The 254,843-nt window shown below is 45.2% G+C and overlaps 14 protein-coding genes across 31 annotated transcripts in view; 8 read left to right on the top strand and 6 right to left on the bottom strand.

Annotated features, from left to right (window-relative positions):
* abcc9 (ATP-binding cassette, sub-family C (CFTR/MRP), member 9) overlaps positions 1 to 23,207 on the bottom strand; it is a 29,609-nt gene extending 6,402 nt beyond the window's left edge. For 2 of the 4 annotated variants that reach the window (XR_009920099.1, XM_062382884.1), the window contains exons 1-35: positions 20,995 to 21,148; positions 19,926 to 20,094; positions 19,066 to 19,207; positions 18,775 to 18,896; positions 18,528 to 18,694; positions 18,319 to 18,420; positions 17,987 to 18,127; positions 17,730 to 17,912; positions 16,299 to 16,463; positions 16,030 to 16,185; positions 15,816 to 15,950; positions 15,399 to 15,561; positions 15,266 to 15,306; positions 15,019 to 15,161; positions 14,508 to 14,616; positions 13,327 to 13,434; positions 10,455 to 10,527; positions 9,590 to 9,695; positions 7,478 to 7,579; positions 7,307 to 7,391; positions 7,076 to 7,156; positions 5,790 to 5,927; positions 5,576 to 5,701; positions 5,404 to 5,497; positions 5,211 to 5,284; positions 4,841 to 5,032; positions 4,565 to 4,716; positions 4,042 to 4,111; positions 3,771 to 3,928; positions 3,586 to 3,678; positions 2,328 to 2,430; positions 2,114 to 2,215; positions 1,611 to 1,731; positions 588 to 718; positions 1 to 57 (exon numbers count right to left, since the gene is read on the bottom strand). The exon at positions 1 to 57 is cut by the window's left edge and continues 22 nt beyond it. Coding sequence is in view for 3 of the 4 variants with exons in the window: in XM_062382884.1 (XP_062238868.1) it covers positions 1 to 57; positions 588 to 718; positions 1,611 to 1,731; positions 2,114 to 2,215; positions 2,328 to 2,430; positions 3,586 to 3,678; positions 3,771 to 3,928; positions 4,042 to 4,111; positions 4,565 to 4,716; positions 4,841 to 5,032; positions 5,211 to 5,284; positions 5,404 to 5,497; positions 5,576 to 5,701; positions 5,790 to 5,927; positions 7,076 to 7,156; positions 7,307 to 7,391; positions 7,478 to 7,579; positions 9,590 to 9,695; positions 10,455 to 10,527; positions 13,327 to 13,434; positions 14,508 to 14,616; positions 15,019 to 15,161; positions 15,266 to 15,306; positions 15,399 to 15,561; positions 15,816 to 15,950; positions 16,030 to 16,185; positions 16,299 to 16,463; positions 17,730 to 17,912; positions 17,987 to 18,127; positions 18,319 to 18,420; positions 18,528 to 18,694; positions 18,775 to 18,896; positions 19,066 to 19,207; positions 19,926 to 20,091 (4,101 nt within the window). In the remaining variant the exon portion in view is untranslated. Of the gene's footprint in view, positions 58 to 587; positions 719 to 1,610; positions 1,732 to 2,113; positions 2,216 to 2,327; positions 2,431 to 3,585; positions 3,679 to 3,770; positions 3,929 to 4,041; positions 4,112 to 4,564; positions 4,717 to 4,840; positions 5,033 to 5,210; positions 5,285 to 5,403; positions 5,498 to 5,575; positions 5,702 to 5,789; positions 5,928 to 7,075; positions 7,157 to 7,306; positions 7,392 to 7,477; positions 7,580 to 8,524; positions 8,564 to 9,159; positions 9,199 to 9,589; positions 9,696 to 10,454; positions 10,528 to 13,326; positions 13,435 to 14,507; positions 14,617 to 15,018; positions 15,162 to 15,265; positions 15,307 to 15,398; positions 15,562 to 15,815; positions 15,951 to 16,029; positions 16,186 to 16,298; positions 16,464 to 17,729; positions 17,913 to 17,986; positions 18,128 to 18,318; positions 18,421 to 18,527; positions 18,695 to 18,774; positions 18,897 to 19,065; positions 19,208 to 19,925; positions 20,095 to 20,994; positions 21,149 to 22,914 lie in introns of those variants that run through there. The other 2 variants (XM_062382886.1, XM_062382885.1) reach the window with 2 other exon arrangements.
* An 11,470-nt stretch (positions 23,208 to 34,677) lies between these two features.
* On the top strand, positions 34,678 to 126,740 carry LOC133948636 (plexin-B2-like). Of its 5 annotated transcripts, none has more exons than XM_062382521.1 (43): positions 34,679 to 34,825; positions 69,220 to 69,260; positions 76,844 to 76,896; positions 105,347 to 105,867; positions 105,969 to 106,295; positions 106,585 to 106,717; positions 108,155 to 108,297; positions 108,373 to 108,552; positions 108,954 to 109,088; positions 109,933 to 110,033; positions 110,264 to 110,390; positions 111,922 to 112,084; positions 112,788 to 112,899; positions 112,992 to 113,103; positions 113,366 to 113,467; positions 113,567 to 113,659; positions 114,225 to 114,312; positions 114,458 to 114,621; positions 115,303 to 115,451; positions 115,647 to 115,782; positions 118,180 to 118,316; positions 118,401 to 118,583; positions 118,733 to 118,841; positions 119,116 to 119,325; positions 119,408 to 119,491; positions 119,586 to 119,681; positions 119,930 to 120,066; positions 120,201 to 120,301; positions 120,409 to 120,638; positions 120,726 to 120,907; positions 121,057 to 121,123; positions 121,739 to 121,885; positions 121,994 to 122,071; positions 122,218 to 122,296; positions 122,430 to 122,530; positions 123,064 to 123,145; positions 123,296 to 123,447; positions 123,535 to 123,695; positions 124,400 to 124,547; positions 124,625 to 124,689; positions 125,050 to 125,125; positions 125,205 to 125,279; positions 125,403 to 126,740. In XM_062382521.1, the coding sequence occupies exons 4-43, from the start codon at positions 105,349 to 105,351 to the stop codon at positions 125,505 to 125,507; spliced, it is 5,589 nt and encodes a 1,862-aa protein (XP_062238505.1). In that variant the 5' UTR covers positions 34,679 to 34,825; positions 69,220 to 69,260; positions 76,844 to 76,896; positions 105,347 to 105,348; the 3' UTR covers positions 125,508 to 126,740. The 5 variants fall into 5 exon arrangements, with proteins under 5 accessions (XP_062238510.1, XP_062238505.1, XP_062238506.1 ...); XM_062382522.1 differs by lacking the exon at positions 34,679 to 34,825 and adding an exon at positions 42,277 to 42,569; XM_062382523.1 differs by lacking the exon at positions 34,679 to 34,825 and adding an exon at positions 61,669 to 61,696.
* A 2,400-nt stretch (positions 126,741 to 129,140) lies between these two features.
* mdm2 (MDM2 proto-oncogene) lies at positions 129,141 to 137,466 on the bottom strand. The gene is made up of 13 exons (XM_062382527.1): positions 137,326 to 137,466; positions 135,121 to 135,167; positions 134,335 to 134,402; positions 134,157 to 134,231; positions 133,840 to 133,973; positions 133,679 to 133,728; positions 133,486 to 133,544; positions 133,141 to 133,237; positions 132,862 to 133,055; positions 132,643 to 132,774; positions 132,453 to 132,524; positions 132,181 to 132,367; positions 129,141 to 131,974 (listed from the first exon to the last, which is right to left on the bottom strand). The coding sequence occupies exons 3-13, from the start codon at positions 134,383 to 134,385 to the stop codon at positions 131,523 to 131,525; spliced, it is 1,503 nt and encodes a 500-aa protein (XP_062238511.1). The 5' UTR covers positions 134,386 to 134,402; positions 135,121 to 135,167; positions 137,326 to 137,466; the 3' UTR covers positions 129,141 to 131,522.
* Positions 137,467 to 138,193: 727 nt separating this feature from the next.
* Positions 138,194 to 144,584, top strand: nup107 (nucleoporin 107). The gene is made up of 27 exons (XM_062383151.1): positions 138,194 to 138,316; positions 138,916 to 138,998; positions 139,149 to 139,241; positions 139,337 to 139,431; positions 139,536 to 139,671; positions 139,760 to 139,863; positions 140,019 to 140,134; positions 140,207 to 140,255; positions 140,416 to 140,487; positions 140,564 to 140,652; positions 140,751 to 140,826; positions 140,910 to 141,023; positions 141,121 to 141,211; positions 141,322 to 141,401; positions 141,498 to 141,557; positions 141,671 to 141,816; positions 141,966 to 142,014; positions 142,111 to 142,180; positions 142,334 to 142,449; positions 142,579 to 142,768; positions 142,854 to 142,960; positions 143,066 to 143,168; positions 143,323 to 143,480; positions 143,611 to 143,736; positions 143,860 to 143,973; positions 144,096 to 144,263; positions 144,386 to 144,584. Exons 1-27 carry the CDS (start codon positions 138,309 to 138,311, stop codon positions 144,497 to 144,499), a joined length of 2,727 nt encoding a protein of 908 aa, XP_062239135.1. The 5' UTR covers positions 138,194 to 138,308; the 3' UTR covers positions 144,500 to 144,584.
* A 432-nt stretch (positions 144,585 to 145,016) lies between these two features.
* On the top strand, positions 145,017 to 148,664 carry slc35e3 (solute carrier family 35 member E3). Its single transcript, XM_062383070.1, has 8 exons — positions 145,017 to 145,217; positions 145,866 to 146,325; positions 146,441 to 146,551; positions 146,634 to 146,693; positions 146,885 to 146,983; positions 147,066 to 147,148; positions 147,396 to 147,480; positions 147,553 to 148,664. Exons 2-8 carry the CDS (start codon positions 145,933 to 145,935, stop codon positions 147,652 to 147,654), a joined length of 933 nt encoding a protein of 310 aa, XP_062239054.1. The 5' UTR covers positions 145,017 to 145,217; positions 145,866 to 145,932; the 3' UTR covers positions 147,655 to 148,664.
* Positions 148,665 to 150,037: 1,373 nt separating this feature from the next.
* On the top strand, positions 150,038 to 162,884 carry upf2 (UPF2 regulator of nonsense mediated mRNA decay). 5 transcript variants are annotated; one of them, XM_062382504.1, is made up of 21 exons: positions 150,038 to 150,105; positions 151,702 to 152,070; positions 152,381 to 153,160; positions 153,238 to 153,398; positions 153,496 to 153,687; positions 153,775 to 153,927; positions 154,023 to 154,126; positions 154,242 to 154,327; positions 154,687 to 154,795; positions 155,003 to 155,116; positions 155,214 to 155,330; positions 155,589 to 155,978; positions 156,542 to 156,817; positions 157,503 to 157,686; positions 159,027 to 159,181; positions 159,479 to 159,583; positions 159,724 to 159,822; positions 160,006 to 160,179; positions 161,431 to 161,572; positions 161,656 to 161,776; positions 161,920 to 162,181. In XM_062382504.1, exons 2-21 carry the CDS (start codon positions 151,703 to 151,705, stop codon positions 162,098 to 162,100), a joined length of 4,011 nt encoding a protein of 1,336 aa, XP_062238488.1. In that variant the 5' UTR covers positions 150,038 to 150,105; position 151,702; the 3' UTR covers positions 162,101 to 162,181. The 5 variants fall into 5 exon arrangements, with proteins under 5 accessions (XP_062238488.1, XP_062238489.1, XP_062238490.1 ...); XM_062382505.1 differs by lacking the exons at positions 150,038 to 150,105; positions 161,920 to 162,181 and adding exons at positions 150,437 to 150,502; positions 162,319 to 162,884; XM_062382506.1 differs by lacking the exons at positions 150,038 to 150,105; positions 161,920 to 162,181 and adding exons at positions 150,437 to 150,502; positions 162,322 to 162,884.
* A 2,097-nt stretch (positions 162,885 to 164,981) lies between these two features.
* On the bottom strand, positions 164,982 to 170,817 carry LOC133948632 (proline and serine-rich protein 2). The gene is made up of 4 exons (XM_062382509.1): positions 170,680 to 170,817; positions 169,639 to 169,813; positions 167,878 to 168,157; positions 164,982 to 167,712 (listed from the first exon to the last, which is right to left on the bottom strand). The coding sequence occupies exons 2-4, from the start codon at positions 169,702 to 169,704 to the stop codon at positions 166,319 to 166,321; spliced, it is 1,740 nt and encodes a 579-aa protein (XP_062238493.1). The 5' UTR covers positions 169,705 to 169,813; positions 170,680 to 170,817; the 3' UTR covers positions 164,982 to 166,318.
* An 877-nt stretch (positions 170,818 to 171,694) lies between these two features.
* On the top strand, positions 171,695 to 180,882 carry rab3ip (RAB3A interacting protein (rabin3)). 4 transcript variants are annotated; one of them, XM_062382719.1, is made up of 14 exons: positions 171,695 to 171,831; positions 175,594 to 175,708; positions 175,860 to 175,967; positions 176,175 to 176,344; positions 176,481 to 176,652; positions 177,045 to 177,140; positions 177,776 to 177,853; positions 178,037 to 178,237; positions 178,323 to 178,451; positions 178,570 to 178,682; positions 178,815 to 178,838; positions 179,170 to 179,269; positions 179,376 to 179,445; positions 179,550 to 180,882. In XM_062382719.1, exons 3-14 carry the CDS (start codon positions 175,887 to 175,889, stop codon positions 179,630 to 179,632), a joined length of 1,317 nt encoding a protein of 438 aa, XP_062238703.1. In that variant the 5' UTR covers positions 171,695 to 171,831; positions 175,594 to 175,708; positions 175,860 to 175,886; the 3' UTR covers positions 179,633 to 180,882. The 4 variants fall into 4 exon arrangements, with proteins under 4 accessions (XP_062238703.1, XP_062238705.1, XP_062238706.1 ...); XM_062382720.1 differs by lacking the exon at positions 171,695 to 171,831 and adding an exon at positions 171,951 to 172,037; XM_062382721.1 differs by lacking the exon at positions 178,815 to 178,838.
* Positions 180,482 to 185,545, bottom strand: tmem19 (transmembrane protein 19). The gene is made up of 8 exons (XM_062382723.1): positions 185,337 to 185,545; positions 184,437 to 184,587; positions 183,929 to 184,042; positions 182,658 to 182,795; positions 182,510 to 182,586; positions 182,224 to 182,401; positions 181,504 to 181,713; positions 180,482 to 181,326 (listed from the first exon to the last, which is right to left on the bottom strand). Exons 2-8 carry the CDS (start codon positions 184,564 to 184,566, stop codon positions 181,166 to 181,168), a joined length of 1,008 nt encoding a protein of 335 aa, XP_062238707.1. The 5' UTR covers positions 184,567 to 184,587; positions 185,337 to 185,545; the 3' UTR covers positions 180,482 to 181,165.
* A 4,215-nt stretch (positions 185,546 to 189,760) lies between these two features.
* Positions 189,761 to 192,413, top strand: kics2 (KICSTOR subunit 2). The gene is made up of 3 exons (XM_062383235.1): positions 189,761 to 190,279; positions 190,892 to 191,183; positions 191,316 to 192,413. The coding sequence occupies exons 1-3, from the start codon at positions 190,048 to 190,050 to the stop codon at positions 192,133 to 192,135; spliced, it is 1,344 nt and encodes a 447-aa protein (XP_062239219.1). The 5' UTR covers positions 189,761 to 190,047; the 3' UTR covers positions 192,136 to 192,413.
* Positions 192,414 to 194,298: 1,885 nt separating this feature from the next.
* Positions 194,299 to 211,354, bottom strand: LOC133949153 (SLIT-ROBO Rho GTPase-activating protein 1-like). Of its 3 annotated transcripts, none has more exons than XM_062383353.1 (23): positions 211,021 to 211,354; positions 203,941 to 204,136; positions 203,791 to 203,845; positions 203,607 to 203,714; positions 202,498 to 202,560; positions 201,852 to 202,049; positions 201,637 to 201,765; positions 201,316 to 201,537; positions 201,101 to 201,202; positions 200,168 to 200,365; positions 199,996 to 200,080; positions 199,872 to 199,899; positions 199,731 to 199,764; positions 199,567 to 199,627; positions 199,395 to 199,472; positions 199,179 to 199,313; positions 198,478 to 198,583; positions 197,825 to 198,049; positions 197,511 to 197,590; positions 196,923 to 197,103; positions 196,032 to 196,163; positions 195,225 to 195,549; positions 194,299 to 195,021 (listed from the first exon to the last, which is right to left on the bottom strand). In XM_062383353.1, the coding sequence occupies exons 1-23, from the start codon at positions 211,085 to 211,087 to the stop codon at positions 194,587 to 194,589; spliced, it is 3,243 nt and encodes a 1,080-aa protein (XP_062239337.1). In that variant the 5' UTR covers positions 211,088 to 211,354; the 3' UTR covers positions 194,299 to 194,586. The 3 variants fall into 3 exon arrangements, with proteins under 3 accessions (XP_062239337.1, XP_062239336.1, XP_062239335.1); XM_062383352.1 differs by having other exon boundaries at positions 196,023 to 196,163; XM_062383351.1 differs by having other exon boundaries at positions 195,225 to 195,606; positions 196,023 to 196,163.
* An 18,948-nt stretch (positions 211,355 to 230,302) lies between these two features.
* Positions 230,303 to 235,759, top strand: LOC133948496 (arg8-vasotocin receptor-like). Its single transcript, XM_062382279.1, has 2 exons — positions 230,303 to 231,408; positions 233,547 to 235,759. The coding sequence occupies exons 1-2, from the start codon at positions 230,445 to 230,447 to the stop codon at positions 233,831 to 233,833; spliced, it is 1,251 nt and encodes a 416-aa protein (XP_062238263.1). The 5' UTR covers positions 230,303 to 230,444; the 3' UTR covers positions 233,834 to 235,759.
* A 6,319-nt stretch (positions 235,760 to 242,078) lies between these two features.
* Positions 242,079 to 246,295, top strand: LOC133948627 (acyl-coenzyme A thioesterase 5-like). Of its 2 annotated transcripts, XM_062382494.1 has the most exons (11): positions 242,079 to 242,224; positions 242,822 to 243,027; positions 243,101 to 243,200; positions 243,417 to 243,601; positions 243,688 to 243,851; positions 243,934 to 244,053; positions 244,217 to 244,293; positions 244,384 to 244,477; positions 244,851 to 244,931; positions 245,017 to 245,158; positions 245,481 to 246,295. In XM_062382494.1, exons 2-11 carry the CDS (start codon positions 242,835 to 242,837, stop codon positions 245,603 to 245,605), a joined length of 1,281 nt encoding a protein of 426 aa, XP_062238478.1. In that variant the 5' UTR covers positions 242,079 to 242,224; positions 242,822 to 242,834; the 3' UTR covers positions 245,606 to 246,295. The 2 variants fall into 2 exon arrangements, with proteins under 2 accessions (XP_062238478.1, XP_062238477.1); XM_062382493.1 differs by lacking the exon at positions 242,079 to 242,224 and having other exon boundaries at positions 242,808 to 243,027.
* c23h12orf56 (chromosome 23 C12orf56 homolog) lies at positions 245,700 to 251,940 on the bottom strand (the record flags this gene model as incomplete). The annotated part of the gene is made up of 14 exons (XM_062383381.1): positions 245,700 to 245,835; positions 246,435 to 246,616; positions 246,692 to 246,769; positions 246,919 to 247,029; positions 247,107 to 247,185; positions 247,261 to 247,350; positions 247,458 to 247,552; positions 247,651 to 247,795; positions 247,931 to 248,019; positions 248,162 to 248,317; positions 248,412 to 248,580; positions 250,042 to 250,060; positions 250,239 to 250,434; positions 251,674 to 251,940. Coding segments are annotated over 14 exons (1,782 nt in total), but the record flags the coding sequence as incomplete, so codon positions are not given.
* Positions 251,941 to 254,843: the final 2,903 nt, after the last annotated feature.

Genomic DNA, 254,843 nt, shown 5'->3' on the forward strand with positions numbered 1-254,843 from the left:
GAAAAAGGCGAGCGACAGGGAGGACTTCCCGCTGCCCGTGCGGCCGCAGATTCCCACCTGTCAGGAGGAGGAGGAGGAGCAGAGCCGGTCAATAAGCTGCGGTGCGACACTTCAGTGAGACGTGACACTCGTGTGTGAGGAGCTGCTCAGGTCAAAGGTCAGACGGAGGCTCGTGAAGTCCAAGCTTCAGGTTTAACAACAGTTCTCTCACATGAGATTCAGACGTTTCAGACGGAAGCAGCTTCATTGACAGACTTTGTGTTTTCACATTGACAGACTTTGTGTTTGATGTTTTGATCACTTTGCTTCCGTGTCGTGTGTCTTTCAGACGAGAGGACAGGAAACCTCACGTCCCTCCTGTCTCTACGTTCCTTTGTGCACACGGACGCTCGGCGCTGCTCCGTCACGTCAGTGTGATGTTCGATTCCCGTTTCTTATCGGCAGCGTGTGAACCACCTAAATTACCTGGAGCTGCTCCTGAGAGTTCGACCTCCGACTCTTACACAAGCACTTGAGTAAAACCTTCTAACCCCGGAGTCTTCAAACTAAAACGGGCCCAGCGGCGTCTCCAGAATCCCGTCAGTTACCTTCTGGCCCGGCTCGATGTAGGCGTTGACGTGCTTCAGCACCGGTTTGAGCATGGGGTCGTAGCGCACGCTCAGGTCCTGGATCTTGATCTCCCCGTTGTGGGGCCAGTCCTCGGGCACCTGAGAGGCGTCTGCAGGGAGAGAGAGAGAGAGAGAGAGAGAGAGAGAGGTTTGAACCCCGCAGCGTGAGAGCTCGGCCTCAGAGGACAGTTGTGTATGTTGCGTCCCTCCTGGTGTAAACAGGGACATATAGAAACATGTGGACCAAGTCATAACACTGCAGATATATACGCTGGCAGAGTTTTCCCTCAAACACTGAACCTCATAACCTCAAGTACGGGTCAAGAGCCAAGAACGCAGGGTCCTACACTTCCCATGATGCATTGTGTTTGCTGGAAGCTTCCATGATGTCAGAGAGGAGCAGACTTCTTCTCGGTCACTGAGGTTTCAGTGGAAAACCTTTTTCTGAACTCCAGCGTCTGATATTTAGTAAAATCTCTTTTCTTTCCTCTCCTTCACTTTGTTTTCAGCTCAGGAATTGAATTCATCATGTTTCCTTAAATAGCTTCTGGCTCTTTGCAGAGTCACTCCAGACTTTTCCTTTTTTGTTCAAGGTTCGCTGGGATGTGATTTGGCTTCGGTGGATATTCGTAATCTCGATGACACGAGGCAGATGATATAACGGCTGAAACAGTGAAACGTTATCGGCCCTTTAGGAAAAGATTAGACCAGCGTTTGTATTTCATCATAGCAACAGAGCGCCTCATAAAATGAAATCAAACTTCTGTTCCACTGAGTAAATCAGGAACCATTAACACTTCACCTCTTTGGAATTAAATCAGCTTCACATCCAATATTTGGGTTTTTTGTGAATATGAAAGTTGAAATGTGATTAATTTACTTATTCTATTCTAGTAATGAAGGTTCAACAGATTAGAAAAAATAAATGTGTTAATATGTGAATCTTTTGATTTTCTATCTTCTTGGTTTGTTGCTCTATCCGATGGTTATCGGTTCAGTTACCCATCGTTCCCTCGTAGTTCTCCGACTCGGTGCTGAGGAAGCTGTTGACCTTCTTCACCGCCGACATCTGCACCTCCAGGTCGGCCAGGTTCCTCACGACCCAGTTCAGGTAGTTGGTGACCTGCACAGAAAGAGACGCAAGGGGCCAGTAAGTACTTATAGACAAAAAAAGTCTATAAAATATATATATAATAATCTAACGGGATGAACAACTAGTTTAAATCATGTGCTGTAAACTTCAAGCACAGTGGTCTGGTACTTTAAGAGAGAAAGATAGACTTGAAATATAAAAGTGCAAGACGCCAAAATAAAAGTCACCTTCGATCACCAAATTCTAATCAGTTCATTGTTAAGTCAAACTGAACGTTTGTACCAAGTTTGAAGAAATTCCCTGTCAGCGTTCTTGATAAACAATGTTCACAACAACGGGACGTGAGCACGCACAACATTAAAACACAACGGAGGAATAAAAACGAGACACACTTCCGAGCAGGAGAACTCACCGTGAGGGCGTACGTGAGTCCGAGTCCCAGCATGCCTCCGCAGCTTGAACTCCAGATGGACGCTCCCGCCGCCGTCAGGACGACCACCGCCCCCAGGTAGTCCTGCACGCCGGAGGACACAAGAAGACCACGTGGTCAATACGTCCCCACGGAGAGACAACGTCTGACCACACGTCGGGAAACAAAGATCCTCAATCACAAGGTGGTTCCTCACCGTGCGGACCTCCAGCCAGCGGTTGGCGGCCGACAGGAACAGGTAGGCCGTGTTGTTCGTGTCCGTCAGCTCCAGCATCCGCTGTTTGAAACGAGCCTCGTGTCTGGAGACATTTAAACGTGGATCAGAACAAATCCTACAGATGGACGACTTGACATGAAGCCAGAATTATCTGGATCGCCCCCTGGAGGCTGGCAGCGGTATCAAGAACCCTGCCGCCTCCATGTTAGCAGATGGGACACAGGCCAGTTTACGTTGCTGTGGTTTAAGGTCGTCAGTATCACACAGATGTGGTTCAAGATAGTTTGGCTTCATTTTGGGCAACAGGAGGAAGTGAAGCCCCCGTCGGCCATCTTTGTTTACACTCCGTGTTTAAGCCTCAACGGCAAAATGACACAAACATGAACACAAGTTGAATCCTGGATGAAATGAGAGATCGAAGTTGAGTAAGAACAAGAGTCTGAGTTCTGGTGGTAAATCGCTGTTGTCCAAACCAGACAGGGGGGGGGGGGGTTTGGACAATGATAATGAGAACTGTCCCACGAGCGCCAAGAATCTGTCTCAACAGCAGCTTCACTGTTTCTGTGTGTGTACGTGTGTGTGTGTGTGTGTGTGTCTGTGTGTGTGTCTGTGTGTGTGTCTGTGTGTGTGTCTGTGTGTGTGTGCGGATGTCCTCGGGGAAGAGAGGAGGAAAATAAGCGTGAGAGCTGTTTAATGTTGGATTAGACCGACGATGGGAACGAGGGTGAAGACAGAAATACAAGAGGATACGACAACATGAGTTCAAACTAATACACTTAAACAAGGAAAGACACACAACTGCTCACAATGGTTTAACAGCTACTGGTTCTATACCAGCTGCTGCTGGGAAGACACATTATTAAACTTGAGTACATGTCTGTTGCCATGTTAGTGTGTTCTCATGACCAAGGAGGCTTCAGGAGAGTTTGGGGGCCCCGGGCAAAAGGGAGCAGGGGGCCGGACATCACAGGAAGCACACGATACCACGTCATTGCAAATCATTTTCAAAATGAAATGATGAGCAGTGCAGTGAGTGCATGTGGTTTGGGATGCAACTCTCCGAGTATAAAAATAAAACCAGCTCGGGGCCCCAAGCGATGCCCTGCTTCGTCCACCCTGTTGCTACGCCCCTGGTCATGACACTGGATACCACTGCTGCTAACGTCATTAACCACTGGATAATGTACAGCACCAGTGGACGGCCAATAATAAAAGACATGCTCATCGGGAGTCGTACCTGAATGCTCTTATTGTGGTGAGCCCTTCAGCCGTCTCAGAGAAGTGACAGAGCAGAGGAAGCTGGGTGGAGTCGTCCAGGTCCTGCAGGTCCCTGAGGGGTCACAAGGTCACAGGGTCAAACTCTTTCAACGGGCCTGTACATGAAATCACGTGTTTAAGACATCAACCAGCATGAGGACTCACTTGGACGCCACTCTGAAGTACTTCTGGATGAAGTAGAAGGCGATGCCCAGAGGAACCAGAGCGATCAGAAACACAGGAGTGATGAAGGAGATGACCCCGATGGCCGACAGGCAGAGCAGCGTGGACCTCGTCAGCGACTCCAGTGTCGGGGGAATGTGCTTCAAGACGGAGACGGGGAAGAGAGACAACAGCGTCAAAACACAACTACACAACTACACAGCGTTTACAAATGAGATGTGGTCTGTTCTTATGCTGTCACTCATCCATCCACCTGATCGATGATGTTGGTATCAGCAGAGAATCTGTTGAGGATCTGTCCCAGAGGAGTGATGTCGAAGAACCTGAGGACACACGGAGCACATTGGGGGAGTAAACCCACAACCCTATGAAATCACATTTAAAACCAATGGATTCTGAATTTTGTGTAATCCTGCGGACAGCAGACCCACAAATGGATATGGGTGGAAAACATAACAACACCAACAATGCACATTTTGGATGTTTCGGCGAGTGCTGATATATTTTTTTTCAATTTCAGTTTCTGAGCCGCCGCCCAAGGAGGAGAGACAGTCAGAGGGAGGGGCATCACAATGACATCACTTAACTCGTTCATCAGCAGCTACACAACAACAGAACAAAAGTTCAACTAATATTCAAACTTTTAAAGTCGCTCCGGTTTCCCTCCTTGTCCTCTGTGACTGTTTTAAATCAAAGGGACATAAGACAGATCCACACTGAGCTCGTAGCCTTGTCTGTCTCTGTGTTGCGTGTTGTGTAGTTGTGTAGTTGTGTACCTGATGGGAGCGTGGATGATCTTGTTGAGCAGGTTGTGGTGCAGGTTGGTGGCCGCAGAGACGCCCAGAAACTCCACAGTGAGGGAGGTGATGAGGCACAGCGTGATTCCAGCTGCACACAGGATACTGAACACCAGCAGATAGGAGTCGTCCTGTGGGTTTCACACACAGACACACACAGACAGACACACAATTTTACGAGTTCACAGATCTAGAGCTACTGTTTATATCACTGACGATGTAAAAGCCGGTCTGTTCCACGAGGTCAGTCTGTACCTCCGCCGCCGGAGAACAGGGGAGCGTGATGTTGCTGCTGGTCTCATTGGACGCAGTCAGGTTGGTCTTGGAGGACGTCCACCTGGCCAACCAGTAGTCAACGGCCACGATGACGCAGTGTTTGAGCAGCTTGGAGGACACCATGAGGAAGACCATGAAGAAGCCCCCCGAGGACAAGTAACACCAGCACACCTGAGACGGAGGAGCCGGTGTCATCACGTACAGATGGAGGAAGTTTGGATGATTTTCTTTTTATTAAACTCAAAAGTTTTTTAATTTCAATGTGTGATTGGTGCAAAGAAAACTAAAGCAAATAACTAAATATAAAGACTATTTCCATGTGTGTGTCCAGCAGCTGCAGACAGATTACCTTCCATGGGATCTTTGATCGTCTGTTTGTGGTCATGGACATGTCGTCGTCTTCTTCTTCCTCCACTTCCTCCTCTGATGAGACGAAAAATCAGATGAACAACAAATAATGTGCAATCCCACAGTTTGCATTTGTCTTTGTGTTTTTTTTAAAGGTAATTAGATGAAAACCTTAACGAGAATTACACAATCACCTTCATCCTCGTCGTCCATCTTGGCTTCTCTGGAGTAGAAAGCTCTCCTCAGAACTTTCCTCTCCAGTGTCGTTTGACTGTCCTGCTGAATGTCCTGCACACAGAGACACGAGGGATCAGAACAGAGACAACTGAAGGAAATGTCCTCCTCTGTCTCCTGAAGTCACTTCACCTTCTCCAGCTCCTGGTCCTGTCGGTTCATCAGAGTTTTCCAGTGATCGTAAAGCTCCACGTCGTGAGTCTGAATGTCCTTCAGGGTTCCCTCCCTCAGGATGGAGCCGTCCTTCATCGCTATGATCTTCCAATAGACACAGAAAACAATCAAATCACATGTGATGGAGTCGAACTACCACAGAGTTGTGCTATAAACTGTGGTTGTGAGTTACCCAGTCTGCATGTATGAGATACTGCAGTTTGTGAGTGACCAGGACCACGGTGCGTTTATCGTCCTGCAGGAACTTGAGGATTCCTTCCTGCATCAGGTGATCACTGAGGTGGATGTCCAACGCAGAGAAGGGGTCGTCCTGACGGGAGAGAGGGAGAGAGAGAGAGAGAGGGAGAGAGGGAGAGAGGGACAGAGGGAGAGAGAGAGGGAGAGAGGGAGAGAGGGACAGAGGGAGAGAGGGAGAGAGGGAGAGAGGGAGAGAGAGGATATATAAGAAATCAGAAAGAGGATGAGAGGAGTTTATTTATAGTCGACATTATAAACTGTAAACAAAGATGGATGCCTGATGAAGGTTCAGCTCCACCTCCTCCACGTTACCACACAGGACGGAGTTGACGTCAAACATCCAAGATGATCAACATTTCTGTCGGATCGTTATCAGGTTCAAACTTAAACTGATTATTATCCTTTCATCGCAGGAAATGATCACATTCATCCTGGTGGATAAACAGTTTTAAATCATGGAACATCTAACGTGGACGTTAGCGAGCCGAGCTGCTAAGTTCCCCGTGTACACTACATAAAGAGGTTTAAGTAGAACCTGCTCTACAGCCCTGAGATAAATGTTTATATTCATGTGATTAAATTCTGTTGATTTACTGTCGAACACTCGGCACTAAAGCTCCTCTGCCAAATGTGATGAATCTGCTCTGTTCCATTAACGTGTGTCGAGCTGGGTGGGCCCATCTTCTCCAGCCTGTTAGTGAAGATCACTGTTATCTCATGACGTATATATTCCAGTGCTGAGATCACGTATGGAAACAAGAAGCCGCGGTGAAATAATCGTCTCCTCCTTATCGCATGTTCTGACAAATGAGACTCAAAGTGTGATGAGTGCACAGAAGAATGAACTGACGGCTTTTAAAGTGGAATGTGGCCTTGATAGCCAATTAGACTTTGTGATGGCGACAGGAAATTATGCGGAACGATAAACACATGACAGCAGAGGCGAGCGAGACATGGACGCCTCCTCGTCCCAGCGGCCGGCGACATGTTGTATGACACAGAGACGCCTGATCAGTCCATCGTAAAGAAATGTAGTGAGGACATGGAGATAACCCAGGAAAGAGAGGGTGGTACTTTCTAATGGAGATTCGTCTGATTCCACAACACTGAGGTTTATTAAAAACCCCTCGGCTCGATTCTTACACCTCTTCTTAAAAACACGTAAACACGTTAGAGACATTATATTTAATATTTTGTACATTTGTAAGATATGAAACTCACCAAGAGGACGATGTTGGTGTTCTGGTACAGAGCTCGTCCCACACAGATTCTCTGTCGCTGACCTCCACTCAGGCTGATGCCCTGAACCACAAGAACAACGCAGATAAGAACAAAATCAAAAGCATTTAAATGAAAATGTTTCTTCCTTGTTTAATAACTAGTAACTTTGAGGGGTGGATTTGAAAGATAATCCAATATAAATCAAAAGACAACACTACGGATGTTTCTTACCCTCTCTCCAATCTCAGTTTGGTCTCCGAAAGGCAGCAGGTCGATGTCTGGCTGCAGAGAGCAGGCTTCAATCACAGCTTTGTACCTGAGAATCACAAATAACAACAATTATCACAGAGAGAACTCATTTCACAAAAGATCTCAATGATCAAAAGAATCTTGTTGTTCTACCTCTGTTTACTGAACGGGCTCCCGAAGGTGATGTTCTCCTCCAGTGTCGCGTTGAGCAGCCAGGACTTCTGGGCAGCGTAGGCCACAGAGTATCTGTTCTTGCTGGATGCATCATGGGAAACGGAGGCAGAGAGAACGAGTTAGAACTACGAGTCCTGTTTTCATAAAGCTCAGGAGCAGCAGCACTGATCTTCTGTCCCCGGTCGCCTCCAGGACCTTCACAGCTGATTCCTGTGATGTTTTACTCTGTCTTCGATGTCTCTTGTTTGAGTTAAGATCATGTAATATTCATATTCCACATATTGTACTGTAATATACCTGTAGACCTAAACATTATAATTTTTCAATATCCCCCATACATATACAATTTTAAAGCATTTTCAGCCTTTCACACTTTCCTGAAGATGACTGTTCAGGAGAAAAAATAATTATCAGATCAGTGCTTCTGTTCCATTCAGCTTTATGAGGAGGAGGAGGAGGAGGAGGAGGAGGAGGAGGAGAAGGAGGAGGAGGAGGAGGAGGATTATATGTTTAAAGCTCACAAACTCCAACGCAACATGGAAAATATTTTGGGTTGGATATGGGAGACAAAGATGGTTCATGGGTTAAAGATGAGCTACAAATCACCACAACTGCAGTAACACAACAACAACAACAACAACAACCACAACAGCAGCTACAGAAACACCAACATAAAAATAAACAAGAACGATGACGACTCTGCTGGGAGTCTGATCTGAGAACAACACAAAGAACAACATATTTGAGGCTTCACTCCACAAAAAAACAAACACAAACACACAAGCACACACACTGGAGGATGATGTTTCTGAACACACACATATGAACGTGACGCTGCTTCAGCAGAACAACCGGGCGGCACGGTGGAGCAGTGGAGTGGTGGAGTGGTAAAATATGAGAAATGGAGTTAAAAAAAAAGATGCAGGAGGATTGGATGAGGGGTCAAAGGGTCACTTCAGGTCTGACAGAGGAAGAAGAGCGAGGAAGAAGAGCGAGGAAGAAGAGCGAGGAAGAAGAGCGGTGTACCTCCTGACGTCTTCGTCAGACTCCTCTGTCTCTGACCAACTGTCAAAATCACGTCAGTGTGTTAGAGTGAGTCTCAGCTGCGGGTACGTTTCAATAAACATGTGAGAAAAAGTCAAGAGCTCGAGAAAAGTCAAACGGGACAGAGACACGGAGACAGGGATGGAAGGAGGACGGGGGGGACAGGGGGACACAAGTGTTTTCATTGCAGAATCCAGACGATGAAGACATGAGCGTGGTCTGCCAGCTGTTAATCAGTTCAACCTTCCCACCCACTGAAGAGTGGAGGAGATGGAGTCACCGTCTGTCTGCAGTAATTAGGTTTGATGGCTTCCTCCACGGTGATGACTCGTGTGTTATCAGCATCAGGGCGTGTGTGTGTGTGTCTGTGTGTGTGTGTGTGTGTGTAATGATGATGATGCAGGATTCTGTAAATTCAGTAAGTTCCCAAAGGCTAATACGGGAAAACAAGACTAAGTGGTTTCTCGTCTCTCTCAGGACTTTAATTCTACTTTTCACTAAACGCAGTTCGAGCTCATTAAAACCGATGATACACAACTTTTTCGTCTCAGTTGTTAAAACGTAAAAATCAGTGTAAATGATTCTGTTTCAGAAAGAAGAGACCGGAGACACAGTACCTGACGTTCCCCTCGTGGCCCATCTGACCTTCAGGCAGCCTGATACGGCAAGAAGGCAGGAAGTGAGGAAACACACACAGACACACGCACAGACACACACACAGTAGACCAGTGTACAGGCAGACAGGTGAATAGAGGTGCATACCTGCACACGTAGCAGAGGTTAGTGTGCAGCCCTGATGTTTTATCTTTAAGAATTGAATATCAACTTCCTTTAAAGATGAAAATGCAGCTGCAGCAGGAAACTGACACATTTCTCCTTCCAGCAGTTTCTCATGTGATTTCAATTCAAATTAGAAGCTTTAAAAACGCACATTTCACCCGAACCTTGATCCTTCAGAGGAAAAGACTGAGATAAAAGCTATGAAAGATATTAAAACCTGGTGTAAGACGTGGTACTGCGTGGGAGAAGTGTTACTGGGATTCTTACTTGCTCCAGTAGACTCTTCCCTCGATGGGCTGCATCTCACCCAGCATGGCGAGCACCAGGGAGGATTTCCCACAACCCACCTGGCCCACAATCATCGTCAGCTGACCTGAGGAAAGGGAAAAGGTTCAATAACACTGTCTGGTTTATTTATTTGCAATTGCAATTAAATAGTTGAGTGCCAATATTCAGCTTTTTAAATAGAAATTCACAGTAACGTCATATTGAAATTTGCAATTATCAAATTTAAATAACCCCAAAATCCTAAAACTAAAATAACCTCATGAAGAAATAAGAGCCTGCAAAAACTTCACTCGTACTGAAGGACAACTTGAATCACACACACACACACACACACACACACACACACACACACACACACACACACACACACACACATACACAAGTATCTCCTCCTGGGAAGTGACTTACTAGATATCACAATACGACACAAACAAGATTAGTTGATCTGCCGAGTGTTGGTGTCAAGTTGTATCGAGTAACGGTAGTGTGTGTGTGTCTGTGTGTGTATGTGTGTTACACTAGATGGTCCATCTGTTGGCAGCCTCCTGTAAATAACCTTGTCTCCTGACACTTGGTATTTCAGTGACATGTGACTGTGACTCATTCACTGCAGGTTTGTTTGATTCATTCACACTTTTAAAAACATATGAGCCGATGCTGGATTTGTTCTTAAAATCTCAACTTAAATCTTTAAATTTCACATAATTTTGGTACATTTGAACGTTTTAAACGATGCACAACATAAAACTAACAGATCTCCTCCTTCAGTTTGACTTTGTTCTCATTCTCTTGATCTCTATCTTCCACCCGAGCCCCCTGTTGTGTGTCTGCTGAGGTGTCGTACCTGTCGGGATGCGGATGTTGATGTCGGTCAGCGTGGACAGGTTACTCCCCCAGGTGAAGAATCCATTGCTCACCTGAACAGACAGAGGGCGATAAAGAGACATTTAAAACATCTTAAACCATTATAAAAGCTGAAGGTGCAGATTCATTTATTGTCACAGTAAATTTCCATTTTGCAGCTTGTGAGGTGAGGACCTATCAGAGAGAAGCTCGTGATCCAGTTTGTGTCCTGACCCAGAGTTTAACACCCCCCCCCCCCAGTTCACTCCAGTTAGACACAACGTGACACAAGCAGGGACACACACTGTGCTCCTGGTTCCACTGGAAATCCAGGGTCAGTTCTAGATTCACCACAGAGTCAACAATCATTATATGACATTTTAGAATAATAATTAACCTACTGCAAGTACCTGCAATCCTAATTAACGGCTCTCAGTTCATGAAAATAATTTTCATGTGAAATCTGTCCTGACTTGATTTTCTTAACATTCTTTTTCAACACTGGTGAAATTTAAGACTCTAAAGACTTTTTAATACAATAATGAAAGAAATTTAAAACCTCACGTCCCCATAATTGAAGGTGAAGTGAAATAATAACCCTGAAAACATTATCTCTCGAACTTCAGAGACAAGCTGAGTATATAGAATATAATAATTATTATTAATATTAACCAGCATGTGAGTTATACGCTTCAGTTTGATCTGCACCACTGCCTCTCATCTCCCAGGGAAAATCCTCCCAGTCAGAAAGCAGCATGTGACTGGTTGTAATCCCAGAGCAGCGATCTGTCAGCCGGCTTCCTGCCAGCGCTCCGTTTACATTCCTCCCTTCTGCTGCATTTATTTGTTTGTTTAATGTTTACTCGATGTGAGGATCCTCACATCCTCCACTCGGCTGCTGCTTTGTCCCGTCACACGTCCCAGAAGACGTCCAGAGGACATCTCTGGTCCTTGGTCAAACCTTCACAAGACTTATTAAAGGTTAACAACTGGTCAAGGGTCTAATCTGAGAACAAAACCCCTCAATATGACTATTAGAGTGTATTTGTCTGGTTTTCTTATATTGGTTGATATTTAAAAACCAAATCTACCCGTTGGGAAAACAAAATGGAAAGAGCGATTAGATATGATCAAAAGAAAGAAGAGGGGGGGAGGAGGAAGAGGAGGGAGAACGTAAAAAGACGAATGGGGTCACTGCTCTTAACGCAAAAGCAAATAAGTGAAACAGGAAGTCAGAGGATGTGGTCGTGAACAGTTTATAAATAAGGCTGAAAGATATAGATGAAGATTCAAATGTCAGTAGATGACAATAATTATCAGGAGAAATGTCACATTATTAATTATTTATTTTAGGTTTTAAGATGATTTTGCTCCTGAGTGAAAGTTGTTTTTTAAAATTTTACTAATCTGAGGTCTATAAGTTTTGTGTTAAGCCTCCTCACTGTGTATATAATGTGATGTATATCAGACTTTTGTTATATGGCTATAAATGTCAAATATATTGCGATCATATTGTTTTATTGCTCAACCCGAATTGTTCTACTTTCTATATTTGTACTTTGTACAAACACAGCAGAGCTAATTCCTCGTCTGTGTAAACACACTTAGCCATAAAACTCTTTTCTGATTCTGGCACAGGACAAAATATGAATATAAAAAACGATGGGCTTTCATCCTCGTGATCGCCCCCTGGTGGCTGACTGCAGTACGGGTCATAAACCCTGCATCCTCCATGTTGATGGATGGGACAAAACCAACAAACAACGACTGTTTAACATCCACATCTGGATGTAATATCTGTGTGTTCACATACTTCTGCTGATATGATGTTTAAGAAAAAGTGATTTTCTTTAACATGTGCATATCTTCATGAGTCGGTAAAGTTCATTAACAAACACTGTGTTCTGTTGTCTTCTCTCTCTCTCTCTCTCTCTCTCTCTCTCTCTCTCTCTCTCCCCCCCCCCCCCCTCTCTCTCTCTCATTAACAGAGCAGTGTCTGGTCGGTAGCGGCGCTCCGCAGGGATGAGACCGGAAGAGCGGCTTTGCTGAGGGGCCGAGAGAATGCTGGAGAATTTCACAAGACCTTTGGAGGGGCAACGTGTTCTCGTGTGACTTCTACACTTCCTGCGTCCACGCACACGCACATTGACAGAAACACACGTCACACGTATGATCCCACACACGCAGAGAGTGAGGAAACACTGGAGGATGTGAAGCAGCTGCTGATGGAGTGAAGTGAGTGATAAGAAAAGAGAGGGACGCCCACGTTTGACTGGAGATGAGCACGTGATGCAGAGAAACATCAGATTTCTTCTCTACAGGTGATTGTCAGACTAATGGCGTTGAGATCCTGCTCAGCCAGTCTCAGCTGTCAATCATGATGTCTCTGCCTTTTTTTAATCAGAGTGATAAGGACGAGAACAACCTGGAGCAAGCCACCAGGGGGCGATCAGGATGAAGATCATTCTAACTATGATTCAAACTGATCTTAGAAAATGTCCAATGTTCATATCTTGCTCTTTTTCCATCAATTAACTTTTTCTTCTGTCACTTTCTTCTGCTAAATAACCAGCTCCTGTTGATCTGCCTCTGATCAGGTGACCCATTGCTCCGGTCTGTCAAACCGCCAAGCAGCCGTGAGGGAAGCTGAGTTCATCGCTCCTGAATCTTCTCTTTAACGACCTCAGCACTTCACTTCTTAGTTTACAGAGATGCTTCTGCCTCTCAGGCCCTCGTCTGGAATCTCCTCCCAGGCAACAAACAGCCAGATTAGATTTTAAATCACGTCCAACTCATCATCTCCAGTGTCTTTAAGGTTTCATACTCCCTATCCGCCTCAGGTCATTCCCCTACATGTCAACTTTGACCCTGACCTTCACAGCCACATCCTCCGTCTCCGAGGGCCTCATCTGTCGCCTGCTCGGCTGCTCGTAGTTGTCCATCTGGTAGCACATCGGCTGCTTCCTGTTGATGGCCTTGGTCTTGAGGGGGATGTCAAGAGAACGAGGGGGGAGAGGGGAGTGAGGGGGGGGGAGACAACAGGGGAGATATGAGGTTAGAAATAAGTAATAAAGTTAAGACTTTTACTGCATCCGCTTCGGTTCCTTGGGGAGAGAAACAGTGCGGAGGTTCCATCTGATAAAAGATTCCCCAAAGGATTGAATCCCGCTGCTGCAACATGAATCTGTCACCAGAGGACGTCTTGTTGTTTCTTCTACTTCTGACTTTAAGATCCGTGCACGGCCATCGAGCGAGCAGCCAATCACAGCCCGACCTGAGCCACAGATCATGATCCTTAATGTTCAGAGCTTCAACTTGAGGGCTGTGTAACAAATGTGTGTTTTTCTCCACTTGTGCACAACTTCTGTACATTTTCTTATCCGTGTAAAATAAAAAGAAGAATAAATATTGTTTGAGTCTCATTGAATCACCCGTCTTTTTGTGTTTATGGCTCAAATGAGATAAAAGAGTCTCTTAAAAGCGATTAAACAGTTTTCTTGTTTCAGTCGTCTGCTGCTGTTCACAGTTGTTCTGCCTGAATGTTCCTCTGAGGATCTGCTCGCTGCTTGTTAGGAGTCTGCGTTGACATTATACACAACGTCTGTAAACTCCCTATTGAACCGGCCGAGACGGAAAAACGACACAAGTCACCTGGTGTCACACGGAAGGAATGTGCATGTGTCGTCTGGCACACCTCATCGATCCAGGGAAACTGTAAAGCGTTCTCCTGGCACCCGCAGAGCTCTTTGTTAATGTCGTCTGTTTGAAATTCAGGATAAATGTTTGGATTTCTTTAACACTTTAAAAAGGTCTGAACAAGCCAGATGTGATTTAACGGGACGTCTGTAAACTGCTCGTCACTCACACCTCGAGTGAGGAAAATCAATCCATGATCTCAATCTATGTATCGACTTTAACTTCACTGGTGAGAAGTTGACTTCCTGTCGACGATATTTGCCTCGAGTGAATGTGAAAATCATTTATGTCGAGGATAAGGGTTAAAAAATGATTATTCCTCAGTTTTGTCGACTGATCTGGAATCAGCGAGACTCACCATCCCGAGGTTCTTTTTTCCTGCTTCGAAGGAAACGGACATGTCTCCGTTTCTCCAGCTGTCGTCTCCGATTTCGTCGCTCTGAAGAAACTCACCGAGCTTCTCAACACTGCAACACACACATACATGCACACACACACACACACACACACACACACACACACACACACAGACAGACACACACAGATACGTGTAATTGTGACGATACCAGTAATCTCTGAGGAGTTTAAAGTTTCTCTTCACTGCCGTCAAGTTTGTTCCATGTTCCTTTAATTAGATTTAGACTCTCATCCACTTTCCTTGTTTAGTCAGATCCATATTTTCTCTCTCTCTCTCCCTCTCTCTCTCTCTCTCCCTCTACCCCTCTCTCTCTCTCTCTCTCTCTCTCCCTCTCTCCTTCAAAACAGCTTTACCATTAAGAGTTTTGCAATTTACAGTAAGAATCAATGCAAAAAGACGTAGCAGCTTGTACAGAGGTTATTTTGAGACGTGCTCCTCCACCAGCACTCACCTGACCAGAGCCTTCACCGCGAACCGGACCACGGTGGAGAGCAGGAAGAGCGGAGTCACCAGGATGTGGAACAGCGCCAGGGCGGCGAAGGCCTCAGAAGGACCGGGAACGGTTCCATTCAGGAACCAATGAGTCGCAAACGTCTACAACAGGAGTTAAACGTTACCGTCGCTCTCTTATTAATATTGATAAATTATGTCGTGGTTTTAAAAAAGCAGAAAGTTAGATATGAGTCAAACTGTCCTACCGATAGAACGGCAGCAATGGGGATCGCAGCATTCATGAAAACTGCACACAGGGAAAAACTTCTTTTTATTTTACATTCACATTTTACCAGTGAGATAATAAAGTAATGATGAACGTGACAGTTTCCATCTTACTGGACATGGACGTGTAGAAAGCGAAGGTCCGGAGGCTGGTGAGCTCTTTGCCTCTGGTCTCCTCCACGCTGTCAGAGAAGATGTTCTCCCAGGCGTAGAGCTTCAGCAGCTTGATACCCTTCAGGATCTCCGTGGTCTTCTTCAGACGATCGGTGGAGTGATCCTGAAAGAGATTCACACGAGGTCACTTTCCCCTTTAACCACTGAAATCTAATCCAGTCATCTTTGAGTCTGAGTGACATGTGGTGAAAATCTTGAGACTTGAGATACCGAGACGAGACGAGGCCTTCTTATTGAGGTTCTTAAAACAACATGTTCACGAGGCAGAAGAAGGGTTTCATGAAGTTACATGAGGTCACAGTAACCTTGACCTTTGACCACCAACCAGGAGATATGATGTTTATCAAAACAAGGTACCAGTGTGATCTTCTGCGTGTCGGCCAGCTTGGTGGCGATGAGGTATTGTATGGGAGCCAGCAGAACTATGACGGCCGCGCCCACCAGTGCGCTGCAGCCCAGTAAGTAGTAGAGCAGGATCACTCCCATCACGATCTGCAGCAGAGGGACCAGGAGATGAGTCTTCACACAAACATCCCTACTGTGCATCAGGAGATTTAAAACCAACTCCCACCTGAACGGGCATGGCCCAAAGGTTCGGGCAGAGGAAGAGGAACCACATCAGCTGGTTGGTCTCGATAGCCACCAGGTTGTTGATCTGCCCGAGCGTCAACTCGCCCATGGACAAGTTGGACGTGGACAGACGCAGGATCTTGTTGTAAATCATCGCCTGATCAATCAGAAAACAGGAGAACGTCTTTGATCTGAATCCGTGTGTTAAGAAAGAACACGTACATGTGCCTACAGGGGGCGACACTACCCCCCCGGTGATGCTTCACTCACCAGCAGGGCTCCGCGCAGGTTGATGCCCGTTTCTATGCTGACGTAGTACGAGGCCTGTAAGAAGGTCCTCTGCAGGATCAAAGCCAGGAAGAGAAGGACGGCCAGGACGGACGGGTTCTGCAGCAGCTTGGCGGAGGACAAGAAGGGGACGCCGAAGTAGGTTTCCTACAAAACACACACAGAAGACACGATGAACACATCAATCCAATCAGTTCATCTGTGAGTCCGAGTGAAGATTTCCTCACGTTGTCCCTGAGATGTTGTGTTCACATGGCAAACACCTATTTCTGATGTGTTCCAGTTCCCTATATCCATATATGTGCATAAACATATGTATATGATAAAACACACACACACACACACACACTGTGGCTGTGACGCTCAGCAGGGCTCCCTCTCTACTCATCGCACTCAGAGTGTGAAGCGAGTGGGAAACTTTTCCGTGTCACTCAGAAATGCAGCCGGGCTCTGCTCTGTCTCCCTGCTGCCCATTAAGTCCGCTTGACCAGACGTACGCAGCCGACAACAGCTCGCACTCAACATCATCTGGAGCCGGGCCGGGGGGTGTGGGGGGGGGGGGGGGGGAGAGATCCAGAAGGAGCTGCTCTGCCTCTGGAGGAGAACGGGTCTGAGACCAGTGGAAGTTTGAGATCGGCTCTGCCAGCGTCTGTTCTGCTGCCAAATGGACCTGGTGTGTAAACATGTCTGTTCTCTCTCCCTCTCTCTCTCTCTTCCTCTGTCTCTCTCTCTCTCTTCCTCTGTCTCTCTCTCTCTCCCCCTCTCTCTCTCTCTCTCTCTCTCCCTCTCTCTCCATTAGAGGACAAATGAGTGATAACTGAAACGTCGGTTTTGAACTTTGATGTTGAGCCAAATCAACGCTGATGAATCGAGTCCATTTACTGAACGTGTAGTTATTTATAAAACACATGTTTAATTTGCTGGACTCACACGTGTGTGTTTTAATGCTCGACTGTGGGCGTGTCCGACGCCTGTGTGTGTCCTGTGTGCGTGATGTTAACACCCAGCGCATTACGACATCGCAGGCATATTAACACGTCAGATACAGCTTCTCCTTCACACACACACACACACACACACACACACACACACACACACACACACACACACACACACACACACAGGTGTTGACATGATGATTGTGACCAACGCCTCTGTAACATCACACCGGGAGTGAGTCATTGATTGGCTGGCTCCTGACATCATCACTAACAGGCAGAAAACAAATCTGTGTGTGTCTGTGTGTGTGTGTGTGTGTGTGTGTGTGTGTGTGTGTGTGTGTCAGATGACGTTGTACTAAGTTGCAGTTAAACTATAATAAAATGATTGAATGTAAACCCATCAAGGTGATGATGACAGGATGTTCTTTGGTCTGGTTTATCTGGTTCAGACTTTCAGCTGAGACCCACCCACCGTCATTTGTGCCGTGGTGTTGTCGACCTCCATGTTCTTCACGATGCCGGCGATGCAGAGCGGCCCGGCGAAGCCCAGCAGGTCGGCCAGGTAGCGGAAGGTGCTGCTGAGCAGGATGGGACGTCCGAACGCTCGGTACACGGAGCGCCAGATGGACGGGCATCGACTCGGATCCTCCGCGGTCTGCGTGGAGAGAGAGAGAAGCTGAAAGCCTGAAGCTGGAGCTGGAGATCAGGTGATCGTCTCCATCTGCTCACCTTCTGGTCCTCGTAGGCGTCTTTGAGCCGCAGGTAGTTGGTGAGCGCTCTCATGGCGATGGGCAGCTTGCCGATCTTCCTCAGCTCTATCGGCCTTTTGTGAGCTCCCATGATGAGAGGGTTCATCCACCAGTAGGTCGCCTAGAAATGTGCCAAGAATTCGTATCATTGTTTTGGCTCAGTTACAAGGAATCGCTTTGAAACCAGTAGTCACAGCCAAAGTTCTTTATGAGACATTAACATTCGGTTTGTCTTTTGGAAATAAGTCATTTAAATATTGGAAACTTCTCTGTTGACCCAGGACGTTAAAAATCTCAAACTTTGCAGATTACCTTGGAGAGCAAGTTGACAAACGGCTGCAGGAAGCGAACGCCCAGATCCTGCAGATCTTCTGGTGGCTTCACCTTCTGAGGATTGGCGAAGAACACGTATTTCTACAGCGAGACACGAGGAGACATGAGAATCATCCATCAGATTATAAGCACTGCCGTTATTCCTCCTGCTGCATTCCACACATCTGAGTTGATTCAGGTTCACTCACCCTGATTCTGATGACGTTGACCTCCACGCCCATCAGGAGTCCGTACAGGATCACCAACAGGGCTGTGATGCAGAACCTCAGGTGCCGCGGTCCCACGTTGTACTCTGCATACTTCCACAGCTTGATGGACTTGGTGACGAACGCCAGCACCCAGTAAATGAAAAGAACTGTCCGGGGGAAAACACACGTTTAACAATGTGATGTTGCATGTTACAATACACCTGAGATAAAGTGATTAAACACTCACAAAGCAACAGTTTGGGAAAGTTGGACGTCTCTATGTTGTGGTAATAAACCACTGACGTGGTGGTCGCTACAAAACCCATGAACGCAGGCAGGTACAGATGCAGGTTGTTGGTTTCCATCGTCCTGCAGACAAAACAGAAACCAGAGACCATGTGAACAACTGTTAAAAAAACAACGGAACAAGACAACACATTACAGGAACTCAGGGAATAACAGGTGAAACTACTTCTAATAATAACATTTAATAACATCATACTGTGTAAACACAACATGTATCTTTGGGGGGGCTCACTTGCAGGAGACGATGCCTTCTGCGAACTCGCACACTTGGACGAACAGCAGCGAGAAGGTGAGGATCCATCTCATGTTGTGTCCGGGGAAATGAAGCCACGTGTTGTGATGGATCTGGACCTTCGAGCTTTGACTTCCCCAACCTGACAAACAGACCATAATGTTTCTGGCTATCACCGGCACGGAGAAACACAATCAGTCTCTTCAAAATAAAACAGCGATGACGGATTAAGAAGGAAGTATTTCACTTACAGATCACTGGATAGATCTCTGAACTCACTAATCCAAACTTAACTGCTCCTCAAAGCTGCTTAATGTTCACACTGGAAGTGCGTGTGTGTGTCAGTAACACATCTGCTTCACTCACCATCATGTGACAGGAAGTCACATGATTTCAGCTGCTTTTTGTTGTTTAAATGCATTTTATTGAATCTGAATCCATTTGAATCCCTTATTCATGCACTGGGGCAGCCTCGGCTGAGGTTACTGAGCCAGAACACAAACAAACAGAAAACCAAGTGCACTACTCCAGAAATGTGATAATCACTTGTATTAAAAAATTCATGAGTAAAGATCCTGAACTCTGCATTAGTCCGACGGCTGCGCTCACGTCTGAGACTCTCCAGCTGAGAAGGTGAAGCTCTAAGAGGCTTAAGCAGGAAACACTTAACATCTGTCAGAACAGACGCACAACACAGACTGAATCATGAGAGACACACAAACTTTGTTCTGTTCCATAACACACTGATCCACCTACTGCAGCTGGTCAGAGCAACTATCTGATCAATTATCTTCTGCTCTAAACCTCGAAACCAAGAAGCAAACGGAAAATGTTTGTGCATGTTTTATGCTCTTACTCACCGATGAAGAGGATGGGGAAGGTGATGAAGAGCAGGAACACATGAGGAACCAGGTTGAGAGCGTCCACGAAGCAGCCATTGTTCCACACACCCCCTTTCACGCTGTAGGCATCGACAGTGGCGTTGTTGCCGCAAAACGACAAGCCCTCGTACTCCGGCCGCTCCATGACCTCCAGGGAAAACACAGATTCATTCACGATTATTCTCAGAAGTCAAAAGACCTGGACGTGAATGCAGTTTGTCATTAAACAGCTCGGTCGCTGTCGGGGCTTTGACTCGACCTTTGACTCGACCTTTGACTCGACCTTTGGATCCCGTCACATTCAAGTTCACACACTCACACACACGAGATGAGCTGAACGTCAGAAGTCCTCGTTCAAACTGTTCGAGGGAGAAGCTTCAAACAACATCATCAGGATCTGAAAATATGAATCTTTTTTTGTTTCAATATCTTCAATTTGTTGCCTTGCTCAAAAGTTTTTCCGTCATTGTACGGTTAAGTAGACTATTATCATTTTTTTACGAGTCAACATTGAGGCTTCATAATAAAACCAAAAACAAACATGGCAAATGGAACAGCTACGTGTGTCAGACATCTTTGTTTGGGTCATGAGACGCCTTCGCTAGCTTCATTCCAACACAGTTTATCAGGTTATAGATATTTCTGATGACGTTAAAATTGTTTTACTCCAACATGAAATCTTGGGAACATTGAAATATAAATTCCAGAAATGACGCAGAGGACAAATGTTGTTCTCCTCAACGAGAAAATTACAAAAACAATATAACTTTAACCTCCGGTCAAAGACATTGATTTCTATTAAACGTTATGCTTTAACAAAAAGGTGGATAATTAAATTTGGTTTAAAACTGGTGTAGACATTGATTTGCTTCTAACACTTAAATTTAAATGAAAAAAGATAAATGCTCTTCAAGCTTTTACTGAAAAAACAACTGCCAAAATCTAAACATGTTAAAACCAGTGGCTCACACAGACGTTAATCTCATTCACATACAAGTTAAACTGAGTTGTAAAGTTAAATATAAATTGACAACATGAAGTTTCTCACCTCAGAGAAAAGTAATAATCCTCAGTGACTCATTCCTTGAAAACGTTTTTTCTTCAGAAAACCGAGAGAAGGAGGAAGAGGAGTAAAGAAAGAATTTGACAGTGAGAAGAAGTGAGCAGAGAAAAGGGAATTATTTTTAGCCTCGTAACAGAATCAGCTGCTCTGCATTCTGCTGCCTCCTCAGGTCAAACTGCAGGGAACCAGACAGCAGGCTTCCGCTGAGCTCTTCACAATAAAACAACCGCACAGAGTTTTACTCTGTTCATTGAGCGCACGTCAGAGTAAACTCTCCAAATAAATGGAATGAACGAGCATTAATATCATAACATATCAATTGACGGACATAATGAGGTTGTTAATAAATGTAATGTGAATGTTTACACATCAGAAAATTAAGTAAAAAAATCGGCAGTACTTTAAAAACAAGTCAGTTAATATTTCATCAATCAATCAAAATACCAGTATTCTACCCTGTAACTTTAGCTGCGCTATATTGTTTGTGCACTTACATGTTGTGTTACTTATGTTGCATGTGAATTTATGTGTTGTGAACTTAAATAATACCTTGTTTTATTTGTATTTTATTTTTAACCCAATCCCCCATGGCCTGCTTTCTATAGTTTGTTCACATGATTACGTTTTCTCCCTCGTCGCGAAATAAAAATACTTTATTTTGAAAGTAATACAGTTATTTATTCCGGTAAAAGCTTGTGAAACTTTATTCAACACTCTCTTCTCATATTTCCAAACTTGTACCAGTGTGGAGGAGGAGGAGGAGGTTTATTATGGACTCCTTCACCAACTGACATGTCACTGACACACAAGTCACCTCATCTGGACACAGCTCTGACTTCATGACCCCCCCCCCCCACCCCCTGTGACCAAATCACTTTCAAGATTTCAACTTTTGAAGATTGAATATTTTTTTTAAAGCTAAACACAAGAAAATGTATTTAATAAGTCAGATGATCAATATTTAACAAGACATGACTCAGGATTGAGGCTTTTAAATATTTAAAGAGACTGTTATATTTATAACACTATTTAAATATTAATGCTTATTAAACAATGCTTGTTTTTGAAAATAACAGTTTCACACATGTAATAATATTTAAACAGATTAACAGTCAATCTGGAGCAGATTTCATTCACGAACCTAAAACCATCACAGAGGATGAAGGATTGTCACGTGAACGCGCTTTGTTAAAAACATGGTTATCTGACACGAGCACGAGCCTGCACAGCTGCATGTGTTTTCATTGATATATGATGCAACTCATAAATATTAATAAGGAATCAATGAAGCAATAATAAACCGATCTGGTGCTTTTCACAAATCGAGGAGCTACACTGTGATTGTCACCTTGTCTTATGGTAATCCAAACTCCATTACAAAACACGAATATTAAAGGTTTTTACACGTGTTGACAAATGTAAACACTCGTGTCACGTCTCTTAATGTATTTCATTGCATTAGCGAGACCGCACTCTTGTATTCGGTATAGACAAAAAGAACGTTAAAGGTTATAATCCAGTTTAACTTTCAAATGATTTAACTGTCCCGCCTACATTTCGAGCAGCTTCATTCCACCATAGGCGACCGCATCCTTCGTTAACCGCAATATAGAGCAACGTCAATCAAGCTCGTGTTTTGATCAAAATCTACGTGCACGGTGGGTTTAGTTAGAGCCGAAGTGTGGACTTGTCTTCTGTTGATTCGTATTTAACATTAAGTTGGGTTTTTAATGATGAAAACTTTTACTGAGAGTCAAGAGTCTTTGAATGCTGAGTTTGTTAATAGGAGTCTGGTTCGGGCTCCGAGTCTTTCGCATGGAGGGCACCGAACTGGAAACGTCGCCGAGATGGGGTCGCCTGGTTGAGGAGAGAGAGGGGGGGGGGGGGGAGAAGGAGAAGCCTTACCCGGCCTGTGGTGCACGGTGCTCGGCTCGTCCTCCCGGTCAAACGTCCGCTGATCGACCCTTTTCTCCGGTACAGGTTTCTGCTGAAGGACCGGGGACAGGAGACACCGAGAAGTGTCCTCACGTCAGATGTGGTGGCGCTCCAGCTACACTCACACACCCACACACACACGCACACGCACGGATCTGGAGGCTGTATCCAGACTCATTTCTCTTCATGCATGAAAACATCAAGAGGAGAATGTAGGTCAATGTAAAGCCGAATAAGCAGAACTGAGCTTTTATTTTCTAAATGTGCGGTTCGACTCGTGCAGCTGCAGCAGAAACTGTGGGAGGAACATTTTCAATATAAATCAATGAAATATCATCTGAGGATCTGAACTGGAGAAGAGGCTGAACATCCAAGATCCTGCAAAATGACCTCAAGGCATTTTAATATCAAATGTGACATTTCCAGGTCTCTGTCCAGATCTCTCAAATGATTGAGACGGTTCATTTGAACAGGTGCAGCTTGTAAATATGATATATATGACAAATTGTTTCTATTAAAACCCCTTCGAACCTGAGTTGCATTTTATTGTGAAGCACATTTGATTTGTTTACAGCAGCAAACAGGAAGGGGGCGCTGTTCATTCAAAAACTCTCAAAATGAGCTTCAGCAGCAGGAGATTGAAAATCTACCAAAAAAATCATATTCTGGAGGTTTTAAGAATCTTAATATCAAGAATATTAATAGTAAAAATCTTAATATTAAGATTCTTAATTCTTAGTGTGATTTAATTCTCGTATCTACGTTATATTAACTGTGTAGTGAGTCTGAAATAAAAATATATTATAATATATATATATATTATTATACTATATATAATATATATAGTTACGGTACAATGAGCTTTATATATATGTGTTAATATCTTCACAACCACAACACGTCACCATGTTGCTACAGATGCCTGCAGTGGACAAACCGGTAAGAGGAGGTGTCTTGTGTTTGAGAAGCTGCCTAATGAAGAAGAAGAAGAACCCTGGGAAGAACTTGGCCTTTAACCCTTAACACATACACACACACAAACACACGACCATCATCTGAGGGAATCATGATGGAGATGAATTCATCTTGTGAACTATATTGACCTGGTCACATTAAATAGAACGTTAAACATGACGTAGATGTGAGAGGGTTTGAACTTCTGTGACCATTGATGATTTTTTTGTTTGCGTGTTTGTGTGTTGTCCTGCATCCATGAGATGTGTGTGTGTGTGTTTGTCCTCCACAGCGTGAGAAAGCTCTCTCCTGAGGTTAGTGTTTGACCGACACGCCGTCCCAGAACAGGAAGTGGGAAGCGTTCCCCTCTTTCCAGGACACACACACACACACACACACACACACACACACACACACGCGCGTCCTGCATTCGTCACGGGATGTCGATCTGGGAAGATTTTATGTAAATCGAATGATAGTTGTAAAACAAGCTTACTTTCTGTTGCCACTAGGTGGCGCCATCAATACTATTACGTTCAGGCTAATATATCTATTCAAGTATCTGCTCTGATGTAGTGTGAGCAATTTTGTGTCAATTGGACAATGTTACAACAACTTAATTTTCATTCTGATCAGTAGGTGGCGCTATGACCCTGAACTAATTTTAATATATGGATGTGTTCAGGTCAGGATCGCCAAAGGAGACAATGTTGTAATTGATGTGCAGGGAAGGATCCATCACCGCACATCAATGTTTACACAGTTTGAGAAAATGTCACAATTATGAACAAGATCCAATGAGTTGACTGAGGTATTCTGAGCTGTATATTGTGAAACGGGAAGGAGCAGTGCATTAAAGTATAAAACATGTCACTTCCTGTAGACAGCAGGTGGCGCTGTGATTTGAAGTCATGCTGTCTGTGTAGATTTCTTCAGGCCGGGACTTTTGTCTTACATGTCTAGTTTGGCCCTGATTGGACCATGTATGTTAGAGATATAGAAGCTCGTGTTTTGATCACGTAATCAAACTTTGATGCCACGCCACGGCCACACGGTGTGATGAATTCAAATACACAGAGGTAGTTTATATCTCCATCTTGTTTAGATGACACTCCCAGAAGTTGAAGTTGATCTGGTGAAAGCCGTACGACAAGTTCGTCAAAGTACAAATGTGGAAAATGGCCAAAATAGCCATTAAAGTCAAAATGGCGGGCTCCCTGTTTTTGATAACATATCTATCCAAGAGACTTATTTGTTTATAATGAATGTCAAACAAATACGTTTCAGTCTTTACAATGTGAGAACTAAACACGTGTGATAGAGGAAGGTCAGTGTTTGATTGACAGCTGAACTCTGTGCGGAGCATAAACGTCACAACAATGAACTTTGATCAACAAACATAGAGACAAAAGAAGTTAAAGAATCTAAATCACTGCTTTTAAAGACTTGAGTCTATTTGAGTCTACAGAACTCTATGGATCCAGAACCAAGAACCTTAACTCCAGCATAGAGAGGCTGAGTGAACGTGGTCTGGACTCTGTGGAGGAGAGTCATGGTGTCAGAGACGCTGTAGAAGGACAGAACACCTGCACTGGGATCCAGGTACACTCCTGAGACCCATTTGATACAGTTTGACATGGCTGAGGTCAGTGGATTGGGAGAAATACATAAAAGTGTAAGACATGCAAAAACAGAATAATTACCTTTGGGGTTTTGAATTTCCTGCAAACTTTGGTAAGAATTTGAGCGTCTAGGCCTGAAAAAGCCCAATAGGGCAGCGTCGGTGCTCAGGCCCTAATCATTTTTCCCAAACAGTCTCCACACTCACTCTGTGACTGGTCCTCAAAAAGATAGAAGATCAACGAACACACAGACAGATGAGCCATTAGTCTCTACTGCCCTCCTCTGGACACTGGCTGACACTGACGTCAAACTGTTTCTTCAGCTGCTGATGCCTCACAATAAATCAAACTTTTAAAAATAAACTTTAAGAAACTAAATCTCTCTTCATCGTGTGAAGTCTTCATCATCATCATCCTCAGAGCCTGAGTTTTCTCAGGAGAAGACATTAAATGTGAAGAGACAAAGTTAATTATCTCCACCAATGGGGTCATGTTATAAAATATACTTATTTTAAATGTTCAATTATTTGTTATTATCTTATATTTAAATCTCTTCTTATTCTACATATTTCAATTCATATGTTTAGTAAGTAGTTTGAATTAAATCTTTTGAGGCACATTGAGTCAGTGCGTGTCAGATGAAACATGTTCTGTAAATAAACTGGACTTGTTAAGTTCACATATTTTATAGAACAAATTTCCAGTTATTTTCATGTGCGGCTAGTTTTCACTCTTATGTGGCCTGTTCACCTGATGTGCACTTCAACCACCAGGGGGCGCGACACACCTCCAGTTAGTTGGGTGGAAAAGCAGCAGAACAGACAGAGGACAGACCTCAGGTGAAGTTAGTGACACGATGGAGCTGCAGTGGAAGAGAGCACAGTTATTTTCAGATGTTAAACTCACAGAGAACAGAACCTGACTCCTCCTCCTCCTCCTCCTCCTCCTTCATCTTCATCTTCATCTTCATCTTCATCTTCATCATCTTCTTCTTCTTCTTCTTCTTCTATGTTTCTATGTGGGAAACTGAGCTGATCGAGCCTCTCATTTTTCATCCTCAGGCAAAATATGATCAGACAGGAGGTTCTGCGTTCACACGTCTCGTGGTGTCCAGGGCAGAATCCACCAAGGACGGAGGAGGAGGAGCAACCATTTCCGATTTGTATTCGTATAAAAACTTTATATACAGATGCGTCCTTGCACCGCGAGAAACTAAAGGCTCCAACGGGTGAATCCTTCCCAGGCCCGACACATCCCAGGATTCATTGCTCGTCAGTGACAAACCATTTTTCCAGGAGTTAATGGTCGACGGCAAGCGATTCGACTTCCGATGGTTGAGTATGAAGCTTTTACTCAACCCAACATCTAACGGTACACATGTTGAAATAAAGATCTGGTGCTAGGACACGGAGATTCCGTCCGAGGAACCTTTCACACCTGGCAGATTTACGTTCAGACCAAACTGAAAGGTCTGAAGCTCAGAACCAAACGAGGTCGGTATGAAAACTCCATAAACACAACGTGCTGTACACAAGGAAGGATCGTGTGGTGTTCAGAGATCTGGATGAAAGATATGAGCCGGAACAGCCACAGTCTCTTTTTATAATGAAACTCGCTTTCTTGCATTAAACATGTGCTCGTTTAAAACACACCTCCAGCTCAAAACCGCAGCCGTCAGCAGCTTCACTGCGCTAGCAACACCTCCAGCCTTCACACTCTGATGGACGTCCGACCCGGAGACGGCTCCCCCACTCGGTTCTTAAATAAGTTGCCCATTATTTTAATGCTTCATTCAAGTCTCCGGGTTCAGAAGACGCCACGTGGCCTTTATCAGCATAAATTATTCAGTGCGTCCCGTGACAGGTGGAGCTGAGGGACAACAAATACCAACGGGTCCATCATCCATCTTGTTAAATACAAATAAATCAGCTTTGTTTACGAGTGGCAGAAGGAACCTGGGGCCAGATGTTTCACGTCCTCAGGTTCAGGGCGGGCGGAGCCACAGGTGGAGGACTAACATGAAAACTACACGAGGAGCATCGACTGGAGGCTGCAGAGACAATCACACACACACATACAAGCACTGTACAAGCCCTAACAGAGGCTGTATACAGGCCTTCAGCACACACACACACACACACACACACACACACACACACACACACACACACACACACCAGTCGTCCAGGCAGTAATCAGAGTGCAGTGTGTTTTCCTCAATGGTGTAATTCATCAAAGTGACGGGTGCCAATGAGTCTCAGTGAGCCAGACAGGCTCAGCTAATCAATCCTCAATCTACCTGCTCGCTCTTTGTCTGCAGCCCTCTGCATTTTCAACACACACACACACAAACACACACACACACACACACACACTCTGCTCGCATTGGTCACATTATGTCGTGCCTGTCTAGGTGTGGGTCGGTGCGTGGAGCAAGGCACTAACACGACCTAGGTTAGAGGTTCATCCTCCTGATGAGGGCGTCTTCAGTGAGTAAGTCCTCAAGCAGCAGAGACATGAGTCTGAAGGAGGAATTCAGCAGGTGGAGAAGTGTGTGCGGACTCTCTGAAAAGTTTTTCTTTCTCACGTGCACGACGCAGCAGGAGATTCTCCGATAAGATCACAACAACTCAGAAATCTCCGGAGCAGCGATCACGTGATTTTGTTTACAACTCTTATCACCATGAACAATCTTGACATCTATGTTGGTCTTTACGTTTGCTGCAGATATTTAAATTCCTTATAGAGCAGTTGTTCTTAACCTTATTGGAGGTACTGAACCCTGCAAGCTTCATTAGTGCATTCAGACAGACAGACAGTCTGTCTAGAATGTCCAGACTGACAGTCCAGACAGACAGACAGTCCAGACATTCTAGACAGACAGACAGACAGACAGTCTAGACAGTCCAGATAGACAGTCCAGACAGAAAGTCAGACCGTCTAGACAGACAGTCTGGACATTCTAGACAGACAGTCCAGACAGACAGACCGTCTAGGCAGACAGTCCAGACTGTCTTGACAGACAAACTGTCTAGACAGACAGTCCAGACAGTCTAGACAGACAGACTGTCTAGACAGACAGTCCAGATTGTCTAGACAAACAGACAGTCCAGACAGTCCAGACAGTCCAGACAGACAGTCAGACCGTCTAGACAGACAGACTGTCTAGACAGTCCAGACAGACAGTCCAGACAGTCTCAACAGACAGTCTAGACAGACAGTCCAGACAGAAAGTCAGACCGTCTAGACAGACAGTCTGGACATTCTAGACAGACAGTCCAGACAGACAGACCGTCTAGACAGACAGTCCAGACTGTCTTGACAGACAGACTGTCCAGACTGTCTAGACAAACAGACAGTCTAGACAGACAGTCCAGACAGTCTAGACAGACAGACTGTCTAATCCAGACAGACAGTCCAGACAGACAGACAGTCCAGACAGAAAGTCTATACAGACAATCCAGACTGTCTAGACAGACAGACAGTCCAGACCGTCTAGACAGACACTCCAGACTGTCTAGACAGTCTAGACAGACAGACCGTCTAGACAGAGAGTCCAGACTGTCTAGACAGACAGACATTCCAGACAGACAGTCCAGACAGTCTAGACAGACAGACAGTCAAGACCGTCTAGACAGACCGTCCAGACTGTCTAGACAGACAGACTGTCTAGACAGTTGTCTAGACAGACAGTCCAGACAGTCTAGACAGACAGTCCAGACAGACAGTCCACACAGACAGTCCAGACAGACAGTCCCGACAGTCTAGACAGACAGACAGTCCAGACAAACAGTCCAGACAGACAGACCGTCTAGACAGACAGTCCAGACAGACCGTCTAGACAGAGAGTCCAGACTGTCTAGACAGACAGACATTCCAGACAGACAGTCCAGACAGTCTAGACAGACAGACAGTCAAGACCGTCTAGACAGACCGTCCAGACTGTCTAGACAGACAGTCCCGACAGTCTAGACAGACAGACAGTCCAGACAAACAGTCCAGACAGACAGACCGTCTAGACAGACAGTCCAGACAGACCGTCTAGACAGACAGTCCAGACAGTCTAGACAGACAGACAGTCCAGACAGACAGTCCAGACGGTCTGTCTGTCTGGACTGTCTGACGGTCTGTCTGTCAACTTGGCATTGCAAATCATGCATTGAGGACTCTGACTCCCATCACGGTCCTTTATACACGAGAATCCATATTGAAAAATTTAAAGAAAATCACAAATGACGTACAATCACAACAGTCACTTTGACTGCTGAGCGCAAGCGGAGCGTGACGTCATGAATAATACGAGTGAGCTGAATTTATTTTGTGTAACAAATTTTTACTAAGCAACTAAATATTTGTAATCTAACATGGCGAATAAAAATTGTGTGTCCAAATTGTTGTTTGTGAACCGGGCTATACTGTGTGTGTCTTGACCCCTGCCGAACCCCTGAGAGTGACTCACCTCATCTGTTGTGCTCTGACTACTACATTTACCACATTATGTAAAGAAGGGTCATCAGCAGCAGTTCTCCTTCTCAACAGTTGGCTGCTCTCAAAGAGTAAATTGAGCGTTGGCGGCCATTTAAAGTGCGGAGCGATTAATCTTTCCTGGCCCATGGGTCATGCTGTTAACAAGTCCTGTATTGATGTGAGTGAGGTTTTCTATTTGCTCCTTAATGGACAAGAGGAGCCGCTCAATTTGCTTCGTCCATAATTGCGGAGAAGATGAACCCGGTTGTGTATGAACGGATCAATACTCACTCTTCGATCTGCTGTTATCCAAACAGGAACTGAATGTAAACACGTGCATCAGATTCTGTATTTTAAAAAGAGAAGAAATGAAATGAAACCCTTTAATATCAGTTAAAAAAAGAAGTCTCATTTGTGTATTTAAAGGCGGTTGAAGGTTTTCCTGCTTCATCTTTTTTTATGAAACTCTTCTTCCATCTCTTCATTACAGAGACTATGAGCAGATTTTACACAGAGAGAAATGAAGAGTGAGGCAGTGACACAGCTTCATTACACCAGCAGGGAGTGATGGGAGGATTATGAATAACACCCTGAACGTGTTTCACTTTCACTCGACTGAAACTGGGTGTTTTCATCCTGTCTCTGTGTGACACTCGGCTGGCTCAGATCGATGGACTGTATATTGGTGGGATGATTTATGGGGCCAATATCTAACCTTAAATATGAGGCGGGCGGTTCACTTCTCATCTGCAGTGAAACCCCGACTCTCCGACAGCGATACAGGACGTTAACGGACCTGAGAGGAATTCACCGGTCGGCCTCTCGCTGGAGGTTGAGTTGAAAATGCATTTTTCTTCTCCCCGACCTGATTCAGTCTGTCATGACATTCTATTCGTCCGCCTGCAGGAAACAAAAGCCTTTTCCAAACGTGAATGAAAGAGGGTTGGTCGTTGGCAGAACTTCACAGTCACCTTCGAGGTGATGGACTGTAAACAAAGATGGACGACGCCTCTCAGCTGCCGCACGATGTACATAAATTAAGTTAAACTCTCCGGGACACGAACGCTGCCATCTTGGTTTGTTTGACGTCATCTGGAGTCAGGATGGTGATCATGGATCACTTCCAAGTCTTTTTCAGGTCATGGTTGGTCCAGTTTGATTCGGTATCAGCTCTGAGACACATTAAAAAGCGCGTAAATACACAACATTTGACATAAATATATATACATATATTGGAGTTTTAAAGACAAACTGACGTCACACAACCACAGCGACACTAGAACTGTTTAAATGTGAAATGAGGCTGTGGAGCCGATCGCACCTCAGCATCTTCATTGTTTTCTGGAAATGACTCAATTTAAATGCAGCTGCAGTCCGACTGTCACCGAAACAGTTCCTTTCAATGATGAGCGTTTTTTATTGGCTCGTGTTCACCGCTCGTTTAAAATGGAGAATAAACTGAGTTGGAGATTGGCAGCTCCGACAGCGCAGGATATTGTGTGTGTGCCTGTGTGTTTGTGTGTGTGTGTGATAGAGACGTCAGACGTGAATGATTTATGAGTATGTAAATTAGGTTGTTGAGCCGTTGAAGGACAGTGAAGAGCAAAACTGTACTCACACACACACACACACAAACATACATACACACACTAACACACACACGCACACACACACACACCTGTGGGCATTGTAATAATGAGGTGTTTGAAGTTCCAGCTCTGAAAACATTCCACATTCTCCAGGTTTGGTGAATAAACAGATGAAAACAGAGTCGGACTGAGACCTGGTTGTTTTTAGTTAATTGTCCTTTATTTGACCAGGAAGGTCCCGAGAGGACAGAAAGACTGTTTACATAAGGAACTGACGTAGAAACATATAGAACTTGTTTGATACCCAATGGAGAATTAGCTCTGTTGATCAGTGAGAGCTTATTATCCCCGGATGACCGACCCGACACGCTGGCATGTGGGAAGGTGAGCAGGCGCATGGAGTCGAAGGTCAGGGGTCAAGGTCAGGCTTTGAGCGAGGGCAGCGAGGAGCTTAACACTGCGTCTGAGAGAAGGAGAGACAAAAAGACATCTGAAAAAACAAGAGGACGAGAAAACAGAGAGCAGATGAGACTGTGGACTATTATCTTTAATAATATTATCTTTACCACATCTCATTTATTAAACCATTAATCACCAACCTCATCAAACCACAGCTGTCACATGGTGGAAAGTGGAGGTTTTACAAGACCTGTGAACCTCAACCTGTGTGTGTGTGTGTGTCTGTGCATGTGTGTGTGTGTGCATGTGTGCCGAGGTCTAAGTAATGTGTATTGTCGGGCCTCTGGGTGTCTCTGACATGAATGAAAGAGTGTGTACGCAGGAGTGTGTGGTGGTATTTGCATATACCTTGTATAAGGAGACAGTGCAAACACACAGACACACACACACACACACACACACACACACACACACATACACACACACACACACACACACACACACATCCAGTCAGATGAAGAGTCAATCAGCACGACCAGTCAACTCGTCTGTCAGTGATTTACACACTGGTGAATGGATAAGCAAAACATGACTGACACATGCTACCACTCACTGTGTGTGTGTGTATGTGTGTGTGTGTGTGTGTGTGTGTGTGTGTGTGTGGCTAACGATGCGACAGTAATTGGCTGAACAACCTAGGAAATCCTCAGAGCCTCTGATTCTCGTCCTCTGAAGGACGCAACCCCTGAACTGGGACACAGCGGATCAACGTCCTGGTTACACCAGCATGTGCATGACCTCTGTGAGTGAATGGTCATGTGACAAAGGTTCTAAGTGCATTCAGTCTCATTTATTCTCGTTCTCTGTCTAATGATGGAACCATCACTGCCCAGATACGTCCATGTGTCCTGTACGTAGGAAATAAGACTAAATACTAATCTTCTTTAGTTCACCAGCTCCATGTGAGAGTTCACTCAATTCTAAATCTGAATATATGCTCTTTTCGAGGGATTTGACGTATTCTTAAAGAGCAAAAGTGTGTGTGAGCGTGTGTGTGTGTATTAAAGCTCCCTCCTCATTCCAAGCTCGTGACCCTTGACCTCTCCAAACCCAACTCCTGCAAAACACACACTCTCACACACACTCCATGAATCACCGGGCGACGTGCACAGCCTCAAGTTGCTCCAGCGCTCTGATGCCGACTGTAACATTCAGCAGACTTATGAAACAAAAGGTCCGGCCCCTGAGTGGACCAGTGTCAAGGATTACTTCTGAGACAAATTCTCCCCCAACAAAGGCTCCATTGTGTCCCGGCCGGCCCTCGAATTAGCAGCGGGGGCGACTGCACGCTTAACTGAGCTTGACAGCGCCACCACTCTCCCAGACCTCGCTCTCCCAGAATCACTCCCATCTGAATTAGAGAGTGAAACCAGGGAAGGAGATGTATGTAAACAAATGGAAAAATAAATCCAATCGACGCAGCCGAGGGTCTAAACAGATTATTGTGAATGTAAATTAAACTGAACGTAATCTGTTTAAAAGTGGAGCTCAATCTGAAGTCTGTGGATCATGAAGTGCAGCACATAAAACATCTATCAGAAGAATCAGAGTCTCCAGATGAATTCTGCTTCCTGTCTGTGGATCTGTTTCTTTATAATTATTATTAATTATTAAAGAAAATATTTGTTATCATCATCACTTTATTATTAAAAACACATGTTTTAGTTTTAATTTGCTCAACAGGGAGCTGAGTTTAATCTTTTAGTGTCAAGTCTGAAGAATGGAGGGGGTGTTTTCCTGAAAAACGTTTCAAAATAAAAGTCTATCAGCAGGATCTCAAAGGGAGTTTTTTGACCACATCATTATTAATGATTTAATCATTACAAATTGAATAACATGTGCAAATTTGATTTGACGTGTGTTTAAGCTGCAGTGCAAATGAAATGTTCTATTACTTCATCTGTATTAAACAATTAAAAGGTCAAAACATGAAATATAAAGGAAACAAAAAATATATAAGTATAAACAATATTAATAATATAAACTGTGTCAGATTAAATCTATAACTTCCGAGTCGTCATCATTCAAGTTGTTACAAAGTATTTACACAGGAAAGACAGAACAACAACAATGATAAGAAAACAAACAGTCATGGTAATAAAATGTGAGTTTAAAGTAAGAATAGAACAAATTAATATATAAATTCTTTGAAAGTCTTAATTAAATTTTGTTTATAATTTATTCCCTGTTTGTATCTACAGTCTTATATTTTTTGTTTTCGTATTGTCTCTTGTATAACTATCAATAAAGTTTGACTCGATTTATTGTTTCTCTACGTTATTTATGAAGTCGGTGCTTTTCTTTTGAATAAAAACTGCAGATGTGTCACATCCGGTGCTCGTGCGTGTGACTCTCTGTAACTTGACGGACGTGTTGAAGGGAGGAGGAGGAAAAACGCTCATCACCCTCACGCGCACGCCTCATTTCAGCGTGGAGCTGCTGCTGGATGTGCGCCCTGACCACGCACGCTCCTGCCATTAAGAACTACATGCGTGCGTGATAGTGCGTGTTGTCATGACTTACACCTGAGCCGTGCGTGTAGTTTTCTGGGCGTGGAGACAGAGAGAGAGACACGCGCGCACACGGAGCCGCTCGTCCACTTCGGAGCAGTCGTGGGAATCTGTCGCTCAGAAACTTCACGCGCTGCTTCCTGCGCACTTCTTCTTCTCGTGCAGGATGTAACGTGGGAACTTTTCCTGTTTTTAAGGATCGAGGACTTTTTTATTTCCCAGACTTCTTCTGTTCTTTTGGGAAAAACCGAGAAGAAGAAGAGCAGCGGTGGATCCAGAGGTGAGCCGCGACATGTCTGCGTGCTCTGCTTGTTTTGCGTGTTTTCTCACTTCTTCACGCAAAGTTTCCTGCGCATAAAAGACGCAGGAGCAGGATGTGACAGATTCTCGAGGCGCTGCAGCAGGGAAAGTTACCTTGTTTAGAAAACGTCACACCGAACTCCTCTTGAAAAAAGTACGAATTTAAGAATATATCGACTATTACGCAAATGCAAACGCGCAGTGTGACGCAGTTTGTGTTGTTTCGCATGTAGCACGGTGCGGTCGGGTATTCGGCGCCGGAGCCACCTCGCTAGCGTCGCGTGGTAACGAGAAAAACTTGATTTGAATAAGTCAACCGAGGCTGGGTCGAGTCAGGGGAGCACAGTTGTTTTGAATGTAAACCGAAGTGAAGCCTGGTCCGCGACGAGTCGATCCGGACCAGACCAAACCGTGCTGTTTTCTGGAATTGTCTCCTGGACGAGGGGGAATCTTCATTTAGATTAACCCGGGTCAGGCGCGTGCGCGTGCGGCTGGACTAATCAACAGGCAGAGAAACATCTGGAGCCTCAGTGAGTGAGGGGGTGTGAGCGAGTGCATGTAGGCATCAGACCCACGCACGGATTCTAACATGTTAAATATCTCTTGTGTATCATCTGGTTTGTTGTGAACAGATGTTTCCAGGTGTTAAAAAACCATTTCACCAAACTGCTCATTAACTCGTCTTCAGTATTAAGTAAAATCTTTGGCACCAAATGTCTTAAAGGTCATTTTCTCTCCTGAGAGTCTGAACCAGGCTTCACGTGTTTGATCCAGAGTTTAATCTGATCTGGTAGTTTTGGTTTCACATTGTAATTTAGGGACTGAAGTATTTTGTCTTACGTGGGCGGAGTCTACCTGTCCTTGCCCCTGATTGGTCAGTAGCCGGGCGTTGGGCGTGTCGTCCGCTCGTATTCTATAACTATTTTGTATTAAGTCTTTCGACTGAATGTGGAAGATGAATGAACCGTTTAGCCACTTTAATACCATATAAGAAGTATTGATACCATCAAAATGGACGTCTTGGTCGTTGACTACAAGCAATGCCTTCTTCTTCTTCTTCTTCTTCTTCTTCCTCTTCTTCTTCTATTGTTTCATGCTGTCTCAACTTCTTTTCCCTTCGTCCTACATGTGGAACCATGAATCTCCGTGACATCCGCTTTCAACACATGGCTGTACATGATGATGATGATGATGATGATGGTTTGGGGGGTAATTGTCCCCGGTGTCAGTTAATGGATTAGAATAGCCTCCACACTCGGAGGCTGTAAAACCATCACAGCCGGTGTTTAGACTCGGGTACTTTGACGTTACGGCTGATATAACTCTGCCGTCAGTCGAGTGCGAGGCCTCAAGGCTGCTCCAGCTCTCTGTGGTTTATCAGAACATCGCTGGAGTGTTGGCTGCATTTTAGTTTTTACCTATATAATGAAGAAGATGAGAAGAGCTAAGGTTTACCTCTTACCAACTCGAAAGTATCATCGCTCGGTCGTGTTCTTAAAGCAGCCGATAGTCATTTTAGAGAAAACTCTTCAGTGAATCCTCCCTATGCCTCCGTGCTGGAATCAACAAGTGTCCGACGTGGTCAAAGGTCAAAAGTCACCAACCCCTCAAAACTCATTTCTTTGCCTCTTGGATGTAATATCACAAGAACCCATTGAGGGAGGGTCTTTCTGCTGTTGGGAGGACCTTCCTCATGGATGTTTCTGTTTCACTTCATGTTTCTGAGGTATTTAGCTGTAATGTTCTTAACCAGACCATTCCTCTGAAAGCTGCCAGCTCAAGCCTCCACACGAAAACACAAACGCTATCTCGTCATATGGGACTTTTCAAAATGAGTCAGTGAGCGGTTGAGCTCTGTGGTGAAACAGCCTTCAGGACAAAGTGAGCAGTGTCTCACGTTATTGTCCGATATGGAAACGGAGATTTCTTAGGAAGGTGTTCACTTCCCCTGGGTGGTTGGTTATCGGGCATCGAGTTTCAGTTTCGGTTTGATAATCTACTAAGAAGGAAAATAAAAGGATATTATTCTTATATGACATAGAGGATATCTGAAGGTTTCAACATGGTTCAGCTCGACGTGTTTTAAATTCTTTGTGTTACTTCACTGGACTTTCCTCTGACCTGGAGACTCTGTCCCGTCACACGGGGGATGAAGTATGTTCTGGTGAAACCCAGTCGGTGCAGGTGGGGCTGCAGGTGTTGAGTTTCCGCCTCAGGCTTCCTTTCTCTCCGTTCTTAAAGAAAGAACAGGTGACTTTCGAGAGAGGAAACAGGTGACAAAATAATAACAACGGCCTGCAACCCATGATTAGTGTCATCTATTTAGACCTGTTAAGTTACAGTGAGCTGGATGTTTTCTGAAGATTATATTTATTGTCTTAAACGTTTCACGTCAGATTAGACGAGACAATAAGCTTTTGTTTGACTTCCTGTATCTAGTAAGGCCGTGGCAGAAGGAATCCGCCCTTCACAGAACCACTGACGTTTCTCACCAGCCACAGACAGAGGGACATGTTGTCGTCTGTGGGTTAAACTGTACATTATTGGAGACGATCAGAAACCTGTTTGAGTGGAATGCAGACGAGCGGTTGAGTAACTCAGCTTCTGTCACAGCCACGTGGCCGAGAGCTAAAGAAGAGTCACACTTCTAATCCCTCATATATATATATATATAAAGAGTTAACAGGGGAATCAGGCGGAGAGGTAATTGTACAACTCTAATCAATGAGTAAGAGGCTCTTCTGGTTTATTACAGGACAAAGTTCAATATGTTAAGTTCCTATTAAAACCGTTGGGCAACTGCAGGTCTATTCAGCATCATGTTGTGTAAGTCGATGACATGTTTGTACTTGAAATCAAAGGAACCAGTGAATGTGGTTAAGGTAAGTGACATATTGTGACAAATTTAGTTTTTTTAAATTTTGGTGTTTCAAGCATATCAACAGAATTGGACGTTAAAGTGTGAAACGATGCATTTTTATGGAGAGGATTTCTGTCTTTTCTCAATTTTACACTTTCAAAGTGTAAAAAGTTACAGCCAAACTTGACAGAACGTGTTGATTCTCCTCTTTTTATCAGATTTAATAGGTAGTGCCCAACAGCAGTTCAGGGAATCAGCCTTGTTCCGTCTCTATTGGAACCTCGTGGTTGTTTTCATCCCTGATCTGCTGGAGGTGCCGTGTCCAAACGTTGAATTACGTCTCATCACTCGGTTGAAAAACACATGTTTTAACCTTAAGCCTGAAATTAAATTATGCTTCATAACTTGGCAGCGAGCGGAGACAGAGTCTGAGAGGGAAACCGTTCTGCCTTGTCCATGTCGAGGTGATTTAACACCGGAAGGAGCCGCTCGTCCTCAGAGGTCGGAGGTCACAGAGGCCAGAGGCCGGGAGAGCCACACACTCTTCAGCTGCAGATCTGTGAAAGTGTGGTTTTAATTACTTTGCTCGTTCATCTGTGTGTTTTCCATTTATGTGATTTCATAGACGTGTGTTTACTTTCGCTGGCAGTTATTTTCCACTTTGAATTATTTAAATGTTTCTGTCGCAGTTCAGGCTTTTCAAGCAATGAAGATGTAGTAAAGATATGATATGGAACACTTTCCCTATTAAAACATCTAAAAACTTCTTCAAGTTCAACTTTATTTGACTTGGAAAAACAAGCAGTTGTCGTTTTTTTGCGACACCTTGGATATAAATACGCTCGTTGCATCGTTTGTCTCACACGTCCTGGACGTTATAACGAAAGACGGTGAGTCACAGACTGTCGGTGATAAACACGCGTCTGTACTGAGCCTCTGCATTGTCTCTGATCCTCATCCACTCCATTTTGTGCTTTATTTAAAAAGTATCAGAACTCATCCGTCTCTCTGAGCTGCACAGGACTTTATTTTGAGAGGCAGCAGGTACGTGTGTGTAGGTGTTAACAACAGCAGAGGAGCTTTCATGAATGAGATCCAGTCGTTACTGTGGAGTGAAACGGATGCAAAAGGCCCAACATTATATAGATTTGAATTTAAAGGACGCCTGGTGAGTCCTTAACGTCCTTAAATAGTCCATCTGCTGCCGTCTGTCTCTTCTCATGTCCTCTCAAAGCTTCAGAACAACTTCCAGCAGCTTTTTAAAGAGCTTTTTAAAAGTCTAAAATGTCTTTCTGTGATTCTCTGTGTGCCGAGCCGGCTGCGTGAGGACGAGGCAGGTGTGCAAAACAGCAGGACAGTTTCTCTGAATTGGATTATTATCTACAGAAGAGGATATTAAATGATTGAACCTTTCTGCATAAAGCTGCTTTAAGTGCATTTTAAATCCTGAGACAGAAGCTAAACGGTTTAATGTTTTACCTCCCTTGTTGTCTGAACCTGGGAGTGAAGAGCTGAGGTTTGAGGAGCCTCTGATTTCTGACCTGCGCTCGTCTCGACTTGTTCTTCGTGGATTTGCTTTGTAAATGTTGATCTTTGTGGAGTTTTAAACGTTAGCTGAGCAGCGGCAGTGTTTGCAGAAATCACACGTGGTGGTTAAAGGAATCACGTCCCGTCTAACGCTGTCGGTTCCTTGTGGGTAATTAAGTTTCTCAGCCTTCCCATGATGCTTTGCTTAACCACTTGTGAATTTGCTCTCGATGAGCTTCAGCAGCTTGTTTCCCAAAGTCCAGTCCAGAGTAAACAGAATTCTGTCATATCTCCAGCGTTGGAAAGCCTCCCTGATGGATGGAAGCGGGAGTAACGGTGTATATTTTTAGATCATCCTCTCCAGGAAGATGTTCACAGGGTTTTGCACTCGCAGGCTCCCGGACCACCCGACATGCAGCTCACACAGAGAATGAATCCTGCTCAAGAGCCGGCTGGAAAACTCTGCTCTGCGTTCACAAGCTGACGTCCAATTAAGGAAGTTTTTTTTTTTTTTTATAATCAGACTTTCAATCAAACGTTCAAAGAAGAGAGAGTGAAATAAAAAGTGATCCAAGAAGAGAACAGTGCTCGGTGCGTTCTTCTTCTGCCCTTGAGCTGTGAACCAAAAGTGGAGCCGCAACAAATCATCACCCTGTCAATCAATCACTGTGACACATGGTGATGAATCAATCCTGAGCTTTGTGAAGAAACCAGTGATGGATGACAGCGGACCTGGGTTCACTTCTACTCTATTTACCTTCATTTCTTTTCATACAGGGTGGTTTGTCGAGGCAGATGTTGAAATCTGAAGCGTACAACCCCAGTACTGTATTTCTGGTTTGAGTTTGAAATGCTTTGTTTGCATATTTAAGAAAATAGACAAAAGCAAACAAATCCTACAGAGGGATTGTTGTGAACATAATGAAACCGTCTCTGCACAGAAAGGCATCAAGGGAATAACAGACTTGTCATCATGTGATCAGCAGCCCTCACTTGGTCTTTGATCGTTTTCTGAGCTGAAGTTGAGAGATGCAGAAAGGAAAATTAACGTTTCACCAAAGATGGGATTTCCGTGCTCTGAGGACATTTTGCTAAATTGTTCCAGTTGTTTCCTGATTGAGTCTCAGCGAGGGGAATCCTGAAGAATCACCTCATCACGTCCGATCTCATCGTCTCGCTGACGGAACAATTCATAAGTCGGTTTCCTCGGCAAAACTCCCGAGAGTGAAATATCTGCACGCAGCCGAACCATCCGCCGTCATTTATGATCCCCCTGATGCTCTTTAACTTCACACACACACACACACACACAAACACACACACACACACACACCGGCTTGTGATGATGGGTCTTTCTCTGCTGAATGAAGAATTTGGGGGGCGTGGTCGTCCACTTAGTAACCCGGGTGTTTCTGGCTGTGTCTTTCTCCCTCTCTGTTAATTCGGGGTCACGTCAGTCAGTCGGTTTCAGAGATGTGAGACATCACTCTCCAGAAAGACAGCGTAATCATTACATGAATAAAAGGCTGCCGCCGCCGCCGGCTCGGCGAAGAATAGAAAACATGAAAAGAGACGCAAAGACAAAAAGGATCGGGGGAGGAGAGCTCCAGTGGCCCGCTGTCTAATGATTCCAGCCATCTTTTTTTATTCCCATTTAATTTCATACAAAGCCTCTAATTACTTGCTATTCTGGTTGTGTAAGTCTATTGTGTGGACTTAGTGCAGGAGGGCTGGAGCTTCATTATACTAGGAGACGGATGCACGTCAGTGTTCAGTGTTTCTCCTTCATGGAGGTTTGTGATCTTACAGGACTTCACCAGTGGGTTTGCATGGTCCAGCCCAATATCTACAAAGTGCTTAGTTTCTCTATTGATCATTGTGCTGATTATTCACTCAAATAATCGGTTAATCTCTAAAAATATAAGTCGGTGAAGAAGAAGCTTTTACTACCAAATGTTCTGAAGTTTCCATTTGCAAAAAATCCAGATGTTTGCGTCTGACTGCTCTGATGAGGCGACCTTTGCCCTTTGCCCGTTTCTCTGCTGAGCTCAGCTCGTCTATGTTGAGCAACTTCTCCACAAGTGGATTCTTACTCACGTCCTGAAATGATCTGAAACCAGTGCTTCCCACTGGCAGCGATGGGGAAATGGTTTCCAGTGCTGTAAGCTTCAAACACTCGTGATTTACTGGTCCTCTAAAGCCATGAAATCTGCTTAAATGACACTTAAGCAGTGGCTCTAATTTAAAACAGTGGTGGTGTAAGATCGCTGAGCCACAACAAAGTCCCTGCATCTAATGAATCAGCCAAATCTCCCTCTGCCACCAGCCCACAGCCAGAAACCAGAGGAATGCTTTGTCCTAAATCATTGTGAGCTGAGTTACTGCTGCTTATGCTGATGTTGCATCACTTGAGCTTTGGAACTCTGGAATTGTGTCGGTCTGTTTTTGTTTTTAAATCCAAATTAAGAACAGATGAAGGAAATATCCAGAAACCATAAAATGTAATAAGAAATCGACGACTGAGGAATACGTTCGTCTTTAAGCTGGTGTCGGTTGAATTGTAGACTAACACGTGTTTTACATCCTCAAGTATATTGACTGCGTAATATTTACTGCTTTGTTTCTTACTTTATTATAATTCAATTTAAATATCATATCTTTGGGTTTGGGAACGTTAATCTGAGGCTGTGAGAACCTGCTCAGACTAATAATAATAATTAAATTCATTAGTGGGAATGAGAGATTAAACCTCCTGTTGTGGATTGTAGTGTATTGTGGGTGTTGTTGCCTTTTTTACGGCCGGAACGGAGAAGAGAACCGACCTCATGACCTGTGTTTGTGTCCGGAAGCAGGATGATTTACATGTGATAGCATGTGTGTGTGCGTTGGGTTGTGCGTTTGTGTTTGTCCATTAGCAACGGAGCATGGGTCTAATCTGTGTTTGGACTTCAGGGAGCGAAGGTTGTGTTTGCAGTGGACACAGTCGCAGGTGTGTGTGTGTGTGGGTGTGTGGGTGTGTTGTATCTTTGTGTTTGTTCAGACTGGTGCAGCAGATACAGGGAAAGATACCTGTCGCACTTTCTCTTTGAAACCAGTTTTGAGTCTGTCCACAGGTTTTATTTAAGATTATTAAGAAATTACTTCTCCTCTGTGGATATAATCAAACCTGTAGATATGTCCTACAAGTAGGTTGTTACTGGTTTTTCCACTGGATCTAATGGTTTTTTCTGTCCTGTGATCTCCTTCTTGCTGCGTCACTTCATCCCCTCGGTCACGTTCACATGAGTCGGATGAATCTGCTTCACCATCACTTCCCCGGCTCTTTGTCCTGGCTGCTGTAGGTTCAGGCCTCGGCCACATTGTTCTCCGCCGCCGTTTGTTTTTGCTGTTAGTCCGACTCACTGGTTTCACTGGTTCACACTCTGCACGGCCCGTCACATACTCTCTGACCTAACCTGCGAGTCTGTATGTGAGCAGCTGGGTTTTCATTCCACATGGCATGTTTGACATGTTTTTAACATGAACAGACGGGGAAATGTGTATTTCTACAAATTGTTTAGTCTTGTGTTGAACTCTCCTCCGACTGTACACACAAGGTTTAGTTTAGGAGTTTAACTCTGTGTGTGATGACATCTGTTGTGAGAAGCTTTTAGGAGCATTTACTGTGACCTATGTTTCTGAGTCGCCTGATGGGAAATGTGGGATTAATCTAAAACAGGTCAACCTGTGTGCGTTGAGTAAATATGGACATATGGACTTAATTATTATATAATTAAATCTGAAAGAAACTTTTATTTATATAGATGATAACATGAACAAATTTAAGTAGCTCAGCAATCCTGTAGTTGAACTGATGGTTTTCAACTTAACTGGATGCATCCTGAGATGTTTGAAAGAAGTTTGCTTTTTCCCAAAGAGTTCTATCTTTTGCAGTACAAAATGTGTGTGTGTGTGTGTGTGTTTAATACATCCCATCTTGGTTGACACTGATCCCGGCAGCGTCCGCACCACATTCACTTTTGGTTTCTCGACTGGGGATTTCTGAGTGGAGGCAGGAGAGGAGAACGAATGTGATCTTTGGCTCTGGGAATCCCCACTGGTTTATTCTGGTCTGTGGTGGTGGTGCTGGTGGACGGTGGCTTCATTTCACAGAAGTGTAGTTTAATTCATATGTTTATTCAACAAGGAGCCGCCGGGCCAGAGTTCACTGAACGGCGGGTGACATCATCACGATGTAGATCTTTTTATTAAAATCAATATAATAAAAAGAAAAGGGATCAAAAGATTTTCAAGCTTTACTGGGACTTTTTTTGAATTTTATGAGATGTTTGAGACGTTCCTATTGGTGGAACTATTATAAACAAGGCTCAAAGGTCATTAGACTGCAGAGGACTCATGTGAGTGTCTCTCTCTCTCCCTCCCCCCCCTCTCTCTGTGTGTGGGCTGTAATTGAAAGCACTTTCACACCAGGAGTGTGGCGTCGACTGTGCTGCAGCTCGAGAGCAGGAAGCGCTCTCTGGTTTATGGGCTGTGAAGAAGCTGGATGTGACATCTGAGTAGCAGCAGCTCCACCACCTTCGAACGTCCATGTTGTCGTCTCATGCTTTGCTCTCAGCCGGGAGCGTGAGTCACTGATAAAAACTGTGGCCACGATGATGTGGAGCCACACAGGTAGCAGACACAGACGAAGATGTCCAGAGAGCTTCTGATGATAAGAGTCGTTGGTGATGTGATGTCAACAAAAAGACCCGATTTTTCTGTGTTGTGAAAACGTCTGAGTTCATGGGGGGAAGACGAAGTCAAAGGAAAGAGTGTGGAGCTAATTCTCTGAAGCTCCTTCTGGAGTCAGATCTGAAAAACGGCTGAAAACGATTATCCAACCACGGAGAATTTGGTTAAGACGTCAGACTGTAGTTAAAACCAACTGGTTTAGTTGAGTTGAATCGTCTCCATGACCAGAACCGATGCTTCATTGCGTTAGTCTGTGTTGTGTCAGTTGTGATTCAGTGTTTTTGGAGAAACTCTTTCCACCGCACAAGCTTTAATATATTAAATTTGTTTATTTCAGGGACGGCTTAGAAAATACATCAAGCAGTTTGAGTGGCAAGTTCAGATCTGCCTGCGTCATCACATGCGTGTTTTGGTGGCGTGTGATCACACGGTTACTTTGACATCTTGTGTGTGTGTGTGTGTGTGTGTCTGTGTGTGTGTCTATGTGTGAGTGTGTTTCAGACTGTGATCAGAGGTGTTATGTCTTTTCAAGCTCTTGTAGAAAGACGGGTGGTGATTGGTTGAACACCCACACATACACAGATGCTGTCTCTTAACTTCATGAGACTGAAAAGGGAAGTATATATATATATATATATACGTGTGTGTGCGTTTGTGTGTGTCTGTGTGTGTGTTCATGGCTGCAGTTTGACCTCATGCCTCCACCACAGGAAACCCCAAAACCTCAATCCTCTCCTCTAATGTTTTTTCTTCCGCTATTTTCTCTCTGTCTAGATTTTATTACTTCATTTGCCGACTTTCTCACACGTCTTTTATTTCTTTTCTTTACCATTCAACATGTTCTTACCCAAATGTTGCTTTTGTTCCTGCTTATAAACAGTTTCCATGTGAATTTGTGTGGCAAGGTGTTCTTACGATTAAGCGTGTGCACTGTTGTTGCAATCAATAAGCCACGGTTCAGGCAGCGATGGAAATCAAGAACGCACACACTGCTGATTGCACATCTCAAAGTGGCAATCAGCTGCGTTACTTGATATTATTTTTCTTTGTCGTCGGGGTGAAGCCGGGGTTAACGTTGTGTTGTTGTTAGGTTGGAAGGGAAGAGCCGGAGGGGAGAGGAAGAACGTTCCTGGTGTCGGACGAGGTTCAGAACGTTGTGTTACCTTTTTAAATGGAAAGTAAAAACCGAAGGCTGCATCTGTACGACCACATGCAACTCCCATTGTCTCAAAGATATTTACTAGTTCTTATATGACCTACGTGCACATGTTTCCTTTGCTGCTGTAAACTGAATTCTGTTTCTAATCTCTGATTATAACCTCTGGTCACGTGGACACAAAGACAATCAGGGGGCTGATGATTATTGTAATTTTAACTCGGTTTTCTTATGCTTTTGGAGCTGTAACAGTTAAAATACGATAGAGAATTGTTTTTAATCATCTTAAATGAATAATACCTTTTTATTTTTGTCGATTTGTACGTGATAAAAATGGGTCTGCGATGAAGTTGGGGTGAAGAAACGTATTGAAACAAGAAAAGCGAACCACTTTATCATATTTTGTAACTATCAACATGTTTCTTGCAATGTGACGGTATGATTATTATTTATTTTTTTACCTTCCCCTCTAAATAACAGTCTGATTCGCTTTGGATGAAACTTTAAATCAACGTTGGATCTGAGGTAAATCAGGGACGAGGCTGAACGGCTGCTTCTCTGTGGAACGTCTCAGTAATGTTTGTCAAGTGCTTCACATTTGGCTGCATCAGGGGAGGGGGTGGACACACAAACACACACAAACACAGAGAGACAGACTCACACACACTAATCAGTGACAGTCAGTATCCTTCACTGAATGTGACACGGCGTTACTCATGAATAAACCAGTTTAACAGAGTTGCAGTAGCTGTTGACACAGTGCAAGGTGTGGCTCCCTGTGTGTGTGTGTGTCTGTGTGTGTCTGTCTGTGTGTGTCTGTGTGTGTGTGGTCCTACACCATTAACCTGCTGGGTGAGCATCTGTTCAAGTCTGCTACCAGTGAGTTTTCCTTCTGGAAGATCTCCTCTCTGCTGTCGTCCACTTTCTTTAAAACTTCTTTGTTCAGGTGCAAACACTCGACCTTTGACCTTTAGTTTTCTGTTTGTAGTTTCTCATCTTTTATTTCATGACCTCAGCTTTAAGTCATCAACTAAAACTGAAAGGATCGTTAACCCCCCCCCCCGACACGTTAACATCACAACTTTATCAGGACATAATGTATTAGAACTTCTGCTCCGAGTCATAAGGAAATCTCTATAACATCTGTTAAATCAGTTTGAATATGTTTTTATTATTGAAATGACAGAAACGAGACTTTCTGCTCCTGAACGTTTTGTTCTTTCTCTTCTTCTGGAGTCCTGCTCGTGTTTTTCAAAGTTTTGTTTTTCGATGGTCAAGTTGACCTCGACCCTGAGTTCTTGGATTCTGAGTCATGGTGAATTCTTCAGTGTCACATGATCAACATCAAAGCTTTGTGAGTCTGTCACGTCTTTATATTTAGATTGTGTTGGTTTGAGTGTGTATGTGTGCACTCCACTTCCTGTGTGTTGGCCTGCTGCCTGTTTGACCCTGCATGATTTGGCTCCCTCTTACTTTCTCTCTTTCCTCTCCCCCCTCACGTCTCCTTGTTGTTTCTGGAAACATCCACAAAGCCAATTCACCAAGTCCAGACTTTTACTTTGAAAAGAATCTGTCTCCCAGTTTAAATTCAGAACTTTCCTCCTCAGGTCTACAGAACTACTGACACCAGACACAGATCTTTAGTTTTCTATTGTGTCACGTTTTATTTTTCATCTCCTCCTATTTACTGTGAATTTCTTGTTGTCTCAGCGTTTCCTGCAGATGCTTCAAATTAAAAGCCTTTAAGTGGTTGAGGGGGGGGGGGGGGGGGGCGTAACACCAACAGTTCCTTGAAAGCTTTTAATGTGAAACACTTGAGTGAGGTAATGTTGGGGATTATGTGACCATGTGATACCTACCTATTAAACTAATAGTTTATAGGTTATTATTTCAGTAGAGCGGCTCATTCAGACTGTTATAGCTTCTGCTTGTGCTTGGATTCACTCTGCTTGAGCTCAGGTCGTGTGCTTGCACTCGGATATTTGGTTGCTTGGATGGATTTCCTGCTTTCCAGCTGTTCCCACGCTCGAGCTGCTTCTGTGTTTGCATGAAACATCTGCAATCTGATTTCTCCTCTGCACTCCTGGAGTTTTTTGGGCAACAAGCGGGCGTGGCTCGAGTGCAAGCGGAAGGTTTTTGAGTGCAACCGTTACGAAATCTGAGCATGAAATCATTAATTTCTGCACTTCTACAATTGGTCCAAAGTCCAACTCTCAGGAACTCATTTTAGGTTCACACTTAACTGAAAAGTCTGAAGGTCGGAACCAAACAGGAACAATTTTACGTAACAGAAATTATGAGGAGCCTATTATTTATGAGGTGGAACTCAAATTCTGGACTTGACACATCGATGATTCGAGTTTTCATTTGTTGGACGCTGAACTTTACAAATCTGAGCGAGAACCTCAGGACTCGAGACCCGAGCAGATCTGGTGTGTGTCTGTCTCTCTGCTGCTTCTCTGCTTCCCTGTTTCTATTTGTCTCTGTTTATTTCTCTTTGTCACACACTCATCAGCAGTGGAAGAAAAGTGCTGAACCCATTTACAGTCACATTGTTTCTGCTAAATGAAACCAAATGTCTCTCACACACACACACACACACACACACACACACACACACACACACACACACACACACCACTCTGCATAGTACTGGATCTGTCTCCATATAAATATACAACTTTCTGGCAAATACATGTTCCATCTGATGGTGTCTGCATCACTTCATAGTGTGTGTGTTATAGACTGTGTTACGGTGTGTGTTTGTGTGTGTCGCTGTGGTACTGTGTGTGTGTGTGTGTATGTGTGTTAGATCATCGCTTCATCTCAGCAGTAATTACCGGCGGTATAGAAACAGACAGGAAACTCTGTGGGAAGGTCAGGACATTCATCTCTGATCCAGCTGTGTGTGTGTGTGTTTGTTTGTGTGTGTTTGTGTGTATCTGTGTGTGTGTGTGTTTCCATAATAGCTGGCCTCTCATTTCTTGTCTCGTGCAGATCGGGGCCGGTAATTGTCGCCGTGCGTTAATCTCTGTTTGAACGCTGAATATCCACGTTGACATTTATAATAATGTGCGACAGTGTGTTTTATGTGCGTTGAATAATTCGACACACGTTTGTATTCGGTGACGTATCGCTGGCTGAGATCTGTGTCGGAGGATTTGTGCCTGGACCCCCCCCCCCCCCCCGTGGAGGATCACGGACGAGGCCGTAAACCAGAGAACTGAGGCGTCAGATAACAGTCGAGTTGTTAAAGTCTCATGAGGTGAACGAGGTCGACCTCTGGAAACTCAAATCAATATCAACAACAGTTTCCTGCCTAGTTTCTCCTGGACACGTTGAATATGTCATCGTCTGTTTCACGTTTAATAAACAACAAACAATCAACAATCCCTCTAATAACCGCTGTGTCATGGAAAAGTTCAGTGCTCCTCGTCCCTCGAGTATCTGCTGCTCTCTTCCTGTCACATGTTTTATTGTTTATTAGCGGAAGGCTGATCCTGGTCCAGCTCTTAGTTCTCTCCCTGTCTTGTTGTTGGGATTCCTCTCATCCGTCGGCATTTCCTGGAGGTGCGTTTGTCTGGAGCGAGGGATTCTACCCCTCCGCTCGTTCCTCTCTTTCACTTTCGGGCCCAGTATCTCCGTCTTTTGGTCTTTGCCCGTCCGTGTGGAGATTGTGGTTGTGTGTGTGTGTCTTTGTGTGTTTGTGTGTGTGTGTGTGTGGTAGTAAATTCCTGCTGCAGTTATGAGGTGATTAGTCATATGGTATCAGTTTATTTTGCCAGTAATGGAAACTGCTTGCTGCCAAGAACGCCCCTCTCTCTCTCCCTCGTCTTCTTTCTCTCTTTAATTTTCTCCCTCCTCCTCTTTCATTCCCCCATTTGCTCTCGGTTTTATTGCTGTTTCTCCTCCTCCTCACCTTTCCTCCCTCTCGCATTCTTTTCATTCCTTATTCAACTTTCCACCCGGTCGCCCTTCTTCTCCTCTATTATCATTTCCTTTCCTCCTCCTTTCCTCGCTAATGTTTTTCTTGGTGTTGACAAAACGGTTCTGCCCGTCCCATCCAAAGAAGAAAATAGTTTTGTTGTAGTTTCACCTCCAAGAAACACATGTTGCATTAATCACAACAAAGAGTAGTAGATTAACAAACATGAGTAATAGATTACCCTGTTGTTGTTTACCTCGGCTGATAAATATCCTTCATGCAGCTTGAAGCTCTTGAGCTTCATGTGATGTGGGATGAAGGAGCGGGGGATGGTCGGTGAAGAGATAAACACGGCGTCCGGCTGAGTGTTTACATTTCGTGGCCACAGGTCTGATTTTGTAGGAATGTGAGGATGACTCGGACGTGTCAGGAGTCAGAACATGGGGGATTATGGGTAATTCTGAGCTGGGACAGCGACTTAATGAAACGCAGGCATCAAACCACCGGTTGTTTGGATGTTTCGATGAGTAATCCTCTTAAAAAACAGCTGAGTCTGGCAGTTGGCTACATGAACAGCAACTACAGCGTGTACGACACTTCTCATGTTGCAATCACGCCCCCTGGTGGCGAGCTGTATTGTAAGTCATGAGCCCCACCTCCTCCATGTTAGCAGATGGGACATGGACCAAACTAAAAAGTCAAGATTTCTGACATTTCAGGTACTTTTTATCTGTTCTCTGTTTGTTCCAGTGAATCTCTTTATCAAAGTCGTGTTTTGATGGTTTCAGGTCCTCACAGGAATCTGCTGCTTCTCTTTGTCTCACGTGAGAGTGAATTTAATTTGACTGTGTTTCAGACTGTTGGTCTGACAATGCAAAGACGTTTTAATAACGCCCCCTCGTGCTCTTGTGCTCTGGGATATCATCATTAGATGTTAGGCTTCACTGGACCGGAGGAGGATTATCTAATTAATTAGAGGGGGGGAGGAGACACAAGGTCGGACGTGTGCAGAGTCATGAAAAACATGCAGAGAAACGGCTTTTTCTATTAATGACGAAGCAAATTTTGTCGAAATGCAAAGTCAACAACACTGGAAACTACTTCTTCCCTCCAGTGCTCATGTGTGAACCAGCAGAAGAACCAGCAGCCGGCTTCAAGCCACAAGGACAAACTGAAGGAGGGGGGAGAGAACTTTAAAAAGTGGATCTGATGTAAAGCATATAAACAAATGTAGTCCCCCCCCCCAAATATATACAAGGTGTGTCTCAGCTGGAGATCTCACTTTGATCCAACATCATTAACTGTCGTGAGTTTGACGAGTGAAAATAATAAACAACATTTTCTAGCTTCAGCGATTTGAAGGTCTCGTGAAAGTCACAGGTTTTGAAATGGAAATGTTGTGAGAGGGATCAGCTCCAAGGAGGTAGATGGGAAGTAGTGTGTTTGTGTGTGTGTGTGTGCGACGCCACGGGAGGCAGACATGGCATAGAGCTTCACTCATCAACGTGTGTGTGTGTGTGTGTGTGTGTGTGTGTGTGTGTGTGTGTGTGTGTGTGTGTGTGTGTGTGTGTGTGTGTGTGTGTGTGTGTGTGTGTGTGTGTGTGTGTGTGTGTGTGTGTGTGTGTGTGTGTGTGTGTGTGTGTGTGTGTGTGTGTGTGTGTGTGTGTGTGTGTGTGTGTGTGTGTGTGTGTGTGTGTGTGTGTGTGTGTGTGTGAGCTGCCAAACAGGAGGACGTCAATGCCAACAACAGAAACAAACTCATAAACACTCAGTTCATGGTTATTTCTCAAGGTCATGGACTTGTACACGCCGCTAATCGTCAAACGCAAGTGTTTGTGTGCGTGTGTGTGTGACTAATCCGTCTCGTGTCAGGTCGCTTTGACTGCCGACATGTGAAAAGTCCTTTTTAACCTTTTCCTGCAGGAAAACTCTCAAACAAACAAACATCTCAGAGGTTCAATTCTGATTCAGTCTCATAGTTTCATCTGAATTTGAGAAACAGAATTCAGTTGTGCAGCACAGTTGAGTCTAAACCCGCCCTTTTAGTTTTAATGAATTCTGCTTCCACCAATTGATTATTTTCTGCTGATTTTAAAGTTTTAAAATCCCAGAAGTTCAGTTGAGAATCAGATAAAACAAAGAAAAGCAGCAATTCATCACATTTGAGAAACTTTAAAACTCTAATTAAAATAATGATCTTATGTCGTAGATAAAGATGGACGACCTAACGGCTCCTGAAAGTGAAGCCAAAGTGTCGCCCACAGTTCAGAAACCCTTCCTCCTCCATGTTAGCAGATGGGACCTAAACAAAAATCCAAAGTATACGTTAATTGATTTTGTTTTCGTTCAGTTTCCCTCAGTTTCCAGTCTTTTGTGCTGTTTAATAATCACTCTTCAATATTAATTGTTGAAGTGCCTGCTAAATTGAGCTTTTGTAAGGTTGGTTAATTTAATTAGATAAAATCTAGGAAGCACATTAAACACTTCAACTTTGAAATGAGTTTCCATGATTTCTAAAGCGATTATATGGTTACATTCCTCTATTTGGACAAAGTGTACGTAGCCGGCTTTACTTAAAGATATAAATAAATAAATGATATAAATAAAAATCTGCCTTCAAAGCCCATATCTTTCTAGTCGTGGTTTGATTTATCTTTCCAGACGCCGGCTCTGAGAGATCTCCGAGCGCTTCATTTTATTTGATGTGCACTCAGCTGCTGTTAACGCCAGCAAACAGATCAGAGCAGTCACGGAGGAAAGAGTCGTGTCGAGAGAAAGGAATCCTCGGGACAGGGCGACAGCGTGACGACCACGACGCACACGAGATAAGAGCCGAGGTCAGAGCGACGAGTTGGATCGATGTGAAGGTTCAAACCCTGATGCTGACACTCTGGATTTCTCTCTTTCGGCTTTGAATGAAATGATTTTCATGCCAAAACATTTATGTCCGATTGTTCAGTGTGAGACGCTCCGGGCAAAGTGTCAAGAGCTTCATCCTCTTCAGTCCGGAGCAGATGTCGGAGATGTTTGTCCCGGATTTATCTTTTTAAACCGTCTGATTCCTGCAGGTCCGAGCCGCCGTCCAGGAAGTGGAGCCGCTTTGAATTCTGGGAGTAAAATGAACCTGTGAGAATTCAGCGCTTTAGAAAAACAACGTCGTAAAGAACATGAACCAGGCTTAAAGATTTGATGTTGAAGATACGAGGCGTTTCCCAATTGGTCAATGAGACCACAAGGGTTGACCGATGTGAGACAGGTCCCCGTCCCCGGCTCGTCCCTTGTTGCTGCGTCTTGTTGTGTGTCGGCGGCGTTACGTCTTTGTAAAGAGCAATGAATCCTGGGACATGTTGGACGAGTGGATCCTCGTGACATCACAGGCCTGTTTGAGGGTTAAGATAACGGGTTTGTGATTTAGATGTGGCAGTTAAGGGGCTCGACCATGTATCATGTACATGAATGTCCTTGTGTAGGTGTCTGTGTGTGTGTGTGTGCAGTGATTTGTAGGTATACAGGCTTGTCTCACTTTTATTAAACACAGTGTCCTTTTTCTCTACCTCTCTCCGTCACTTGCTCTGTCTCTCTCTCTCTCTCTCTCTCTACCTCCCTCTGCGTCTCACTGCTTCTGTTTCTCCCTCTCTTTTCCCCAGCGATGCTCATCTCTCGCTTGGTTGCTGCTGCTGAGGTTGGAACTCTGCTCGCTGTGACAAACACACACACACACAAACACACACCTAAGTATTCACTTCTGTTATTGTAAGGACACCTTTTCCAAACATGAAAGTTACTCTAACTTTAACCCTGTGAGATTTCTCTGTGAGTGTCTGTCCAAAATGTCCTGACTTTCAAGGTGTCCAAACTCAACTTGGTCCTGACAAAGATAGAAACACACACACACACACACACACACACACGCCTCAGACAGAGCGCTCCACAAGCCCGGTCAGGAAATTGGACCCTCAGCAGGATGTATTTTGGAAATGAATTCCTTTGAAATACCCAGACACCACACACACACACACACACACACACACACACACACACACACACACACACACACACACACACACACACACACACACACACACACAGGCTGAGTTTTGACAGACGTCTGTTGCTTCTGGTTTTAACTATGGAGTCTTATCTGCTGAACCACTATCAGTAGTTTAAAGATAGAGCTGGCAGAGCTGAGTCACAGCTCTCTCTCTCTCTCTCCCCCCCCCTCTCTCTCTCTTGCCTTTTGTCTCACTGACAGTCAGTGTCGCTCGTCCGAGTGTGCAGCTGACAGATAAGGTGTTGATGTTAATTACCAGACATGTAGCCTGTCAGACGGAGAACGAGTCGGGCGGAGAGAGAAGTCGACGGCGAGTTTAGACCGATGCAGGATTTTCACCATCAACACCAGAACTGATGATTCCAAGAACCACAGACCAGTGAGAACTCAACGTGTGTGAAAGGGTGATTTTGATTTATCACATCTCGGGTCATATTGTTGTAAGTTATAATAAATCACTTTATTTAGATGTTTGACCAATATTAACCTTTTAAAGTTGTCATCAGTCCGTATCTTGTAAATCTACTGACACATGTTACGTCTTGCCTTCATCCGTGTTTAGTTTCTGTTTCATGAAGATAAAACAATCAACAATGAAACTCAAAAAGGTCAAACTGGTATTAAAACATCTTTTATTATCGATAAAACCTCCTGAGAGTCTGAAATCAATAGAGTTTCTCCTGTGTTTCACCTGCAGCCTGATTAAACCTCTGCTCACTCCCTAAGTGTCTGTTATTAGTGTAATTGAGGATGTCGACTTGTTTTCCACACAAGCACATGAGGGTAATTCTGGTTTAAAATCACAGTGAGGGTTCATTTGTCTAGACCTTTTTAAATATGGTCCTAAGCTGCAGCTTCACTAAAACCCTGAAATATCCAAACCTGCAAATCACAGCCACGAACTCAACGGAGCAGTTTCACAACAATCCAGAGGAAAGTTAATTCTAAGCAAAACAAATCCTCTCTATCTGGTTTCAGGAACATGTATAATAGAATCCAGTTGGTGATATTGGAGCGGATGTTTGTGTAGTTTGATTCCCAGCAGCCCACAGTTTGTCTCCACACTCGCACACAAAGACACAGTGTGTGTCTCTCTCTCTGTCAGGGTTTGACAGCCTGAGCGGTGATGAGAAGGCCTCCCGAGGTGGTTTACGTGCACGCTCCTGCATGCACACGTATACTGTGTGTGTGTGTGTACGTGTGTGTTCTGACATTTCCTTTGTGTTTCTTGTTGGGAGTTCTTCATCTGATGAGTTTAACTGGGAGCAGGAGGAGGCATTTGGCAGCAGGTGCATTCGTGTGCGTCGGATGTTTGTGTATTTAACATTATTTATAGACACTGCTTCCTTCCTTGCAGAGCAGATTTTTGTTGGTCAGAAAACACACAACAAATGATCTGAATCAAATCCTTTAACACGCTCTTCTTATAAAAAGCCAAAGAGATAAGGGAGTGGATGTATCGTCTGTTTTCATGGATGTGGGTCAGAATCCCTGAACGCTCGTGTTGCCGTATGAAATCAGTCATTAGTTACGTTCAATAAGGGAACAGGCTGATGGAGCAGCTTTGTTTTCATCATTACTGTTGTTAAATTGCTCTTTAAAATCATTCTCCGCTGATATTAAAAACTCTTCGGTTCAGCGCCTCTCCAACTGTAATTTCCTCCCCAGCAAATTCCCCAATTTATCCTCTCAGGTGTTTGCAGCCCTCGCTCTGAATCCCCATTAACCTTGAGTCCGACGCATTTTGTCGAATTCCCATTAACCAGCGGAATGAGCGGCTTTGTGAATTCCCATTAACCTCCAGCATTAGTCGTTTATTAGACAACAAAGACGTGTGCGGGATCAGAAACTTATTTGGGGGATATTTTCCTTCTCTCTTCAGGATGATTGCTCTAAATTAGGGTCACATAGAGTCAACCGAGCAGAATATTAACGGCTGCCTGAAATATGAGGGAGATCATCCAGTGTCGACTTCCAAATGGGAGACGGACGTTTTCCTGAGTGGGTTGAAATCAACAGGCTGAATCGGTTCCTCTCCGTCTGTCTGTCCCACCTCCTCCTCACGTCCCTCTGCACAGGGACACTCCCCACCTCCTCCTCACGTCCCTCTGCACAGGGACACTCCCCACCTCCTCCTCACGGCCCTGATGGGACTTGTTATCCATCCAATTAGTTCCGGGTCTCCTCCCAGTTGGGGTGTCCTCATGAAATCTCCAATAGAAGGAGGAGGATGCTAGACTCAACTGAGCTCCCCCCCCCGGATGTCCAAACTCATCCTACGTCCTAGAAGAAGAGGAAGCCAGGTCGGAAGGACGAGGAGATTCCAGAGCTGTAACTGATCTTTCCTCACATGCACCTCCTCCTGCAGAGTTTAGTGCACGTCTGCAAGCAGCTTGTGTTTGTAAGCTCTCACTTTCTTTTAAGGTTTATTTTGAGTCAAAACAGCGTGGATAAACTTTGTGACACCGGACAGGAGGAGTCGTTTTCCTCCCATCAGCCTCGCTCTGCGTCTCCCAACGCGTGAAGTGTCTCCGCCGGGCGGTTTCCATCATAGAGCAGCTCATAGAGCAGCTCATAGAGCAGCTCATAGCTCGTTGAATCCACCAGAAGCCTCCGAGAGTCAGAAGAGATTAGGTTACATCCAGAGCGTGTGAGTGCTGGAGTGTCGACTCTCCTCGTGCTCGGTGGTGTGTGTCCGTCCACTCTCACTAATTCAAACACACACACCGACTGACAGACGGACATACGCAGGAACTGTACGCACATCCCAGGGAAGCGGTTTGTTCGAGGGTCAGTGAGCACGTGAAACGGAAACGTGAGGTGTCAGAACGGATGAAGAGGGAAACACGGAGGCTGCTGATTTAGGAAAGAGCAATTAGGACGTGGAAACAGAAGTGGATGAAAGCAGGAGAAGGAGCAGGGCAGAGAGAGAGAGAGAGGGATTCAAGCAGTGATGTTAAACAGGAGGGAGGATGAGTCGGGTTTCCAGTCGTCAGCCTCAGGTTGGGAAATAAGAGAGAGAGGATGGGTTGAGACGCAGCCGGCAGCTCGACAGTTCCTCAGCCTCACATGTCAGAGAGATTTGTGAGTTTTCCTCAGCGATTTACCCGACATCCATTCAGCTGTGGACACAGTTTGAAGGGAGCAAAGCTAAAATCAAAGAATATCTTGGTGTAAAGTCTTGATTTGTAAAGCAGCTCGAGCACTAGAGGAGGTAAACGTTTAATGTCTCCCTCTGAGAACATAGTGAAGTCGAAGGAAAAACTCAGACTTGAATTTATCACTGTTCTTGATCTGCCCTTTTAATATGGAAGATTAAACTATTACATGTTTCAGCCAAAAGAGACGACAGCCGTTTCAAACCATATGTCCCACCCAGCAACTAGTCAACATTAAACCAACACAACTGGTTTTGGCTTCTGTACAATTTGGATGCTGCTTTTGGAAAATCTGTATTTTTATTATTTAAATACATTTAAACACACAAACATGTAGAGTAATGAGACCTGAAGTTTTCTCTCCAGAACTATGTTGGACAATACATCTGATGATTTATTGAAATCCTGAGGATGTTTCCTGGTCGTTAGTTGAGGAAATCATTCAAACCTGATCAGCCACTTCTTGTAATGACGACCTGCAGGAAACTCTGCATACTTGGGATTTCTGTGCAGGACGTGAGGATGATGGACAGAGGATCGTCTCTCAGGCGGTTTGGGGAGGTCTGGGGAAACGAGAGCAGACAGCGAAGGTCTTTATCGGATCACATCCTGCTCTTCAGTGGACTTCCAGCCTGTGATCTGCAGGAACCCATGAGAACAGGAGCTCTAGTGGGTTTGAAGCCTCTTGGCAGTGATTGATACCAGCAGCGAGCTCTGGGTTCAGACCACAATGCTGCTCCTTATCGGCCACATCCGGCCCCAGTGCAGCTTGTCAGCTGTTTGTGGAGAGGGGGGGGGGGGTGTGGACTGTATGAAGCCAGCGTGATGGAGCAGAATCACAGGAGGAGACGTTGTGTTGACGTCCTCAGAAAACACAGAGAACCTCGCTGCTTGTTTTTCTCTGAGGCCGAAGAAAAGCATTCAACGGTAAACTGCGGCAAGATGGATGAACAGTTAGCGTAGTTGTTATTACGGCTCTTTTGCTATGGTGCATCTCCTCTGCTCCTCCTCTGCTCCTCCTCTGCGCCTCCTCTGCGCCTCCTCTGCGCCTCCTCTGCTCTAGTTGTTCTGAACCGGCTCCGGTCCAGGTCCCACGGGAGCAGAGCTGTGATGGAGAGCAGCTTTAAACTTCAACAAAGTCGATTCAGGGTGAAAACAGCTGTTAGCTTGCACGCCGCGGAGCAACGTCTTCCACCAAACAAGTGATTAAGAGAAGCTTTAAAGGGAAATGAGGAAGGAGGAGGGATTTACCCTCTGTCCGCTGAAAGATAAACTGAAAGAGACAATTTATTTTCTGTGGGAAATGATAAAAATGTGGAATATCTCTTATCTCCTTCAGGGATACATAAAAGTGCAGCGTGGTGACATTTAACCTGAACCTTTTTGAAGTTGTCTGGAAGTGAATAAACTCGATGATAAAGCTCCAGCCGGGTTTGTGAGTTTTGGAGAAACCCGCCTGCGTCGTGCTGCTGCTCTGAAATGTTCCCGTTAATATCCTGGATATATTCATCCAGCGGCTGCTCTGCCTTCACGCAGCTTCGGCCCTGAAACCACGGTGGAGATGCACCGTCCGGCTCTTCTGTGACTAAAGGTGACAAATAATTTATGACTTTTGGGAGTTTCTCCAAAGTCCAGTGGGGTTTTTGTTCCAAAACAGGGGACAGCTTGAAATTGGAGTGTCTCAAGCCGAGAGTCTTCTCACGCAGACTGAGTTATGGTGGAGCCGCGGTTATTGATCAACAACCCTCTGAACCCCAGCAGATATATGGAGGTAATTTCTCTGCTGTGTGGAGGCTGGGCAGACGTCTGTTATTGCCCCTTTTAAAGATTACGGGCGTCTCTCTGAAATATGTTGCGTCCCCGTCTGTAAACCGCTCATTCATTAAATGAACATTTAGCACAAAGCAGGAGCTTCAGAGAAGTGGAGCAGAATCCCTACGTGTGTCTGACTCAGCCTGAACCGAGGGAAAAGGACGGAGGCTAAATAAACTGCAAGAGTCACGGCTTTGTTTTTTTTTTGGAATCATAAATAAGTGAAGAGAGGAGGAAGGGAAAAGGCTCCTGTGTTTTAAAATGGCTCGACCAGCAGTTCATACCACTGAGAAAACATGAAACAGGAGTTTATAATGAGAATGAAACATGTTCCATATTCTGTCCTGCTGGTTAGACAGGTTTCAGACAGTTGGTGGATTCATTTCATCACGTTTGACTAATTTGAAACTGTATTACAGCTCCTCTGTCTCTAACTGGGAATGAGGCCGTTCATTTCTCCGTCTCCTGTCTCCAGGTCCAGATCACAGCTGAGCTCCAAGTCAACTCCTAACTCGTTAACAGCTCTCTCTTGATTCCCCCCCGTGGATCAGCTGCGATTATCTGATATTAAAAACGGTCCGGCGCCGCGTTGAGGTTTGAACGCTCAGGAGACGTTCTGCCTCCGGTCGTCTAATGAGATTCTGATTGGCCGGAGGGAAGATGAGGTCTCACACACGGAGACGCTACAAAACGACCAGCGAGGTTGTTTCACCTCCTGAACCTCATTATGGAAATAGGTTTTTATTTCTGATTGCTTGGCTGCGTGTGTTTGTCTGTCGGTACAGGTGTGTGTGTGTGTGTTTGTGTGTCTTCCATTCGTCTGTCATTGTGCAGAACCAGACCTGTCACAATAAGAGCAGTGTGATAAACAATGACATTATTCTGTATTGTTTATTTCAGCCTCAAACCGCTGCTCGAGCTCCGGGTAGAAACATTGGGATCAAGTTAACTTGTCTAAATGAAAGTTTAGTCTCAGAGTCTCTAACATGGCCACCTTGTGAAAGTTACTACTTCGTCAAATCTGGACAATCTTCTCTTGTTCTTTCCAAGACTCTCCTGTCATTTGACCTTTGACCTCTGCTCCGGTCCCTGTGTGAGTGCGGGGTCGTGACCCTTGGGCGACCCCCCCTCTGATCCCTGGGGTCGTTTCACTGTGATCGCTTTGTCTCCTGGATAACGCTCCGACATGTTTCCCTCTTGTCAACACGTGGAACTCGTGTAGAGTCGTGAACTCGGAGGGTCGACGTGTCCTCAGTGGTTTGATTTGTCCAACACAACAGTTGTGTCGCTTTGTGAAAAGTATTTATATTGTGTTGTTGGTTTTGAAAGAAAGTTTGGATCTGAAATGCAGTGAATGAGGTGGAGCTGTGTTTCCTTTATTCTCAGTTTGAGAGTTGGACTTTAACACTTTGATAAAGCGTCTGTTGAAACTGTTTATTTTTGTATCACCATGAACACACATGTACTTTGGTTCATTCTGACTCGTCTCCCACGTCAGACTCCGTCCTCCTGCTCCAGATACACAGATTAATCCTCCACTGGAAATATCCTGTAGGATTAATGTATTTATAGAGCTAAAATGTACAAGCCAATTATTTTATATAGAATTGATAAAACATTTAAGATAATATATGCAGTCTCTGGAATAAGAGGATTTGCTGCTCTTCTTTCATTTGGGGATTTTTTTGGTGTCGAGCTGCAAATGATTCGTCGATTAATTGATTAGTAAATCTCCCCAAATTGAAATCAGCTGTTTTCTTAATTGATTAAGTAATTTTCTAAGTTTAACAGCAGAAACAATTCATCACTTTTTTTTGTTATTAATGCATTGAACTACATTTAATATGAAGTACATTTAAACACAACATGATTCTGTTGGCAGATGATAATCTTGAATAATGCAAAACGATGATCATCACATTAGTTTAAGCTCATGGACATAATTCAAGTTCTAAATGTTCGAATGTTTCTTCGTCGTGTAAGTTTTATTCTCGCTCGTCTGCTTTGTTTTATTTCTTCATGTTTGGTTTTTGAACTTCTCTGGACGTCCTCTGTTCCGACTCTGAGAAAAGGGAAGTTCCCGCTGGTCCCTGAGGAAACGAGCACGGCTGTGACACAACGTAGTGAGAGTTAATTCAAACCAGACATGGTTCTCTGCAGAAACTTCCTTCTGTGATTCTTTCTTTCATTCGTCTTCTTTCTTTCACAGAATTTTTCTCTTCATCATTGTTTATACAACGATTTTGATGATGTAAAAGTTGTTTTTAGTCATTTTGGCTGTCGTGGGATTAGGGAGCATGTTTGTTATTGTACAAACGTTTTTGTTAAAAAATCAACCTTCGCCAGGGACAGACCAAAGTCTCTGGTTGTGACGTCATTCAGACTTTGACATGAAATCTGAAATATTCAGTCTTACATTGTGAAATAGCTGCGTTCATGCCTCAAATACTCTAAACCAAAGCTTCCATGTGAGAAACTTTGCGGATTCGCACAATCCCTATTGTGGTGGGTTAACCCTAACCCCGCCCACCCCTCATCTCTACTTATTAAACTGTGCTCTACATGGAGTGTGCACCTCCTGGTCTGACCCAGATCCACCTCCTGCTCCTTCCCTCTCCTCCGAGGATCTCGTGCCGTCTGAGGTGCACGAGAGACAAACGCCTCCTGGAGCTTCTCACCTCTGCTGACTCATCGCAGGCCTCTGCTCGCGCTGCCACTTTGTTTATCGCCCTCTCTGTCCGAGGATTATGGGATTTGCTGTTTCTCGTCGGACTCGGGGGGGGGGGGGGGGGGGGGGGGGGGTGGGTGAACCTGTAGCATGGGATGAAACGTCGGACGTCACGTTTCTGATGACACTGATTCAACACTGAGGCTTTCATGTCTGAAAGAGGAGAGCTCGTTTTTAGAGAATCCTCGCTCTCCCTCCGGAGACGGTTTTAATGGCGGCCTCTTTTCGTTGTTGTCTTCCACGACAAGACAAAAAGTCTTTGTGTTCACGTCGGCATGCGACTGTTTGCCAGCGGAGAACAGACCACGACTGTTCAGAGGGAAGTTGATTTGCTTTTCTTTATCATCACAGACAAGAAGTTCAGGATCAGATCTGTGGAAACCAATCACTCCGGGATCTTTATTGATCCGGGAGTCTTTTAGTCTGAGAAATAATAAAATGCTTCTTGATGCCTTTTAGGTTTTAGTCATTAAACAGTCATAGGACCTTTGCTTTGAGTGATGAGTGTGATTCATAATCAACTAACCGACATTATTTATTAGGAGAATTAAAATGGATCTGTGTTTGTTTTCCCGGATGAGATTGTTTTTTTTGTGTGACTCACTGCAGACGCTCTAAGTTTCTTTATTGATTGATTTCTATATTAGTCACATAGAAATCACAGTGTCTATCACATGAGTCAACATCTTCACTTGTTTACTGGAAAATACACTTTGTTTATTTCACGAGTTCTGGTTCTAAACTTTGCTGAACTTGTTCCTCAGCAGAGAAAATCAATAGAAGCTCGTGGAAAGTTCCGAGCTGATGCGATTACCTCTCACTCGCTCTTCATGGGAACCTGAGCTCCGACGCCCGATAAGCCAATAGAGCGTCAAGTTGTGAAGACGTGTCTCAAACTCTGAGGTGATTATTTGTCAAAGACGCAGATTGTTCGGCTGCAGGTGTTGAGAATGAGGTTTGTGCGACTGAAGAATGTAAGGATTGTGTTGATAATGGATCATTTCCAGGAGTTTTGTGGTGATTTGTTTAATAAGATCGTCTCTGGAGGAAACTGGAGTTGTGAGGTGACATCAGGTTCAACGAGCTCGCTTCAAGGGTTCTTCAGAAAAACATCTTTGCGGCTGCAGGTGATGTTTCATAATCTTTCTTGGGTTCAGAGCAGGTTTGTGAAAGGCATTAGTCGGGTTTCAATAAAGAGGACTGTTTCCAATTTTCAAATCATTCTGAAACTCTGGTAAATCAGATTATTATCTTCTATTCTATTTTGTGAGTTCATACCTTCGGCAAGGTCAACGCCCAATGTCGCCTTATCAAATAAAGAGGAAATTAAATTACTGGATCCTCGCGTTTATCCAGATCTGCTCCATATTTCAGGAGGTCACTTCCCATCCGACCACAACATCTCCTGGTTCAGTAGCTTTTTAATAATCCTGCAGACAAACAAACAAACCTCCTGATGAAGGGATGTACAGGAGAACCTGGCTCGGTAATTTGATCTTCTGTTGACGTGTAAACATCGGTCATCGCTGTAGCGGTTTCCCTCTGATGCATTGTGGGTCCGTCCATGTGGTCACAATATTCTGCGTCCTGATACCATCTCGTATCTGAGCAGCATATTGTCTTTCTCCTCCCTCCCTGTATCTCCGTGCTCCGGCATCTGAAGGAGCATAATGAAAACACAGCGGCCGATAGAAGCCTCCTGATGTTCACATTCTACCAACACACACTTTGTCTACTTTCTGTTGTTTTCTGTGTGTTTGTGCATCAGGCCGATGAGGTTGTGTATTCAGTGTTTCCCCCAGTAAATGTCTCAGTCAAGGTGGTAAGCAGGTGGCGGTGCTGTTGGCGCGGCGCGTAGCGGCGATGCGAAAATTTTTGGGGGTATTTTGCTCAAAGATGCCAGTACGCATGAATGAAATAAACAACTGTTTATTTCAATATAAATAAACAACAGTAGGTACAAATGTTGTGGAAAACATGCAGACACTACAAAATAGGGTTTAAGCCGGTTTTTAAGAAAAATCAAGCTGCCTCGGAAGATGACAGTTTGTGATGTCGGATTCCGTTCAAATTAACCGCCTATTCATTGTGGACGGCAAGAAAAAAAAAGTTTTCGCGCATGCGCACCTGATTCTGTATGATTTAACATGTACGCAAATAAGCATCATTCTTTGTGCCTTTTTTACGTAAATGGTATGCCACATAAGCCTTTACGCTACATATCATTCATGGACCAATTAAAATCGAGATATTACTAGACATTTACGCAGCTTAAGGCCAATGTATGCTACTCCGAGTCCGTTGCGGACTGACGGACGGACGGAGCGGACGGACCCTTTTTGATTTATAGTTCTACGAGCCTTTTTGTTGTGAAAACAATTCACCGCCAGAACAGTAGATGGCGCAACTGAAGTCGAGCTTAGACAAGCCTACCTCATGAGGTATATAGAAGAAGTCCACGATAGGTTTATTTACGTCCTCCCGGCTCCTCACACACAGTGAACGATGGCAGCTAACAGAAAAAGGATGTTGATGACGCGACAGTTTTTGCTGAATAAAGTGACACCCAGCGGGTCATAATGCTTATGTTATCGTGTCTTAACGCAGCGGTTCCCCGGTCTTGTTTCCAAACTGCGTTGCTAATTCAACAGCTGCAACAGCTTGAAGCTACACGGAGGCAGCTAGCTTCCCCCCAGCTTCCACACACAGTCAGCAGGGACACCCGATACTAACTACTACCGTTAGTTAGTATCGATCTAAAGTGTTTGCTTCTAACCTGACGGTGTTTGAGAAAGAGTGTCATGAGCCGTGGGATTAAAGTCAGCGGGTTTTTGCGCTGTTCCCACCGCAGTTAGCATGGTGGTTAGCCCGCTAGCCACGTTATGAAAGTTCGTTATAACAGTATGTGACCGTACACACGTGCCGTAAGTGCTCTAACCAGCCACCGTCAGCCGGACAACGCCGCTGGCTTAACACACTTGTCACATTAATTATATAGTCGTAGTTGTGATTTTGGTTAATTGTGATGTAGGGAATGGAACAGGAAGTTTCCATTCCGAAATGCTGGCGTTAGCGGACCAATCACAGCCAAGGGCTATCCGTGGGCTCTCCTCCATTTCGACGTGTAGTTAGAAAAAGGAGAGCTGCTCGAAAAGCTCTCCGAGGAGCCGCGGAGAGGCACGGAGAGGGCGTTCCACGTTGGAGAAGGCGGCCCTATCTGTCCGTTATGCTGTAGTCCTACATAATGATGAATGCTGTCTTTTATTTTTTAAGTTGAATAGAAGTAGTACTTATTTGAAATCGGCCGTGCGTGCCTGTTTGTTGTTTATTGTTTTTGATTTAACAATATACAGGTTTAGAGAAATCTGGCTTTCAGAACTCAGTGCCTACCCACTCACTGACCTCACCGCACGTCACTGGCGGTAGATTGACAGGTGACTATGATAGACTATGCAACAATATATTCAACCACCAGATGTCGCCGTCTCAATTACACTCAAAAAACTTTATTGGCACGACTAATGTTGTAAACAGTATTACCTGAGTATTATCAATGCCATTTTTTTTTTTTTTTCAACTTTTTTTTCAACTTTTTTTTTTTTTTTTTTTCAATACATTGGTAGTCAAGGCGGGGCCCTAGTCTTGTTAAGGCGGCCGCCTTAACAAGATAGTGCTGGGGGAAACCCTGGTATTGGTAGTTGGTGTTTGATTCCCTAAGAAGTCATAGTTTGCTTTTAACTGGGAAACTGGTTTGCACAGGAAGCATCACATTTGGGCGTGTGTGTGTTTTTGCCTGTGTGTGTTTGTGTGTTTGTGTTTGTGTGTGTGTGTGTGTGTCGTCTGGTTGGCTGAACCAGGTTGAGCCACTTCACTCCGCTCTTCAAAGACTCGCCATAAAACCTCAGGATCTTAATCGGATGCTGTTCAGACGACACTTTGTAATTATGTCTCAACAAATTCCTGCCTACACACAGAAGGAGTGTGTGTCTGTGTGTGTGTTAGTGTTGTTGTGTGCTCAGTTGATGTCTCTTTGGGGTCTTTTTTAAGCTGCATGTTGTATCACGTTAACATTGTGTTCAGGCTATTGATGCTAGTGTGTGAAGCTGCTATAATATTTACACAGATGTTTGTGTGTCTGTGTGTGTGTGTGTGTGTGTACAGCTTATCTTTTTCATGCTCTTCTCACCAAGTTTCTTTGGTCTCAATTGGATGTGAAAGGAAATCCCATGTCTGCAAGGCTTCCACTGCAGGAACAGACCTGTGTGTGTGAGAGTGTGAGTCTGTGTGTGTCTGTGTGTGTGTAAAGCCTCCACCATGCCACAGTGGATTAACCACACAGTGTGAGCAGCAACACTGAGGCTGTGAAGGAGAGATTCAGAGTGAAAGACGAGGCATGAACCAGAACGAGAGCGAGAGAGTTTAGCTTTTTATTCCAACTCAGCTACGTTGATTATTTACCAGCTCACAGATCCTCTGACATAAAATAGGAATATTAAATATATAATACCATGTGTTTACTAATGTATCTTCACCTGTTAATGAGCATCACTGAGTTTTTATATCTACTTCATGTGCCCGTCAGTGTATCTAAAGAAGGCCGACTTGTCTCTGCTTCTTTGGTTTCATTCACTAACATGGAGGAGGCTGCTGGGTGTATGACTTATACTGCAGCCAGCCACCAGGGGGCGATCCAGATGAAACATTGATAAGATGCAGGAATCCGTCCCTCTAGGTTTTGTAGATGAAGCTAATTTACAATCCTTTTCCCTGGTTTGGATTTTTCAATACGTTGTTAACAATACGTTGTTAGGATAAAATTACAAACCTGGGAAACCAGAAGAAGACCAATGAGCAGATTCCAGAACACGTGTGCAGCTGCATGATTAGTGACTCAGCATTTATCAGATTGTGTCTTACTGGAAACCAAAGTGTGTTTGTGGTGCCACCGGTGTTCACCCATCCCCCGGGTGGAGATGGCTTGAGTTCGGTGGAACGGGCTTTTCACCGGTGGAGCCCTGAAGCCCGCGGCCTCTCATTGGAACGTGCCTCACTGAGTGGAACCATGTGATGTCTCTCAGGTCCTCAGTGGACCAGGCGTCTGTCTAACACCTGTCCCCTATCGCCGTCCTGCCACTCGGCTTTACTTCTGGAACTGGGTCAGCAGATAACCGGTGTGACCCGTTCACCGGCGACTCGCTCACTTTGACAGAACTCGTCTTTACGGCCGGTGTTCAAACAGACGCTTCGGTTTCACCACGTTTCATCATTAATTGCACGCCGTGCCTTCCGTAGTTACCTCGACCCGGCAGCTGCTCGCCGCCGCCTCCGTCTGCTGCTCGATGAGGCGGCGACTCCTCACGAGTCATTAGAGGGGGGGGCTCAGCTGCAGCTCCGTCAGCTCGCTGCACCGCCCGGCTCTCAGAGCTGGCGTTTCTGTGATAAGACCCACCCGGCGAAAACTGATTTACACGGCTCCTCTCCTCCCCCCCTGCCTGTGTGTGTGTGACTGTCTGTGTGTATGTGTGTGTGTTTGTGTGTGTTGATTTAAAAGACTCAGAGTGTAATAAACTATCTGGAAATACTCTGCCAGCAAAAACACATCAGGCTGCAAATCACATCACAGCGTTCGAGCCTCGTTCTCCATCTGTCATACAGCAGAGGTGTGTTTGTGTGTTTGTGTGTTTGTACACAAAGAAAGAGCTTTTTCTCCTCCATTGTGTTTCTTCCCCGATGTTCCTGCAGCTTAGAGGCCGTGCACGTTCACCTCTCTCTCCCGCGCCTCCTTTCTTTCCACCGTGGTGATTTGATACAGGCGTCAATATTCCAGGGGCGGGGAATTCCAAGAACGCCGTCGTTAACTGCTTCTATTATTGGATGTTCAGTCACTGGGGCTTTTCTCAATACTCCTGGTTTTCAGAGCGTCTTTAGAGAGAGCGTCGCAACACCCGGCTGGAAAGTGTTCGACTTTCAGCTCCGACCTCAGCCGACGCGCTGGAGTCGCAGTGCAAGGCCACGCCCTGAGGAAACGTCTCCTGGAAGCAAACATCTGCGTGTTTACACAACCTGCAGTTACAGAGAAACTTTGATAATCACTTTAAGTCACATTCGTGTCTCTAGAGCAACTGTTTCCTCTCTTTTTGCTCCATTTTTGGTCTCCACCACCTACTAAGAGAAATCAGGGACTCTCAAATGACAGTAAAGTTTTCCTCGTGAATGGAAAGTTTGAGTCTGTACACGTCAACATGTCTCGGCTCACTTTGTGCATACCCACTGTTGCTTTGTGTAACCGGGCCTGGTTTGTTTGTTTGAGTGTTTATAGTCGTGACTAACTGAGACTTTTGTAAACGATGACGCGAAACGATCTCCTCCTGATTGGTTTTTATCAGTCACCTGACTCGACTACACCTAATGAGTGTGTAGGTGAATGGTCATGTGACGTGTGTTCTCAGGCGTGTTCATGTGCACGTTCATGGGAACTATTCCACTTGTCTTGACGTGAACACATTAGTTCAGAGGAAGCCGAAGTAAAATGTTGTTTAGCAGCTTTTCTGTGCTGTTGTTGACACGGACGGAGAATTTCCTGTTTCTGGGTTGAATTAAAAAGGTTTAAATAGTCTGTGAAGTTTTCCACCAGATCCTCTGAATGTAGGTTTTTCTTTTGTCAGCTCATTTCTGGGGAAGAGCATCATCAAATCATTAAATCTGCTCTAAAAAACAACCCGGCTGAAAACTTTAAAGGGGCATAGGAGAAGAGAATTTAATGATGTGTTACATAAAACAAAGGCTGTAAATATCTCAGAGATGTAATCATCCTGTCATCCTGTCCTTTGTTATAGACTATTTAATAAAGGAAAGGAATTAGTGCTGCAGTTATTATAATGAAAAAACCTCAAATCTTTCCCATGTGGGACTCTCACGTAGAAACGTAGAAATAGATCTGCTGTAGGAAACAAACGCTTCTTGTGACTTTACAAAGTAAATTTCAGGCTAATGAGATAAAGCGTCTGCTGGTGAGTAGTTTAGTGAGAAGAAGGAAGTGGTGAGGGTTGTGTTTACCACGATCAATCGGCTGTGAGTGGATGAATGAATAATATCCTGTTAATTAAAGAGTCAACGCTTTAAAAACCTTTTCCCTGGTAGCGTTGACTCTAAGTGGAACAAACGGTTCTGCACCGGAGACGAAAGAGGAGCGAACGTCCACGAGGATCGATGCTCCAGTTCATCTGTTCATATTAATGATGAAATCACACTACAGGAAATGAATCTACATGATGGTTGATTCATCTTTTATTGTTAATAAGTCAAAAAACAATGCAAGGTTTCACCGTTTTTCAAATTTAAACCCTAAATAGTTTCTGTCTGGACTGAAACAGGTGATTAAACAACACTTCTGCAGTTCAGGTCAATCCAGTCAATATATGAGGCCTCAGTAATTGAATATTACCTGAAATACATACATAAACTACAGGGGGGGGGGGGACAACTCAGATCCTTGGTATCGCCTCCAACATACGAACAGGAGAAGAGCTGAAGCTGGAACACAGGAGATTTGATTGCAGGTCCACGAGCAGAGAGAGGAATCCAAACACCAGCAGGTTGTTTCTGAGTGAGTGCAGGGATTTGAGCCAACGTGAAATCAATCTGCTCTCAAACTGAAAAACACTCTTTAATGAAGAGGAGGGGGAAAAAGCAATATGGGTCGTATATATATTTATGAACTGAGGATTCGGTCGGACTCTGATCCAGTCGTGTGGAGTCCTCGGATCTGGATGTTTTCACCACAAATCCACAGAATGGGATTCATCGTTTGTGTTAAAGTGTTGAACTGTGTGTTGATCCGACTCATGGAGGACCGGTGGTGAACGCCCTGATTAGTCTGGACCAGGTCACATGGGTCTGATTAGACTGAGTCAGAGGAGAAGTCTGAGTGTTGCCTCTATTAGGTGCAATTAGCATCTTAGTGTGTCTGTGTGTGTCTGTCTGTGTGTGTGTGTGTGTGTGTGTGTGTGTCCTACTTTGTGGAGTACCCTCCCGCTCCGTCTCTCTCTCTCTCAGCAGAGATGCTGTGTGGGAGTCGTCTCCTCTGAAGCTTCCCTGTTTCCATCTCCTCTGTTGTTCCGTGTTTTCTCCTCTTAATTAACCTTCTTCAGACGTCACCTCAGAGCTTCACTTGTTTCTCTGTTCATTTACATGTTTGAGCTTTAATCGACGGCGGAGCTGATGAAACTCTTTACAACAACCCGAGGGAGAACGATGTGTTTAATGTCCCGGCGGCTGCTCTCGTCTCCTCGTCAATATGTTCTTTGTACATTGTGAAACTGTGGAACTCCTGTTGAATTTAGTATTGAATTAATTTGTGTATTTGCATGAGGTATACTGAAATGACAGCGTCAGGCTAACGAGTGTGATTCTTGTGTTTTGTGCAGGAGCTTCATGACATCAGAGTTCAACACCGAACACTGAGCAGGTGAGGACACTTTCTAATTTGTCGTGTTTTCTAACTTTATGACACAAATTCTACGTTTACATCATCAACTGTGTGATTGTCGTGTTTGAGCCTTTAGGAGCTCGGGGGCTGAATAAAACCTCTTCACTCTAAAAGTGACAGAATTACAGACGATCACAAAACCTTCAGCCTCTGAATCAGATAGAGAGTTGAAATAAAAAGGTTTGATCGCTGAAACTTTTGTTTGTTGTTTCCCTAAACTTCATGAGCATCATCTGATCGTCTATACACAACTTTAAAAACTTCATTTATAGGAGACGAGCAAAAACAAAGTACAAACTCTCCCGCGGATACTTGCAAATGTTGAATCTGATATAAATGGGTTAACTGCATCTCTGGATTTACGTAATTTAAAACTGTAATAAGTCGAGACAAAGGTGTGGATCCTCGTTAGTATTTTGTGTGTGTGTGTGGGGGGGGGGGCGTCTGGGCTTTGTGGGGCAGCGTTGTGTTGTTTTATTGATAAAGTCCGTCCTCTTCACACAAAGAGCTCTCGCTTCTCTCTCGATATAAGATTCTCCTGAAAGCAGTTCATTAAACCCGAAGCTGCTGCGTCAACACACGGCGACGCCCGGCTGCTGCTCCACAGAGACTCACACCCCACTTCTCCAGTGTCAATCAGGGGGGGGGGGTCAAACACAGAGACAGGGAATAAATTTCTGTCCAAGGCGAGGAAGAGGAGATGCTTCGTCCATCTTTATTTACAATCTGAGGTTTAAAGTTGCAACACAAACAAATCGACATCTGACAGTCGGTCAATGACAATTAGCTGAAACGGACACTATTAATCATTTTATTATATATTTTACTTCTGTTGTATCTCATCACATCTGCTTATTTTTGAGATACAGATTTAAAAAATCTACAAATCACACAAGCACAGACACACAAACATACACACACAGACTTTCCTGGGGGAGGCGTACAGGAAAGCTCTGGATTGTGTAGCACGAGGAGGTTCAGCGTGTCTTTGTGTGTGTGTGTGGGTGTTTGTGCGTCTCGGAGGGGAGCTGCAGCTGTGAAGGCTGGCTCAAAAATGTAAACTCTAACTCGCACAGTCACAAATCAGACACACACAGACACACACAGACCCACACACACACAGTGCAGAAGACAGGGACTGCCTTTAGTAATGACAACAAATGTAACATCTCTCTTCCTGCCCCAGAAAGGCAGTGACTGAGACTCAGTGCTGCTCAGTGACTGTGACACTTTTCACTTCTTGTGTTTTAGCTTTGTTTATTTCAACATCCGTCTAAACTCAATGACCCATGATGACAGAGTCAAAATGATTTCTTTACACACGTTTGGTGATTTATTAAAAATACAAACTGCTGTTTCCTTCATGCATCCTTGAGATCTGGACCTTGAATGAGTCCGTCTGTGGCAGATGAATTGATTGGACGTAGTTTGGGGAAAGCACAGGCTTGTGTGTGAAAGGTCCCATGATTCACAGTGAATGGACAAAAGCTGAGTCATGGTTTAAGAGGAATCCCGTCCGGACCTTTCAGAACCTGCTCTGGAGACTGAAGTTCACCTTCCAGCAGAACATGGACCTGAACCACACGGAGACCGAACGTTTACATCTCAGCTCCAGATGAATGTGTTGCTCCTGCTTATAAACAGGAAGCGTAGTGTTGTGTAAGAGTCTGTGAAGGAGCTGTCGTCCACAAGGACACAACCCGGGTGGGACGGTGCTTCTGGTGTCGGCCTGTGCTGACGCCTGTTCACACATGTAAAACATTTATTATAGCTCGATCTTATTTATTTACTTTGTCTAATTTTTCCTCATACATGGCTTTGACACGATAATCAAGTGAAGTCTGAAATCAGCCCAGTTCTACTCCGGTATCCAGACTCTGGTGGGTGGATGGAGGATGAATACATCAAGACGCCATAACGCAGGGGTATGAAGAGAGTGACAGATGAATGGACACAGACAGAGGAGGTGTAATGGAGCAGAAGAGAGGTTGAAGATCCACAGATGGTTTGAATGTGTCTGCGTCTCACTGTGACGGGCTGATGTGCTTCTCTGTGTCGCTCACGAAAACTTCTGTAAATGTGCTGATGCGCTTCTTCAACGGGGGGGGGGGGGTCACTCACTCTCTCTCTCTCTCTCTCTCTCTCTCTCTCTCTCTCTCTCTCTCCTGTTTCTTATCTCTCCTCCTTTATTGTACCCCAGCGTTCACACGGGTACAGCACCAGACGAGAGAATCAGTTCGTATTGAGCACGGTTGAATGCGCCGCTGATGAAAGCTCACGCTGATAATAGCTTTTTCATTATGTCCTCAGCCGAGCTCGGCATTTTCATCTTCTGATGCACGGAGACTCGAGTTGTGACTCCGGTGCCGCGGCGTCGCTGGGTGTTGTGTCTTCTCACCGCAGTTTGATTGTGTGTTATGTGGAATAATCCCCTTTTCATATTGCACCGCTGCTTGATTAAACCCTGTGTGTGTGTGGGGGGGGGTATTTACCACTAAAAACTTGATGTGTGCGATTAGGAGAAATCAAACTGACGCGTTGTGGGCTTGTAGTCGTGTTTATGAAGAAGTAGCTGCAGGTCAGAAGGTCGAGGTTCTGTAGAGTACGAGGGTTGTGAACTTTTATTTAAAAGTCCAGCTTTAGTTTTAATTGGTTTATTCCTGTCAGGGCTCAATGAGTTTCACTGCAGGATGAGTCGGGAACATGTGCTTCCACGTCGTTAACTGACCAGCGCTGTGCAGCTTGGCACTTTACAGAAAGTTCAACCCGGAGTTCAACTTTATCTTTCTCGGCCTGGACCTTCCTCTCTGTGGCTGCTTCGTCTTTTTTATTTGAGGTTTGATTGTCGTTCTTTAAATTACATCATCTCATTAAGACCTTTTCTTCTGCAGCCAATTACTGGTTATTATGATCAACTTTCTCCTCATATCTGCAAATTTTGTGTTTGTTCTGGAAATTCAGTTAAAATAAACAATACAAACCATCATTTAACTGTTCTCGACCACACGGGCGTCGGCCCCTAAAAGCTCTGGAATCCCCTCGTCTTTCCAACCCGACGTCTTCCTCTTCTTCGTGTGCGGCTCCTCTTCTTCATCCTGAGATGTCAGTTTTCTTCCAGTTTCACGTGACGAGTCAGAACAACCTGAACAGGAAGTACCTCCCATGGATTATTTCGCAATGCAAGGAAAATGGATTTTAAAAGTCCCAGAAACGGAAACGACAGTTTGACTCACAGCCTGAATATAGAGTTGTGCATGCAGCTGGAATGACCACAGATCCAGGGTCTGCTGGTTTCAACTGCGCAAATAAGGCAATTTGTCCTCATCAGTTGTGTAATGAATAATGAATCGATCAGTCAGAGGTTACAGAGTCTGTTGGGACAAAGTCTGAACCTGAAGCCGAGCAGCACTAACACAAACACTCAGTACAGTTCAGTTTACAGAAGGATTTACCCTGCATGCCAATGGCCTCATAATCAAACTGATTAACTGTGTGTGTGCGCGGGTGTGTGTGTCTGTGTGTACGTGTGTGTGATCTCGTGACACAAACCAGAAGTGGCTTTGCTTCCAGCAGATGAAGAGGGGGGGGAGATAGAGAGATGAAAAAGAGAGAGAGGTGGTGTGTTTGTGTTTGGGAAATAGGTCAAGAGGAAGTTGAGTGTGCTTTTAAGTGTGTTTGTTTGTGTGTGTGTGTGTGTACGTGACGTGACACAGCTGAGACTGTGTTGTCGGTCAGTGTGGGAATTAGTGTGCCTGTGTGTGTGTGTGTTGATGGTGCATAACTTAATTCCACAGGGAAGCCAAAGCAACAGCCTCTGTTTCCTGTCCTAATTGCTTAAAATCCTACACAAATAAGCCTACGCACACTCAAACACACACACACACACACACATTCACGAATGCACACACACTCAGTCATTTCCACATGCTATGTTTATAAAGGACTTCTGCAGACACTTTTCTCATTTGCATAGTTTTAACATTCATTATCTGGTTTGAAGAAGAATCCTCATTTATCTTCTTCACACACTCTCCTCCTCATCCCTTCGTTTTCCTCGTCCTCCACGTTTCTCTCTCTCTTTCTTCGTCCTTGTCGTTGTGCGGCTCGTTGTGTTAACAAGCTGTTGCTCAGTTACACATCCAGCAGTCGTATTTACGCAGCATTAGAATTCATTAGCGGACGCGTTCCTGTCGCCCCTGATGAATGTTAACGCTGGTTTTAATTGGACTGTTCTCATGTCGCCTTCTCGAAGTTAAAAGTCGTGTTTCGGTAAAGTTCAGCGTATTAAATATTTGCTGAGCAGAACGTGTCGGTGTCTTGTGACTTCACCGTCTGAACCCGGTGGAAGGGAATAAATGAAATTTGGTCAGATCCCATTTTAAAAACGTGGATCTAGTGAATTTCCACTTGGTTTCAGAGGAGGCCTAATGGGCTGAACTGAAGAAATACATCCTTCTGACTCATTTATTGTTTTCAACACGATGTGGGTTTGATGGTTTCGCCCAGTAATGACGACAATGGTCGGGAATTCACTTATTAAATCTGCACATTTTTCTTTCTAGCTCTAAATCACAAGCTTGCAGCTGTGTTGGGCCGGTGCACTTCCAGGAGGGAGGAGCTCCGTCTGCTTTTACTCAATGGAATCAAAGAATCCAGGTTATTTACGGTGGAGCGTGTTTTTCATCTGGTGTCTGATCCGTCCTGCGTGTTGTTGTAGTTTCCTCCAGACGTGACATCAGAGCTGAGGCCACACACTTCAGGCCTGGTTTCATCAGACTCGTGTTTCTCACAGTCTTCAGAGTCGATCCAGAGCTTTCATGTGGTTTCCACTGAGCAGAGGCCTCAGGTCCGTCTGGACTCGCAGACCATGACGCTGAGGTGCTGCTGCGTTGTTTCTCCTTCTGGATCTTCTCACATCTACGCCCAGCATCTCTAGGTCTGGTTTAGATGTTCTTACTTCAGGCTGGTCGAGCTTCAGAGACGGACGTGGTCACTTAAAGAACCTCAGCTGTAAAAGACGTGTGGGCTGATTAATCTGTTTAAATCTATTTCTCTTTTACTTTGAAACCTTTGGTGTGTCAGGGAATTTCATTTTCTTATCACTACTTTATGTGTGTGTGTGTGTTAGTATTTAATTGCAAAAAAATGAAACGTTAGGTATAAACCTGTGTGTGTGTGCTCATTAGAGAAAGTGTGTTTGGCATCTTTGTCTGTGGATGTGGCTGCCATTGTTCGTCTGTGTCTCTTGGCACATTACCCACGGTGTGTGTGTTTGTTTGTTTGTGTGTGTGTTGGCGTAGAGGTCAGACAGGGATCACAGTGCTACAATCTGGACCTGCTGTGTGTGTCTGTCCTCAGTCTGCCTCATCAATTATTTATAACACTCCAATTAAAAACATGTATACGACTGTTATTATTATAAATCATAATAATAAACATACTGGTTTTTTATATATAAAAAACATCTGAAGAAAAACAAAATGAAGCCGTGGCCTTGACTCTTGTTTTGCTGATTCAGAGCAGAGGCGCTGGTAGAATCCTGTTGAGGCGGAGATTGGAAGTGAGGGAGGAAGAGGAGAGAGGGGAAGAGGAGAGGGAGGAAGAGGAGAGGTCAGCTCATGAGCTGGAGGAGAATCCACAATGGCCTCGTGAAAATTTAATGAAACCCATGGAAATATTGCACATATTTTAAGATTCAGACGTTCCAGAACATTTCAGGGCTCAGACGAGGAAAAGAAATGATCCTGTCAAATATCTCACAGGATCTTTATCATATCATCGTCTCCATTAATCTGTTTATTGATTTCTTGTGATTCAGATCTCAGAATCATTATTTAATTAGATAGTTTCAATTTACAACTTACAACAAGAATTAACATGAGGTGGTGGAGACCAAAACTGGAGCTAAAACAGAGTACACATGGTATTTTGATCATCATGTGGACACGAATAGTACCTCAACTGAAAATCCACGTTTCTCTGCAGCGGCTGTTCGTGTCAATAACCTTTGAACATCACTGACCTGGAGAATCTGCTGCTGCTGCGTTCTTCATACGACAGATAATAATCAGAATTCATGTCTGAAACCGAACAGCAGCCGTTGGACATTTGACAGCAGAACTGTGATTTGTTCCTGTTTGAATAAGTTGCAGTGATTTTGTTTCCCCGTCACTCGTCCCCTCTGAGGACATAAATCCAGCTGATAAAAGCTGCACAAACAAATCAGAGGGACCAGATTTGTTTGTGCAGCTTTTGTTTCCTCGTTCATTTGATCTGCTCCCTCAGGTTGTTTAGACCTCAGCCCGCTCTGGGTATCCTCCTCCGTCTGGTTATTGCTACAAACAGAAATCATATTTTAAGATTAGTTTCACATCTAATCATAAGTTGAGGAGAGCGGTGCGGTCGCTCCCCGAAGCCGGCCGATGAATATTTATTGTCTTTTATGGTTTTTCGAGCGGTTTCCTGATGATGGAAGGAAACATTGTGTCGACTGATGCTTCGCCATCTGGATGTTTGGTTGTTGGATGTTAGAGGACTCGAACATATGGACACACACAAACACACACACACACACACACAGACACACACTCAGGAGTCGGCGCTGCTATCGAGAAGCATATGGTTCTTTGAGATAGAGTGGAGACAGACTGGGCCGTTCTGTTGGATAGCACCGAGGGCCTCGACATTGTTAGAAGTGCTGCCAAACAAACTTCACCCCCACACACACAAACACACACACACACACACACACACACACACACACACACACACACACACACACACAGACAGACACACACACGCCCCCCTTCTTCCCTGCTCGTTTCGATGAGGAGTGAAAGGCTTCGTTTAGTTTCCGCGGGGCTGCGCTCACCAGTGTGAAATGGAAATGCAGATACCTGTGAAGTGAGTTGTTACCAGTGGCTCGTTCTGCAGCCACTGGGCGCCGACCAGCCTTTGTTCGTTGTGTATACGCCTCCTGTCTGTTTGCTTGTCTCATTATGAAGATTACTCCTCAAATTGATTCCCTCTTTTATCTCCTTGGTTAAGAGAATCCCTCTCGGCCTGAGCCTGTAAGAGTTACTGTTATCACGGGGAGAGTAAAACTGAGGCGCTCCTCTCGTATTATCACAAATTAAAACGCCTTTAGTGTAATCACGTCGCGATGAGGGGCTCTATTTAAACCCGGGGAGATCTCCAGGCTTTACGTTATTATTCCAGGCAGTAATGTGCGTTTTCCTCTTAATGGACGAGGCCACGTTTCAGTTTCTGTGAATGAATTGTGTTTAATTAACGTGTCTGTGCTGTGAGGTTGAGCCCACTTCACTTTGATCCAAAGGCACTTCCTGGTAGTTAATTCTGGCTGAGCTCTTATATTCACTGGTTGTTTAAATGCAAGTGGAACCACCAAGATGGACGAGGTGTCTCCACTTCCTCTCGTGGTGCAAAACTGAAGCTAAGATATTTGAAGTGTCGTCATTCACAGTCTCGGCTGATCAGATATCACACGTCCGACAGTTTCAGTTAGGAATCTGAACCGGTGTGATTTGCTGTGTTTCCTCCAGGAGGCCGAGGACGTGGATGTCATCACAGATCAACACACCTGAACGCTGAGCAGGTAAAAAACCATTTCAACTTCCTCCCAGCTTTTATTCTGAAATCCTCTCACTGTTTCCTCTCTGTTTCCCCACAAACAAATACTTTATCGTTGTGTTTCACTCCGTCCATCGTTATCTCAACTAATAATTCAGGCTTTACTTTGTTAGAAACCTCTGTAGGTTCCCATGAAGCCTTTGGCTGTTTATTGTGGTGGCTTCTGCAATGTGTGTGTGTGTGTGTGTCTGGGCAGTGGGTGGGTGGGCTAAGGGGTTAATTTGAGGCCTCGGGCCGTTTTAAAGAAATTAATTCTCACCGAGTCTCAAACAAACATTCTTCTCACATATCAGCCAATTACTGACACTCCCCTCACTCACACACAGACACAGACACACACACACACACACACACACACACACACACACACACACACACACACACACACACACACACACACACACACACACACCTGTCCGTCCCTTACCACGTAGATTTTCTGCTTCTGAAACGACTGTGACTTTGCTGAAGTGTTAATAACTTTAATACAAACGCAGATCAACATTATATTCTGACATTGATGTTAAGAGTCTTACACTGAGAAAAAGAACGAGCCTCATCAACTCAAACCTTAATCTGAATGTGTGTAAGTTTAAACCAAATTCAGTAGAAGAAGAAAGTCTAAAGCTGGTACTTCACGTCACTTCCTGTCGGGACGAGGACTCCGTGTCCTCTTGTGAGGTTTGGCTTCATCGTGTTGGACGTCTCCTCCGTCTCAGCTTTGACTTTTGGCCTCTCAGTTTTTCTCAGTTATTCTTTTCATGGCAGATCTCATCAAATGGAAAATATGTTGGCGGCTTTGAGCATCAGTCACTTCCCAGAATCTCAGCCTCGACATGATTGATTTCTTTGGAAGATTCTGGATTTCCACTAGACTTGAAAAGGACGTTTGGCTGAATATTGTGAGTTTGAACCGATCGACTGAAAGTCAGAGATCTTTGACAGAAGTGGTTCGTCCTGGATTGATCCAAAGCTCAGGTTCACTGCAGAGGATTCAGTGTTTTTAGATCAAGTCCTGCAGAGACACTTCTTGTCCTCACGTAACGCAATCTAATGACGTCATCATGGTCGCACAACTCATGTTTTTATGCCTCAGCTCTGGCGACACCCAGTGGCAGGACTTGTTACGTTTTCTGTTGTTTGTTTTTTTGTCCCATTGTGAACGCGCTATCTAAAGATCGACCGGATGGAACTTCTTCAAATTTGGAACAAGTGGTCAGTTTGACTCGAGGATGACCTGATTCCATTTGGGTGGTCATAGGTCAAAGGTCACAAGGGCCTCACAAAACAGTCTTTCTTCTGTTGATACCTCGAATCTGCCCTCAGGGTATTTATAATTGTCACGTCCATTTTGTTCTTTCTGCTCTGGCTCAGACCTCGTCTACTTTCCTGCAGCAGGTTTGTTATTTAACTTTCTCTCTCAGTTCATAACCTCAGATTAACCCCCCCCCCCCCCCCCCGTGCAGAGATGTTTTTTTGCCTCAGATTCTCATCCTGGTCTGAAATGAAACCTTCCAGTGTGACTGCTCGATTTTGAATGGTCGTCTGATCTGAATGACTGGTTTCTATGATCTGCTTCTGTCCGCTCACACTCTGCCAACTCACATTAAAGTGTGACACAGCACTGTGTGTCTGTCTTTGTGTGTGTTTGTGTGTGTGTGTTTTTCCCCTCTGTCCTCCATCCATCATTGTTTCCCTCCATGTTTTCACTCTCTCCCCTCGCTTGTATTTTTTTTAAATGGTTCTTCTTGTTCCCATAAACTGCTTCATTCTCTCAGCCCTCATGGAAGCTTGTAGCTTGTCATTCTCTCCAATCTTGTGAAAGCAAATACAAGGGTCTGTGTGTGTGTGTGTGTGTGTGTGTGTGTGTATGTGTCTGTGTCTGTGTCTGTGTGTGTGTGTGTGTGTGTGTGTGTCTGTGTCTGTGTCTGTGTCTGTGTCTGTGTGTGTGTGTGTGTGTGTGTGTGTGTGTGTGTGTGTGTGTCTGTGTCTGTGTCTGTGTGTGTGTGTGTGTGTCTGTGTGTGTGGGTTGGCTGAGCTCTGAGATATCTGAGGTTACACAGTAGAAACATGTTATTTTGTCTTCAATCATCCCTGAACCTCAACTGGGATCAGAACTATTAAATATAAATCTACTCGTAGATCCAACGTAAATATTATAGAACCCAGAAGTTTAATAAACACTGACTTAACTCGAGAACTTGATATTTGACTTTGCTAAGTTGAAAACTGACTTGAGACGTCACCTGGGACCTGATATTTCAGTTGGACTCGTTTCGACCTCAGACGACAGGAACCCGAACGATTCCAAAGATTAGAAACTAAGGTCACATCCCATCTGCAAACTTCAGCTTCTTATTAATATCATTGCTCCAGAGGCAGTTTAAACCCCTGTAGCCTGGCACCGCTCCGCTAAATCAACATGTTTAGCACCATAAGTAGTGAATTGTCATCAGGAGCACAGGCATTAGGGGGAGGAGACCGAGGCTTTGGCTTCCTGATGCAAAAATAATGAATGTTCTAAATATTAGAGTTATGAATTCAGATGGTAAAGTGCCTCAAACAAAAAAAACAACTCACAATGTTTCCCACAAATAAACAAACCCAGTTTTTGAGCAACAGTAAAAAAACAAACATCACAGTGAATCTTTTCCCGGTGGCCCCCTGCTGTGCTGGGTTTCCTGGGGCCGTCTGCCACACAGAGGCCCAGCAGATGGTTCCAGCGGGGGGGAGGGGGTGAGGCTAGACGAGGGCCCCTCCCTGGATGAGGTCACCACCAGGGGCCTCGGGGAGCTTCACAGGGGCCCCATGCTGCAGCAGCAGCTACTGAAACAATACATGCACCAGGAAAGTAAAAGTGTTTTCCCTGTGAAGCTGTGATGCAAACGAAAAGCAGAATATCATTCATATGCAGATTTGACGTTATGTTTTATAGACGTGTGAAAGAAAACAGCGATAGTTTCTACAACAACAATCTAGGACTTTTAAAACAACTTTTTAGTTTAAAAGTCTCGTCACAATGTTCTTTCAAAGGCTGAGATCAAGAGCCTCATTGACGTCTGAAGGCAAAATCATTTTATAATAACTTACGTGTTCTTCTTCACGGTAAAGAGCCAAATTCTCCGGGTTTGAACCAAACGATAGAAATATGTATTTTATCTGTGAGCAGCCTCAGTCCTGAAGAACTGTGTCAAAGACGTTCAGGACAAACCAGCAGCCCGTTGAAAGTTAAGGAATTTATGGCGTGCACCTTCTGTCTGTAAACTTTTTTCATTATTGATTTGTTCTCATAAGTATTGAAGAAGTTTGTGGAATAAGACGAGTGCAGACACGAGGCTGTTGTTTAAATATTGACCATCACTTGGAAATCAGAGCTCTCAGCACATTCAGCTCAGAAAATATCAATGGTGACCTTCTCCCAGCCACATCAGTCAGACTGCAGTGAATGATTCATTTCAGCTCTGCCTCCGTATACAGGGGTTTGTGTGTGTCTGTGTGTTTGTGTGTGTTTGGAACAACATGTAAGACTTATGAACATCAGACAGAAGTTTCATCATGGAGACAATCTTTTCTGTACAGTGTCTGCAACTACAGCTGTAGTGTGTGAGTGTGTGTACGTGTGAGTGTGTGTATATAAGTGTGTGTAGCTGACTGTTTGGTTTGGGTTTACTCCCAGAATTGTATCACTGCGTGAAATTTGAGGTGTGTGGGTCTGTCCTGGGTCCATTTTTGTCTTTCAACGCATTCAAGTATGCACGCACACACAACCACACACACACAAACACACAAGCGCACACTGGGAAGTGTTCTGGAGGGAAAACACGGTGCTGACTGACAGATTTGTGTGTTTGTAATTATCCTGATGCTTTCCATATCAACTCACTTTGTTTGTCTGTGCTCTTTCATTACATGGGTCAGTGTGTGTGTGTGGTTTTTGTGTGCATGTGCGTCTCCGAGTGTGAGAGTGTGTTCTCCGTCACGTCTCTGTGCAGTGACATCCCACATCATCAAGCCTGATGGTGCTGCAAAAACAACAACACTACATGCTCTCATCTCAGAGTGTGTGTGTCTGTGTGTGTGTGTGCGTGTGTGTGAAGCTGTGACCACCACTGTTGACGACAACATGTCACTCGAGAACTTTATAGGAAGATTGTTAACGCCCTGTTGAACCAGCAAATTCAGTTTTTAACACACAAGTTTGTTCATGAGTTTGTCACGAACTGAAAACCCACACACAGACACACACACAAACACACACAAACCACATCTGTGTGAGAGAGAGAGGGGCAGGAACTTGGACTGGTTATTTACTGAATCGCTGTGAGTCAGTGAAGCTCCTGAGATCTTTACCATGTGTGGAAAACATTAAAGCTGAACCTGTTGCTATGGAGCACACACACAGACACACACACACACACACACACACACACACTCACAGACACACACAAAGACACACACAGTCCATTTGTAAAGTAAGAAGTGAGGAGAATAATAGAGAAGTAGGCTGTGGAGAGCAGTGAAGTATCAGCTGTTAAACCCATCAGAAGCAGAGAGGGACCCTGCTGTCGACAATAAAAGCTTTAATGTAACAGAGAGTCGGCTTCACTACCTTCTCTCCTCCTCCTCCTCCTCCTCCTCCTCCTCCCACCCCCCACCGCTCAGCAGCGTTTCAAACTTCATGTACAATAAAAGACGAGCTGCAGGTTTCCCTGATTCAGCAACTTCAGTGATCAACCGAGAAGCAATCAAAGCAACACAAACTCCTGCTGCGTAACAACAAAGTGCCGCTGGGACTGGAACACACAAGCAGGTCCACCAGTAAATACATGTAACCATATGATAAGGACGGACACGTGAGGAGCACACGGGTCGACCACGGACCAGCTCAACACAAGAGAAGAAGAAACGACACAGACGTTAAAAACATCAAGTTCAATTCAGGAAAAGATCCTAAAACAGGAAGTTTCTGATTCTTATTATTATGAGAAATGATGATTAGTAACAATATGATAAATGCTGAGCTCGTCCTCTTTAGTGTCTCGTGATAAAAACAGATGACTGATGAATCCCCATGAGTCTTAATGAGTCACAGGGACGGACACAAACAGTGAAGACATCAGGTCTTTAACATCCCACACAGATAATTCAGCCACTGAGGGAAACAGAAACAGGAAGTGAGGACTTTTACGCTTTCTGGGTTTTTGGGGGAATTATTTATACGAGAGGAAGAAAGTAACTGGGATGAAGAGATGGCTTCTGCTCTTTTAGGGACTTTTTCTCCCACTGAGAAACCAGTATAAACACACTACGTCAAGTTTTGTGCTTCAGGGATTAAGAACGTTAAAATGTCACATCTAAGGTGACGTCTCGATGCAACAAGAGGGATCGAGAGTGTCAGAGAAAAATTGAGAGGATTTGACTGATTATAAAACATTTTTAAAAAATCCCTAAACACGTTAAACTGTGTTTTCCATCGTCGCCTCCCTGTTGCTAAACGCTTCAGGAGCCCGTCTGCTCCTCTGAACCGTGGATCAGATCAGACGTCCTCCCACTGGAAGTGAACACAAACCAGCTGAAGGAAACAGATGTGGACAAACACACGACTTAGAAGAACGACTAAATCATGAATGTGCAGAAGCTCAGAGCGAAAAAGCAAACAAGCTGCAGAGCAACGTTTTCTTCTCCTTCTTCTTCTTCTTCTCTGAGCCAAACCAGAGCAGCTGAAAGAAACCAGCATAAAGCTTTAAACAGCGGAGGAGGGACGGAGGCCAGAGAAAACACACACACGCACACAACTACACACACAACCACACACACACTCTGAAGTGAAGGCAATGATCCTGAAACTATTCAATCACACACACACCAGTTGGCAGCTGATAAAAGTCTGCTCCGAGTCATCAACTTTGCTTCTAAGTCTCTTTCTCCATCGCTCTCACTGGGTCCACTTTCACTCTGTCTCTCTTTCTTTCTTTCTTTCCTCTTCCTTTCTTTCTGCAGCTTTCATCCATCTTGGCGTCCTCCCATAAGTTTCACAGTTTTTCCAGATCTCCTCATCTTTTTTTTTGGGGGACATTTATTAACAACAGTCGTCCACCATCCATTCGTCATCATGGTGTCCAAGACTCCTTCACCCTGTTTTTCTCTTCCTCCCTCCCATCCTTCCTCTGACCCTTCCCTCCTTTATCTCGTTTATTAATTATTAGCCTCGATGAAGAATGAAGGAAGAGAGGGAGGGAGGAAGGCTAAGAAGAAAGGGAAGGAAGGAGGGAATAAGTTTTGGACAGTAGAATAATAGATAGACAGATAAATTATTTACTTTCCTTATTCTTTCCCTCCCTCCCTTAGTTCCTTCCCTCCTTCCCTCATCCCACCCTCCTTCCTGTCTTTTTACTTCCCCCCCCCCCTCACTACCACCCTTTTTTACCTCCTTCCTCGTTCCAGTTTTAAATTAATGAGTTGTTTTAGGCGATATAATGAAAAAGATGGACACACACTGAGTTTTGGCAGCTCTGAGGAGACGTTCGCCATCTGTAGTGTGTGTGTGTGTGTGTGTGTGTGTGTGTGTTGTGTGTCTGTGTGTCTGTGTGTGTGTGTGGACGCTGTGGCCCGTGACAAATGAGTCTCGTTCTCCATCAGGAAGCGCGAACGCCGCCGGTGTACCGTGCGTTTCTTCTTGTTTAGGTTTTCTTCTTCTCGGCTCATTCTGATTTTCTTGTGAGGATTTAACGTTAGAACTAAATTATTCTTTACAGATTCTCGTCCCTCGGAGACATTTCTCTGCTTCCTCCTTTTCAACCCCCCCCCCCCCCAACAAGCTTCAGGAAGGCTTGAGTAAGATAATGAAACTACTTTCTAAAGATTTCATATTTCTGCTTCACCCCCGTCTTTGCCACAGGCTTGATTTTTAATCTCCTGAATCAGTCGCTGTCATCGTTTTGAATTAAACCGTTTCTCCGTCTTCTGCTGTGACGGCGTCAGTTTCTTCTTTTTTATTTCCTGGCATTGTTCACACAGAAACACTTATTTTCCAACTGAACGTGTCCCCCCCCACCCCCCGCTCCTCCTCTTTGTGTTTTGTCCATTAGCGAGTTGGAAGGTCCCCGAGAACGTCTTTAAAAGTCTTTGACGACTAACTCCGGGCTCTTAAATCTCGTGGGCACAGTAACACTGAGTGTTTTAGGTTGTTAAAGTCAGTTTTACCAGTCACGGGCTGTTCTTCTCCTATGAAACTCGTGTTCTATATAACAGTGAAATGCCGTCATTACTTCCTAAGTGGTGTTGAAACAGGCTTCTTTGTTATTAAACGGATCAAACTGAAGCGTCTCTGAACATCAGGGACGGAGGAAGAGACGCTGGACAGAAGGCGAGTTCGGTTACACACAAAGTTTCTGGTGTGATATTCGCTCTCGTAGAATTCAAAGGTTAAAGGTCAAAGTCTATTTAAGAAACTTGTCTAGTTCCTGTTCACAGAGTTTCATGATAATCTTTCAAGTAGTTTTTGAGTAATTTGCTTCAATAACAAACCAACCAACTAATAAATAACAATTAGATTGGTGTTTTTCCAAATTCATTTCTTTATTAAATCGATTTTTTCTTCCTGATCCACCTTGTTTTTTTTTCTACTTTCTGTTTTTTTCTTAAATATATTTTCTAATCTTAAAAACCCGTCTGCAGCCTGAAAGTGAAATTCCATCCTCTGCTGCACCGGGAGTGAATTTATTCTCAGATTAAGACGTCGGGTCTCAAGCTCCCGGTTCTCCAGCAGAGCTCCGGCGCCCGGAGGCGTCTGCTCGGCCGTGGAGGAAACTCACCGGCGGCTCTGTGAACACGAGCGGCGGCGAAACCCGGCAGAAAATGTGATGTAAATAGTTTGAGTCGCCTGAGACGCTTTGCTGCCTTCGAATCGAGCCGTGATTGGATTGAGAGAAGGTTGCACCGCTAACAGACTCTTATTATCAGGGACACAGTAGATGACAGTGTGTGTGTGTGTATGTGTGTGTGTGTGTGTGTGTGTGTGTGTGTGTGAGTGTGTCCTGCAGCCACCTGATAGCTACGCTCTGATGGGTTTCTGTCTGCCGCCAAACAACCGGCCACTTTCCCCCCCTGGAATAAATTGCAGGGTGAAGTAGGTGGGCTTGGTTGTGCGTCTCCTCGCTGTTCAAAGCCTCTCTGATGTAGAGGAAGAGACGCCTGTGTTCTTCTGTCTGGATCACAGCTCATCAGCGCTCTCATCTCTCTGGGCAGGACCTCCATTAAAGATGAACGCGGTGGCGCCCGGTTGCGTAAGAGGCCTCTGCTGCTTTCACACCTCGTTTGCTTTAACGGGTTCTTTGTCGAGTTCACAGCTCAGGATGGAAACTCCACAGATTGAGATTCAGAAAATGTGTCCGCAGGTGGAAAATCTCTCTGTGGCCTCTTCGTCTTTTTGATTGTTTATTTTAAAACGGATCTTTTTGATCAACAGAGATCAACATATTTCAAAACTCTCTCACTCTCACACAGTCTCTCACCTCTCTCGCTCACTTCTCTCTCTCTCTCTCCCTCCCTCCCTCACCCTTTTCAATAGCTGCCTCTCCCTCTGTATCTCTGTCTCTCTCTCTCTATTTCCCTCCCTCCCTCCCCCTCTTCAGCAGCTGCCTCCCTATCTCTCTCTCTCTCTCTCTCTCTCTCTCTCTCTCTCTCTCTCTCTCTCTCTCTCTCTCTCTCTCTCTCCCCTCCCTCCCTCCCTCACCCTCTTCAGTAGCTGTCTCTCACTCGTGTCTCTCCCTCTCCCCTCCGGACAGACCCGGGATCATGTGGATTACAAGGGTTTTGTGTTTCAGCGGAGAGAAAGATGAGGAGGAGGAAGAGGGGAGATAAAGGGGGGAGGCGGGATGAAGAGGGGGGAGGAGGGGGAGGTGCATATTTGTACAGACGAGAGAAGAGGAATAAAAGGGAGAGGAGGGGGAGGAGGGGGAGGAACGCCGGGGATTCTTGTTCCTCTTTCAGGAGTTTTTCTTACTTTCATCTCTTTTCTTCACTCTCTCTTTCACATCCCCTTTGTACCCATAATGCTTGTGTTTGCACACACACAGACACACACGCACATAGACACACAGACACACACGCACACACAAACACACACACAGAGACACACGCACCTTAATACCACAGTCAAGTGTGTTCTTGGACCCACTATTCAGGCCACAGATTGGAAATACTACACCAGGCACACCCCTCACTGTGAGAGTCAATACACACACGCACACACACACACACACACACACACCCTCATTAGCATTAGCGTTCCCTTTCTTGTCCTCCACACTGCATCGTGTTTGCGTTGGCGGAGCCTCGGCGCCGGTTCTCTTTTCATAAACTCTGAGCCGGAGGAGCTGATGACGGAGGCCTGATCTGAATTCAGCTCTTTGACAGAACGACACTCGAGACAGAGTTGAAGCAGCAGATTAAAGACGTGATTGGATTTTGAAGAGCGGCAGCGAGACATGAAGGACAGCCGTCGGAGGGATGATGGGTTTTTTTTCTGTGCTAAGAAACAAACTTATAACATAGATTTATCAAAAGATGGATCAATACTTCACTCATCCCCGAGGACATTAATGTATTTAAAGTAAAGTAACTGCACAAAGACACAGACTTGAACTACAAGGTCCTGGACACATGTGACTGTCAGATGCAGTGGATGAGGAATTCGCAGTGTAGATGTGATGGCACAAGATAGAAGAAGTAGAAACTCTGAGCAGAGCATCAGGGCCTTGAACACAACTTCCCTTTAGAAGCGTTGCAGGAAGACGAAGAATCGAACAGAATCTCCTCGATGGACGCGACAAACATGTGATTCAAAACCTTAAACCAAAGTGATGAACTGAAAGGCTTTACATTCTGCAGAATCACCACCAGCGACTGTTTCCTGTTTTCACATTTCACAGAGTAACCAATTTCTGATGTGAAAGTACTGATAATAGCTGCTTTAAAGTCGCCGAGCATGAAAAACCCAGCAGCCTGTGGAAATCAGTAATTCCACAGGAATGCCGGAGCGTTTAAAAACATCCAAACTTCATACTTTATGGTTTAAACAAGCTCTCGTCTTTTAAAATAACACAAAATGGTTCAGAAATGCTTTAAATAAATGTCCGTTTCACAAACTAGCATGGGAACATCTCAGTCGGCTGAACTAAAGCTCTTCATATTTATGATTCGTGTGGAAATCATATTTATTCTCTGCTGCCGATTCACAGATTGGACTGATTGGGTAAATATTTATTTTTCCTATCTAATCCTCATGATGGATTTAGCCTTTCACTGTCTGGGGTGGATTAATACGTCCTGTCCATCCTGTCTGGTGTTTAACTCTGTGCACAGAGCTGATAGGAAGAAGGTTCATGTGTGAGAGAGGTTTCTGGCTCAATATGGTTTCCCTTTCAAAACCAGCAGGACACAGCAGGTCCACTTGAATGTTTTTTGGATTTTTGCTCTAAAACCAAATACCTCCTAAGGTATTTTACTGATTTATAAAGTTCAAATATTAAAACCTAATGTGGAAATACAGACAGACATAGAGTGAATTAATAGAATATCTCCAAGAAGAGTGAGAGAAGTTCAGAGAAACTTGGACGAATACAAGTTGAGAAAGGAGAAAGGATTTAGCTTCTTGGCCTCGAGTCAAGTTCACTAAAGCTGTGTGTGTGTGTGTTTGTGTGTGTGTGTGTGTGTGTGTCTGTGTCACAGAGGCGAAGGCATGCTGCCATGTCCCAGTGTGTTAATTATGTAAATTGGTCATTAAGAACCCTTATTGGGGGGGCACAGGATGGACAAACAAAACACACGCGCACACACACTCACACAGAAAACTGGCTGCACATGTTAAGTGGGAATCAGCAGAAACTGGGTCAGTGGAAAAAGGCCGAATGTTCCTTTGGACTTCGGAGCAAAGAACTTTATCAGGAAAGTGTCACAGAAGTTTTTCTGCGGACGACTGACCTTTTAAAAAAAGTTTAAATTGTTGCTGCCAATTCACTTGAATCGTTCTCATTAAAAATATGTTGTTGTGAATACCAGCTCCTCCTCCTCCTCCTCCTCTTCCTCGCTGTCGGCTGTGTGACATGGTGTGCACGTTCACCGCAGACGTTGCCGAAAATAAACTGAGCTTCCTCCAGATTTAGAAGACGTGAACAGTCAGAGGTGTGAACTCTGAGGCCGTCGTTAGTTGTGTTGTCGTCTCACTGTGATGATGAAGAGGAGGAGGAGGAGGAGGAGGAGGATCCTTCCTCAAACTCTGCTCCTGATGATCTGATTTACTCCTCATGGAGGACCTTGACCTGCTCTCCTCAGCTCTCTAGCGCCCCCTGGCTGTGTGTCTCCATGTCCACGTCGATCACAGACCGACTCTCTACTAACGTCTGATCCGGTTTCACGTCCTGGAGAAACCTGCCGGTCGGTTTGTCTCTCAGTCCTCCGTCATTCTTCCCTTTTCTCCGTGCATCACTGTCTCCTCTCCGTCTTTGGTATTTACTGCCGTGAGTCTCTCGTCTCATATGTCTCTTCCTCTGCGGCTCTCAGACGTGTCACAAGTGATAAGAAATGCCAACAAGACGTCTTTGTGTGTCTGTGTTTGTGTGTCTGTGTTCCCTTGCTTGTCAGCTTTATACGTCATTTTGTCATCGTACTGAATTTCCGAAGAAGTCAGTCGCACACACCCACACACACACACACAATATCTTCAGGCATGTTACACTGATGGACAGGGAGACAAAAGTAAAGGCAGCGAGACAAAACATTCTCCAAAGGCACATTCTCGATGTCAGATGGGTCACACGGTGGTTTAGTGAAGAGTAAAGAAGCCGCTGAGTCGCCGACAGCCTCTGTATAATAAACTGTGACCTCTGACCTCTTGTTTCAACTCGTTAACGAACCGAACCACAACACAACCTCAGCTCCTGAGCTCGTCAGATTCCTGCAGGGCGTCGGACAAAGTGACATCACTGCACAGAGCGTTTACACAACAAGCAACTTTCTTTTGATTATCTCCGATTTAAAAAATACGGTTTGTTTGTGACCTCAGTTTGGAGCAATGAGGTGAAAGGCTTCAGAAACGAGTTAATTAGTGGATCTGCAACAAACAGGAAGAAGTCCGAGATCAGAGCGCCGAGCCGTTTCCTGTGAATCAGTTAAAAGCCTCACAAACAGAATCCGACGCAGCTCTTTGCTCTTAACGATGTTCGGAGATGCGTCGATGGAAGAACGAGACTTTGAAGTCGTGAGTTTCAAAGTTTTCTCCTGCGTCGGCTCCGAGTTCTGTCAAAGTGTCAGGTGGGTTCACGGTGACATTGTGAGCTCCTTCATCTCCACAGCAGACACACAAACACACACACACACACAAGTTAGAGTGGTTGTCGTTCAGATCAGAGAGAGAGAGAGAGGACGCCGCTCCTCCAGAGGTCGTGACCCCGGCCGGCGAGGAGCCCTTGTCTCGGGAACGAACAGGAAGTTGTTGGCAGTCGAAGCGGAGGGAAAAGAGCGTCTCCAGGCGTCAGGCTGTTAACGCAGGGAAATGGTGCTTTGTTCAGTTTGACCCGTTTGTGCGACTGTGACAACAACACAATTCATCAAAACAACATTAAACTGTTTTACTTTACTTTTTATTGTCGATCGGATACTTAAAATCTTTTTAGGTCCCTCTTACCTTAACATGATTTGGTTTGGAACTAACTGTAAATGAAAATTTAGAATCAATTTATTTTCAAACCATAAACATCTAGTTATTATCATCATCTTGGCCCTGAGTGCTGTCTGCAGGAATTAGTTTCAGGCTGCAGCCTGACAGACAGGACCCAGGGCAAAGCACCACTGCCCCTGAGTTCTCCGGCAGAACAGAAATCAGTTCTCTCACCGCTGCAGCCGCCTCTGCTTTATCTTTCCATCTGACTTGTCCATCACCTTCTTATCCCTTGTTCCCATCTGCCGGCCTCGCTCCGGTTGCTCTGACGGTAACCTGAGAGGAATGAGGGGAGGAGGAGGAGGAGGAGGAGGAATGAGATTTAGAATGTGAGCGGGAAAGATGGTGAGAGATAAGGAAAAGGGTGAGATGGAAAGAAAGGCCAAGGACGAACTGAAATTAAACCCAGAGTGAGAAAGTATGAAAGTCAGAGGGGGGGAGGAGGTGGAGGAGGAGGAGGAGAGAAAACGAGTCCGAGGGACGGAGAGATGAGGTTTCAGGCTAAGAGAGGAGAAGAAGAGGGAAAGTAAATTAAATCAGAAGCTGCTGTTTTATTAAAAATCCCACGTGGACCTGATGTGATGGATGATTCTGCTTTTCTTTTCATTAAAGCACAAGATTAACTTAAAACACATTTGAAAGGGATTTCATCATCCAGGTATAAGTGTAATAAGTTTCACAACATATTCACAGTTTAATTCATTCAAAGCTTCCTGTGTTTGGATATTTAACGTTTGTCTGTAACAAAACTTGAATCAGTCAAATTAAAAAAACGAATTCACGACTGAACACATTTAGTTTTCCATCAGGTTTCTTCTTCACTGTTTCTCTCCGTCTTCACGGGGCCGACAAAGAGAAGAACGATGACAGAGTCAAAAAGTCACCGAGTGTTTGAAGCAGAGAGACAAAGAGAAAAAAGAGGAGGAGAAGAGAGGATGTACAAAGAGAGAGAGAGAGAGAGAGAGGAGTAACCTTTTCCTGCAGCTACTTCTACTTCCATAATTGGATTCTGACTTTCTGCTTTGTGTGTGTGTGTGTGTGTGTGTGTGTGTGTGTGTGTGTGTGTGTGTGTGTGTGTCTCCTCTTCCACCTCTCGAGACGATAGATCAGATAGAGCCTCGAGAAAATGACCAACACACACACACAAGCACACACAGTTGAAGAGTTCACAACTCTCTCACACACTGACTCACAGTCGTTACACACTGGGTCATCCACAGTCGTAGCTGGAGGTGTTTTGGTTTCTTGTCCAGAATCGTTTCCTGAACTGAACTTCAGCCTCTAAACGTGATCGGATGATTCTTCTGTTGTCGTCTCGTTTATCTTCAGACTCGTAGAAAAAGCATCATGTTGGTGTTTTTTGTGTTTTTCTGCTGAGTATTATCATAAAGTGCTGAGTCACAGTTTGTACAAAGTGTGACTCATTACCTGTCCCCTGCAGCCCTCGGCTCTAATTACATCTGTGTGTGAAATTCAACAGAGCACCAAGGCGACGTTTAGTTTAATACTGAACTCCTGAGATACGTGAAGATGATGAAGACGAGGGAGTCGAGCTGTCATGATTCACTTCTGCTGCAGATCCTGGATTGTTTTATGAATATTTGACTTTTTCTTTTACCTTTTTCAAGTATTTTCTCACGAACCGCTGCTCTCTCTTGAATAACAGAATATTTACAGCACCAGAGAGCTTCTTAACTTCAGGTCGTTTCTTTTGGGAAACGTTATAAAAAATCCAGGAAAAGCTGCAAAAACCTCATTAGCAACAAAGAAGCTGGTGAAGTTCCTGGTGGAGTCGACTTCACCGGCTCGGTCGGGTCCGAGCTGCGATGAATGAGTTTCATTAGCTCGTTTCTCAGAACCTGTTGAAAGTAAATAATTAAGGAGGTTTTGTTTGGAGGAAGCAGTTCAGCCTCAAACCAGGAAAAGAGTATCTGACCTCTGAGGTGAGCGGCTCCAACGCTGCCGAGCTAACGTGCTGATTAGAAAGAGCGAATGCAAAAAGTGGAGCCGGTGGAATATTCACCACTAAGCAGGGAACACAAAGCCCAGCTGAGGATGATGGGATATCAGGGTTCATCCTCTGACGACAAGGATCATGTTAAACCTCACGAGAATCCACCCAATGTGAGATTTTCTGGAGATCCGGAGCTTCTCATGCATCTACTGTCAGTTTCAGTCTCCACATCTCCACAATCCAGCTGGAATCAGGACGTGTGGACGTGTTGTTTCTGATTTCAAGAATCTGGGATATCAGCTCAAAGAACCTCGGCTGCTTCACGCACCTCCTGAAGGAAGCCGATCATTCAGGGAGCGTGAAGCTGAGACTGAGCTGGAGCCGGGCGGAGAAGAGGGATCAGGACAGAAATGAGAAGGCAGCTCACTCCACAGTCAGTTCCTCTACCAGATATGATATAATGGCTCATATTGAAGATAATAGTGGGATAAGCGAGGGGCGGTAATGATGTGATATATGAAATCCTCGGCAGGAAACTCATACCCAGCTGTTATCTCCTGCCAAGTTGTGGAGGAGAAATGAAGGAGGAACTTTATATTAAAAGACCCTGCGGCGCTTTGTGTCAATATCTCACTTCATATTGCAACAGAAACCTGCTCAGTAATACAACTGCCGATTATTAAAGAGACGCCAAAGCATCTACAAGCAAAATTAAGATAAATGTGTGATGGGATTTATATATAATATCTTATATCTTATATATAATCATTTGTAAGAGATGCTCTTGTATACGTTGCTGAACGTTTAGTGGATGTTTTGAGAACCAGGAGGTGTTTTGCAGGCGCTGCCTCTCCTCTCTCACTTCAGTCACATCTCTGAGTCTTCTCCATCTTTGCTTGTGAAGTTTCCTCCTCTGGACAGTGGCTGTATTTTTGTTTTTCACAGTTCTCGCTCTCTAACCTCTAAAAATCCGCTCTGACAGAAATACCACACGGCTTCATATTTTATTCATACTTCACGAGGAGTGTTTTCCCACCGGCTTCTCTCTGAAGCTTCCAGAGCAGCGGCCACTGAGCTCCTCTCTCCTCCTCCCTCTCTCCTCCTCTCTCCCCCTCTATCCTCCCAGTCACTCATCACCTTCCTCTCGCTGCTCCCTCTCTCCTCCTCTATCCTCCCAGTCACTCATCACCTTCCTCTCGCTGCTCCCTCTCCTCCTTTCTCCTCCTCTCTCCTCCTGTCTCCTCCCGGAGCAGAGGTCTTAAAAGGAAAAGGTTCCCTCAACCTCTCCTCTCTGCTCCTCTCTCCTCCTCTCTCCTCCTCTCTCCTCCCAGTCACTCATCACCTTCCTCTCGCTGCTCCCTCTCCTCCTTTCTCCTCCTCTTTCCTCCTGTCTCCTCCAGGAGCAGAGGTCTTAAAAGGAAAAGGTTCCCTCACCCTCTCCTCCTCTGTTCTCCTTCTCCTCTTTGGTCTTTACTCGCCGACAAATGAAAAGACTCCTCTGACCTCCTTCTCTTCCCTTTTTTCTCTTTAAGAGTTTTTCTCTGTTAATCTGAATCAACATCTGTTTTTTGAGTTCTTTTTGTGATTTAGGAGCAATATAAGAAATCAAATCAAAAGTAAAATATTCAAAGAGTAGAAAATTGGTGGTAATGAGATAATATATAATGCAGTCATATAAACATCAATATAGAATTTATGATTTTGTATTTTATGCAAATACTTCACTCAACAAATTGCTCTTTCTGTAAAGTTTATGACCATTTCTCACTTTTATCTGACATTTTATCAACTAAATACTTAATCTAAGAGTTTATAAAGTAGTCAGCACATTAATCAGTTAAAGGATCAACAATCCAGAGCTGATCTTAAATGAAAATGAGCCCTGAACTGAACCCTGTGGAACTCCCAGAGAGAGACAGAACCTGGGTTCATCTCTCTGAGTCACGGCCGTCAGTACTTTTTAGTTTTTCATCCAAATGGACCAAACAATCGACCAATAAGAGTTTTATGGGCAGGATTAAAAATGGAGATGTCAATATCCTGCAGCCGTGATAAAGAGGCAGCGCAGCAGTGACCAGCAGGCGGAGAAAGATTGATGCTCGTGAGCAGATTGTTTATCGTTGATTGATGAACGTGAATCTGAGTTTTTATTCAGAACTTTCTCATCGTTTGTTATTTTATTGAATCAACTCTGCTGAATGTAGATCAGACTGTTGAGTTCATTCACATGTTTCCTGCCCAGGCCTCTGTACTAACTGCAGCTTGTTATGTCAACACACACAGACACACACACAGACACACACACACTGAGGGTATAATAGCCTTGGTCAAGCATAACAGGATAGAGGAAGGTTTTCATAACAGCCCGACATCCCATCTGTAAATACTGAGCTGTGTGTGTGTGTGTGTGTGTGTGTGTGTTTTATAACCTGAGATACACACACTCCTCACCTTGTTTCATCTGCCCTTTTATTCTCTCACACACACAGACACACACTCCCTCTCTCTCTGGTTCCCACAGTGCACTGGGGTAATCAGCGCTTCATATTGTTACAAGAGATTAATGCTGCTCAGCGAAAAAATCACATCTGCCCTGTCAGATAGCAGAGCCAGCAAAGGTTTGATCAAACACACACAGACACACACACAGACACACACACTCACACACTGGTTCTCATGGCTACAGATAGTTCCTACCTGCAGAGGCTGTAACGAGCGTCTGTGTAATTGGTGTCTTCTCTCGTAGCCTCAGCCTTCACAGCTCCTCTCTTGTGATTACTGGTTTGTCTAATACCTGCAGAGCTTCACTATAAACACAAGCTTTGTGTTGAACTGGAACAGACTCACCTGTTCGGCCTGGTGAGAGGTGAGCGGCTCGTCGGCTTCACACTGATCCAGGATCACACGTGTTTCCTCTTCGGCCTCGAAGCAGGAGACACAACCTGCAAACCTGCACAACGACAACATGTGTGTAGCAAACCACTAAACAACAATCACTCACTGACCCGGTTTCCTCAAAAGCATAAGTCGCACTTTCCCTCGACTGATTAACTAGTGTAGTGTGCGTGTGCGTGTGTGTGTCTGTGTGTGTTTCAGCTGTGTAATTGTTTCCTCCCAGCGCTCACTGTTAACAAACACATGCACAAACATCCTGAGGGCTGAGCGAGAGAGATGTAAACTAAAGGTCTCTCTATCACTCTGCAGCAGCAGGCTGTCTCTGACTGATACCACAGTGACTACTACTGCTGCTTCACACACACACACACACACACACACACACACACACACACACACACACACACACACACTGTCTCTCTGCTGTCTTAGCCACTAATATGGCAGACACTTTACGAGACAGAGGAAATCACTTTAGTGTCTGGTAGAAAAGTGTTTAGCTGGTATTAGCCTCCAAATTCACCCTGCATATGAATAATGTGGATTTCCTACTAACACCCTCATATAATGACCTGGGTCAAACTGTCAGACTGTGTGTGTCTGTGTATGTCTGTGCGTGTATGTGTGTGTCTGTGTGTGTCTGTGTGTGTGCATGCTTCAGCTGTCCAGGTGTGAGTGTGTGAGCCAGAGCGTATTTTTCAATACCTGCTAATCCTCTCGGTTTCCTTGGCTCTAAAGCTGGGTCACACTGTTTGTGTGTGTCTGTGAGTGTGTCTGTGTGTGTATGTGTGTGTTTGCCTCTCCACCTTCACTTCATGTTCCTACCAACTCCCCATTGACCCCAATAGCTGCAACCAACAACACACTCCTCATGTAGATATCAAGGCCTTGTTGCAGGAAGTCACTTTTACTGTCATCTGACATTTAACTGAGAACATAATTGGAAGATTAATCAATAATAATAATAATAATAATAGGATAAGATCAACTTTATTGATCCCACGCTATGGAAATTCACTCGTCACAGCAGCAGATAGTTACAATGAGGGAGATACGAGATTAAAATATAAATAATAAATGAGAAAGTGGAATTAGATTAAATATAAACACAGGATATTGCTCAGGGATCTGTGCTGTATATGTTAGATACAATAATAATAAAAACACTAATTATATTTCAGTTACAGGCCGGTAAATAATGATATCATTGAATTAAGTGTTGAAGTTAAAAATCTGCTTGGAGCTGCACATTCAGATGTTTCTTCTCATCGGAGCTGACGATAACATCAATGTTCTCACATCTCGGTGGTTTGAGTCCACGTTGATATGATAAACTTTAATAAACGGAGCTTTAAAGGGATTCGATCTGCCTCCGGTGGCAGAGAGACGACTTCGTGTGCACCGTGTCTCCGGGTAGAAAGTCGAGCGCCGTCTCTCCGGTGTACTTTCCATCAGGGCTTAGATCCCGCCGTGTCCCAGAATGCACTCCTCTCAACTTAAACGCAGCGACTTAGCGCCGGCGTGATCTGCCTCTTTCTCTGACTCCTCGTTCCTCCTGCTTTTATCTCTCGACGGCTCATAAATAGCTTCATGTTCTTTACCTCTTTGTTGTCTCACTTCCATGTGCACACACACACAGACACACACACTGGATGAGGTGTGTGTAACACTGCGGTTAATTGTGCAGCGTTTGTTTGAAACACTGGAGGGTTCATCTGGTACGTGTCAGCCCCGTTTCATCTGCTTCTCAGTCGAGCTCCAGACGTTGGACTCTCCAGTTAAATAAATCATTTGCTGACTTATTTGAATCAAAGTTTGAAGAGAGAGTCGGGGTGGGGGGGGGTTTCAGGCAGGAGGGAATATAAGAAAAGTACGTTAAGTGTGTTCCGTCTGGTTTGGTGACACGCCGGTGAGGCCGTATGTTGTGTGTGTGTGTGTGTGTGTGTGTTGATAAGGAGGGTTGTGAATGGATGGGTGAACATGCAGTAGCAGGAAGCAGAGGCTCGTTCTTTCAGGCCCGAGCCACCATGACGATCTGCGGCCGCCGCTCTGCCAGAGGCTGCAGCCGTCACCAGCGTTCACACCCGGCTGAGGATCAGAGAGCGAGCGGCTTCACCTCCAGCTGCTCTGCTGCTTGTTGCTCGGTCTGCTCCACATCCTCTCACTCCATCAACACAGCTGCTACCGGGAGAAGTTAAAGCCAAATTTGGTTCAAATGTTCTTTGTGATTCAGGAATTCATTGGTTCGATTGTAGAGGTCAAAGGTTATCGTGTCTATCTTCTAATTCGCCAGCTCTCTGTCGGTCTGCGTCTCACACGTCTTGAAAACTCTTCATCTTCTCTTCTTCACACTTGAAAGAACCGTGGATCTGCTGCGATTTGGACTCAATGTAAATAAACTGTGAAGAAACAGGCGACCGGCGCTCTGGGCCTCATCAACTGAATCAGTCACGACACAGACTCCAGATCAGGGTCTGCGTTGGGAGTCGAGCTGAACTTTGAATAAACTGGTGCTCAACTTTACTTCAGGTCCTGTGGGTTCTTTATTTACTACAACCAGCATCCCCACAGTAACCAGTCCATCCCAAACCAACCAGAGCAGACGCTGCAGCAGTGAGTGAGATGTGTCCTGATATAAAAGAGGTTTTCATCGTGGGAATGATTCACTTCGCTCGTGCAGCTCGACCCTCCTCTGTCGGGGGGTCGATTCCTCACTTCACAATCAGACTTGATCCGAAGCGACGCCTCAATCCCGCCCAAACTCCCAGAGTACAAACTGTTCAAAACCAACATGGAGTGTGATGTCTGCTCTCGTCTCTGTCGGTCCACGGAGGTGCCGGGTGTGGATTACGCCGTCAAATAGATAAGAACTGTCGCCCGGAAACAAATCAAGCTCCATCGGCACTTGGGAATCGAGCATAAAGGCGGCAGTGTGTCGGGAAAGCTGTTTTTTAAAAGGGCTCAGTTTTCTCAGCTTCACTCTGGAACCAGTCGAACAGCAAAGCTTCATTTCAAAGTAAATACATCAAAATAATTCATTGATAACAGAGAGAGGTGGAGCAGATGAAGTTTTATCATCCAACAGGCGAAATCCTTTAAAACTCAGAGAAAGTTTGTTATGTCTGGATTTTAAAGTGTGTGTCTGTGTGCGTGTGTGGACTTGGCTTCCAGCAGCTCTCGGCCTGGGAGGGAGAGTTATCTGTGTTTTAATCAGCACCGAACATCGAGCAGAGGAGGGGACGCGCTCCCTCGTTCTTTTTCTCTCCGTCTGTAATAAGGCCTCTCGCTCTAAATCCTTTAATCTGAGGAGGAATGAAGGCGATCTCTCTGTCTCTCTCTCTCCCTCTCTCTGTCTCTCTCTCTCTCTCTGTCTCTCTCTCTCCCTCTCTCTGTCTCTCTCTCTCTCTCTGTCTCTCTCTGTCTCTGTCTCTCTCTCTCTCTCTGTCTCTCTCTCTCTCTCTGTCTCTCTCTCTCTCTCTCTCTCTCTCTCTCTCTCTCTGTCTCTCTCTGTTTCTCTGTCTTCTGGCTGCGAAGAACAATCTCTCCCTTCTGTCTCCTGTCCCCCCCCCAAACAGACAAACCTCTGCAGTAACAGAGCCGGCCTTGTTAATTGAGAGCTGTGTTTATATGTGTGTGAGTAAAGGTTCTCAGGAGTTTCAATAGTGGACAAGGGAACTTTTTCGAGGGGTTTGGAAAGGAGTCAGGAGTCAGGAGTCAGGAGTCAGGACTCAGGACTCAGGACTCAGGACTCAGAGTCTGAGCTGCTGGGCCGAGCTCCGTGTTTACAGCGAGCGCTAATTATTTCCTGATAGGACTTTGGAGAGGCGAGCAGTTTTTAATAAAGTGCTTTTACATCCAGCCCTCGCTCCCTCGTTCCCTCGGTGGAGCAGATAGAGTGGGGTTTAATTTCCATTGTGTGGAGAGGGGCTGTAAATCTGCTGGATGGCGTCCAGACGTCATGACTCTGCAGCGGTGAGGAGGGCTGTGCAGCTCGGTGACACGCCGCTCTGCAGCCTCGTAGCTCTGTGGAGCCAGACGTGTTTTCATTCCCATTGCAACCCCTGTGATCTGCGATGTGATGTCATACAGATGTGGGTCAGTGATGCAGCTCCTCTGGTCACGGGGGTCCAGCCTAAAGTTGTAAAATCACGAATGAATGTAGCCGAAATATCCGGAAACAAAGGTGGAGCTTTTCTGGTAAAAACGTGCGATGCTCTCGTCTATGAATCAAATCACTCTTTGTGTCATTTCTGCTTCAGATGGTGAAAAAGTTTTACACTTTCTTCAACCTGCTCTTCAGACGGCAGCTAATTAATCAGATTACAAGGTTTCTTATAATCCAATTCTCCAAATAGCTCCTGGTCTTCCTGCTTCTAAGGATTTTAATTCCCCGTTTAGGTCGTAAGGCTTTGGAATAAATAATTTCATCACACGGTGATTATCAGTGTGTTGTTGTGTGTCTGTGTGTGTGGTCACTTTGGGACACAAGCACAGCAGATGCCCCCTGCGGCTTTTTACTAAAGAAGAATCATCTGTAAACAAGCAGCTCGATTTAAAACCTTACAGCAGGTGAAGAAGTAGAGGAGTGACAACTAGTGAATTCTGACTTGACATGAAAACGCTCTAACTGCTTTGGAAGTGTTGTGTTTGACTTTTAAAGTTGCTGCTTTGAGATAATGAATGCAGGAGAACGTGCACACAAGGACACACACGCTCTCATCAGTGAGCGTGTGTGTCAGATTAATGGAAGGTGGCGCGGCACCGACGTGTTGTTAATCGCTCACTCCAACGCAGAGGACACAGACACTAAATTACGTTTGCATAATACAGAATTAATCTGAGTTTACCTCCAGGAAACAGGCTCATGTATTTTTTTGCCTCCTCTCTTGGTCTCTCATCGTTTCTTTACCTTCGTCTTTAGCTTCACAGGAAAGTTTCCCGATGCTTCGATGTGAAGTCGTGTTTATTTTAGGAGATTGATTTTCCAACCTGGCAGGCGGGCGGAGGATTTCTCTTCATCTCGTTGTGCTGAAAGAAATAAATTTGCACTGACTGGAAAACTTTGCTCGACGCTGGTAATCCATTACAGGGAGCCGCTCCTCACCTCCACATTAGTTTTGCAAAACTTGGGTTTATCATGGAAACGTTTTCAAAACATTTACACACAAGATAAGTTCATCTGAAGCCAAAAAGTCCTCCTTCACAAATGAAAAGCAAAGTTAGATGATAATATATTATACAGGTTAATCGGTTTTAAAGGTTAATTTGATATTTCCTGCTTTTCCTGGAAACTTTCCACAAATATTCCTTAAAAATGATCTCATATTTATCTGTAATTTAATACAAAGTTTAAGGGAAAATGAGTGAAAGGAAACTACATCATTTTGTTATTTAAAATCTTAGTATTTTCTCAGCTGCTTAGTGGACATCTTCTTCCTGAAACGAGGCTTAAAACTGATTTAGTAATAAACCCGTCTTGTTGTTTGTTTGTTGTTTGTTTGTTGGTTTGTTTAAGAATCTAGTTTCCTGTGTTCAGTGTGTTCACTCACAGTCTGGGCTTCTGTCACTCGTCACAGTTCCTCTTTGTCTCGCTCGCCGTGTCACTGCCCTGCTGAGACGTTACCAAGTGGTACTGGTGTGTGTCTGTGTGTGTCTGTGTGTAAATGTCTCTGTAATAGCTGCTGACCTCTCAGACCTATCATAAGACTAATCCTCTTCTCAAAGGTCGACTCATTACAGGCTCCTGTATTGTCGTTGTGTAATCGTGTCCACGTCGAGTGTCGTACAGAACAGGGTCACTGGTGTTGTGTGATCTTTATTAAACGACTTCCTGTTGTTCTTCTCTTCACTTCACTCCGTCTCCGTCTGTACGTCTGCGTCTTTCCTACAAAATAACTCAAACAACGCACGGATGAATATTCCCCCGGCTGTTCTATCCATAGGATTCACGTTGGGAGCTGATGGGTCAAAGGTCAATCTAAATTAGCATTTTGACTGGGTATGAAAAATCCCGAGTTGGATGGATAAAAGAGGAGAACGAGATTGTGATGGATATGAGGATTGTTTATGTGAGAGGAGTGAGGTCGTGTTGTGTTGTTGGTTTGTGCGGCAGAAGGAGTGATCCTGCTGGGACTGGAGCAGACAGCGTGTGTGCTGCTGATCGATGAGCTGCAGCGTCTTCGTGTCCCCTGTCCTCCGCGCTGGTTGAGTTCTATTCTCACTTTGTCTCAGCCACGCGTCTCCTCCAGGTCTCTTCATTACCACCAATAAGAACTGGATTTCCCCGCGGGCTCTGCCTATCACAGCGCTCGTATCCCCTGCAGGCCCCGGCCAATCAGCTCCAGCGTTTCCTCCAGGCCGGTGTCATGAATGGATAATGGCGCCCGGTGGTGGACGTGAATGTGAATCAGATCATATCACAGCGTTGAATAAGAAAAAAAAAGGTCTTTCTGCTGTTTGGAGGAGACGAAGCTGACGTGAATCCAATCAGAGTGAAGATCTGAATATGAGAATCAGTCCTGAGTCAAGATACTGAAACAATCTGAGACGTGTTGATCCAGGGAGCGAACGGGATGATGAGGACGTGCAGATTGACTTCCTGTTTGTATCTTTACCTCAACTTCAGACAAAGTGCTCAAAACATCTCCAATAGGCGTGTCTTTAAAGACGTTTTCAGACGTGAAGTCCGGAAAATGTCCGGATGAATGGGTCTGGACATGTTTTGGAGCTTGTGTTTCTCGTGTGAAGAAGCAGGACGTTGTCCGGGTCAGAGGACGATCTGCTCTGGAAAAGCTCTGGAATCTCCTCGTCCCTCCAAGTTGACGTCTTCATCTTCTACGTGCACGGCTCCTCTTCCTCATCCGGAGATGTTTGTTTTGCTCTGCAGGTCTGAGAGCACCTCTATATGCAGAGAGAAGGGGGGAGGGGGGGAGGAATGTGAATTACAAAAGAGAAACTGTGGAGAGGTTCGATGGGGAGAGAGAGTCAGTCGGGCTTTATTCCCCTGGCTTCAGCTCCTGCAGACATTCCTGGATTTAGTTTCCTTCAAAACTTTTTAGCAGAGAGGGTCAGAGCTCGAGACTTTTACACAGTGTGCACTCAGGATTTTAATGAGTCTCAGATCTGTGAGTGTGTGTGTGTGTGTGTGTGTGTGTACTCTCACTTTCCATTACAACATTAGCATTTATCCCTCCATTGTTGGTAACCAGTCCTCTACCCTGCGTGTTGCCTGTGCACAGTAACACACTCTCTCAACACACACACACAGACTCACACACACACACACACACACACACACACAGACTCACAACACAGACTCACACAGACTCAGAGACGGTTGTAGGAAAATATTTGAGCAGACCTTGTCGTGAATAAATTCTGTCAGACAGAACCGGGATCTGCCAGAGCTTAGATCTGTCTCCAGGTAAAACAGGAGAGTTATAGATGGAGAGAGTGAGAATAGAGGAGTGGGAAAAAACAAGAGGGATACATGTGCATTACTGAAGATGGATGGATGGATACTTGAATAGTTGATCCAACAACAGTCACTTCAAAAACTTAAGTTGTAAAAGTCAAACTGTTGCTCACACACACACACACACACACACACACACACACACACACACATGTCTTTGACTCACAGTTTATTCTTCTGCTGACACCAGTCATATTAAAAAGAAAGAGAATAAAGCAGAGAGGAGAAAGAGAGATAGAATAAAGCAGAGAGGAGAGGAAGGAGAGCTGCTGACGGAGCGCTGACATTGATCCTGTGAATTAAATCCAGAGATGATCTTCTTTGATGTGGCTCCGTACAGAACAGACACCGCCGCCATCTTTACCCCTTTTTATTGCATCTGAGAGATGTGGAATTTAATGAGAGAGGAGGACACACACACACATACACACAAACACAAACACACACAGGGTTAACACACAGGTGAAGCAGCCACGTTACAGGACTGATACGAGCTGTGTAGCTTCATCTTCATCAAACAGTGAAAAACACTAACAAGCAGGTGTTTCAACAGGAAACTGGTTCATGAGATTTAACCCCCCGGGTTTATTACGTTTAAAATATTCTCAAATGTTTTCATCTCGTAATAAACAACGGCTGACGTCCGACCACAAGTTCGAACTTTAGAGTTCATTGATCCACCAACAGTCTCCTGGTGAATCCACATTTATCCACAATAATGAGAACATTTAGGAAAACTAACTTTTTCCTCTGCACTTGAACCTGTCGTCCAAACAGAGATTTAGGTCTTTTAAAGCGTTTTAAACTTTAAAAATACAGATTTGCTCTTTTAAAAACTCAAAGTAGGTGGATCAGTTTTCAAAGGTTTCAAACATGAAACACTAAAGCGAGAGCTGCAGTTCTGAAGAAGGAAAACACAAATATATTTGCAGAGATTTGACTTTTCAGACTATTAAAACTTAATGCACGGCTTTAAAACTCATCTTCAATCATGCAAAAGCTTTTTTTATTAGATGTCACACTTCAAAACAGAGTTTCAACCGTACAAACCTTTTTTCTTTAGTGTGGAAACTCTTATGAATCATAAGAGAAAAGGGTTTGCAGGTAGTTTCCAGTTATTAAAGGAAGTGAAAACAGTTCATAAACAGATGTTAATATCCATCAGATGTTCGTGTCTCTCCGCCTCTGGGACTTTCTCCAGTTTTCTCCTGTGCTGCTGGTGGAGCTGGTTTCTGTGTGCTGGGTAATTCAGGCGAGCAGGTGGCTGCAGAGATAAGTCTTCTCACACTAATAAATCCCTTTGCAATGAAGTGAACTGAAGTGAATTCAATTTGGCGGAGAGTAAAATCACACAGGAAGCAGCCCGGTAATTGACCACCAATCAGAACCATCTGATGGCTCCAGTAAAAGCCGTGATTGGCCGCTGAGACGCCCGATGGAGGAAGCGTAAATAAGGGAACACGATGTGACTCCGAGCTCTTTGAGTGATCGAGCAGGAGCAGAGAGGATGAGGAGGAGGAACACTTTCCTCACGCACACGGCTGAGAGCGAGGAGCGAGGGAGAAACGAACGTAGAATTCAACGTAGAGTTTGAACGTGAATCTCTGGAGGACGAGCCGCGAGCTGCGAGGTCGGTAAACACATCAGAGCCAGAACACAGGAGCTGTGATCAAACACACATTGAGACTAATGGGAGGTGACACTCAGTGTGTCTCACAACTAATTACTACACACACACACACACACACACACACACACACTGCTTTTGTCTTTGGTAAATTAATCTTGCTAAGTAACTTTGAGGCAGTGTCCTCCTCTTTCTCTCTTTCTCCTACTCTTTCTTCCTCCTCCTTCTCCTCTATCTTCCACCTCTCTCTACTACTCTTTCTCTTCCTCTCTCTCTTCTCCTCCTCTCTGTTTCTCCTCCTCTTTCTCTTTCGTTGTCCTCTGTACCTCCTCCTCCTCCTGTTTCTCTGTCTTACTCTTTCCTCTCTATTCTTCTTCCTCCTCCTCCTCTCTCTCTTTCTCCTACTCGTTCTATGTCTTCCTCCTCTCTCTCTTTCTTCTACTCTTTCTGTGTCTTCCTCCTCCTCCTCCTCTCTCTTCTTCCTCTCTCCTCTCTCCCTCCTCCTCTCTCTTCCACCTCTTCCTACTCTTTCTCTTCCTCTCTCTCTTCTCCTCCTCTCTGTTTCTCCTCCTCTTTCTCTTTCGTTGTCCTCTGTACCTCCTCCTCCTCCTGTTTCTCTCTCTTCTTACTCTTTCCTCTCTATTCTTCTTCCTCCTCCTCCTCTCTCTCCTACTCGTTCTATGTCTTCCTCCTCTCTCTCTTTCTTCTACTCTTTCTGTGTCTTCCTCCTCCTCCTCTCTCTTCTTCCTCTCTCCTCTCTCCCTCCTCCTCTCTCTTCCACCTCTTCCTCCTCTATCTCTTCTTCCTCCTCTTCTAACTATCTCCTCCTCCTCTCTCTCTTCCTGTTATTTTTCCTCCGCTCTCTTCCTCCTCCTTCTCCTCTATCTTCCACCTCTCTCTCTACTACTCTTTCTCTTCCGCTCTCTTCCTCCTCCTCTCTCTTCTTCCTCTCTCCTCTCTCCCTCCTCCTCTCTCTTCCACCTCTTCCTCCTCTTTCTCTTCTTCCTCCTCTTCTAACTATCTCCTCCTCCTCCTCCTCTCTCTCTTCCTGTTTTTTTTCCTCCGCTCTCTTCCTCCTCCTCTCTCTCTCCCTCCTCCTCCTCCTCTTCCCCCTCCAGTAGAGTAAGTGCATGCCTCGATGAGGAGCTCCTCGTTATTGCTCCTCTCGTCTGTTTCCTCCCTTGTTTTCTGCTGCGTCGCTGCTGAGCCGGACGAAGCCTCCGAGCCTCGTTCACTTTCTGCTTCGTTCAGGACGTGAACTCATTCTCCAGGTTCAGGTTCAGAGAGTTCTCAGACAAACAGTTCTCAGGACAGTTTGTCAGAAGCTGAGTTCAAGCTTTTAAATTTTGATTCCGTCCATTATACTTTAATATATCTGTTTATATATTTCCTATTTTGTAAGATTCAGATTAAAGGAAGTAACAATGTTCTTCTGCTTCATCACTGTTCCACCAGCGAGATGATTATTCTTTCCACTGATGGACTGATTGATCGTTGTAGAACTAATTGTTCCAGAACTTTTTGATGATGAGTCGATTTAACGTTTCATTGATCAACAGAAAATTCATCAACTAGAAAAACATTCAAATTAATAAACACAAAAGAAACTTAACTAAAGTGAGCAAAGTTAAATGGAAACGATTATTAATATTCATATCTCAGAGCAGCTCTCACAGCTGTTGTTGTGTTTGTTTCTGTTTATCTAAGGTCTCTCTCTCTCTCTCTCTCTCCTCTGTTTCTCCTCCAGACATGATGGAGCGCTGGTGGGCGTGGCACTTTGCTCTGGTCATCCTGGCGACCATTGACCTCAGCGCCTCCGATGGGAAGATCACAGAGTTCCTCTCCGACACTCTGATCAACAACATGGTGGCCAACCCCGCCACGGGCCGGCTGTACGTCGGCGCCGTGAACCGCCTCTACCAGCTGAGCCCCGACCTGGAGGTGGAGCGCCGTACCGAGACCGGCCCCAAGCGGGACAACAAGCAGTGCACGCCGCCCGTCAGCGAATCCTGCAACGAGGCCGTGGACACCGACAACCACAACAAGCTGCTGCTGGTGCACGGCGCCGAGAACCAGCTGGTGGTGTGCGGCAGCGTCTTCAGGGGCATCTGCTCGCTGAGGAACCTGAGCAACGTGGAGCAGCTGGTCTACTTCAGCGACACCAAGGGAGAGAAGTCGTACGTGGCGAGCGCCGAGGAGGGCGTGTCCGTGGTGGGAGTGATGTCATCATACTTGTACAAGAAAACAGAAAACTTAACCGTGTTCCTGGTGAGGAGGAAACACACACACACACACACACACACACACACACACACACACACACACACACAGGTGAAGTCTTAGTGGTTGAGTTCCTCATCTCTCCTCAGGTCGGTAAAGGCTACGGCAGCCACGACAGCACCAAGCTCATCTCCACCCGCATCCTGAAGGACTCCGGTGACTGGGGGACCTTCGACAGCATCATCGAGGCCTCGGCGGTCCAGGCCAACCCCTTCGTGCTGCGCTACCTCCACGACTTCCGCTTCGCCTTCAAAGACGACGGCTTTGTGTACTTCCTGTTCTCGCGGACGCTCGGCGTGCAGGACACCAAGAACTTCACGTTCATCTCCAGGTTGTGTGAGACCGACCAGAGTTACTACTCGTACACGGAGCTGCAGCTGAACTGCAGCCGGGACAACAAGTACAACAAAGTTCAGGTAACGTCAGACGCTGGGTAGTCGGCACTTTTATTAAAAAGGCTGCAGTGAGTCAGAAAAACACATTTGGACATTTTCCGTTTGGATGATTTAGTTTTAAATTGCAACCTTTGTGAGAACACTGACCCCAGGAAAAGCTGAGGAATTGGATTTAACGTGCTCTTGAACAATCAATGGCTTCAATCTACCAGGTTTCTCTCTCACTGTGCCTCAGTTACATCACATCTTTACTGAGAGCTTCTAATATTCAGCGTTTCCCCCCCCCCCCCCCCCCCCCCTTGTGTCCCAGGCTGCCTACGTAGCGTCGCCAGGAGACGTGTTGGCTCTGAACCTGACGGCCCGGTACGGAACCGTGTGGGCCTCGGACAAGGTTCTGTTTGTCACCTTCACGTCTGACGAGGACCCGTCCACCTCAGCCATGTGTAGGTGTTCATGAGAATGCAGAATTCACACAGGCTTGTCACAACAGAAAAAGAAAAGGGATCATTTTTATAGAATATTATCTTTTTTTTCCCACCAGAACTTTTGGTTCAGCACAAATGTGAGTAGAAGGTTTTGAGCTTAATTCCTGACGATGGAAACAAGCTGAGAAAACACTGAGTGGCTCCTCTGGAGCTTTGATCATTTCAAATGATCCTAATCAACAGACGCAGCCACGATTCAAAGTGAATCCTTGATCCTAAACTCAAAGCTCGGATTCAGCAAAATGGAAATTAAACATCTGCATCAGTAAAGCGATGGAGAAAACCCCCCATCAGGCTGTGAAGATCATGTGACGACTGAGCCGCCAATCAAAACACATATTTTAAAAAGATGATCTCATTTGATGCAGTTAAAGGTTTTGTGAAGTTGTAGTTCTCTCTCTCACTCTCTCTCTCACTCGCTTGTCTTTTAATATTAATGATAATATTTAATATTAACCCCTTACTGCCTGAATTAATTTCCAATTATAGAAAAAAATATTATTTTTTGATTTTGTGGAGATTGTTAATTTCAATATAACATTTACAGTAAAATTAAGATATGAGGCAAATTAGCGACATTAGGCATAGTGGGGCATAACCTTAATTTAACACATTTTCCAGTCTCTGGTATGTAGATTATTAGATTGATGCAGCTTTTGATTGAAATTGAATAACAACATATGTTTCTGTACAATCATTGCTGTTCCATCATCACAGTATTTAAAATACAGCTTAATACCTCAAAAATAACTTTGCTGCATGGTCCCAAGGGGCTAGTATGTATTTTCCACTGCGACCACTAGATGGCGGCAGAGTGCTTCCAATACCTTCCTCGGTATGTGTAGTATTTGCACCATCAGGCACAATCGTCATCTCAGCGGCATTAAGACCGGAATGGGGCTTGAGGTGAATTTGCAGCATCCGTCTACGAGGGGTTAAGTCTGTGCAGCTTATTCAATAGTTAGTTGAATATTCTGAGTGAGATGTTGAAGGTGCAACAATCGATTTGTTCGGTTTTGTGATATTTATCATTGATCAGCAGATTGATGATGAGGGAAACGATCGTTAGCTCTAATTGGCTCCGTGGGGCTCGGCAGGACTTTGGGTTGTTTCACCCTCAGCTGCAGTTTGCTCGACTTTAACAACTGAAAAAAAAAAAAACTATAAAACTTTAAATGTTGAATTATTTAACTTTATGCAAATCCATAATTGTCCCAATTTGTCGCCACAAATGAGCAAATGTCTGCGCCACGTTGTTCTAATCAAAAAGAGAAAGGGACCGAGGATAATGAGGATTTTTGCAGACTTTTATTTTTGTGTGTTTAACAGAAATCGTGTTTTTATCCGTTTCCTGTGTGAAACAAGCAAAGTGAGCAGATGTTGCTCTGTGTGCAGGTGTGTATCCTCTGCGCTCCATCAACACGCAGCTGGTGAAGATCATCAGCGCCTGTTACAACAACAACGGCCTCATCGACGACAAACCCGCCGTCTTCTCTCCCTACTCCTCGTCGGAGAATCTGTGCAACAGCAAAAATGACGTGAGGAGAGAATTCACATTGATATTCACGTTCCTACAGTGGAGAGGTTTTTTCATTTCTCCTCTGCTCCCTCAGAACGACCTGGGAGCCAAGTACAACTGTGGAGAGGAGTTCCTGCCGTCGCCGCTGGCCAGCAAGGCCGACTTCGCCCTGACCTCCAACACCTCGCTGGTGAGGAAGGGTCACATGACCGCCGTGGCCGTGGCTGTGGAGATGGAGCACACGGTGGCGTTCCTGGGCACCGCCACCGGAGAGGTAACCACCCGCCAGCTGACTCCTACTGGAAATATGAATACATATATATCCTGATATGGACAGGGAGGTTTCTAATAAGAGATAAATTCCACTTGGACAGTTTATTAATCACATTTGAAAATGTCTCTGAACTTTTATCTTCGTTCGTTTAGACTAAAACACTTTTCCATGAACTTATTAAGTTGTTGACGAACAAACGAAGACAGAACAAGATGATAAAACTTAGAAGTCTATTTACAGAGGAAGCTGTTTCTTCTTTCCTCTGAGTCGCCGGGTTTCGTCCTGAAAAAGCAGAATTCTAGAGGAGAGAAGCCGGCGGTCTGAATTTACACAATGTGTGTGTGTATCTGTGTGTGTCTGTGTGTGTCTGTGTGTGTCTGTGTGTGTCTGTGTGTGTGCAGGTGCTGAAGGTGCATCTGTCCGATCAACCCGAGGTGTACGGGCGAGCGCCGGGCGACGTCACCGGAGACAAGGTCAACAAGAACCTGCTGTTCGATTCCGGCCTCCAGCACCTGTACATCACCACGGAGAAAAAGGTCAATTCTTGGATTGATTATTCTTTTCTCTTTTTTATTTCTGGAGAAGAAGGTCAGACGCTCGGTCGTGTGCTTACTTCTCCTTTCTCCCACCGTGCATCCGGTCGGGGATTTAACGAGTCTGTAATTTATTGGGTCTGTCTCATTTGATCATTTATTCGTTGGTGCGATGAACGCCAGCTCATCCGTCTACATTACCCCACAGGAGTCGCTCCTTGATTTATCCTCTCCCTCTCTCTGCCCCCCGACCCCCCCCCCCCCCCCCTCTCGTCGTCTGTCTCTCTTTGCGTTGTCCTTTCATCCCTCGCTCGCCATCGCTCCTCAGCCGCCGCGACGCCTGGAATTGACGTTATTGATCGAGAAATGAATTAATTACGATGCACTTCAAGAGGGCAATTCACTTTCATCAAGTCAAGTTTGGAGTCGGGTCCATCTGCTCATTTAGATTTATTAGACCAGACTCTTCCTGTCGGGGGGGAGGATTATGTCCACGGCTGTTTGGAGGGTTCGGGGATTGGCCACTTCATCACAATATCACATGTATTGATATCAGATAGGCATATGTTTACAAATCACCTTTGCAGAGATGCATGTTGTGTGTTTGTGTGTGTCCTGCATGTTGTTCAAGGTAACAGCTCCTCCATAATAAAAGCCTGACGTGTGTGTGTGTGTGTGTGTGTGTGTGTGTGTGTGTGTGTGTGTGTGTGTGTGTGTGTGTGTGTGTGTGTGTGTGTGTGTGTGTGTGTGTGTGTGTGTGTGTGTGTGTGTGTGTGTGTGTGTGTGTGTGTGTGTGTGTGTGTGTGTGTGTGTGTGTGTGTGTGTGTGTGTGTGTGTGTGCATGCAGATCACCAAGGTGCCGGTCCAGGCCTGTCACCTGAAGACAGACTGTCAGTCCTGCGTCTCCATGAAGGATCCGTACTGTGGCTGGTGTGTCCTGGAGGGAAGGTGAGTCGCTCTGGGTTTCACTGGGAGCGTCACACATGAGATGAAAGTGAACTGGGAAGAATAAATCCTGAAGTGTGGGACTGAAACTCAACTTCAATGGATCAGACTTGACCTGATTTTCTATTTAGTGAACAAACAGCAAAAAGTTAAAAGGTTGAAATGGAACTTTGATGTCAGTTCTGTCCCCATCCCAGTTAGTCTGACTGTATTCCCTCCTCCTCGTCTGGCAGGTGCACCAGGAAGCAGGAGTGCAGCAGGTCCACGGAGAAGAACACCTGGCTGTGGTCGCCCAATCAGAAGTGCGTTCAGATCGAGGCCTTCGACCCCCCCAACCTCAGCTGCAGGAAGACGCAGCAGGTACGAGCTGCTCCTCTGTGATCAGAGCGGCAGCGTCTGTGGTCAGCAGCTTCTCAGCCTCTGCTCTGTGGCCCTCCGGGGTTCCCCCAGGGGGCGTCAGAGAGAAGCTTCACTATGATTTACAGTTTCATCATGTGCAGTGTGTTATGCAGAGTAGAAACAGTTTGTGCTGACAGGTCCTTTAAGACGTTCACAGGCTGATTCAGCTCATTGTTGTGTCACAGTGAGAAACTGATGATGACGCAGAGTTTCACTGAATCTCAGGAGAAACTTCACGACAGCCTCTTTCAGTTGTCTTCAGCAATAACACTGTTGTTCACACCCCCACCGGCCTTTAGCACCAGAAGCTCTGGAATCTCCTCATCTGCGTGGTTTAAGACTCCTCTCCTGAGTTTCTGCTCTATCCTCACATGGACTCACTCTGAAGTACCAGAAGGTATCCAGAGCGACTGAGTCAGCCGTGTGGACACTGTGGACATCGGCTGCTCTCTGGGGTTTTCACCTCAGTGACTGAGCTTGAATCTCCTCTCAGCTCTGCTCGTGTCAGTTCGTCATGTGTCACAGTTTGTTTCACAGCTCAGGTTTTGAATGTGGACTCTGTTTCCTCTGAGATGATTCGGTGTCGGAGAAGGCGAACGCAGCCTCCTCAGAACAAAAGGCTCCGGGGTTAACCACACACGTGAATCTGCTGCATCCTAATCAGGGGGTTTGGGGCCACTGGGCACAGTTTGTGGTTTTAATCTGATTAGACAGTCGGAAAACTTCTGTCTCACGCAGCTTCACCTTCTTCAGAAAGAGACAAAGTGAGTCAGTGGGTTCGTCTCCGGCCTCAGAGATAAAAAAAAAAGTTCAGAAAGTTACAAATTAAAACTCCAGCAGTGAAATTAAAGCGAAGGAGGTTGGAGAGGACTAATGAGAAGCTGCTGTTTGAACTGCACAGATGAATAGTAATTATTACTGAGCCACACACACATGCACACACACACACACACACACACACACAGGCCTGCATTTGAGCACAATTTATCAAGGTCAACCAGCTGTGCTCGGATTCTTACTTACTCTACACACAGACACAGACACACACACTGTTCTCCTCCAGATACTTTATCACGTACACCTCAGTTTCTACACTTGTGCTGCTTACTGTTTCCTCGTGAATAAAGCTGCAAAGATGAATTCACTGAATATTTGCGTCTATATGACGAAGTACCTTGTCAAGTATTTAAGTAATTGACCAAAACTAAAATGTAGAATATTCCAGACCCTGTTTCCCCGGTGGAATTTCCTGTAAATGTAAAATATTTCTGCATTAATCTGTGTCGTGTCCTTTGAAGTCAGTGAAGAGGCTCGAGTGCTGAACTTCAGGATTAATAACTGATAATTATCTAAAATAATAATATTCTAGATTTAAAGATGTGAGTAGGAAAATAAATGTTAAATTGTAATATGGAAAGATAATATTCTCTGCATCTCTTTCTTTCTAACTCTTTAACTCCCCCCCTCCTTGCCCCCCCCCCCCCCCCTCCAGGTGCTCATCAGCATCCCCTCCCTCCCCCGGCTGAGTCAGAACGACAGCCTGAGATGTTGTTTCGGCTCGTTCTTCACCTCTGCCGTGATGAGCTTCAGTCCGGTGCAGGTCACGTGTTCGCTGCCCAACCCCGGCGAGATCCCCCCCACTCCGGAGCAGCAGGGTAGGTGCTCACATCAGGAAGTTCACAGGATTCACTCATTTCTATAATTTGTGTGACAGATATGATTTTAAATGCTTTTATTTTGTTAAGCCTGAATGGTTAAAGGCCATAAAACTGATCCACTCAATGTGAAATCTGCTTTAGCTGCACTCTGATTTTCACATTCTCCTGTTTAATGTTTTATTAATGTTAGTTTTCCTGTTTTTTATTTAGCTCTTTTAAACTCCTGTTTATTTTCGTCCATTTTATACGACCTTGTTTTTTCTCATCGTGCATTTTATGTCATATTCAAATCATCCTGAGCCGTGTTGTTAGAGGTTTTATACAATTATATTTTACCATTATCATTAAGGCTCTTTTCTACTTTTACTCAAAAAGGCATCAAGAATTCAGATAATTTAGAATAAATACAACTTTCACTGTTAGTTTATATATTTATATATTTATAACGTGTTTCTTGGTGAAATGTAGGAAATGCGTGTAAATGGACAAAGCTAGGCTAGCTGTTTCCCCCTGTTCCCATTCGTTATGCTAAGCTAAGCAAAGTGGCGTGAGAGGAAACAACCTGTCAGACTAAACTCAGGGAACAACTCGTGTTAAACAATATTGTTATCACTAATAAACACATTTATAATATTTCTTTTTACTGTCTCTCCCTCTGTCCTGCGTGTGTGTCTGTCTGTGTGTGTGTGTGTGTGTTTAGACTACGTGTCCGTCCCAGTTAAAGTTCTGGTTAACAACAAAATCCAGGTGACGTCTGGAAAGTATAACTTCTACAACTGTGCTGCGACAATCAGGAAGAACCAAAACACACCGTAAGATAGAAAACACACAAACACAAAGATCTACAGATCACACACTGGTATCACACACTTGTGTCACACACTGGTGCATTGTGTTGTTTCAGGTGCATAGCGTGTGTAACCAGTGTATGGGGGTGTCAGTGGAACGCTCAGGATCACAGCTGCACTGACAGCGACGCAGCAGCTGATGGCGATCACATCATCAAACCACAACAGGTCAGTGTGTGTCTGTGTGTTTGAGATTTGCTGCTTTAATTTAGACTCATAGATAATTTAGAATATTTACAATCAATCAATGTTCTTTAGGTTGAAGTTTAAAGTTTTTTGAGGATGTTTCAAAGACTTAATTATAAAATAAATAAAGACATCACACATCCGTGAGCACCCAAAACTAATGCAAAACCTAATTACATAGAAAAGATGATTGTGTCTCAGCCTTGTGTTTGTGTGTTTGTGTGTCTGTGTGTCTGTGGCACAGTCGGCCAGTTGTCCTCAGTTCGAGTCCCCGGAGCCGCTGCTGATTCCCGTCGGGTTCGGGATCCCGATCGACTTCCAGGGAAGAAACCTGAAAATCTACCAGGTGAGGGGGGGGTCAAGGTCACAGCAGCCAATCACAAACTGCTCAGTCTGTTTCAGTGCGTCTGACCTTTTGACCTTCTGACCTTCTGTCCGTCTCCAGGGTCGCAAGTTGGTCATCGGCACTGAGCTGATGAAGCACAGGGACGAGGAGGTCACTCCCCAGGGGTCAAAGTTCAACTTCAGAGGTTATGAGGTCAGTATGAAGGAAAAACTATGAATCAACATAAATAATATATTGTTTCTCTGTCACCATGTCACACGTCTCTGTGCTCTGATTGGTTGTAGCTCTGCCACCGTTGGATAATCAACTTTATTTCTCAGAATATAAGTTACCGTCTTTTAAAGTGAGGTCAGCTGAGCAGAGTGTTTCTCTCTGAGGTCACATTCAGAATTAGATTAGATCCATGAAGTTTACTTTATAACTGATCATTAGAAGTCGTCTATAAAAAGAATAGATGTTTATGTTTAGAAGCTGAAGTGTGAGTCAGCGACTGTCTCATTGATGACAATTAGTGAATCGTTAGTGATTCAATTGTGACTCAAGGTTTAAAGCTTCTAATTATTTTAATTTCATTCTGTGTCGTCTTATATTTGTTTAATTCATTTCAAGTAATTCATTTATTTGTGTGTGTTTGTGTGTGAGGTAGATTCAAGGTAATTTATTGTTGAGCTCTAAATAGGTAGAAATGTATTTGTGGGTTAATGCAAATCTGTTTGTGTGTTTGTGTGCGTTTGTTTGTCTATGTGTGTGTGTGTAGTTTTCCTACGACAAGCAGCAGGAGGTGAACATCTCCTTCCACATCAAAGAAAGAGACACTGAGAGGAAGATTGACAGCTTGTTGACAGGTAAGTGTGTCACTACACACACAAACAAACAAACACACACACACATAGTAACAAATCAAGATGAAGAGCAGTCGTAAAACTACTGAATTATGCTTATTGACCTCTCCTCCTCCTCCTCCTCCTCCTCCTCCTCCTCCTCCTCCAGTGGTGCTGTATAACTGCTCAGTGGGCAGAGCAGACTGCAGTTTGTGTAAACACGCCGAGCCCAGGTTCCAGTGTGTGTGGTGCTCCTCCTCTCACTCCTGTGTTTACCGGGAGCTGTGCCCGTCACCGCAGTCGGCGCAGTGTCCCGACCCCGAGATCACTGATGTGAGTCAAACACACTGTGCTACACTATCACCATGAAAACAGGGGGGGTGTTTGTGATGCTGTTGAAATACGTCTGTGACCTTTAGCCGCAGTACAGACGGTGAACTGCAGCTGGAAGTGAAGATTTGAAGTGTTTTCCTGAGGTGGAAGGATTTGAAATGTGTAGAACGTGTTGTGAACATATTCACTGTGACTCACCTGCGGCTGCTTCATGAAACCTCGTCTGTGTTTATTTGAAACATAAATCAGTGATAAAGGAAGAATAGAATCCCTGCATCTGATTGGAGGACGTGAAATCAGACTCCTTCACTTGTCCATCACACGTCCAATCTTTCCTCTTTCATTTCATTCATCTTCCTTTAGAGCAGATTACATTTCTGGAATCCAAACAGAGGATGTCTCAGTCGGCCGCCTCTTGTTTTCCAGTTTGTTTTCACTCACTTTGTCTCATGTTTCTGTGAATATTGTTTTTCTGACGTCGCATCACAGGAACAAGAAGATTCTCAGTTTCAACTTTAAATAAACTGTTAAATAAACTCAGACACATCTGATTTCATAATAATGATATATCTAATGTAGATCGAGACCTTGGGATGAAAGACGCATCATGGAAACTGGAAAATGAACAAGCCAGGAAAGAGAACTCAGAAAGTTTGATCCCCTGACTCTTCTCCTCCTCAGATCATCCCTCGCTTCGGGCCTCTCAACGGACGCATCTCCGTCACCATCAAGGGCTCCAACATGGGGATAAAGAAGGAGGACATCAGGAAGATCACGGTGGCCGGAGTGGACTGTGTCCACCAGGAGGAGCGCTACTCCGTCTCCACCAGGTAACAGCGATAACGTGCAGATGAAGATCTCCTCACTGTGATCTGAATCTCTTTGGATTTTTTGACATTTGAAGAAACCTGCGATGTTCATTTCTCCCCATTTATTGTGATTCATCAATTATTCAAGAAGTAAAACATCAGTCGCAGCTGAACCTGGAAGCCATTGTTATGTTTGAATGTCCCCCCCCCCCGCAGCGTGGTGTGTGAGATCGGCCCGGCGAAGCGAGCCCCCCCGTCCGACCTCCCGTTTGTCCCGACCACCGAGGGAGCGGTGCAGATCGAGGTGGAGGGGGGGAGGACCGGGACGTCCAAGGTCATCTTCACCTACCGGGTGCGTCTGAACACATGTGTAACAGTAACACACACACAACACAAACATCTGCTTTCCCCTCCCCCGCCTCCATTTCATCAGAAGTTACATTTGAATTATTGTTTTTTCAATATAAAGAATCTGGGCTCCGGAGCTGGAATCTGTTAAAATAGATTAAACGTGTTGTGGTGAAACCTGCCGACTCCGAGTACACAACTCAGAGGAGACTCACAACGCTGACACTTCAAACCCACCAGAACAAATCCCCGCAGCAGTAAAAGGTTTGGAACAAAGTGAAGTCACGCAGCCGGTTTCTCTGGCGCCGGCTGCAGGAAAAAATCTGCTCCCCGAAGAACCAGCGAGGCATAAAAATATCCCCCCCCCATTCAAATTCACAGCTGCACGAAGCTGTGCTCGACCTGCAGCCGCGTCCTCCTGCTCACGACAAACAGAAACAAACACGTCAACAAATAACTGAGCCGCTGTTGTTTCCGTCCTGGAACACGACTGAGGTGTTTACAGACGAGAGTCGAACACGCTGCTCGCTGCAGAGCTGACAAACGGATCCACTCGTTCACATCTTGGATTTCAGCTTCTCCGCTTGTTTGTTTCAAGAAATGTGGATTTAAAGATTCATTTTCTGGCATTTTCAGCCCAAACTATGAATCAGTGACTTGAGAAAATCCTGAAATAGGAATTCTTGTATTTTTCAACCTCGGCTCTTTGTTTATTAACGTGTAAAAGATTAAAAAGTTCTCTAATCTGTCCAGTAGATTCGTGTACAATGAAATGTAATGGGGAAACTGCGACAGTCCATGAAACGTGCTCTAAAAAGTGACTTCTCTAAGCAGTAAGAGGATTAACTTGTTATTTTGGGTCTTTGCCAAGAGTCTGAAGACATCACCCACACGTCTGAGGTCTTTCAGCTCCAGGGAGGAAGAGGACATGTGTCGTCCATCTTTATTTACACAAACACAAAGTAACACAACGAGCGAACATGACGAAACAAAGAGCTGAAAGAGACTAAAACGCTCGGTGTCCCTGAGCCTGTGATGAAGTTATTGATCAGTTCAGCAGCTGATTAATAACTTTCTGTTTTTCTTCCCCTCCTGCAAAGAGATGGATGCTTTCATATTTCTGCTCGTTGTTTTTATCTGATCCTGAATCTCCGGGTTTCATTCTTGTTTTTTGTTTTTCTTTCCACCGGAGCCGAGAGATATGGAAGCGTCTGTTCTTCCTCTGACTCTCAGACCGGATCTATCTCCTCCTGCTCAGCTGCTCTGTTTGTGTGTAGCGTGCAGTCGAGGCCGAGCTGTGAGGAGCTCGTCTCCCTCCAGGGATTTAGATTCCTTCTGTTTGTGGCTCAAAAAAACAAATCTGAAAACCGCAACAACCCAAACACCTGTGTTCATCCCAGCAGCTGCAGAAACACGTTGGATTCACAGTTACACCTTCTCTGATGTTCTCGTTCTGTATTCCTTCACCTCTACTCCAAACCCCCCCCCCCCCCTGCTCGACTGCTCGCTCCTCACAGATTTGACTTCTTACATTTCATCAGAGTTAATCTCCCGATGCGTTTTGTGTGTACAATCCAGAGCAAACGGGAAACGACCGGTTGGTGTGTGTCTGCAGCTGCCGTCTATTATCAATATTCTACAAACACATGAGTTGATGAAACCCCCCCCACCTCCCCCCGCGGTGACGTTCCACTTCTTCTCCCCGTCGCACCTCGCTGAGCTCTGCAGCTTCTGTGAAATTTGAAATATATTTTGGTTTTGATTTGATCAAAGCGTCGGCACCGGCTGCAACACAACAAACTTGTCCTGGTTAGATTCTTCTGTTTGTGTTTGTGTCTTTGGTTTTGATGGATCCTGTTGTTGTTTTGTTGTTGTGATTATTTTCATGCCAAAGTTTTGCAGCTTGTTCACAGTTTCCTCCGAGGAAATAACTGGTTTTTAACTGGGGGACAAAAAAACTCTCCCAGGTTCTAATGGAGGAAATAAAAAGTAATTAAAGTCCTGATTAAGTCAAGTTGAGATTCTGGTAGAAGTTACTGTAAAAAACCTGTTCACCATTTATCTCCAAGCAATCTGAAGATAACATGAATTCACTAATTTAAAGCAGATCTCCATCCTCTGCTGTGGTGAATATATTAGATGGACACTTGGTGGCGCTCTTCTTCCAGTCATGTGTCCTAAGGGGCAGGAAACAGGAAGATATGACATCTCTTCTTGTTTCCTATAATAATGTGAACTATCAAAAGTTTCCAATACTGATTAAACTATTATTTCATCTCCTCATGTGAAGTTTAAGTAAATTGCTTCAGAGCTGTTTCCTCCTCTTCCTCCTCCTCCTCCTCCTCCTCCTCTTCATCAGCCTCTAAGTACAACTCTCTAACTTGATATATCTTCTGTCCAGGATCCTAAACCTTTGACCGTTGAGCCGGTGAAGGGTCCAGCAGCCGGAGGAACCGTGATCACCATCAGGGGAACCGACCTGAACACGGCGAGTAAAGACGACATCACCGTCACAGTGGGCGGAGTTCCCTGTGAGATGTGAGTTCCACCCGATCACATGTGTGTTTGTTCTTCGTCTTCCTCGGGGACGTTAACGCTCTGTGTCCTCCTGCGTCCCTGCAGTCTCTCCTTCGGCGAGGTCATCACCTGCAAGACGGGGAAGTACCGGGGACAGAAGGTTCCCTCCGACCCGTTAACGGTGACGGTGAAATACGGAAGGAACACGACCAAGGAGGTGGAGGTGAAGTACCAGTTCTCTGAAAACCCCAAGATCACAGACTATCACCCCAAAGAGAGCTTCCTGTGGTGAGTGGGCTTTGAAACTGACCTCTCACACATTAGAGTTATTTTATCTTAGATTCCACACTGATCACTGAGAGACAAAATTACAGTACACAGTTCACAAGTCTAAATATGGAGTTTGTGTGTCTGTGTGTGTGTGTGTGTGTGTGTAGTGGTGGTCGGAGGATCGTGGTCGTGGGAAATGGTTTTGACTTGATCCAAAAAGCTGCGATCAAAGTTTCCTCTACTGACGAGTTCTCACAGGCGGCCGCTCGGGAGGAGGTACGTTTCTCTGTGTGTGTCTGTGTGTGTGCAGAAAGTTGTGTTGCTGCAGTGGCAGATTGATGGAGTTTTCTTCTTCGTTGCTTTCAAAGTGCTCCTTCATTTTCCAGCTTCAGTTCTCTGCAGAAAGTTAGTTTTCATTTATCGCTCCTGCAGATCGATTCTTCTCCTCCGCTCCTCCGCTCCAGTCTTTCTCTTCCTCCGGTGTTTATGTGTTGTCCTCAGCTGTCTCACACACTCAGGTTAAATCCTGTCGTCTCCGTGTCTCCATCAGTTTGTCCAGGAGTTCCTGAGTAAGAACGACACGGTGCTGCAGTTCTTCTCTCCGGAGGTGAACAGCTCTCTGGACACGCAGGTGCTCAGGACCTCGCTGCAGCTGGACAACATGACGGAGGACCTGAAGAACTTCGTCTACCACCCCAACCCCAGCTTCAACGGCCTCGTGAAGAACGTCATCACGGAGACCAGCATCATCATCGTGACCGTGAGGAAGAGGAGTTTATTACATGTTAAACCAAACCTCCCTCCTCGTGTCTGGGTCTGAACCGATCTCTCTCTCTTCTCAGGGGCGAGGCTTCTCCAAGGCGATGAGCGCCAAAGAGGCTCAGGCGTTCGTGGGCGACGCCTCCTGTCACGTGAACATCCTGCAGGTAAACACGGAGCAGAGCAGTGAAGCTCCAGAGGTTTAACATGACCACCTCTTCCTTCAGCGTCTCATTCCTTCTCTCTGTCCACTCGGAACAGGACGACAAGTTGATCCTGGAGGCGCCGTCCACGCAGCCCAAAGCCAGATCCAAGCGCCACCGCAGGGACACGACCAACGACCTGCTGGAGCTCGTGGTAAAAATACAAACCATCACATCACAGGGGGGGGGGGGGGGGGGCGAGTGTCTGCTGAGCTCCTCTGTGCTCTAACTCCATCGTTCCAGACTCTAACTGTCAAACTCAAAGACTAAAGAAAAGTCAGATGCCTCATGGTGTTTTTAACGTTTCCTTCAGACTCAAAGTGACTTCATCATACTCTGAATATTTCATAAATGGTGTTGACCTCTTGAACTCCCTCACATGTTCGGTCTCCGTCTCTTCAGGTGAAGTTCGGTCACGGCGAGTGGCTCGTGGGTTCCGTGTACTACGCCAGGAAAGACGACATTCCTCTGGCGATCATCATCCCGGCCGTCCTCGTGCCCATGCTCCTCTTCATCGCCGTGTCCGTCTACTGCTACAGGTCCGATCATCACAAGATATTTAAGAGACCGGCACAGAGAGAAGTGTTTTATATATATCATAGATATGTTTCAACAGCTTCGTCTGTCTGTGTGTGTCTGTGTGTGTCTGTGTGTGTGTGTGTGTGTGTAACAGGAGGAAGAGTCAGCAGGCGGAGCGGGAATACGAGAAGGTCAGACACCAGCTGGAGAACCTGGAGGAAAGTGTCCGAGATCGCTGCAAGAAGGAGTTCACGGGTACGCTCACCTGAAGGTCACATGACCGCACGCTGAGAGGTCACATGACCGAACCTGTAGAATCCAGTGTGAAGACGGTGGATGAGATGTTTGTGTGTCTCCCTCAGACCTGATGATAGAGATGGAGGACCACACCAGCGAGCTGAGCGAGGCCCGGATCCCCTTCCTCGACTACAAGACCTACACCGACCGGAACTTCTTCCTGCCGTCGAAGGACGGAGTCAACGACGCCATGATCACCGGGCAGATCCAGATCCCAGAAGCCCGCAAGGCCATCGTGGCCCAGGCGCTGACCCAGTTCTCCAACCTGCTGAACAGCAAAACCTTCCTCATCAACGTGAGTTTCATCCTCGAAGGATTGTTTAAATCATCGTCTTCATCAATTTGCAGTATTTTGAAATGCCCTGGTTCTGTGCGGCTCCAGTTCATCCACACGCTGGAGAGTCGGCCGGACTTCAACGCTCGCTCCCGCGGTTACTTCGCCTCCCTCCTGACGGTGGCGCTGCACGGCAAACTGGAGTATTACACAGACATCATGAGGACGCTGCTGCTGGAGCTGATGGACGAGCACGTGCAGAGCAAACACCCAAAGCTGATGCTCCGCAGGTGAGGGGGGGGGGGGGCACTCACACGTTATTACTTTACCATTGTTGATTTACACTGTGAAATTTTCACAATCACAAAATATAAGAAGAAGAGGAAGAAATGATGTTGTGTACAGCTCTAATGTTGTGTGTGTGTGTGTCTGTGTGCAGGTCGGAGACGGTGGTGGAGAGGATGCTGTGTAACTGGATGTCCATCTGTCTCTATCAGTTCCTCAGGGTAACACAAAGCCTTTCACTTATTCTACGTGGTCTCCATCTGTTTCTGCTCCTCCTCCTCCTCCTCCTCCTCCTCCTCTTCCTCTTCCTCTTCCTCTTCCTCCTCCTCCTCCTCCTCCTCCTCCTCCTCTTCCTCTTCCTCTTCCTCCTCCTCCTCCTCCTCCTCCTCCTGGTCCTTCACTTCTAATTGCCTGGAGGAAACTCTGAAACTCGCTCAGTGAACCTGTTATTTCTGTTTAGCTTTGTGTGTTTTGTTTATTTGAGAAGTTGAAAGTGACGACAGCAGCGGATGTGTCTCTGATTTAACTTTCTCACACACTGAGTTGTGTTGTTCTCACACTTCAGCTGCACACGGCACATTTCTACTGTTGTTGTTGTTGTTGTTTTGGTTGTGATCAGCAGAAGCTAAAGTCCTGACAGCTTCTGAAAAGTTCCACTGGAGGAACTTCAACTCTGTGAAACTTAGAAAACCAGGAGGCGATTATGATTGTATTGTTTGAAATGAGGACAGTGATACTTTTATCATCTTTACACTCTTTAAAGCGGCAGTGTGTGTGTCTGTGTGTGTCTGTGTGTGTCTGTGTGTGTCTGTGTGCGTCTCTGTGTGTGTGTGTAGGACACGGCAGGAGAACCTCTGTACAAACTGTTCAAGGCGTTGAAGCACCAGGTGGAGAAAGGACCTGTGGACGCCAAGATGAAGAAAGCCAAGTACACACTGAACGACACGGGGCTGCTGGGAGACGACGTGGAGTACTCTGTGCTGGTGAGTGTGTGTGTGTGTTTGTGTGTGTGTGTGTGTGTGTGTGTGTGTGTGTGTGCGTGTGTGTGTGCTCAGGATCAGTGTGTGATTGACGTGTGTGTGTGGTGTCAGACTCTGCAGGTGCTGGTGCACGGGGAGGGACCAGACGTGACTCCAGTGAAGGTGTTGAGCTGTGACAGCATCACACAGGTTCGATTCTTTCTCTGTGTTGACGTCAGGAAACAAATTCACTTCTTTTAAAATAATATCAGAGTTATTAATGGGAGTGAAATATAATTTAAGAAAAATGTTATCATACATTTAATAAATTCAAATCTGCTTGTTCTGCCCTGCAGGTGAAAGAGAAGATCATCGATCAGGTTTACAGGAACCTCCCGTACTCACAGAGACCGAAGGTGGAGAGTGTCGCTCTGGGTAAGAAACATCTTTTGTTGTGTTTTCTTCCTCTTCCTCTTCTTCTTCCTCTTCTTCTTCCTCTTCCTCTTCCTCTTCCTCTCAGCTGAATGTCACATAAAACCCTCCTGTTAATTTCCCTGTGTGTCCACAGAGTGGCGCCCCGGCTCCACGGGTCAGATCCTGTCCGACCTGGACCTGACCTCTCAGAAAGAAGGACGCTGGAAGAAGCTCAACACTCTGGCTCATTACAACGTGAGGAGGACGCTTCTCTTCCTCTGCTCAGATTCACATCACGCCTCCTCTCCTCCTCTCCTCCTCTCCTCCTCTCCACTCCCCTTCAGCCGTCCTTCCCTCTCCTCAGTCCATTAGAAACCAGATCCTGTCGCTCCTCAGCGAGTAGAACTCAGAACTGCAGAAGGGTTTAATTACGAGCAGCCAGGGGAATATTGAATTCCCTCGTCTCCTCCTGTAACGATAATCCCGTCTGAATGGAGCGTAATTAACTTCCCTTTATTTCTCAAAGCTTTATTCACTAATTGTTGAGAGGAACTGTCGTCGGTGCAGTGGAGCGACATCTGAGAGGACACAGCCTTGAGAGCAAAGTTCAACTCTACTGCAGCTGTTAGATGAGATGTTAAGATTTACAGTTTATCTTATTATAAACAGGAATAAAACAGAAACAGAGACGTTTTCCTCAATCTGCAGGAAAACCAACAGGAAGTCAAACTCTGAGGATCAGCCACAGTCACTCAGCTACTAACTCGTCTTTTCCACTCGTCTTTCAGGTTCGTGATAACGCCACGTTGGTTCTGTCCAGAGTTCTACACACACAGGCGTTCCATCAGCACCAGGACAGCCAGGAAGAGAGTATGTACACACACACACACACACACACACACACACACACACAATCCTGAGAAGAACTCTTCTGAAACTGAGATTAACTGGTGAACTCGGCTGACGATGTGGTTTGAGACCTGGATCATCAAACCGCTCTGGTCTCTCTGTGTCCTCCAGAAAACGCTCTGCTGGAGGACGACAACACGTTCCACCTGGTGCGGCCGGCGGACGAGCTGGACGAGGGGAAGTCCAAGAGAGGCAGCATGAAGGACAAGGCCATGACCAAGGCCATCACTGAGATCTACCTGACCAGGCTGCTGTCCGTCAAGGTAACCGAGTACTTTCACTCACACTCAGTACTCCATAGTTAGTACTCAGTACTTTAATTCTTCTTGTTCCGTCTCTGTGTGTCTCAGGGGACGCTGCAGCAGTTCGTGGACGACTTCTTCCGCAGCGTGTTGTGCTCGGGCTCCGTCGTCCCTCCGGCCGTCAAGTACTTCTTTGACTTCCTGGACGAGCAGGCGCTGAGACACGACAACGTGGACGAGGAGACGCTGCACATCTGGAAGACCAACAGGTAGAAACCATTCAAATCATCCGGTAGAACCACGACTCTGATTGGTTGAGACCTCTCTTCAAAGCTTCTGTGAATCTCAGCTGGAGACGAGAAGTCACTAGAGAAATGATTAAAGTGTGTGGGGGGGGGGGGCACCTCATCAGCTCAGCTAATTAACTATTCGTTATTGGAAGTGTGAGCTTTAATTGGCAGGTTGTTATCAGGACGGATGAATGAGGAAGAGGAGGAGGAGGAGGAGGAGGAAGAAAAGAGGAAATGGAGACAGATTGAGCAACAAAGCTTTTTATTCAACATGTCTATTTTCAACCTGACCACGAACTGGGCCTGTCAATCAGCGGGAAGCCACTCCCACACAAACAAGTCTGACAATGAAATATTCATCACAAGTGAATTATTGACAAGGGTTATGGAGGAGGAGGGAGGAGGGAAGAGGAGGAGGGAAGAGGAGGAGGAGGAGGAGGAGGAGAGTCAGCAGATCTTTAAAAATCACAAACTGACAAGGAACGAGTGTTTATAAATAAAAACTCTGATGCACGCACATGCCTTGTGAATTAATAAAATGTATAATTGGATCATTCACACTCAGGAAACTCTTGTGTGACTCTTAGTTTGATGTGAAGATCCCAACCTGGTGTGTTAAGTCCTGACTCCAGTATGTGTGTGTGTGTGTGTGTGTGTGTGTGTGTGTGCGTGTGCGTCCTCAGCCTGCCGATGCGTTACTGGGTGACCATCCTGAGAAACCCCCACTACATCTTCGACGTGCACGTGACGGAGGTGGTGGACGCGTCGCTGCACGTCATCTCCCAGACGTTCATCGACGCCTGCACCAAGACGGAGCACAAACTCAGCAGAGTCAGTTCTCACAGACGCACACAGAGAGACAGACACACACAAACAAACACACACTAACCCTCTCCCTCTGTCTGCAGGAGTCCCCCAGCAACAAGCTGCTCTATGCAAAAGAGATTTCCACGTACAAGAAGATGGTGGACGAGTGAGTTTATTTAATAAGTTGATTTATTAGAACGTGGGAGGAGGAGCTGGTCGACGTCACATGACACTCGACAGCAGCAGAATGTTATTTATAGAACAAAGACGATAAATAAGTACAAAGAAAACGTGAATGTTTGAACGATTTAATAAATTCAAATGAATACAGATATATAAATTATAAATACAAGATGATCTTCAGTGTTTCTGCTGGTTCTGGAAGTCATGAAGGTTTTTAACGCTTCACTGACACGTTCTAATTAATCCTGGATCTGAAATCATTCGTATTAAAACTGTATATTAATCTGTTTTTATTGATTTACTGTCATAAAGTGTTGATTTGTGTGTGTGTGTCCTCCTGTAGTTACTATAAAGGCATCAGACAGATGGTTCCCGTCAGTGACCAGGACATGAACACACACCTCGCTGAGGTGTCCAGGGTAAGTGTGTGTCTGTGTGTGAGTGTGTGTAAGAGGACTTTAACAGTTTTAATATTGAACCTTTGTTTCCTCTTGGTAGGAACACACAGACAAGCTGAACCCCCAGTTGGCCTTACACGAGCTGTACCAGTACGCCAGCAAGTACTACGACGTGGTGAGGAACCAGTTTGGATCAGATCCCATTTCGAAGTTCTAGAAATGTTTTTATTACAGTAACAGAATCCAACAGTTTTAATAAATTAAGATTAAAGTGGTAAGAATGTGTAATCTTCTTCAGATCATCCAGTCGCTGGACGAGGACCCGGCTGCTCAGAACAAGCAGCTGACGCTCCGCCTCCAGCAGATCGCTGCCGCCCTGGAGAACAAGGTCACTGACCTCTGACCTCTGACCTGGAGGAGGGGTCGGGGCGAGGAGCCGGTGGCTTGTGACACACAGGATGTTGTTTTCCATTTAAAGACTCAAAAGAGGAGGAGCTCGCAGACTGGCGTGAGGACTGCAGTGGGAGGGGCTAGTGCGGCCGCAGGAAGCTGTGGACCATATAAGTACTAAAGGGGAGGAGCTCTGGGATCCAGACTTGGGACTAATTAAGTGTTGAATTTAGACGGAGTAGCTGATTGGGCGTCCTTCCACCTGGCATCCCTGAACGAGCACCGGGGGGGGGGGGGGGGGGGGGGATGCAAAATGGCGACACAGCCTCAGACGGGCGCTCTTTGAAATCAAAGGATTATTTTTATAACGGGACTGATCTGTGATCTGCAGACCGGGCAACCCGATGTCTGTGTTTGGCTTCTCTACACTTTACTTTATAAAGACTCAAGAAGAAGACGATGAAGATTTTTAAGAAGGACGAAGACGTGAAGGAGAGAAACGAGTGTCCACTCCCTCGTGGACGTTTCTCAGCCGCCGGACGCTTTGTGACCATTTTGTCCATCTGTAGACTTTGAGTTGAATTTGCCTCTAGCGGCTGATCTGAGGTCAGTTTGTCTGTTTCCGTTCAACAGGGAGGAGCCTTCATCCAAAACGTGTGAAAAAACACTCAACTAAAAATAATCGATCAATGAAAACCCACTACGGTACATACCACTGGCCAATCAGGGCTCTTGGTTTGGTCCTCACGGCACCAGAGGGAATTCAGGGTACGATGAGTAAAGTATAACCACAAACCAGTAACTAAATCCCACTATACTAGTTCCTACGCTCACGACCCAGTGGAGTATTATTCTTTGTGTGTGCGGCTCGAAGCTTTTCATTTGCTTACACGAAAAGAAATTCATCATTTTAATGGACTGACACTTGCCACTTAGTTTTTATTGTGTTAATCAAGTTGCTTTGTGATGTCACAAGAGTGACCAGCTTGTTTTTACTTCCTGTAAAGAATCATGGCTGCCTAATCATGCGGTCTGAACAGCCCGACCCCTTTAAGTGACTTTCACTTTGTTTTTTACAGTGTATGATTTTATTTCTTTTGTAAAAACACACTTCATAGATATTTGCTGTGTTTTTGATTTTTTGTTTATGTTTTTCTGCACATGAGAGGAAGTGATTGAAGTGTCTTCTGAAGACCGGCTGCGTACGAATTGTTGAAATAATGCTGAAAATAAATCCAGAATCAAGGTGACGTGTTGAAATCTATTCAATCCAGTTAATATAGGACTGAACTGCAAGAAGTACTTTTACTGACCGAGTAAAGTTTGACTTTACAGAATTTACATTCCCAGTCAGTGCATTTGTTTAAAAGCCTCTTTATCACATCAGAGTTTTAAAAAATCTTGAAACAAACATTCTGGATTGGAAATTGAAGCTAAAGTGAAAAACTGTTCAGATTTTGTTGATGTTTTTATTGGATTAGGACAGAAATGCACTTGTTTATCATATTTCACTGCTTCATGATTTATTTGAGTCTAGTTCCTTCTACACAGGATCGTGCTCCTGATTCTGTCTGTTCAATGTGTCATAATGTACCAGGTGGACATGTGAATGGATTCTAATTCTTCGAGCTCTGAAGTGTAATTGAACACATTTATCTTCTAAACATTAATAATCGCCACCATTAAAACTGTTGTATATTTGCGTTCTTCTTTTCCTCCGGAGCCGGCCGACGTGTTTGATGTGGAGCTCGAGTTCGAATCAGAGATTTAATTTGTGGTCGGATGATAAACCTCATGTCTTCTCTTCTCAAAGTGATTTGTTGGTTTGATTTCAGGTGAAAACTGGAATCGTCGATTCCTCCGAGTTTTCACGTCTTTAGATTCTGAAGCAACACGAGCGTCGGGCCGGTTCTGTGTCTTTGTCCTCCCGCCGTGGACGGACACTCGGCCTGGACCAGGTCAGCACATGTCCTCCACGTGCACAGACTGAAATGAACACATCCTTTTCCTTTTGACACTTTTCATGAGCTTCCTTCTGAGCATTAGTCTCAGAAACGTGCTCATGAAAACCTGCTTGGGGCCAAATAACTTCACGAAACTGTGTGTGTGTGTTGTTCTGTGAGAAAACTCCCAGGTCAGAGTTTGATGTGTGTCTGTGTCTCTTCGGGCTTCTCTCTGCCTCTTTCAGCCACCAGCGTCGTGCCTTAAAGAGTCGAGCTGAAAGTAGATCCGCCAGGGAAAGCCAAACAGAGTGTCGAGCACATAGAGTAGGTTTTTACTGCATGTGTGTGGTTCTCAACCCGAGGAGAACAGTACGTGTTTGTGTGTATCTGTGTGTAGTTTAGAGGGACTCGTGGGTTCTGTAAACACTTCAGACAGTCGCAGCATCTCTATGATTAACCTTGTTGTTCTGGAATGGAGTTCCCGAAACTCTGACTAATTCTAAAATCCAAATAAAGTGGATTTGTGTTGAAACTGGATTTGTGTTGAACCTTGTGAGGAACAATGTGTGCGTTTCACTGCAGCTTCAGACACAAGCTCAGCTCTCGTGCAGGTTAGAGCCATGTTCAGATTTAGCCTTGTTTTACATCATCACATGAACACACAGCCGTTATCTCCACCGTTGTTCATCTGTCAATTCTTCACTGGATTATCCAATTAATCGTTTTGCAAATTAAATGTTTGAAATGTACACGGAATTACAATAAAATGCTATTTTTAGTCTTTGTCTTGTACAAATCAGAAACAGAGCTATTCTCCGATGTGGGAACATTTTTTATTTCCAGCAGACGAGAGCGATTCCGCACGTTAAACTCTTTATTTTCCATAGAGAGCAGCGTGGAGAAGGTGTGAAGCAAATATTCAGATCATGTTTTCAAAGTGTGTTTAACTAAGTGAACACCGCCGGCCGCCTGAGGCAAGGACACTGAGCCTCCTGCTCAGGATTCAGGAGAGGATCTCACTTCCTCTTCACTTCTTCTTCACTTCTTCTTCTCTCTGTCGCTCGGAGCTGGAAGCGGAGGTAGAGCTCGATCTTCATCAGAAAGTCAAACAACTGTTTGTTGAAACTTTTCAAACAGTGACTCAGATTTTACTGTTCATGGCTTCTGAAGAACTTTCACCAGATGAATGTGGGAAGATGTTTAAAGTAGAGAACCGGTGTGAACTGGAACCACCAATTTATTCTTATTGTTCATTCTTATTATTAATATACATCACAACAAAACAGCTGCATATTTCCTATTTGTCCATTTCTGGTGCCGATCATAAACATTAAAAAAACACAACTGGGATAATTAGTAGAATTCAAGTTATGTACAAATCTCATAACTTAAATATGATAAATCAAGATTTCATTTAACTGCAGTTAATCTTGACAATAACTATATTTGTCAGTCTTACTCTGATTATGATTTAGGTAATAAAATATGTAGACATAAAAGCATGACCACACTGCCCCTCTGTGTTTCTAATGAAGAACTACACTTGTAGACACATCAGTAGTAAATAGAGTATCTGTAAAAGTAAGACGAGTCATTAATATTTTACATATTAATAATTTAAGGTTCAGTCTATTGTTCATCACTGATTCATGCATGTTTGAGACTTAGTTTAATGTTTAAGAAGAAATTAAAAGAAAACCGACTAAAGACCAGTTAAACTTTATTCAGTTCACAGAAATTATACATCTCACTAGATTCATCTTATTATTTAAAGAGCTCATAGAAAAGTGTCCGTTAAAATAAACTTCCAAGCATCTTAAATACACAAATAAATATCAAGGATGTTATCAACACTTTTTATAATGGAGCCACATCTTTCCTCATGTTTCAAGTTTCCTGGAAAGAACGATTGAACTGGTGCAGTGATGGTTACCAGCGGCTTTAAGAGTCAGTGCGCAGCCGGGACAGCAAAATAATAAACAATAGAATAAAGTTTCACATTCTAAAGTTTTGAATCTGTGAAGAATTCAAATGAAGTTTTCCTCTCAGGAAAATATTTAAGGTCTTTTCAGGAAACTTACAATGAGAAGATGACATTTATTTCACTGGTGCATAATATTGAAAAATAATTTGCTAATTATTTACAATAAAGTTCCCCAGAAAGAATCATGCAGTTGTAATTTATATAGAAAAATAAATGCAGCTGTAAACTAGAGACATTTTTGTCCAATTTTCTGTCTCTGGAGGAAAATTTACAATAACTGGACAGTAAATAAATATGATTTTCTATGAAACAACAGAATTCTTTCCAGGGAATTATAGACCAGTAAAATAACATGTTGAAGAAACAATCAGTTGCAGCAACAGAGCAGGTTCCACTCGTCAGGGAATCGAACCTGACATCGAGCTGACTCTGTGTAAGAAGGATCATTTGGGAGAGTTTGTTTAAAGCGTCAGATGGATCAGCTGAGGCGAGTGACAACGAGGGATCATCTGAGGCGAGTGACAACGAGGGATCAGCTGAGGCGAGTGACAACGAGGGATCAGCTGAGGCGAGTGACAACGAGGGATCAGCTGAGGCGAGTGACAACGAGGGATCAGCTGAGGCGAGTGACAACGAGTGATCAGCTGAGGCGAGTGACAACGAGGGATCAGTTTAGGCGAGTGACAACGAGGGATCAGCTGAGGAGAGCGACAACGAGGGATCAGTTTAGGCGAGTGACAACGAGAGATCAGCTGAGGCGAGTGACAACGAGAGATCAGCTGAGGCGAGTGACAACGAGGGATCAGCTGAGGCGAGTGACAACGAGGGATCAGTTTAGGCGAGTGACAAAGAGAGATCAGTTTAGGCGAGTGACAACGAGAGATCAGCTGAGGCAAGTGACAACGAGGGATCAGGACACAAGCAGATGAAAGAAGGAAATCATGTTGTTTGTGTATTTTTAAAAAGACGAGTTTGGTGACGAATGCACTAAAAATCTGTTAGTATAAAGTAGGTACATCCTCCTACTGCAATAAATAAATTAATGATAATTCATTACATTCTGAAGATAGTTTCCAGTACATGCACCAGTTCCTCCTCTTACTTTCGATTTTTTTAAATATCTAGGAAATGTTTAAACAATTGTTCCAAAATGGAATGAATGACAAACTTTCGATAGTTACCGCTTTCCAAATAAATACTGCAGATTAAATTTTTTTTTATCTTTGATTATCTGCCAATAAGTGTCCTTATAATACAAAATGTGAAATTAAGTGAAATCTTGTTTGTCTGACGAGCGTCTTCCTGTGTCCAGGAAGCGTTTCATGTCTTTGAAAGAAAAATTAAAAACAATGAAATCAATCATTTCAATATTCTGTGAATGGAAATTCTTCTTTAGGTTTTAAAGTTATTGAGACCAAACCAGACGTGTGAAGATGATTTGTTTCCTCGGGTGATGCGTCGACTTGTTCTTTTCTACCAAAGGAACTTTATGACGTGGAACCTGAACTTAGAAGAAACCATAACGTTCTAGGTTGTGTTTTATTTTCCAATGTGTTAAACTAACCAGAAAATGTATGATGTGACTGAAAATCTGACATTTGGTTAAATAAATTGAATTAATGGAAGAAGTGGAGGTTGTGATCGCACTGAACTAAAGATTCAGAAGATCAGGAAATTAAAGAGGGAATTATTCTGGTGTTAATTTACCAAAGCCCAAGAAGTCAGATCTGGATGTTTTCGTTTTATTTCACCAAGCGTCAGATCATATATGTTGTTTAAAGTCATATATGATGAAGACGACTTATCGATTATCACAAATAGTTGATGAATAACTGACTAAGTGAAGACTGAACATGTTATAAGATTCATGCTGTGACGAGAGCTACACCTGAACATACGTGTCTTTAAGTGCCTGTAGTGTCAAAGGCCTAAAAGTGAAGAGGGTGAGGACAGAGGGGGTGAGACATGGAGGGAGTCTCAGCCAAGGGTGAGGACAGGGTCGGTGGAATAGAGCATAGAGGGAGGTGAGGGTAGAGTCGATGGGCGAGGAAAGAGGCTGAGTCTCAGCTGTTGTTGGTGAGGGGGGGGGGGGGGGGGGCCTTCAGCTGAGGTAGGTGAGGACCACCGACTGGATGGGCAGCCTGCAGACGGGACACAGCTTGTTCCTCTTCTTCAGCTTCCTGGCGCAGACGTAGCAGGACATCAGGTGTCCCGTTCGCCCGTGGACGATGCAGCCGTTCTTGGGCCGGGACTGACAGATGAGACACGGGTCGAGACACGACTCGGGCAAACGCCACTCCTCCGACACGCTGCGCTCCAGCTCCGGGACCGCGGGACCAGGAGGAGGTGCAGGTGAGGAGGTGAGGGACGACTGAAGAAGCTCCTGGGAGTCCAGGGAGGAGGAGTAGGAGGAGGAGGGCTGGGAGGGGGAGATGAGTTCCTGGGACTCGGGAGCAGAGGAGGTGCAGTCGGAGAGACACTGCGACAGAAGAGGAGTTTTCGCCCGTTTCCCGTCGGGAACATCGACTCCTTCGTTTTCCTCGACATCAGAACCTTCAGGAGACAAAATCCAACAACGGTTAAATTCATTTTCTTTATCAAACTAAAACAAACTCGGCTTCATCCTCATGATTTGTTTGTTTACTCAAAATCACTGACAAATATAATACGTCTAAATAAATAACCATAATAATGTTGTTATATAGAATTGACCCTCTACAAACTACTGATGGACCATGTGACCTGGAACTCAGAGGTACCTGAAGGTTCTTTGGCTCCTGATTGGTCGGTTGGTTTTTTGGGCAGAGCTTTCGGACTGGAGGGGGAGGAGTTAGCAGCGTTGAGGGACTCATCAGGCAGCCAATCGTGTCGCATCGTCCAACAGCGGTGGCAGTATCTAGGGAGGGGGGGGTTCAACTCGTCGCACTTCACACAGCGCCAGTAATCCTGAGAGAAAAAACACACACTCACTGTGAGACGGACATAACAAAGTGTGTGTGTTTCATGTGTGTGTGTTTGTGTGAAGACTCACAGCTTCAGTGATTTCTGTGTCTTCATCGAAGGAGTCTTCTTCTTCTTTCTCAAAGATGGTGACCTCGTACACCTGGACACACACACACAGGACGGGGGCGGGGTTATGGTTTGAATTCTGACCAATGGATTTCCAGGTGTTCAAGACATTAACTGCATCACAACTCATTCATGTGAAACCGGATGTTCACCTGGTCGTCGGCCGACAGAGAAGCGTCGTCTTCGTTGTAGTCGTCTGAATCTGCCGACTCGACCTCGAACTCCACGCTGAAGTTGTCGCTTTCTGAGTCTGAGGCTGGCACGGTGACCTCTGACCTCCCAGACTAAACACAAACACACAGTCAGTGTTAGAAACCAACACAACAACTCTACTGACAAAGCCTGTGAGTGTGTCTGTGTGTGATACTCACTGTGCTGTGTGATTCTGATGATTGGCTGCTGTGTCTGTCCCGCCTGCCTCCCAGTCCACCAATCACACACCAGGACAAGCTGTCATCGAAGGTGAGGGAGAAGCTGTCCGACCTCCTCCTCTTCGCCCCCTCTTCTTCCTCCTCCCCCTCTGACTCGTCCACATCTTCATCATCCTCTGCACTGTGGGAGGGGCCTGAGGAGAACAAGGTGGTGGCAGCATTAGGTCACATGACCTGTGTGAGCACCAAGAAGGTGGTGTTGCCTCAGGAGTCACTCACCTGGTTCATTACTCCTGCCGCTCCTCCTTCTCCTCCTCTTCCTTCTTTTCCTCTTCTTCCTGTCTGGTGATGAAGAGCGGCTTTCTGATTCTGCCTCCTAGTGACACAAACACATGTTGATTTAGAACTTGTAACCAAACTCGTTCTCTGACTTTATAAATCTCCAGAAGAACCCTCTGCTACATGTTTTATTGGTTTCTCATAAATTCAGCATCAAAACAAAAAGATTGAAAATGAAAATCCTTGTGTTGTGATTATTATTACAGAAGCTATAATCTGTCAGAACCTTCACGCAGGCTGTGAGCTATGATGATGAACATGTGTGTAACCAGCTGTGTGTCTCACCTCTGTCCCTCTGTCTGTCGGACTGTTGCCGTTTGGTTCGTTCTCACTCGCGGGCGAATCTGAGAAACAAAGAGAAACAAGGAATATTAATACACAATAGTTTATTTATCATTACACAAGTGACAATCAATCATTTTACAGATGTGATGTTTTTAAAAGCCTGATGAGGGTGAAACATAAGATGAAGACGTACCTTGGCTCTTCACAGCCAACAGGTTCTTGGTGATCATTGCAAACAGAACTCTGAAACATGATCAGGTGTTATTACCTCACACAAACTTTTTCTTTATGTTCAACACTTTGACTGAGAAACAGAATCTGAAGAATAAACCTTCATCTCTCTTCTTTTCTCACCGTGGCTCTTTCACGGAGAAGCTGTCGACTCCCAGCACTCGCCCCAGTGCATCATGGGAGCAGTGGACGATGTGCTGCTGCTTCTGGTCGTACAGCTGGTTCTGGATGATGTACTGACCCAGGTAGAACATCACCTGCAGGAAGGACATCAGGATACATGAGGCTTTCAAAAAGGATTCAGTTGTTCTTTCCCATCATTATACAGAAGTAGTTCTAAACCCGGTCATGTGTAACGAGTCAGAACGAATCTTAAGTAGCTAGTTTCACTACAACTACAGCTTCTCCCTCTCAGTTCTAAAGTAGGAGACATGTTTTACCTCCTTCATGGTGAAAACATCTTTCGTGGCTCCTGCGTGTTGCAGCAGAGAGCGGAACTCGGCTTTTGGTCTGACCTACACACACAACACACACAACAAATACACACACAGGAAAGTGTTAAGTCACAGGAAATAAGCCAGTGAGGAGTGAACAGTCAGTGAAGGAGTCAGCTCTCACCAGTTTGTTGTCGTCACTGGTGTCGGTGTTGAGTTCACTGACAGCTGACATAGTGAAGCTGAACGTTCCTGCACATAAACACAGATCCAGATTAACATTTATAAAGTAAATGATTAAGATATAAGTTAGTACAAGTCAAGTTTAGATCAGCGGTTGATGGATGAGAAGTCAAATCGTCTGAGATATTGATTATTGATGATATTGATTGTGGTGACCCAGTGAAATAGCAGCAGGAACTGATGGACCTTTATGTCTGATTTCTGAACAGCTGCATGTGACTGGTCAGTGGGAGGAGGCTGCAGCTCCTCATATCAACACTTTATCATCTTTTAGAAAAAACTGTGACTGGCTCAGTAACTTGGATTTCTGCTGTGTGGACTGAAGGTGTATAAACAAGATGAGACTCAATCCATCACCTGAGCAAAACAAACTGACACCTGATCATCAGCTGTCAGTTTATCCTTTTGTAACCCGAGAGTTACTTTAACTCTACAGGTGAAATCCTCCGACAGCATCAACACTTATATATATATATATATATATATATATTAGAACTTATTCAGATACTCAGTTAATGATGTTTTACTATTGGTGAGGAGTTTATGTATCAGTTGAAACTTATTGTAAGTATTTTATTTCAGTTTTACCAAATATTGTCTCAATAGTTTACATTAGAAAATAAACTCTAACCATTTGGCAGATGTAAGAAACTTTACTGATCAAATTGTTATATGAATAATTGAGAATATAAACAGCTTGTTAATTAGATGTGAAGGAAAGTCTTACCTGTATATACAGAGGGGGGGGGGGGGGGGTGTCAGCAGCTGTCCATCCTGTGCAAGTAGAGCAGATAAAGTGCAGTGAGAGCGGAGCCAAGCTGCAGCCTCTTATAAAGCAGCTCAGACATGTCAGGACTAGACCAGCCCCAGTGGCCTGGTCTAGTCTGACTGGGGCCTATCAGGGCCATCCAGGGCCTATCAGGGCTGAGTCAGCTGCAGCAGCGTGTGTTGTATGTTCATGTTCTAACTGACTGTACCAGCTGATTCACTCACAGCTCGGAGTAGACATGCTGAGACTAGTCCAGGATGACTCATCCCTCAGAGGAACATGCTAACCAGGCTGACCGTAACCAGGCTAACCAGTGGTGACCCGGGTAACCAGTGGTGACCACGGTCATCGGGGATCCAACATTAACATGACAGTGGCCTGGGTGGGTTTCCACAGTCCCAGTCTACTGGTTCACTGGGAAATCAAGTGGAAGAGGATACAAATCCAGTCTGGCATCATTTTGACATATAAACTACATTTAGAGACCTAATGAAACTCAATTTCCCACCTTCCTCCTCAAATTATTTGTACTTGTACATAATGTACTGTTTTTGCAGCCTGCATGAGTCCACATCACAAATTGGATTTTCATGTATTATTAAAAAAAAGGAAATACTTTTCTAAATACAATAATATTTACATTTTGCTTGTTAAAGCTTCTCAAACAGATCTTCCGCTGTCTTTTTGGTCTCTTCTGATATTAAATGAAATAATTTAGGTTTTTGAACAGTTAGCAGAAAAAAACTAACATATCTATTTTTCGTGGGCTTCCAGGGAATTTATAGAGGTCAGAGATCAACATTTCATATAAAAACATGAATAGATTAATCAAGATACTAATCAAAGGTTTAATCACTAATGAAAATGCTATTTGCAGCAGTAATCTATTCAAATGGATGATTAGATTATTATAAAATCATTTAGTTTGAGTTTATCTTGTTTAAAACTACAACAGCAGCTCATAACTCCTCATAAAACACAAGGTCACCTGATAAGATTAAACGACAGGTAAAAACAAAACTGAAACCATGTTCTAATAAATCTATGAATATTTAAATTAAAGTCGATAACAAGATAAGATTAAATAAGTGATCATATAACTAATATCTGAAACTACTTGGATTTGAATTTCTCAATCATAATGATTTGAATCATTAAAAAGTTTTGAAAATACAAATATTGACTTGTTTAAACTTCTCAAATGTAATGTATTGACATTAAAGTGAAATTAATTAATAAAATAAAAAGTTTTCAGGTACATATGATGTTTAACAATTAATCGCATAATGAATAATTAACGATGAAAGCCTCATTAGCTGCAGGAGTAGACACGTGAAACCTGCCCACACATGTTACCCTTGCTGGGAACAGTGGGTTGATGTGTCCGGACAGTCCACCAGCAGCTGACACACGCCATGAGTCAGCTGTTCCCCTAACAACACGCGTGCAGAGGAAATATGCCCGGACATGTCCCAGCTCACAGACAACATCACAGACAACGTCACAGACAGCGTCACTCACTCACATTCCCACACACAGAGAGAACCTCTGCAGGACCAGGACACAACAACTTCAAGTCACACAAATGAGTTCACTAACACACTTTTAAACATTCAAATAAGGGTGAATTGCTGCTGTTGCACACTGAGTTGTGTTCGCTGCACAGTTCTGCTGATTACACGTGGCAGCTGTTGTTTCTCTAAATACTAATTAGTGTGTTGTCACGATAAAAACAGCCACGTGCACGTTTTAGCATTAATTCACCAAACACATGCACGAAAACGTGTAGTGACACCACCACCTCTCGCTGCGTGCAAACTCTGCGTGTTTACAACAGTTTAGCATTAGCCGCTAGTTGCTAACCGAAACTTCACTTCCTCTTTGAAACGTTAGAAAATAAACGAACTAACACTGAAACGAGAACTGGGCTGTGTTGAAAAGCTGAACAGCGACAGGTTTAAGTTATCACGGATTTAATGAAACGTTCTAAATCATCTCGTTCTACATGAATCCGACAAGACTCGCCATGCCGTAGCGCTCATTCAGGAAACCCCGAGGCTCCGCGGCCTGCTAGCACGATGCTAACCACCTGCTCACACGCGCTCCGTCTGTGGTTACCGCACCAAACTTTACCCCGGTTAAGTTAAACCTTCACTTACTTACCTCTTGCAGTTAGTTTAGTTGTTATAAAGTCCAACAGGGACGTTAATCCAGCGGGTTAGCGAACAACTAACAATGCTACCGGAGCATCGGTGTGTTTACTGTACTGGAGCGAGGGTCACAGGTGCAGCGCCCCTGCTGGAGGAGCACCAACACTGCACTGTGGACATAATGAACTGTGACAGAATTACAGTAAACATATAAATGTTATTGTTATTATGTCATTATTTAACATCATGTGTTATTTTTCATTAACCAACAACAGCCGAAAGAAAATGGGAGATGCAACTTTTGTAAATAAAGTTGTGGAAAAGACCAAGAGGCTTTAGTTCTGTAAAAAATCTTTTAAAGAAAACTTTTCTCTTTACTTCAGCCTTTCACTAGATCGTACAACTTTTATAATTACTTTCATTCTTTTCTGTTTTCAGTAATTTTTCCTTGTGAATTAAAAATTTAAAAAGATGCAACATTTTACTATAAAGAGTAATACAACTACGATTAGATGTATAGAAAAAGAGTGATAACATGTATGTTAATGTGAAAATGACTATAAAGTGACATAAACCACTACAAGATGATAATAAAATCTAAATGGAGATGTCAAAATTACTAAAAACCACGTGTCACTGTCTTTTTCTACCTTCTGATTACAAATATAAGTTGTTTATGTATTTTAAGCCTGTTTAAAACCACTCAGGCTTTTTTAAATACAAATTAAGTTTGGGTTGACTATTTATTCACAATGGTAACTTTTCATTATTGCTTATAAACTCTAAAATTAAGTCTTGGGGAATCTATATTTACAAAACGTTGGAACCGAACCAGTAAAAGTAAAAATTCAATGTCAAAATGAGCCACAGGGGGCAGCAGTGCGCATCCACGCATCCAATCTGCCCGAAAGTCAAACAAACGAAGAAGAGGAGTAAGGCCCACGAAGAAGACGCCGCGGTTGAACCTCGTGAAGCGGGAGTTGACAGCTCGCTAACATGAACTGGTAACTTTCATTCTCTCACATCTTTAAACACGTCATAGCCTTTAAGTCTCTTTATTATTAGTTCTGTTCCTCAAACGCGCGTCTCCACGTCAGCTTGTTGTTTAGCCCGCTGCTCTGTGAGTGCACTGAGCTAGCTGAGGCTAACCATGCTAACACTCAGTGCTGGTGCTAACAGGCTAATGTTGACATTCGTTAACTCGGTAGTACTGCAGTAAAAGTACTAATACCACCCTGTAAATACACTCATGTTTATGACATAGTAACGTAGTAAATGTCAGGAAGAAGTACTTAGTGCAGTAAACTGTCTCCTGTTAATATTAAAGTAGTTTATACTCTTATTCATTAGCTGCCTCAGACTGAAGTAGTTTTAATACCAGAGTCCTGAAATGAACTGGTCATGAAGGTTTAATGAAATTGATTAAACTGTAATGTTATTGTATTATTATCTACTAAATCAGTCCCCCAATCACGTCGGCCCTTTGTTGCAATGTAAAGAAAGTGAATGGATCTGCTCCCGGATCTGGAGCTGCACCAACAACTCATTGGTTCCTTCTTGGGTTGTGTCATTGATAGTATGTTTGTGTTGTGTTGTCCTCCAGGGGTCAGAGTGAGCTACCGTCTCCTGTGGTGCGGGATGACGAGGTGACGGTCGCTGCCCGCAGGAGAAGGAAGAAGGTGGCCTGTATCCTCCCATGTGTTACTGGTGGGCCCGGCGTCAGGCAGACCTGGCGCTGGTCATGGTTTTAGTAAAAACTAATGCTGCTCTATCACTAGTATTTATCCATAATGTCCCATTTGTCAGTGTTGTTGTTTTCTTAACTGTTGTTGTCAGTCCCGTCACCCGGAGGTGGCAGCCCGGTCTTTTCCGCTGTAACACCAGCTCGCTCCGTGCGGAACACTCCTGCTTCCCTGTTCAGACAGACTGGTACGAAACAGACACTGCCGCTTTTAAGCCTGATTTCACACAGACGATTGTCCAACCTAATATCATTCCTCTCATCTGTCTCCTCTCTGTCTCAGTAACTCCCAGGGTTCCAGATGTTTCCTCCATTTTGGCTCCAGGGGGTCGAACTCCTCGATACACACACACGCCCAGAAACACACTCGGCAGTCAGGTAGGACACAGAAACACTTGTTCCTCTATAGAGGGACTTACACGCTCACTAGCATAGCGACACAATAATCCACGATTACTAATGGTGTGTGTATATGTATCTAGAATCTGGATGACAGTGACTGGACCCACAGCATGTTCACGTCCCCTCTTACGGGTCTGGAGAACACCAGCTTCTTCACAGAGGACATCGGCAACCTCAGCTCAGCCCTGCTAAAGGAGGACGACCCAGGAGAAGCCGGTGATTGAAACAATCGCACCCCCGTTACTCAGCATTGTTGGTTTAAAATACTTTTGTGTCTTAATGCTGCTGTTTTTCAACTTTTCAGCGGCTGCAAGTCTTTTCCCAGAGTTCCTTGCATCTTTCCTGAAACACTCTTCCTCTGCCGTGTTTGAGCTCTTGGAGGATTATCAGACACTCTGCCAGGACAAAGTAGGTTTTGTGTGTGTGCTTATCTAATCTGTTTGTGTTGTGAAAGTAAAGCAGATCAACTGCAGGAGTTTATTATAGCAGTTTGAATTCTAACCCTGAATTACTAAGACTGCTGCAGCGAAGTTACTCACTTTCCGTCGCCCACCATGTTCAAGGTGGACGTGCTGCAGTCCGTGGTCCTCAGAGCAGGTCAGAACAGTAAAACAGCCGGAGTCCGCTGGCTGCTGCTGCAGGAGAGCAGCTCCTGGAGACTCATCACCTCACTCTACAGGTACCTGTCGTGCTAAAGGACTGTCTGTGTGTCCGTCTGCTTGTCTCTCATCGATCACCTCTCTCTCTGCAGGGACCGGGTCCAGTTGACTCTCGAAAATGACATCACCATGTCGGACACTGTAAGTAACTGATTTTCATTTTGGTGTCTTTCAAATCAAAACACACACACACACACACACGCACATTAATCCTCAGCCTTGACGAATACACAGAAACACAAAACACAGACTTGTAGAGACTGGTCCAGATCTAATTCTGTTTGCTTCTTTGTGTTTGCAGGTTCCCAGTGAGAGTGAGAAGGTTGTGGTGGAGCAGCTCTTTCAGCGAGATGCCGTCATTCGACAGAGCCAGGTAACGACGACACACACAAGCAGGAAGCAAACCTGACTCACTGCTCTTCACTCACTGTCTGGTAACTGTGTTGCAGCTGGTCGTCGATTGGCTCGAGTGCATTGCCAAGGATCAGATCGGAGATTTTTCTGATAATATAGAATTTTATGCGAAAAATGTCTGCTGGTGAGTTCACGTCTGTCGCTTTATCGTCCAGAATCGTGTGTTTATAACAAGTAGGATCCTGGGAGGGCCTCTGTTAAGTGTGTGTCTGTCTCTCTCAGGGAGAACACTCTTCATGCGCTGAAGACGAGGAGGAAGAGCGGGGCTGCTTTCACGGTTCCTCTGGTCACTGAGCTGGTGAGGCCTGATGCCACGACAACACACACATCCTCATTTCTAGTGTTACTAGATACACAAATAATAAGTGTTTTTGTGTCCAGGACCCAGATGCTCCTCTCCGGCAGCAGCGCCCCCTGGCTGATCTGGACAGAGAGGACGACGCCCGGCTGCTGAAGAATCTGTTCACCCTGATCAGAGCGGGGATGACGGAGGAGGTGAAGAGACGTTCAGACAGGGAGAGAGAGAGACAACACCATGTTTGGTCCATACTTTATTTAAAGGTATGGTGTGTGTGTCTGTGTGTGTGTTCAGGCTCAGAGGCTGTGTAAACGCTGTGGTCAGGCCTGGAGAGCAGCAACTCTGGAAGGATGGAAACTTTACCACGACCCCAACATGAACTCAGGTAAAATCTTTCTAAAGACTAAATTATTGATGTAATTCATACTCGTCACTTTCTCATCACTACGGCTCTGAGGACCTCTCACTCTCCGTCTGTTCCTCCATCGTCTGCAGGCAGCACCGAGCTGCAGCCCGTGGAAGGAAACCCTCAGAGAGGAATCTGGAAGGCTTGCTGCTGGAGAATGGCTGAGGAGGTAAGACGAACACCCACTGGAGATGTGATCCCGGTCCGGTCATGATAACAGTCTCAGGACATCCCACTATGTTTAAACCTGCTTTGTGTATTTCAGGAGCAGTTAAACAGATATGAGAGAGCGATCTACGCCAGCCTGAGTGGAAACCTCAAACCGGTAAAATCATATGTTCATAAGTTGCAATAATAAAAATTAAATTATCAGCCTGGGAATTGGCATGTATAAATCCAGGTGTTGATCGTGTGTGTTTGTGTTTGTGTGTGTGTCAGCTCCTGGCAGTGTGTGAGTCATGGGAGGACTGCGTGTGGGCGTACTTCAGAGTGATGGTCGACTCGCTGGTGGAAAAGGATCTGATGTCATCGGGTATGGCCCACCAGGAAGTGGAGTCACTGCCGCGAGAATACCTGGAGGCGAAGTATGACCCACACAAGCACGTACCCACACACACAGGAATACCATATTAGCCTGAATATAATACACATATTACCATATTTCATGGGTCACTGTGGCTGTTTTTCATTGAAACACCTTCATTGTGAGTAATGTTTCTGTGCTGTTCCTCAGCTGGACGATGGAAAAGGTGTTTGAGGAGCTTCAAGCCTCCGAATCGAAGGTGAAACTCTCAAACAGACTCGATGTGATCGGTGAATGTTGACGTCACATGACTGGATAGAGTGTAATCCCAGCTGCTTGTTGTTTGTGGGTGCAGCGGGTGTTGGCGGAGACGGGAGAGCATTACCACGTCATCCAGAAGTTTGTCATCCTGGGAGACCTGGACGGTAACAACCCCCCCCCCCCACCACCACCACCACACCACCACCACCACCACCACCACCTCTCATCTCCTCCTTTGAGACCCACACTCTGATAGAAAGAAAATATATTATTCTTAATCTAAAATATGAATCTCAACCTCTTGGTGTCTCTCTCAGGTCTGTTGGAGGAGTTTTCTGATTGGCTGAAGTCCTCTAGGCCCCTCCCCTCCCACCTGCTGCGGTTCATGTCTCACCTCCTGCTGTTCTTTCGCTCTCTGGGTTTGGCACTGAAGGTAAAAAAATACAGTTTGTCTTGTGGTCCAGCAGAGGGGGCTCTTATTGATTCACTTGATTTATAGTTTGAGATTAATCATGTTGATGTGCTGACCTGTTTGTCCCGCCCCCCCCTCTCTCTATCTTAGGAGGAGCTGTGTGTGGACGTGTTGAAGGCGTACGTTTCCCTTCTGATTCAGGATCAGCAGAACGACCTCGTGGCGAGTTACGTCGGCCAGCTCCCGGCCGATCTCGGCACAGTTCAATACGCCGCCTTCCTGGAGACCGTCACCCAGGCGGAGCTCCGCCCCCGCTGTCTGGAGCTCGCCACTGAAGCAGGTGAGAAGTGAAAACTGAATAGTAAACACTGAGGTCAGAAAAACCACATTATCACTGAGAGTGAACTGAACGATTGTGTTTGTAGGCCTGGACGTCGCTGCCATCACGAAGCTGGTGGTGGAAACTGTGAGGGAGAGAGACGACACAGTGTTTACACATCACAGCCAGACGCTGGAGACAGCAACTACAAAGGTACAGAGGAAAAATCAAACTGTACAAAACAATGTTTGTTTAGATTCATGGATGAAAAGTAAAAGAAATTAAACTGAGTGGAGTGTTGATACTGTGATTTGATAGGAGGACCAAAGGAAAATCGAAGTCATCGATTGGCTGCTGTTTGACCCCGCCCATCGAGCCGAAGCCCTAAAACAGTCCAACGCCATCATGAGGAAGTTTCTGGGTACTTATTTTTGTGTTATGTGTTATTTATGTATACAATAACTGACTGACCACAACAATTATATTATTGTACACTTCAACACAGTCAGTGTTTTTGTGAACATGGAAATCCAGTGAGGACCATGATGCAGTTCTTCTCTGTCTCTCTCTCTCAGCTTTGCAGAAACACGATGCAGCGAAGGCCGTGTTCTCTAAAGTTCCAGAAGACTCGATGAAGGAGATCTGTTCCCAGTGGGCGGGCATCGGTCAGGCCACCTTACCCGCCGAGGATGAGAACGCCATCAGAGAACACTTGTGTATCAGAGCCTACCTGGTGGGTTTCCAGTCTCCGTTTTAATGTTTAAATATCAAGTCTGATTTGGACGTATCTATGATTTAAAATTGATTGATTGATTGATCATAAAGTTGATTGATCTGATCTTGATCTTCTTATCGTCTCACAGGAAGCTCATGAGGCGTTCACTGAGTGGTTCACTCACAGCAGCTCCGCCCCCCAGAAGCCGGCACCAGTGCCAGAGGCCAAATTCACAGAGACGGTCGCCAATGAGATGAGAGAGAAGGAGTACCAGGTTCACGCTCATTCTATCGACTGTTACTTTCAAACAAACCATCCACGATCAGTGTGAAAATACTCATCCAACCAAATGCTCTTGATTCAGGATCCACATCATTTGTCATTTTGTGTCTTCCAGTCGTCTTTCTCCTCCTGGTCCTGTCGCCTGGACGTCCTGACTGAAGACGTGAAAGAAAGAATCTACAATGTGCTGCTGTTCGTTGATGGAGGATGGATGGTTGACAACAGACAGGTAACTGTTAACGAGGATCTATGAATTGTTCATTTAGAAAACTAACCCTAACCCTAACTAACTCTGAGCTTTAGGTTGTTCTTGAAAAGTCCTTCTAGCTTATTTTGGTTGTGTGTTTTCAGGATTCAGAGCAGGACTCGGAGCGCAGTCACCAGATGGTGGTGTTGCGTTCTCTGTGTCTCCCTCGTCTCAGCTTCCTGCTGCTCAGCGTGCTGCAGAACTCCACCAGACACCAGGAGGCGCTGCGTCTAGCTGACATCATCTCGTCTGACCAGCACCGTCTCTACCAGGTAAAGACGCATAAGAAAAACAAACACAGCTTGCATAAATAGATCAATGTTAGATTTAATATTTTTTCAAGCTAAAATACTGAGACATTCTCTGCTTACTCTGTTTCTCTCCTCAAATGCAGGTTTTCTCCAAAGAGGAGCTGAGGAGGTTCCTGCAGAAGCTGAGGGAGTCGTCTCTCTCTCTGTTGGACAGAGGACTCGACCCGCTGGGCTACGAGTTACAGCCATCAACTTAATACACACACACACTCACAGTTTGAATTGTTGTCTTTTTGAGCTCTGTTCATCTTGTTTTTGCTAAATAAAAGCCTGTTTCTTGTAGTGTTGTTGTGTAATCTTTATTTGAAGTTTTAATTACACTTGTGCTGTCAATTGATGTGGGTCATGTCTGCAGGTTTAGTCATGAAATCTACTAGTTTTATATTCTTTTATTACATACATAAAGAGCAAATAATTTAATCTTATGATTTAACAACTTCTGCCAAGTTGCAGCTTCAGTGATCATAATTTTATATAATATACAGTAACATGGTCAGTTATTTTTCCTTCTTTCCCTCATATATTTAAAACAACATAAGGTGCCTTGAGATAGTCCATTTTGCTAAATATATATTTATTTAATATTCTCACTTACAGTAACGGGCTCCATCAGTTTTTCAATATTTGTATTGTTGAGATTTTCCTGTTCCTCCTCCAGTCCGTTAGGTGTCGCTCTTTCTCACCACGCGATGATAGACTTTGAGGAAACAGGAAACGCGGGGCGGGCTTTAATTCAGGAGGAATCGAACCTGTGGAAGGAAAATCAGCTAAAAGAAAAACACTCCTGCAGCGGAGATCCCGTCACCAGTGAGGCCGAGTGAGGAGCCCGACAGCCGGGGAGAGGAGCGGACACAGGCCGGAAGCTGTGGCTGAAGTGAGAGAAGAGGAGTGAGACAGAAAAGATGGAGACCACAGGTAAAGTTTTCTACACGCGTGGCACAAACACACAACTACACACCCATGCACACACAGACACACTAAGGCAGGGAGTATCATGTATGTAAAAAGCTTCATCTTAAATCTGTTGCATGTAAAATAACAACACAAGTCATTAATCACTAATGTTAAACTTACCTCAGTGATGTTTTAAAGTCAACATTCAGAGAATCAGGTCAAACTTTATTTAAAAACGTTTATTTATTACTGACAATTTGTTTTAATGCTGATAACAGTGGAGGAGAGTAATCTATTACAGTTACTCGAGTGAGTACTGAAGCACAGACCTTGAGTAACTATTGATTTCTAATACTAATTGAAGTCAAAACGCACAGATTAGAGTGACAGAAGTGGATTTTGTCCAAAATTACTATAAATAATTAGTTCAAAATTGAATTGCAGGTTAGATGATGTGTGTTGGTTTGTTTTGACTTAATTGGGAAAACAGTGATTTCAAGTAATCAGTTACATTTTCTCAGAAGTATTCATTTGGGATACTTTACTTATTTTTTCTGCCGCGTTTATTCTGTAACATGAAACTTTATATATTCAGACCACACGGCCTGAGTCTGTGAATAGAATCTGAGTCCTCAGACTTTCTACTGTTCACCTCTGTTTTGTCTCCAGTGTGAACCTCGACCTCAGTGAAGTCAAATCGCAGCTCAGCTCAGGAGCATCTGGATCCATCGCAGAGATGCTGTTCGGTTTATCCGCCAACAGGCGCCTCATCGCCGGGCTGCTGGTCAACCTGCTGTCCTCCATCTGCATCGTCTTTATCAACAAGTGGATCTACGTGACCTACGGCTTCCCCAACATGACCTTGACCCTGGTCCACTTCATGGTCACGTGGCTCGGACTCTTCATCTGCCAGCAAATGGACATGTTCTCTCCAAAGAGCCTCCCGATTCGCAGGATTGTGTGGCTGGCCCTGAGCTTCTGTGGGTTCGTGGCCTTCACCAACCTCTCCCTGCAGAACAACTCCATAGGAACGTACCAGCTGGCTAAAACAATGACCACGCCCGTCATCATCCTCATCCAGACCACCTACTACAAGAAGACCTTCTCCACCAAGATCAAACTGACTCTGGTGAGGAAAGCTTGAGTTCATCCCCTCTTAACGTTCATTTGAAATGAGGCTGAAGCTGTGACCACCGTGTGTTTTTAACTCCTTCCTGACTGGTTCCTCCCCCGTCTGTCTCCAGGTGCCCATCACGTTGGGGGTGATCCTGAACTCTTACTACGACGTGCGGTTCAACCTGCTGGGGACAGTGTTTGCATCGCTGGGTGTTCTGGTGACGTCGCTTTACCAAGTTGTGAGTAAATATACATTTGTAGATTTGTCAGAAATAAAAAGAATGATTGTTGTAACTCTCTCCCTGTCTCTTGTGTTGTCAGTGGGTCGGAGCTAAACAACATGAGCTCCAGGTGAATTCCATGCAGCTTCTCTACCATCAGGTATAACTCCTCTCCAGAGACACAAACACTAGGGGTACCACTTTATAATTAGATGTTGAACAACAATTTATGACTGGACCTTGTTAGGCCTTGACCTGGGACAGTCGTACTGGCTGTTGTGCAAAGTCCAGGTTTCCGGATTGGGAATGAAACATGATATGGTGAAATCTCTGATCTGTGATCTCTGTCAGGCTCCTCTGTCGTCAGGCTTCCTGCTCTGCGTCGTTCCTTTTTTTGAGCCGGTGGTTGGAGACGGAGGAATTTTTGGACCCTGGTCTTTGCCTGCTCTGGTAAAACTCAACACAAAACACACAGACTCACAAAACTCCCCTCACAATGAATATTAAGGTAACAGTGTTGTTTCCTTTCTAGATGACCGTGCTGTTCTCAGGTGTGGTGGCGTTCCTGGTCAACCTGTCCATCTACTGGATCATTGGAAATACCTCAGCTGTCACGTATCCTTAAATAACAGGGGCTCAAAAAGGCCATGGGGGGTCTGAAGGGTTTTTCAGATTTCTAGTCTGCAAAGTTCCCGGTTAAAGGAGCTTGTTAGGAGCTCTTCTCTGTTCCTGTTTGTGGGAGAGTTGCAGGGCCCAGTCTTGGTCTTTTGAGGAGGTTTCAGTTGTCCTCATCATTTAATCAGATTCCTGGATGTCTTCCAGAAACTCGATCAGTCGTGGTGTTCCTTAATCTCGTTCTCAGCTACAACATGTTTGGTCATTTTAAATTCTGCATCACTCTGATTGGAGGATACATGCTCTTCAACGACCCGCTGTCACTCAACCAGGTGAGTCTCACGGTGCTGCTCTGGGATTCAAACCTTTTATTTTCTCTAAAACCTCTTTCTTCCCCCCCTCAGGCTTTAGGGATCCTCTGCACGCTGGCAGGAATCCTGTCTTACACTCACTTCAAGCTGGCCGAACAGGAGGAGGGGAAAAGCCGCCTGGCTCAAAGACCATAGGGGGATTTACCTGTCAATCAAGTGCACAGCCTCCTGCCATTGGCTGGGTGCAGAGGCTCCTTTTTTTATATACAAATATTTTATTATGAGTATTTTTTCAAGAGAGTAAGGAACTTCATGGTGGTTCCCAGACGGGAGTAAATGTGTACAACGACACTTTAAGTGGGCCGAGTGAAAGAATTGTGAAAGACCCGTCGAGCAAGGCATCAAACCTTCATCTGCTTCTGGAGACAGGCCCAGCCATGAAAACAATATTATAACCATGTTAATGATACGAGTCAAATAACTATTGTCGTTTCTCCTGCTTTTTTTTAAATTTGTCCAGAAGACATTTTCTTGTGTTTGTCCCTAAAGGTTGAACTCACGTGAATCATCTTCTCACTTCTTCACTCTCATGAGTCGACTGATTTTACTGCAACATTTTACAGTTGAGAAAATGACTGAACCTTTTTAAACCGAGCCTTTATGAAGCAGCAGGAGCAGGAACCACATCCGGTCGCATCCAATAGTCTTATTTTAAACTAAGTGTTAATTCTCATCTGCATTTCAGTTCCTAGTTTTGTATTCTGCTGTTAGTCTCATTCAGTGTTAGTTAATTTATTTTTATTTAATCAGTATTTTGTATAATTTTTTTTATAGAATCTATGGTATTACATTTTATTGTGATTAGCTTCAGATTTCTAATTTTTTCCTCTGGTGAAAACATTTCAGATGCAAACGTCGACCTCCGATCACTGATCACAAGTTTGACGTCTGTTGTGTATTGAATATTTTAAAAGGGTTGACTCCAGTCATTGATTTTACTTCTGAATTAAAACTCAACTATTCTGCTTCAACAGTGATTATCATAACATGAAGTGTCTTTATATTGACTGGATAATGTCTCTGTGATGTAACGCTGCCTTGTCGTGAAACGTCTGACTGAATCGTGACAGATTCACTGATTTTTATTTCTCTTCCATGTGTTGAAATTGTTCTTTCTGCTGAATAAAACTGATTTAGTGACTTTACAGCTGTTTCCAATGGTTTTAGAGTTTACCTCTTTGGGCCTCATACAGTTGTTTTGATTGGTGTAAAGCTACAGCAACAAAAACAACAACTAAATACTAGTAACTCTAAATTTTCTTTCATCATCTGGTTTCAGGTTTTCATTTGGTAAATGATGTGGGTTCTCTGGTCAAATTTAATATGTTTAATATATGTAATATATTTCGGTAGTAGACTAATTTCTGGTCAGCTATCAGTTAATCATGAAGATAATCAAAAGATGAATCAATAACTAACTCAACAAACCACTTGTTTAATCTTAAGCAATGCATTTGATCATTAATCATTTACAAGTCTGTAAAGTAACTAGTGACCATAGAGGTTATACAGCAGATACTTTGGAGTGGAGTGGCAGCGATCGACAACAGGATCTAAACTTTGAGATCAACTGCAGCAGAAATACATCAGTTAATCTGATGGATTCATATTCATGCATTTTAATGTGAAAGAGGTTCCTGTGAACAGCTTCTCTGTGGCTCTGAGCTCTGAACTGCCACCACCCACCCTGTGTCAACACAGCTCCTGCAGCAACACTGGTGCACTTTAACTCACACACACACACACACACACACACGATCTCAGGAGAGAGGCTGGGGTGCGAACCTTTCACCTGAATGTAGAAACAGAGCGTGTCTGTCGTCTCAGATGGAAAATGTATGAGCTGCTGTAAAACTCACAAAGAGTCTGTTGTTTCCACTGAGGGACCAGCTGTTCTCAGTGAAGTTAACTTTGGTTTAAATATCCAGCTTTAACAAATGAAATCAGTGCAGCTGCCTCGTTTTTTAATTAAAGTTACAAACCCCAACACCAACAATCCTCTGATTTAAAATGCTCATACACGTACAACCAATACCAATATATAAACATAATAGTTTTATGTGGTTAAAAAAAATCTCTTACAAGTAATTATGCTACATTTAAAAATACCATATTACGACCATTAAGGATCGCACATTATTATCATAAGAATCTCAAAGTACTATAGTTACTTTCATTATTTAAACTTGTGCTTTAATTTCCAGTAATCTTGCAGCTGTAGTTGATCATAGTGAAGCCAAAACATATGTCAGTACTTATACTATCATATTAGAGTATTCAAATGATTGTATTCATGTTTTTATTATTATGTATAAACCACTGTTACGTCAGAAGCCGCCCCGGGCATTGCCTGTCGATCTGACACAATCTGAATCAACACAAATATTAACCTATTTTAGATTAAAACGAACAGTTAATGATATAAAACCAATATTTATACAGATTATATCAAAATATGTCGAAAATACAACGACGTTGATGTATTTCTAGTCAGGCGTATTGTGTGGGTGCAGAGTGAGGGGTCCTTGGTGAGAACTAGCGGAAACCAACGTTGATAGCTCACGTTTGTTTTGCTGCAGCTAACAGGTAATATTTTAGTCTTTATCATATTTATACACGACAACGAAGACTTCCATGTATTTATTTATTCTTTATACGATTTTAACTTTACAGTAACACAACTTTATTCACACTAACTATTGGTTTAATGCTGATAAAACGTTTGTTTACATCAGTAGCCGCCGCGAGCTCCGCCTGTCGAGCGGACACAACCGGAATCAGCCAAATTACACTGTTATTCACGCATAGATAATATTTAGATGATGGTTAAACAAACATAATATTATATAAAACACACCAAGCTGTGGCTTAAATATAATACATGGGTTTTCAGTCAGGCATATTATGTGGGTGCATTGTGAGAAGGTCCTGAGCGGTAAAACCCAAGGCTACTAATCGATGTTTGTTTTGCTACAGCTAGCAGGTAAAACTTCTCATTTTAATCCAACATTCATACGAAATAAGGATCTCCAATAAAGGATTAATGGATTATATGACTCCATCTTTACAACATTATGATTTAATTTGCTCTAACTTCCTGTTTAACGCTGCTAAAACCTTTGTTTACATCCGTGTGTCAGAGCGTCCATTCAAGTGGCCTAGCTGAACGTGTTGGCGCCGCCGATGCTAAGCGTTGTTTTGATTGTGCGTTCACGTGTTTCGAACGCAACAGCGCGTTTAAGTTTTATTAAACCTTGTCGTTGTTCTTCAAACATGAGATTAAAGCTCAGTTACACAGGAGAGCGCTTGAGTTAGCATGCTAACTCAGCTATCTGGGCTAGGTGGCTAGCGAGCCGTGTCTGCAACGAAGCTGTTGCGTGGGTGTGTTCGACTAATTCAGTGGATTATAGTTAAATTATTACTTTATTTGATCCATCATTACAAACATAACACTTCTGAGGGAAGTGATGAGTGGTCGCTGTCATTTACTGAAAAGATTTCTAATGTTCCCACATTTTTCATGATAGTTTTACTTCCTTTGAAAATCCTCAGGTGATTTTAACCCACATGTCTGCTGCCTGACTCAGATCTTTATCACTGGTTTTATAGAAACACTGGAATCATTTAACCTCACTCAGGCAACACATGACCAACTCAAAGAGTCACACCCTAGATCTTGTCCTATTTAATTACAACAGGGAAACTAAGGATATCTGTGTCCGATCCAAAAGCAGATTTGTTCAATGTGTTTTTATCCCAATGACCTTAAAGCACGATGCACCGGATTGCTACTTTTTAAACTGTCTGCTTTTAATCCACATTTTTAACACAGAGTTATCGACAACCTCCATGTTGACGTCTGGCCTTCCTCTCACATTGTTTTCTGACAACAGTTATTTCTCTGTCATTTGCATTCTTCTTTGCTGTCAAGCCACATGTTGGCCTCACTGGCAATTTCTCCAGCCAGTAACAGCTCTCTCAATAAGATTTATTGGCAAGGGATAAAAGTGAGAGGAAATATCATTAAATACTAAATTAATTAGAACAATTTGCTTCATATATTCAATGAGGAGATTGATGGAGAAGTGTCCAGCTACCACTTTTATTTAGATTGAACAAATTTGGCAAGATGTGGGAAAAAGATTAATTTTCTTTTCTTCTTTTTATGTCCTCTTTCTTCAGTATGCCTGCTGAACGCAAGCGCTCAGTAAACATGGACGAAAAGGAAGTTTGCTCCTTCACTAACAAGGATAAAGAAAAGGACAGAGATAGTGAGAGGCGACCGGCGTCTGCTCGAGACAAAGCAAAAGACGAGGCCAAAATGAGCGGTAAAAAAGACGGCAGCAAGGAGGAGAAGAGGAAGCGGCTGGAGGAGGAAAAGAAGAAGAAAGAGGAGAAGGAACGAAGAAAGAAAGAGGAGGAAAAACAGAAAGCGGAGGAGGAACAGAAGAAGAAAGAGGAGGAAGAGAAGAGACTGCAGGAGGAGGAGGAGAAGAAACTTCAAGAGGAGGAGGTCAGAAGACAACGTGAGGAGGAGGCTGCTCTCCTGAAGTAAGTGCTGTAGGACTTTATGTTGTCCCATAGGTTTCTGAGGATTTCCTGATTGAATTGGTCTGAGGATTTGTTTTCTCGTGAAAATTATAAATGGATGTTGACATTAGAATATCTGTCTGGGCAGAAAAGGCTCTAAATGGAAGTGATTAATCTACTGTTGTGATGTTGGCTTCACATTCCATTCATCCAGACTGTGTAAATATCACATGACTATCAACAAAGCCAGAGCCAGCACATGTAATCCCACCTTTGATTTTTTTTCTTGCTTTAGTTATTAATTGTCCTCAATTTTACTGAATTTCTGCAGGGAAAAGGAGGAGGGGCATCAGCTGCACCAGGAGGCCTGGGAGCGCCATCACTGCCGGAAGGAACTCCGCAGCAAGAACCAGAACGCCCAAGAGGGTCGGCCTGAAGAGGCCTTTTTCAGCCGCCTGGACTCCAGCCTCAAAAAGAACACGGCCTTCGTCAAGAAGCTGCGCACACTGACTGAACAGCAGCGGGAATCACTCTCCAATGACTTTGGCTCCCTGAACCTCAGCAAGTACATCGGAGAGGCTGTGAGCTCTGTCGTGGAGGCCAAGCTGAAGATCTCTGATGTCGGCTGCTCTGTCCATCTGTGTTCCCTCTTCCACCTGCGCTACTCTGAGTTTGCTCCATTACTGTTACAGGCGTGGAAGAGGCACTTTGAAGCAAGGAAAGAGGAGAAGGCGCCAAATGTGAGCAAGCTGCGCACAGATCTGCGCTTTATTGCAGAGCTCACGATCGTGGGCCTCTTCACGGACAAAGAGGGTCTCTCGCTCATTTATGAGCAGCTGAAGAGCATCATTGGGACCGACCGGGATTCGCACACTCACGTGTCGGTGGTCATCAGTTTCTGTAAGCACTGTGGGGATGACATCGCTGGTCTGATGTCTCGCAAAGTGAAAGCTGCTGCTGAGAAGTTCGCCCTGTCCTTCCCCCCGAGTGAGATAATCAACCCAGAGAAGCAGCAGCCCTTCCAGAACCTTCTACGAGAATACTTTACCTCACTCACCAAACACCTGAAGAAGGACCACAGGGAGCTGCAGAACATTGAGAGGCAGAACAGGTGAGTGCTCTCTGTCTCCTAGCCACTGGTTTGTTTATTCACCACGATACGACCTCTTACCTCTTCGTTCTCTTCAGGCGAATCCTACATTCCAAAGGGGAGCTGAGTGAGGACAGGCACAAGCAGTACGAAGAGTTTGCCACTTCCTACCAGAAGCTGCTGGCCAACACTCAGTCCCTGGCTGATCTCCTCGATGAGAACATGCCAGATCTGCCTCAGGACAAGACTGTGCAGGAGGGTGTGTGTCTTTTCTATAATTCATTTAAAATACTCTTTTTATGGATGTAGAATGTCATATTAGGACTTTTGTTTTTAATGTATAATGTCTCTCGCAGAGCACGGCCCTGGCATTGATATCTTCACCCCTGGTAAGCCTGGAGAGTACGACCTGGAAGGAGGGATCTGGGAAGATGAAGATGCTCGTAACTTCTATGAGAACATGGTGGACCTGAAGGCCTTTGTCCCTGCCATCCTCTTCAAGGACAACGAGAAGAGCAACCAGGCCAAAGAGAAGGAGGAGGCCAAAGGTAAAAGTAACGATTCGACAGACATGAACAGAAGGAGACTCAGTCAGTTTTGACTTGTGCCTGACCTGCTGTTTGTGACTGCTTCAGATGGGAAAGAAGGGAAGGAGACGGCCCCCACTACGGAGGAACTGGAGCTGGAGGCTCTGGAGGCTCTAGAAATCACAGACGAACCTCTGGAACTTGAGGGAGCAGACGAGGTGGAAAATGAGGAACTGACCAAAAAGCTGCTGGATGAGCAAGGTAAGAGAGAGAGACGCTTTCAGAAAGTCACCTCCATTTAAAGTCAAATTATTTAAAGGTGGATTTTTAATAAGCTTTTATCTTTGTGTGTGTAGAGCAAGAGGATGAGGAGGCCAACACAGGCTCCCACTTGAAGCTCATCGTGGACGCCTTCATCCAGCAGCTCCCAAACTGTGTGAACAGGGACCTCATAGATAAGGTAACGCACCTCGTGATCTGTGTCATGACAAATGAACTGATATTGTAAAAAAAGAATGATTCACCGTTTCCCCTCATAAATGAGTATGACATGTTATTGTCGGTGACTCCTGCAGGCTGCCATGGACTTCTGCATGAACATGAACACCAAATCGAACCGGAGGAAACTGGTCCGAGCCCTTTTCACTGTCCCCCGGCAGAGGTGACCAGCGCTGATTGATTTACCAAACATGATAATAACTTCAGTCTTTTGATCTAAACAGCCCAGTAAAAAATTATATTCTCATTCATATTAATGTGAGGAATATACGTGGAGAAAACCTTTTTTATGATTACTGAAATACCTTTTCCTTGTATTTATCTCTGATGATGATATTGTGAACTTTAGGTCCAATCAGCTTCTTCCCCACTGTGACTCTTGACTTGATAAATGCGACAGAAAAGAAAATCTGGACTTTTCAGATGCTCCCAGAGACTAGAATATCTTGAATATTACTTAAAAACACCAGCAGGTTGTGCTGTCGTTTTAATTCACAGTGTGGACTCTGTCTCTTCTTCCAGGTTGGATCTGCTCCCTTTCTACTCTCGGCTGGTGGCAACTCTTCACCCCTGCATGTCCGATGTGGCCGAGGACCTCTGCTCCATGTTGAAGGGAGACTTCAGGTTTCACGTAGGTTCTCTATTGTTGCACTTGAGTTTTATAATCAAATACAACAGTGGGATGTAGTTTATATAGTTCAATTTGAATTACTTTACAAAGTCTACAAAATTCGGACCTTTTTATGGCACAATATTTTGTATGATGTTACGTTACATTACATTACATGATGTTGAATTCCGTAGTTAATTTGTTTTGTGATAATGTTTGTGCCCTTAGATCCGGAAGAAGGACCAGATCAACATTGAGACAAAAAATAAAACGGTCAGATTTATCGGGGAACTGGCCAAATTTTTGATGTTCTCAAAAACGGACACGCTTCATTGTCTCAAGGTGGGTGAAGAAATCTGAGATCTGAGGCTGTTACTTCTGAGAAGATCAGTGAGGAGGTTTTAACTGGACGTCTCTGTGTGTGTGTGTCTGTCAACAGATGCTGCTGTCCGATTTCACCCATCACCACATCGAGATGGCCTGCACTCTGCTGGAGACCAGCGGCCGCTTCCTCTTCAGATCCCCTGACTCTCACCTGCGCACCAGCGTCCTGCTGGTTAGTCCACGTTACACACATTCAGTCTGATGCACAAAAACAGACGACAAATGTTTCAATACAAGTCTCGCTCAACCTGCCCTCGAGTGGCTGTTTTCTCTGGCACTTAATAAGCCGCCTTTGACATTTCATACGTACAGAAAAAGCAACTCAGAACTATTCGGCTAAAATTAAGAAAGAAAATACATTTATTAAGATTGTGTTTTGGTTTCTAGACGTAATTTAAACCACTGATTTCTTTCTTAAATCCGGTTTCAGGAGCAAATGATGCGCAAGAAGCAGGCTCAGCATCTGGATGCCCGCTACGTGACGATGGTGGAGAACGCCTACTACTACTGCAACCCCCCACCCATGGAGAAGACTGTGAAGAAGAAGAGGCCGCCGCTGCACGAGTACATCCGCAAGCTCCTCTACAAGGACCTGTCCAAGGTCACCACTGAGAAGGTGCTGAGGCAGATGCGCAAGCTGCCGTGGCAGGATCCAGATGTGAAGCGCTACCTGATCTGCTGCATGGTCAACATCTGGAACGTCAAGTACAACAGCATCCACTGTGTGGCCAACCTGCTGGCCGGCCTGGTGGCCTACCAGGAGGACGTGGGGATTCATGTGGTGGACGGAGTCCTGGAGGACATCCGGCTGGGCATGGAGGTGAGGAGACATAAAACATGGACTGATACTATGATGTAATAGATGTGTATCATCCACTGAACGGGGATTAACTGGAGTCCAGAGCGGTGAGGTAAGGTGCAGCCAGAGGACAAACCAGCTGCTTATCTCTACTGACAGTTTGGCCTGTTGATTGAAGAGGAAGTCATTGTGTTAGTGTCCGTGTGAAGAACTATGCTGCATGTTGAAGAACACGTGAGATACTGTCTGTCACGTGGATTTGAACAACACTAACCAATTGTCTGGAATCTATCACCTCACTGATCTAAACCAGTCCAACCTGTCAGAGTTCCACTCGACCTAACTCACAATTTCTGACTTTTTTAAGCTCTTATTGAAACAAACAAAGTAAGCAGGAGAATTCAAGTGATAACTTTTTGCCGAGTGGAAAACGTGCAGATTTTCAAGTGGTAGCAATACTTTGTTCCTTTACTGAAGACGTACAATATGGGACCTAAACCTGTTGTGTAGTTGTACAGTCTTGTGTGGCTACTTTTACTTCAGCATAGGATCTGAACACTTCTTCCACCTCTGTCCATTCCCAGGTCAACCAGCCCAAGTTCAACCAGCGGCGCATCAGCAGCGCCAAGTTCCTGGGCGAGCTCTACAACTACCGCATGGTGGAGTCGGCCGTCATTTTCCGCACCCTCTTCTCCTTCATCTTCTTCGGAGTGAATCCGGACGGCAGCCCGAGTCTCCTGGATCCTCCCGAGCACCTGTTCCGCTTCCGTATGTGCTGCACCCTGCTCGACACGTGTGGCCAGTACTTCGACCGAGGCTCCAGCAAGAGGAAGCTGGACTGTTTCCTCATCTACTTCCAGGTTCGTCTGCTTAAGATGCAACTGTAGGTCGTTGTTCTGTTACTGATATGTGGCTGCTTTTACACGGCCATTTTGCATAAATAATGTATGTCAATTATAGATAATATATATATATATATAAGGTACTATAGAACTGTGGTTCTAGTATTTGTGGTTGTGAGTGGATTGAAAGCAGGTTTTTCATGAATGAAACGGTCGCAGATGCAACTTTACAAGACCTGTGCTGTAAAGTTGTATTAATTTTGCCTGCAGGGGGCGCTGCTGCATAAGCGGTTGTTAATACATTAACAATTTTATTCAGTCTAAAAAATGGGTGAAATACAGGAAAATAATATTTAGATACTGTTTATTTTGTTCAGTTTTGTTTGTTTGCCAGACACAGACGTTATCTTATAAGCTTTTTATAATAATAATGATAATGATGGTTTGGAACTTGTGAACCGTTTGTGACGAGAAATGTAATAATTATATGCAGGATCTAAATATGGTCCCTCAATCTTCTTTATGACTCTTAGGTTTGCATCTGACTCTGTTAGAGCTACAGCTCACGATTAATATTTCAATTCATTCATTTAATTATTTGAATGTAATGTAGATATTTGCTGTCAAGGTGATGATGGTTTTCATGGACTTGTCTGTTCACATAAAAGCTGAATGAATGAAACGATGTCCTGTTGCTCTGCAGCGATACATCTGGTGGAAGAAGAGCGTGGACGTCTGGACGCGTGATCACCCGTTCCCCATCGACATCGACTACATGATCAGCGACACGCTGGAGCTGCTCCGGCCCAAGATGAGGATCAGCTGCTCGCTGGAGGAGGCCACCAAGCAGGTGGCCGACCTGGAGAGGGAGGTGCTCGTGAAACTAGGTAGGAGCGACTTGCGCACTGTGCTCGTCTTCGAAGGCGGTTGAGTAGTTCCGGCACGTCACTGCTTCATGTGTGTGCGGGGGGGATGTGAGCGTGCAGCAGCCCGTCTCACCGGTTGACTGCTCTCTCGCTGTCGTCCCGGCTGAACAGCATTCCTGAGGGTGAAGGAGGACGACTGTCCTGCATCATTTCTCACTCCACTGGATCTGTCAGACAGGTTCCACACACGCTCAGTCAATACACCGGAGTCAGGGCTGATATTTGAAAAGGAAACTGAATAATGTCCATTTCACTCGCAGCTGTACTTTCTACTCGTGGCTCAAACACTATTGTTTTACATAATGTTTGTAGCTGTTTCCCAAAGTTGATAAAAAAACATTGATATCATTCAGTGCAGCTTTACACTGATGTTCATCATGAATCCATAAATGTCGGAGCATGAATGACAAGTCATCAAGTTGTTGAATTCCTTTTCGATCACATAGCGTCTGGAAAGTGTTTCATAATCTCTGTTTCATGTCAGTTATATAATCTTACTGACGACGTGACTGAAGTTAAAGAATGCTTTGGGAGAACTTGTTTAGAAGATGAAACCAACATTCTTTGATATGACGTTTTGTATTTAGGAATATTTGAGTCTGTTCAGCTGAGTCACAGAGGAGGAAGCAGGAAGTTGTGTGACAGGTGTTTCTCACTCTGCAGACACAGCAGCACAGGCTTAGTTTCACAGTTTCAAGGTGTTTACATGGAATGTGCAGAGAAAGAGTAAACAGCAGCTCCACCTTCTCACAGACCGACACTAGAAAGTTTGACCTCACCAACAGTTTGTTAAGCTGCATGTTCCTTAAACGTGTGTGTGTCTTTTTCCTGGAGATGAAATACTCCAGGTGGAGGTTGTTATAACAATGTGTGTGTGTGCAGAGGAGAGAGTGACTGACAAGGCTGATGGACAGAGCCCCCCCCCCCCCCCCCCCCCCCCCCCGCTGAGTCAAACACTGGTGTCATTGTTAAACTTTTCATACTTTAACCAGGATCAGTTCATTCTTCAGCTCTGACTCACACAGAACCTGATCTTCTGCTTCCCTCCACCTGCTCGACTTCATTTTTCATCTGTCACCACAACTGCGTAATCAGGTTGTGTAATTGTTTGCACTTATGATTCAGGTCGACACTGAAGGACACACTAATGAATGAACAATTTCCTCCTGAATATTTTTGTTCTATTTTTAACTGAAGCTGTTGTTTGAAGATGCTCTTCTGGGTTGGGCTCAGCTCTGCAGGTATTCGTCACAATCACCTTTGTGTAACTATTAACATCATTGTTGTGTGTTTTCATGTAGGTCTGGACATGGAGAAGGACGGTCGCTCCAGCGCCATGAGTGAAGGGGAGGGGCTGGATGAGGAAGACGACGATGGTGATGACGACGAAGAGGGAGGAGCCGAGACCGAGGAGCAGTCAGGCAACGAGAGCGAGATGAACGAGCAGGAGGAGGATGTGAGTCGTCGTTGTTGTTGTTGTTGTTGTTGTGATGATATAAGGTTTCAAAACTTCACCCTGTTCCTCTTTCCACCCGCCCGTCACTGATAACCTGCCTCTGTCAATCGTCTCCTCCATGTTCTTGTTCGGTGGAGATGAGACTGAAGAAAATAAACTATTGTGTTTCAAGTTTGTTGTATTGTTTATTCTCGCTGTTTTTTAAGACCGTTTAAAATATGAAACTCAGAATAGTAAATAGATTTTTTATTCTACGTTCACAAGCTTTGCCTCTTGTTTTTTTTTTTTTCCTCACAGGACGGATCAGAGAACGAACTCGGGGAGAGGGAGGAAGAGGAGGAGGAGAACACAGACTACCTGACTGACTCCACTAAAGAAAACGAGACTGATGAGGAGAACAACGTAAGACATCTTCAGCCATGAACTTATCAATCCCTCTTTCTGTAAATGTATTTACAGTTATTTATTTCTTCACGCTGCTTCGGATATTAAAGACATACAGTGTGTGTGACATTTGTCTGGTCGTGTTTCCCTCTCTGCAGGAGGTGACCCTCCGCGGCGGTGGACTGAAGCACGTGGCCTGTGCTGAGGACGAGGACTTCATTCAGGCTCTGGATAAGATGATGCTGGAGAACCTGCAGGTACGACCTCTCATCACTCAGAGAGTTAGAAGGTTAAGATCTCACCACCAGGTTCTGCGTGTGACTCCGACTCGAATGAGGGAATTTATATCTTTTTTAAACACTTGATCCAAACATCCCAGAAGGACTCTCCTCACGTTGTGTGTGTGTGTGTGTCTGTGTGTGTGTGTGTGGTCACTGCAGCAGCGGAGCGGCGAGGCGGTGAAGGTGCACCAGCTGGACGTGGCCATTCCCCTGCAGCTGAAGAGTCAGATGAAGAAGGGCGGCAGCGGACCACCGTGCATCGCAGAGGGAGACGAGGACATCTCAGACACAATGCAGTTTGTGATGCTGACACGCAAGGGCAACAAGCAGCAGGTAAAGGTCACGCAGGTCGTTTTGTTTTTCCTGTCGTCCAGAGCTGCAGCGTTCGATCTTCTCTTCTCTTTCTTGGTCTCCATCTTCTCCTCCTGGTTGTTTTGAGAGGTGGAGTCAATGGAAGCTTGATCACATTTAGTTTGACCTCCCGTGTGGTCGGGGTAGTGACGTCCAGGATCAGAACTGTAGAGCTGTACAGTGTGTAGACGAGCAGCTGAGAGCAAACACACACTTTCACTGTCCCTGAAATTCAGCTCTCTCACACACACACACACACACACACACACACACACACACACACACACACACACACACACACACACACACACACACACACACACACAGAGCTCAGTCTAACTGAGCCCAGGAATAATATTGACTCTGGTGTGTGTGAGTGTGAGGCCTCACTATTTCGACCGTCTTAGTTTTAAACCGGCAATGGTCTCTCATATTTAGTACTACATATTTAGCACTACTTTGATTTCCACATTTAATACCTCAAACTTCTTAATAATACTCGTAGCAGTATAACTAGTAATAATAATACTATGTCTTTATTTGGTTTAAGGCTGGAAAAAGGTTGGAGCAGGAGTTGTGATTAAGGAATTAGTTGGTGGTGGTTTAGGTTGAATAAGGGGAATGGATGATGTCATCATTGACCTCGAAGACATAGACGTCAAACATGTGTGTGATTGTGTAATTTGTGTAATATGTGTGTGGTTTGAGGGCAGACACTGGTTCTTGTACTGTAGGGTGTGTCCAGAGTTTTGAGGTTTAATGGAGCGCTCTGTCCAAACGGCCTCGCTCTGCTGTAAGGACAGATGCCAGACACACACACACACACACACACACACACACACACACACACACACACACACACACACACATACACACACACACACACACATATGCTCAAAGAAAAATCATACATTCATATGAAGTTTGGAGAGAACAAAGAATATCTTTGTAGGTGTGTTAGTGCGGCGCGTGGATGGGAAATTACTTTTCTCTTTATGTAAACACACACAACCCTACCAGAATAAAAGCATCCTGTGTATTGTGTGTGTGTGTGTGTGTCTGTGTAAATTACACCCAGAAATGAATCAGTACACCAATGAATTTCATTCTTCCACACAGACGATGGTGGTGTTATATTATATTTTGGGTTGTCATCTCTTCATGACCCAAACCCTTTGTGTGTTTTTGTTGTAGCTGGTTTCTTCATCTAGTGTGTGTGTTTCTTTTCACCAGTATAAGATCCTGAACGTGCCGCTGTCCTCCCACCTGGCGGCGAACCACTTCAACCAGCAGCAGGCGGAGCAGGAGGAGCGCATGAGGATGAAGAAACTCACCCTGGACATCAACGAGCGACAGGAGCAGGAGGACTACCAGGGTACGACACGGGGCGACTCACAGGGTGGAGCGTGTACTTTTGTTTATATATATGTGTTAAACTATGTGTGTGTGTTCTAACAGAGATGATGCAGTCCCTGGCTCAGCGTCCGGCTCAGGCCAACACAAACCGGGAGCGCCGGCCTCGGTACCAGCACCCGAAAGGCGCTCCCAACGCCGACCTCATCTTCAAGACGGGAGGAAGGTGAGCCGTGATCCACTGCAGCCATCGTCGCTCACACTTGAAAACTGAAGTGCTGAATGTGTTGGATCAGGGCTCCGGGTGCTGCTCATGTACTGACTCCCCCCCCCCCCCCCCCCCCCCTCGTTGGTACTTTCTTTGAACAGAGAAGAGTTCAGTGAGAAAAGAAAGGAAAGAGCAGCGAGAAAGGCAAGTGAGAGGAGGCAGGAAAGACGAGTGAGAGAGAAGCCGGCGTGTTGCGGAGTCAGAGCAGCAGGAGACGTTATCAGAGAGGAAGCTTCAGCTCCAATCAACAAAACAATGAGAAAACAGAGTTTGCACTTTTAACCGATTCAGATTTTCACTTTTTATTTCTTTGATGACCTGAAAACATCTGAAAATAAAGTTTACACATAAACGTTGACCTCACCTTGTGTCGTGTTCGGGTTTATTTGTCTTCAGTTGCAAACGAATGTATTTACACAAAGAGATCTGAGCACAGACGTGATGGAAACGTGTTCCTCTGGTTCAGCTCCTCTTCAGTCATGTCCTGCTCTGTCCTCTAGGAGACGCTGACAGGAGTCTGGGCCCGGGCTGACCGACAAGAGAGCAAGTGAATAAGCGTGCGAGAGAGAAAGAGAAGATCGGAGGGGAAACCGGTCGAAGGTGAGGAGCGAGTCCTCCAGACGCCCACTGACGATGCCGGGACAAACCGCTGACCCCGAACACACACACACCCCCGCCGCCTGAGGAGGAGGGACACAACCAGGGGCCTGGGGTCAGAGGTCAAGGGTCAGAAAGACGTCTCTCCTTTCCTTTTTTTGTCCGTTGCCTGAGATGACAAAAAAAAGATCCCTCCACTGTCCGGACGAACTGCGACGATGACTCAGCACCTGACCGTGTGACCGACAGGGGGGGCGGGATGAAAGGATCAACAGCCACCGCCGCAACAGCTGGAGGAAAACGTGCGAGTTTAAAAACCTGCGAAATTTACACGATACAAGAAAAGGATACCGATCTTTTGTTTTTCCTTATTTGTTTTCCGGACCCGGGAACACGTGTGATTGGTCTGATTTTGTTGACAAACTGTCGAACGCAGCACGGGGACGAGGACGGAGACGGGGGGGGGGGGGGGGGGGGCGAGGGTTGAACACTGGTGGCGTGTTCACAGACAGTTTGCACAGTGAGGCAGAGGAAGACGTTGATGTGTTGCACGCGGACAAATGGACGGATGTCATGTTCCAGAGGCGTGTGTTGATTCAGAATCGTACGATACCACAGATGGGAGAGTTCAGTTATTGATTCATCCGCGGATTATTGAGTTAATGATAATTTTTGAAGCAATCAACAGATTAAAACAAATGAAAACAAGTCAACTGTAAATCAAAACGGAGAAAAGCTGCAAAACTTCATATTTGAGAAGCTGCAACCTGCAGGTATTTGTTCAGAGAATCTACAAAAAGAAATAATCATCCTTCATTCAACAGTAGAAAATTATGTTTCTGAACTTACACGATTCCACAATTATGTCCAGGATCATATATTCATTTTGTGTCAATAGAGTAATTGATTAATCATTGAACGGTTGCAGGTTTCACGTTTTCAATTGGAACATCTTGAACACAGGGTTCAATGGATTTGTAATTTCTGAGGAGTTTTGAGCGGAGACGGGAGAATCAAGAGATTTCACCAGATTCATTTTTAAACCATCAATTAATCTGTTTATTTAGTTAATTGATCGTTTGTTGGAACCTGAGAGCGGCGTTGATCTTCTCATGAGGGAAGTTCACTCACTGAGCTCTGAGTCAACGTTCGCCACAGGAACACGAGTCTCACGCCATCGGACGCGTTCTGATCTCAGCCTCGTCCAGACTCCAGTGACCTGCTCACTGATTGGACACCCGAGGGTACATAGTCGCCATTATCTCCACCTCCTGTCTCGCTAGATGTTTTTTCTTCTCCTCCAGATTCAGGAGTTTGTTTGATTTGATTTGTGTAACGTGGTAAAAGCATATTTTGTTCTTTTTCTTCGGGGGGGGGGGGTAGCCGTGTGCCTGGGAGTCTTCCATGTGACGACAGTGACTTTATTCTGTTAGATGAATTTGACCTGTTGATCCTATAGATGGAGGAATCCCTGTGTGTTCTGCTGCATGAGCCTGTTCCTCACCAGCTCGGTGACTCTGTGGGGACGCCTCCGGCCGCGGCTCTGATTTACTTCTTCTGTGTCTAGATTCAAAGCCGTTGTTCTTTTTCCTGCGAGAAAACGAAAACAACAACAGAAGCAGCTCACGGCTTCGTGTTCCGGCTCATGACTGACACAAGTGATCACAATAAATATATATATGGAGATGATTTCTGTTTGCCTCCCAGGACTGGTGTGTTTTGTGGCGTGTGCGTGTTTGGAGAGGGTGCGTCTGTTTGTCCTCGTCTAATTACAGAGCAGCACACGTAAGTGTTTAGTCACTTCCGTCCCTCGCTCATGTAAATACTGCTGAGCATTCCAATCATAAAGGGGCCCCGCAGGTAACAACGCATTGTTTGGCCCCTGTGGACCCCCATTGCACAATGTGTGGTCCTTATCTCCAAGAAACCAAGCAGCACTAAGAGCTGAAGGATCATTGGAGTTACTAATTACTGGTGTTTAGTATAAATTCAACATGTTTAATCTGTTTTAACCAGACCGAGGAAAAAGACTTGGATTATGCAGAGTTTTTATAAGTATATATACTTATATGTTGGGAATTTAATCAATTGATACTGGTTTCAAAAAGGGACTTTTGTGTTTTAACCTCATCAAACCTGCAGCTAATTCTAATCCAAACCCTAAGAAGTCTGAAACGGTGGTGATTGGCCAGAATGTTCCGTTTGCTGTAAATCTCAAACGTCCTCAGAGACACAGGGACCATCGTCTGTAATGAGACTGTCCCTGTTGAAGTCTCACGTCCCAGTCCCAGTCCCAGTCCCAGTCTGGACAGTTCACTTCTGTGCCGCTGCCGCTCGACGCACAAGAGGCTCAGTGTGAAAACTCAACTTCCTGTAACTCACCTATGACACAGTTCAGCGACACAAGGAGCAACACAAGCAGACACACACAGTTCCTCAATTTAAGGAATTTCATTTAAATCATGTAACTTTTCTTTTTCTCACATATTTCATCAACTTCCCGGAGAATAATTCAAGGATCTTCAAATACCAGACTGAATAAAAGAGAAACACCAGGAAAGACGTTTGACTGTTTCGTTTAATGATTGACAATAATTCAATATTACATATATTAAGATTAGAGCATATTTATATATTTATATATAATGTGGACATTTCAAAAGTCAGACAGTCGACCAGGCTGTTTCCATAACAGCATCTGCCACGTGAACGCTGATCTTCCTGTTCACCACTGCCACTGTCAAAGTCCTTGTTCTGTGCAGATGTGTCGACTCTTGGAAACATTTCCTCATAATGTAGTTATTCACTGTATATATATATATGCACCATTAGATACTTCAAAAAGACTGTAGATGAACTACAGGGAACCGGAGTCTGTAAACAAAATTCACAAAAACTATTCACACAGAGTTTTTCTGTGTGAAAATATACTTCAAAAGTAACTGTAGGGGAACTACAGAGGCCGGAGTCTGTGATAAACATTGTAAACGTACACACTGACTCACACACACACACGCACACACACACACACACATTCATGCTTTTGCAGTTAAACAGTTAAATAACACACTTGGAAAATGTCAAACGTCTGAAACAGCCAAGTTGTCGACAGGAGAACAAACACATCAGTAAACCAGGATGTATTTCTAGACTCTGTGGGTTTAGTGCTTGTGTTTCGTACAAAACGATTTGTTCGGCCGGCCCTGAAGAGCTCATCGAGAAGCACTCCCTCTGCGCGGTACAGACAAGTGAGAGTCGAACCCACGAGCCCATTCCACAGTCTGTGGTCGGGTGTGGGAGGTTCGTCCACAGAGTAAAAATATCCTCCAGCCGCTCAGCTCCACATCACGGTCGGCTCCTTGTCACGTTGTTGTCATTAGTCCACGACAACAACACAGAACTCTGTGCGACTGTTCGGGTCTTTTCAGGATTCATCCAGAAAAGTGCTGTCAACTTTCTTTGTGCCCGAAAAACCCAAAAAGAAGAGAAACCTCCCACCAGCTGAATAAAAGGCCCAAAGTCGGTAAAACAAACCAGTAAGAACAGAAAAGGGTCAAATATTTCATAGATTTAAAATATAGAAAATAAGGTGATTTGAGGAAATGAGGCCCAGAAGGATGGTCCGCTGCTTCTCTTCACCTCGACCAACTGAAGTGCAGACGTGTGAGACCTTCAGAGAGTCGACTGCACAGATGCTGCACGGAGACGTTTCCATGCTGCAACTGGTTGAACTGGTTCCTCGTGAGATGCAGCTCCTCGGGCCAAAGTATGTCTCTCTCCAAACAAACCGACCACACCTCAAACTCAGGTCACACATGGAGAAACTCAAAGGAAATCACCTCCACCCGCAGGCCCAGGCTCCGGAGGTGGAGACTGAACAATAGCTGAGTTCATGGAGACTTTCTACATCAGCCCCAGTTTCCTCAACGCCTCCTTCCTCGATTCCTCCGAAGTTCCCCGTCCAGCGAACTGCACCGTGATTCCCTGGGGCCGGAACATGGAGCTGGGCCTTCGCTTGTGGTCGGGGGTCGCGGCTGCTTTCTGTGAGTGCGGGGGGGCTCTCGGGGCCGGGGCCGGGGCCGGATGTTTGAAGCTCCTTGCTGGAGGCTCTGAGGGGCGAGTTGACCCAGAGGAAGAGTTGATGGTTCGGCTCTTCCCTCCGTAGCTGTTGGCCTCGATGGGCTGCGGCTCCGACCTGGGAGGCGCCGGCTGACTCTTGGTGATGTGGGAGCTGAGGATGTCGGGGAGGTTGCTCCTGGTCACAGCTGGAGGAGGAGCAGGGTTCATGACCTTGGTCTTTCCTCCGTAGGTGTTGAACTCGCTGGGGCTAGCCAGTGCAGGGGGGAGGCCTTTGGGATCGGGGCTGGACGGAGAGGACACAGGTTCACTTTTGGAAACAGTAGGGTGGACCACGACTGATTTCCCTCCATAGCTGTTGGAGGTGACCTCATGCGGGGGGGCCACAGATGCTTTGTGTTCATAAGGAGATGGAGAGAAGCTGTGACGTGTGACGGCTGGAGGGGAGGGGCTCGGCTGGGCAGATCTTTCCTCCAGGCTCCTGAGGGAAGGCGTTCGCAGGACCTCAGCTCTTCTGTCAGTGTACCCGCGGCTCTGAGGCGGTGTTGTGGCGCTGGTTCCTGATGTTGGGGAAGCTCTGGCCTCTGCACCTGGGCGGGGGTCCAGTGAGGCGCTGTCAGGAAGCTGCGCCGGACCCCCGGACATGGCCCGGTTCCTGTTGAGGCCGAGCTTGGACAGAGCCTCCATCCTGGAGATGCTTGGTGTGGGATCCCTGAAGGAGATGCTGCGGGTCGGAGTGTTCTGAGCCTGCTGCTCCGCGGCCGGCTCTGGATCTACCGGTAGCAAAGGATTCGACGTTCCCGAGAGGTTTGCCAGCATCTGGTTCCGTCTCTCATGAATGTGCACGTTAGCCAGAGACTGGCTCTGCTGCTCCTTGTTGCCCAGGATCACGCTGATGTTGGCTGGGAACCGGGACGGCTTGGCCGAGGTAGGAGGCCCGTGTTTCCCTGGTTGATCGGAGCTGGGACTCGGGGGCTTGTCGGAGTTAAAGCTGCGATGGCGAAGGAGGTTGGAGGCTCCACCGGCCTGGTTCTCTGCCATCTGCTGTGCGATCAGCACCGGAGTGGGGATGCAGCCGGGGGGGTGGTAGGAGGAGTCCTTGGACCCATAGCTGCCACTTGGGAGCGGGGGGTTGTACTCTGAAGGAAGACTGTCCATCTGATCGTGCCAGGGCTTTACCTCCAAGTGGCTTTCAGTGTGGGCCACAACACTCTGGAAATCTGAGAGGAACAAAAGGTGAAGTGAGAATCTTCAGCTTCAAATGTCACTTTGAACCTTTCTGTGATTTAATAACCTGCTTGTTGTTGATATCTAACTGAAAACCAGTTGAATAGATTATACAATATTCTGTTGTTGTTGTTGTTGTTGTGTTTTCAGTACGCTACCTGGACTGGTGGGGTTGAAGACCCGCTCTCTCGTCTGCACCAGGTCTGGTCCCGGCCGGACAAGGTCTATGATGTCCTGGTTGGGATTGAGAGGTCCGGTCAGGACTGAGGACACAGGGACACGCGGGTGGGGATTTGACCTGTTGACCTCTCCGGCGGGGCCGCGGCCTCTTGGCGCCGTCCTCTTGTAATCTTCCGTGAGGCTCTCCTCCAAGGAGACGATGGTGTCGTCGAAGAACTGGATGCACTCCTGCACCTCCTGGCTCAGAGCGGCGTCCTCCTGCCAGGGACACAGAGCGAGGAGAGACATTCAGCCAGGAGACATTTATTCTGATGCAGTCCTGCTTCATTCACATCTTGTCTTCCATATCAGTTAGTTCACGTCTTCCTCTTCCTCTTCCTCACGCGACAAACCGTCCACCGTGACTTTCTCCTTCAGTCGTCATGTGAACACAGATCTGTTTGTTCCTTCATCTCAATCCTCACAACTCCTTTCCCACACTCCCCCCCCCCCCCAGTTACCTGTCCTGCTCCACAGAGCTGCCACTGACTAACAACACAATGACTCGTATCGAGTAACAACACAATGACACAGCTGGCTATCTTCACTTCATGCTCTTGTTGTGACAACAATGCTTTCTGGGTCAAGAAAGAACTTTTTAAGATTCGATCAGAGAAGTTTTCATCACTTTCACATCGTGAGAAGCTGTTTTATGACTTATGAATAATTTATGAATATTGGTAGAAAACATCAGGCACGTTCAGGGACCTGAAGTCTGTGAAGTCAAAGGATCTTGAATCGTTAAATGTTGTTAAATTAAGATTTAAAACCAATAACTGAACGACAGTTAATGGAACTCAACATATTTCATGTGTTCATTAACATCACAAGTCTCAATCTCAGACGATATCTGAACATCTGGTTCATGTTTGTAGTGACACAGACACCAGAGCGATGGAAGCTGCTTATTAAAGCTTCTCAAGGTGACGACCTTCAGCTCGTGGTTGTTGCTCCGGGTCTTGTTTTGCTTTACGCACACAAACACACCTGCAGCAACACCCGACTGAAACCAACACCGGCTGAACACCTGCTGTGCCGGTTTCTGCTGCAGTGAAAGGTGCTCGTCAGGAGCTAGAAAACTGCAGCTGGACCGGTTCAGTGTTGTGTGTCTCTTGTGAATTGTCGTGCTCGAGGCAGTCGAAGGGATTGGGTTGTCGAGCAGGTGAAATAATGAACGTTGTTAGGATGTGACGGCTGGTGCATTGTGTAAACACCACACCGGTGACGCTGCAGTTCAACATCATCATATTTACTCTTTTGTTCTAGTTCATAAATATCTATGAGACACATTTAGCAGAAGTTTGTGATTCTGGAAAGTACAGAAATGAGCTTTTCTTTCCAAACATTCAAAGCTTTGAATCTTTTCTTTTACGTTCACGTGTCCAACTCCTCACATTCCTTCAAACTCATATTTAATCACAGACTCATAAAGTGTAAATAAAGATGGACGACGAGTCTCCACTTCCTCCCACTACCTGGTAATAAGCCAATAGAGATCATGGGATGAAGCCACGCTAACAAGGTCCTGCTGATACCCGGGCTTGACCAATCACGAGTCAATCTCAGCTGTCAATCATCCCATTCACATCAGTACAGAACTAATTCAAGCTGTCTGATTGGTCGGTTACGTGTATCTGCTGAATCTTGGCCCACAGCCTCTGACTGGTGGTGATCACCTCAGATGTTTCTCAGATACTCACAGGTCTGGAGTTTCTTCCATTGAGCTCGTAGTGGAACTGGGGGTTCGCCTGCTGAGGGGCGTTCATGGTGTGAGGGGTCAGAGGTCAGCTCATGGAGGGTCCGTGGTTAGAGGGCGACAGTGGAACCAAACCCGAATCACATCTGGTCTCCTGAAGAATCATCCAATCCGTGCTTCTGGAAAATGAAACGGAGGAAAGAGGAGAAGAGGTGGAGACGAGGTCATTCAAGGTCAAACTGTAAGAAGAAGGAATGTGTGACTTTATAATGAGCAGAAGGAGTTGTTCTTCGATTTGCTTCCGCTTTTGAGGAAAAAATCTCAGCGTCTCACATCTCAGACTTTTGAAACCTGCTGATGACCCGGAGCTCTGCTTTCATCTTCCTTTGATCTAATGTTCCTTCATGTAAAATCTAATCGTGATAACAACGTCACAGAGTCGCACCTGAAGGACGAGTTCCTCTGGAACAGGTCGAGCTGTAAAACCAGCTCCTCGAGCTCGAAGCATCGAGAACCGTCCCAACATTCCTCTGTCACGCTGCTCTGATTGAAAACCTACTTCTGATCAGACGAGGCTGAGAAGATACGTCTCAGTTTGTTACAGATCTCTACAGATTTATTTGGATTGTACTTAAGAAGAAATCACATATTTCTACTTTTATATCTTTGCAATAATCCATAAAATAAAACATATAGCAGAACAGACAGAATCATATTTATTGTAGATGTTTGACACCCATTTAAATATGTTGTATATATAATAATATGCAATATTCATTACATACTATAACATACTTACACAATACAATACTATATAGTTGCAGTGTACTTAGGCAAACACCTAATATTACTACTTTGTATGTATTTCAAAATATATTGCTTTACATATTTAGCAAAAATTGCAATGTATGTATATTTTCAATATATATATTTGTCAATGAAAGTTCACCCAGTGACATAAACATGTCAGAGCTGTAAGAATGATCTTTAGACAGTTTGTCGAAGTTAAAGGAGAAATAATTTCATATTCTCATTCAGGACTCACCGACAGCTCCACTCATCCGTCACCTGAGCACCGACACGTCATCAGTCGTCTGTTCCTCCAGATAAAAGAAGTTAATCTGTGACTCGGTTGTAAAAAAAGTTAAGTCCAGTTGTTCTCCTCCTCTCGAGTTGAGCTCTGCTGCGTAAAGACACCGACTGCACGTTGTGAGGCATTTATAACCCAGAGACAGACTCCACCCACGTGTGTGTGTGTGTGTGTGTGTGTGTGAGAGAGAGAGAGAGAGAGAGAGAGGGAGGGAGAGAGAGGTTTCGTTTAAGTGTGAGAACAAGTGTTCATATGTTGTTGGGAGGTGATTATAGTGGCACAGTGGAAAGTTTTTTCTCCCCCCCCCCCCCTCCTCAGTTATTTCCAGGAAACATTTCTGGATAATAATTATTCTCAGGAATACATTTGAATTTACTACCTGAAAAATTAAGTGTTTCCTTATAACTGTGACATGTTGTATTTGTATTGTAGTTCCACTCATTGATAAAGTACTTTTAAAAACATGGAAGAGGGTAGAAGGAATTTATATGAATTTATTACACATGATTGATCTGGATCAAGGTGAGACATAGTTTTTGTTTTATTTGCTTTTGACAATAACAATCTGGGGATTTTGAGTCCCAATGGACAAAAGACAAACCCGGAAGATAAACTGATAAATAAAACAAACAAGAATATCAGAGAATGTTCTGAAATCATAATAAATCTATAACTTAATACTTTATAATGAGTTTTTAAAGAAGGATTAAAGGACCTCACACACACTGATTTGTGTGTAATGGGCGCCCCCTGCTGGCTGCAGCCTGGAAGCTCATTCCCTCTTTGACATGAGTAAAGAAACGTTTAATCCCAAAGTTTGAATAAACGAGTCAGATCTCGACACTGGACTGTTTTTTAAAATATGAACTGCACCCTTATTCATACGCAATATATCATTTTAATTCCATGTTTCTGGTTACATTTTTCTCTGTGCTGTCAAACCACAGAGGTGAAGCTCTGGTTTCCGGGTAGTCCGTGAACGCAGCTCCATCCACTCGGACCTGCGTCACCAGCTCCGCTCCTTCTTCTTGTATGTTGTTTATTTATTTGTTTGTTTGTGTTTATTTATCGGTTCCGGTTCCGCTGCTGCTGCTGCTCGGAGCTCCGGTGAGTCAACATCAACCGACCCGGTACCGTCGGTGCTGCTGGTCTCCATCCTCAATGCAACTTGCTAATGATGCTGGCTAGCTTAGCTGCGTTCAAATGCATAGTGGTATGTGTCCAATATCGGACACTGTAGCGTCTGTTTCTGTGGCTCCTCGGTCCGGCCTGCTGATGCATGCTCAGCCCGCCGGTGCTGGATCATACTACCGGTAATCGCAGCCACATTTATCCGGGATCCACCTCCTGCTTTCGGGCATATTAATGATTGTGGCTTGCTGCGGCCAGGCTCCATGAGCTGGCCGATAATTGAATCAGGGCGGTCGTCGCTAACGTTAAGACGCGAGTCACTGATAAATATCTCGCGTTGATTGTGAAGACAATAATAATAATACTTGTAGTTTGTTTTTTTGTTTGTTTACTCCCGTTGAACGTCACGTGACTGCCGCAGCTAGCACAGATGCTAAAGTGCCCTCTGAATGAAGCGGATGATGCTGCTAAGCTAGCGTTAGCCTCAACATGTGAACGCCCGACAGCCGGACACCTGAGGCCGACCCGCGGCCCAGAGACGCCGCTGACAGGCACCTGTCATGCGGCCGCTGTCACTCCGCACCCCGCGTGTCTCTGTAACAACGGAGCTGTTAGCATCTTTAGCTTCAGGCATGCTAGCCGCAGCTAACCTCAGCTAGCCGTCACCTGTCACCTGAAAACAGGTGCAACGACCAGATACTGCGTTTCATTAGAAACCTGAAGCACCTGAGTTGTACTCCAGTGTTTCAGATACATTACTGAGTATTAATACTGCGTTACATGTCAGAGGAAATACTGCAGGGGGGGTAAACATATAACATCAGAGCAGAAGGTCAAAGGAGAATCTCATCTCATCTGATAACGAAAATAATCATAGTGAAGAAAATCCTCAGTTCCATCATATTTAAAATTTGCTCCATGTCAACCAACCATAACAGTAAAATAGTGCTAATTATTAATGCATGAGACATAATAACTTATGATATTTGTAGTAAAACACTTGAACTGCAGTGACAGTTTCCTCATGACACGTTTTCACTTTCAAACGCAGGAACAGAAAGACAGAAGACGATTAAAAACAAAAGTAATGCGGTTTATAACATCTGCTCCTCAACACGTCAAAACTGTGATCACTGTAAAGCTGCAGCCAATTACTACCTGAGGCCTTTTACTAGTTATTTCAATTATCTGTTGTTTTCTGTTTACAACTGGGTTTGTTTTTAAATATCTAAAAATAATGAGAACGAGAAACACGTGTGGAAGTTTCCATAATCCAGAGAGACGTCTTCAGATGTGACGGTTTGTAGTATCTGCTGGTTCCAGTTTTATTTTATTCTTCCACCACAAAAGAGGCGCAGATGATCAAAGTAGTGATTATTTCACAGAAGTTCAGGGCGATAAATAAGTCACGGCCGTGTGTTGGATCCTCAGGGAACACTGTCGATTTCCATTTATTGGTCACGATTCTTACATCATGAGGCGGGTTGTCTGTAATGTGCAGTTTATTGCTGATAAATGTAAATTATTGCACTCAATCTGTATTTTAGAAAAGATCCATGAAGTGGAAACAACTGATTTTAATATGTGAGTTTAATCTTTTATGCTAATGTTTCTCTCTGACTTTAGTTGTTTCCACGTTGTTCAGTTGAATATCCGTTCATCTCGTTGTTTGTGTCGCTGTCGGACGATGTGGAGCGTGTGACGGCTGTGATCTCACAGGATTAGGTTTAACCAGAAGGAACTGGATCCATACCCAGCTCCCCCAGCGTGTCGGGTTACCACAGGCTCTCTGGGACTGGGCTCCATGGAGACGGTCAGAGGGGTTGGTTTGAGGCTGGGGGGGGGGGGGGGGGGGGGTTCACCTGGTCTGACTGACTGGTGCGATGCAGTGGGACGTTGTGCACTTGCAGACGTTTGGTTCAACCTGTTCAGTGGTGCATGCTAACAGCTTTTACTACATTTGCAAATTTAATTAAGTAGGACGAATGCATTTTTGAAGCCATTTGCGGTCTCAGATTGTCCTTGAATGCACCACCTCAGCTGCTTCTTCACAACAACAACAAACCTTTGAGCTAAACGACAGGACGAGAGTCAATAAGTTAACAAATTAGTGTGAGGACACAAAGTCAACAAACATTTTGGAAATCAAATAATATCGTCAGAAAAAAACTGTTGTTCCAGATTCTCACTAAAGAAGATTTGATGGATTTTTACTGGTTTTGTGTTAAAGTTGCCCCGACTAACTGTTTTCATTATCGTGAGAATTTTCACAAGTGTTTAGTCCATAGAATATTGAAATATATATTTTCCAGTTCCTCAGTCAGAAGTGATATCTGACTCTTATTAACAGAAGGAGTTGAAACTGTGACGTAATGATACTGATATAAAAAACACTCACAGACCTGGTGGTGACGTCACGTTTCGGACTCAGACAAACTTCATTTGTCTTCACCAGCAAGTCGCCTAATTCTACTTTGTATGTTTACTCGGTGCAGGACACGCCCACTTTACACACTCAAACACACTCACACACAACATACACCTAGAAACGCAGTGAGCAGGTTGGACCTGTGTGATGTTCATCATCCTGTTCAGCTGACAAAAACAAAAGGAAGGTGAAGTCAGACGGACGGATGCAGAGAATCACTCTCGGATTATTTTAAGAACAGATGACGACGATGATGATGATGATGATGATGATGATGATGAAGAACTCTGGTATGATAACAGACCTGCTTTGTTCTCTGAGGAGTCGTCCGTCCCGTTTGAGCCAGAAACTAAAGTCCGGTTCATAAACGGATCATAAAGCACCAGGAGGTGGTAAAAGAGGAGGCAGGTGTTGAGTCTACATTCTTACACAAGTACACATTTTATTGTCAAGATCAAGTTAACTTCTATTGTCTTTTGTCCTCGTACAAAGTTTACAACCAAGAAACTTGTCCAGAGTTCAGTGCAGGTCTGAGACCAGCTGACGTGGGCTAACGGCTAATAGAGAAAGTCACAGCGTCGACGCAGCTGAGTGTGTTTCTTTGTCTGGTTCAGTTGAAAGGAACCCTGCTGTGTTTTCATGCTTTGTACAGTTCACGGGTTGATGTGTGTAATGTTGTGTTAGTGCAGTTCTCTGTGGCTGGTGTGTGAACAACGTCCGTGAAACTGCAGACAAACAAACACGGAGGGAAACTTCATCTGTGGTCTGAAAGTAAACGGATCAGCCACAGGAGTTTATCGTATTTTTGTGGGACTGAGAACGTTAATGAATCTTGACGGTTGCATCATTACAGAGTGAAGCCTGAGAGCTCAACAGCAGATTGATGAGAAACATAATCGATTTTAAATCGTGAACAACAGGGACGAGAAACTGAGCAGTTTTCATTTAATGATGTTTGTATTGTGGAAAATTCTTAGAACTCTGAGGTTCTGGAAGAATTTCTCCTCAAGAAGCGACTCAACCCTTAAAAAGACAATAATATACAATCATAACTAACTTTATTTATGTCAAACTTTTATTAACAGCGTTTTAAAGTCCTATATCTCAATGTTAAACATGGTGGATGTTCTTCCCTGATCCCCACAAGTTTCGTCTTCATCCACATGTTTTGTGTAGTCTCGCTAAATATCAGAAGGTGAAAAGAAGCTCAGCAGCAGCGAATGAGACGAAGTGGTCCGTCAGTTTGAAATGGTCTTTTTGTTTCATCCCTGTGAGCCAATATCAAAACTTCTCTTTCTCATTCTTACAAGGTTTGAATTGTTCGGAGTCTCTGGTAAATCGAGTTTCACTTGGAGTTCGTCTGATGAACGTCTGACTGAAGCAAAGACTCGATCCTCCACCCGCTCCGTCTGCAGCTGCACCATGGTACATGAACCACACACACACACACACACACACACACACACACACACACACACACACACACACACACACACACACCCCTTCAGAATCAATGTTTTGTTCTGACATGTCTGTTGTTGCTCACTCACACCTGTGTGTGTGTGTGTGTCTGCAGCGTGTATGATGACTGAGAGCAGCTGCTATGGCCTGCAGCAGCCGTGCAGAAACTCTGGAGGGGTTCCATGAGGTGAACTTGGCCTCGCCCACCACACCTGATCTTCAGGTAGGTCAGAGGTCAACGTCCTCACTTTGCAGTATTGGTTTCAGATCTGTCAGGAACGTATTTGACTTTTCGGTCCGTGTCCCATCAGCTAACCTGGAGGAGGAGGGGCTTGTGTCACTGTCCCACACTTGAAGTTGGAGCAGAAGTTTGGTTTGTCTGTCTCCCTGCTAACTGTCACTGACTCTCTGTTTTCCCTCCGTCCTTCAGAACCAAGCGGAGCAGCAGCGCCTCGCCGCTCGTCACAGCGCCCCGCCCACCTCCCTGTACCGCACCCACTCTCTAGGATCCGCCCCTCCTGGGCGCCCCGCCTCCCTGCGAGCTGACCAGCTGCCCACGCAGCCCGTGTACTCCACGCCCCGGCACAGCCACAATGGAAGGTGAGAAAAACAAGCTTTTGAGGCAAAATTAAAACTGTAAAGTTAAAGAGAAAAGATCTTTTCATGTGTAAAGACAGCGGCCAATCAGCTGTCATCCATAACTGACCACTGCTGTGTCCATGGTGACCATCCACAGCGTGCCAGGCATGGACCCGGAGTCCGCCGAGGGCAACTTCCTGTCCGGAGAGGAAGGGGAGGAGTGCAGCGCGCTGAGCGACAGTCTGTCACGCCTGAGGAGTCCGTCAGTGATGGAGGTCAGAGAGAAAGGACAAGAGAGGCTGAAGGAGGAGCTCGCCAAGGCCCAGAGGGTACACACACACACACACACACACACACACACACACACACACACACACACACACACACACACACACACACACACACACACACAGGCCCGCGTGCACACACTTTTAAAGGAATTAAACTTATTTAAATGTGAGAGTTGTTCTCTCTGTGTGTGTTTGTGTGTTGACATCATGTTTCATTTTAGTATATTTGTTTTGTTATTTTTGTTTATATTTATTTAGTTTCAAGGCTTTTTACTTTAATGAACATCTTTAAATACTATTATTTTATTTCTTCATCTGTTTGTTTTATCGTTGCCATGATATGATTTGACTTTCATGTGTTTTATTTGGCCATTGTTTTTCTGTTGTTTTCTGTTTTTGTGTGTTTGTGTGTGTGTGTGTGCGTGTGGAAGGAGCTGCTGTTGAAGGATGAGGAGTGTGAGAGGTTGATTAAAGTCAGGGACCAGCTCGGCCAGGAGCTGGAGGAGCTCACCGCCAGTCTCTTCCAGGTCGGTCCATGTCTCCTCCGTCTGTCCGTCTCCTCTGCTTCCTGTTTCCTGCTTCCTGTTTCCCGCTTCCTGTTTCCCTTCCTCCTGAGGCAGCAGTCAGACACGGGACGACCAAAATCTCAAAGTCCAGAAATTTTAAATGGAGACGTGACAGCTCCTGAAAAGTGTTGGGAGGCGAAACATCCACGGAAACGTTTCATCAGCGTTTTTTAGACACGAAAGCTGGAAGCAGCAGAAGGTTGTCGGGTCCGAGTCGTTCACACAGGAACATGTGGGGACATCCAGACGAGGGGCGGAGCCTGTAGAGCGGCAGGGGCGGAGCCTGTAGAGCAGCAGGAGGCGGGGCCTGTAGAGCAGCAGGAGGCCGGACATGACGTGTTAATGTGGAACGATCAGATTCATTAGGTAGAAAAAGGCGGCGAACATCTTTTTGAGTTTGACTTGTTTGTGAATCTGTCCGGTCGAGCTTCAGAACTTGTTCCTCTTCTCATTCCTCCTCCTTGTTTTCCTCATAGCAGGTGTTGGGACTTGATCTGTGTGTGTGTTTCTGTAGCTTGTGTTCATGCTGTTCCTTTAAATACGCACTGAGCTTGTGTATATTGAAAAACAAACATGTTGTGTGTGTTTTTATGCAGGAGGCTCACAAAATGGTCCGAGAAGCAAACGTGAAACAGGCTCATGCTGAGAAACAGCTGAAGGAAGCTCTGGGAAAGGTGACGACACTGTACACACATGCTCACACACACACACACACACACACACACACACACACACACACACACACACACACACTTAGACTGTTCCTCGAGTCTGTGCTCATTGTACAATTTAAAGTCTCTGTAGTGAATTACTCCTTTCACACGTCTCCTCCTCCTCCTCCTCCTCCTCCTCCTCAGATCGACGTGCTCCAGGCGGAGGTCCAGGCCCTGAAGACGTTGGTGCTCTCCTCCCCGACCTCCCCCGTGGGCGAGCTCCCCTCTGGAGTGAGGAGCGGCTTCAGGAAGGGTCACAGCAGGAACAAGAGCACCTCCTCTGCCATCCTGGGGACGCAGCCCGACCCGTCGGCCACGCAGCCAATCGTACGCGAGTGTAGAGAGGTATGGGGGGGGGGGGTCACAGAGGGAAGGTTAAAGGTCACGTCTCTGTAGGAACCCTGTGTGACTCTGACCCGTGTTGCTGCAGGTGGACATTCAGCTGTTCGGCGAGTTCAAGGCGTGGAGGGAGGAGCCGACGCTCGACCCCAGCTGCTGCTTCCTGGAGCGAGTTTACCGTGAGGACATCTTCCCGTGTCTGACCTTCAGCAAGAGCGAGGTACGACGAGAGGCTTCATCTGCTGCTGCCCCCCCACTGTCCTTCAATGTCCCTGTCCGTCCTCACCTGTGTTCTAACATCCCCTTCGTCCTCTTCATCGTCTTCTCCTCTCCCTCAGCTGGGTTCGGCCATCTTAGAGTCGGTGGAGCAGAACACGCTCAGTGTGGAGCCGGTCGGGTTCCAGACGCTGCCTGTGGTCAAAGCCTCGGCGGTGGAGTGTGGAGGACCAAAGTGAGAACACACACACACACACACACACACACACACACACACACACACAGACACACAATCTCTCGCTCCTCTTCATCAAACTTTCACTCTTTCATCATCATCTCTTCATCTTCCCTCGATTTCCTCCTCTAGTGGTCGCAGGGCCGAGCTCGTCACGTAAGTCTTCACTCTCTCACTCACGCTCATCAGCATTTTGTTTTAACCCCCCCCCCCCCCCTCTTCTAAACAATCTTCCACCTCCTGGCAACTTGTCATAATCCTCCTTCCTTCCCCCCCTCCCTCCCTCCCTCCAGGCTCATCAGAAAGACCCTGATGAGACGTTTAGCCGTCTTCCCTCTCTCCTTCCTTTCTCTCTCAGCTCCCCCCCTCCCTCCTCCAGTCTTTATTAGTCGTGTACAGTTTGTTTTTTTCGGTGAAGGTAAATTCTTCCTCTCGTTCACACAAATGAAAAACTTCCTCAAAGAGAATCTTTCTGTGTCTCGTGTAGAAAATGTGCCCTGAGCGGTCAGACCAAAACCTGCAAGCACAGAATCAAGTTCGGAGACTCGTCCAACTATTACTACGTCTCTCCCTACTGTAGATACAGAGTGAGTACACACACACACACACACACACACACACACAAACTGATTCCAACACATGTTGTCTGATGTTGGTTCAAGCTGCTGATTGTTGTGTTGTTGTGTTTTTCAGATCACAGCAGTTTGTAACTTCTTCACCTACATTCGTTACATCCACCAAGGCCTCGTCAAACAGCAGGACGGTGAGAGACACTCACACACAGACACACAACTTCTTTTACCGCCATGTGACCGTCATGTGATCATCACGTGACCGTCATGTGACCTGGTTGTGTGTTGGTTCCAGCTGAGCAGATGTTCTGGGAGGTGATGCAGCTCCGCAGGGAAATGTCCTTGGCCAAGCTCGGCTTCTACAAAGATCAGCTGTGACGGACACCCCGCCCTCCCTGAAGCCCCCCCCCCACCACCACCACCTGATTCTTCCCCGCTCTCATCCAACCATTTCAGGAAACTTCCTCTTCCTCTCCCCCCCCTCCCCTCCCCCCCTGTGTGAGTGTGAATACCTGTGGTTGTTTTCAAGCATCACAACAAACATGACTCCTCCGGAGGTTTGATTCCCAAACGTCTCGTTTCCTTCATGAAAACCTGAAACACTCCGTTATATAAAGAAACTGATTACGTTTAAAAAAACATTTGCTTTTCTCTCACTCTGCTCAGAAATTAAATTTTAAAACCCTTCAGTCAGTAAATGAGTAACACGGCTGCAATAAATCTTTTTACATTCCTCAGTTAAAAGAACAGCGTCCGGTTAACGTGAGCATTTCTTCACATCTGATTCAAGTTGTAAGTTTACAAGAAAATATAGAATGTTAAGAGAAACTAGTAATGTAGAGTAATTATATATATTTAATGAAAAATTGGAAAAACCTGCAATGTTCTGCTGAAACATTTCTCCCATAACAAATTCCCATCAAACATTTTTTAAGTTTACTCTTTTTTGATTTTCAGTTTAACAGAATTAAATGTTTACAAAATTGATTTGTCCTAAAACCTTTGACTTAAGTTTCCAATCAATTCTAAAATGTATGTTTTTTCTCAATAACTTTTTTTCCTTGTAAAATTACAACTTAGATTCTTATTCTTCATAAAACTTCATCTGTACAACTTCTTCACCAGTTTTTCTTATAGTTGTTCCTTTAAAGTCTCAAAGCTCAAAGAGGCCGCGGTGAAAACACTAAAGACAAAATGACCAAGTTTTAAAAGACGACCAAACAATCATTATTTAATAAATTAAAGTCTGTATAAGCTTTATTTTAGTTTGCGTGGGATATTTTGTTTCTTCCACAGTTGAAGGTTGTACAGTTGCACAGATAATCAGAAGATCACAACAACAAACATGATTTAAAAATATCAACATTTTTATCATGATTTCATTCAGTTTGTTTCAGGATCGTTGGGTCAAAGGACAAAAACCAAACTGTTAAGACTCAGTGTGACGTCTCCAGACTCGGACCCTTGTGTTTAATGGTACGTGTAGATAGTACAACGTGTGTGTGTGTGTGTGTACGTTAGTACGACTGTGAACTTTCTACATGTTGATTTGAACCTGACTCCACGGCTCCTCCTCCCAGTCAATGTCACTCTCCCAGTTTGGTTCAGTGCCTTTTCTCTCAGACACTCTGAAATAAAAACGGTGATACCTCTGGAAACCTGCAGGTGTCCTCGCCTCTGTTCCCCCCCCACACACACACCAGGTCAAAGGTCGAGTGGGAGATTTGAATGTGTCACAGTTACACTTTATATGTAGGTATTTCACAGCCATGGAGGGATTGTGGAAGTGGTTTAAATAAATAGATTCGTAGAGCGGCCGACAGCGTCCGTCTCAGACATGATTCACACTTTCATATCGACTTCGCCCTCCAGGAATGTTGTTGTCGTGACGGTGTGTGTCCGTGGTAGTGATCACTGCACCCACAGGCCCCACGCCAGCCCCGGCAGGATGAGGGCGACGATCACGGTTGAGAAGAGGTTCACTGCGTTGTTGTCTAAGATCGGTTTCCCACAGATCCACCTCGTCGTGACCGACTCGTAACTCACGACCTTCCCGATGCTCGAGTCGAAGCCTGAAGACACGAAGAAGAAGAAGAACAAAGAGTCAGAGATGATTGTGAAGATTTACAAATTAATGTTCTTTGACATTTTGGTGATTTTCTTTGTGTCCTGATGTTAGTCAAGCATCAGAAACGTTGTGTATCTGGATACACAACGGACCATTTAACTGGTCTCCACGCTGGTCCTACCTGAGTACTGGAGGTGAGCTCCCAGGAACGAGTCCAGCATAGAGCCCAGCAGCCCGGCCACACCCCCGTACACTATGATTGGCCACTGGGGGTCCGACAGGTGCAGGTTGCTGACCGTCAGCAGCTGTGTCACAAAGTAGGCCACGCCCACAGCGAGGCCCCCGAGGAAGCTGGCGACGAGTCCGACGGGCGTGACTCCTCCGTTGGTTCCTGGAAGTTCACAGAAACAGAACTTTATGAACTGATGCATCAGAATCTATAGAATCAGCTCCAGGGAACATTTCTAGGAAGTGAAACCTCAACAGTTCTCAGACTCATTCCTCCTCCTTCTTCTTAAAGTGAATCCTTTCACACAGAAAAACCGCTGGTGTGGTTGTGTGTCTGTGTGTGTGTGTGTGTGTGTGTGTTCTGTAGCTTCAGGTCAACTGTTCCAGACGGTTCTAATCAGCTGTGTAATGTGCCAACATGTGAACACAAACTGGTTCCCACTGAGAGATGAGACCTCCACCATCAACAGAGCTGAACTCTGTGTGACTCGCTCGGGGGGGGGGGGGGGTTATCTCACTGCGCCCAGAGTGACATCACAGCTGTTCCCCACGCACACAGTCGACACAGTGGACAGTCGGTCTGTGGGCGACCACGGGGGGAGAGAGTCTGACTCCTCGACCTCGGGATGATGATGATGATGATGAGGAACCAGAGGAAGCAGAGCTGACTCACCTGCCGGGACTTCCTTCCAGGTGGTTATGAGTCTGGGCAGTGATTGGCTGAGGACGGGCCCCACCTCGGACGCCCAGGTGTCCCCGGTGCTGCAGGCGAGCGCGCCCACGAGCGAGAGGCACATCCACGAGGCCGAGTACTGTTTCCCGAAGTCGATGGCGATCTCCCCCGGACCCACCTGAGACACAAACGCCATTTTGAAAGAGTTACAGTCTCAAACCAAGAGGAGATAAACACGACTTCATTCTAACAGATCCTACTTTACGATGGGATTCTTTGGATTCACCTCGATCATGTAGAGCAGAGCCAGCTCCGTGGGGACTCCTCCGTTACAGAAGACCTGAACCCAGTTCCTCGAGCCCCCTGACAGACACAACACGTTAACTCACTCATAGGAACATTTTGAAAACAGCGTCCGCCCTCGAGCTTCGTACCTTCTTTGTACTCTGCGTCTATTTTCTTCTTCTGCGCTCCTCCCCAGCGAGTCAGTCTGGAGGAGGTGATGAAAAACATCAGCAGAGACGCGAAGAAGCTGTAGTTCGCCATCGTCAACACAAAACCCACCAGGAGAGCTGAGGAGACACGCGGCAGTTAGAATCACACACTAGTGTTCAAACAAAGTGTGTTCATTGTGATGAGGGAACCTGTGCACGACAACTGGGCTCGATGGGAACACGAACACACAACAGCTCAATTCATGGTTCTCACTGTTTCTCTCATTAAGCATCAAAAGCTGAGAGGAGACATGACGTGGTCTTTCAAAACCAACGTCTTGAGGATTTAAATTTGTTTTTTTGCTTTTAAATTGAAATGATTTGCTTTCTGTATCTCAGATTCTAACTTCTGCACAACACAAAGGCATCTTTCAGTGTTTTGACGAACCATATGTTCCCACACTTCTTTTGATCGCTGCCCGATGCTGCGTGGACACGAGCTTCAGATAAAGAGTTCAGTGAGAAACCGTCGACTTCAGAGCTTCAACCAAAGTTTCCCAGCATGCAAACACAACAGTTACCTCAGAGAGACTCACAAATTACTGATTCTATTTTCTAAATCAGTTAATGTTTGTCACGCAACTTTATAACACATTCTTTGTGCATCTGTCCTGGATTTCATGCTGGTTACTTTTTATTCGTCTTTGGTTTTTAAAGAGGGACATGAGACGACTGAGATGTGTGGACGACGAAGAACCAATCAAAAGTCTGAATTCCCCCTGAGCAACGTCTCAGGGGGAATTGATGAATTCACAGAAGAGCCTGGAGGCCGATGATCACAGGATCTGCTTGATTCAACTTAATCCCATTAGATATCATCTTTGCCCAGTAAACAGACCCGAGGCCTGTTTTAAAAAGTGGGTGGGGGGGGGGGGGGGGGGATTTTCCTTGAAACAAAACTGGGTCGGATCAAAACAAATCATGGACCAATCAGATCCCTGCAAGATAACAGAGTCATCGTTCTACAGCTGTTTCGGGACAGGTTGCTGGTGTTTCTAATGTGAAGCAGCAGCAGCAGGTTGTCGGGTCTCGACTCGTTCACAACAACAGGAACATGACAAACTACGTGAGGAATAATAAATGTCATCACACGTCCAGAAGAGTTGACGATGGAGAAAAGAAAAGTGTTCATGGGCCGTTTGTCTTCAGCCTGATTTAATAACAAGAGGATTTCTAGTGACGAGTCAGTGACTGGATCCCGGCCCGCTCACCTCCCAGCGCTCCCGAGGGATCCAGGCTGTTTCTCTTCAGCGCTCTGACCGTCACCACGAGGGGAACCAGGATGGAGAACAACCAGCGCCAGGGGGACACAGGCTGCAGTGTGCCTGTTGACACATAAACACACACACACACACACACACACACACACAGTGGTTTTATACATTTTTTTGAATTAGATGATGAATTCACAGTGGCACAAAAACCTCTTTCTGTTGGAGACGCCCCAAATAAAAAGCTCTGTTGTTTGAATCATTAGAATCAGTTCAGATCCGTGTCCGTCCAGACTCCTGTGATATGTTGTAAAAGACTTGTTGCTTGAGTCGTGGCTCAAAACATGTTTTGTGATGAATTCAGAGAAGAGCACATGATTCACTTTTTAGAGGACATCCTCCAGGAGAATCTACCGAGGCTCCGTGCAGCTGCAGAAACATGAACACTCCTCGATATAAGGATAGAGCAGAAAAGGCCTGAGGGGGGTTTCCCACCCGGGCAACTCACCATAGTAGGAGCTGATGGTGAGGGAGGTGAGCCAGAAGAAGAGGGAGAGGGCCAGAGTGGCGCACAGCACGATCATATCAGTCATCATCTTGATGTACTCCTTCAGCAGCACGCGGTCCTCAGAGGTCATGGTGGCGGCGGCCGAGTGGAGCTGCGAGGGCGGAGCAACAGGAGGAGATCACAATAAAGAGAAACTCTCATTTCTGTGTGTTACTGCTACAGGTCAAGAGGTCACAGGGTCCCAACTCAAACACCAGCGTTAGAGACGACTGAGAGGAACAAGAGGAGAACTCGGACACATCTGCTCTTTGATCTACATCCTGATATATATATATATAACCCCGACCTCCTCCACGTTAACAGATGGGACACGTGACGTCTCCACTCTGACATGTTTGAGTGTGGAGAGATTATCAGAGTCAGACCGGCTGGTTTGACTGGGATTCACAAACACACACACACAGCAACACAAACAGCAACACAAACAGACACACACATTGCTCAGAACAGAGACAGAAAACAAACCATGTCGTGCGCCTCCTCCACCCTTCAGTCACGTGTCAGTTAACATCCGTGTCGTGTAACATATGTTATTTTAAAAATGTTGTATAGAAGAAAGAAAAGGTGTTTCAAGTGTGTACACAATTAAGATTAAGGAACCATTTTCTGTAAAGTCTCTGTGAAAAATCTAGATCCCAGAACCTCACAGAATTCCTGAGACTTTTACGATGGTGCATAAATAACAGATTTACACAGATCTGACACATGCGGAATGTCCCTCGGGGCCACCGTCCAGCTGACTGAGTGACAGGTGGATCCCTGATCGAGAAGGTTCTGAGTTCAAGTCAAATCAGAGTTTAAACAACATGGAGTCGAGTTGTGTTAATGTTAGTTACTCACCGGAAACCTCCATGAAGAGTCCCTTTAACCCGCTAACGACAACCTGGACTAACTTTAGCTCGGGTGCATGTGAAGCGGACAAAAGGACCAGACTTATCCCGGGTCGCTTCCGCGGCTGAGACGCAATTTATTATGAGAAGAAGAAAAGAGAAAAAATCCGCTGAAGCTCAGCGATCAACACCTGGGCGGTGGCAGGCCGGAGGTATTAAGTTAACGGACCAACTTCCGGTAACAGAGCGCGCACTGCTCTTAAAGAGACAGTCTCGAGGTTTTATAACAGCTGAGAGAAGTAAATAAAGTACTTTTACTCAGTTACTCTTGATTATGTACTACACAACTAACTAAATCAACTCTTTGAAACTCTCCTCTCCTTCCCCTCTTCATCTCCTCTCCTCTAATAAGAACTATAATAATTATATTAGTTGTACTATTTTATTATTTGCAGAGGAATCTTGCTAAATGTGTAAATCCGATGGTGAATGGTTCATTTTGAGTTGCACAATGTTCAGAAGGACAAATTTCTGCGATGTCTAATCAATGAGAGAAAAAAACTGCCACTCAATTTTCTTCCACTTGAAAAAAATGCAATAAATTGCAGCAGAACATTGAAGAGGAGAAGTGAACAATCATTCCTTTCACATCCATAATGTCACAAACTGTTTTTATTTCCATTTTCCTGCGTTGCCCGGATTTATTCAGCTTTTTAAACATTGTATAAATCTGTGATAATTCCTCGACGACCTGGTTTGAAACAGGCTTGAACACAGAGTGATGTAAGATCCACAGCAGAGACACACAAGCCTCAGTGTCTGGATGTGAACACATACCTCCAAGTCCTTTCTGCTTAATTAGCCTTCAAAGTCAATTAAAGGAAGCGGAGGATTCATGGAAAAACACATCATAAACTCTCCTTGCCTCGCGTTAAATGTCTATAACCGGTTGACCCTCATATAAAAGCTTTATTCTGTACAGCAAAGGGGAGAGCTGTGCACAAGGTGCTGCTTGAATCTGTGGTCACATGGGAAGCATCCTCCTCCAGAGAGCGGAGGACAGACACGGCTCTGTCTCCCAGCGTCCACACACTCGCTCTGTTCACTGTCCTTCAGCTGCAGCATCCCAGTTTTGAAACACACACCCACTGCATCACTCGGGGTTTTTCTGTGAACTGGGCATCATCGGGACTTTTAACATTTGACACGGCTCAGATCGGTCACGCTAACGGATGGAGGGGTTCGACATGTGCATGTGAGAATTCAGCAGCTTCTTCACATGTGAAACACAAACTCCAGAAAAGGTCCAGACCCTATATTTTGCTAAGTTCATGTCTGAAAACAGTTTAACAGTTTATGACGATTATCAAGGACCACAGCCATCCAGGCTGTGGACTTCTCACACTGTTGCCGTCTGGCAGACGTTACCGGAGCATCGAGCACGGACTACCAGACTCACAAACAGCTTCTACCCCCTAATTTAATATTACCCAGTCCTTCATCGTGTTAACTGCTACTTCATTTGACTTTGACTTGACTATGTTATATTTATATATATATTCATATTCATATTATTTTATTTAATACTCCATTCACCCTGTCAACTACTGCTATACTTGACTACATTATATATTACGATGTGATGTTATATGTTATGTTAGATTATAGCATGTTTTTTTTTTTCTATCTTCTGAATAATCACCATGTACATTCTGCTCCCGAATCATACAAATACAAATACACTTACTTCACATATACTTATCTTATTTAATATTCCCCACTTCTTCACCCTGAAAACTGTTGCTTCATTTGAATTTATTTGACTATGTTATATGTTATACATATATTCATATTATTTTATTTAATATTCCCCACTCCTTCAACCTGCAAACTGCTGCTTCAGTTAACTTTGACTTTAATTTGACTATGTTATATGTTATACATATATTCATATTACTTAATTTAATATTCACCTGACTGTGTTATATGTCATATGTTACAATGTTATGTTACACAGTATGTTATTTTTTTTGTCATTTTGTAAAGTCGCCTACTGCGTAGATGTTTGCTGCCATGTCATAAGAATTTCACTGCTCCGATGACGCTGTCATTGGTGCATGTGACAATAAACTTTGATTTGATTTGATTTGGTTTGACTTGATTTGATTTGATAACAACTGTTAATCCCCGTAAAAAAACAAACAACAATATTGAAACTCAAATGATAAATGATTGCTTCTTTAAAGATCACTGCATGTAGATTTTAGACACTGTCTGTTACTTAAGATTACAATGAGAGTTGGTTCAGACGCTCATGGTGCCCAGAGGATGAATTATTTTGACATTTTTTGCAGATGAATGTTCTCAGAGGATGAACCCTACAACTTTGGTGATTCTCTGACTTTTCCCTCTGGGTCATCATCTGGTCAAATCCTCTGGTTTATGACCAACACCTGTAAATTCATCTCTGCTGGACTTTGTTTTTAGTTCTAATTATTAAATGTTATCATGCTGACATCATAGGAATAAAGTGGTTTAAATGATTATACAAGAAATCTCATGCAGTCACAATTTGTTTTGTTGTTTCAGTAACAAATTACCAACAATTCAAAGTTGACCAAGCAAATCATTTTAATAGAAAGATGTTGACATAAAAAACACGAAATATATGATATTGTATCACTTGTTAACATCAAATATATTCAATGAAACAAACGTACATTTAATATAATGTAAAAACTGGTGTTGATATTATCTTGTGGTCAAATGTGATATTTTTATCAAACTAAAAGAAACAGATTAGTTTTATGAAGAAATGTGAAATAATCAATTTAAGTAACGAGATTTACTGAAATGTTGCATTTTTCCAACTCAATCCCGATGAAGATATTTGACGATGAAGCAATAAATCAAACTTTGTTTCATCACATTAATAAATTTAAAACATCGAAGCAATGAAACGGATCCATTTGTATTTCATTTGATTTATATAACTTTTTTTCAAATTTGTTTAGCTACTGAAAAAGATTTAAATGCACAAAACCAGAACCTGTTCTAACTCTGATACTTCCATTGTCCCGGATTTACTTTTTGAATATTTTACAGTTTGACAGCGACTGAATCGATTTGATCATCATGTTAAATGTTTCAGCTGCAAACACCAAATGAAACTTTACAGATAAATACACAGATATTATTAAGTTTATCATTCTAAAGATTTTCAATGATTGAGAGTGAAATTGTGGTTTTAATATAAATTTAAAAAAATATATGTATTGAAATAATTAGTTTTTCCGCTGTTCACAACCTTACAAAAGACTTTTAACCAGATTTATCACTTGCGGCCTAACTGTGACTGATGAATTCCTCCAAACCAAAAACCAGCTTCCACAGTGATGATGAGGAAATCATCATCACTAGAGAAATGAACCTGAAGAAAACACCTCAGAGGGAGATCTGGAAAAGATGATTTCACCTACCGAGCAGTGGAGGAGGAGGAGGAGGAGGTGGAGGAGGAGGAGAGTTGATAAGGTTTCTGCTCATCTTGGAGACGCTGACAGACTTTAAGTAAAGAACAGCTCCGCCCCTGAGGAGAGAGGGAGAGAGACGAGGAGGCGACAAAGAGGAAGAGAGAGAGAAGGAGGGAGAGAGAGAGACAAGGAGTGTGTGTGTGTGAGAGAGAGAGAGAGAGGAGGGAGAGAGGGAGATAAAGAGGGAGAGGAGAGAGAGAGGAGGGAGAAAAGGAGAGACAAAGAGATGTAAAGAGGGAGAGGACAGAGAGAGAGGAGGGATAGAGAAGGGAGAGAGAGAGAAGGAGTGTGTGTGTGTGTGTGAGAGAGAGAGAGGAGGGAGAGAGTGAGACAAGTTGAGAGATAGAGAAGGACTGAGAGAGAGAGAGATAAAGAGGGAGAGAAGAGAGAGAGAGAAGGGAGAGAGAGAAGGAGTGTGTGTGTGTGAGAGAGAGAGAGAGAAGGAGTGAGAGAGAGAGGAGGAGGCAAGAGAGAGAGAGAGAGAGAGATAAAGAGTTATGTTAATAACATTCACTTTTCAAAGATTGTGAGATACCTGATAGTGAGATACCTGACCTAAATAATCATATTACGTTTTCTGTAAGTTTATAAGTGCAATTTGGATTATTGGTCGGACGGGGGAAAAAAAATCTGAAGTAGCTTTGTGGAAAAATTGAAATTTTAAAGATTAAATTATGGTTTTATTAATACAAAAAAAAAGGGAACCAGTTTATCAATCAATATTTAAAATAATTATAACTCCTTCCTGGAGGGGGGGGTATAGGGGCATTCAGGGGACCACCAGACAAACACTGCATTGTCAATAAATAGTAAAAAAGTTAAAAGTTCCATTCAAGTGTTTTTATCTCAAACTGAGAATCTTATTCGCTTCTTTGGTTTGGACCTTCACACTTTCCGTATACACATCCGGTGTAGCTAACATGGCGTCGCGTTGTTAGCCGGTTAGCTTGATACACACAGGATTTCACATTATTATCCTTTGACTCAAATATTGAAGTTTGTTGGAGGCGGCAGTGTGAAGTGACGTGTGTAGGGGTTAAAGTCAAATCGTTTAAAACTCTGTGAATTGTGTGATTCGTTGAAACAGTGATGTTTTCTTACACCTGTCGCGGTGCTAACAGCTAGCCGGGCAGCTAGCCCTCCTGCTCGCTGCGGGTGGCCCGCTGCTCGCTGCCGGGGAACCGGTGAGCCATGGCGGAGGCGGAGGAGCTGCGGCCCGTGCCCCGGGAGAGAGCCATCCTGGAGAGCTTCTTCACGCAGCTCGGCATGTTCTCCTTCGACCGGGCCAAGGACTACGTGGAGAAGGAGAAGGACAACAGCAGGAGCTCCGGGCCGTGCTGGGCCGCGCTGCTGGCGGCGCTGGCTCACCTGTCCGCCGCGGAGAAGGCGTTTCACAACATGACGTTCCTGGGCCAGAAGATGGGTAAACACACATTTATTATAAAGTCCATGTTGAAGAGCTGCTGCTCATTATGACAAGTTTATAGCTGTATAAAGTGAAGCAGCTGTGATGGTAAATACACACTGAGTTATATTCTGTTTATAACGATCTAGATTGTTTTAATATCGACTTTACAATCATTTAATATCGTTATCAACATGTTTCATGTTGACTTGATCCCTCTTCCAAGATCCAACACATAAGAAAGTTACGTTGTTGTGGAAATAACCAACGTTTAACTGTAAATGTCTTGTTGCCTCGTTGATCACTTTATTAGGAACCCTGTGTTAACACTGATCCACATGTTGTTGTTTGATGTGAACTCATTGATAATTCTCTGCTGCCACGATCTGAACTGATTATTAAAAACACATCTGTTCCTGTAGTGCGAGTCCTGCTTGGGACGTTAGGGAACATGAACAGCTGTGGGTTTCTGCCACCAGGTGGCGCTGGGAACACATGAACTTATCATGTGGTATTTAACAACCCTGAGCTAATATCACTATATTGGTTAACTAACGGTCAGGGGGGGTAAAAACACAATTTCCTTGGCTGAGGAGACTAGAACCTGATTCTTTGAGCTTCTCTCCGCAGGCGGTCAGTCCTTCTTCAGCCGTAAAGACTCCATCCGCACCATCTACACCTCCCTCTACAACGAGCTGAGGAAGGTGGTGACCATGGGGCGTCACAGCAGCCAGCCCAGCTCCACCTCCTACCTGGAGGACCTGCTGTCGCACCTGTCGGAGCAGCTCTGCCACTTCACCCAGGCGCGCATGGAGATGGCCGACCTGTACGAGAAGATGCACTCGCTGGGCAGCCAGAAGAGCATCAACTCGGACGAGCTGGTGACCACGCTGGAGGCCGTGCTGCACAAATACAGCTCCAAGTGGGTAACTCTACCACAGAGAAGTACTTTATACTCAGGGCCTGTGCTTGCCTGCTGCTTTCAGGTCACAACGAATGAGGCCGGGTTCTGTCTTCACTTCTGACCATCCTCCTCTTCCTCCTCTTCCTCCAGGTTCCACCACCCCATCCTGGGCCGTGTGGAGGAGGGCTTCCAGACGGAGGTGGACGTTGTGACCCAGCTGCTGCGCTGCCAGGCTCAGGTGTCGGAGTGGCACTTCCTGCCGGCCCTGCTCAGTCTCCACAGCGCCAACACCAAGCTCACGGCCTGGGGTCAACTCTTCCAGCGGCAGAAGGAGACGCGCAAGCATCTGTTCGGAGGTCAGTCCCAGAAGGCCGTGCAGCCGCCGCACCTGTACGTGTGGCTGCAGCGCTTCCAGGCGGCGCTCCTCGCAAAGTTCAGCTTCTACTTCCACGAAGCCCTGAGCCGGCAGACGGTGCCCGCCGACATGCGGGCCCTGACGACCCGCACCACGCCCGATTACCACGGCAAGATCAGCACCTTCATCCGCAAACACGACGCCAGCAACGTGTCGCTGGTGTTTGACAACCGGGGCTCAGAAAGCTTCCAGGGCCACGGCTACCACCACCCGCACTCGTACCGGGAAGCCCCGAAGGGCGTGGAGCAGTTCCCCGCCGTGGTGTCCCTGCCGACGGGTGAGCGGCCGCTCACGCACTGGCCCAACGTCATCATGATGATGGGAGACCGCGCCGCCGAGCTCAACACTCTGGACAAGGTGGTGCACTTCTACGACGATAAAGTCCTGAGCACGTACTACCTGACGCGGCCCGAGCCGCACTTCACTCTGGTCGTCATCTTCGACGGCAGGAAGTCAGAGAAGGATCTGCACATCGCCGCCTTCCTGCAGGAAATCTCCAGCTCGCTGCGGAACTCGAAACCCTTCAGCATCCTGAAGCCCGGCTCCAAGGGCTGAGCGCCAGCAGCAGGACGTCGGAAAGAAGATGAACTCAAAAGAAACCTGCTCAAATGATATCAAAGCACTTTGATTGAAAATCTTCTTATTGATTTTAATCTCGATTTTGCCAAAAGACATTTTGTTTTCTCTCTCAGATCCGGACAGTTTGTCGTCAGAACTTTATTTAAAACTTCAATGATTTAATCATTTTGCACCAATGTCTGTTTTAACATGTTTACTTCTCAGTTTCAAAAAGCTTATATTCACAAGTTAAATAAAGTTTTGTGACAACTGAATATCTGAACTTTATTACTTAATCAAGATTTATTACTTAATGAAAGTATTGGATCTGTGGATATCTCAGCATGAGAATATGGACGATCTTCACACTGACTGACTCTGTTCAAATACCAATCTATATGTTGAACTTATTTTATCTTGTGTAAGAAATCAGACTCGAAGATAGAAATATAGATAGAAGCGCCCAAAATAGAGTTAAACCGATTTATTTGTTGTTCAATAACCAGATGGATCATTATGAGTCTCTCACAGACGTGTCAGTAGTTTGCTGACATGAAAACTTATTTGACAGAATAAGAGGCAGGAAGTACACACGTGTGTTTGTATGATGACAAAAAGGAAACACTAGCGTACAGAACACACTGGAGGTTTATTGAGCGTTGGAACAAAACAATCAGCGACGTTTCATTTAAATAAAGGTTTCGTTCAGTTGATGACTTGAATGCTAATTTGTTCAGCTTTTATTTATAATATAAATACAACACGTCGATACAATCCATTTGGCTATATGAGCTCGTCTCTAGGAAGCTCGGGGTTTCAAATACAGCAACACTAACGGACAAAAACCATTTCCTTAATTATCCAACACATTCAGAGAAACCTCCCGGCGTCGAGTTAAAATGCACCAACATGTGATGATGCTACATGCCAAGTACACAACCCTATACATCAAAGTGCAATGTCACAATGGGTTAATGCTAGAAGTCATAATTCAGTAAATCTACTAAACACTTTAATGATTATTTCATTCGGAGTGCTGCTGCTCTCGGTTCAGGACATGCGTGAGTGGATTCAACTCCCCAAAAAACACAAGGATTAAAAAAAAAAGGCACTTTCACATACACACATACTCGCACACACACACACACACACGCACACACTCGTCACGTCTCATGTGAATCACCAGCCCGGTTGGAGGCCACATTCAGTGTGCTGTTCAAGTGTTGTTTTGGGCGTTTACACACGGAGCCCCACCCTGTTAGCTTATTGTGAATTTAAGGTTAACTAGTGACTTTAGTCTAACAAGCAGGTAAACCATTGTTTGGACACACACACACACACAAATACACACAGGAAGTGGCATGCTTCTTTGCACTCGTTTCCCAAACTTGCACTTGCGTGTTCTGGCACTCAGGGCAGGCATGAATTATCTATCGTCTATCACTATTCTAGTGCTTCTGCACTTAACAAGGGAGCAGAACAAGGGCAGGCAAGCAGACTCACACACACACACACACACACAGGCTCACACACACAGACACACAAACGAGAATAACACCACACACCCACCCCGTCCCAGAAAAGCTCAGTCCAACCTCCACCAGTCGAGCATCACCCTGTTTCAAGCTCGGGTCCGGGCGTGGGGTTCTTTTTTCTTCCCCTCCGAGAAACACAAGAAGGCTGTTTTAAAAAAGTTTGGTGAGTCGCCGCAGCAGCTCTCTGAACATTCATTAAATGGCTGAACAGTCGTTAAATACAGGAAACATTCATTAAATATCTGTTTGACGTTTGGCAAAGTTACGTGAGTTTGTGTCACTGACGACCTCAAGAGGCGTTTTCGTGGTTTGAGGTGAAAGTGAGTGTAGCAGCTGAACCGAGTCCCAACTTAAAAAAATAAGAATCAGACGTCAGGCGGACGCCGTTGAACCAGTGTCGCTTCATCCCCCCCCCCCCCGCGTCCTCGTCCTCGTCCCTCATGTCCTCGTCCCCGTGTCCTCTTCCCCAGCAGCCAATCAGGATAGTTAGTTTTTTTTTTGCTAAAGAAAAACAGCAGCTCTTCATCTTCATCGTCATGACAGCACAGCCAACATTCACGTCACTGAAACTACATTTTACTGGAGCTGGACTACCCCCCCCCCCCCCCCCCACGTCTCCCTGGCCTCGGACGCTCCTCCCTTTAGCTAACCTTTGATAAATGCTTCAATACATGGAGAAAGTAAACTCCTACACACCTAGAGAGTACACACCAACCTGACAACACAGAAATATCATGGCATATCATATCATAGCTCATATATTATATTTTATTACTACATTAAAACCCTCTCTTCCTTCGACCATTTCTAACCTCATGTTGATTATAAACATTAAGCAGTACCCTGATCTCCTCTTCTGGCCCAGTTTTGGCCCGGGTAGGCCTGATTCGGCCTCTTATCGGCCTGGTTTGGCTCACATGGTGCAGGATTTGTCTAGAGGTGGGGGCAGAGGGGGGGTGCTGCTCTTAGGTGGGACTATGGGCTTGGGCCTCAGGGCGGGGGGCCTCAGCGGAGCCCCCATTCGGGCGGCTGCCACCGGCTTGAAGGAGCCCATGGCGTCAGGGGAGGGGTTGGCTGGTCGGGGGGGTCCAGGCGGGGGCCCGGGGAGCGGGCTCATGGGGCTCAGAGGACTGAGGGGGCTCGGGGTGCCGGGGGTGCCGGGGGTTCCAGGTGTGCCCGGGGTGCTGGGGGTGCTGTGGGGGCTGGGAGACTCGGAGGAGCAGGTGGTGATGGGGCCGTTCTTCACCTGCTCCAGAGTGTCCAGCACCACGTCGGGCGCCGGCCGGCCGCCATGACGCTCCAGCTGCCGCAGCTCGCCCAGCGCCACCGTCACCGTCTCCTCGATGTCCTGCAGGGGACAGAGGACGGGTCAGAGACAAGGAGACGCTTTACTCAGGTGCAGCCTCAGAAAATAAAACAATAAAAACATGATGGACGCAGCTTGAAGTTGTCTCTTAAATGATGTGTGTGTGTGTGTGTGCGTGTGTGCGCGTGTGTGTGTGTGTGTGTGTGTGTGTGTGTGTTTGTGTGTGTTTGTTTGTGTGTGTGTACCTGTGCCAGTGTCTCAGGGTCCAGTGCTCTGGTTCGATGGGAGTCACTGAAGCCATGTTGCCCGCTGCTGGAGCGCCGGATGGGCGTGTCCTCAGGTCTGCGCAGCGAATCATGTCGGCTCACGGTCATGGTCACAGCGGCAGAGCGGCGGCGGCGCTCTGGGCTGTCGAGGGGCGGGGTCATGCCCTGGCCACGCCCCAGCAGCAGCTCCCGGGGGCTGAAGTGACCCGTCACGGGCGGCGAGCTGCGCTCCAGGTTCCCGTGGTTGTCGTTGGAGCGACCGAGCGGACGCCGGAACAAACCGTCGGTTCGCTTCCTCCTGTGACTGAGATCAGGACGAGCAGACACCATGAGATCATGAGCCGAGAGATGAAGACATGATCTAATGATTAAAAATAAAATGTAATAAATCATCAAAGGATTAATCAAGAAGATAATCTGCATATTAATTCATAATAACAGAATGAATCAGGATTAATGAGGTGAATGTGAAAAAAAGGAAAACGATGATGATGAATTTTTTACAAAACCATTAAATTTGAAACCTTGAGAACATTAATCTAATATTACTAATAATATTACTACACTTGTTTGATGCAGGACATTAAACGGAGCCTGTTGATACTTAGTTCTCTAAACTCAGATTCATGTCTCATCTCCTCAGACGTGAACGTGGAGGTGAAGATGCTTCTTTCAGACGAGGACGCGAGTCACAAGAGAAACAGCTTCGACAGCCGCCTGATGAAGTTCCCAGGTATTTTTAGAGGTGAGAGAACAAGATGGCGGAAGGTGTCTTACATCACAGACCTGTTGTAGGTCTCAGGAGGTCTGATGTCGGTGGGGGAGCTCAGCTCGCTCCTGGACCTCTTGTCCTCGGTGCTGCTGCTGCCGCCGTCGCTGTCCGCCTTCTGGCTGAGCGCGTCGGACATGGCGTCGGCCCTGAGGGCGAAAGAGAAGCCATCTGAATTCAAGACGAGTGGAAACAAGAGGAGCCGAAGCAACACAAGACTCCGACCATCAATTAAAAGATCGATAGCTGGTGGTTAGTGACTCCTTCAGTCCAATAAGTCTGTTAATCAACAGGACGTGAAGCAGGGAAGCAGGTCCTCACAGATCCATCACTGAGCAGAACGAGACACCGAGAACAAGCTGAGAATCTGGATTCATGGTGAAAACACAGTTTACACACATGAAGCAAAACGTATCCCATGATTCATTGTGCTTCAGTGACAAAGAGATAACAACACCAAGAAATGAGACATTTAAAAATGCATCAGAAATACACAAAGGAGGCGGAAGCCATCTTTGAGAAAAATGTGTTTAACGTGTACTTTTAGTTCTTGTGTGTCCCATCTGCTAACATGGAGGAGGCAGGGCTTACGACCTATACTGCGGCCAACCACCAGGGGGAGATCAAGCGATTTTGGGAGCTGTCTTGTCATCCATCTTTGTTACAGTCGATTTATTAAAATATGTGTATTGATTTTGTATTTAAATTCCAATAGAACTTCAGTGTAAAATAAAACAAAAACTGGGCAGAAAAATAATCCATAATTTCAACAGATAAGTTTTAACACATATTACTGTTTCATTCATAGTTGTAGTAAAATTGTATCCTCCACACTGAGTCATTAAAAGGATCTTTAGTGAAAATGTATTAAAGTGTTTCCGTACAGATCCCCTCGGCCGTGCACTCGCCTGTCCTTCAGCACGATGTACTGATGAGGCACGAGGCCGCGGCTCCCGTTCAGTCGCCCCTCCCACCAGTCATGTGACGCCCGCTGGAACAGCTGCAGGGACGCTCCCTTCTTGAAGGAGAGCTCGCGGCCCGATCGGCCCGTGTAGTCGAACCTCGCCACCGCCTCCACGCCCTCGCCCTCTGCCGGGAGAGAGAGAGAGAGAGAGAGAGAGAGAGAGAGAGAGGGGGATGACAAAAGATAAGGGACCTGAACATAGAGGTGAACCTGAACCTGTCAATCAGCCGTCTCTGAGGGCTTTGTTCCTCCCACGGCCCGACCAATCAGAGGAGGGCGTCAAATAAAGTCTATTCTGGTAAGTCAGATGGCGAGAGGAGAAGAGAGGAGAGGAGGAGAGAGGAGAGGAGGAGGGAGGGTGGGGGGGGGGGTGGGAGAAGGCACTGAGGGAGCGAGGGAGGGAGAGAGAGCGGTGGTGGTTGGGGGTGTGTGTCTCCATGGCTGCAGTTGCCTTGGAAACCTCTCTCCACCAGGAGACAGCGGGATGGGAGAGAGCGTGGGCGATGGTGTGAAGGTCAAAGGTCAAACGTACCCTCGTCGCTGGTCGCGGTCTCGGTGCCGGCGTCGGGCTCCGCCTCCTCCAGCGCTCCCGGCTCGCTGAATGGACTCTCGCTGGGGGGGGGGGGGAGAAGAGAGAGATTCTGTTTCATTCCTTCATTCATTCATTCAGCGTGGAAACAAAGGGGGGGGGGGGGGGGAGGAGGAGACGCTGCTGGGATCAGAGACTGTTAATGAAACGTCTTCAGCAGATTGTGAGGAGTTTAGTTTAAGATGCAGGAGCAGACATTTTGGTGAATGCACAAATGAATATAAAAGCGTGTGAGTGAACTGGTCTGTGGGTCTCACCAGTACTGGTCTCCAGTCATGCACTTCTCGTACACCGGCCCGGGCAGGTCCTTGATGTCGGGGAAGATGTTGTCGTGGTGCAGGATGACCGTCTTCACGACCTCGTTCACGTGCGCCTGACACGCCACCTGGTCCAGCGTGTCCGGCGTGGGCAGGAGGGTGGGGCCAAACACGATGGCCAGGTTCCCAGCGTCCATCATGTTCTCATCGCTGTACTGGGAGAGACTGAGGGGGAACGGGAAACCAACGGTTAGCCTGTTCTCACATCTCCTCACTGCTCACCGGTGTTTGTGGTTGGGTTTTCAGGTTGTTGTTGTTTCCAGCTCCCACAGGAAGTTAAATATCAATGGAACTAAAAAGATCTCCCCCCCCCCGGCTGAACGCACCTCGTGGCCTCGCTAACAAACGCATCAATAAACTCAGCTGATGCTTCACACCTGCAAATCACGACTCACGCCTCCATCCAACTGATCTCCTGCCTGTTCTCATCCGAGAAGCTCAAGTTTATCATCTCCACTTGTTGTAAGTGAGCAAACCTTCTCCCCTTCACAGTGACAGAGCTCTACGGCCTCTTCCACCTCTCATCGGCCTTAACGCCACGTGGGAAGGTCATTGACTGTGAAGTGGCTGGTTGTGTGTGAGTGGATACTCACTGGTTGAGGAAGGCGAACAGGTAACGCATCACCACCAGAGTCGGCCTCGGGACGCCCAGCAGGATCTTGCGGACGCACTGCGCTCTCTCGTAGAGGTTTTCTATTCCTGCAGCAGAACAAACACACAGTGAGACTCCAGAGCGGCAGGGAGAGCAGCCGCCGGCTCCGTGTCTCCGCTGAGGAGGGGATGAGTTTCAGAAAGACAAAGGGACAATAATGAGACGCAAAGACAAAGGAGAGAGAGAGAGAGAGAGAGAGAGAGAGAGAGAGAGAGAGAGAGAGAGTCGCTCTGAGCTCCAGAGCAGCTCATGTGCAGATGGAACTAAATTCTCACGGAAAAGCTGTTTTCAGACTCATCAACTGTGGAACATTTGCTCCTGACATGTTGTGTAGTTGGTGTTTGTGAAGCAGCAGCAGGTTGTCGGGTCCGACTCGTTCACAACAACAACATGTGGGAACATCCAGGCGAGGGGCGGAGCCTGTAGAGCAGCAGGAGGCCGGACATGACGTATAAAACTATACTGTGGAAACATCAGCTCATCCACACCGGACTCGGCCCTCATCACCAGAAGCTCTGGAACCTCCTCGTCTTCGTCTTCTACGTGTACAGCTCCTCTTCTTCAAGCTGAGATATTTGTGATCCTCCAGTTTCAGAAACATCAACTTGTTCTTTTCAACAGTGAAAAGACGACTGTACTCACGGACGCAGGAGATGAGGTCGTTGAATCTTTCCTTGGGGAACAGCGGGTTCTCCAGACCCCTGAAGTAGAGCTTCAACACCCCGGCCACAGAGTTGATGTCATGGTTGCTCTCCTCGTCGATCAGCGGGTCGTTACCTGAGCGAGAGACAGAGCCGGTCAACCAGGAGCTCAACCACGTGAGGCTGGAGAACGCGTGACCTTCAGGTGACCTCTCACCTCTTTCGAAGGAGTTCTTGATATCGTTGACCTCCACCTGAGATCCTGACACCCGGAATATGCCCTGATGCTGGAGGCCTGTAGGGAACAACCTTCAGTACTCGAGTAGCTGGTGAAGCCACTAGAATAAACTGTAAATATATATATCAATATATAAATGATTAAAACCCACCGTGTAGATTGATGTAGCGGATGCAGCTCTCCACCAGCAGGGGTATGGCTTTGGTTGAGTCCTAGAAACACAACTCGTGATAGTTACTGTTTATTTATTTTATTTAATTCAGATTCTGCTTCAGTTTAACTCCTGGATTGTGTAAAGTGAGGGAGTCGCTCTACCTGGTGTTTGCTGTGAGAGTTCTTACGCCCACGACTGTAACACACACAAGAGAAGAGAGAGAGAGTCTCAGTTTCACAGTTGCATGATGGGAAATAAGCGTTATAATTAGCGTGAGGAGAAGGCGTGAAATGAGGCTTCACCTCGTGGTTAGCAGATCAGATTTATAACCTGCAGGGGGAGAAACAGACAGGAGACGTTTTAAAGGTCACAGATGATGACGATGATGATGATGAAGATGTGTGAGACAGCTGGTGTCCGTCTCACCTTCTGCTAAAGCTTTCTTCAGGATGTCGTGTTTGGCCTGGAGTTTGGAAATGAGATTACTTCCTTCCAGATACTCGCGGAACTTCTGAGGATTGAAGAATGAAAACACAGACGTTAGGTTCAGTGGGTGATCTTCTGTTTTCAAGTCTTCTCGATCTGTCGCTGCTCTCACGTTGAAGTAGAAGAGCTCCGTCTCCTGATGGTTGGCCCGCCTCTTGGCCAGACTCGGCTTGTTCAAGTAGCCGTCCGACACGCTGGACTTCACCGACTCGGAGGACGGGCTGTGGGTGAAGCTCTGGGAGACGTCGTAGTTGTCCAGCACCGTCACGTCCTGCAGCGTGGTCAGGGTGGCACCCCAGGTCTTCTTCACCTGGAGGGGGGGGGGGGGGGACGGATCACTCAGGAACGTTAGGTTTGATAAAACTTCCTGAGCTGCAAATCAACCTATTTTCCCACTTTTCACCATCACTGGGTCTCAGTTGTGTTCTCTGCTGCTCCTGTGTCGACTCTGTGAACCACAAACTAAAATGATTTCCTTCGCTGCGACTCCACGGATCACCAGATATGAATTATGGATTTGTAATTGTTTCACGGTGGCGTTTCATTTTCCTAAATGTGTGATGGAGAGTGTGAGCGCTGGAGCACAACTGCTTCACATTGTGTGTTTACGACACAGGCACAGTGCGCCTGTGAGATTGGTAAAGATATCAGCTATAAAAATGTTATAATCAGGGCGTGGGTGTGTGTTTGTGTGTGCGTGTGTGTGCATGTGTGTGTGTGTGTGTCTGTGTGTGTCTGTGTGCAGATGCAGCTCATTGATCCAGACTCCCTCAGCGGCTCTCTGCCCTTCGAGGTGAGTGGACAACACGAGAGGCCTCAGCAGCTCGACACCTTCACATGGACCAGGGTTATTATTGTTCCATCATCACCTCATTAAAAAGTGAATGAATCTCTAATAACTGTGTTGAGTTTGTTACAGGCAGAAAAAAACATGTTGATTCATCATGAGAGAAGCTTTTAGCTGCTGAGATAAATATCTCAATAACTAGAGGACAGAGTTCTCTAGAGGACAGAGTTCCCCCCCCCCCTCGATCGTGTGTCTCACCTCTTCATTCTCGATCTTCAGCGACGCCAGGCGGGTCTGGAGCTGAGTGAGACGCAGGGAGAGCTCGGCCTGGACCTGAGGCTGGGAGGCGATCTGGGTCACCTGACAGGAAGTGAGACCACAACGAGACCATCAGAGAAAAACTCCAGATCAGAAACTGTTCTGAGACTTTCTGTAACAATCTGAGCGTTTCAGTGAGAACTGAATGTACTGACTGCGTCTCCCATGTGGGCCTGGAAGCTGAAGCGCTGGGGGGGGCAGAAGGCGGTGGGGTAGAGGCCCAGCAGGCGCTGCCGGTCGCGGGCGGGGTCCAGGCCCTCGACGGCGCCCTCCAGCACCTCCAGCCCCGCCCTCCTGGAGGCCTCAAGGCTCAGCTCGGCTGATAGGTAGGTCTTCAGGGCCCGACTCAGACTGGAGTGGTACCCTAGGTCACAACACTGGGTGCAGGGGGGGTGGAGGGAAGAGGAGAAGTTGATATACATACGTCACGTCGTCCATCTTTATTTACAGCCTGAGCAGATCCTCAGTGAACTCACGTCTATGATGTCCGGCAGGTCGTGGATGTAGTACTTGAACACGGAGGCGTTGGTGGCCTCCAGGGTCAGCAGGTACTCGTTCCTCGCTTTGAGAGCCTTCAGTTTGTTCTCCGAGTACTTCGCCTTCCTCTGATGGAGAAACAAACAGAAGGTGTGACCCCTCACTGCAGCAGAACATCTACAGAACATGTGTCATGATGGAACCGATCTGGTACCTTCTCTCTCATCTTCTCCATCTTGCGGGCGGCGTTGCGTCTCTGGTGGCGCTCCTCTATCCGCAGGCCGAACACAGGCTCCACCCCCCCGCTCGTCCCCGTCACGCCCTTCACGCGGCCCTCCTGACGCTCCGCCTCCCGCAGCTTGGTCTCCGCGTTCACCGTCTCCGAGTTGTACATGTGGTAGGTCTTCATCACCTAGGTACCAGCAGCTCGCATTAACACAGACAACTGCAGAACCGGATTCCAGATCAGTCTGGATCCACGGTTTCTATTCATCAAGGTCATGAGGTCAAGACTCATCTGATTTCCAGTGTTAGGACAAGAAGCTTTTAAGGTTAAACTCACATGACGACCAGAGATCTGACATTTTCTCCTGAAGGGATTTAAACAGCTGTGAAACCTAAAGTCTCACATGAACAGACGCTCACAGACATTTTCTCTGGAGAACAGGAATCTACTCTCATCTGCCAATGTTTTTTATCAAAGCCCCCAAAGGAAACCCTGCAGAAAGGAAGTTAATAATGTCTGTAGTGTTTTAAAAAACTTGAAATGAGGATATTTGAGCTTGTTTTTAAACATCCTGCAGGAAGGTTCTCTGTCTCTTCTTCTGCAGATCTGTAGATTTTTCAATTCAGCCACTTACGGTGTAAAGCTCGTTCAGGAGTTTCATGAGATCCTCCTGAAGCTGAAAGATGATCTCCTTGCTCTGAAACACACAACGAGGAGGAGAAACATGTGAACACACACACACACACACACACGGTACAAATTATTATTTAAACTTCACTTTCAGGAGATGCCACGTCGTCCATTTTGTCTCTACAGTCACACAGATGAACACTGAGCTCTGCAGGTTCATCTCCACCTTCAACTCATTGATTATATCCGGTTAAAGGAAGCATGGTGCTATAAATCATAGTATGATGTTTAAGTGAAGCACTTGAGTAAATGCACTTCCCTTCCCTCCACTGCTCTGCTCCTTCAAACAGACTCTTTAAGTAGAAGAGTTGATTCTAATGCAAAGTAAAGGCCGTATTCCCCTGAGCTCCTCTGAGCCTCCTCACAGTTTAGCAAATTAAACACACGTGCACGCGCGGCGCCGCCTCCATCTTTAGCTCCACGTGTTCATTATTCATCTTCCGGCTCCTCTTTTATTCATGTTGACTAAAGTGCAGCGGCGGCCGGGAGCTATAAACAGAACGAGCCCGTCACGGTGCCTCAGCCCAGAAGAACCTGACAGCAGGAAGAGAGGCGGACGACTGCCTGGCCGTGGCTCAGCTGATGTTTCCTCTGCAGGCGCTGGTGGATTCATTCATCCTGGAGTTCCTCTGTCATTTTGGCATAATGTAATATTAATGTGGCACCGGGCTGCCACATAACTCCCTCCTGCCGACCGCTCGGCTGCTTACTGCATGAGAGTGAAAGTCGTGCCGAGCGCAGGCGGCGGAACGCGGCTTCATTTCCTCGTTTCATTTATGAATTAATTTGTTTGTGTGTGTGGTCAGGTGCATTTATTCATGTGGAGCCGCGGGGCCGACCTGATGGATCACCGGTGGTTCTCCACCCTGACACCCGGCGGAGGGAGAAGTGCTCAGGTCCGTCACTTACAGCGGCTGCAAACGGATTCTTAACTCAGAACAAGACGTGGAAACAAAATGAAAAACAGACGCAGCTGCTTCCTGGAGACGTGGAGCTCATCGCAGTGAAATGAAGTTCACGAGAATCTGTGGATGAACACGGATCTGAGCTCACCCTCTTCAGCAGGCGGGCCGAGTCCTCGCTGATGTGGGTGAGGCGCGTGATGACGTTGTTCAGGTAGAGGTCGCTGAGCGTGGCGTGGTCCTTACTCTCTCTCCTCACCTGGAGAGAAGGAGAGGAACAGAGTGAGGAACATCTCAGGTTCCTCGTGGTGAAAGAGTCGGAGGCAGAAACAAACCTGGTTCAGCAGCAGGTACCAGCAGTTCACCGGAGAAAGCAGATTCTGGTCTTTTCTGAAAACGAGATGGAGCGATGGATCATTTCAAACCAAGCCAGGGCACAAACACACACAAGATCAACACACACAGACACACACACAGAGTCCTACTTGTATTGCTGATGATCTTTCGTGCTGCGTGTCTTCGCCATGAAGCGCTCGGCGAGCTTCTCCAGGTTTCGGGAATACTCCGTCTCGATCTCAGACTTTTTCCTGAAGAAGTCCTGCAGGTCCTGGAGCAGCTGGACCCGCATCTCCGTCTGCTGCTCCAGGCAACGCTGCTGCTCCACCAACTGCGTCCGCACATCTACACACACACAGACACACAAAGAGACACACGGATGTTGTTCGTTTGATCCACTGCAGCAGAATTACTAGAAGACGCTTTCGAAGGGCGACTGTGCTTATTGTGCGTTCGTCTTTCTGCCTCGTGATGCGTGACGTCTATTGATTTATTGATTTTTCATCTCTCCCCAGCAGACGCGTCAGATTATCCGTCATTGCTTCTATTTGGTTCCATCATCCTCTGGTTGTCGTGCAGTGAAAAAACTGAAAAGCTCACAGGGAACATTTTTCTTGCTGGTGCAGCAACAACCAGCGCTCTGACCTCTTAGTGTCTACCTGACCTTGAAAGTCGTTTTGCCCGTGTGTCTGTGGAACCAGCACAGGAAGCACTCTGCACAGGTGCATGCTGGGAGCTTCCTGCTGATTTCACAGATGAGAGCAAACTAAATATTTGGAGCAAACTCAGATTAACACCCCCCCAATGTTTACAAAGCTTCATGGTTAAATCAACTATAATTATCTAAATGAACAACAGGCTGTTTTGACTGAGATCATAAAGTCCTGAGGCAAATGTTTCCTGATGTTAAATAATCAATTTGAGTAATTTTCTCAACCTCTTCCTATTTGTTGAACTGTTTCCCTCGGATTCCTTCATTGGCTCAGATGTTTCAGACGACGTGATGAAACATCTGACCACACCCTCCGAAGTCTGTCCACCTTCCTTCAATCAATCAATCAATCAATCAATCAATCAATCAATCAATCAATCAATCAATCAGATGTTTTGGTGAAGCACATATTCACAGATCTCAGAATGTCTCACAGATCTTAACTAGGTGTGACCTCCTGTGTCCTCCTCAACCTTCTCACACATTCCTCTGCTGCTACATTTCACCCAAACGGCCAAATGCCAACCACCTGGTGGCGCTAGAGGATCAGCAGAGTCTGTGGGATTCATCCTCCAGGGACCATGAAAGTGATAGCGGGAGATAGTCACTGAGATATAACATCTTCATCTGTTTTTGAATCCCTCCTCTTCTTCCTCACTTCACTTTCACCGTCTCCCGGCTCTTTAAAAAATTGCTGATGAAGACAAACTGACCATTTTTCACTGAGGAGTCACCTTGGACGACATCGTCTGACCGCGTTAACACACAAACCTACACACACTGACACACACAGACACACACACACACACACACACACTCTTTGAGTCAGTCCTACAGTCAGCATGGTAATGCATGGATGCGCTTGTGCTGTTTCAGAGTCGAATCTATCTGCAGCAGGGAAAGAGGGGGGGGGGGAGCAAGCACAGAATACACAATGATAACTCCACCTCTCTCGCTCTCTCACACACACACACAAACACACACGCACACAGACAGACACACCAATCCCCTCGGGGGCTCTATCCACTCCACTACCTGTTGTCTTGGCAACCACACACTGTGTGTGAAGCATGTGATGAGGAAGGTGAAGACGAGCTCGAGTCTGCTGCATCGATATCTCACACTCACACACACACACACACACACACACGGACACACACAAGCACACACACAGTCTGCCGGACACGCTTCATAGATTTCTACAGGAACTACCAAGGCCTCTGGTTCCCACAAGTCTATGAAACTCTGTTCTTGTGTGAGTGTGTGTGTGTGTGTGTGTGTGTGTGTGTCCTCGGTGTCGTTACGCTGTCGATATCTTACTAATTTAAAATGGCTGCCGTCTCACGTCTCTGATTTGAAACACTTTCCTCAGATCAGCTTCTCCATCGTGAGCTGCTGAGTCGCATAGGAACCAGTGGCCTCTGTGGAACCAGTAGCTTCTACTGGTTCCAGGCTCAGACGACATCATCACTGTCATTTGTCTAATTTAATCTAAGAATCTATTTCCTTTAATTCAAATTTTCTGATCATGATTACGATTGAAAGCTCAACTCGACTTTCTTGCCTCTTAAACTCATTTTCAAGCTTCAGCTTCATCACCTAACGTTTTCTTCTTGTTTATTAAACATCAAACGCACCTGATATTTATTGAGATGTGATATTCCAGATGTTCTCAGCAGTGTGTCTGTGCTGCAGTGAGAGGAGCTCTGTGCAGCTGTGTGAACTCTTCAGGTCTTTTCCTCGTGAATCTGCTCATTCGCTCTGTGGGGATTTTTCAGACTCGGCATCAAACAGAGTAAATGTTTAACTTCACTTCCTCTTCACATGAAATGTTCAGCGGAGACCGAGCTGCTGCCGAGACGCAGATTAAATCATTTGTTCAGTTCAAATCCTCAGTGGAGAGAAAACAAGTTTCCAGTCGAATCCCAGTTGTAGAGTCTGGTTGTGGGTTTGGATTCACCTGCCACTCATTTTCTGTGGGAAACATTTTGTCAATTTGATTTTAGAAAACAGAAAAACACGCTCGTTACATGTCGGAGGTTTTGTCCTCAAAGTGTACGACAGCCGTCATGAGACACCTCCAGTTTTCCATCTGACGTTTAAGAAGCCAGATGATTGGCTTGGAAACTAACGACCTTTGAACATGACCAACAACCTAAAGGTGAGTTCGAGGCCTCCTGGGAAAACAGTACTTTGGGGTTTTGTATGATAAAAAAGACCTTAAAGCTGAGGATTAAAACGTTGGTTTTACGTTTGTTTAATTGTAAATAAATAATCTCTCCCATGATTTACTTAGTAAAGTCACAGCAAAGAAAGATGAGTACTTTCCTCATCAACGTTTTTTTGATTTGGATCCTTCAGTCGATAATAACTCCATTAGTCAAGAAGCTAATCAGATTAACTGCTAATGGGAATGACTGTGGGCGGCAGCAGCTCAGAGTGTGAAGGAGAACGAGGTTTGACTCTGCAGAGCCGGACGAGGATTCCAGCCGATCCACAGAGCGGCGGAGATGATATCAATGAAACTCCTCTGCTTGGATCTCAGTCAATTGGAAGTGAAAGGAGGAAATCCGCCGCGTTTTTCACCTTTTGAAGTCTGGAACGCTCTCCGCCTCAGAAAGCTCCTTGTGCGTCCTCGTAACACCCACGACGAGGAGCCTCGGCCGTTTGATCAGAGCTGCAGTCACAACGAGAAACTCTGACACAGGGAAAGAGACCCGGCGGAGGAAGAACTCGCCGAGCGTGAAGAGAATCTCTGGACTGATTCCATCTGAGGAGCTTCACACAGGAGCAGACAAAGAGCTCAGGTCACACACCAGTGAAGGTCAAAGCTCGAAGCCAGTGAAGAGGACGATCAAACAAATATCCTGCATCCCTTTGAGGCTTTTACATTTAATGCTTTAAACAACATCCACACTGATTTCAATCTGGATGTTGAAGATCCACGGTTGTCACGTGCACACGGATCTGGTCTGAGGTGGTTTATCAAAAACCCTGTCATCCTCAAAATCCTCTCTGTGTCCATCAGTGCTCGTCTGACTGAGGAGGTCATCTCAAATTAAAACAGCCTCCGTGTAGTTTGATCTTTTTCAAATCATATTTAAGATTTAAATAATAATATTCCCACAGGAAGTTAAGCCCCTGCATCACCTGCAAATCTGTCCTTCTTTTTAATATTCAACAAACATCACAGTTTCCTGGAGTTAGGCCTCCACTGCCTCTGCATTACGACCTATACTGCAACCAGCCAGCAGGTGGCGATCAACACACTTTGGCTTCACTACTGGGGAGTCCTCAGGTCGGCCATTGCAATTTAGAATCTGTTTTAGGTTTTGTCAGATAATGTAAATGTCAATTTATTTTAAAAGCACATTAAAAACAACTTGGTTGAGCAAAGTGCTTTACAGATCAAAAGGTATAACAATAAAACAGCAATTAATCAAAACACGAATGATAGTAAAATACAATCTGCTGGAATAATAACGTTCTAATCTGGAAAAGAATTACACTAAACCCAACATGAATAGATTCTGAGCTGCAGAAGATGTGAACTGTTCAGAAACTTCTTGATCCAAACCACCGAGCGTCAGCTTCACAGACAATGAGTGAGTCAATGATTCTGTGGTTGAGCAGATTTGTTGCTGCTCTTACGACTGAAGACATTTGAACTCTTCATCACGTAGAAGACGACTTGGAGACACGACCTTGGACTTGTGATCCACGTTGGACACATGAAGACATTTGAGAGACCGTTTATCAATGGAGTCGAGAAGATAAAGAGGGAAATTAATTGAACCCAACGTCAGAAGGTCGACTTCCATCCGTCCTGAGGATCCTGCCGAGGGAGCGCTCACCTCCAGCTGCTGACGGATCATGTGACTCATTAATTATCCTCCGTTTAAAGATCGACCGTGTTTCACCCTCGTTAGAGACGATGGTTCGTCTGAGTAGGAAGTTTGATGGTTGATGAGACGAGTTGTTTCTATCACGGATTGTAAATAAATCAATTAATAATCAGTAAATCATTAAAAGATGGAGGACAGGACGGCTCACGACGTGGAGACCAAGCTCCCGGTGACTGACTGGAGGACAGGTCATTGACTCTGCCTCCACCATGTTAGCAGATGGGACACAGACACATTCCTAAAGTTTTGTATCTGGATATTAGTCCATTGATCCGTTTATTTAGTTTTAAATACATTAAAATCTCAATGGATTATTCAAACGTTTGTAAATCAAAAATATGACATCATCTATTCCCTGATTCACTTCCTGTTTGTTGCTGTGATGTCACAAGATTTTGGAAGCTGACCGTCACCATAACGACCAGGTTCAAGGACACAGGGGTACAGTACTGCTGGATCATCATTAACGAATGGACACACACACACACACACACACGCACAGACACACACTGTTCACGGCCTTCGAGTCAGTGCTCCAGAACATTTACTCAGCAAAGAGTCACTTCATGTTCCTGCTCATCCATCTCTCCATCCCTCCATCCCTCCATCCCTGCTTCCTGTTCATCCTCCTCTCCTCCTGCAGGTATTCAGATGTGAGGTCACTAATCACCTGCATGCACACGCAGGCAAAAACACAGGAGCTGCAGACGCCACCGCAGCAGCAGGAGCAGCAGGAGGAGGAGGAGGAGGAAGAGGAGGAAGAGGAGGAGGAGGAGGAGGAGGAGGAAGCACTTCATCTCTGCCTGGCGTCTGTCTCTCCTCTGCTCCTGCAGCTCTCTCTCCTTCTCCCCTCATCATTTGCATTTTCTCATTAAGACGATTCTCATCTCTCTGAGGAGGAGGAGGAGGAGGAGGAGGAGGAGGAGCTGTCACACGCTGGCGAGGTGACAGTCCACCACACCAGGAGGGAGCAGCACACGCACAACGCAACACAAACCAGTGCGTTATCAAGCACACAAATATGTAGCGTCAGCACTGAGCTTAATGATAACGCCACCTTTCCAAAAGGCTCCCCTCACCTCAGCGAGCAGACCCCACCTCCTCGTGAGAGAGCGGCGGCCTCCTCCTGTGTATACATTACACACCACCTCCCTGCACCGACCAATCAGGAGCCAGAGCAGGGAGGCAGACTTGGAAAGCACATAGTTACAGGAGTGGATCTATACGTTGGGCTGTGGGCAGGAGGCGACAGGGGCGCAGAGAGCGGCGGGGGGGCCCGGGGGCTTTATGTAGAGCGGTCATTACAACGCGGGGCATCCCCGAGTGGGGTCTGGCAGGACGCCAGAGCAAGGGCCACACACACACACACTCTCACTCACACAAACACAAACAACACACTCCTCCTTTGGGAGCTGTAATGCTCTCCACTACTCTCCATTAAATTGAATCCATCAAAATCTGCGTTGATTCATTGTGCGTTCAAGTGTGTGTTTGTGTCACCCTGACGGGGGGAAATGAAGAATGAGAGGAGGAGAGGAAGGAGGAGAAGAAGAGGGGAGCAAACAAACGCTTCCTCCTCCTCACTCGGAGGAGACAGTGGATGTAAAGGCTCCTTTCAGAAGCTGAAAGCGATGGCCGCCGTGGTGGCGGTGGCGTCGTGGGCGGGGGTGACAAGTGAATAGTGTGAAGAGCCATGTGGTGAGAGCGAGGAGACGGCTGCACGAGGGAAGAGCTGAACAAATAGAGACGGGGACGAACGAGAGGAGAGGAGGAAGAAAAAGAGAGGAGGCAGCGGCAGGTGTCCGCAGCTAAAGGTCGGACATTTTGAACCGTGTCAGCTGAACAGCAGGTGAAGAAGCAGGTGCTCTGAATCCTGCTTCACCGCCGGTTCAGAGAGAACGAGGCCGGTAGAGTTTTCAGAGGAAAGGTCATTTCACTGGTCCATCAGGCTGGGATGGTGGTTACCATGGTGAGGGGAGGAGGAAGAGGAGGAGGAAGAGGAGGAGAGAGAGGGTTGTCCCACGGTCATGGCAACCACTATTTCAGGACTGATGTTGTCATCATCTTCATCATCATCACCTTAACATGTCACCAGTTTAGCAGCAGGACAGCTGGTGATCCGTAGGGACCACAGACACACACACAGAGACACACTGAGACACACTGAGACACACACACACACACACACACAGAGACACACACACACTGCTGCAGTCACAGCCACAGAGGAATACCAATAGAAAGACTCCAAGACGAGGACACACTGGCCCCGGGTCTGAGGGTAAAACCTGATCAAACACACTCACACACACATTTGGGTGAAATAGATCAAGAGGTTCTTCAGAACTGACACACTGCTACACACACACACACAGACACACACACCTACAAAACCCATCCTCCCCCCTCAGGCGCCATGCAGCACTCAGGATGAACCCAGATATCCTGACGTCTCATGGTGAGGTGTCAGCTCACACACACACACACACAGACTCACACACACGCCCTGGGCTGGATCCTGTACATGTGCATGAGGCAGACAGGTGTGTGTCTGTGTGTGTGTGTCTGTGTAGGTGAGAGCGGGTGGGTGTGACACTGGCTGCAGCTCTTACCTTTGACCTGACTCTCATACTCCGCCAGGATTTCTTTGTCCTTCTTGCTCTTGTTTGAGTTGGACATGTCTCCGCAGCGCGCGTGACCGATCGACAGGTAGACGTCAAATGTTTATTTCCCTCCGCGTGCACGGCCCGAGGCTTCACCGGCGAACATGCCCGTTTGGATCCATCCAGTGCCGCAGCGACACAGCCACAGCGGCCGCGCACCTCCACGCCGAGGAGGAGCAGGGAGGGGAGGGGAGGCGCGTGCAAAATCACGCACGCTCACTGAGAAATTACCCCACTCGCGACCGTGACGGCTGCTGCAGACCCGCGCACACGTGCACACCTCATCATCCTGTGGGAGGAATGGAAAAGAGGAGGTGAATGAATGAGGAGCAGGACGAGCTGCTGCAGCGCGCATGCACGCACATGCACCGGGCTGCAGGGCGGGAGCACCGGGCACACGCCCACTAGGTGGAAATGCAACGGAACACGCACGCACACACATGCACACGCATGCAAACACGAACACACACACCTTTGAGGGTCGGTATTCCACTTTTCACATCCTCTGGCGCGCGCACGTGCACAAGCGGAGCAGCCTCACCTCCGTGCACGCGGAGATAATTAACAAGAAAAAAAACGCCGGTGAGGAAATGGGTGTGTCCGCGCTGGAGGCGGGACTAGAGACACACGTGATTGACATCTGCGGTGACCAGTGAATGACTGAGCGTCAAATGGAAATGATATTTAACTTAATAACTTTAACACGCATACACACACACACACACACACACACAAACACACACACACACAAACACACAAACACAAACAATCATCAGGACAAGTGCTCATAGGCACTAAGGCAGAGGCCTCCCTGAGCCAACACACCAGGTATGAACATTCAGATAGAACCTCAGACGAGAGGCCACACGAGCAGGACCACGATCACCTGTTCGAGTCCCAAAGACACGAGTCACAGGCAAACAGCAAAATAAACAGAAAATATACATGAAGGAGAATAAAAGAATAAAATACAAAGAGCGAATAGATGAATGGAAAGTGAGTAAAGTATAAATATATAAATATAGAGTATTGAATGGAAAATGATCTAAAAATAATAAAGTAGAGGAATTCGTACACACACATGTTCAGATATTCAGATGATTTGTCTCCATCTAGTGGTTCAATGTGGATCTAATAACACCTGATGGATTCTACACAAATTTCAATCAATGCAGTTTGGATGAATCTCTGCGGGTTGTGTTGTCTTTTCACCACAAGGGGTCAGCAGAGCTCCTCCTCTGACTCCTTCAGCAGAACATCAGCTGCATGTGTGTGAATGACATGAGACTCGTCACGATGGTTCGTCACGTGACCAGCAGGAGGAGGACTGTCTGACACAGTGACAGAGACACAGAGCTCGTCCAACAACTGACCAACTGACTGACTGACTAAAACAAAAGTAAAACATTTTTAAATGATTAAAACAGTCAGTGAGATAATCGATCAAAATAAAATATTGAAGGTGAATTCAGATCAGGAAACCAGACAGAGCACATGATAGAAATGTGTTAAAGTCTTCATGTGGTGTTTGTGTCTTTGTTTTGTCTCCTTGTGGTCTCAGTTGAACCGTCCAGACGTCCTCAGCTCGTCTGGGACGTCTCTGCTTTCTGTCCCCAGAGTCTAAACTAAAACATGGAGGGGCAGCATTCAGTTTTATAGCTCTGCACATCTGGAGCAAGCTCCCAGAAGAAAAGCAGAATGACCTTCTCCGCTGCCTCAGATCACAACACTGTGCTCAACGCATCCGTTTACATTTAAATAGACGTGTGACTGTGTTTGGTTCAGGGCCTGTGTGCCCCCCCCCCCCCCCCCCCCCCCGTCTCAGGCCCCTCACCTGATAAACATGCTCCCTAACATATCGAGCAGGTTCCTGGTCCTGTGCTGCAGGGCCTCCAGGAGGACGTGAGCTCGGAACCCTCCACACCCTGAGAACCTGAGTGCAGCAGCAGATTGTATCAGCTCTGTGGTGATAACGTATGGGATGTAATTTAAAAGTCATGGTGCATTACATACAGTTCTCCATAGGTCCCATTAAGGAACCAGAGGCCTAATGGTGTTGTTGTTATGGAGCTTCCTGCTCAGGCTTATCTGACCCCAGGCAGAGAAACAGCATCAGGGTCCTGAGGCCTGAACCAGAAACATCCAGATTCTAAATGTTAACGAGGAGACTTCGGCTTTAATACAACTTTCTGCTTTAACACAACTTTCTGCTTTAATACAACTTTCTGCTTGAACACAACTTTCTGCTTTAATACAACTTTCTGCTTTAAAGTTTCTTCTTCTCTTGTTTTTAACATTCTGGAAATAACAGGATATGGTTTGTGGATCGACAGAGAGGAAAACGTCCCCTGGGAGGCGCTGGAGAGTTGAAGAGGAGGAAGAGGTACCTAGTGAGGTAATTTAAAAATCGTCTTCCTCCTCCTCCTCCTCCTCCTCAGTCACACTCACTGACCTCCTGCCAAAGGATTTCACATGATTATACTTTTATAACCGGTTTCAGAATAAAACCTCTCGAGTTTTTCATCACAGCAGCCGACAGTTCACAGAAACACAGTAATTGTGTCTATAATTATTCTTGTGGTAAATAATTACACACACTCTCCCTCTGCACTGAGTTCTGCACAATGACCAGAGCAGGTAATGTGTAACTTTCATCCGCTGCAGGAATAACTCCTGTGGGCAGACTGGTCAGTTTGTTCCCATTGGAGAGAGCAGTGGGTTTTAATGGAGCCTGAGTTACAGACTCTCCCTCACGTTCCTCAGGTTCATGTTAGTTCCAGACCGACCAGAGTCAACTCCTGAACTCCAGCACTGCTCCCACACACGACCTTTGACCTGGTAACACATCATCCCAGCTCTTATTTTGGAGCCTTGAAAGTTCTTTCACATCCACGACTTGAGAGATCACCTCGTTAGAACCAACTCCGAGGAATCTGCACTGGCTCCTTTTCCAAATCATTATTCTAATTATCTCGGGGGCTCGTCCTACACCCACACCTACACACCATGCAAAGTGCAGGAATTCTTTAGAGGCATCACAAAGATGAAGACGGAGCGAGTTCAATGATTTCTACAGAGAATAAACCCTCCGCCCTCACATGTGTCTCCACCGACTCTCTTTGTAGTCGCTGAGGAGAAGTTAGAACGACCTCACAAAGATCGTTTCAAACGATCATCTGCAAATTTATTTTAATGCGCTAGAATCTCTTCAGCCTCCATATTTTCTATAACGGCTGTAAATCACATCAACAAAGTTTTATTACATCAAATCCTCGAGTCCCCCCCCGACATGTATCGATCATATCACTTCCTGCCGTATGAAAACTTGTGAATTGTCGTTTTAACGTTTCTGATCTCCATCTTTCTTTTTCCAACACCCATACTTTTTTAAATATTCATCTTATTCATACTGGGAGGCTTTTAGAGTTGGACCTGGTGACCTCATCACGTCTCGGCGGTATGACATCATCGCCTCATGCATTCTCAGCAGGAAATGCATTTTCTAGCTGGTGTTAATACTTTGGTGCTTTTCAGAATAAAAGCAATAAAAAAACTGCCTGATCTGTAATGTGAATGTCAGAACCTCTGCGTATAAGATGAGCTTTATTGTTAAAAAAACTAAATCCGACTGCAGCTGTAAATTAGCCGCTGGCAATTCTCCTCACAACATAGCTAAAGCTCATACACACTTTACATATCATGTCCACCTGCAGGAGGATATATGATCAGTATACATTCCTCCAGCCGACCTCAAAGTGCGATTCCTCCATAAATGGGTAAAGAAGGAGGAAGGACCGACCCGGGGAAGAGAGATCATTCTTATCTTATAAATAGAAAAGTAAATCAGCTGTGATTAAATCCTTTTCCTCAAATTACATCTGAAATACAACTGAGACGTTCCAGTGAAAACACATTTGATTCACAAAAAAAACACACACAAGGGAGATTGTGTGATAACTGGTGTCTGGTGCAGATCAGAGGGGAATAAATCAACAGCAGGGTTTTACAGAAGCTTTGGAGAAGACGGAGAAACAGATGAAGCAGATTAACTGAGTGACAGTGAACAGGGGCGGGGCCAGGGGGGGCCAGGGGGGGCCAGGGGTGGAACAGCCCCCCCAAAACCAACCACCAGTAAGGTACAGGAAACTACCATAAACAGCAGACTGTGGAATACTCATTGTGAACAGGAAGTAACACAAAACGACTCACAGCAGCCATAAAGACACAACAACAGTAACAAAGAGACAAGACAACAATAAGATGCACAATGTCCACAAAAGAAGAGGAAGCTCATTAATTGAAGGGGACATTATATATAAACATATAAAATGCGTCCATCTGTGAAAAAGCAGAATGACCACACAGAGTGTTTATTTCCTATTTGTAGGAGGGGGGGGGGGGGGGGGAGTTTCCATATGTTAAGTCTTATAATCCGTCCCCGGCTGTTTGATACTGGAAGTTACAAACACAGCAGCTATTTATTGATATTATTTCATAACACTGTCGTTATTAATAATATGGAGTTTATTATTGCAGAGAAACTTTTAAAGGCCACATTTTAAACTAATTTTCCCAAACGTGGCTCTCTGGTGAATCTCGGGGGGGCAGGACAAAACAACACTCAAGCTTATTGTTTTGTCTGTGGGGCGTTCCTCCGATGTTTGCTTTTTGATAATTACTGGATAATTTCATTCCTTCTGGCCTCTACAGGAACAAATTAAGGGTTGAACTGGTCACAACCTTGTGCACATGTCAGAGAGCCAGTTGTGTAACGAGGCCCGACTCTGAAGGGGTCACAACAACAAAGTTACAGACGCCACAACGAAAGGTGCTGGTGGTGAAGACCTTAGAGAGAATCATGTGGATCAGCGGCTCCCCTCGGCTTCACGGAGCTTTCCAGGGAGTCTCAGCTCTTTGTTGATTTGTCCGCTGCAGCTTTACTGTTCTGGTTCGTCCTCGCCGCTCTGCAGGAAGCTGCTTTCTGAGAACAGCTACCTGCTCGGCAGCAATCAGCAGACACCCACCGGGGGGGAGCAGCTGGAGCACATGACGCCGCGTTTAGCAGCTAAAAGCACTGATGATTCCCCCGGTGCTGAAACACACAACAATATGAGACTGAACAGATTCTGACTGTGTGGTTGTGTTGCTCTGTGACTCCAGGTTGTGTCTTCGCTCACATGTTTCACAGAGCAACTTAAATGTAAATATCAAGTGGCTCATTGCAGTGGCTCACAGCTGCTTGTCAGCTCCTCATGGTTTTATAAGAACACTTCAGGAGTTACCTAACCGTTGTCTTTAAAGAGAAGTCGTCACATCATCTCTCTCTCTCTCTCACTTTGTACTTTCTGTGAATCATTATCTCAGCAAGCAGCGTAATTATGTATGCTTTATGTGCACACACACACACAGACACACACAGACACACACACACACACACACACAATGCCTGGCTCTTGTGTTCAGGCCAAAGCCTCTGATCCTGATTAAGTGTTTAAAGTCTGCTTTGGAGGAGCTGCAGGATTTCAGAGATGGATCAGCACAGATCCTCATAACCCCGACACTTGCGCTGGCAGATCAGCTGATCTCAGATGATCAGTGGTTGATCCCTGTTTTATTACAGCGGCTCTGTGTTGGCGGGCAGACGGCAGCAGCCTCGGGGCGAGGGAGGATCCTGCAGAGTCCGTGTGCCGCACGCCAACGAGGCTCCACATCCTCAGACAGCAGCGGCCAAGAATATTAAATTAACCGTCGTCGGCGTAACTTTAACCAAACGATTCCACATGTGGATGAAGGTTTCCTGAAGTGCTCTCGTGTGTGAAGGAGAATGTGAAGCTGCTGCTAGCGGCTCTTAGCTTAGCACAAAGACTGGAGCTCCCATGAGACCAGCTGAATTCAGACACATTCCAAAATGCAACACAATCAATTTGCACATCTTTGGAAAATGTATTTGTCTGGGGAGGAATCCAAAAATCAATTGTCATAATTGTGGCAGCTAATCAATCAATCAGTCACTGATTAGGTTCAGATGTAATTATCTGCATCTGTTGCGTAATCCTCTCGTTATGATAATTACAGAGCAGTCGCAGTGAGCTCATCATGTCGCTCTATACTTTCCTCCTTGATTCCTCCGTCCTCCATCAATCACCTCCATCTCACAGCACCGCTCCATCCGGACTCCGTGGTAATGAGCAGACATTCAGAACATGTTCCATTAACATAATGATGTGTTTACATGCCTTTCATTACTGCCTGACATGTAATCCTGCCTCGCTGATGACTCATAGAACTCACGGCTTTGAATTCATCTGCTCAAACTGCTGGTTTGTCTGGACTGTTGTGACTGAGATGAATTTTTGAAGAGACACTTAAATAAAACCAATAGAAACCATCACTGTCCCAGTCACTTACTTGTTATTGACTCAGATGGATTTTATGTCTAAAGTCCGTCTGAATATTTCTCCTGTGTCTGTTCAGCTGCTGAAGTCCAGAAGACGGAGAATGTGAGAAGATAAAACGCTTCATAAACTCATCGTCAGTGGTTATTCTTCTCACCGTGCTGAGTTCCACCTGTCAGGTTCCATAAAGGCTGGACCATCTCACAGGTGAGGGCTGGTCGGCCTGAGAAGAACCTGTGGTCAAGACCTAGGGCTGAAAAGGCTCATTTTCTAAACCAGGAAAAGACAAAGAAAAATAACACAAATGATAATGAATACAAAAGTAAATAGATTGATTCCACACTCGGAAATAAATAGCTAGCGCCTGGCTACAGCCTGTTATCTTAGCTTAGCATAAAAAGAAGAAGGCAACCAGGAACTTGGAGCTTTCTGAGAATTCAAAAGTTCTGGGTTGAGAAGCTCTCAGAAAGCTCCACGTTTAGGTCAAATTGACTTTTCTAAAACGTCTGAGGATGATATTTCCCTGACTGGTTTCCTGCTCTGACGTCCTCTGTGGCTTCCAGATGCTGTCAATGAAACACCTGCAAACTGACCAGTGAGCACAAAGGTCAGATGAAAGGTCAGATGAACGTGGTGGACTCAGACGTTCAGAATCTCCCACTGCTTCTTTGTTTCTGTAACTTTTCTGTTGGCTGAGTTCATGTTGTGTGTTTCTGAGCTGCAGCACTAACTGTTGTGTGTGTGCAGCATCCCACTCGCTGTGCAAACAGACCCAGGCTGTGAGCGATTACATGCAGCTCAAACAAACACAAACAACTGAGTGGATTGGCCCCACGGCGAGAGCTCCTGATCCACACACACAGACACACACAGACACACACAGACACACACACACACGAGGACAGTCAGCACAAGGGTTCGAGGCCAGGCTGTTGTTTTACGTGTGGGTGGTATTATGTTGTATCTGGAGTCATTAAAGCGACGGCTCGATATCTAAATTTTCCAATTAGAATCAGTTAGCATCAACACAGAACCTCAAAGCTGAAGCAGAATTACAGAAGAGCGGACGTACGCCTCAGCCAATCAGAGCAGTCTGAATCTGTGAGGTCACCGTGACCTTTGACCACTGAAATCTACTCAGTTCTGATTCCAGTGACAACAGGTGAACATTTGAAGGAAGTCAGACTTGAGATATCGTGTTCGACTGCAAATTATGAAGCCAATTAAATATTGTAGACTCAGTTATTATTAAAGATAGGACAACTAAAAGATCGTTTAAAGTATTTTGTACTTTGTTCTGTTTTGTCAGGTTCTTACAGTAATTATCTTTTTGAATAGATGTCCTCCAGTTGTGTTCCAGATGGGCTCCAGCCTGTGAGGAACGAGGAGGAGACATCCACAAGAAACATGAAAACACAAACAACCAGGAGGCAGCTGAGGAAGTTTCTCTTCAAATATTCAAACTGAACCAAACCTAATCCATTATTTCTTCTTGTTTACTTCTTCACTCACGTCTTTTTAAAAAAATGATCACAGCAGCTCCGACCCTGCAGCTTCTGTTTCCTTCTTTCATTTCACATCATATTTCATATTGTGTGCTGAACTATGAGCTGTGAGATCTGAGGATCTATGGATCGGTTGTTCCTTTCCAAAGAGACCAAGAGAGGCCGAGTCAATGATGTGTTTGGTTGATCTGATTGACGGGAACATAACATCAGCAACACAGTGCTGAACCATAGAGGGGTCGAGACCCTGAGAAGCTCATTCAATGTGCAGTGGAATAGAAAGGTAATTTGATGAAGAAAGGACTTTATGGGTTCATATTTATTGAATTATATCAAGCTGGCAGTATTAAAAATAATGCGATTAACTTTGAGCGGTTTTTGTTCACAGTGTTCCCACAGATATAAAGATTTACTGATATTTATGAATCTATTGTTTCCTTGCTGAACGTCCATATCTGTCCCTGACCTGATCCAGTAACTCCTCAGTGGTTAAAAGGTGTCTGGACCAATCAGAGTGAAGTCATCGTTTCTCATGAGCCACGAAGAGAAGAACCGCTCCATCACGTCTCCTCTGGATCAACACACATCAATAAACCTCCGTCCTCCATCTTCAAAAACGACTTTCTCCTCGTGCACGTGCGTGAACTCGGGGGCGAACCAGGTGGGATCGGCTGACACGAGAAGAACGATGGAGTGAGCATCAATCAGAGCGAGACAGACGTAGAGTGAAAGGGAGGGAGAGGACATCTGAAGAACAGGACGTGACCACATGACCTCTGACCCCCTCCAGCCCAGTGTGGCCCAGATGTAAACATCCCGTGGTACAGTCCCATTCTAATGCACTGGAATTTACATCATAAGGGAAACAGATCATGCACTCGCACTCACACTCACACACACACACACAGACACACACACACACTGAGAGGCTTCAGACTGAGGAACACGGGACAGAATCAGAGACAAGCTGGATAAACGTGTGAGACAGAAATGGATCAAAACCACTTTACAGACCGAGCAGCAGGTATTTGGGTGATCGGTCTCAGTCTCCACGTTTCCTTGAAACCTTACTGATCTCACAGCTTCTGCAAAGCCGGTGATTTACAGTTGTAGAAAATACTTCAGTAGTAAATCATGTCTCGGCCGTGGATGGATTAGTGGACGGGCCCCAGCCCAGGGGCCCCCTGACCTCCAGGGCCATAGAGCTGCTCTATCAAAACACAAGGTAACAAGACCTAATGAAAAACACACCACGCAGCCACAAACAGGCAACTATAAAGACACAAAAGATGACAACAGCGAGACACAACACAACCACCATCTCTGTGTGTCTTTAAAAAAAGGTGCTTTTCAATTATTTTGAGTTCAGGCGTCGCCTCTATAAAACCAATTTAAAGAACTCAATTATCTCTGGAAACACAGGCTCCTCTCGGCTTCGGGACAAATAATGTGATTAGGTTTGTTGAGGGGAAGTGGATTTCCACTGGTCTGGACTGGTGCTGAGTTACAGCTCTACTGGTTAACCCGACATGGTTTTCATGTTTCTATCCATCCATCTGTTCAACCTGGAGTCTGGCATGTATTTAAAAAACCTTCCTCCTTCCCTGTGATGAACTAGAGGATGTGAGCAGCCTCCTCCTCCTCCTCCTCCTCCTCCTCCTCCTCCTCCTCCTCCTCCTCTCCTTGCCACACTTGTTGAAAACACAATAAACGGCCCTTCTCCCACATTCCAGTATTCCCAGTGCAGGGATTACACCGAGGGCAGCTCGGGCATGTGAGTGTGAAACCTCTAGAACCCAAACCACCGGCTGTGGTCTCCCAGGTTTCCAGGTCAGGTTCGGAGAAATCAGGTCACGTGAGGAGGCGTCGCTCTGTGACAACACACCTCTGACAGAGCGACTCAGACTCCTGCTCTGCGTCCGGCAGAGGGAGGTTGAGGTTTCGAGCAGAATATCTTAACAATGATAACCAGGTCATTTGGTGCAGACGTTCCTGCTCCCCTCGGGATCAACCTGGTGATCCTCTGATTGTCCCTCCGGCGCCACCATCAGGTCAAACAGTGGATACCTGACACTTCAAACTATTAGAGGATCAATCGTCATTAAACCAGAGCCTGTAATGGGTTAAGATGCAACATATAGCTTAAACTTGTTCAGTAGTTTTATATTTTCCTGTGTCAAAGTGCCAGTTAAAGCTTGATAGCCATTCAATTAGAATAAGAAATAAATCCAGTTTGAATCAAGGATATTGTTTATATTTTGTTGTTTGTTGACTTTCCCTCAACACACTTTATATATATAATATGTCCAGTAACATAATATTCTTATAAATTCAACCCTGCCTCATTTTTTACTGACCACGAAGAGTCAGAGTTCAGGATGAAACCTGCAGCCGCTTGTGCATCTTCTGAATTATGTATTCTATTATCCTCCTGCCCCCCCCCCCCCCCCACACTTGCTGTCACGTGGGCGTTTCACTGGAACGTCTCTTTCTCGCTCACATTCAGAATCTTTCTTCTCGCTTCACGCACAGAAACCCGGTGAACTGCAATTTAAATGAATGATCTCACCATGTCGCCGTCGCTCGCCCTCGCTCGTTCTCCTCGCTCCTCATCTCCTGCCTCCTCAAGTATAATTGTCACTGTGTCAATTAACCCAGGCTCCCACGATTTGTCCTCCGCACACACTTTAATTTGATTTAAATTGCATTTTTCCGTGTTTAAATGATGGAGACAGGGACAGACGGACATCAGGACCCATGTCTCTCTCTCTCTCTAACCATTAAACAATCCACTGATTACAGCTTCTCTCCTTCCTCGATTTGAATTGTGACCTAAAAAGACTTGTGCCTTATTCTCTGATAAAACCCAGACTATGTTTCCTCTGCACTTTGATTGGTGCGTTCCTTTCCCTCAGACATGGAACTGTCCACTGTGGCAGAACGTGTCCCGGCCTCGTCTCTGTCTCTGTCTCCATCAAGTGAACCCGTTAAGTGGATTAGCTCCTGGCAGCCATGGGAGCAGATGAGTTTGGACAGATTTTCCCAGTGGAGCCGCTGATCGGACTAACTCCCTGTTATCCTGTCTGCGCAGCCGGCTGACACCATCACACACACACACACACACACACACACACACACACACACACACACACACACACACACACACAAACCTCATGTACTTTCATGTCCAACGTCAGACACAGCACAGGACTGAGCCCAGACACACAACCGGAGCTCACACTGTATATATGAACACAGGGAGGCCCCCCACCCCCCCACCCCTCTTCACACTGTCCCGGCTCGGCTGCTGATGTAAATTAAAGTTGTATAAATGCCCCCCCCCCCCCCCACATGCCTTGGTGAGATAACACACATACCAGCTGGGATTGAATTCACTTTGTCTGCTGCTCGGAAAAATAAAGATTGGACAAAAATATACAGATGAAGTTAGATCTGTAGATGTAAAAGGTGAGGAGTATTATATAGAGAACCAGGTATTAATAATAATACTACTGTACAGAACTACCAGTTAGATTATACACGTGAGTCAGCACCAGAGGAACATCTGGAGCACATGTTGTTCTCGAGTCCAGACGGAGGAAGGTTGATTCACAAGTGAAATGAGTCCTGTTGTGAAAAGCTCTTTGTGAAACATGTTCCTCAGAGATTGATCAGTGAACTACTGCTAATGCTAAGATATGAATCAGAACCTTATTGTTTAATGCTTTTCAGAAAGCTCAGTTCTGTCACAGTGCTTTTGAGGACACTGCTTCTGTCTCTGTCCCAAACCTTGAGTGAGGACATGTTTCCAGACTCGTTCTTTTATCATTAGCTGCATGAAAGGATGAAATATCTCAAAGTAAAGTGATAGAAAGTCTTTTGACAAACCAACTGGTAGCTGCTGTGGGTTCCAAACCAAACAGCTCATTCATCTGATAAACACAATAAACCTGAAACAGCTTGTTCCAAACAGAGTACTTCATCCCTGATGGACAATCTGCTGTGGACACTCACTGAGGTTCAGCGAGTTGTGCAGCACATCCACAGCTTCACCACTTTAATTCAAAACTGAGTCAGAGTCGGATAAAACTTTCAGTAATCAACACCTCATTTCTCGTCAGCTGCAGACTTAACACCAACTCCCCTCCTTCCTGCAGAGCCTGGCTCCATTGATAGCTACACAACATGTAAGTGTGAAAGCTGCATGATTTGTGTGTCTCAATCAGAATCAGAAAGTTTTTATTGCCAAGTAGGTTTACACCAACGAGGAGTTTGCTCTGGTTGTTGGTGCATACAATGAACATAGAAACATAAAAACATAAAAACCCAATAAATACAACACAAATAAGAAAAGCAATAAAAAGAATCACTATATATTTAATCACTATTTACTTCTTATTTACTCCCTTTTTCTAATATTTATACAAAGTAACATTTATTTAGACATAAAATTATCTAAATACAATATATATAATAGATAAAAGATATAAAAAGAGAAGTAAAAAGTGAAATGCAAGACAGTGAACAGTGTCAGATTGCAATATGGATTGTAATGCAGTATAATATAATATAATATAATGTGTTAATTTAACACATCCTTGAGGTGTGGGGGTGGAGTCAGGTGGGGGTCTCAAGCATGAAACTGGGATTGTTGTTGTTGTTGTCATGAAGTCGAGTCTTAACGCAACACACATGCCCGTCCTGTGTAACCGACCCACACAGCTCAGGACTAGTTCCTGTCATTTACAACCAGAGACACACTGAACTCATTCTGCACAGAAACACATGAATCAGTCAGAAGAATCTACAGAAGCGTGTTTTGGTAGAAACATGAGGAAGCGAGGACATTTTGTTCTTCTTCTTAAAGTTTTTAAGTCGGTTTGACGTTTCAGTAAAATCCTGGTTATGGGGTCTGACACGTATTTGAGGTTAATGTAAACAATGTGCAGGAGTCATCACATCCGACGTGTGCACAGGTTCAAATCCAACCGAGGCCGAAGTCGTCTGTTTCCAAAACATCACGAGAACAGCAACACACGGAGCCGAGCGGAAATCTGTCAGGAGCAGTTTGTTCTAACGTCAGTATAAATCACAGGTTTAAGATTCTGTCCACGAATGGAAGGGATGAGAAAAATCCATAATAGCTGTTTACCGAAGGGATCTCAGAGTTAATAGTTAGCAAATCAGACGATAGAAGAAAGAAGAGACGAGACCAGAAAGTAAAAAGATGGGATGGATTGCATAACGTCAATATTGTCAATTCATAGAGAAGGAGCATGAAACCCAGCTGCTCAGGGACACAGAGCGTCAGACGTCCAGGACAGGACGTGTCGAGACAGGTGAAGTGTTGAGACATTCATTCATTCACAGATATTCTGTGGAGTTTACACCGTGAGCAGGAAGTGACCCAACACAGCAGCTGAGCTCAGGGTCTGTGTTCGCGTCCCTTTCTGTTTACTCAGTGTCTCCACCGCCTCATGTGTCCCCTTGTCCCCTCACGTGCATCCAGAGTGGGACGGGTCTCCAGCGTCTCCAGCGTCTGCCTCGGCCATTTTCCATCTACCCGCCGGGTGTCTCTGGACCACACACACACACACACAGACACAGACACACACACACACACACGTACACTCTGTTTCTTATCTCCCATCACCTGCTCTTCCCCACCCACTTGTTCCCAGTTATCTCATCTCCCAGTCCAGTCTTTAAACACAGCGCAGTCATCAGCCACTCATCGGTTCGTCTATTTATGTTCTATATGTACGTGCTGCTTTCATAACCTGTTGTGGTTCCATTCATCCTGTCATGTATTACAGTGTGTGTGTGTGTGTGTGTGTGTGTGTGTGTGTGAGTGTGTGAGTGTGTGTCTGCGACCACCTCACATGGCTGAAAGCTCTTTCTATCTTTCTTTTAGTTTTATATGTTCCAGGTTGAAAAAGTAAAACAAATACAAAACAAATATAAAATAAACCCTGCAAAATGTTAAATAATCCAGAATAAAGGTTCTTATTGTTTCTCCCTGTCACTGATATTATTATTATACACGATGTTATAGAGCAGCAGTTTCTTTTTTTAATATCTTTAACTGGATCCTCTTCCAACTTTAATTGTTTTCATGTTCAGTTTGGTCAAAACTTTATCTTTGCACATTTAAAAAGACAGTTCAGTGAAAGTCCAAGGCTTCATTCATTCATTGAACCGGTTCAGTTTATTCTCAGCTGCCTGAAGGGTTTTATTAATTTGTTCTCTTCATTTTTCTCTGAGTGCACTCAGGAAAAAACTCGTTCTCTCCCTTTTACCTGTAATTTGCTCACGGATGAAATAACCAGCAGCACCAGTTTCATCAGTGGCAGTGTTACCATGGAAACCTCACTTTAACATCACCTCATACCGTAGAAATCAATGTGAGTTGGATTAATGCTGCAAACACAGAAATAATGAAACTTCGGTGTTTTAATAAGTTCAAGGTGCAGCAGCAACAAAGAAGAACTGATGTACTACTGATTATAATTTGTATTATGTGAACATAGTTTACCCTCACAGATTCAGCATGTGGAGCAATGAGGGTAAACGTATATAACTATGATTAAAATATAAGTGCAGAATAATTACCCAGGAAATATTGGAGCAAACTAAGGTGCAATAATCTCTGAAAATATCGCTATGTTCATTTTAATAATGTAATATATAATTCAACCTTTTCTTTCCGACTGTCACGGGCGCTGTGTGCAGGGATCAAACTCAATATCCCATTTCTGTTGGAAATTAACTTTAAAGTCAAATGTTTGACCTGAATAATTATATTAATAATCATCTAACATCAAATGTAAACAACAGATGAGCTCAGATTGTAGTTATATGATAAGAAATCCCACAACCGAGGTGTAAAATGACCTTTTAGAGTTCGGTGTCAAGAGCCTGTTTTTATTGAGCGACAGCTTTTCATATGATATTTAATCTGCTGGATGCTCGAGGATTATATAATAACGTGACGTCAGGTCTGTAAATAGACTTTTCTACAGTCTCAGCTCCAACACACATCACACACACACATAACACACACATATCACACACACATATCACACACACATATCACACACACACACAGAAACGATATCCGCTGCTGCAGCAGATTGACACCAAATATAGGCCGGGGAGTTTTCCGTGGCTGAACTCGCTCAAACGCGGAGACGCTAATTGTTTTGACAGTCGTCTTTTCTCACGAGGAATGTGTTTCTCCAGCATCGAACACGAACACGGGGACAAGTCCCACACGTCCAGAGCAGGAGACCAGTTCCACACGGAGACTTTACTGACGTTATCTGAGTTTAAATACTTTAAATACTTGACTAATCTCACAAGGAAATGTTGTTTCTGCTGTTATTTTCTGAAATACATCATTTTCTAAAACAGTCTCAGCTCAGTGACACTAATTTTAAGCTATTAAACCGGATTTATTATTTTAAAAAAGCAACAAAAATAGAAAAAAGAATTCAGAGACTGCCTCCATGTTGTTTCCCTTTCCTCATTTCATCCCATTAGAACCATTAGCTTCACCAGGCTGGTGTGCACAGGCTCACAAGCTCCCAGTCGTCTGTCCCACTCTGTCGGGAATGAATCTGACGTCCTCCAGCAACAAGTCATTAAAGTGTCGGGAGAAAAGAATGGTTTGTTTCCCATTTGCCCGGCACTGGTTTATAACTTATGTTCAGCGTTCCAGTCCATCACAGGTCGTATCTGTTTATTTCCTCTGCTCCCACTAGCTTCTTATTTCGCCCGAGGACCGTTACTGATTTAGTTTAGAATTACAGCAGCATCCAAACTGGGCCCAGGGAGCTGATAGAGGAGCCCGGCACTGATTGGGATAATACAGCTAATGGGAGCTGAGCTCAGAGGACCAATAAGAGGGATGGATCTGTCTCACTGCAGGGAGACTGGTCCTGATGGGGCTGGAGCTCCACACCAGTGATCCACCTGGAGCACATTCTTCTGACTCCTCACAAAAACCTATTTCAGAACCAAACCCTAATGGAGATGAAGTTCAGACATCTGTGCTCGTACAAACACACTCGCTGATGAGAATTCAGAAATTGTCCAAATGGTAAATATCAGCACCGGGTCCCAGCTGCTGTTTGAATCCTACCATTTAAATAATGAATCACTGGTTTTGTGTTAATAAATAATACAGTTCCCTGATTTCTGTGGATAAAACACACAATAAACAATGTTAACGATGAAGTTGACAATTGTGATTATATCGTTATCGTGAATTCTTTTGGCCACAATGACCGTTATGTTCAAATCTGATATCATGAGAAAAGACAACAGATCAGCAGATTATGAAACCGAGAGCGTTCACCAAAGAATCTGAAGAATGTCTCATGTTGGATTGATTTGTGTCTTTTCAGTGTCTTTGTGTTTTCGTTCCTTTTACGATAATAGAACTAAGTGGAACAATATGTTTCCTGCGTCAGTGACGTGAGACTTCACAAAGCAGAAAGCAAAACGTTCGTGTGTGATTAAATATCAAACATGTGTCCGTCCCCAGTGAGACCAGTATCTGAGTCTTATCAGACACTGCCAGCCCCAGCATGGGTTATGTATCATTATTACGTGAGTCTGACAGGTTTCATAATCGCACTGTAATAAATCTGGAACCCCTGACAGCCCCTGACGATTAGTCGCCATTGTTTCAACGCAGCATTCTGTAATGTCCTGCATCGGCAGCCTGACGTGAAAATCACTCGGCCTGCGTGACTTCCAAATCCCTCGGCCTCTGCTCGGGCTGCTTGCATATAGATTGAACATTAAGATACTAAGTTGAGGCCTTGTAAGGCAGCGAGGGCAAGAAGCGATGTTGTGCTTCACTCCAGTGTCAGAGGAGGAGATTCTGCCCCAGACGAGGAGGAGGAGGAGGAGGAGGAGGAGGAGGAGGAGGAGGAGGAGGAGGAGGAGGAGGAGAGAAGACAATTAGTGTAGTTCTCACATCGTACTGGAAAGTACTGTATGTGCAGGAAAGATAGAAGTGGTACCAGCTGCCATAGCGTTTAGTATTTGTATTCAATTTATTACAACAGTTAAAGAACAATTAAAGAAAAAAGCAAGAAGAATTGTTGAAATCAGGAAGTTCAAGTTCAAAGAATTTTACACGAATCCCTGGAAAAGAAACATGACAGAACATAATAATAATTAATTTATGTATAACGCTGAACCCTTATCCACATCATCTGGAGGTTCTTTCCACAGAAGGTGAAGACGACAACGTTTGTCCGACAACAATCTCATGTCCCTGAATTACGACATGAAACCACCTGAAGCCTCAGGTTCAGACTCTCAGGTCAAAAACTACGGTGGCCCTGAGAGCTCAACCAACAGCAACTTAAGAAAACACATGCAAGTTGACAAAACGCGTTTCTGTAATGTGTTGTGTTGTGTTTGTGAAACTGATGAAGATGTTTTCTTACTTTGCTTGTGTTTTGTCAACTTGCATGTGTTTTATTAAGTTGCTGTTAGTTGAGCTCTCAGGGCCACCGTAGAAAACCTCCTGAGTGGCTCTACGGATGTTTATCGGGGCGGCTGTGGCTGAGGGGTAGAGTGGTCGTCCTCCAACCTGAAGGTCGGCAGTTCGATCCCCAGTTCGATCCCATCTGCATGCCGAAGTGTCCTTGGGCAAGATGCTGAACCCTGAATGCCCCCCCCTAGAATAAGAAAGTGCTGTGAATAGATGCTCTGTATGAATGTGTGTGTGAATGTTAAACTGTAAAGAGCTTTGAGTTATCAAGACTAGAAAAGTGCTATTAAAAATACATTTACATCTATCTGCAGTGGACGGTGGAGATAAACATGTTCTCAGAAAACGTGTGTCATGTTGAATGTAGAAACCAGAGCATCAAGTCTGTGTGATGAGACAGATTGCAGAGATCTGCTGCTCTGGGATCTGCGTTTAAAAAGCCCCCCCGCCGTGAGCCGAGCATCACTGCTGCTGCTGAGACTGTTGATAAGACGGGAAACTGCAAAAACTAACTTCCTGTTATTTTCACAACCGCTGCATGCAGCTCAGTTTTACAGGTTAGGGAAACTATCCAGGGGAGTGCAGAGAGAAACAAGAACTATTTTCTTAGCGGGGGGGAGGGAGGAGACGCAAGTTAAACACAATTCACACAGGGTTATAACACGACAGGTGGGGGGTGGGCTGGGGGAGACAGATGTTTCCCCAGGGGGCGCTGGAGAGTTAAACAGGAGGCAAAGAAAGGACGTGAGTAGAATAAGTGAGTCTCTGTGGTTTGCAGTCGGAGCAGGTAAATCCACCCTCTTCCTCTGGAGACAGGGATCCAGGCTGACTGAAGCTTCACTGTCGAGCTGTGGAGGGTTCCTGTGCCTCGATGTTAATTCAGAATTCACAACATTGATGAAGTGACTTTTCCTTTGTGTGGATTCTTTAAGAGAAGCTGCGACTCGGAGGCTTCGTGTCCCAACGACTCAGACATTTGTTTTCATGTCCGAGGCTGAGAAAACAAAGAGCTGTCCCAGAGGTTATCAACACGTAAACACACTGATGCTGCACAGACAGACACACACACACAAAGACACACAGAGCATGTCAGGGTCAGACTCAACACAAGGTTAAATCCATATCCAAGTGAAGGAGCGGTTTAACTAAAGGCTGATTTGCACTGACGTCTCAAATGCATCTTGATCACATTGGATTTCCGGGGTCAGAGGTCAGAGGTCAAGGTTAACCTCATACAAGTCATTCAAGTAAACAAACTGTAGCAGTCGGTGAAGGCTTCTACTGTTCAGGAACTCCACGTCTCTGTGGACAATATGAATCAGTGATCTGTGGAGACGGCTCCAGGCTGCTTCAGTCAAAGAGAATTCAGGGGCCTCAGCAGGGGCCACTTCTAACTCGTGGGGAACTGGCGTGGGTTGATTTGGGTCAGCTGACAAAAGTCATGTCACAGATCATTCAAATTCAGCCTCATTACCGCCTCACACTCATTAGTCCTGGGAATGGGAATGTTTCTCACCAACATCTTTTAAAGACAAGAAAACGTGAATTCATTGATAATCACACATTCAGCAGATCCAGAGCCTCCTCCCAGCATGTCCACTTTATCCTGTTAGTGGTTTGGATGGTGGGAGGGAAGAGGAAGTGTGTGTGTGTGTGTGTGTTGTTATACAGTAGGGGAGGGGGCTGGTCTCTGTCCTGGTCGCGGGGAGCAGGAGCTTAAAAGCGGCAGGAGCAGCAGCAGAGGATCCAAACCCGCAGTCTCTGCGCGTCACAGTTAGAGAACTAATAGATTTAGATCTTTTTTTTATTATCATTGTTACCGGTTCCCTCTTCGAGCCTCCCCCCGGTGCTTGCCCCGCGCATGTCGGTGTAACACGGGGTTTGACAGCCTCAGTCTCCGGTGGGGACGGTTACGCACGGGAGGGCACCCGGCTCCGTGAGCCCGGACGGGACCCGCTCACCATGCTCTTCCCCGGGGAGAGCTCCTGCAACCTCACGGCCGGAAACTGCACCGGAGGCTTCGACTTCCCGCAGCCCCTGGACCCCGGGGCCCCCGCGGGGAACCTCAGCGGGAGGAGGAACGCCACGGACCCGTTCGGACGGAACGAGGAGGTGGCCAAGATCGAGATCACCGTCCTGATCCTGTCGTTCATCGCCGCGGTGGTGGGGAACCTGAGCGTCCTGCTGGCCATGCACCGGACCCGGAGGAAGCCGTCGCGCATGCACCTGTTCATGAAGCACCTGAGCCTGGCGGACCTGGTGGTCGCCTTCTTCCAGGTGCTGCCGCAGCTCTGCTGGGAGATCACCTACCGCTTCTACGGCCCCGACTTCCTGTGCCGCATCGTGAAACACCTGCAGGTGCTGGGCATGTTCGCCTCCACCTACATGATGGTGATGATGACCCTGGACCGCTACATCGCCATCTGCCACCCGCTGAAGACGCTGCAGAAGCCCACGCAGCGCGCCTACCTGATGATCGGCTCCACCTGGGCGGTCAGCCTGGTGCTCAGCAGCCCGCAGTACTTCGTGTTCTCCCTGAGCGAGGTGCGCCCCGGCTCGGCCGTGTACGACTGCTGGGGTCACTTCATCCAGCCATGGGGCGCGCGCGCCTACATCACCTGGTTCACCGCCGGGATCTTCCTCGTGCCGGTGCTCGTGCTCGTGCTCTGCTACGGGTTCATCTGCCAAGCGATCTGGCAGAACCTGAGGTTCAAGACCCGGAGGAAGAGCGTGGGCGCGGTGGCGGAGTCCACGAAGAACGGGATCCTGGGCCCGAGCTCCGTCAGCAGCGTCAGCACCATCTCCCGTGCCAAATTACGCACGGTGAAGATGACTTTCGTGATCGTGGTGGCGTACGTGGTGTGTTGGGCGCCTTTCTTCACCGTGCAGATGTGGTCCGTGTGGGATGAGACCTTCTCCTGGGACGGTGAGTGTCTCCATCTGGGTCCAGGGTCCAGGGTCCAGTTAGTAACTGAGTCCAGGGTCTTAAGGACGAGAGGAATCTGTTGGGGGGCTGTTACGCACAGACACTGGAACATGATGAAGTAGTTTGAAAAACACGAGTTGTCAAATGAAAATTCATAGAAAGATAGATAGATAGATACTTTGTTAATCCCGTGGGATCTCTCCACTTGTTTTATTCGATTTAGTTCTGGAGGACGATAGGAACTAATCCGGTGACAGAAAAGTCTTGAGTTGTTCTATGAAAAAGATTTTTCTCTTTCAACCGAGGGAAGAAGCTGATGTCTTGTAGCTCTAGAAACTGGTAAAAGGTGGATTTCACTCCATCCAGGAGGTAAAACCAATCATCAGGGGCCTGGGCAGACTGAATGTTTCATGGTCCCCAGAGGATGAATCCGATCCTCTGACGTTTCACCTCCAGTGCCATGAGCATTCCACACGTGAACATCTGTGTTAGCAAAGCTTCCTTCTCTCCACTTTCTGTCCCAGACGGGATCAGTTTTCACGTTTTCACTGATTTCTCAGGGAATAATTCACGTTCTTGATTTAAAAAAGAACGAATCTCTCCGTGTGATTTGTTGCAGCTTGATTGAGTTTCAGGAACTGCTTGAGCTCTAATGATTGACAGTTGATTAGATCTTCTTAATTGACCAACTCATCAGTTATTCTCTCTGTGCCTCCTCTGCCAGAATTAACACTATCCTTCAGATGTGTTGGTATAAACCTCTGGGAACTAAAAATAAACAAGATGGAAATGAATTCTGCATTATTGCATGAAAAACAGATGAATTCAATTTTCACTATATTTTTTATCAAAATGACTTGAATTTAATTGAAGCCTGCAGCTAACACACACTAATTAGCATCATTCATTAATGAGTCGGCTCATGGGGACGTCTGTCCATAGCATTTCCTATTTTTCAAAGTGAATTAGTCAGAAAGCAGATGCATAGTAATCACTCTGCCAACTAATAATCTGTCACCACAATGATTGAGTTTATTAAAATTACTTCTTTGGAAGCGTTTCATCAAAATCTAAACTTTTCAATCTGCTCATTAAAATGCATAAAACCGTGTAAAGTGGAAACACTTCAGCTGGAAACTGTTCTTCACAGAAAGCATCTGATTGATCTGAAGTGCAGCCGGTGGAGTGGGGGGGGGGGATACAGATGAACTCTCAGGCCTCGACGTGTTGGAAATTGAAAACCCGTCCTCACTGAGCCTGAGGAATTTCATTACCTCGTTCAAAGCCTCGGTCTCAGGGCTGCTGCTGGCGTCAGGTGTTTCTCAGCCTGGAACACAGAGGAACACGGACTCTCGCTCTTATGTGAAAATGAAAGAAACTGGATCATCACAAGCTTCAATCAGAAGAATCGGAAAGCTCAGGTCACAAAGGTTTTTACTGTGCGTGCAGAGAAATCCAAATGAGGCCGGTTCTCCGAGTGGATTCCTGATCCTTGACCCACGCAACTGGGAAAAACACAAATGAATAAAATCACACCCCCACCTCTCACTGCTCCCACTCCACACTGGACTCACAGGTCAGATCGTGACCAGTCGAGGAACACGTCCACGATCTTATCATCACGTGAATCGTAGAGATTGTGATATTTTGCGACATTGAATAAACCAACTCGAGCTGTCCCCAAATCAGGTGCTGCAATAAATGATATAATAAATATCTCATTCAAATTCTAATTACAATCTCTCATCCTGTCGTCGCTTGGTTTCAATGTTAGTGAGCAGCTCGGAATCCGCTACCTGACCTCACCTGCCATCAATCAGGCCTGTGATTGTGTTCTTTACTGTTCATGGCTCCTTGAGCTGCTTTCAAGTGAAACTGGTCTTGAATCAGCTCAACAGCCTCTTCTCTCTGTTATCGACTCCCTGCAGAGGCATCTATCGATGGTAACAGTAGCTTCAACCCCAGAAACCCTGGATTTTATTCCAGCGTCTTACATGAGAAGCTCAACTGTTAAATACATGTTTACTCAGGCCGGTCAGAGACTCAGAGCTGGAGTTCACCTCCCTCCAGGTTAAACCCCTCAGAGCAGCTGTCTCCACGTGTGCATCATAAACCTGAGTCTTTGTGTTTCCCTGCAGACTCTGAGAACACCATTGTGACGCTGTCCGCTCTGCTGGCCAGCCTCAACAGCTGCTGCAACCCCTGGATCTACATGATCTTCAGCGGACCCCTCCTCTCGGACTTCGCCCGCAGCCTGCCGTGCTGCCGCCGGCTCAGGAGCAAGTTCAGCCACCAGGACTCGGACAGCAGCAGCCGGCGGACCACGCTGCTGTCCCGCCTGCAGGCTCCGCGCCTTTCAGAGCCGTTCAGAGACTTGAACTCCAACCCTGGGAAACACGGTCAGCAGGTCCCGTCCACATCCTGACCCCCGGGTCACTGGGAACATGGGTTCACCTGCTGGTTTGCAGCGGTGAAGGAAGGTGACCTCCTCTGAGGGCGCGGTCACAGAGACAGTGTGTCCACGTTGGTTCGATCCACAGTGGAAACTCAGCGGCAGGTTCTGATGCTGGTTCGTTTCCGTTCACGTTCTCACTGGAGATCAAAACGACTCCGGTCACTTTCACTTCAGATATTTACACTTTGTTCTCGTGCTCGTTGTTGTGATCGTGTCAAATAGATGAAATATGACTGAATGTGAGCATCTGTCCGCACTGAGATTCATTTTGAGACGCAAGAGGAAACTACTGGTGTGTGTCAAACGTCCACACTCGAGTCCTAACGGGGTCGTTTCCTGTTGAGTTGAGTGAAGTGGAGACGGACTGATCAGCTGCGGGAAGCGAGAATAAACTTGTGAAAGCAACAAATGAGACATTGTATAAAATGTAAATTACTGCATCTGGTTGTATTTACTTGTAGATCTGGTTTAGATTTTAATGTCAAGTTTACAAGCTTAATTTTTTGAGCACTTCATCTGTGACATGAATTTTCCTTTTCTCCCTTCGTTCATGTGTGAGCCACTGATCTCAGGACGGAGGTCTGGACCTCGTCCAAGAAACCTCCGGCTCTGGAGACTTAACAGGATCAACTCAGTTTGTTTTGGTTTTTCGTGGAAGTTATTCACAGCGAGATATCGTTGATCCTTTACACACATTTAATGTTTTTACTGAAACAATCATTAGTATTCTTTTTGACCTGAGACGCTTTTATCTGAGAAATGTGCGTCTTCTCGCTCCGTGTCAGTTTGAAACGACTCTGCATCTCAACATTATAGGAAATGTACGAGTTCTGGATACATAACAGACATATGATCAGTTTCTGTGTCGACATCATGAACTCGTGAGCAAACAGCTTCTCCACATCCAGCAGTGAAGAGACGACTCACGTGGACTTTGTGTCCAGCTGATCGCTCTCAGCCTCTTTTAGCTCTTTTTGGTCTCCACCACCTCCTGAGGGACACATCCGGCTCTGCAGCTGCTAAACGCTCCAGGTAGTTCACCTGCCAGATTCTCTCTAATGTAGATAAGAGTGTTTACATATCACACACTGAATCATCAGCCGCCTGTCACCACCAGCTGATCCAGACTGGAAAAGACCCGGTCCATCGTCAGTGGTCACAAACAAATCCAGTTCAGAATCATCTCAACCTGTCAGAAACCATCAAACAATCATAATAAACGTCTTTAAACGTCGGAGAGCTTCTACCTCCACTGCAACAAGACAAGAAACTGGATTCAGAGAACGTTTCATTATAAAAGAACATTAATCTGTTCATGCAGATTCATCTCCTACATCTCACTCAGTTGCACGTTAACATCAGTCACTTTGACCGTTCGATAGAAAAGATCAATCTATTAATCAATATACAGGATGTTAATGAGAATTTAAACTGCACTTTTCTTTAAATATATAAACAATATTAGGTGGTGAATATTCATGTTTGAGTTGATGTGTTTATAACTTGCACACACACACACGTGTGATGGAGTTTATAACAGCTCAGCTTTACTCTCCCTGTCGTTGTTGTAAAGTGTAAAGTTGTTTTTTTAGTAACGTAACGTTTTCTGTCCCACTGTTAAATGTTCTAATATTACACACACACATATATACATATATATATATATATTGCACATGTAAATAAAAGTTATTCCTTCGTATCTCCCAAAGACTGTTTTCTGCCCAGCATGTTCAGGAACACACGTGACCTGTTTTAAACGTTGTGTTTTTCTGGTACTGTCAACCTTTGCATTATTCCAACTTCCCCTCTAGCGCCACCGTCAGGTCAAATATGTAATCTGTAAAATATTTTTAGTACATGAACAACGGTTAAGTATAAAATAAAATGCTACAGAGATGGTTGTTTGTATTTTCTCCTGTTTTAAATGAGATTGCACTGTTTTTTTGTCCTTTGTTTAAATATTTACTGGTCTGATCCTGATTTGTGTTTCCAGTGTTTTATTGAGCTTCAAATCTGCTTTAACTCTGGATATGTAAGGTATGTGGAAGGTGTCAGTTGCTTACTGTGGAACGTGTCAGAACAGACTCATTGGAGCTCTGGTTTGGTGTCTGACCTTCACGCTGTGAGGACAACAACACATGAGTCACGCTGACACTGAGCAGATCGTGAGGACCTGGACCTCGGGGGGGGGGGGGGGTCCCGGGGAACTCAGGCGATGATTTGAAACAGCTGAGAAAAAGAAACACGTTCATCTTCCACAACATAATTCAAACCAGACTGTTCAAACTGACTCAGAAAGAGGAAACTTCTTCAGTTATCACACTCTAAGTGGTAGGAAGTAACTAAGTACTTTTATTCAGATACTTTTATTCAGATACTGCAAAGTACTTTACTGGAGGATTTCCATTCTACACTTACATAGACATATTGTATTTTTCAAACATTTATCTGGGAAATGCAGTTATATATTAGGATGTTACATATAAAATGCACTGTTAAACAAATGTCTTTAACTTTATATATGTCTTAATTAAATCATGTTCCTACCTCTGGGCTTGGGACCCGTATATCACCTGGAGTCTCCAGTTGACTCCCACATCTGTAGAGGACATAAATAACTGAAGAGTATTTAACAAAAACATCAGAGTTTAAATATGAAGATATTCAGTTAAAATAACCAAACTAAAACTTCCATGAACACGTTTAAAATCAGGAGGTAAAAAAGACGCTTCAGAACTCCACTGAGAAAAACGACAATTTAAACTTTTGTTCGGTGTCACAAGAAACTAGCGACAGTTGTCTGCGTAGTAATGACTTCACAGTAAACAAGAACTATTTACTGGTGATTCGGCGAAAATGTCATGTTGCCAAAGTGCCAACGTTTAGAGAAACACCGGATTAGGACACGAGCTCAATGGAGAAGATGAGTTTGAACCTCTGCTCACCTGTAGCTTCACGGCGGCCATTTTGAAACGTCACAGGATCATCTGTCAATCAAGACGTCATCAAACAACTAAGTAAAACCAAACTTATCATAAACATGAACATGAGTGATGGAAACTAAACCTGAAAGGACAGAAAACTATTAAAATATTTAATGTCTGTATTTTTAGTCTGGTCCATGTCCCGTCTGCTGACATGGAGGAGGCAGCGTTCATCACTGCAGGCAGCACTTTAGATCCTGACTAATGTGATTTCTCCACAGGGTGAAACCATTGTTTTCCCACGTCTGCTGAAGGACGTTCACTTTACTACAGAATCCGTCTCATTGTCCACAGGGAAGCTTTTCATCAACGAGCCGACGGCAGGAACTCAGGAGGAGGAAGTGCATCGTTAACGACAGGAAGTGCAGAGGAACGTGGCGGGAGCGAGGTCGGCTTCTTGAAAACCTGGCGACTTTCATCCGAAGCCTCTCGGGTGGAGTCCCATCCTGTGCCAGGCTCTAAGTGGCCTCTATCTTTCCATTTCTCACTCCATCTTCCTTCCCTTCATTTGCATTGAGTCTGTCGGCACAGTGAGTCATCGCTCTTCCTCGTGTTTTAACCCAAACCCATCGACCTTCATCTTTGACTCTTCCTCCGATAGAACGTCGGAGTGAAACAGGAACTTCCAGGTTCTGTTGTAGAAGTGAGAAAAACTTAAACATAAAATTCCCACCGACACTTATGATCTGAAGCTGTTTAGAAACTAAAAACCTTGTTTCCTCCTTTAATTTAGCACCAAATTACATATTACTCATTTTACAGCTTATATTGATGAATCTTTAATGCACGTCCTACACCTTTAAAAGCAACTTTTACTTTAATAAAATATCTGTTACCATGAACGATAGCAACTAAATATTAAGGTTATTTAATGATGTTCATTTCTTTCATAGTTACGATTCTACAACCAAGTATTCGGGTCATGTTGAAGAAAAACATTTCTGATATCATGAGGAAGAAGACATGTTTTATGGCTACATGTCAAAGTCAGTGGAGGGAAATCAGGAGAATATTTTCTTATTTCCTAAAAATAATTTATTTATATACCAGAGGTTATTTCCTGCTGTGGAGTAAGACTCACTCCTGGGAAACGTCCAGATTTAACGTGTTTTGAGTCGTTCTGCGTGTCACAGTGAGTTTTCATGATGAGGTTCTCCTGAAGCGTGAGTGGCAGGAGGATAATCAAAACCAGAACCAGGTGGGGGGGGTCGTCTTATATCACAGAACACAGAGAGTTTACATGAGCACTGCTCAGTCGGAGTGTTTGCAGGAGGTTTAGCTCGGGCCTGACGGAGCTGATAAGATGCTGTCACTCGATACTTCGGTGCCTCCGTCGAGTTTCTTTAATTTCCACAAGTTTCATCTGAAAACATTCCAGGATATTAAAAGGAACCCGGGTGTTTCCATCCCAGTGTTTTCCTTGCACGGGCGATGAAGCCTCTGAAATAGAACGCGGCTTAACTCCGGACACGAAAACACTGGAACCCGGGACACGGGAATAATAAAAACAGAAAACTTGCACGCTGGTGTTGGATCCAGACGGAGGTGCTCATCGGTTCTACAAGAGTGTGATTAAAAAACACAACATCCATCACTTTATATGAGAAGTTAAAGATTAATTCAGTCTCTGATGCAGCAGAGAGACGGGAAACAGCTGCTGTGAAAGTACGTCTATAAAGATCCTTTTAAATCTGACAGAGCCATGAGCGGGTTTTAAAAGTGTGTGTGTCAGCCAGTGATAAATCCAGATCTCTACCTTCTCCTTCAAGACGCCCTGTGAACTGAACCTCATCTGACCGCTGCTACAAACGGTGGAAAGTTGCCCACAGGATCTGATCTGAGCAAAGTGATGGGAGGCGGCTGCTTCCTGTGTGGGCGCTGAACCCTCTGCGTCTCCATCCTCCAGCTCCCTTCACCTTCTCTTCTGCAGGTGTCACAATGAGACGTTTGGAAAGATGCTCAGTCAAAAACATGATCACTTGAAAACACATCAGTGTGAGGAGAACGACACACAATGATCATTTCTTGACGTGCACTTTTGTCTGCGTCCAACTTGCTAACATATAGGCAGAGTGTGTGGCCTGTACTTCAGCCAGCCACTAGGGGGCGATCCAGATAGTTTGGCTTCACTTTTGTTGTCATGAAGTCGATCTAAAGCAGTTGATGATATATATAATATATATACTGTATATAATAGGTTGTAGTATATAGTATATGAGTGAATGGAGCCCGTCTCACTTCAGTTCCAGCAGCAGCCGAGGTCAGGTGATAGATACAGAACCAAGCAGCTGCACGTTGTTGTGTCTACGCTCAGGAGGAGGAAGCAACTCTTTCTGAATGATATCAGTAACAAGACGTAACAACACAATGTGATTGAGGCTGACCCGACCAATGGGAATCGAACACCTCCATGTGACTGAGAGAGTGACGGCGGCTGCAGCCTCTCATGGACCTGCTGTTGGAACAGGTGACGCAGGGGGGGGAGATTCAGTCAGGAGCTGTGGGGGACATCTTCAGACTTGGTTGGTATATTATATTCTGATCTCCTTGATTCATCGAGTCTTCACTAAACTCTCCTGCTCATCAGCTGCTGCCTGAGTTCTGCTTCCACCGGCTTCCAGAAAACCTCCATCACTAATCAGCAAAGTCAGGAGCAGGATCTGAAACACGGCAAAGATCCGGTGAGTTGGAACTTTAGAGTCATTCTTCTGTTTCTGCCTCAAAGTGTCCGAGCTTGACGAGATCATAGAGAAACTATATCTGCTATTTGACTGTCAAAAACAATCAAGGGCCTCTGTGTGTGTGTGTGTGTGTGTGTGTGTGTGTTTGTGTGTGTGTGTCGAAATTGATTTGTTTGAATCCAAACTGAATGAGCGGAAATAGAAGGAAGTGAACTGAGCTGTAGTGAAAATAGAACTTTGTGTATTTTGTGTGTACTGGATGTGTTCACCAGCGGTCGGTGAGTTTCCGGGGGGGAAACCAGGTTGAGCACGGCGGAGGCAGCAGCCGCCTACTGGTCCCACACTGACCTCGGTGTAATCTGCAGTTTAGACTGGGAGCCTGAGTTTAAAGAATGAAGGTTTTTGTGAATGTGCCAACAAGGGAAACAATCAGTCCACAGCCGAGTCTTAAAAATGTGATGTTCTCCTCTCAAAGGCAGATAACATAGATTTACAGTGTGTTGTGTCTTTTTCTGGGTTCATGTGTGAGTGCACTGATGGTGACTGGATCCAGAAAGTTCAACATCATGACTGATAAGGTCAAATCAGACGAGATTGAAGAAGCTCGAGCAGATGAAGCTGAAAGCTCCCAGATTTACAGTGATGAAATGTTCCTGAACAAAAGTTCCCAAAAAGAACATGATGATAACATGCTCCTAGATTAATGTGCTAAAAAGTAAAGTATCATGTGAGTTAATGTTCTTTGAGGAATTTCCTTCTGATAACTGAAGTGATTCTGAGGCAGAACTCCCAGAGCACTTGAAGAAAATCCATCTCAGACTTCAGATACATTAGATAATGTGTGATATACTGGAGGGAATGAATGAAATGTGAAGTATTTAGATCCTTTAGATTAGTAAAAGTACATGAGCATCAAGGAAAGATTAATGTAAGTCTAAGTATTTCTATTGTGTGAAATCCAGGTCACTTACTGAGAAGCAGACAGGAGCGATTAAAGGTTGAACCAACGTTAATAAGTATAAAGTGAGTATAATGATTAAAGAAGATCAAACTGTACAATCAGAGCTCAACACGTGACCAGTAGAAACGTCCCAGACTGGAGACGGTGAGGAAGGTTCCCATGTTCCTCATGAGGAAGGATGTGGTTCATGACGTCCTCTACTGGTCAAATGGTGCAACTGCAGCACTTGATGATCATTTACAGCCAATTAAAAACGTGAGGCCCGATTAACGATGATGCTGAAGACACTTTACAAAAGGTTTATGAATATGTTTTATATATTAAACCTCATAATCTCACATCTCTCATATTACGACATTAGATCATTAAATATACGTCATAAACACACATTAGAAAATAGATATATTTGAAAAGATTATGTGATTAAAGAGGGAAATGAAGAACGGCCACATGTTTGCTAAAAGGTGATTTTCTGGCTCGCCTGTCACCAGAGGACCTTACTCCTTCACCTCTGACCCACTTCCAATGTCCACACACGTTTACTATCAACATGTGAGCAAACTGAACTGATTGTAAAAGATGTGTTTTTAATGTATACAGACAAATATGGGATTTTAAATGTCAGAATAGAGTCACATGTTCGATACTTTTTCAAATAAATATAAACTATAAACATTACAGAACTATAAAGTTACTATGGTCACATCTATCACACAACTCATTAATTATAATCTATTAAAAACAAAAGGTTTAGATTCCACATCCTGTTAAGACTCAGTCCAGGATCCATTCAGTGGGATGTTTCAATTCATCATGTGAAGCTCGGCCTCCAGCAGCTTTGTTTCTCACAGTCCTTCCTCAGAATAAAGCCCAGGTCTGAGATCAGGTGCATGTTCAGTTATCTGCTCTGAGATCAGTTGCACGTTTAGTTATCTGCTCAGAGCTTAGGTGCACGTTCAGTCTTCTGCTCGGAGCTCAGGTGCACGTGGAGTTTTCTGCTCTGAACTCGGGTCCTGAACCTGCGACGACAAACGTGAGTCTGAGTCCTTGAACTAATTCTCTTTCTTTCTTTCTTTTCACTCACAGCTGGAGTTTGTTTCTAAACAGGAGATTTGCTGCAGAGCATGAGAATGAAAACCAGGATGAACCAGGAGTGTAAATTATGAACTGTGCTTCACTCTTTAGTCGAAACACATGTTCGTGCTTCCAGCTGCTGAGGAAAGAATGAATGAATCTGAGCTTTATAAAGTAAAATGAAGCAGTACTTTAAAGTTGTGCAAATACAATTTGTAAGCTTTACAATTTTAATACTTACTGATACTACTCAAAGCAGTACTTTTACTACTACGTTTACTACTTTTAACTGTGATGTTTTAATACTAATACTACTTGCAAAACTTGTATTAGCATCGCCTTTAATACTTGGTAATAATACATAATATATTACTTTTGATACGTTCTAACAGAAACTTAAATATCATAAATTAGTGAAAGTAAACAGATTCATTTTAGATTAGTCCACTGCTCCACACTCCGGTCCAATAGGGGGCGGCACCGAGCCTCTATGACGACGTCACAGACCGTCCGGATGTTTTTATTCGACCTTTGATCGAACATGTCTCCGCTCAGGCTCGAACCTGTTACTCACGTTTCCCCTCGTTTCGTCTCGTACACGTGAAGGTTCCGTGTTTTATAGCCCGCGGACCGTGAACGCAACGCGGCCCCGGAGCTGCTGGTGAGTTCAGCGCGGTGATGTGTTCAAGGACAGACATAAAAAACCTGTATTTCTATGGACGAACTGATGTAAACTGAATTAAAAATTGTTTAAAACTTTTATGAAGATAAATAAGTGAATCTACACAGAACAGAGCACATAAAGTACACAACTGTACAACTTAATACAGACTAAAAGATACTGAATAACATTTGTAATTGTTTTAAGACTATAATAGTTTAACTGTTTTCAAAACTAAAGATAAGTTTGATGCCTTGTTAATCCATATAAGTACTTTACAATATTTAAATATTTGCTTTTTATTGTCTCTCTGAAAGAATTCATGTTGAAACTTTGACTCTTATTCTGTCAGAAATAAGCGCAATAATAAATTCCAGAATATCAGAGAATATTTCAGTTGATATATGAAATTATCATTTTACTTATATTTCACCTTGTTGATGTTACTGTTCTGATGTAAGAGTTTGTCTCTATGAATATGAATATTGTGTCTGGGACCATGTTGTGTTGAGGTCAGTCCAGACTGAACCATGGTGATTCTGATTTTTGATCTTCTTCTTGAGTTTTGATCATTGTGTGTTTTATGTTTGTCCACAGACGATTGTCCATCATGTCTCACTCTGTCCCCCCCATCATCTCCGTGGTGCCCACCCGGGCTCTGATGGATGAGACGTTCACGGTGCTGGTGGAGAATCTGCCTCCTGGTTCTCCGGTGACGCTCCGCGCCCTGCACCACTCCGAGGACCGGGACTACTGGGAGGCGTACGGACACTACGTCAGCAGCCACAGGGGGACGGTGTCTGGTGGGTTCTGGTCCTCCTGAAACTCGTTGTGTTAAACGGGTCAGATGTTGTTGACACTTTCTTGTTTCTGCAGTTTCAGACGACCTGAGTCTCGGGGGCACGTACACGGGGAAAGAAGCCATGGGTTTGTTGTGGAGCATGCGTCCGGTCCCAGGAAGCCGCACAGGCCTCAGGTAACACAATCTGCAGCTTCACAACATCACAAAGACGGAGACGAGTTGTCCACAAGTTGATTGGACTTTAATTCACCTGCATCGAGTGTTCATAACGTAGGAGTTTAAAGCAACATCAGTAATTCTCATTTAGTTTGAGGTTCCATGAGGTTCCATGATGCAGCAAACTCAACTTTTATAAATATAAAGAACGGTCTTGTGTTCTCTTCTCGTCAGGTTAAGAAAGAGGAACGTGTCCACCCCCATGCTGGTGACCATCTCGGTCCACAGGGGACACGGGGACGTCCGGGACCAGACTCCTCTGGCGTCGGTGCTCACAGAGAGGTGGTACATGGCTCCTGGCGTCCACAGGGTGGAAATCAATGAGAGCGGCGTGCGGGGGACGATGTTCATTCCTCCAGGTGAGACACAGCTGCACAAGCACCTGGTTCTAGTGGCTATGTACCGATTGGTTGTTATGAGAAACATCTGGATCTCCTCCCCTCAGGTCCAGGACCGTTCCCCGGCCTGCTGGACATGTGGGGGGGCGGCGGCGGGCTGCTGGAGTATCGCTCGGCCCTGTTGGCGTCCCGAGGTTTCGCTTCTCTGGCGCTGGAGTACTTCAAACCCGGCGAGCTGTCGTCAGCGGAGCTGGAGTTAAGATACTTTGAGGTTCGTTTTGTTTTCTCCTGATGATATTAAAGTGGGTTTTAAAGAACTGGGCTGAACTGAATTCTCGTCCTCCTGTGAACAGACAGCGTTCAACATCGTCAGGGATCATCCTCAGGTGCTGCCGGACCGGGTCGGGCTGTTCGGGCTCTCCCTCGGATCCAGCGTCTCCATGTTGTTAGCAGCTGAGAGCCAAGTGGTCCATGTAAGCATCCCACGCAAATTCGTGGAAATGTTGGTGATGATGTCGGGCTCAGAGTTGGAAGGTTCCTTATCGCTTTTCATTCTTGGTTTGAAATCCTGAAGCATTTGATTTCAGATCATTATGATGTAAACCATCTGTCTTCACACAACTCTTTGTGTTCCAGCCTAGTTGTTGTGTTTGCATCAGCGGTACACACTACTTCGGGAGCTCCTTCAGCGGAGGTCACGCCAAGATCCAACAGTAAGTATCATTCTGTCGGGAACATGAACTCACAACATGAAGAAGTGTATTTACTGTTGGACTCACACAGATGGTGACATGTGTCGACAGGACTTTAGACCAGGGTCGTGTGGACGAGAACAACTATCACATCTGGAGAGACATCGGGCTCCAATATCTGAAAGGTTCCTCGGGAAAATTGAACGTAAGTAAAAGCTGCAAAAACAACACGAGGATGAAACTGAAACCGCCTCCAGGGGGCGATCAAGTCGATCTGGCTCCACTTTTTGGAGCAGTCACGTGGTTCCTCTTTTATTTACAGTCTATGATGGAAATACACAAGAGAAGCTGATTCAGTGTTTACATTGTGACAGTCGACTGTAAATAAAGATGGACGACATGTCGGCTCCCAATTTAAAGCTTAATCGCCCCCTGGTGGCTGGCTGCAGTACATGAGCGTTTTAAAGCGGTTTCCCCTCAAGTAAAACAGTTTAAAAGAAGATCTGACTATTATGGTATAAAATACTTTCATCACAAATATTTTATTGTTTTGTATTTACACATCTGTTCTGTGCTAGATGGGTAACATCCAGTGTCCGGTGATGCTGGTGACTGGAGTGGACGATCAGAACGTCCCGGCTCCGGAGGTGGCCGAGGACGTGAGTTAAAGAAACACACACACACTGAATCTCACTGGATGGTGTTCGTCCTCTTGACCTCTTGACCTCACGTCGTGACCCTCAGATCTCACAGCTGATGCGTGCGGCCGGTAACGAGCACCTGCTGACGCGACTGGACTACCCCGAGGCCGGGCATCTGATCGAGCCGCCCTACTCCCCCCACTTCAGAGCCACCAACTTTATATTACACAGCAACAGAGAAAAAGGTGAGTTCACAGACGATTTAAAGATGGAGACTAACTATCATCTAGAGACTAACTATCATCTATTATAAATATAGAGGGAATAAGCGTCTCACTCTTAGTTTTCATCTCTGAAATCATATTTGTGTAAATCTTCAGTCACTTGGTTCTTTCCCTCGGCTTAGTTCACGTCTCGAGTCCAAACTATAATTGTTTAGTTCTGACCCACAAAGTTTAAGGACTCAGGAAGTCGGTTTTAAACTTCTGCTAAAGTCCCACAGATGATTTCCAGTAGCTTCACAGTGTGAGAGAATCATTTCATGAGGTGGAACAATCTGTGTTGCAGTGATCCTGTTGTGGGGGGGGAAAACCAAACCCCACTCTGACGCGCAGGAAGACTCCTGGAGGAAGATGTTGTCTTTTCTGCAGCTGCATCTCTACGGAGACGCCAGCCCCAAGGCCAAGCTGTGAGCAGAGGATTCTGGGAAAGACGACGGGTCCTGATTGACCCCACTGACCTTCTAATCTGATGAGTCATCTTTTGTGTAATCAAAAGGCACAAACTGTGACAGTGCGTCTTCTCTCTGTGTGGAGATCATCTGAGCAGCGTCAGCAGCAGCTCCACCTCTCGGGCCGTCTGTCCACTGATTGGATAACGAGGCGGCAGCGTCTCCGCGGCGCACGGCGTCTTCACCAAGTACCTGAGGGACCAAACCGCCAGAGACACGTCTCCATTGAAACTGATATTTACTGATCAAGACAACAATCAACAAAGATGCCGACAGTATTTCGTTATTAACTGAAGTCGTGATTATAATCTGATTAAACTTTATATGATGTTTTGTGCATAATGTTTATGTTAAGGCCTTAATAATATGATTGTTTATATTCTGTCTGATTTGCAGCTGGGACTTGATTTCCCAGCAAAGCTCCAACACAATAATCAAAGCTGGTTGTGTCTGATCACATGTTGTGTAACTGAACCCGAGGCTTGGTTTTAATGTTCTGTTCATTCCAACTTCACATAAAGATTTGTAGGTTTTTAATGTATATTTATGTTGTATTGAAAATTCGAGACCATCTGTTTGTTTTATTTATTTTCTGTTCAACATCTTCATGTGTGTTTGAGAACTTAAATAAATATTTAACTAAAAAATTGCATTACTGGAAGGAACTTTCATTTCATAGTAGTTTTGACTGCCTGGATGGCGGGAGTTGATAAATGTGCCTCACGTGGTCAAACGGACCTACTTCCGTCCCGCTGTAAAATCGGGTCTCGAACCCGCGACGCAGAACGAACCTGAACTCTTCTCTCATGTGAGAGCGGAGGTGCTGAGCCAGCAGGCTGCTGTGCTGCAGACAGGCCAGCAGGAGGCGACAGCGCTGGAACAGCAGCACGGCCTGGACGGGACCGAGGTCTGACTCGGGCAGGTCGGACAGAACCAGCACCACCTGCTGGGCCTGGTGGGTGATGAAGCAGAGCTGCGGAGGGAGAACAGACGAAGGTCAGGGGGTCACACTGAGATCTGTCGTCAGGATCCACGTCTTCGTCTTTACCAGGTGAGGATGAGGCTGCACGACTCGCAGGAGCCAATCAACGGAGAGGAGGTCGTCTGCAGAGAAACAGCCGCTGCTCTGAAACACAACAAGGAACCAGTCATTACACGTTAATGTCCTCGAATCAACCACCTCACAGGAGACGGCTCCTCGGCCGCTCTGTTAACTCTGATCTCCTCCCACGTTGATATATTAGTTGATTCTTTCACAGAGAAGTGGATCCTCACCCTGAGACACTTGGTGTAAGCAGGAGCAGAAGTCGCCTCGTGGCCGAGCAGCAGCAGCTCAAACAGCAGCGAGCAGGCGGCGTCCAGGTACTCCGACAGTAAGACCTGGATCTGACCCAGACAGACACAAGACCATCATTTCAGATACGAGTTCAAAGAATCCCGTGAGGTCAGCAGAGAGCCGTCACCTCAGAGTCCATCAGGAGCCCTCTGCTCTGCAGGGGGTCACAGATCAGGGCGAGCAGCATCCTGGAGGTCAGGGCTCCTCTGCAGAGAGAGGAGAGTTTTAAATCACTGAGCTCCGGTTCTGTGTGTTCATTACAGGACGGATGAGGAGTTCACCTCCTGGCAGAGAGCAGGTGGAGTCTGGCTGCTTCTGCCTGCGTCTCCCTGAACATGACGGCCAGCGTCTCCACGACCACGGTGCTCAGCCTGAGGACAGACACACACAACGTGAGAGGCTTCAACCACGAGCACGACAGCAGCTCATCGACTTAACACACACACACACACACACACACACACACAGTGAAGCTTACAGGAGCTGATCTGCTGTGTAGACTCCACTGAGGCTCTGACGGCCGTGAAGAGACTCCTCCAGAGTCTGAACCAGGAAAACACACAACTCACTGGACTGAAACACACAAAAACACAAAAGTGAACACTGAGACATCTAGATATTATCCTGAAGTTTTCAGACCAGCCTCCCATGAGGCCCAGTGAACCTCTCACCCTCCAGAAGAGGCGGCGCAGAGCCACGTTGCGCTGAGCAGAGACGTTCAGCTCCTGCAGCAGAAGATACAAACTCTCCTCATGGATCCCGACCTGCAGCAGGTCAGAGGTCAGCTGAGAGAACAGGTGAGCCGTCCGCTCCCAGCTGCGACACACACAAATCACAAGAAGGGTACAGATGGACAACCTGAAAACACAAAGCCTCCGGCCACTAGGTGTCGCTGGTGCAGAGACATACACATGATGAACCCAAACCTCATTGTGCGTCACAGTTTGTTACCTGATGACAGGGGGTCGTTTTCCAGGAGTCGAGTCACATGACGAGCTGCACTTTCTCCTGTAGAGCGGGTCCAACAGCAGAGTCGACTTCTGAACACACACACACACACACACACACACAGAAACTAAATGATCAAACAGCAAAGTAGATTCATCTGCTGCTGAAATAATCCCTGTGAAGTTCACTGTCGACCTCCAGGAATCGAACCCTTTGACATCCAGAGCGACTCACGATGATGAAGCTGCTCCAGGCGCTCTGCAGCTGCAGGTGGAGTCGAGACGTCGGAGAGACGGCGTAAAGATGCAGCTCCGCCTCCCTCTGCTCTCCGCCCCCCCCTCCGTCTCTCCTCAGCAGACGAGACAGAACCGAGCCCATCCTCCTCGGGACCTGAGTCCACACGGCACCACGGGTCATTGATGTTTAAACTCATCGCTGATCAAAAACTGATAATAATCATATTGCGGTTCCCTCTCGTCCGTACCTGACGGCTCTGGAGGCTCTTCAGGCTTCGCTCTGAGATGGTCGGGGGGTGGAGACGGGGCTGGGTGGGGGGGTGCGGGAGGAGCCCCAGAGTGTCGGGGTTCGGACAGGAGGCAGAGCGGCCGGGCCTCACCATGCGGACCTGCTCTGGGCTCCAGTCCCTGTGGTTCCTGACAGAGACAGAAACTAGGAGATTAAACCAGAAGCTGCTGAAACCTGAAGAAACCTGAAGACATCTTCTCACTTTCACAAACGTGTGAATGATGAAGCTCTGACGGAGCTGGAGACGTGAACTGCTACTGGAAGTGAAGCTCCAGAGACCAGTCATTACTTCTGTGTGTGTGTGTGTGTGTGTGTGTCTGTGTGTGTGTAATGACCTCCAAGGGCGACACATCTGCAGGAGACATCGTTCACACTTTCCGTTGTTAACATCACTTTTAATAACTTTGTCCCTGAAGTGTGAACGGACCCTTTAGCCAGGCAGCGTCCGTGTCCTCACACTGATGCACACGGGACGTTTTCAGACACACAACTCAAAGCAACACTTCACTGTTACTGCAGCTGAAGAGCATGAAGTCACAATGTGTCTCTGTGTGTGAACCTCGAGGGTTTTATACAACAACGACCTGTAGCAGTCAGCTAATGATTAGAATATTCTTAATATAGAATAAAAAAATGATAAACGATAAAACACATTCACGTCTTTCCTCCGTCCTGATATAAGTCATCAACTCTAAAGTTTCTCTGCAGCTGAATCTCTCACTGAGCTTCACATGCTGTTGTGTGTTAAAGTCACTTCCTGTCTCAACACAAAGACACCAGAACAAATCCAGCTGCAGAGCAATTCTGTTTCTCTCGGTTTCAGCTGAGGAAATCTCCTCCTCTTGTTTCTGCGGCTCAGTGGTGGATGTCAGTGAGCCGCCGGTGATCTGAGGTGAACCTCGTCTCTCTGGAGTGAATAAGTCATGAGCTACCTGACCCACTGAAGAGGCTCAGGACACAGGGATTGGACACGGAGGCAGATCGGACTTCCTCCGCAGCAACGTGGGTTCAAATCCTCTGAGATGATTCACAGATTCATCCGAGAGCTACACTTCTATAAACGGTAGACATGAAGTATTTCTGAGGTGTTTCCAGGAGACAAGTGTCCTCTGGAACGTCTCTGTATATAAACGCAGTTATGTGAACTTGTAAACTTCCTTCAGTCCGAGTGTCAACGACCTGCAGCTGTAAAGTTTTTACTGCTCACACAGTTTGTCTGTTTCCCCGACTCCCACCAGGGGGAGTGAGGACAGACACAGAGATACACACATTCATGCTACACACATTCAGGGTTTCACTATGAGGAGCAGCTCAAGGTCAGGATTCACTAAGTGAGGAGGACTGATCTTCACCTGAGAGCATCAACTGTCTCCAAACTGCAGCTCCAGACGTTGGAACTTCAGAAACAAGACACATGTTTTATTCCTGTTTTGTTTAAACCTGCAGATGTTCTGTGATAAAAGAGTTTCAGTGGAATGTTCCGGTGAAAAGTAAAAGTGACCACAGCCGTCTCAAGTTCCATCCGAGGATCATCTGACAAACCAGAGAGTGTGTGTGTCTGTGTGTGTCTGTGTGTGTGTAACGCTCACCTCCCTGCAGGATATCCTCCTGTGGGAAGACACAGGAAACCAGACGGTTAAAGTTACAGGTGAATATTTCAGGTATAAAAAACACTTGAGCTTCTCTTGTTTTTTGATCTTAACTTTCTTTCAGCTCAGTTTTTGGTCTCCACCAGATCCTGAAGGGAAATATCAGGCGGTGCTAACATGTCTAAAAACACGTTTACCTTCTAAGTTGTGTGTTATCGTCGTGCAGTGACTGGATCTGCGAGACGGGGGGGCTACAAGAGGAAGTCCCGCCCCCTTGTCTCTCCTCAACCAATCAAATGCCCTGGTAGCAGGCTCGTCGGTGACGTACACGATTCGTATGTGCTGGCAGTGATCCCGGTCCCGCCCACTGAGGAATTCTGGGAGATCATTGACCTGCGAGGATGAAACAGAGACGGACAGGTGGATCCAATGCTAACATATTAATCTAAGTAATTAAATCAAACTAAATAAACACAAATAAACCCAGATACCGATATGTCTGTTAAAGTCACATCGGCCGATTTTTTATCAACAAACCAATAAATCCTTCGGTTCTAGTATCGCAACAACATCGTTTTAGAGAATTATTTTGTTCACGATAAATCACTTAGTGACATTTTGACCGCCCCCCCCCCCCCCCCCCCCTGCCGACTGGACAAGGCATAGAAAGAGAAGATGGACACATCGTCGTCCATCTTTTGTTTACTTTTTCATCATTTTCTTTTTTTTTTAAAGCTTTAAACAAAGGATTAGCTTCTCTGCTCCACTTCAGAGTTTATTATATATATATATATATATATATAGTACATATATAAATATATGTATATAGTATACTATACTAAAGAAGCCCCTTGAATCCTACTCAAACGAGCGTGAGGTCATCACAGTTCAACACAGTCTGTAATCTGACGAGTTGACGGGGACAAGCTTGACGACGTTAAACCTTTGACATAACAAGATGACCCGGTGAGAATTAGAGGCTCACACCGACTCACACAGACTCACACAGACTCACACAGACTCACAGACTCACACCGGTCTACTGGGCACTGAGCTGCAGGTTATGCAGCGTTATGTCAATATGGCTCTAAAGCCGAGTCTATTTCCAGCCCGGGGGGGGGGGGACCAGGTCGTCCTGTCGTCCACGGATCAACTGTCACGTCTCTGCAGCAGGTTCTGGACTCTGTTCTTTGGTTTAGTAAACAGAAGTGAAAGCGTTGTATCTTTTGGACAAAACAGGACATTTGACCCAAGATCCGCAAGAAAGACATTTTTCTGTTTTCATATTTGCAACATGTATCATAGTCGACGCCTCACAGTGAACATTTAATAAACGTTTTGCTGCGTGTGGTCTGAACGCAGCCCTGGTTGGTTCATTGGGGTCTGGATCGTGGGGGCCAGATGGGGCCCGACAACAACTTCCAGCCCCTGGACTCTTCTTCACATGTGGATCCGCCCATGCAGTCAGAACAAATCACTGAAAACAAACTCAGTTTATTAATTTCTTGATGAATCAGTCGACCGTTGTTTCTCCAGGTTTTTATTTCTCTGTCAAACTGAATCGTCATTAATCTGCTGCTGGTCACTTTTTATCAATCAACTCCCCCCCACCTTAAAAATCCTCTCACTCACCAGTTCGATGCCGCGCACGCGCCTGAAGCTGACTGCCACGGTGAGCGTGCGCGGCTTGTGCTCGGTGAGGTACACGCGCTCGTCGCTGAGCACCACGTGCATGTACACCTTGTTGAAGGCGTCCGAGACCACCACGCACTGCTCGGAGGCGCGCACCCGCTCGTGAACGGAGTATTCCATGCTCCGCTGCAGGAACGAGTCCAGCTTGATGTTCCTGCGGGACATGATGCTCCCGGAGCCGGACAGATACATGACGAGGGACCGGTGTTAGGGGGAACCGGGGGGGGGGGGCGGCACCGGAGGGAGGTCAGGCTCCTCCGCTGTCCACCTCCATCCGGTCAGTGGGAGGAAACCCACCGGACATGGAGCTTCTAGACCTTCTTTAACTAACTTCTCCTGTTCTCCCTGAGCAGGTGAGATGCTGCTCTCCCATATATAAACTCATGACGCGCTCTGATTGGTTGATGGGGAGCAGGGACGCATGTGATTGGCCAGGAGATTCTTTCATAATGTATAAGCGCTCCACTGAGCAGGGCCGGATCAAGCTCTCAGGGGCTAACCCTAACCCTAACTAATTTTGTGTTCATTTGTTGTTATTTCTTTTTTTTCAAGGGTCATTTTCTGTCCGTTTGTTTTAGGATTGTGAATCTTTCCGTCAAGAGATGTCCCCAGTGTCTTCCCCCTGGGGGGACTCAGTGTCCAATACGTCTCATCAACAGACAAGAAACAACCAGACCGATGACAGATAATCAACTGGTTCCAGTGTCACAGATTCCTCATATCCATCACTCAGATCACTTAAAAACACCACAGCGTAAAAATACACTCCTCTACAAGTTGAGTACTGCAATTTAAATCTTACTATAGTCGACATGTAGTAAAAGTAAACGCACAAGAGTGTAAATACATTATTAGATTCTAGTCACATTTCATTTCATCAGAACACAACAGATTCCCTTAGAGGTCGACTACATTACATCGTGGACAGGTTTTATAATTTAAATCAGAACAAATACAAATATCTGTGAATCTTTATTTTATCATAAAAATGTATTCACGGTTGATTCACATTAAGATCAGTGTGGTTGCCTTTACCACGTCCCACCACTAGAGGGCTGTAGAGTGTAAAGTATCTCACTGCCCCTTTTTAAAATGTAATCTGTGATCTGCACAATGTCAGCTTCACACTTTTTTCAAAACAATACACACAGTTATCTGCAAAACACTAAACATTCTTATATACATTAGATATAGAAGTATATCAAGAAGTTCCTTGCAATAATTTCTGCAGCATTGGTCTTGTGTAGTGAATTTTTTGTATATTTGCACTTTCTCTTTGTACTTCACTAACAGGACTAATCACTGAGAAGTAGCATTGCTAAAAGTGTTTGAGGTTAGCAGCAGCAGTGTGTTTTACAAGAGTGTTTCATTTTGCAAAGTATCTGAAGTGTTCTGCTGATTGGGTGTGTGGTTGTGTCAATAGTGTGTAATGTTTTGAAACACCGGGCCCTGTTTTAAAAATCATGCTTAAGCAATCAAGAAAAACTGTAAATGAAGCTCAGTGTCACATTGTAGATTCAGATCATATTTATTATTATAAAGATATTTGTATTTCAATCGCTGCAGAATCAACAAATGAATAAATCATTGTTTGGTTTAGTTGTGGTTGATGTAAACCTGGAGAAATGTTGAAAATGTGATGCTTCATCCTCCTCCTCTCCCTCATCTTCCTCACTCACACACACACACACACACAAACACACACATGGCTTTGAAGGGGAGCTTTGTAAAAACGATGAACGCCGTCTCACACAAACACAGTGTGATGGTTGTGAGGTTGTGTTGTTGTGTTACACACTAACGTCTCTTGTGCAGCTCAGTTAAAAACTCTGGACTCCAGATATTCAGCTCTGTGCACTGTTGTGTGTGTGTGTGTGTGTGTGTGTTTTACATCTTCACCCTCAGCACCGACACAGAGTTGCGGTGAAGGCGTCGTGGTGAGCAGAGTGAAGTTCCCTCACACCTCCTGCACAGGAGCTTGAAACCACCCTGAAAGAAACAACTGTTTGTGGTGGTGACTGTAGTGTGGCAGTTAATTCTTCCATCATATTTGGTCTCATTGTGTGTCTTTGTAGCCGTTTTGTGTTGCTTTCCTTATCGTCCTGCTGTGGTCACTGTGATGGATTACTCACGTGCACTGTACTCCTTCATCATCCTCATCCTCACTGTGTGTGTTTTTGTGCAGCTGTGAGCAGCGGTTGTGGGCCGACTGACACTGTCGCCTTTGTTCTGCAGAAAGCATGGTCACACACACACACACACTGACACACACAGGCTAACACTCACACTAACAAACAGGTTACTGTGACAGGTTGTCGTTGGGTTTGACCGGTTGGTTGTGTTGATGAGGTTTGAAGTTCAGACTCACAATGAGACAAACGCTGGAAACAAACTGAATAAAACACTTTTAGACGATAAACTTTCTACTAATCCAAAATTCAACCCAAACTAAAATGTTCGGGATTTTTAAATCATTTTGGTTTTATTCATGTGTCATTTTAAATAAGACATGGGGGGGGGGGGGGGGGGGGGTCCCTCACCGCTGCCGTGCCACTCTTGACTTCCTCTATGTTTATAGGTCAGCGGTTTTCATTGTGTTTTCCACTCAGAAGGTTTCAAACTACAGACTCATAATAATAATCATAATAATATTAATAAATGAGTTCAGTGTCTCTGAATCTCCTTCTGACTCTGTGGTTGTAAACTTTACAGAATTATCAGAGTCAACAGAGACTCACACATTTTATTCATCTTTTACTTTATCTCATATTCCCTCACACATCATCATTTTCACACTTTAACGCTCAGAGCATGGTGCATATGACAAATTTTATATTGTCATATGCACACCGATGGGAAACAGTTCTTTGTCTTTATACATTTGGCTCCTCCCTCCCACTCAGTTCCAAAGTCAAAGGTCAGGATGTTCTGATGAGATGAAAACAACAATACCTTAGTTAAAGCAATCAGGACAAGATTCATTCAGTAGAACAGGAAACAACAGGATCCAGATAATATTGTATGAGATCAATCATGATCAACCAAATGGGAAATTAACATATTGTTGTCAAAATATGACATTTTTCTTACAAAATGCAAACGAGTAATGC

The sequence above is a fragment of the Platichthys flesus genome, chromosome 23 (assembly GCF_949316205.1).
Source record: "Platichthys flesus chromosome 23, fPlaFle2.1, whole genome shotgun sequence".
Taxonomy (NCBI): domain Eukaryota; kingdom Metazoa; phylum Chordata; class Actinopteri; order Pleuronectiformes; family Pleuronectidae; genus Platichthys; species Platichthys flesus.

What these genes read in the sequence shown, in the direction of transcription:
- LOC133948636 (XM_062382526.1), top strand. Translation starts at nt 105,349, where the DNA reads ATGATGGAGCGCTGGTGGGCGTGGCACTTTGCTCTGGTCATCCTGGCG. An exon ending in GAAACCTGAAAATCTACCAG is followed by an intron (nt 113,468 to 113,566) that starts GTGAGGGGGGGG and finishes GTCCGTCTCCAG; the next exon opens with GGTCGCAAGTTGGTCATCGG. An exon ending in GGCGGAGTTCCCTGTGAGAT is followed by an intron (nt 118,317 to 118,400) that starts GTGAGTTCCACC and finishes GCGTCCCTGCAG; the next exon opens with TCTCTCCTTCGGCGAGGTCA.
- mdm2 (XM_062382527.1), bottom strand. Translation starts at nt 134,385, where the DNA reads ATGTCAGCTGTCAGTGAACTCAACACCGACACCAGTGACGACAACAAA. An exon ending in ATGTTTTCACCATGAAGGAG is followed by an intron (nt 133,974 to 134,156) that starts GTAAAACATGTC and finishes TCCTTCCTGCAG; the next exon opens with GTGATGTTCTACCTGGGTCA. An exon ending in CGACAGACAGAGGGACAGAG is followed by an intron (nt 133,238 to 133,485) that starts GTGAGACACACA and finishes TTGTGTCACTAG; the next exon opens with GAGGCAGAATCAGAAAGCCG.
- nup107 (XM_062383151.1), top strand. An exon ending in GAGAAGGAAGAAGGTGGCCT is followed by an intron (nt 138,999 to 139,148) that starts GTATCCTCCCAT and finishes TGTTGTTGTCAG; the next exon opens with TCCCGTCACCCGGAGGTGGC. An exon ending in ACCAGCACCGTCTCTACCAG is followed by an intron (nt 144,264 to 144,385) that starts GTAAAGACGCAT and finishes CCTCAAATGCAG; the next exon opens with GTTTTCTCCAAAGAGGAGCT.
- slc35e3 (XM_062383070.1), top strand. Translation starts at nt 145,933, where the DNA reads ATGCTGTTCGGTTTATCCGCCAACAGGCGCCTCATCGCCGGGCTGCTG. An exon ending in TGACGTCGCTTTACCAAGTT is followed by an intron (nt 146,552 to 146,633) that starts GTGAGTAAATAT and finishes TTGTGTTGTCAG; the next exon opens with TGGGTCGGAGCTAAACAACA. An exon ending in CCTGGTCTTTGCCTGCTCTG is followed by an intron (nt 146,984 to 147,065) that starts GTAAAACTCAAC and finishes TTTCCTTTCTAG; the next exon opens with ATGACCGTGCTGTTCTCAGG.
- upf2 (XM_062382504.1), top strand. Translation starts at nt 151,703, where the DNA reads ATGCCTGCTGAACGCAAGCGCTCAGTAAACATGGACGAAAAGGAAGTT. An exon ending in AACATTGAGAGGCAGAACAG is followed by an intron (nt 153,161 to 153,237) that starts GTGAGTGCTCTC and finishes CGTTCTCTTCAG; the next exon opens with GCGAATCCTACATTCCAAAG. An exon ending in ACAGGGACCTCATAGATAAG is followed by an intron (nt 154,127 to 154,241) that starts GTAACGCACCTC and finishes TGACTCCTGCAG; the next exon opens with GCTGCCATGGACTTCTGCAT.
- LOC133948632 (XM_062382509.1), bottom strand. Translation starts at nt 169,704, where the DNA reads ATGAACGCCCCTCAGCAGGCGAACCCCCAGTTCCACTACGAGCTCAAT. An exon ending in ATGGAAGAAACTCCAGACCT is followed by an intron (nt 168,158 to 169,638) that starts GTGAGTATCTGA and finishes TGTCCCTGGCAG; the next exon opens with GAGGACGCCGCTCTGAGCCA. An exon ending in CTTCAACCCCACCAGTCCAG is followed by an intron (nt 167,713 to 167,877) that starts GTAGCGTACTGA and finishes TGTTCCTCTCAG; the next exon opens with ATTTCCAGAGTGTTGTGGCC.
- rab3ip (XM_062382719.1), top strand. Translation starts at nt 175,887, where the DNA reads ATGGCCTGCAGCAGCCGTGCAGAAACTCTGGAGGGGTTCCATGAGGTG. An exon ending in TGACCTTCAGCAAGAGCGAG is followed by an intron (nt 178,452 to 178,569) that starts GTACGACGAGAG and finishes CCTCTCCCTCAG; the next exon opens with CTGGGTTCGGCCATCTTAGA. An exon ending in CTCCCTACTGTAGATACAGA is followed by an intron (nt 179,270 to 179,375) that starts GTGAGTACACAC and finishes TGTGTTTTTCAG; the next exon opens with ATCACAGCAGTTTGTAACTT.
- tmem19 (XM_062382723.1), bottom strand. Translation starts at nt 184,566, where the DNA reads ATGACCTCTGAGGACCGCGTGCTGCTGAAGGAGTACATCAAGATGATG. An exon ending in CTGGAAGGAAGTCCCGGCAG is followed by an intron (nt 181,714 to 182,223) that starts GTGAGTCAGCTC and finishes GTGAACTTCCAG; the next exon opens with GAACCAACGGAGGAGTCACG. An exon ending in AGCTCACCTCCAGTACTCAG is followed by an intron (nt 181,327 to 181,503) that starts GTAGGACCAGCG and finishes TCGTGTCTTCAG; the next exon opens with GCTTCGACTCGAGCATCGGG.
- kics2 (XM_062383235.1), top strand. Translation starts at nt 190,048, where the DNA reads ATGGCGGAGGCGGAGGAGCTGCGGCCCGTGCCCCGGGAGAGAGCCATC. An exon ending in GTTCCTGGGCCAGAAGATGG is followed by an intron (nt 190,280 to 190,891) that starts GTAAACACACAT and finishes TTCTCTCCGCAG; the next exon opens with GCGGTCAGTCCTTCTTCAGC. An exon ending in CTGCACAAATACAGCTCCAA is followed by an intron (nt 191,184 to 191,315) that starts GTGGGTAACTCT and finishes CTCTTCCTCCAG; the next exon opens with GTTCCACCACCCCATCCTGG.
- LOC133949153 (XM_062383351.1), bottom strand. Translation starts at nt 211,087, where the DNA reads ATGTCCAACTCAAACAAGAGCAAGAAGGACAAAGAAATCCTGGCGGAG. An exon ending in GAAGAAAGCTTTAGCAGAAG is followed by an intron (nt 199,900 to 199,995) that starts GTGAGACGGACA and finishes CTCCCCCTGCAG; the next exon opens with GTTATAAATCTGATCTGCTA. An exon ending in GACCGCGACCAGCGACGAGG is followed by an intron (nt 197,104 to 197,510) that starts GTACGTTTGACC and finishes CTCTCCCGGCAG; the next exon opens with AGGGCGAGGGCGTGGAGGCG.
- LOC133948496 (XM_062382279.1), top strand. Translation starts at nt 230,445, where the DNA reads ATGCTCTTCCCCGGGGAGAGCTCCTGCAACCTCACGGCCGGAAACTGC. An exon ending in TGAGACCTTCTCCTGGGACG is followed by an intron (nt 231,409 to 233,546) that starts GTGAGTGTCTCC and finishes GTTTCCCTGCAG; the next exon opens with ACTCTGAGAACACCATTGTG.
- LOC133948627 (XM_062382493.1), top strand. Translation starts at nt 242,808, where the DNA reads ATGTTTGTCCACAGACGATTGTCCATCATGTCTCACTCTGTCCCCCCC. An exon ending in GACGATGTTCATTCCTCCAG is followed by an intron (nt 243,602 to 243,687) that starts GTGAGACACAGC and finishes TCCTCCCCTCAG; the next exon opens with GTCCAGGACCGTTCCCCGGC. An exon ending in TGGAGTTAAGATACTTTGAG is followed by an intron (nt 243,852 to 243,933) that starts GTTCGTTTTGTT and finishes TCCTGTGAACAG; the next exon opens with ACAGCGTTCAACATCGTCAG.